This window comes from Oncorhynchus mykiss, chromosome 30, assembly GCF_013265735.2.
Source record: "Oncorhynchus mykiss isolate Arlee chromosome 30, USDA_OmykA_1.1, whole genome shotgun sequence".
NCBI classification, from domain to species: Eukaryota; Metazoa; Chordata; class Actinopteri; order Salmoniformes; family Salmonidae; genus Oncorhynchus; species Oncorhynchus mykiss.
In genome coordinates, this window is record NC_050570.1 from 37146023 (window position 1) to 37434380 (window position 288358).

The following is a 288358-nucleotide window of genomic DNA, read 5'->3' on the forward strand; positions in this document are numbered from 1 at the left end:
CGAAATTGAGCTCAGGTGTATTTTGTTTAGGTGTTTCTACAACTTGATTGGAGACCACCTGTGGTAAATTCAATTGATTGGATATGATTTGGAAAGGCACACACCTGTCTATATAAGGCCCTACAGTTGACAGTGCATGTCAGAGCAAAAACCAAGCCATGAGGTCAAAGGAATTGTCCGGAGAGCTTCAAGACGGTATTGTGTGAAGGCACAGATCTGGGGAAGGGTACCAAAAAATGTCTGCAGCATTGAAGGTCCCCAAGAACATAGTGGCTTCTATCAATCTTAAATGGAAGAAGTTTGTAACCAGCAAATCAAATCAAATTGTATTGGTCACATGCACATGGTTAGCAGATGGTATTGCGAGTGAAGCGAAATTCTTATGCTTCTAGATCTGACAGTGCAGCATTATCTAATAGGTCATATCTAACAATTCCACAACAAAACCTAATATTTAACAATTCCACAACTGTAATGATGTGCGCTGAGAGTCGGGAAGCAAGTTCAGGGAGTGAGTGTTTTAATAAATAAACACAATACAAAATAAGAAACACGGACAACGTACAGCCAAGACACAGAAGCAGAAACAATGACGCCTGGGGAAGGAACCAAAGGGAGTGACATATATAGGGAAGGTAATCAGGGGAGTGATGGATTCCAGGTGAGTGATGACGCGCAACGATGGTGACAGATGTGCGCCATCATGAGCAGCCTGGTGACCTAGAGGCCGGAGAGGAAGCACACGTGGCAACAACAAAACCTAATATCTAACAAATTCCACAACAAAACCCAATACACACAATCTAGTGAAGGAATGGGATGAGAATATTAGTATGAAATATATGGATGAGCAATGACAGAACGACTAAGGTGCAATAGATAGTAAAGACTGTGAGTAGCTGGAGAGAGACAGCTAAAGAACAGATTTACTGACAGGTAGCTAGCCATTCAGGTACCCCATCAGTAAACACCAGGCTCCCTCCTGCTGTCTCTTTTTATCATATTATACTATTACATCTGGAATGTTCTGGAAGAAAGCCACAGACATTCACATTACCTGCCAGCCAGACTTCTTTCTTTTCGAAGAATCAGTCTCATTTTATTGATAGATTTGTGACCACTGAACCATACCGAAGCAAAACAAATTACCTCGCACCACTATATAAAACTCTGCATGTTACATTAATCCAGGTAAGGGACTGGGCTGGCAGACTGAGTAGCTCTCTTAAAGTGCAATTTTAAATGAATGTCTGTCTGTTGTTATGGGCTTCAGCTCAGCACAAACTAGTTACCTGAAGCGCCATGGAGAGAGAGCAAAGCCAAAACCACATCATTTAGTCATAAAGAATTTGCTCATATTCCAATTATTCCAATCCTTTTCCAAGAAAGAGAGCTGTGTAGGCAAGTGTGCTCCAAGAAACGTCTTGGAAATTACAAAAACATCAATCGATGTTGCGGTGAATTCATCCGTCACACTCTCAAAGTTTTTTCTGGCGAGAGCCGATAGAACTAATCACCAGCTTAGGGATCCTTCGAAAATGAATGGGGTTGGGGGTCCAACTCAAGGTGTCATAAAAACAAAAAAGCACCACCGTCCCTCCCTGTACATGAAAGAAACTGCTTTCACTTCGCCCTTCATTGAATTAAATTGAAATAATGAATACAACCAAAGTAACAAGGCCTACCTACTATGATCAGGGGGCACAGCACAAGGTCTGATGATTTGAATGGCTTGGTCCTACAGTTGAAGTCAGAAGTTTACATACACTTAGGTTGGAGTCATTAAAACTCATTTTTCAACCACTCCACACATTTCTGGCAAGTCAGTTAGGACATCTACTTTGTGCATGACAGAAGTACTTTTTCCAATAATTTTTTACAGACAGATTATTCTACTTATAATTCAATACATCACAATTCAAGTGGGTCAGACGTTTACATACACTAAGTTGACTGTGCCTTTAAATAGCTTGGAATATTCCCGAAAATTATGTCATGGCTTTAGTAGCGTGTGATAGGCTAATTAATATCATTTGAGTCAATTGGATGTGTACGTGTGGATGTATTTCAAGGCCTACCTTCAAACTCAGTGCCTCTGCTTGACATCATGGAAAAATCTAAATACATCAGCCAAGACTTCAGTAAAAAATTGTAGACCTCCACAAGGCTGGTTCATCCTTGGGAGCAATTTCCAAATGCCTGAAGGTACCACGTTCATCTATACAAACAATAGTACGCAAGTATAAACACCATGGGACCACACAGCAGTCATACTGCTCAGGAAGGAGACGCGTTCTGTCTCCTAAAGATGAACGTACTTTGGTACGAAAGTGCAAATCAATCCCAGAACAACAGCAAAGGACCTTGTGAAGATGCTGGAGGAAATACGTACAAAAGTATCTATATCCACAGTAAAACGAGTCCCATATCGACATAACCTGAAAGGCTGCTCAGCAAGGAAGAAGCCACTGCTCCAAAACCGCCATAAAAAAAGCCAGACTGCGGTTTGCAACTGCACATGGGGACAAAGATCATACTTTTTGGAGAAATGTCCTCTGGTCTGATGGAACAAAAATAGAACTGTTTGGCTATAATGACCATCGTTATGTTTGGAGGAAAAAGGGGTAGGGTTGCAAGCCGAAGAACACCATCCCAACCGTGAAGCGGTTGGTGGCAGAATCATGTTGGTGGCAGAATCATGTTGTGGAGGTGTTTTGCGTAGGAGGGACTGGTGCACTTTCCAAAATAGATGGGATCATGAGGTGGGAAAAGTCTGTGGATATGTTGAAGCAACATCTCAAGACAGTCAGGAAGCTAAAGCTTGGTCGCAAATGGGTCTTCAAAATAGACAATGACACCAAGTATACTTCCAAAGTTATAGAAAATGGCTTAAGGACAACAAAGTCAAGGTATCGGAGTGGCCATAACAAAGCCCTGACCTCATCCTATAGAAAATGTGTGGGCAGAACTGAAAAAGTGCAAGCAAGGAGGCCTACAAACCTGACTCAGTTACACCAGCTCTGTTTGGAGGAATGTGCCAAAATTCATCCATTATTGTGGAAAACTTGTGGAAGCCTACCCGAAACGTTTGACCCAAGTTAAACAATTTAAAGGAAATACTACCAAATACTAATTGAGTGTATGTAAACTTCTGACCCACTGGGAATGTCATGAAAGAAATAAAAGCTGAAATAAATAATTCTCTCTACTATTATTCTGACATTTCACATCCTTAAAAATAAAGTGGTGATCCTGACTGACCTACTACAGGGAATTTTTACCAGGATTAAATGTCAGGAATTGTGAATAACTGAGTTTAAATGTATTTGGCTGAGGTGTATGTAGGTGTACGACTTCAACTGTATATAGCAGGGGTTCCCAATCTTTTTCTCCGCAGTCCGGCATGTACAATCCAACATTTTGAGTTTTATTAGATAGATAGCTCTGAATAAACAATATGGCAGAGGTTGAACAGCCATAACACATATGTTTTTTCAACAATAGGTTATGGTCAATAATATTAAAGGCTGCACTGAAATCTAACAGTACAGCTCCCACAATCTTCTTATTAGGTCTGTACCCAAACAATTTGAGCTTCTACTTCTAAAAATTCACCTTTCCAGTAACAAGTCTCTCACCGTTGCCGCTTGCTACAGACCACACTCTGCCCCCAGCTGTGCCCTCGACACCATATGTGATTTGATTGCCCCCCATCAGGGTAGGGTAGCCTAGTGGTTAGAGCGTTGGACTAGTAACCGAAAGGTTGCAAGTTCAAATCCCCGAGCAGACAAGGTACAAATCTGTCATTCTGCCCCTGAACAGGCAGTTAACCCACTGTTCCTAGGCTGTCATTGAAAATAAGAATTTGTTCTTAACTGACTTGCCTAGTTAAATAAAGGTAAAATAAAAAAAAAATTAAAAAATCTATCTTCTGAGCTCGTGCTGCTTGGTGACCTAAACTGGGACATGCTTAACACCCCGGCCATCCTACAATCTGAGCTTGATGCCCTCAATCTCACACAAATTATCAATGAACCTACCAGATATAACCCCAAATCTGTAAACACGGGCACCCTCATAGATATAATCCTAACTAACTCACCCTTCAAATACACATCTGCTGTTTTTAACCAAGATCTCAGCGATCATTGCCTGCATCCGTAATGGGTCTGCGAGCAAACGACCACCCATCATTACTGTCAAACGCTCCCTAAAACACTTCTGCGAGCAGGCCTTTTTAATCGACCTGGCCAGGGTATCGTGGAACGACATTGACCTCATCCCGACAATAGAGGATGCCTGGTTATTCTTTAAAAGTGCCTTCCTCACCATTAAAAATAGGCATGCCCCATTCAAAAAATGTAGAACCAGGAATAGATAAAGCCCTTGGTTCACTCCAGACCTGTCTGCCCTTGACCAGCACAAAAACATCCTGTGGCGTTCTGCATTAGCATCGAATAGCCCCCGTGATATGCAACTTTTCAGGGAAGTTAGGAACCACTATACACAGGCAGTTAGGAAAGCTAAGGCTAGCTTTTTTAAACAGAAATTTGCATCCTGCAGTACAAACTCAAAAGTTCTGGGACACTATAATGTCCATGGAGAATAAGAGCACCTCATCCCAGCTACACACTGCTCCGAGGCTAGGAAACACTGTCACCACCAATAAATCCACTATAATTGAGAATTTCAATAAGCATTTCTCTACGGCTGGCCATGCTTTCCACCTGGCTACCCCTACCCCGGTCAACTGCCCAGCACCCTCCACAGCGACCCGCCCAATCTGGTTTCCGAGCTGGTCATGGGTGCACCTCAGCCACGCTCAAGGTCCTTAACGATATTATAACCGCCATCGATAAGAGACATTACTGTGCAGCTGTATTTATCGACCTGGCCAAGGCTTTCGACTCTGTCAATCACCACATTCTTATTGTCAGACTCTACAGCCTTGGTTTCTCAAATGATTGCCTCGCCTGGTTCACCAACTACTTCTCTGATAGAGCTCAGTGTGTCAAATCGGAGGGCCTGTTGTCCGGACCTCTGGACCTCTCTATGTGGGTGCCACAGGGTTCAATTCTCGGGCCGACACTCTTCTCTGTATACATCAATGATGTCGCTCTTGCTGCTGCTGATTCTCTAATCCACCTCTACGCAGACGACACCATTCTGTATACTTCTGGCCCTTCTTTGGACACTGTGTTAACTAACCTCCAGACGAGCTTCATTGCCATACAACTCTCCTTCCGTGGCCTCCAACTGGTCTTAAACGCAAATAAAACTAAATGCATGCTATTCAACCGATCATTGCCCGAACCTGCCCGCCCATCCAGCATCACTACTCTGGACGGCTCTGACTTAGAATACGTGGATAACTACAAATACCTAGGTGTCTGGCTAGACTGTAAACTCTCCTTCCAGAATCACATTAAGCATCTCCAATCAAAAATGTAATCTAGAATCGGCTTCCTATTTCGCAGCAAAGCTTCCTTCACTCATGCTGCCAAACATACTCTCGTAAAACTGACCATCCTACCGATCCTTGACTTCGGCATTGTCATCTATAAAATAGCCTCCAACACTCTCCTCAGCAAACTGGATGTAGTCTATCACAGTGCCATCCGTTTTGTCACCAAAGCCCTATATACTACCCACCACTGCTACCTGTACGCTCTCTTTCGCTGGCCCTCGCATCATACTCGTCGCCAAACCCACTGGCTACAGGTTATTTACAAGTCTCTGCTAGGTGAAGCCCCGCCCTATCTCAGCTCGCTGGTCACCATAGCAGCACCCACCCGCAGCACACGCTCCAGCAGGTATATCTCACTGGTCACCCCCAAAGCCAATTCCTCCTTTGGTCACCTTCCAGTTCTCTGCTGCCACTGACTGGAACGAACTGCAAAAATCACTGAAGCTGGAGATTCCCATCTCCCTCACTAGCTTTAAGAACCAGCTGTCAGAGCAGCTCACAGATCACTGCACCGGTTAATAGCCCATCTGCATACAGCCCATCTATCTACCTCATCCCCATACTATATTTATTTATTTTGCTCCTTTTGCACCACAGTATCTCCACTTGCACATCCATCTTTTGCACATCTACCATTCCAGTGTTTAATTGCCATATTGTAATTACTTTGCCACCATGGCCTATTTATTGCCTTAAATCCCTTATTTGACCTTATTTGCACGCACTGTATATAGACTTTGTTTTCTTTTTTTCTACTGTATTATTGACTGTATGTTTTCTTCATTCCATGTGTAACTCTGTGTTGTTGTATGTGTCGAACTGCTATGCTTTATTTTGGCCAGGTCGCAGTTGCAAATAAGAACTTGTTCTCAACTAGCTTACCTGGTTAAATAAAGGTGAAATAAAAATAAAACATTTGCAATTTCTTTCAACCAATCACCAGTCATTTGAGTGTCCTTCTCTATAAGCATGCTGAAAGTAATTTGTTAATTTGTTTACAGAGAAATAGCATTGTATTTGGTCAAACACAATTATTTCCAAACGAGCTGCTTAGTGCTGGCATACTTTCCTCTATGCTCAAATTAAAGATATGACAGATAGGAGTGGCTATAGAGTCAGCTACCATCCTCAGTAGCTTTCCATCTAAGTTGTCAATGCCAGGAGATTTGTCATCATTGATTGTTTAACACTACATTTTCCACCTCTCCCACACTAACTACAAAATTCAAACTTTTTTTTTTTATGCATGAATACGATTGTTCACTGTTCATTGTTTGCATTTCCTGCCTAAGTTTGCCCACTTTGCCAATAAAGTAATCATTAAAATACAATTTACTGACCTCAATTCAATGTTTCAATGTCTCACTATGGGATGTGCCTGGGCGCATTATAAATCCAATCAACTAAATGAGAGGTGGTGGATGAATAAAGTACTCTTAAATGAATAGGAGGGCCGCGGACCAGGGCATCTCTGTTGGCGCTGTCTGCCATCCTCCCTGTGTCTTCCCAGAACCTGTTGTCTACCAGGGGCACACAGGAGACCACAGTTACACTTAATTCAATTAATATTTGTTTACCTGGGATAGTCCATTCACTCAGTGAGCATCATCACTGCTTGACATGGAGTCCTGGGATTCACACACCTTTGATTGTGACACAGGCACACACTATTTTTGAAAGATAGCAGGTATGGTGTCTCACAACAGAATAGGTTAATCTCCTTCATCTTGGGGAGGACTCCGAATGCCGTCTTGTCTCAAACTCCACTGAATCATGACTCCTCTTTGTGCTTCTTCACACAGCTAGGGAACAGAAAAGAGGGCATACTGTAAGTTACCAGGTTTCATCCACTTCATATAGAAGTAAGCTTGGAGTCACACAATGATATGTTGTGTGGTCTGTGATAGACAAATTACATATTTACCTGGTTTGTTTGATATTAATGGTTAGCAAATTAATACATTAAATAGGACATTTCTGTTGGCGCCCTGTCTGTCTGGGTTGGCGCCCCCCCTTGGGTTGTGCCGTGGCGGAGATCTTTGTGGGCTATACTCGGCCTTGTCTCAGGATGGTAAGTTGGTGGTTGAAGATATCCCTCTAGTGGTGTGGGGGCTGTGCTTTGGCAAAGTGGGTGGGGTTATATCCTTCTTGTTTGGCCCTGTCCAGGGGTGTCATCGGATGAGGCCACAGTGTCTCCTGACCCCTCCTGTCTCAGCCTCCAGTATTTATGCTGCAGTAGTTTATGTGTCGGGGGGCTAGGGGCAGTTTGTTATATCTGGAGTACTTCTGTCCTATCCGGTGTCCTGTGTGAATTTAAGTATGCTCTCTCTAATTCTCTCTTTCTCTCTTTCTTTCTCTCTCTCGGAGGACCTGAGCCCTAGGACCATGCCTCAGGACTACCTGGCATGATGACTCCTTGCTGTCCCCAGTCCACCTGGCCGTGCTGCTGCTCCAGTTTCAACTGTTCTGCCTGTGATTATTATTATTTGAAGATGCTGGTAATTTATGAACATTTAAACATCTTGGCCATGTTCTGTCATAATCTCCACCCGGCACAGCCAGAAGAGGACTGGCCACCGTGCTTTCTTCCTAAGTTTTGGCCTTTCTAGAGAGTTTTTCCTGGCCACCGTGCTTTTACACCTGCATTGCTTGCTGTTTGGGGTTTAGGCTGGGTTTCTGTACAGCACTTTGAGATATCAGCTGATGTACAAAGGGCTAAATAAATACATTTGATTTGATTTGTTCTGTTTAAAATCTGTGTTTCTGTAAAGAGATGGCTTCCGCTCTAGCTTCCTGCAGTTAGTCTGCTAGAGATGGTTTGAGCTGACAATGACTAAAAACCTAAACGCTGGCATTCCATGGACAAGATTTGGTGTGTGTGACCAGAGATAGAGATAGTCTGGAAGAGTTTAGGACAATGCCTCATTGTCTCATCTTCTGCACCAAGTCAATTTGATGGAAACACATATCTGGGAGGAAAATGTGCAGATTTTTGAATATTTGCAAGAAAATATGTCACAAATTGGATGGAAACTGTTATGTATGTATTCTCCCTGTCCAGCGCTCGAGGTTGTCAGTCTGCTTATTATTACGCACACCTGTCACCATCTTAACGCGCAACAGCTTCTCATCCGACTCGCCTGGACTCCATCACCTTCCTGATTACTTTACTTATATCTGTCCCTCCCTTTGGTTCTTTCCCTAGAGGCGTTATTGACTCTGTTTGTGTTCCATGTCTGTACGCTACTCGTGTTTCTTGTTTTGTTCTTTGTTCATTTATTTATTAAAAACACTCCCTGTCTTGCTTCCTGACTCCCAGCGTAAACATTACAGAAACCAAGCTAATGATATACAATTTGATCAAAGTACACATTTCTAGTTAGCACCAGAACTACAGTTGAAGTCGGAAGATTACATACACCTTAGCCAAATACATTTAAACTCAGTTTTTCACAATTCCTAACAATTAATCCCAGTTAAAATTCCCTGTCGTGTGTCAGTTAGGATCACCACTTTATTTTAAGAATGTGAAATGTCAGAATAATAGGAGAGAGAATGATTTATTTCAGCTTTTAATTCCTTCATGACATTCCCAGTGGTAGCATTTCCTTTAAATTGTTTAACTTGGGTCAAACGTTGGTGTAACTGAGTCAGGTTTGTAGGCCTCCTTGCACACACTTTTTCAGTTCTGCCCACATATTTTCTATGGGATTGAGGTCAGAGCTTTGTGATGGCCACTCCAATACCTTGACTTTGTTGTCCTTAAGCCATTTTGCCACAACTTTAGAAGTATGCTTGGGGTCACTGTCCATTTGGAAGACCCATTTGCGACCAAGCTTTAACTTCCTGACTGATATCTTGAGATGTGTCTTCAACATATCCACATCATTTTCCTTTCTCATGACGCCATCTATTTTGTAACGTGCACCAGTCCCTCCTGCAGCAAAGCAACCCCACAACATGATGCTGCCACCCCCGTGCTTCACGGTTGGGATGGTGTTCTTCGGCTTGCAAGCCTCCCCCTTTTTCCTAAATTAAAATTGGCCATTTTAATTTATAGGATTCAGATAATATTCAATGAATATATTAGGCAACATCCGATTTGGACCCCACCTCTTCCTTCCAATGAGTAAGATGTGAGGAATCCATGGACCCCCCACACCCCATGCCAATCCCACCCCAACAACCAGTATACAATATCAGTTCTCTATGTTTGACAAGTAGTATGAAACTACAGCTTGGAGTATTGCTTCTACATACCATGTAATGTATTCGCTGTGATTCGGTTGATGTTTTTTTCCCCTCTGTTCAGAGAAATTAGTATTTGAAGTCACTTGCATTAATTACCATAAAGTATTGTGAAAGTACCAGGTTTTGACCACTGGTTGGCGCTGTTCCTGCTTTACTGCTACAGTGACTATGCTCGAAATACAGGGGAGGCTTTGTCAGAGGTCCGCCATTGAAATAAATATTGTAATAATCTAGGCTGTATAATTGATTTAAAAAATAGGTGGATTGTACCGGCTGTTGGTGGAAGAAGGTGAGGACCAAGGTGCAGCGTGGTACGTGTTCATCTTTTTTATTTAAACTGAACACTGAATAACAAAACAACAAAGAGAATGACCGAAACAGTTCTGTCTAGTGCAGACACAAAAACAGAAAACTACCCACCAAAAACCATGTGGGGAAAAGCTACCTAAGTATAGTTCTCAATCAGAGACAACGATAGACAGCTGCCTCTGATTGAGAACCACGCCCTGACAAACAACAAAGAAATACAAAACATAGAAAATGAACATAGAATGCCAACCCTAGTCACACCCTGGCCTAACCAAAATAGAGAATAAAAGCCTCTCTATGGCCAGGGCGTGACAGTACCACCCCCCAAACGTGCGGACTCCGCAAAACCTGACTCTAAATGGGAGGGTTCGGGTGGGCCTTCTTTACGGTGGTGGCTCTGGTGCGGGGACCCTCGCAACGGGGACTCTGGCAGCTCCTGGCAGGAGGGCGACTCTGGCAGCTCCGGGTAGGAGGGTGACTCTGGCAGCTCCGGGCAGGAGGGCGACTCTGGCAGCTCCGGGTAGGAGGGTGACTCTGGCAGCTCCGGGCAGGAGGGCGACTCTGGCAGTTCCGGGCATGAGGGCGACTCTGGCAGCTCCGGGTAGGAGGGCGACTCTGGCAGCTCCGGGCAGGAGGGCGACTCTGGCAGCTCCAGGCAGGAGGGCGGCTCCGGGCAGGAGGGTGGCTCCGAGCAGGAGGGCAACTCAGGACTCGCCGGGCTGGGGAGACACACAGGAGACCTGGTTCTGGGAACAGGCACAGGACTCACCAGGCTGGGGAGACCTACTGGAGGCATGGTCCGTGGAGGAGGCACAGGATAGACCGGGCTGTGGGGGAGCACTGGGGATCTGGTGCGTAGCCTTGACACCACTCTTCCAGGCTGAGTGCCCACTCTAGCCCGGCACGTGCGGGGAGCTGGAACAGGCCGCACTGGGATCTCTTGGCGAACTGGGGAAACCCTGCCAAGAGCTGGTGCGGGATATCCTGGCCCGAGGAGACGCACTGGAGGTCTGGAGAGCAGGGCTGGCACCATCCGTCCTGGCTGGATCCTCACCCTCACCCTAATGCAGATGCGGGGAGCTGGAATGTAGCGCATCAGGCTCAGAATGCGTACTGGAGATCTGTAGCACCAAGCTGGCACAAGACGTGCAGGGCTGGGGACGTGCAGGGCTCAACTCCTTCACTATCTCTGCCTTGCTTCCGTCGCTCACCTTCAATTTCGCCCTGACTGGCTCTGGTTCCATCCTTGGCTTCTTACGGTAAGCATGGGGAGTTTGCTCAGGTCTGAATCCTGACTCTGCCACACTCCCCGTGTGCCACTCCCCGTGTCCCTCCTCCCCAAAAATTGGAATAGCCTACCTTGAAAATGTCTAAATCCCTTTTTATTTAAACAAAACTTTTCATATATATTTGCCCATGGAAGAAGATGACAGAAAGTGACCAAAACATTCAGGAAATAAAAGGTGTTCCAAGTTGACTCATTTTGCATACTCCTCCATCTCATGAGACGCCCATGCTTCATCACTGGAAAAGATAAATGGTTGAGTTTGACTTCATTTAAAAGCTTACAAAAAAAGCTTTAAAAACACAGATTGATTTTATATTCGCATAGGTTGTAGATTAGACCCTATTTTACATCATTGAGTTTTTGTGTTGTGCCTGCCATCGGTTGAGACAACATGCTCTTGAATACAGGGTGGGTGTCATTTCAATCACATACATTTTATTTAGAGAATGAACTTATCTCTTTCGACCCCTGCAATTTAGCTGGTACACCATTGAAATGTTTACTTCATTTCAATTTTAACTTGAATTACTGGGTAGTGGGGTAAAGTACTTCATTAAAAATACTTTAACCACTAAAATATTTGTTGGGGGTATCTGTACATTACTTTACTATTTATATTTTGGCAACTTTTACTTCACTACAATCCGAAATAAAAGAATGTACTTTTTACTCCATACATTTTCCCTGACACCGAACAGGACTTTTACAGAAAAATTGTTCAATTCACTCACTTATCAAGAGAACATCCCTGGTCATTCCGACTGCATCTGATCTGGCAGACTCACTAAACACAAATGCTTAATTTGTAAATTATGTCTGAGTGTTGGAGTGTGCCCCTGGCTATCCATCAATAAAATTGCTTTCAAAAATTGTGCCGTCTGGTTTAACATAAGGAATTAGAAATGATTTAAAGAGACTCTGGGTTCGCCCCCAGGCTCTGTCGTAACCAGTGCGCACTAACCAAGGTTGCCAGGTGCACAGTGTTTCCTCCAACACATTGGTGCGGCTGGCTTCCGGGTTGGATGCGCGCTGTGTTAAGAAGCAGTGCGGCTTGGTTGGGTTGTGTATCGGAGGCTTTCATGACTTTCAACCTTCGTCTCTCCCGAGCCCGTACGGGAGTTGTAGCGATGAGACAAGATAGTAGCTACTAAACAATTGGATACCACGAAATTGGGGAGAAAAAGGGGTCAAAAAAATAATAATTAAACACACAAAAAAAGTATGACAATTTAGTACTTTTTCAACCACTGGATGTGGCTGAGGGTTATAGCATTTATTTCACATGACCCATCAATTTAGATGTGTCTGGGTAAGCGTCATCTAATATTTATAAAATATTTTTATCTGGACATTTTCTGTTCACCAATAATCTTTCCTTATTGTAGGCTAATAGCACTTTTAGTCTTAATCTTTACTACACTAATCACTGTTTAGCATATGACCTCCCATGTGAGAGATGGGTGGGGCTGGCTTAAGAGGGTGTGAACAATGTTGAATGAGATGTAAACAAAGGAGAGCTCTCAAGCAGATACCAAAACATTCAAAGGCCCTTTTCTGAAAAGTGAGTTTCCAAGTTTATCAACTTTCAAATCAGAATTACTCTCCCATTGTTTCTCAAAAATGCAGTGTATGATATGCACTTTTGTAGCTCTGAGTCTCTACTTTTTACCAATGTAGAAAACCCAATTTAACATTTTGCTACATAAGACCGTTTTGAGCTGGTCAGTCACACATTGATTGTAACACTCGTGCGGTCAATACACTGGATCACTGCTACTCTAACTTCTGACAGGAACAAACACCATTGTTATACTATCTTCCAGAATGCATATAAGAACCTCTCCCGCCCTCCTTTCGGCAAATCGGACCACGACTCCATTTTTCTCCTCCTGTCCTATAGGCAGAAACTCAAACAGAATGTACCTGTGACAAGAAATATTCAATGCTGGTCTGACCAATCGGAATCCACGCTTCAAGATTGTTCCACAGAGGATGCAATCGCCATAGCACTGCACACTGCCCTATCCCATCTGGACAAGAGGAATACCTATGTAAAAATGCTGTTCATTGACTACATCTCAGCGTTCAAGACCATAGTACCCTCCAAGCTCATTGTTAATCTTGAGGCCCTGGGTCTCAACCCCACCCTGTGCAATTGGGTCCTGGACTTCCTGATGGGTCGCCCCCAGGTAGTGAGGTTATGAAACAACATCTCCATTTTGCTGATCCTCAACACTGGAGCCCCACAAGGGCGCATGCTCAGCCCCTCCTGTACTCCCTGTTCACCCATGACTGCGTGGCCATGCATGCAGACGACACAACAGTAGTAGGCTTGATCACCCCTATCTACATCGATGGGACAGCAGTGGAGAAGGTGGAACGTTCTAAGTTCTTTGGCGTACACATTACAGACAAATCGAAATGGTCCACCCACACAGACAGCGTGGTGAAGAAGGCGCAGCAGCACCTTTTTTAAGAAATTGGCTTGTCATCTAAAACGCTCACAAACTTTTACAGATGCACAATTGAGAGCATCCTGTCGGGCTGTATCACCGCTTGGTACGGCAACTGCACCGCCCACAACCACAGCGCTCTCCAGAGGGTTGTGCAGTCTGTACAACGCATCACCGAGGGCAAACTACCTGTCCTCCAGGACAGCTACAGCACCAGATGTCGCACCCGATGTCACAGGAAGGCCAACAATATAATCAAGGACAACAACCACCTGGGCCACTGCCTGTTCACCCCGCTAACATCCAGAACGCGTGGTCAGTACAGGTGCATCAAAGCTGGGACCATCAAAGCTAGCCTTAACAAGGCTAATCTGAAAACAAGACTCCCCAAATTTTATCAGCATATCGATTGCGCAACCAGGGGAGGAAAGACCTTGGACCATTGTTACTCTAACTTCCGCGACGCATATAAGGCCCTGCCCCGCCCCCCTTTCGGAAAAGCTGACCACGACTCCATTTTGTTGATCCCTGCCTACAGACAGAAACTAAAACAAGAGGCTCCCACGCTGAGGTCTGTCCAACGCTGGTCCGACCAAGCTGACTCCACACTCCAAGACTGCTTCCATCACGTGGACTGGGAGATGTTTCGTATTGCGTCAGATAACAACATTGACGAATACGCTGATTCGGTGTGCGAGTTCATTAGAACGTGCGTTGAAGATGTCGTTCCCATAGCAACGATTAAAACATTCCCTAACCAGAAACCGTGGATTGATGGCAGCATTCGTGTGAAACTGAAAGCGCGAACCACTGCTTTTAATCAGGGCAAGGTGTCTGGTAACATGACCGAATACAAACAGTGCAACTATTCCCTCCGCAAGGCTATCAAACAAGCTAAGCGCCAGTACAGAGACAAAGTAGAATCTCAATTCAACGGCTCAGACACAAGAGGCATGTGGCAGGGTCTACAGTCAATCACGGACTACAGGAAGAAACCCAGCCCAGTCACGGACCAGGATGTCTTGCTCCCAGGCAGACTAAATAACTTTTTTGCCCGCTTTGAGGACAATACAGTGCCACTGACACGGCCTGCAACGAAAACATGCGGTCTCTCCTTCACTGCAGCCGAGGTGAGTAAGATATTTAAACGTGTTAACCCTCGCAAGGCTGCAGGCCCAGATGGCATCCCCAGCCGCGCCCTCAGAGCATGCGCAGACCAGCTGGCCGGTGTGTTTACGGACATATTCAATCAATCCCTATACCAGTCTGCTGTTCCCACATGCTTCAAGAGGGCCACCATTGTTCCTGTTCCCAAGAAAGCTAAGGTAACTGAGCTAAATGACTACCGCCCCGTAGCACTCACATCCGTCATCATGAAGTGCTTTGAGAGACTAGTCAAGGACCATATCACCTCCACCCTACCTGACACCCTAGACCCACTCCAATTTGCTTACCGCCCAAATAGGTCCACAGACGATGCAATCTCAACCACACTGCACACTGCCCTAACCCATCTGGACAAGAGGAATACCTATGTGAGAATGCTGTTCATCGACTACAGCTCGGCATTCAACACCATAGTACCCTCCAAGCTCGTCATCAAGCTCGAGACCCTGGGTCTCGACCCCGCCCTGTGCAACTGGGTACTGGACTTCCTGACGGGCCGCCCCCAGGTGGTGAGGGTAGGCAACAACATCTCCTCCCCGCTGATCCTCAACACTGGGGCCCCACAAGGTTGCGTTCTGAGCCCTCTCCTGTACTCCCTGTTCACCCACGACTGCGTGGCCACGCACGCCTCCAACTCAATCATCAAGTTTGCGGACGACACAACAGTGGTAGGCTTGATTACCAACAACGATGAGACGGCCTACAGGGAGGAGGTGAGGGCCCTCGGAGTGTGGTGTCAGGAAAACAACCTCACACTCAACGTCAACAAAACTAAGGAGATGATTGTGGACTTCAGGAAACAGCAGAGGGAACACCCCCCTATCCACATCGATGGAACAGTAGTGGAGAGGGTAGCAAGTTTTAAGTTCCTCGGCATACACATCACAGACAAACTGAATTGGTCCACTCACACAGACAGCATCGTGAAGAAGGCGCAGCAGCGCCTCTTCAACCTCAGGAGGCTGAAGAAATTCGGCTTGTCACCAAAAGCACTCACAAACTTCTACAGATGCACAATCGAGAGCATCCTGGCGGGCTGTATCACCGCCTGGTATGGCAACTGCACCGCCCTCAACCGTAAGGCTCTCCAGAGGGTAGTGAGGTCTGCACAACGCATCACCGGGGGCAAACTACCTGCCCTCCAGGACACCTACACCACCCGATGTCACAGGAAGGCCATAAAGATCATCAAGGACATCAACCACCCGAGCCACTGCCTGTTCACCCCGCTATCATCCAGAAGGCGAGGTCAGTACAGGTGCATCAAAGCTGGGACCGAGAGACTGAAAAACAGCTTCTATCTCAAGGCCATCAGACTGTTAAACAGCCACCACTAACACTGAGTGGCTGCTGCCAACACACTGACACTGACTCAACTCCAGCCACTTTAATAATGGGAATTGATGGGAAATTATGTAAATATATCACTAGCCACTTTAAACAATGCTACCTTATATAAATGTTACTTACCCTACATTATTCATCTCATATGCATACGTATATACTGTACTCTATATCATCAACGGTATCCTTATGTAATACATGTATCACTAGCCACTTTATACTATACTATGCCACTTTGTTTACATACTCATCTCATTTGTACATACTGTACCCGATACCATCTACTGTATCTTGCCTATGCTGCTCGGTACCATCACTCATTCATATATCCTTATGTACATATTCTTTATCCCCTTACACTGTGTACAAGACAGTAGTTTTGGAATTGTTAGTTAGATTACTTGTTATTACTGCATTGTCGGAACTAGAAGCACAAGCATTTCGCTACACTCGCATTAACATCTGCTAACCATGTGTATGTGACAAATAAAATTTGATTTGATTTGATTTGAGAGACTGAAAAATAGCTTCTATCTCAAGGCCATCAGACTGTTAAACAGCCGTCACTAACACAGAGAGATTCCTCCATAGAAGACGCTCCTCGTAGGTATAATTCTGTGGCCCCATTTCAAGACTCCTCGTCAACCCTCTCTCTCTCTCTCTGTCTCCCCACCTGCAAAATTGTAGTCACATCATGCGCCATAGGCTACACTTGTCTATCCATTACGCATGTAAATCATTATTTTGCCTGCTCTATCCGCACTGATTGGGGAAGTAATTTAATGAGCTAAATGTAAAAAACTGTTGATTTCACAGGTTAAAAAAGGAAGAGAAAGGAACTATATAAACCGGTACTTTTTGGTAGGTTCGAACCGGTTCAGAACTTTATTTTGCTGGTCGGAACAGTGGGAAGAAACAAAAGAAAAGTAGTTCAGAATGAAACTATTGGAAAAAAAAAGTTGGTTCCAACACCTGATGGAGACTATAAAAGGTTAGGCCTATAACTATTTTAGACTAGCTAGTTTATATTATTAGCTAACCCCTAGGTCCACAAAGGTTTATTTCCATTATTTGACCTAGACTAGTCCATGCAATACTTCTGGTGATCAGGGCAATAGATACAACAGTGCAGTAATATAAGTCATTTTTGACATCATACTTCAAACGCATGTGTGAAAGGTGTTTTGCAGGCAGTCACATTATTTTCAAGGCTTAAATGATCATTCATTTCAACTACCACAAATGGGCCCCTTCACCCAGAGTAAGATTGCGGAATCTGAAAGAAAACATTAAAACGTCCATTTCAAGGGATCTTGAAGTGGTTTAATCCAGGGCCTAGTTTTTTTAATTAACAGTTGGGACATGATCCAAACACAAAGACATAATTCACAAATCACAATCCAATTCAGATACTTGCTGAGAGCGGTATTTGGCCGGGATCTCTTATAGACTGTATCTCCACAAACTATATCTGAGGAATGTCAATGGGTGCCCAAAACAATAGAGCCATGTGAGAAATGTGCAAATTACCTCTTCAAATCGTATTATTGAGATGTGCTGATTTTGATAGTGCCATTCAAATTGAGATTGAAAGCTGAAAGGTATTTTAAGTAGGCTTCATTTGCTTTTTGGGACTTGGATTTGAAAGCTCATACCACTGCTGAGAAGAATCACCTGGACATCTCCATCTATCACCCAACATTTTTCATTTTTGTGATCTTAGACTTGTGTGTGGCTGCTTGGCCATGGAAACCCATTTCATGAAGCTCCCAACGAACAGTTCTTGTGCTGACGCTGCTTCCAGAGGCAGTTTGGAACTCGGTAGTGAATGTTGCAATTGAGGACAGACAATTTTACGCCTTACAGCACTCGGCAGTCCCTTCTGTGAGCTTGTGTGGCCTAGCACTTCATGGCTGAGCCATTATTGCTCTTAGATGTTTCCACTTCACAATAACAGCACTTACAGTTGACCGGTGCAGCTCTAGCAGGACAGAAATTTGACAAACTGACTTGTTGGAAAGGTGGCATCCTTTGACGGTGCCATGTGCTACGTTGAAAGTCACTGAGCTCTGGCAGTAGAATGGCCTTACTGAAATGTTTGTCTATGGAGATTACATGGCTGCATGCTCGATTATATACACCTGTCAGCAACGGGTGTGGTTGATATAGCCGAATCCACTAATTTGAAGATGTGTCCACATACTTTTGTATATATAATGTACCTTCACACTATACATACCTACACGGACAGTGTACAAGAAGACTATTTTCATACTTTTCTTTTTACATAATCTAAGGATTTCCAGCTTTACTGATGTTTTGGCTGTAGAAGGGTTACCCAATCATTTCTGACCTTGGGAGGTGGTGCAGTCTACCCCACTCCCATATCTTTAAATCACTGAAACTGCTACGTTATAAAACCCTGAAGGGAAATTGGTTCCATCTTGATATAAAAAAGGTAGAAAGGTTGTTAAAACTAGAAGCGCTGAGAGCTTCATTTTGACATCATATGAGTTTAAAAAATGTATATCTCTTCCATTTTAAAAGTGATGTCCCCCTCTGTCATTGACTTTTCCTAAATAAGTCCAGGATTGCTAGAATATGCATATACATATATTGACAGCTTAGGATAGAAAACACTCTAAAGTTTCCAAAACTGTAAAAATATTGTCTGTGAGTATAACAGAACTGATATTGCAGGCGAAATCCTGAGAAAAATCCAATCAGGAAGTGACTCTTATTTTGAAACCCCTGTCTTTCTATGCATCCCTATTGCCCATTGAAAGGGATATCAACCAGATTCCTTTTTCTGTGGCTTCCCTAATGTGTCTACAGCCTTTAGACATAGTTTCAGGCCTTTATTTTGAAGAATGAGCGTAAACGTCCACATTGCGTAAGTGGTCAGTTGTTGGCTCTCAGTGTGATTTTTGCACTAAACAGAGAGGTAGCCATTTTTCCTCCCGGTCCTAGTGAAAAGCCGACTGTCCCGGTTGATATATTATCGAATAGATATTTTAAAAACACCTTGAGGATTGATTACAAAAAACGTTTGCCATGTTTCTGTCGATATTATGGATATCATTTGGAATTTTTGTCTGCGTTGTCGTGACCGCTATTTCCGGTGGATTCCTAGGCATAACGCATCAAACTAACGGAGGTATTTGAATATAAAAAATATCTTTATGGAACAAAAGGAACATTTGCTGTCTAACTGGGAGTCTCGTGAGTGAAAACATGTTTTGTTAGTTTATCGATAAACTTACACAAACGCTTGTGTTGTTTTCGCTGTAAAGCATAATTTCAAAATCTGAGACGACAGGGTGATTAACAAAAGGCTAAGCTGTGTTTCGCTATATTTCACTTGTGATTTCATGAATATTAATATTTTCTAGTAAGATTATTTGACCGTTGCGCTATGCTATTTAGCGTAGTTGATGACAATTATTCCGGATCCGGGGGGGGGGGGGGGGGGGGGGGGGGGGGGGGGGGTTGTTCAAAGAGGTTAAAGCATACTGTTAGTTAGCTAGCAAACAGTGGCTTGCTGGCTCACTAGCTAACGTTACATGTGTGATCTCTGTTGTAATATTATTTGAATCAGACATCCATTGCTAGTTATAGCCTAAAGTTAGCTAGTTAACATTGAACCTAGTTTGCTAGCTTTAGCTACCTGCAGATTCATACTACAGCTATGACAATGTTTGTATTGGTAGTAGTATGAGTTGGGGTTACGCCAGTTAATTATTTAACTCCACTTTGGCCAGATTATTTCTGACCCATCAAATTAGCAGGTGTTTTGTGGGGATCATTACAACCATTGATTGCATTTCATGAACATGTGTACATGTCTAGACAATTGTGACCCATCCAATTAGCTAGATGTGGGTGAGGGGTAGTTATAGCATTTCCTTCACATGACCGATCAATTTAGTGTGTCAGGTAAGTATAATTTAATAATGATAAAATATTTATATAATATTTTTATCTGGACACTTTGTTTTTGATGTTGAGACTATGCAAGTATTCAAATACTGTACATTCACTGTACCATTTACACCATCTGTATCTTGTGCATGTGACAAATAAACTTAGATATGATTTGATATCGTGTGTGTTTATCACATGGCCTCACATGTGAGATGGGTGGGACTAATGTTTAAGAGGGTGTGAACTATGCTGAATGGGTGTAGACAAAGAGGAGCTCCCCAGTAGGTGTACCAAAACATTCACGGGCCATTTTCTCAAAAGCTGGGTAACAAGAATTATTTTCCCATTGTTCCTCAACTGTAGTGTAGTGTATGATATGCCATTTTCTAGTTCCGAGTCTCTACTTTTATCCTAAGTTAAAAAATATATATATATATTTCAAATGTTGCTACAGTACCTAAGACCGAATCGAGGCGGTCAGTCACAAATAAGGGAATGGCGCTTACCAAACTTTTTCCAAATTATCCTACAGACCGAGGTTCATACAAGTCAGATGTTTTGATTTATAACCTATTGGAAAGTGCCTATTTGAATATAATGTTTCAAAACAATTGACTTTACCAAACTATGAATATTTAGAAGATGGGCTCTATTTCAAAATTTTTTCAAAGAATAACTGCAGTTACATGCATTCACTCGTGGCAACATATAGTCTATGCTACTAAGTGCAGACTAGAAAAATAATACAACTTAAATTATGCTATTCTGTTCTTTTGAAATAAATGTTATTAGGTTCATGACCTGCCAAAACAAAATAATAATGAATTACTCTGTGATGGATTTAGCTAACACTTGAATTGTGGTGTTTTTAGTGGTTAACCTACAGTAACAAACTAAAGAAAATGCAATTGAAAAGAAAACAATCCTGTATTCTAATGTTAATTAAGACCTTCGTAAACTCAACCAAATTATTTATTTTTTTGCAATTGTATACAATGCCGTCAGAAAGTATTCACAGCCCTTTACTTTTTCCACATTTTGTTGTGTTAAAATGTAGATGTGTCACTGATCTACACACACAATACCCCATAATGTCAACATGGAATGATGTTTTTAGAAATTTTTACAAATGATTAAAAAACAAAAAGCTGAAATGTCTTGAGTCAATAAGTATTCAACCCCTTTGTTATGGCAAGCCTAAACTTCAGGAGTAAAAATGTGATTAAAAGATCGGACCCTTTACTTCAATTTTCGCCTAAGATGACTGGCTGTAGCTCAGGACCTGAAGCAAGGATATGCATATTCTTAATGTCCCTTGAAAGGAAACACTTTGAAGTTTGTGGAAATGTGAAAAGAATGCAGGAGAATATAACAAGTTAGATCTGGTAAAAGATAAAAAAATAAAATTTTTCATCATCTTTGAAATGCAAGAGAAAGGCCATAATTTCTATCAACCTGTTAAATGTGCAACCAGAGGGAGAAAACAATTCTAGATCACCTGTACTCCACACACAACACACAGAGACACGTACAAAGCTCTCCTCGCCCTCCATTTGGTAAATCTGACGCTCGTCTTATGTGGCAGGGCTGGCAAACTATTACAGACTACAAAGGGAAGCCGCGAGTTGCGCAGTAACACGAGCCTACCAGACGAGCTAAATCACTTCTATTCTCGCTTCGAGGCAAGCAACACTGAGGCATGCATGAGAGCATCAGCTGTTCCAGACGACTTTGTGATTACGCTCTCCGTAGCCGATGTGAGTAAGACCTTTAAACAGGTCAACATACACAAGGCTGCGGGGCCAGACAGATTACCATGATGTGTGCTCCGGGCATGTGCTGACCAACTGGCAGGTGTCTTCACTGACATTTTCAACATGTCCCTGATTTGAGTCTGCAATACCAACATGTTTCAAGCAGATCACCATAGTCCCTGTGCCCAAGAAAACAAAGGCAACCTGCCTAAATGACTACAGACCCGTAGCACTCATGTCCTTAGTGCTTTGAAAGGTTGGCAATGGCTTTGAAAGGTTGGCAGTGGCTCACATCAATGGCTCACATCAACACCATTATCCCAGAAACTCCAATTTGCATACCACCTCAACAGATCCACAGATGATGCAATCTCTATTGCACTCCACACTGCCCTTTCCCACCTGGACAAAAGGAACACTTATGTAAGAATGCTATTCATTATTTACAGCTCAGCGTTCAACACCATAGTACCCTCAAAGCTCATCACTAAGCTAAGGATCCTGGGACTAAACACATCCCTCTGCAACTGGATCCTGGACTTCCTGACGGGCCGCCCCCAGGTGGTGAGGGTAGGTAGCAACACATCTGCCACGCTGATCCTCAACAATGGAGCTCCCCAGGGGTGCGTGCTCAGTCCCCTTCTGTACTCCCTGTTCACCCACGACTGCATGGCCAGGCACGACTCCAACACCATCATTCATTTTGCATATGACACAACAGTGGTAGGCCTGATCACTGACAACGACGAGACAGCCTATAGGGAGGAGGTCAAAGATCTGGCCAGGTGGTGCCAGAATAACAACCTATCCGTCAACGTAACCAAGACTAAGGAGATAATTGTGGACTACAGGAAAAGGAGGACCGAGCACGCCCCCATTCTCATCGACGGGGCTGTAGTGGAGCAGGTTGAGAGCTTCAAGTTCCTCGGTGTCCACATCAACAACAAACTAGAATGGTCCAAACACACCAAGACAGGCGTGAGGAGGGCACGACAAAGCATATTCCCGACCAACCAGTGCTCCCGCACATTGGCTAACCGGGCTATCTGCATTGTGTCCCGCCACCACCACCCGCCAACCACTCTTTTACGCTACTGCTACTCTCTGTTCATCATATATGCATAGTCACTTTAGCTATATCTACATGTACATACTACCTCAATCAGCCTGACTAACCGGCGTCTGTATGTAGCCTCGTTACTTTTATAGCCTCGCTATGTAAACAGCCTGTCTTTACTGTTTTATTTCTTTACTTACCTATTGTTCACCTAATACTTTTTTTGCACTATTGGTTAGAGCCTGCAAGTAAGCATTTCACTGTAAGGCATTTCACCTGTTGTATTCAGCGCACGTGACAAATAAACTTTGATTTGATTTGTTCATCAGACTCAAAGTTCAATCATTTCAATGATAGGAGCCAAAGTGGGTGTGGACATTACAGCACGTGGGTTGCTAAGGATTTCTATAAGTTGCTCTCTCGCAGCTCTGTCTCTCTCAAAACAATCTGATCTGTACCGTACGTCTTTCCGGTTTGGCTTGACATTGCATAATAGGGCCCCCTGGTGTTGGTATGCATGAAATACAGGACATTGTGAGGAAGATCTCTCTCACTCTCTGAATATGCTGCATATTAGTCTGTCAACCAGCGTGCATGCGTGTCTGCGTGCGTGCGTGCATGCATGCATGCATGCGTGCAGACCGATGGATTCCAAAAAGAGCTGTGTTGTTCTGAGGACTAAGGCTGACTATAAAACTAAAGCCTTTCCAAGAAACATTGACTAGCACCAGGGGAGACAAACTGATGTCAAATGGAAATACAATAACAAAAGATGCATTGTTTTCCTTGTATCTTAGTTAGGAGGAGACAAGTGCAACAATCTCCAACGAAGGTGGGTCAAACAAGATCCAACATCTGAATCGAAAATGTTCTCACTCTCTAGCTCGTGGTTTATTTGCTTTGTCCCCTATCCATGGTAACACAGGGATTGCGGAGGTCCTCAACAGTGTTGTGTTGTCCCTGCTAGTGTAATATCATTTTTTAAAAAGGAACATCAGCTTTTGTGTCTTAGAAAACATCACATTTGTAATGGAAGAAAAGCCCAAGTGAGTAGACTTGGTGATGTACAGATTACGTGCATGATTTTGAATAGGAAATGTAACAATATAGAAGGAGCACGGTGAGCAGATATCTGATAAATCAGTGAAGATGTGCCCATTATAATAAAAAAGGGACCCTTCAATGACCACCCGATTTGAGATTAGTACAGTTCATTTGTGTGTTCTAAAATGTGCTCTGATTGCATGTCACTTAGCGAAAGCAGGGAAAGACATTGACTTAAACATTATACACACATTCTCCTTCTACATAGCCTACTTTTGTTGAATAAACTAATAATTGGTCAAATGGAAACTATAATATTTTATGTAAATACAAAATATTATATGAACAATGCAGGCTAACCAAGATAGATTTCCAAAGACGAGTTTCAGAGTTTCAAACTATTGTAAAAGCTGCAGATGACCATTCAGCTATTGTAAGGATAGTGGGTAACATGGTGCCGAGTGTCCCCTGCTGAAAGGATCACACACACACACACACACACTCTCTCTCTCTGTTCAGTCACACACACGTTAGTCATCAGTTTCCCGGGCAGAACCCCCAGAAAAAGAGGTTTCCTTGAACAGTGACTCTCCTTGTTACCAGCATCTGCAGTATACAGCTTCCAGCAAGGTTTCACTGTTACTGGAACTGGGAGAGATGGTGTCAAGAATTCAAACTATTCCAATGAAAAACTGATTTAGTAATTCGATAACAGTGGGGTGTGTTGGACTCTGAAAAAATAATACTAACTTTATGAGTATGGGAAGTTTGAAGTTGCACTGTTTATGATAGATAAGCAGTTTTCTCCAGTTGCAGTTTTTTTATTTTTTTATTACCCCTTTTTTCTCCCCAAAATTGTGGTATCCAATTGTTAGTAGTTACTGTCTTGTCTCATCGCTACAACTCTCGTACGGGCTCGGGAGAGACGAAGGTCAAGAGCCATGCGTCCCCCGAAACACAACCCAACCAAGCCGCACTGCTTCTTAACACTTCCAACCCGGAAGCCAGCCGCACCAATGTGTCAGAAACACCGTACACCTAGCGATCTGGTCAGCGTGCACTGCGCCCAGCCCGCCACAGGAGTCGCTAGTGCGTGATGAGACAAGGATATCCCTACCGGCCAAACTCTCCCTAACCCGGACGACGCTAGGCCAATTGTGCGTCGCCCCATGGACCTCCCGGTCCTCCCGGTCGTGGCCGGCTGCGACAGAGCCTGGGCTCGAACCCAGAGTCTCTGGTGGCACAGCTAGCGATGCAGTGCCTTAGACCAGTGTATTGGTCTAAGGCACTGCAACAGAATGGGAGCTCGCGAGATGAGGATGGTTCGTTCGAGGCTAGTTTTTAACTAGGTCACTGTTGGACTTCATAATACATATATACTGTTGGGTCATTCTAACAATTGGTCCCAAAAACATTTTCACCTCATTTTAACATTGTCATAAAGAGCACATGTTCAACGTAATTTAAAAAACAGTTCTTCCTATCTCAATAGGTTAAGTAAAAAGATGACTATAGTAAGTGCCAAATTAAGTAAAAGGCTTGACGATTTCATCTTAAATCAGCAAAGAAAAATCCCCTTGTGATAAGGGGAATGGAAGCTTGTGTGCAAAAGGGAGGGGCAATTGAATGCAAGCTTCACCAAACAAAATGACATCGCTAAAACATTTCTGGCCTGTCTATCTACGGTTAACAGGGTTGATGTGTAATGCTCAACCCACTCAGTTTTCCACCACAAAACAGAAAATGTGCAAAAAGAGTAGAACCAGCTCACCTGCTTTTAAACTAGGACTATTCAATGTTCCATGTTTCTTTTTTAAATATTTAAAATGAGAGTTCAGTAACAGGGTTGACCTTAAAATGAGGGTCACACATAAATGAATCACTAATCAATCACATGAATACATTTGCATCTTCAGAAATGACTTTGTCAAAGCAACAAAGTAACTAAGGTGTTAGAATTATGGTGTAATTTTTGGTGACTAAATGGGTTGAATTCTTCATAGAAGTAACACGGGGTTGATGGAGGTACATGTCAAAATGCAGAGTTTTGGCACTTTAGCAAGCCTTTATTCATATTCAAATTCAGATGTATTGAATTATCCATGTTGTCTAAATTAAAGTGTACTTTATTTAAAATAACAGGCTTTTACAATGCAATAGTTGTGCACAATTTCTACCTAAAATATCAAAGGGACACAAAAGGCACTTTTCGTGGAACAACCCTGTTGTGAACATCAACAAAATATCAAGAAGGTATTTATGTGTTAAAGGTTCAACGCAACTGTTTTTATCTCAATGTCAAATCATTTCTGGGTAACAATGAAATATACCCAGAATACCTTACTGTGGTTGTTTTTAAATTAAAATGGCGAAAAAAATAAACAAAATAGCTTCTTAGCAAAGGGCAATTTTCCAAGCAGGAATGTTGCTAGAACTGTCTGGAATTGGTTTGAGTTGAGAAAACTGAAAATAAGATGTTATTGGCAGAGAGGTTTGTAACTCTCTTTCTGATTAATCTATTAACTAATTTACCACATGGTGATGTCACCATGGAAGGCCAAAACTCCATCCCCACTAAAACAGGCAGACATTTCGGGCGGTCTTGCCAAACAGCTCTTACATTAAAGGGGCATTATCAATAATCATTTTCAGAATTTCACAGCATTTCTCCAACCTCAGAGTGGAAATATACATATAAAACACAGGAAAATCTAGTTTTTGACTGTACTGGGCCTTTTCATTTATTTAATGTCAACATATTTCATGTTTACACATTTTCAATGTTTACTTTTTTAAATGACACTATGTTTAATGTAGCATAAAGAACAAGATCATTGCTTTTTCATATGTCTTCTGGCTCTGGCCTATGCTAGCTGCCAGTATGACCTATCAACCACCACTGTAGTGAACATGAACGCACACAATGAACATAGACATAATGTGTGTACATAGTATACAAGTACACATTTTTACATAAATAGTTATTTGGACTGAGTTTGGAGTTGACCAAATAGATCTCTGAGAGTATCATTTATTGGGGTACAGTAATGTGAACAAAAACAAAAGGATATAAATAAACCAACCATATAATGTCAAAATATACACCGGAAAATTGTCTCGCAACTCACTGATGTCTCAAGCTCTTGTTTCTGTTGCAGCACCAATGATAAGTTACCACCTACCAACTAAAAATGACAAGTTAAAGCAAAACAATATGGAATTCATATAAATTACTGTAGAAATGACCAAATTTCAAATAAGTACTCTTACAACCGATACAGATCTTGGATGTAACCGGTACATACAACTTGTAAAGACAAAAAATAACTTGACACGAGCACCTATACTTAGAGGGCATACAAGCAGGAGGTAGAGCACCATCTGTCTAGGGCTGTGTCCGAAAATAGAAGTCTATTCCCTATATACAGTAGTGCACTGTATTTGAGCTCTATGGGCCCTAAGTTAAACCAAATGCACTACATAGAGAATAGGGTGCCATTTTGGACACACCCAAGGTGTAAACGTCCAGCCTTGTTGTTCAACAGATTCAAACATGATTCAAACGTGAATAAAAAACAAACAAAATGGCCGCCCGAACTGGTGGTTGACCTTCGATTGATGTTGCAATATGAAATCTCTCACGCTTAATCCACAAGCTATTGCACTCTTAGAAAGTTTTGGTTGGACAGTGTTTCTGTCACAAAGGCCATGGAGCTTTCCTTCGGATAGCTAGGCCCTTTCTGAGGATGGATGAAAGGGTGTTAATGGGGGAGGAGGAGGAAAGGGGTGGGAGGTACAGGATTTGAGTTTGTTTTTGGAGGGTGTCGTGTGGATGAGTCCTATCTTGAGTGCAGGGACCAACTTTCCAATGAACCCAAGCAAACTTTTGAAAAACAAAACAAAAAAAACAGACACACGTTATACATTTATTTGACAGATATTTGTATACACTGCTCTCCTGCAGCCATATTACACTAAGATGGCCTAGTTTCCTATGGATTGAGTTCTTCCGCAAATGTCTACCATCGATTGAACAGGGTGTTTGTCACCATGTGGGGGAGTAGACCTGACCAACTCCGCTTGGGATTACATTCTCTTTGGTTTGGGGAGCAGACATTTTGGGTTGCTTAATGCATGCTTGATTTTTTCATAGTTCATATTTTGGACAGGCAGGCTGGCGATGGATGACCTCACAGAAAGCAGACAGGTCCCACCTCGAGGTGTAGCAGGTGATTGGGCTGTGACAATGGTGGTTCCTGTATGTCTACGATGGGGAGCTCGTAGCTGTCCTGAGTATGGAAGAAGAAGCGTGACTGGTGCCAGCTGCCATCTTGGATCTAGAAGGGAAAATATACAACATGAAGCAATTGACACACAATGGTTAATGCTGATCTAGGATCCGTTTTAGTTATAATGAATAAGATTACATGGTCAGGGAGGACCTGATCTTAGATCAGCAATGCTACTTTGAGATGCTTTATGAATACACACCCAGTTCTGAGGTGAAAGAAACATACAGAGGGCAGTGCGTACCAAGCTTCCTGCCATCCAGGACCTATATACTAGGCGGTGTTAGAGGAAGGCCCAAAAACTTGTCAAAGACTCCAGTCACCCAATCCATAGAACGTTCTCTCTGGTACCACATGGCAAGCGGTACCAGAGCGTCATGTCTAGGTCCTTAGCAGCTTCTACCCCAAAGCCATAAGACTGCTGAACAATTAATCAAATGGCAACCCAGACTATTTGCATTGACCCCCCTTTGTTTTTACACTGCTGCTACTCGCTGTTTATTATCTATGCATAGTCACTTTACCCCTACCTACAGTACATGTACAAATTACCTTGACTAACCCCCGCACATTGACTTGGTATTTAGCTCCCCTCATTATTGTCATTTTACTGTGTTACTTTTTTTTCTCACTTTAGTTTATTTAGTAAATACTTTCTTAACCTCTTAGAGCTCTAGGGGCGCTATTTCATTTTTGGATAAAAAACGTTCCCGTTTTAAGCGCGATATTTTGTCACGAAAAGATGCTCGACTATGCATATTCTTGACAGTTTTGGAAAGAAAACACTCTGAAGTTTCAGAATCTGCAAAGATTTTGTCTGTAAGTGCCCCAGAACTCATTCTACAGGCGAAACCAAGATGATGCATCACCCAGGAATTAGCAGAATTTCTGAAGCTCTGTTTTCCATTCTCTCCTTATATGGCTGTGATTGCGCAAGGAATGAGCCTACACTTTCTGTCGTTCGCCCAAGGTCTTAGCAGCATTGTGACGTATTTGTAGGCATATCATTGGAAGATTGGCCATAAGAGACTACATTTTCCAGAGGTCCGCCCGGTGTCCTTTGTCTAAATTTGTGCGTAATCTTCAGGTGCAGGCATTTTCTCCTGGGATTCAGGAGAGAAAGCATGTTTCCAAGAACGATGTATCAATGAAGAGATATGTGAAAAACACCTTGAGGATTGATTCTAAACAACGTTTGCCATGTTTTCAGTCGATATTATGGAGTTAATTTGGAAAAAAGTTTGCGTTTTGAGGACTGAATTTATGGATTTTTTTTGGTAGCCAAATGTGATGTATAAAACGGAGCTATTTCTAATACACAAGGAATCTTTTTGGAAAAACTGAGCATCTGCTATCTAACTGAGAGTATCCTCATTGAAAACATCAGAAGTTCTTCAAAGGTAAATGATTTTATTTGAAGGCTTTTATGTTTTTGTTAATGTTGCGTGCTGGATGCTAACGCTAATGCTAACGCTAAATGCTAACGCGAAATGCTAACTCTAGCTAGCTACTTTTACACAAATGATTGTTTTCCTATGGTTGAGAAGCATATTTTGAAAATCTGAGATGACAGTGTTGTTTACAAAAGGCTAAGCTTGAGAGATGGCATATTTATTTCATTTCATTTGCGATTTTCATAAATAGTTAACGTTGTGTTATGCTAATGAGCTTGCTGATAGATTTACACAATCCTGGATACAGGGTTTTTTTCATAGCTAAACGTGACGCAGAAAACGGAGCGATTTGTCCTAAACAAATAATATTTCAGGAAAAACTGAACATTTGCTATCTGAGAGTCTCCTCATTGAAAACATCTGAAGTTCTTCAAAGGTAAATGATTTTTTTGAATGCTTTTCTGTTTTTTTGTGTAAATGTTGCCAGCTGAATGCTAATGCTAAATGCTACGTTAGCCATCAATACTGTTACACAAATGCTTGTTTTGCAATGGTTGAGAAGCATATTTTGAAAATCTGAGATGACAGTGTTGTTAACAAAAGGCTAAGCTTGAGAGCTAGCATATTTATTTCATTTCATTTGCGATTTTCATGAATAGTTAACGTTGCGTTATGGTAATGAGCTTGAGTCTGTATTCACGAACCCGGATCCGGGATGGGGAGATCAGAAAGGTTAACTCACACTTAAAAAAAAATGCATTGTTCGTTAAGGGCTTGTAAGTAAGCATTCCACTGTTGTGTTCGGCGCATATGATTAATAACATTTTATTTTATTTTGATATCTCTTCCTCTCTCCGGCTCCTTACCTTGCACTCGTCTGGTAGAGGTTCAAGTAGTGTGTCTGCCTCAAACATCTGTCCGTTCCATCCCCTGAACCTCGGTGGTCTGTCCCGGTACTCCTGTCCTGGGCCGTTAGCGCTGTAGGTGTCTGTAGGGCTGAGGGGCAGATCACTCAGACAGTGGAAGGTGATGTCCTGACTGGCCTCTGTGCTCAGAAGGTGGAGGAACTTCATTTGGACCTTATGTACCCCGAACGAAAGCTGTGGGGAAAGCAAAATAAGGTTAGGGGATGGAGAATGGACGGGGAGTATCTGCTAATATATCGCTCTCTGTCCCTCATTTATAATTCCATTTTACAATGAGGAATGTTCCAGTCTGTGTTATTAACCAAAGTACAGGGTTCTTGCTGCAAGCACAATGAGTCAAACATTTGGCTGTAATTGAAGAATACTTAATGATTCAGCAGTTTCTTTCCAGTCATCTAAGCCTCTTTAATGGGTTTCAAGACAGACAAGGTTAGGAAACTACTGCTGGACATGACTGACTTTTATTCATGGAAAAAAAGCTTCCTGATATGATGGAAGACATTGGTATGTATGGCTATGATGACCATTGGTACACATCAAGCAGTGTGTTAGCTCAGCTTTCCAAAATGATGCTGAAAATCGACTGTGTCTGGGGAGAAGTTTACCATATCGAGTGCCCGGACAAAAGAACTTCCAATATTTCGTAAACTCTCACTGATTCTTTTTATCACACATAGACACACACACACAGGAACAGAGGCTGCTCTAGGGGTGGAGGTTCCAGTGAAGAAGCAGACACTTTGATACGGTGCAAACTCAGAATGAGGGTGTTTATTTACGGCGGTGAGGTGATGCCGGCGGAAAACTGTACACATCCCAGCAACTTTGAGAAAAGAAACACTTTATATCAGAGTTGTGCCTGTTGTTCACACGCATGTCTGCCCTCTCATTGGCTAGAATGGTCCCACCTGATCTTGACTCCTCCCAGCTGCCATCCATTTTTTGAAGACTTTTCTTTCGATTGTTAGAGCGGCCACTTGAGTATCTGGTTGACATAATGGATAACCTCCCGTCGCAGCAGGAGGCTACGTTTGTAAACAATTATTTTAACTTTACACAGCGATTACCGAAACCTCACTTGAATACTGACATTGATAACAAAAGGCATGATAAGAAACGGGAAATGCAGGGCGACAAACGGACCGGCGCCAAAACCAAAGGAACTGCCGGCGAACTCTCCACCGGCGTTTCTCTCGTTTCCAGGCTACATCAGCAACATCGAAGGACAAGGCATCAGACACATATTACATTCAATAAAGGGACGTGCATTTCATGAACCCACAAACCGTTTCCGCGTGTGGTCGTTTAATATGTAAACACACATACATACTCACACACACACAAACACACACAGCAGGTTGTCAAGATCAATGTGTGTTTGTGCAGATGTGACAGGAATCGAGGAAACGGTGACGGCACCAGCTGGAAATTCATGGCCATTTCGCATGAAAGTGGCAATAACAATTGACCAAAACTTGTACAATACTGCTGAGGTTTGCAGAGGAAAAGAATGACAGATGTGTTAGTGGAAATGCCCCTGTGCCTCTGTGGTTGTGCCATTGCAACCAGGCACATGTAAATGTGTTCAACTTTAAAACCTAGGAGAAGAAAAAATAAATAAATAAATAAATAAATAATAATAATAATAATAATAATCGGTCTTTTGAATGAATACTGCTATGGATCTGCTGGAGACCCTGTGATGATGGAGTGCAGTATTGGGAGTGCAGAGCTAGATTACCTTGTTAGAAGCTACTGGGTGGAGACAAGTCTGCCCGCCTGCAGTGAAGTTACAAAAGACCACAATGGCGTCTGACTGACATCCCAGGTTAGGGTCGATCCAGAACAGTCCTATAGGCACCGCAACATCCAAACCCAGAGAGAAAGAACACAGTCATACGAATAACAAATACTTGCTATTCTACTGAATAGACGTTTGTAGATTATTCATAGAACGTTGATTGATGGAGATTGGGACAAAGTGTCCATGACATCTGGATAAGTTCTGTGAAGCAGTTTTAGGAGGTTTTCACCATCAGAGAGCTGGTGTTGGCAGTCCAACAGGTCCTTACAGAACCGTGCTGGGTTCTCCCGGGTTCCTAACGGCTTCTTCATGCTCTCGATCACACCACTCAGGTAGCGCAGGGTCTTAAAGATCTCTGCGTTGTGGTCTGGGAGGGACATCTCGGTGTTCTGGTAGGTCTAGGTTAGCAGGGTTAGCATTGTTCACACAGGCCATAGTGTTGCAGCAAAGGAAGAGGTTAGAGGACAAAGCCATAGAGACAGCCAAACCAAAGCATGGACACATGGATGGAACACGCATGCAGTGGATCAAACATGAATACATGCAGACACATGCATACACAAGTGTGCATGCCCAGAAACACAAGTGTGCATGCCCAGAAACACAAGTGTGCATGCACAGAAACACAAGTGTGCATGCACAGAAACACAAGTGCGCATGCACAGAAGCACAACTCGTACTCATCCACAGAAACCCCATGACATACAATGTTTTGGAAAAGTTGCATTGATGTTTTTATGATGTGTGCCAAGCAAAGTGTTTTTTTTTGTACATGTGTACCAATCAATTAAATGAGGTTTATTTGGAGGCATGTTCCCACACATGTGGAAAGGCAGAGTATAAAATAGCAAAAAACAAGAACAGAAAGATTTTTGTTAATATTTTTTTTATTGTAAAATCAACACTTAACAGTAACTGTATTTACAGTGGATGTTGACTACAGTTATCTCATTTTAAAATGTGCAATATGTTGAGTGCTTTACCTCTGTCCTTAAGTCACCATTGGACTCCAACGGAGAGTTATACTCGATTCGTCTCTGAGGACACACAGAAGAGCAGTACACCAGGACCTGTATCAACAAATCTACAAATTCTTCAAAGTAGTGGGGGGAATATTAATCAATGTTATTAAAAGTCCTTCCCTGATTACCACGTAGTGTACATATTGCTTAAACAGAAATGCAATGACATTTCAGCTTTACTGTTTTAATTTCATGGTTATAGTTCTAAATGGCTGTTGAAAGCAGCTCAGACAGGGAAGGAAAGGCCACACAGATAATGCTCTGCTACTATGCTACCGCTGGCCCTGCAGCCATGAGACTGTTGCTTCTTCTCATTCCTTCAAAAGCCTTATCTAAGCTTAGGCTGGCACCAAGCCTAGGACAGAGACTGAGAGAGTGTGGGGGGGAGGGGGGTAGAGAGATACACAGAGAGAGAGAGGGAGATACAGAGAGAGAGAGACTGAGAGAGAGAGAAAGACAGACAGACAGAGAGAGACAGAGAGAGACAGAGAAAGAGAGAGAGAGAGGAAGATATATATATATATAGAGAGAGAGAGACAGAGAGAGAGAGACAGAGAAAGAGAGAGAGAGAGGTGCCTTAGGGCTAGCATATTTGACACACTCCAGATTTCTGATGGCCAGATTTTGTGTGAAACTCAGCGAGATACCTTGCCCTTACCCTATCCTGTCTTCCTGCTATTCTCTCTAAGCCAGCTAAACACCTCCAGTCTTTCTGGCAATGAGGACTGGCAACTTCAGTGCAACTGCCCCCACACACCCATACCTGACCTCTCCTCGAATCTCTACGTGACAAGTGCACTCGTAACCAACAGGAACAGTTTAGTTTAAGTGAATAATGTCAATATAGAAACGTTGGCCTGAGTGTTTATAACTGACTATAAATCACCTACATAAATAGCTTACATAATGGATGTAAGATATACAATGGCTAAACAGTGGGTTCCAGACAAAGAGAAATGATCTATTAAGATTATGTAATTGATTGACCATCGGTGGATACTTACAGCCAGGCCAGGAGCACCTGGGAGACCCTGGGAGAGAGAACACAGACCGTATTTGGACAGAAACACAAAATAAACAGAACTGTCAAGCAAACACAACTCCGGTAGGTAGTATAAAGGGATATTGAAGCTGGTAACCCGCCGCTCCCTACAGACTTCCCCACAGGCAGCTTGGGAGTTTAAACCGGCAGCCCTACGGCTACCGGCCCACCTCTCTAACCTTAAGGCTACCGCCTCACTAAGAGAGGTTAGGACATAATGTAGTAATGGAAGGGGAACACTTACTCTGGGACCTGGATGTCCCTGTGGTCCCTGGGGTCCCTGAGAAACAAACACAACATCATGGTGTTACAATGGCGGGTGACAACACAATGTTTAGCATATCTGATGCACCTGCAGTACTCTATCAACTTCACACAAAGATTGAATATGTGTTGATATAAACATTATACTTTTGAGATATACCTGTTTTAAACAAATCCTATCATTACATAATCATGTAGTACAGTCAGAAGAGTTGAAGAGCTGCAGTCAGTATCTGGGGCTCTGCTTGTGTTTCTGTAATGGAGCTCTATCGCCCCCACTGGCTGATGAGGGAACTGACACCACACTACTACAACAGCAGCAGCGGCAGCAGCCTTCAGCAGGGCAGCTGCTTCTTATTAGTGTGTGTGTCTCTCTCTACTGTGTGTGCAACTGTCTATGAGTCTGAGAAGCTTAAAAAACAGTTCACTTGGCAGAGTGGGAGCCGTAATAGAGAACAGTATATACAATAACCCCCACAGAAGATCCCAGCGCTAACACTATGACACAGCATTTCCTGCACACTGTTTACATGAGAGGCAGAAAGTACAGTAAGGCCCCATGCGTGGCTCGCTGTGCACTGGAAATCACTCTGCAACAGCTACCTTCCTCATGATCCTACCCAGGCACTGTGGCCGTCTGCTTTTAACCTCGGAATACACTGACCGTCACGCAAGTTCACGCAAAGCAAACAAGGTCACGGAATTAATGGGATCATTTGTCTACACACGCGCACCGTGCAGGAGGTGTCATCTTTAGTTGCCCATTTAAACACCTACACATCAACTTGTGGTTTTCCTAATGCTTACTGAGTGTAATGGATTATATGACTATGCAGACTTCTCACCATTTCCCCACGGCTTCCCTTTGGCCCCCTCGGTCCCTTTGAAAGAGAGAATATGACTTTTGAATACAGTGGTTTCTTTTCAAAAGTACAGGTGCCCTCGGTTCTTTTAACTCTTTTGTTACTGTAGTATAATGCCCCTCAAATAAACACAAGTAAACAGACCTGTAACACACCACCAGGTAAGTGTGACTAGATTGGACAGATCACATAAAAATGATGGAAACGAACACCTGAGGTTTGACCTTGATTGATTTATAGTTTATGGCTGAGGAGTCATGAATTGACACGCTCTCTCTCTCTCTAGTCTAGAAAGTTGTCTTGACTTTGACAACAGAGCGGATTATCAATTCATTTTGGTATATTTTGGCCTGACAGTTACGGACAGTTGAAGCGGGAGGTAGCCTAGTGGTTAGAGCGTTGGGCCAGTAACCGAAAGGTCGCTGGATCAAATCCCTGAGATGACAAGGTAAAAAAAATCTGTAGTTCTGCCCAGAACCCACTGTTCCCCAGTAGGCCGTCATGGTAAATAAGAATTTGTTCTTAACTGACTTGCCTAGTTAAATAAATGTGACCGTTCAAAAAAAATAGCAACACATCAACACAGAGAAAGGATAGTGCCCAATCTTAGAACGGATCATTTAACCTGTCTCTCACATGCAGTCACTGTGTATAGAGTCAAATTGGCAGATAGACATTTCACAAGCACACACATGGACACGTGCTCACACACACTGGACCTACAGGTTTCCCCATTGGGCCAATCATCCCTTCTGGACCAACAGGTCCACTGAAACCCTGAAACAGACACATCAAGGAGAGATCAGCACACACACCACATATATACATAATGTATTGCAACAGTAAGTGCTAATGCTGTACTTACCAGAATGCCAAGAGGACCTTTAGGACCAGGTATGCCTTTGAAACCCAAATCTCCATCTGGTCCCTATGAAAAACCCAGAACACAGTCTTTTGTTATTAACAACCCTTTTGTCAGTGGAGGGAATAGAATAGCTCATTGAGAGCAGGCGAGGGTGATCAATGTCTGTGGTGATCTCTCAGAGCCTCTGACTCACCTTAGGTCCTGGAAAACCAGTGAAGCCAACCATCCCCAGGTCTCCCGACTCTCCCTGCAAGCCAGAGACACACACACACGCACACGCACACACACACACTCTGATATAACTGAACCACAAATTAAACACACAGCTCAACCACAAGACAAAGACACTCTGATATAACTGAACCACAATACCAACATAGAACCAAAAAACAAATACACTCTCACTGAACCACAAATTGCTCTGACAACTGAAAAAACCTCTTGCTGCCTCAAAAATAGAGTGTGCACTGTAAAGTTTGTAAGCTATGTTATGAAACCATTTAAAACCATTGAAACCATTGTTTCCCCTCACCCTAATCCCCCTCCCTGATACAGTATGTGTTCCAGACAGGGGTTTGGTCTCTGGTTTGGTCTCTGGTTGCCCTCTCATCCATTACCCTGTATAACTCCAAGGAACCCGCAGATCCCTCACACAAAAACTGCGGCTCAAGGTCTTACTGTAGACCGTAGCACATTGGGGCCTAACTGTCTGAGCAACCCTTAGGTCTGTCTGCCTGTCTGTCTATCTTTCCTCAGCAGTAACACAAAAAAAGCTACGTGTTTGCACAGTTCAATCATTCACATCCTTCAGCCGGGTCCATTTTCTCTAACCAAGAGGTTTGGCCTTGAAACTCTCTCCCCTGAAATACGCACGGTAAGGTGATCCAACCGTAGGGAGCTTGAACCAGGTCTCTATTTCACCAGCAGCAATGGAGGTGGTGGCGCGAAAGAGAGATGTCGGGAGCGATGGAGGGAAAGGGGAGGGATGGAGGGTGTTTTTTTGGGGCGAGTGATATAAGAAAAATGGAGCACCTTGTTTTTTGGTCCCTGGAGTGAGAGTCGGGTAAGTCTCACATAAGCCGGCCTTGCCAAGCGGAATGGTTCCATTCCTGGTCTCACCTAGATCATTTGTAACTCGTCGACTCGGGTGGAAAACTGTGAGCGACGCACATTTTTGACCCCAGCACAGAGCCCCTACGGCTATATATAGAGCTTCCAGGTAATAAAGAATGTATGTGATAGGGTTATTAACCCAGGGCAACAGAGCAGAGAGAATAACTAAACGCCTTATTATGAGCTCATCTTTGAATTGGTGTCAAAGCAGTACATAAAAAAACCAACCCTCTATGATATATATCTATTTTTTTTTATTTAACCAGGTAGGCCAGTCGAGAACAAGTTCTCATTTACAACTGCGACCTGGCCAAGATAAAGCAAAGCCGTGCGACACAGACAACACAGTTACACATGGGATAAACCAAACGTACAGTCAACAACACAATAGAACATCTGTATACAGTGTGTGCAAATTAAGTAAGGAGGTAAGGCGATAAATAGGCCAATAGTGGCGAAGAAACTACAACTTAGCAATTAACATTGGAGTGATAGATGTGCAGATGAGGATGTGCAAGTGTACGTGCAAGTAAATATAGTACCTCAACACATTGCTTAAACCTTTGGTGAGCTGTTGATGTCAAATATATGAATCTTTTAACAAACTGTGACCAGTTAGAAGGCAGTTGGCGATATTCTAAAATGACTGGATGGATGTGGAGCACTCACTGGTTGTCCTTTGAGTCCTGGGTCTCCTATTCTGCCTTGGTCTCCGGACGACCCCTCCATGCCTTTGATTCCTGGGGTTCCCCTCTCTCCTGCCAAGCCAGGCTCCCCCTGGAAACAGCACATAGAGGTCAGGGGTCAGAGGTTATAGGATAGGGTAGGCCTGGTCCCAGATCTGTTTGTGCTGTCCTGCCAACTCCATTAGTCATTGTCATGCCAAACATCATAGGAGTTGGTTATATAGTACAGATCTAAGGCTAGAGTAAGACTGTAAGGTTGATGGTGGTACGATGGTACTGATACGATGGTACTGGTACCTTCTCTCCAGCAGGCCCCCTTTCTCCGACCAACCCAGGCAGACTAAGTTCCCCCCTGGGACCAGGTAGTCCTGCTACCCCCTCTTGCCCCACGGTGCCCCGCTGACCCTGAGGAAAGAAAGCACAGAGACACAGTCAACATGGGCACACCAAATTTAAACTCGTTGACATGCTGAAAGGAAAGCATGAAAAAGCCTGCTAAACAAATGGTATGTGTAGCCAGTGACTAAGTACAAGTGACATTTAAATCAGCACTGATTCATGGGCCAGGTTCTGTATTTGAAAAGTCTAATAAATACCTAATGAATACGATATTGATCAACTTGTCTGTCTGTGTCTGAAAAGAGACATTGGCGTTGACAGTCAGACATTTATTTGACAGTCAGCCACAGGCTTTTTTTTGTTGGTATTTTATTAGGATCCCCATTAGATGTTGGAAAAGCAGCAGCTACTCTTCCTGGGGTCCAAACAAAACATGAAACATGACGTAATACAGAACATTAATAGTCAAGAACAGACATATCCACACGTACACACAAACTATCTAGGTCAAATAGGGGAGAGGCGTTGTGCCCGTGAGGTGTTGCTTTATCTGTTTTCTGAAACCAGGTTTGCTCTTTATTTTAGCAATAATGTCTCTCTATAATACTGTACGCTTTCTTGAATTTGTTCTGGACCTGGGGACTGTGAAAAGACCCCTGGTGGCATGTCTGGTGGGGTAAGTGTGTGTGTCAGAGCTGTGTGTAAGTTGACTCCGCTTTGACAGTGAGACATTGAATTTGACAGTCAGACCTTGACTTTGACAGTCAGATCTCTAAACAGCAGCACTTAAGTAGGTCTTTCCTGACTCATAATCTTCCCTGACAATTTGCTTCAAAAACGTCCATCAAAATGACTGACTGTTGTTGAACTTTTTATAGCGCACTGAGCCGCCGGCAACCGCAGTCGTTTCCCGTTCCAACTGCAGGCCAGCGGTGGCCCAGCGCTGGCTGCGCGTACAGCAGCTACTGTTCCTGGCTCGATGGCCGGCCGTGAGGCGCGAGGATAACTCGTGACACCGCCAAACGCCGGGAGAAAAGGATCCCTCCAAAACGGCAGGAGAAAGTGGTTTGGAATTACAGAGGTCTCGGTTTTGTTGGTACAACCTCAATCCCTGGTCTTGCATAAGGACGGGTAATGTAATTGTCTTGTTCATCAAATCAGTGAGGGGTTTAATCAACTCTGGCTTGGATACTCAGGACACGGCATGCCCATACACACTTATTCATACACTACCCCCTCAAGTGGAACTAATAGGCAATAATGTCCCATCCTACTACACAGTAAGGGCTTTGGTCTGAGAACCACATTGTTCTTTCTTAACCAGACATGTTAACCCACCTGCATTAGGTCAAAAGTCAAATAAATGTAATACACATAAACCTCTTTGTTTTTAGCATTACTACTCTGGCTAAGAGGCTTGAGCAACTCATGTCCTGCCTGCACCCAATGGAATTAACGAGGGTGAGACGATGTGAGAGGTTTTTGAGCAAGGAGGCATGGGAGACGGAGCGAGAGAGACAGAGTGGCGGAGAGAGAGAGAGACAGACAAAAGGAGACAGTGAAAGACAGAGTGATAGACAGCTAGTGGTCATACTGTTTTGTCAGTAAGAAGATACTAGGTCTGGGGGATGGTGGTCAGGTCAGGGGGACACAGAGGCTGGTCTATGCTATGGTGCTCATCAGTCTCCTGCTTATTTTTCACTAATAACAAGGGCTCCCCTGACTCTGTCTGACACAGGTTAGACCCACAGAGAGCAGGCTCCAACAAAAACAGCCGCTGACCAGGAGGGTAACCTTTCACTGGTTATGTATTTCAACCAATTCTAAACATGGACATGGAGGGAGAGGAAGAGGTGGAGAAGAAAAGGAAGAAAGAAGAGGAGGAGGATGAAGAAGATGGGGATGATGGTGACGAAGAGTTGAACAAGTAGAGGAGGAGGAAGGGGACAGAGTGTACCGTAAAAGTCTGTCCCTTCAGGGTAGCTGAAGCAGTCATGTACAGTATTGTAGCTATGTGTGTAAAATCATCATGGCTGTTTCCTGCTGGGATCTCCCTCTCCTTGTGAGAGAGTCTGTGTGTTTTCACCGTAAACACCTCCCTCCCTAACTGCCTCTGTGCTACCAGACCTGCTTGTTATGTAACTGACAGACAGGGTGGCTAATACTGAAGTCCCTACACTGCCGGTCTGGCTGTCTGGGGAGCAGGGGAAAGGACATCATGCATAAAATCCCTGCATACTCAGGGCCGCCGGGGCTGCAGACTTCAGTAGAAAGAATCCCATTGAGCTCTGACCACAGAAACCCAAACAAATCAAATAAGCCATTTAATGACCAGTCATTTTCCGCCGAATATCCTTCAGCACTTTAAACACAGCTGGTGGGAGCAGGGCCCGTATTCATAAAGCATCTCAGATAGTAGGAGTGTTGAACTAGGATCCGTTTTGCCTTTTAGATTATAATTACTGGATAGGGTGGACCTGATCCTAGATCAGTGCTCCTACTCTGAGACACTATAAGAATGCGGATCCAGAAGGAGAGGGAGATGGGAATGGGAGGGTCAGCCATATTGAATCCATTAAAAGCTCAATTTATCCGGTGATATGTGGATTTAATGGATTACAGAAGTCTTTCATCCTGATCGCAGTCTAGCCACACTCACATTTATAATGTGTTGTCTTAATCTACTTAGTAATGGGATAATCTCATAACTTTATTCGGTACATTCTTTAGTTTGTCCTTTGTTTGAGATTTCCTGTGACATAGCTAGTGTTGTGATTACGTGTTACGTGGCAGGAGAAATAGACGAGTGAGGTTTTTGAGCAAGGCGGCATGGAAAAAATACCATGCTATTGTCTGAGGAGAGTGCACAACAACAAAACTATTTTATCACGGCAACTGGTTTGATACATTCACCTCTGAAGGTAAATAATGAATTTACACTCAGTAATCTTGCTCTGATTTGTCATCCTGAGGGTCCCAGAGATAACATGTAGCATAGTTATGTTTGATAAAAAATCTATTTCTATATTCAAATGTAGGAACTGGGTTCTACAGTTTGAACCCCTGCTGTCTCTGGCCCCTCGTCCACACCGCCCGGCCATCTAGATGTGTGGAGTTGAGTGTCTTTTCATTCCTGGGAGTGTGTAAACTTAAATGTTTTATTACCATAGCATTTTTGTATGTTCTCTATAGTTATGTACCTGAAAATGTATCATTTGACCAATTTGGGAAACATTTGGGCAAACTACTGATACTACTGATACTGATACTACTTGATACAAAATATTGTGTAGTGATATAATTCTTCACTGGACCAGGCTGAAACTTTGCACACACACTGCTACCATCTGGGAGCCAAAATCTAAATTACACCTAGACTCCTATCTGAATGAATGGCCTTTCTCTTGCATTTCAAATTTGATGCAAAACAATGTAAATAGAAAATGCATTTTTTTGGTTTGTCTTATTATCTTTTACCATATCTAATGTGTTATATTCTCCTACATTCATTTCATATTTCCAACAAACTTCAAAGTGTTTCCTTTCAAATTGTATTTTATTTCACCTTTATTTAACTAGGCAAGTCAGTTAAGTACAAATTCGTATTTACGATGATGGCCTACCCCGGCCAAACCCTAATCCAGACGACGCTGGGCCGATTGTGTGCCGCCCAATCACCAGTTGTGTTCCAGCCTGGAATCAAACCAGGGTCTGTAGTGACACATCACTAAGCAAGGATCACTATCACTAAGATGCAGTGCCTTAGACCGCTCCGCCACTCGGGAGTCCCAAATATGTATCCTTGCTTCAGGTCCTGAGCTACAGGCAGGTAGATTTGGTTGTCATTTTAGGCGGAAATTTAAAAAAAGGGTCCTGTCCTTAAGAGGTTTTGAAAGGTAAAAATGTATTAAAAAGGTGGATCGTAAAAATCACTCGGATTCAGACAGCGTGTCAGACTGTCACCCACAGAGATTTAACCATGCTGAGAGAATGGCTCTTAAAAGTGCAATTACTCAATGCAATAAATCCCCTGATTGACTGTGACCTACTGTATAGCATGGAAAGGGCAAGAGTTAATTTAGGGATAGATTGAACCAGAATTTGGGTTTACAGGAGACACTGAATATGGCGATTCTCCTTTAAACTCAGGAAGTACCCATTCAACTTCCCATTCACCAGCTTTCCAAGCTTAATAATGCTTGGTACTTACCAAAGAGTGGAGCTTCGATGAGCAACTATTCTCATTACTGCCATTACGGCCAGTATGTACTTCCAAACAAGGTCTAAATAAAATGGTACATGTAACTGAAAGAAAGGCTTTGCCTGAAAATAATCTAAATAGTGTTTTTGCGCACCTCTTCTGCAATATTAGTAATGGAAATAAAATACACCAAATAAAACCTATCTAGAAATATACAATCACTGTAAAACATACCCTATATTGTCTACTTTCGTGCTGCTGGATCAGCCGACCTGTGCATGGCAGTAATGAATGATTTTATTGGAGGTGCAGAAGAGTTGGATTTGGTGCATGCCCACTTGGTCAAAAACAATACATGGATTCTTTCCAGACAAGGCATTTTTTTCAGATGCATGTAACTCGTTATTTACAAATTTTTTGGAAGTACATACCGGCCGTAATGGCAGTAATGAAGATAGCGAAACTCCCTTCTATGGTAAGTACTGAACGTATTTTGACAATATTAAGTTTGATATATACATACATACACACACACACACACACACACACACAACCAGTCAAAAGTTTGCACACATTCAAGGGTTTTTCTTTATGTTTACTATTTTCTACATTGTAGAATAATAGTGAAGACATCAAAACTATGAAATAACACATGGAATCATGTAGTAACCAAAAAAGTGTTAAACAAATCAAAGTATATATAGCCACCCTTTTCCTTTATGACAGCTTTGCACACTCTTGGCATTCTCTCAACCAGCTTCATGAAGAATGCTTTTCCAACACTCTTGAATCAGTTCCCACATATTCTGAGCACTTGTTGGCTGATTTTCCTTCACTCTGCAGTCTAACTCATCCCAAACCATCTCAATTGGGTTGAGGTCGGGTAATTGCGGAGGCCAGGTCATCTGATGCAGCACTCCATCACTCTCCTTCTTGGTCAAATAGCCATTACACAGCCTGAAGATGTGTTTTGAGTCATTGTCCTGTTGAAAAACAAAGGATATTCCCACTAAGCACAAACCAGATGGGATGGCGTATCGCTGCAGAATGCTGTGGTAGCCATGCTGGTTAAGAGTGCCTTGAATTCTAAATAAATCCCAGACAGTGTCACCAGCAAAGCACCCCCACACCATCACACCTCCTCCTCCATGCTTCACGTTGGGAACCACACATGCGGAGATAATCTGTTCACCTATGCTGCGTCTCACGAAAAGGCAGCTGTTGGAACCAAAAAAGTTTGGACTCATCAGACCAAAGACAGATTTCCACCATTCTAATGACCATTGCTGGTGTTTATTTGCCAAAACAAGTCTCTTCTAATTATTGGTGTTCTTAAATAGTGGTTTCTTTGCAGCATTTCGACCATGAAGGCCTGATTCATGCAGTCTCCTCGGAACAGTTGATGTTGAGATGCGTCTGTTATTTGAACTCTGTGAAGCATTTATTTGGGCTGCAATCTCAGGTGCAGTTAACTCTAATGAACTTACCCTCTGAAGCAGAGGTAACTCTGGGTCTTCCTTTCCTGTGTCGGTAGTCATGAGAGCCAGTTTCATCAAAGCGCTTGATTGTTTTTGCGACTGTGTGTGTGTGTGTGTGTGTGTGTGTCAGAGGAGGCTGGTGGGACGAGCTATAGAAAGACGTACTCATTGTGATGGTTGGAATGGAATCAATGGAACGGTATTAAACACATCAAACATATGGAAGCCACATGTTTGACTCCGTTCCATTGATTCCATTCCAGCCACTACAATGAGCACGTTCTTCTATAGCTCCTCCCACCAGCCTCCACTGGTGTGTTTGTGTGTGTGTGTGTGTGTGTGTGTGTGTGTGTGTGTGTGTGTGTGTGTGTGAGGGACAGGATATGTTGACTGATCACTGCGATTTCGGACGTTTGAAAAGGTCCCGAGAATGTCGATATATGCATTCCTCTGCGCTCACCGTAAAAAATGGTTGCCCAGCACAGGGAGCACACTCTAGATGTGTGGAGCCAGTGTGCGCTGCTTAGACCCCTGCGCCGCTCAGACCTCTGCGCCGCTTAGACCCCTGCGCCGCTCAGACCCCTGCGCCACGGCAGTTCACAATGTTCTAGCAAGCCGTGAGAATACATGAGAATATTGATGATACCTGGTGGTAATTTTGTTTTAAACCTTCCCCAAACCATAGCCCTAATCTTAACCACTTGAAATTAAACGTAACCCTTTGAGTTGTTTCTGTTTTAACCCTGTAACCACGCATGATTAACTCTGTAACCATGCGGAATTAACTCTGTAACCATGCGGAATGAATGCATCAAAAATAGACTGTGATCTTTTTGGGATATGATGCCTACCTGTCGCCCAGCCTTCCCTGGAAAACCTGGTAACCCAACTAGTCCTGGGAGGCCGTCAGGCCCAGCGTATCCCTCCATGCCTCTGGGTCCAGGTAAACCAATGGCCCCCTGGGAAATACAAAACAACAATATCAGACTCAATCTGTCAAGTCTCCATGGAAATACTTGTAAAGGCATTAGCTATGGGAGCTAACCTGAATGTTCAGGTCTCAGCCAGACAAGGTCACTTATCACTAGTGCAGTTGATCCAACCAGCTATGCTACGATTCACTAACCCTCTCATCTCCCAACCTTTTCCAGTGCCTCCTCCCCCATTAATTGGCTGTATATCCATCTACCTTCAGAGACATCTGGAATTAAGAGATGCATTCCTGACTGGCAGTGATGGACTGGGATCTAAAACTGTTTTATGGAAAATAAAGGGAAGTTCATTTTGACCTCAACCTATTGCTATGTTCTAATGTTGTAAAGACTTACTATTCGGTATACTGCACTGAACATTCTGTCTTGCTACTTCAACAAAACAAACCCAATGAAATGTCACTTCATGGAGAGAATACACTACCGTTCGAAAGTTTGGGGTCACTTACAAATGTTCTTGTTTTTTGAAAGAAAAACTATTTTTTTTGTCAATTAAAATAACATTAAATTGATCAGAAATACAGTGTAGACATTGATAACGTTGGAAATGACAATTGTAGCTGGAAACGGTTGATTTTTAATGGAATATCTAGATAGGCGTACAGAGGCCCATTATCAGCAACCATCACTCCTGTGTTCCAATGGCACGTTGTGTTAGCTAATCCAAGTCTATCATTTTAAAAGGCTAATTGATCATTAGAAACACTTTTCCAATTATGTTAGCACAGCTGAAAACTGTTTGAGCTGATTAAAGAAGCAATACAACTGGCCTTCTTTAGACTAGTTGAGTATCTGGAGCATCAGTATTTGTGGGTTCGATTACAGGTTCAAAATGTCCAGAAACAAAGATCTTTCTTCTGAAACTCATCAGTCTATTCTTGATCTGAGAAATGAAGGCTATTTCATGTGAGAAAAGGCCAAGAAACTGAAAATCTCATACAACGCTGTGTACTACTCCCTTCACAGTACAGTACAAACTGACTCTAACCAGAATAGAAAGAGGAGTGAGAGGCCCCAGTGCACAACTGAGCAAGAGGACAAGTACATTAGTGTCTAGTTTGAGAAACAGCATCCCAGAGTCGCCTCTTCACTGTTGACGTTGGGACGGACTGGTGTTTTGCGGGTACTATTTAATGAAGCTGCCAGTTGAGGACTTGTGAGGCGTCTGTTTCTCAAATGAGACGCTCTAATGTACTTGTCTTCTTGCTCAGTTGTGCACCGGGGCCTCCCACTCCTCTTTGTATTCTGGTTAGTCAGTTTGCACTGTTCTGTTTCTCAGAACAATAGACTGATGAATTTCAGAAGAAAGTGCTTAATTTCTGGACATTTTGAGCCTGTAATCAAACCCACAAATGCTGATGCTCCAGATACTCAACTAGTCTATAGAAGGCCAGTTTTATTGCTTCTTTAATCAGCTCAGTTTTCAGCTGTGCTAACATAATTGCAAAAAGGCTAATGATCAATTAGCCTTTTAAAATTATACACTTCAATTGGCTAACCCAACGTGCCATTGGAACACAGGAGTGATGGTTGCTGATAATGGGCCTCTGTACGCTTTCGTAGATATCACATAAAAAATCTGCCGTTTCCAGCTAAAATAGTCATTGACAACAATAACAATGTCTACACTGTTTTTCTGACGAATTTTATGTTATTTTAATGGACAAAAAAGAAAGGTTTTCTTCCAAAAACAAGAAAATTTCTAAGTGACCCCAAACTTGTGAACGGTAGTGTATGTTCTGGACATAGTTATGGAGTGCTCTGTAAATACCATCACTCAGCATGCTCTCCGCAATAACTCTTTCTGTGTTGTTTCCATCACTCCATGACCTCCCCCCATAATCTCTCCTTCCCAGTTTCTCTCTCACCCTCTCCACTTCTCTCACCTTGTTTCTCCCCCATACAAAGCAGTCCATAACGATGTAAATGTCCTCTCCAAGCAACTTATTGCATGGGGTTTGTTTATTGTAGTACTGTAGTACAGAATGTACGGTTGAGTATATCTCTTTCCTCCCTCTGTACCTCTCTACATCTCTCTCATCTCCTTCAGTCTTCACTCTATGTCCACTCTGCATTGTGGTGATGCGATACTTACTTCAACACCAGCGGTCCCAGTCAGGCCCCTCACTCCTTTCTTTCCTTCTAAGCCCTGTACAAATGCACACAGACACACAATCTAATAATATACACATTCACATAGACAGATACAGACAGATACACATAGATACAGACAGATACACATAGATACAGACAGATACACATAGATACAGACAGATACACATAGATACAGACAGACACACATAGATACAGACAGACAGACAGACAGACAGACAGACAGACAGACAGACAGACAGACAGACAGACAGACAGACAGACAGACAGACAGATGCATACATTCCAACTGTTTAGTACCAGTAAATCCTTAAAAAATAAATAAACTAAATGGACGTATACATATTCTATTAGAGTTCTGTGTAGTGCATGTTTAACTCATGGACCTCTAGTCTTGTGTTATTCTAGTAAGGTATATATTTCTAAGGCCTAACGTGCGTGCAATATGTGAAGACCACATTCAGGCTCTATTCAAAACTCCACGCCAAGGTGAATACATTCACAGGAATCCTATCTCTATACAGTATCCACTCAATCTGAATAAATAGGCAAATAGGCCAACTCACATGTCTTAACAAGTCAAAGGTGTTTAGAACTAGGTACAGTATGTAGATAACCCAGCTTGTGTTAGGAAATATGTAGATCAAAGAATAATATACATAAAGAGCTACATTCCATGAAGAGCAACGTTATGTAAGAAATAAGCATTTTCACAGCTGAAAATGTATATTCACATTATTAAGCTGCAGTTAAAATCATTCAGACTTCAAGTGAAATAATTCAGAATTGAAACAAAATTATTGTGATTTGAGGTGAAATAATTCAGACTTGAAGTGAAGTAATTCATTTTTCCCAGAAGTTTAACTGATGCCAACGTTTTGCATTCCAGTATATATTCTCAAGCTTGCCTTTCGTGTTCAGAGAATAAAATAAGAAAATGAAGAGTCATTGAAGCATGAAGTGCACAGTGGGTGGCCAAACAAACAATTATCTTCTTTCACCCCCCCCCCCCCCCCCCCCCCCCCATTTCCCTTCATTCCTCATTCCTCTTTCTCTAATATCAAAGGCACCGATGTTCAACCCTGTCTGCATTGTTTTGGCCCAGTCTGATTTCATGGCAGTAAAATCGTTTTTGTCTCTCCCTTCATGTTTTCTGTTATGAGGAGGTAGCAGAACCAAGCAAAGGCGAGAGAATGCTTACACGCTGGCACTTCAGATCGTTGATCGAGAGCAAAAAGAGGGATAGGTTAAAACCAATTATCTCTCCGGTTATCTAACAGCTATCATGTTAGGAGTTGCAGTTTGGAAGTGAGTGTCGTCTCTTCTATCATAGTACGGACAGGTGATTGCTTATTAAACCTAACCCTCGTGGTGTTCAGAGCCAAGGAAGCCTGTAGGAAGGCTTCTACAGTAGCCTGGCAATAACACTTTATTGACCATCTACAGTGTACTGTAACAGTTCATCTAGAGATCTAGGGAAACATGATTTAACAAACTCTGTCCTTTCCTTTCCCCAAGCCTGGAGCAGCATGAATCAGACACAGGGATTCACAAATAATCACACACACGCACCTGAGTTCCCATTTCTCCTTTTGGGCCCTGTTCTCCAGGTTCCCCTGGTGTTCCCTAGACAACAAAAATCACACTTATTTGATTTATTCTTATGTCAATGTGCAAAATGTGACACAGAAACCAATGCTGATAAGACCTACACAGAGTATTGTGTTGGACTTACAGGAAGGCCTGGCGCTCCAACAGCCCCACGATGTCCAGTGGTACCCATATGACCCTGAAAACAACAACGAGACAAACACATCATATTCGGGTGAAACACTACAGCCACAAAGTCACTTCAACTGGGTATATAAACGAGGAGATTAAGGCAGGTCATTTAGTGACAGCTAGGGGTCAGGGGACAGTCAACTGTGTCTTGTTCCACTATGTGCTACACAAGGTTATCAGAGGTAAGCCTGGCCCTTCAGGTTGAAATGTTTCACAATAACAATGTGGGAGCGTTAAACAGTGTGCAAGTATCGATATTTCTTTCAACAGCAGTAAACACCATATGGTCCTCTAAGGTGCATACCATATGAATAACAAACCCACATAGTACTGTAGTTCCCAGGCCAAGCTGTGTAGGTACATATTTTATTACAGTGGGCTGTAGGTGGCTCAGACTAAATGGGCTCTATAAATTTACCACTAAGTGGGGGGAAGCCCCATAGGTCGACCCGGCCGTGGAGACGCACGCACGCACGCACACGCACACGCACACGCACACACACACACACACACACACACACACACACACACAGTTAGCATTAAGGACCTTTAGTTTAATGGAATCCTGAAAGTCACTCAAGCCTCTCTACAAGTGCCAAATAAAGATTAGCCACTGTGACTTTGAACCCAGATCCAGTTCAGCAGGAAAATGCTTATAAATGCTTAATGACCCAGTGCACTCAAAACACTTTCCTGTGTTTTATATATTTCCAAACGAGGTTGGAATAATACTGTGAAATTGTGAAAATTATGATAATGCCCTTTAAATGTAAGAGCTGTTTGAAAAGACTGCCTGAAATTTCAGCCTGTTTTGGTGGGATGGAGTTTTGGCCTGCCTGGTGACATCACCAGGCGGTAAATTAGTTAATAGACCAATAGGAAAGAGAGTTCTCTACCAATAACAGCTATGTGTCAGTCTTCCCCTCCCCAATTAGACCAATGTCAGAAAGTCCTAGGAAAATTCTTGCTTGAGAAATTGCTCTTGCTAAGAAGCATTTATTTTCTTCCTTTTGGCAATTTTGATTGAAAACAATCACAGTTAGCTACTTAATTGTTACTCATTGCATTGGGCCTTTAAAGCTATCTCTCTCTCTCTCTCTCTCTCTCTGGCAGACTGTCTGAGGAGGGCTGCGTTTTGGGAAACTATTTATAGGAGGGGAGAAGTCTGGCAAATGTCCCGCTGGGGATTCTGGGATTCCACTCTCCACGACTTTCATCTTGTCCTGCTAACTTCACACCTGACTTGAACTGTTTGTGTGTGTTTCATCAGTATGAGTTTTCAGTGTCTATGCCAATAGCACCAGATTTCCTCCTGGCTTATCGCTAGGAATTCAGTAATCCGGGATGCTCTGTGTCTCAGATATGCATGTGTGGTCTCAACAGGCCTGCTTTTCAACCCAGCACCAAAAAAGAAGAAGAAAGGAAGCAGAACAGAAAAACAACCTGAAATGTGATTTTGTGATACATTTGATGTTGTGGTTTTTACGCTGGTTTTACCTGATATCCCTCATCTCCAGGCTCTCCGCGATCTCCTCGCTCGCCCGGGGGACCCTGCCAAAACACACACACACCATCAGATGAGTAGGGCGACCACATTGTGACAAAGTGTACATTAGGGCTCTGAATATGTTGAGGAACAGCTGTATTTCACCTGTAACATTCTGCCATGGATCATCTTAGTTTAGGCTTGAGTGAAACACTAAGTGCCAGTGTATCTGTCATAGTATGGGCTTTAGCCCACAATACCGTCTTTCACATAGGTTACACTACTTACAATCTGTACTGAGGGTCATCTACTATACCACTTTGGACATCCACTCTCTTGGACCTCTGTTCAGCATGGTTGGACAGCTATACCTCAAGCAACACCACTATTAGAAAACTCTTATATAATGCTTTAATAGGGTGACATTCTGACTCACCCCTAAGCCACACACACATAGGAATAGGAAGGATAAGTTGAAGGAAGGCAAGACCTACTGGTTCACCTAGTGGCCCGGCAGGTCCTGATGTCTTACTGTCTTCTCCGGGGTAACCCTGAAACACAACAAACTTAATCAGCTCATAACTCAGGACATTTGGCCTAAAATATGCTGAACACGGAGATCTAAGATTTGTCGAGCTCTATTTTAATAAGCCTAATGCAAGGGTACATCTAAGCTCTGGTGGTAACGCACTAGGTCCAGGAGTGCGTCCTCAATATTTCCACAGCTGTTATTATGAGCTCAATAGCTGGCGGTGGCACAAAATGGCGTGTTTTGATGAATAAACGAGTTGTACGTGTAACGAGGGTTTGACCACTCACTGGCCAATCAAGACATTCCATGGCTTAACACTACATGTCTCAAGTTCTGCAGGTTATTGAAGGTCTTCGCGCTGTCTTCAACTCCGACTCGGCTAGGGGCATGGAATATCCTAGTCCATTAAGGCTTGATACTACAGCTTGTTAAATAGCATAGGCTACAGTAATGAGTGATAGGAACAGAAGATGAAAACAAATCCAGTGTTTTGCTCAATATGTTCGTAGTATTGACAGTCAACATTGTTGTAATTGGCTGTAACGAGTATTTGGCCTTTACACATCGCATTTCTCCTAAAAAAAAAAAAAATGACTGGTTCCTGTAAATTGTATTGCATGTGTGAGGCACGTTCTCAATAAGCAAGTTATACATGTTTCTAAGTACGAGTTTCACTGGATTATCTAATCTCTCGTTCCATGTTTTTTTTTTTTTTATGCACATCCAAAATAATAACAGGAGCACGTTAAAATAATGTAATAGCCCACATATATAAAAAATGGGATGTCTGCTTTCAAGGATTTGATGTAATCTATCACATGACATTTAGTGGTCCTTTTGGGTACTTCAGATTATCACAGGTGTCATATCTGTCCCTCTGTGTGGCACATATATATATATTTTGGATGACAAAGCAGTAAAACCTTATCCTGAATATTGGTGTTCAATAGGATGGTTTCAGCATGAAATCGCCTTTATATATATATATTGTTTGACACTTTTTATTTTACTATGTCAATATGTGTGTTTTGGCATCAAACTGGTGACAGTTGAGTTGCAGAGTTAATTGAGTTGCAGAGTTAATTGAGTTGCAGAGTAAATTGAAAAAAAATGCCATTCTTGATTAGCCCTTTGCTAATTGCATCCTATTTCTTGGAAGATTTAGGCTTTCTGATAATAATAGTAAAATATCACTTTTATCCCCCACATTTAAAGAAAATACATTTTTGCTACCTCGGGGCGACACTGTGCCATAAGGGTACTAAAACACCAAGGAAAATCAGATATTTCCAGAACATTTATTAAGTGAAATAATATGTATCCTATTAAACACCAATGGATTCACAAAGTTGATGGTTTATATTTAGGATAATATTTTACTGCTATGTCATTCTATGTTGAATTTTTTTATTATCTTATTTAATGTTTTCATATATTTTGCATGCGATAAGGCTGTGATAATCTGAAGTACCCAAAAGGGCCACTAGTAAAAACAAGCACTCTTTTTTATAAGAAAATACAAGTTGGGCATAAACTAGTATTTCACTGCCTCTCAAACCTGATTCTGGGGTTCTTTCTTCCTTTTTGTGTGGCAAAAAAGGTTTTCTGTTTCCTGAGGGCAACGATGTACAGTAGAGGGTTAGATCCTTTTTTTATTAATTATACTATTTTCTCTGGAACCATATGATCTATCTAGTAGAAACTCATGGACAATATGGACAGATTAAAAAAAAAGAATACTATATGAATATATATATATTTTAAAGCTATTCAAGTACAAATTGCCAAAGTTACAATAGATTGCCATAGATTTTCTGTTATACCCAAATTTCTTAAGATTACGGTAACTTTGGTAAATTACCGGTAGCTTTGCGACCCTATACTCGTAATATAGTAATGTATACTATGGGCTCTATTTTCAGCTGCTGTTAAGTCAGAATTAGGCCTTCATGGTTGAATTGCTGCAAAGAAACCACTACTAAATGACACCAGTAACAGTGTTGTTCCCATCCGTGAAGCGCGGTGGAGGTGTGATTGTGTGGGGGTACTTTGCTGGTGACACTGTCTGTGACTTAATTAGAATTCAAGGCACACTTAACCAGCATGGCTACCTGGAAAAGCATTCCAGGTGAAGCTGGTTGAGAGAATGCCAAGAGTTTTCAACGCTGTCAAGGCAAATGGTGGAAAATGGTGGCTACAAATATAAAATATATTTTGATTTGTTTAACACTTTTCTGGTTTCACGATTCCATATGTGTTATTTCATAGTTTTAATGGATTCACTATTATTCTACAACATAGAAAATAGTACAAATTAAAACAAATGGTAGGTTTGTCCAAACTTTGGACTGGTACTGCATATATACAGTCTGCATATTTTGTTTTGTGTGACTATTCTTCTGGGGGTGCTGCAGAACACTCAGCACCCTTACTTCCCACTGCTATGGAGATTAATTCACCTTTCAGCAGATAAAACTATACTACATAAAGTGCCTTCGGAAAGAATTCAGACCCCTTGACTTTCTCCACATTTTGTTACGTTCCAGCCTCATCCTAAAATTGATTAACTTGTTCTTTCCCTCATCAATCTTTATTTCATCTTTATTTAACTAGGCAGGTCAGTTAAGAACAAATTATTATTTAGAATGACGGCCTACCCCGGCGATGCTGGGCCAATTGTGCACCGTCCTATGGGACACACAATCACGGCCAAATGTGATACAGCCTTGATTCGAACCAGGGACTGTAGTGACGCCTCTTACACTGAGATGCAATGCCTTAGACCGCTGTGCCACTCGGGAGCCCCACACAATAACCCGTAATGACAAAGCAAAAACAGGTTTAGAAATGTTTGCTAATTTGCCACAAGCTGCACAGCTATTTTCAGGTCTCTCCAGAGATGTTCAATCGGGTTCAAGTGCAGACCCTGTCTGGGCCATTCAAGGACATTTAGAGACTTGTCCCGAAGCTACTCCTGCATTGTCTTGGCTGTGTGCTTAGGGTTGTTGTCCTGTTGGAAGGTGAACCTTCGCCCAGTATGAGGTCCTGAGCGCTCTGGAGCAGGTTTTCATCAAGGATCTCTTTGCTCCGTTCATCTTTCTATCAATCTTGACTAGTCTCCCAGTCCCTGCCAATGACAAACATCCCCACAGCATGATGCTGCCACCACCATGCTTCACCATAGGCATGGTGCCAGGTTTCCTCCAGACAAGACGCTTGGCCTTCAGGCCAAAGAGTTAAATCTTGGTTCTCATGGTCTGAGAGTCTTTAGGTGCCTTTTGTCAAACTCCAAGTTGGCTGTCGTGTGCCTTTTACTGAGGAGAGGCTTCCGTCTGGCCACTCAACCATAAAGGTCTGATTGGTGGAGTGCTGCAGAGATAGTTGTCCTTCTGGAAGGTTCTCCCATCTCAAAAGAGGAACTCTGGGTTCTTGATCACCTCCCTGGCCAAGGCCCTTCTCCCCTGATTGCTCAGTTTGGCTGGTCTGCCAGCAGGAAGAGCCTTGGTGGTTGCATACTTCTTCCATTTAAGAATGATGGAGGCCACTGTGTTCTTGGGGACCTTCAATGCATCATTTTTTTGTTCCCCTTCTCCAGATCTGTGCCTCAACACAATCCTGTCTCAGAGCTCTACGGACAATTCTTTTGACCTCATGGCTTTGGTTTTTGTTTTGACATGCACTGTCAACTGTGGGACCTTATGTAGACAGGTGTGTGCCTTTCCAAATCATGTCCAATCAATTGAATTTACCACAGCTGAACTCCAAGCTGTGGAAACATCTCAAGGGTGATCAATGGAAACATGATGGTCCTGAGCTCAATTTCGTGTCTCATGGAAAAGGGTCTGAATAGTTATGTAATTAAGATGTATTTTATTTTATTTGCATTACATTTGCAAAGATTAATAAAAATGTGTTTTTCGCTTTGTCATTATGAGGTATTGTGTCAGATTGCTGAGGATTTTATTTTTTTAATACAGGCTGTGTGAAGCGGTTTATAGTTGTCTGTGTGTAGTAGTTATAGCAGTCATGATATGAAGGTTTGGCTTGTCAAGTTTTTTTCGCCTGGTCACAGACAGCTGATGTGTTGTGCACTGAAGTCCACAAGCGAAGAGAAAAGGTGAGAGGAGGTGCACACGTAGATAGTTGCGAGAAGGAATTATATATACAACGAGCAAAGTGATCATGCTGTTGTTATGTAGCTCCTATAAAAGTGAAATGTCTTTCCTTTTGATCAAGGGTGTATTCATTCCACCTATTCTGTTAAAAATAAATCTTAAACAGTAGCAAACTAAATTAAACTGGGATAAAAATGCCTGAATTGGTCCAATAGATATTCACATTTGCAACTGTTGGACTAATGATTACTCCCTAGATCATCTAGATGCAGGCAAGAGTGGTATTGAACGTGTCACTCTCTGTCACCTTGATTACTCAAAATTGTGTTTGCGTTTGATCATGGGGTGTATTCATTACACCGATTCTGTTGAAAAACGTTTCTTAAACAAAAGCTAAATAAATTAAACTGGGATAAAAAAAACTGAATTTGTCCAATAGAAATTCACATTGGCAACTGTTGAACTAATGATTGCTCCCTAGATCAGCTAGATGCAGGCAAGAGTGTGCAGCTGTATTAAATGTGTCACCATGATTACTCAAAATTGTATACATTTAACATTTTCATTCATAGCCTAGGTTGTAGTAACCTCATGATGGGTACAGGGAAAATTTTAGTATAATGTAGTAGCCTAAACCTGTTGATGTTACATTGAGCTGGGTGAATGGAATATGAATGACAGTCATCTAATATGCATGCTTTTCGTAGAGTTGCCTCACATTAGCTGTACTTGGAGGAGGCTCCCACCAAACATTCCGCTCCCTGCATTTACATGACCATCCATTCGGGTCTGGAATTTAGCGATTTTATTACGGTTTTGGTTAGCGATTGTATCACCTCATGGTTTTCTTTTTGACCTGCCTAGTTGAGGGCCTCTCTCCGGCCTCCTCCTATTACCTGCTGCACTGCTCCCCGCCTGCCATGGTCTCTCTCTCTCTCTCTCTCTCTCTCTCTCTCTCTCTCTCTCTCTCTCTCTCTCTCTCTCTCTCTCTCTCTCTCTCTCTCTCTCTCTCTCTCTCTCTCTCTCTCTCTCTCTCTCTCTCTCTCTCTCTCTCTCTCTCTCTCTCTCTCTCTCTCTCTCTCTCTCTCTCACATCATTAGCGTACACTGCAGACTTTTTACTGATCTGCTGTTGGACGATTTGATTAGTGATTCTTGCTATGTTTGTATTATTATTAAGGAATGCTTTTTGTATGAAGTCGTAGCTCATTTAACATTAGTGTTCTGTTAACTTTGTACGTGCTTAGCGCTGCGTTTTCTCTCACATGTTAATTGATAGGGCAATAAACAAACATGCTGCTGTTGCTCATTTTGCTGTTGTCTACCCTTGGCTTTTACAAGGTTGGCGATACTTTTAGAGCCCGTTGCTCTGTGAATGAGGGAATATATTACTGTTTCTCCCTTGTGCCTTGGGAAAAACCACACTCTTGCTCTGTGAATGAGGGAATATATTACTGTTTCTCCCTTGTGCCTTGGGAAAAACCACACTCTTGCTCTGTGAATGAGGGAATATATAACTTTTTCTACCTCGTGCCTTGGGAAAAACCACACTCTTGGTCTGTGAATGCATGTGAGAACTCTGCACATTTCTCCCAAACAACATGTGAGAAATCATACTTTTGCGTTTACATGTCAGGACTGTTCTCTTGGTACTTAACCATGTCTCTGAACTTTACACATCTCCTGAAATATGTGTCGTTAAAGACTCTGGTGACTGTGGATTGTTGTTCAAGTGCTGTCTGTAAATCCAAATGTTGTAACCCCCGATCTAGACATGCCATTATCTTGCTGCTTCTACTGTCTGGAAATGTGCAATCTAACCCAGGTCCTGAAATTCTTACCCCTGCCGAATTCAGTAGTCGGCAGGGGTTGTATTGGATTTGTATTTTCAAATTGTTATCACAGCATGTCAACTCTGAGTTGGTCTTGATGGGGGATCTTAATAAGGATTGGTTAACATCTAGCTCTGATCAACTCAAAATTCTATGCAATACCTATAATCTCACTCAGATTGTCAACAGTGTAACTAGGTTGAATGTAAAGTATCATCTGAAAACCTCTGATTGATTTGATCTTAACCAATACTTCTCATCGTTTTAATGCATCTGGTATTTTTGACAAATTACATACGTCATCACTGTGCTATTGCCTGTGTGAGAGATTCCTAAGTGATCTCCACGTGTCATTACGAAAAGAAACTGGAAGCAGTTTGATATTCAAGGTTTTTTACATTAAGTATTTAGCATTGAATGGAATAGATTTGAATGAATCCCTGATGTCGAATTAGCCTTTTCTTACTTCTACAACGCATTCCGAGATGTATGCAATAGGCATGCCCCTTTAAAAAAAAATCATGATTAAGGGCAGAGAGAACCCTTGGTTTACTGATGAATTTACTAAAATCATAATGGAACAAAATGCCATGTGGGCTAAAGCAATAGGGTCTGGTTCGGCGGATGGTTGGATGGCTTTTAAACGTCTTCGAAATCTGGGTGTGGCTATGACCTGAAAACTGAAAGCAGACCAGTACCTTAGATCTACCTCATATAATTTAAATCATCCCTCCCAATTTTGACAAGTAGTGAAAGGTTTGGAGTGCAAAAAAGATACACAGCTTCCCAAACAATTGTTGGTAGACACACAGATTGTAACTGAGAGAACCTCTATTCTAAAAGCCTTAAATCAGCATTTTCTAGATGCAGACAGTTTATTTGAAAAGGTTAAACGTCTAAATGAGCCCCCTGTGAATTTACCTGACACCCCTGTGCACTCCTTCACCAGTGTTCTCATTCTCATGAGAAGTGCGTAAAGCCCTGAAAGAAATAGATAGAAAGAAATCGCCTGGCCCTGATGATCTTGAGCCCCGCCTCCTACACCTAGCTGAAGAAATCATTGCTCCCCCTCAACACGTATTTTTAACCTCACGCTTGACATTAAGGAAATCCCTAAGTTATGGAAATCTGCTTTTGTACTGCCTCTCCTGAAAGGTGGAGATTCTTCGCTAGATGACAGCTATCGACCCATATCAAAATTGTCTGTACTGTCTAAGGTACTGGAATCCTTAGTTAGTAGGCAGCTGAAGGACTACCTCCAAGAAAACAACATCTTAAATGGAATGCAATCACGTTTTAGGTCTGGCCACAGCATTGTTTCAGCATCATTGAAGCTTTTAAATGACATCCATTGTGCTCTTGACAAGAAGTTACATTGTGTGTCTTTATTGATTTATCGAAGGCATTTGACACCGTGGACCATGCTGTGCTGGTGCAAAGGTTAAAATGTTATTGAATTGCTGGTCATGCTCTAGATTGGTTTATAAATTAACTATCCGCAAGATTCTATTTTGGGCCCACTGTTGTTCATTTTGTATATCCTCAACATTTGGGACCATATTAAAACAACAGATGTTAATTTTATGCAGATGACACTGTTCTTTATTCAAGTGGTAGTAGTTTATCTAGTTTAGCAATTGAAAATGCCCAAAGAGCATTTAACACCATACAACAGAATCTGTATGATTTGAAGCTGAATTCGGTTCAAACAAAATGCATGGTATTTTCTAATGCCTAATCATGTCATTGCTACATTGGATGGACATACTATGTAACTAATCCCGATCAGGTCAAAGTGTACAAATATTTGGGAGTGTGGGTGGATGACAAGCTGAGCTTCACTGTTCATGTAGAGAACATAGAAGCTCAAGCTGGAAATAGGTTTTTATTACCGGCACAAGGCTTGTTTTTCTCTGGAGGCCAGGAAGGAGCTGGTATGATGTACATTGCTGCCGGCTTTAGATTTTAGTGATGTTATATACAGCTCTGGAAAAAATGAAGAGACCACTGCAAAATTATCAGTTTCTCTGATTTTACTATTTATAGGTATGTGTTTGGATAAAATGAAAAATGAAAACTTTTGCTTTATTCTATAAACTACTGACAACATTTCTTCCAAATTCCAAATAAAAATATTGTCAAAAAAAAAACAACTGGTCAAAATAACAAACCAGATGCAGTGTTGTCAGACCTCGAATAATGCAAAGAAAATAAGTTCATTTTCATTTTTAAACAACACAACAACAATGTTTTAACTTAGGAAGAGTTCAGAAATCTATATTTGGTGGAATAACCCTGATTTTCAATCACAGCTTTCATGCGTCTTGGCCTGCTCTCCACCAGTCTTTCACATTGATGTTGGGGGACTTTATGCCACTCCTGGCAGCAAAAGTTCAAGCAGCTCAGCCTTGTGACCATCCATCTTCCATCTTCCTCATGGGCTGGCCCATGACAGGGTCTTGATCTGGTGGTCCTCCAGTTGTCCTTTTCTGCAAATAAACGCTCTAAATGACAATATTTGTATTTGGAATTTGGGAGAAATGTTGTCAGTAGTTTATAGAATAAAACAACATTTTTAATTTTACCCAAACACATACCTATAAATAGTTAAACCAGAGAAACTGATAATTTTGTAGTGGTCTCTTCATTTTTTCCAGAGCTGTATATGCAGGGCTCAACCACTACCCTGAGAGAACTTGATTCAGTATATCATGTGGCCCTCAGGTTCATTATCAATCAAAAATGTCTAACACATCATTGTGATCTCTACAGCGCCACTGGCTGGGCGTCATTGACCTTGTGTAGGCTTAAGCGCTGGTATACACAGATTTATAAGGCCATATTGGGTAAAATGCCACTTTATCTCTGTTCATTTTTAATCAGATCAGTAAATAAATATAAATGACGGTCCCATTCTCATTTGCTTTTAACAGTACCAAGACTTAGAACAGGTTATGGTAGAAATCATTTTAGTTACTCAGCTCCGTGGTCCTGGGATTCTCTCCTGAACATTAGTCACGTTGGTGGTTTAAACACTTGGTCGATGTAAATATCATAGAAGAGTGTAATTGTCTTTAGGTCAGCTTTATTGTTCTTCTTTTTTTCTTTACGTAATATGTAATTGTTGTACTGTATGTGTGTCTATAGTTTTGTTCAATGTTATGTTAGTGTGTGTAAGTTGTTTTGCCTGAAACTTTGTTCCCCCTGCTGCTGTTGGACCAGGTCTCTCGAAAATGTTAACTCAATGAGAAAAACCTGTATAAATAAAGGCAAAAACATTATATATATATATATATATATATATATGCTATAATAGAAATACGGCCTTGCTCAAAAAAAAAGCTATCATCCTCCCTCATCTTAAACGGCACCAACTGCCGCTTGTTTTGACTTAAATCTATTTGAAAATCTATGGCAAGCCCTGAAAATATATTTCTTTACAATGATCAACAACCAATTTGACAGAGCTTCAAGAATTTTGAAAATAATAATGGGAAAGTGTTGCACAATCCAGGTGTGGAAAGCTCTTAGAGACTTGCCCAGAAAGACTCACAGCTTCAATAGCTGCCAAAGGTGCATCTGCAAAGTATCGAGTGTGAATACTAATCTAAATGAGATATTTCTGCGTTTCATTTTCAATACATTTTCAATTTTTTCTAAAAACATGTTTTCACTTTGTCATTATAGGGTATTGTGTGTAGATGGGTGAGAGAAAAAAACAAACGATTTAATCCATTTAAATTTAAAGTCAAAGGGTATGAATACTTTCTGAAGGCACTCTACATGGCATATATTTTCAAAAGTCTAAAAATGTAATACTGTGTGCAGAAGGAGGACAAAAAAACATGCAAATGCTCACGTTACCTTTTCACCTTTGGGCCCAGGAGGTCCAATGGATCCTGGCTTACCAGCGTGGCCCTAAGAATAACCAAACCCATGATTATTCACCTGACAAGTCATATACTGCAACTCACTGTAGACAGACAGTACAATAACACAGAACTTGACATGGCGTAGATTGTCAACATGTGTTAACAGTGTATAATTATGATGCCTTATAATAAACACACTAAGGACAGCAAAGGAGAGAGATATTTCCCTGGTATAATTACTTATTTGGCAGGCCCTCAGAAATCACTCAAAAACTTGGGTGGGGTGTGTGAGCAAGCTAAGAGTGAGTGTACAATACAAACTGACTAAATAGATACAAGGTGAACTTGTGGTGCCCTACATCGTTATCTAACTAAAAAACAGAATTAGACTGGCAATGACCTGGCGTCCTCCGGAGTTGCCAGAGGATTTGGGTATAAGGGTTTGAGGTTGACCATATCCAATTTACCTTTCTTCTTTGTTCCTGTTTGGCTAGGTGTGTGTTGCTGTGGTATTATTGATACATTCTGTTGTCTAGTTGTGTTTGACTCAAAAACAGAATGAAAACTGGCAATGACCTGGCTGTTGAGGTGCCAAAGAATTTGGTTTTAAGGGTTTGGGGTTGGGCTTTACCATTTCCAGTATAGCTTTCTTCTCTGTTCTGGCTTGACATTTTGTTTGCTTTGGTATTGATACGACACAGGTGTCCTGTTGTCTAGTTGTATTTGGCTGCAGAGCACTGTTGGTGTATGTTTGTGTGTGTGTGCAAGCTTGGTAGTGATTCGACACCAGGTGTTCTGTTGTCTTGTGTTGGACTAGAGAGAAGCCAGAAGGCGAGGCAGCGGCCACGGCCACACCTTGCTTGTCAGAGGAAAAGATGGTTCCAATCCACACATTATTTCACTTCAAGAGTGAAGGTTCAAAGCCAATGCAAAAATACACAGAAAGAGACAGCCAGGGGAGTTGGCAATGGATGCCACCTCTTTAAGGAACTCTGGAATGGGCTTAAAGAGACTTAGAGATGACCTGAGGGTGTGTTGCGTTCAGTGGGATGTGTAGGAACAGAACAAAGGCCATGTCAGATCCTCTCAGGTCCTTTGGGGTGAATCTCTCTGAGGCAGTGCTTGACTTGGACTGAAATAAGTGCCAGTGCTCATTTTGGGTGCCGGAACTGTTTATATTTAGGTGCAGGAGCTCCACAATACTTATGATCTAATATTCTATAAGAGGAACAGGAGCTGAAGCAGTAGAACATTTTGAGGTGCAGGTATTCAGCTCTGGTGAGCTCCTGTCCAAGTCAAGCACTGCTTTGAGGTGAATAGAGACAAATCTGATAAGGACACTCTGGAGTCATGATTTGGTGTGAGTGACATGTCACCAGAACAGGACTTAGATTCACACCTGTTTTGTTGTTTGTGTGTGTGTGTGTGTGTGTGTGTGTGTGTGTGTGTGTGTGTGTGTGTGTGTGTGTGTGTGTGTGAGACCGAGTGAGGCATTGACCTAAGGAGAGAAAGAAAGATTGAGAGAGACAGAGGGAGTGATGGAGAGAAAGAGAAAGACTGAGAGAAAGAGAAGTGTGTGTATGTTGTTATTATAGCCAGACAGGAGTAACTCACTGTGTATCCTGCCATTCCAGGCATCCCCCCAGGCCCCATAAATCCCGGACGACCCTGAAAATGATGCAGAAAACAGCCACACATTAGTTTTTACAGCAATTTGTTTTGATATTCTATCTGTACTATGTGGTAATGCTAAATATAACCTTGGCGTCTGAATCCATGGAACTGAGGAGTTGTATGTCACTAAGGCATACCTATTTTCCTTCACCGGCTATCACAACAGAGTTTTCAAGGCCTAACACTGGAAAAGGAGTTCTGTTCTCAACTGAAAGGAACATCCTGGCTTTTTCTTCATTTTCCTGTGTGATCCCGTGCTGCAGGGGGAAAACGATTATTCATATCCTCTGCTCTGTTTCTGACATCAGGCTTTTACAACTCATAACAGAACCTGATAGGGATATTGCTTGTCCGCAAATACTACCAGATTAGCAAGCTGCTAATTGCTATACAAAACGTACAGTTAGAACTATAACTACTGTTCCCTGAAGGAGGGAAGCAAGGTACAACACAGCTATGGGGGGAGTTTGAGTGCTAGGGGGGAGTTTGAGCGCTTGGCCTGACAAGGCCAATGAACACCGTGCCTCAACGGAAGCCCCGCCTTCCACAGGTGATAAACTCGAGGCGCGGATTAATTCCTTCAATTCAGAACCACTCTTCACCGAGCCTGGAACTGGGCGGTGTGGGGCCCGAACAGGTGTTGTACCTTGTTTCCCTCCTTCAGGGAACAGTAGTTATAGTCATAACTGTACATCCCCTTTGAGTCGGTCAACTCGGTACAACACAGCTACGGAGACATGAAATCACACTACAAGCCAACCCCAGCGGACACCAATTGAAATTGCCCACGGCAGACCTGCAGTACCCGGGTATTGTGAAATCTGTGCGCCACCTAATGATCCTATCCTGCCACAGCCGTATTCACACTGTGGGCTACACTGGCGGCAGTGGCATCCAAGAGATAAAACCTGAAAACCTGAAAACTGTGTGTGGTGATGCCCAATGCACAGCAAAAATATCTCCAACAGGCAACCCTTTAAACAACGCCAGAGATGCCACCAGACCCCTGGTGGAGTGGGCATGTGCACTGTTAGGCAATCCCTGCCCTGTTCTGCCATGTGCCAGAGAAATAGCCTCCACAATTCAGTTGTAGAGAGTCTAATTCGAAAACGCTCAGCCATGAGCCGGATTGGCAAAACAGACAAAGTTGGTCACACAAATGGACACCCCTGGTCTGCTCAATGTACATGCGTACAAGAGACCCCCCCCCCCCCCGGATATCCGTACCTGTGAGGCACCTAGGGAGTGAGTGAAAGTCCACACTGGGGCAATAGGAACCGAGACCGCAACACTCCCTGTCTGTTGATGTATGCCACCACTGTCCCGCTGTTGGTCCTCATAATGGCCTGGCAAGAATGGGAAAAAGCGCCTGAGTACTATGTACACCGTCAAAAGCCCCAGCTAATTGATGTGCAGCACGCTCTGCGTCATTGTCCGCAACTCCCAAATTGAGCTGCCCTTGCACAGCGCACTCCACCCTTGGGAGGATGAGTCTGTCGTGATCACTCTGCGGGATATAACTCGATCCATGGGTGTCCCCAGCAACAACAGAGCGGGTCCCTCCACCGAGCCAGAGCTGTAGGCATGATGGGGACATGCGGAGTCACCGGTTTAATTGGCACAGTGCGTCCAAGCGAGTGTCTATTATCTACCGCTGGAAAGGTTGCATCAGCAACAGGGGGGTGACCATGGCTATTATAGAAACCATCATCCCTAATAGGAACAGGCACTGGCAAAAACGACCGGCAAAATTGGGGCAAGCAGCATGAAAACCGGCCTCCCAATAGGGGGACAAGAACCCACGATCCACGATTGTGTCCAACTCGAGACGGAATGCACTGAGATGGAGCCAAATAGCTATTCTTGATCCACTATGAAACCCAGAGACTGAACATGGGAAACCAGCATGAATGCAGGTAACAACACCTGCTCCCTTGGCTACCACTAGCCAATTATCCAGGTAGTCCAATATCCTGAGCCCCAGACACTGCACAGGGATGCACAACAAATTGTAGCCTGTACCCCGACTTTGCTGTTCACATAATCCAGGGCAGTTGGGTGACACAGACAGAGAGTCTCCCAAAATAGTGCCATCTGAAGGGGTGGAACATCACCTGTACATTTTTCCATTTACACAATTTTCAGTGTCTGACTGTGGGGAAATTACTCTTTATTCAGCTGACATTTGGAGGACTCAACTCTTGAAACACTGTGGAACTTGGGGTAGAAACAATATGTTTAAGTGCCAATGTTTGCCTGAACCCCGGTCAACTCCGGATTCGAGGGCTTCATACCCGATTGGTTGTGCCACTTGTGGGTACCGTTGTCACAGCGAACATCTGGGGAGGAAGGCAAGCTAAGTACCCTAGGACTAAACACCTCCCTCTGCAACTGGATCCTGGACTTCCTGACGGGCCGCCCTCCAGGTGGTAAGGGTAGGTAACAACACATCCGCCACACTGATCCTCAACACGGGGGCCCCTCAGGGGTGTGTGCTCAGTCCCCTCCTGTACTCCCTGTTCACTCAAGACTGCATGGCCAGGGACAACTCCAACACCATCATCAAGTTTGCAGATGACAACAGTGGTAGGCCTGTTCACTGATAATGATGAGACAGCCTACAGGGAGGAAGTCAGAGACCTGGCCGTGTGGTGCCAGGACAACAACCTCTCCCTCAACGTGATGAAGACAAAGGAGATGATTGTGGACTACAGGAAAAGGAGGACCAAGCACGCCTCCATTCTCATCTCACCGGCTGTAGTGGAGCAAGTTAAGAGCTTCAAGTTCCTTGGTGTCCACATAACCAACATACTATCATGGTCCAAACACACTAAGACAGTCGGGCCTATTCTCTCTCAGGAGATTGAAAACATTTGTCATGGGTCCTCAGATCCTCAAAAGGTTGTACAGCTGCACCATCTAGAGCATCTTGACTGGTTGCATCACTGCCTGGTATGGCAACTGCTCGGCATCCAACCGCAAGGCACTACAGAGAGTAGTGTGTATGGCCCAGCCAAGCTTCCTGCCATCCAGGACCTCTATACCAGGCTGTGTCAGAGGAAGGCCCTAAAAATGGTTAGACTCCAGCCACCCTAGTTATAGACTGTTCTCTCTGCTACCGCACGGCAAGTGGTACCGGAGCACCAAGTCTAAGTCCAAAAGGCTTCTTAACAGCTTCTACCGCCAAGCCATAAGACTCCTGAACAGCTAATCAAAGGGCTACCCAGACCCCTCATTTACAATGCTGCTACTCTGTTTATTATCTATGCATAGTCACTTTAACTCTACCAATGTACATATTACCTCAACTACCTAGTGCCCCCGCACATTGACTTGGTACCGGTTCCCCCTGTATATAGCCTCACTATTGTTATTTTACTGCCGCTGTTTAATTATTTGTTACTTTTATTTTTACTTAGCTATTATTTTTACTTAGCTATTATTTTTACTTAGCTATTTTTTACTCAACACTTATTTTCTTAAAACTGCATTGTTGGTTAAGGGCTTGTAAGTAAGAATTTCACTGTAATGTCTCTACAGGTTGTATTCGGAGCATATGACAAATTCATTTGGATTTTTTTTTGAAGGGGAGACCCCAGCCTGTGCCATCTCCCCTCTCACCAAGTTAGGTGCACACATAAAAAAACTATCATGGAAGTTATCAGGCCCAGCAGTCATAGGTACCAGTGACACCGCACCTTGTAACTCCGCTGGAAAAGGGACAGACCGCTCTAAAAAACTGACCCCATCTGTGATAACAGACAGGGTGATTCGTAATCGAATCCAATTCCCAGGAACAAAACGTATTGAGCAGGAGACAGACTGCTTATCTTGGAGTTCATACAGTATGAACCACAGAGACCGTGTTTGGGATAACAGCATGATTGCCAACTGCCTACCGAGTCCATAACCTGTATCACTAAGCACCACCAGTGAGCTAGAGGGAGGAATCAGCAATGAATCCCAGTAATAAGCTAACTATGGGGAGGGATGCCCCCTTGTGGAAATAGAGTGCCTGATACCGTATAGCCCGCCTGCAGCCAGGCCCTTTTATAGGCACAGGAGCTCCAGCAATATTTGATTGTTATCACAGTACCATATGTGACTCATTTCAGGAAACTAGGTGTATGTCACACCTCAGTGGGGCAGATATGCCTTCTGGAACATGTGAACATTCACGTATCTTCACAAACTTGTATTCCATCCATAAATACAAATAAAATTGTTAAATTACGAGCCTAGTTGGTTTAGCCAGGGAAAAAGTCAGGAACTTCCCACTAGCCATGATTGGCTGAGATAATGAATGGGCTGGACATGCCAGGAGATGAGTTTGGATTTGTCTGCCATGTAGCACGCTTCTGTCTATAACGTGAGCTGTTCAGTATGTGTTGACAGTCCTTTCTCCCACAACGTTTTTTAACGATACGTTAGCCATCGAGAACTACAACGATTTTGCTACTTTTCTTAACAACATTGATGCCCTGAATTTAGCCGGCGCTATCAACAGATCAGTAGCAATAAGTGATTAGCTTTCTGCACACGCCATGGTCAGTGTGAACTGGGGTGACTTGACAACGCTGGCCAAACAAGATGTAGCTACAAGAAAAATGCAGTTAAAATGTTCCCGTCTGCCGTGAAGCGTTCATTCATGTATACAGATAAGAGTAGCTACATTTTCCAGATATAAGTTTCTAATTTAGTCAGAAATTCATTTTTATTGCCAGTTAAAGCCTACTGTTAGTTAGCTAGCAAACGGTAGCTTGCTGGCTCACTAGCTAACATTACGTGTATGATCTGTGTAGTAATATTATTTGAATCAGAAACCCATTTGCATTGCTTGTTATAGCATAATGTTAGCTAGGATATACCATTTTCTAGCTCTGAGTGTCTACTTTTATCCAATGTAAAAAATAAAATAAAAATTCAACATTTTGCTACCTAAGATCCAGGCGGTCGGACACATAATGATAGCCTACGTCAGCCATACGGCTTCTTATGCCAGGCGTACACTACAACAATTTAAAAATCGAAACATCGCTGAGCCTTTCACATTAAACAACCGTCTTTTCTGCAGCCTATTTTTTTTGTCTTGTCAAAGTAGTGGTGCAAATGACTTGGCACAGTGTGGGGCCACACTGTTGTGAGGATCCTTGTTAGCACGCTGTCTCGTGAAAGTAATGAAGTGATGATGTGTTTACTTTGTCAACATAGCTACAACGAGCTGTGGCTCAAAACAGCCTCAAAACGGGGTCAGTCAGACTTTCATGCTTGCCATACAGAGTTGAAATGTTCAGCCAATACATTGTTGAATTGAATAACTTTGCTCGCGAACTTCAGAGCTGTAACGATTTAACTCTTTGGCAAGTACAAATGCATACTAGCAGTAGTCATCACCCCTGCTCAAGTCTACACTTTCAGGGTGATGCGATACAACATCATAATCTCACTGGCTTCATCTCTGGCAAACTGTCATTGGCTATTGCTGATCATGTTCTCAAAACGTGTCGTTGCACATCTCACAATACAAGAGCACTGCAAATGTTGTTGGAAAAACATGTTGGAAAATATCAGGATGTCTGGGACGGCTCAAAGACGGCATCGGTAGCCCTCAGATTACATCTCTGACCTGCTCATATTTAACGAGCGTCGGTGACGGCCGCGTACCTCAAGTATGCAAGTACTTGGGGTTTTTGTCTCTGATTTCAAAAACTTGTCTGGGACAGCTAAATTGGAGCCATAATCGTTTATTATACACCCAAATGTAGTTTTGCTAAGCCAGTAGCCAGCTCCCTGGCATTCTCCCCACGGGCTAGTGCTAGCCAAGCCCGCTGCCAGCACAGAGCTAGTCAAAGAACACCGTGTGGCGTCTTCTTTCGGTCTCGAGAATCTCTCTGATCACAGCACGGTCCGTTTAGAATAACCAAGGGACTGAACGCTGCATATGCTAAACGAGAGAGCTACAAAAACAGTTCCACCATGTGAGACAGGGATCGCCTGTGGCAGTACGCTAGCTAGCTCGCTAACCTGACTGGCACGCTATGCAGTGCTGTTGAGCTAGCCTGATCCCGTCCACATTAAACCAGATCATCGGCCAATTCTGGGAAGAGAGGTATGGAGTACACACTGACCCGGCCGCCCTCTCACTTAAAGTTACCTCCCTTAGCCGGCGACAGAGCGCACAGCAAATGGATTGAGCTAGGGCTGCTTTCTCATGCCTCAGACAGACAGGACAAGTCCCAATTCATCCCCGGGTTCCGTAACTCAGACCCAGTCAAGGTACGGGCACTTGTGAGAAGAAGCCATAAGAGTATCGTTGGAGGGAGTTATTTTTATTTATTTTTAACGTGAGTATCTTTTATTTATTTGGGCATGGTGTTAAACCCAAATCTGTATCGATAATTTTCGTTGTGTTTGCAATTGTACTCAGCCAGTCTAAACAGGCAGAAGAATTGTGGTAGGGAACTTCACAAAAACAGTTACCAAACTTTAACAGACAACGTGTGTGCATCCCCTCCTTAAGTGGGACAGTTAAGCCTGATACATTTAGCTTATTTTTAAGAAATGTCTGAATTGTTCTGCTCAGCTCGAGGTGAAGAGCAGAAGAATTGAAGGAGTGAATCCGTGCCTCAGGTTTATCATGTGGAACATAGGGCTTCCGGAGAGGCACGTGTACTAATGTTCTTGAGCAGAGAGCGGTAGCGCGTGAACTCCCCCCATAGCTTGTGTTGCATTGAGTTGACCGGCTGAAAGGGAACAAAGAAAGATTAGCGTCAGAGCTTATAATGGAATGACATAGGAAAAGACTCCGATCACTTTGCATTAGTTTTAAGCTACTGAGCCGACCGAGGCTTGGCCAGGTTTGAACAAAGTCATGTTTAGGTTACTCTGCTTTCTGCTTTTACGGTTTCAGATGTTTTTACAGTTGGTTACTTACAGTTGGTTATTCTCCGGAGACACTCATGGAAATTAGTTAGTCTTATTAATGGAATATCACAGACCTGCCAATGAGATGGGGACTACACTGAACAAAAATATAAACGCAACTTGCAACAATTTAAAATATTTTACTCAGTCACACTATATAAGGACATCAGTCAGTAGAAAGAAATGAATTAGGCCCTAATATAGGGATTTCACATGACTGGGAATACAGATATGCATCTGTTGGTCACAGATGCTTTAGAAAAAGGCAGGGACTTGGATCAGAAAACCAGTCAGTGTCTGGTGTGGCCACCATTTGCCTCATGCCGCCGTTGATTGTGGCCTGTGGAATGTTGTCCCTCTCCTCTTCAATGGCTGTGCGACGTTTCTGGATATTGGCGAGAACTGGAAACGCTGTCGTACACATCGAACCAGAGCATCATAAAGCTGCTCATCGGGTGAATATGCAGGCCATGGAGGAACTAAAACATTTTCAGCTTCCAGGAATTGTGTACAGACCCTTGCAACATGGATCTCGTCACCGTATCTTGATGCATTCAAATTGACATCGATAAAATGCCATTGTGTTCGTTGTCTGTAGCTTAGGCCTGCCCGTACTTCCCCATACCATAACCCCACCGCCACCATGTTCCCAAAGTTGACATCAGCAAACCACTCGCCCACACGATGCCATACACGTTGTCTGCCATCTGCCCTGTACAGTTGAAGCCAGCATTCATCGGTGAAGAGCACACTTCTCCAGCGTGCCAGTGGCCATCGAAGTTGAGCATTTTCCCACAGAAGTCGATTGCTACGCCGAACTGCAGTGAAACCGCTCAGGTGAGAACGATGAGCACTGAGATGAGCTTCACCGAGACGGTTTCTGACAGTTTGTGCAGAAATTCTTTGGGTTGTGCAAACACAAAGTTGAATCAGCTGTCCGGGTGGCTGGTTTCAGACGTTCCCTGCAGGTGAAGAAGCCGGATGTGGAGGTCTTGGGTTGGTGTGGTTACATGTGGTCTGCGGTTGTGAGGCTGGTTGAACGTACTGCCAAATTCTCTAAAACAACATTGGAGGCAGCATATGGTAGTGAAATTAACATTCAATTCTCTGGCAACAGCTCTGCTAGACATTCCTGCAGTCAGAATGGTAATTGGACTCTCCTTCAAAACTTGAGACATCTGTGGCATTGTGTTGTGTGAAAAAACTGCACATTTTAGAGTGGCCTTTTATTGTCCCCAGCACAAGGTGCATCTGTGTAATAATCATGCTATTTAATAATCTTCTTGATATGCCACATCTGTCAGGTGGATGGATTATCTTGGCAAAAGGTAAATGCTCACTAACAGGGATGTAAACACAACATTTTAGATAAATAAGCTTCTTGTGCATGTGGAACATTTCAGGGATATTTTATTTCAGCTCATTGGACCAACACTTTACATGTTGCGTTTATATTTTTGTTCAATATATGTAATAAGTCAATTGTGAGTGTTCGTGAGTGTCAATAACCAATAACCATTTCTACTGGGTGGTAGGATGCTGAGTGTGTTACCTCATCTCAATCAACGAGGACACTAAAACAGTCCCATTTCAAGTGTTTATTGTTGAGACTATAGCTTCATGGATGCTGTCCTCCTGGCCAGATCATTTTTTTATTACAAAGCCTTGATCCTTCAGTGACTATCAGTATGAGCTTACTTTTGGATCGCTCGCTCTTTAATGTACATAAAACTGGAAGACCTAGAAAAAACAAAATACCTTACAGATTTACGCCCTTCAGTACCAACGAGGGACACTTTGTTACACAGATTTAAATGGAATTGTCAGGCTCCCAGACAGGAAGTTAGGTCACAGACTATACTGGAATAAAATTAAAGTGGGTACTGACTGCAGGGCCTCTGGTTCCTCTGGCGCCTTTCAGTCCTGTGCCCCCTTTCTGGCCCATGTCCCCGATGTCCCCTGTCTCACCGATATGACCTGGTTTGCCTGCCTCTCCCTGAACACAAAACAACAACAAAAGGGTGTGTGTGTGTGTGTAGCTTGGACACTGATGTATCACTGATGATGAGGATCCAAGTGATGTGCAGAGCCTTCAAAAAGTATTCACACCCCTTGACTTTTTCCACATTTTGTTGTGGTACAGCCTGAAATTAAAATAGATTCAATTTAGATTTTGTGTCACTGATCTACACACAATACCCCATAATGACAAAGTGGAATTATGTTTTTTGAAAAGTTTACAAATGAATTAAACATGAAAAGCTGAAATGTCTTGAGTCAATTACTATTCAACCCCTTTGTTATGGCAAGCCTGAATAGGTTCAGGAGTAAAAATGTGCTTAACAAGTCACATAATGAGTTGCATGGACTCACTCCGTGCACAATAATATTGTTTACCATGACATTTTGAAAGACTAAATTATCTCTGTAGCTGACAAATACAATAATCTGTAAGGTCCCTTAGTCGAGCAGTGAGTTTCAAACACAAATTCAACCACAAAGACCTCGGAGGTTTTCCAATGCCTCAAAAAGAAGGGCACCTATTGGTAGATGGGTAAAAATGAAAAAAAAGTAGACATTAAATATCTCTTTTAGATTGGTGAAGTTATTAATTGCACTTTAGATGGTATATCAATACATCCAGTCAGTCACTACAAAGATACAGGCGTCTTTCCTAACTCGGTTGCTGGCCAATGGTGACTATAAAATAGTTACAGAGTTTCATGGCTGTGATAGGAGAAAACTGAGGATGGATCAACAACATTGTATTTCCTCCACAATACTATCCTAATTGACAGAGTGAAAAGGAATACAAATATTCCAAAACATGGATCCTGTTTGCAACGAGGCACTAAAGAAATGCTGAAAAATATATGGCAAAGTAATTCACTTTTTGTCCTGAATACAAAGTGTTATGTTTGGGGTAAATCCAATACCACACATCACTGAGTACTACTCTCCATATTTTCAAGCATAGTGATGGCTGCATCATTTTATGGTTCTGCTTGTAATTGTCAAGGACTGGGGAGTTTATCAGGATAAATGAATTCACCTTTCAGCAGGACAATACCTAAAACACAAGGTCAAAACTGTTCCTGAGTGGCCTAATTCAAGTTTTGGCTTAAATCTACTTGAAAATATATGGCAAGACCTGAAATGTTTGTTTTAGCAAGGATCAACAACAAATTTGACAGTGCTTGAAGAATTTAGAAAATAATAAAATGGGCAAATGTTGCATAGTCCAGGTGTGGAAAGCTCTTAGAGACCCAGAAAGACAGTAATCACTGCCAAAGGTGCTTCTACAAAGTATTGACTCAGGGGTGTGAATACTTATGTAAATGAGCTATTTCTGTATTTCATTTTCAATACATTTGGAAACATTTCTAAAAACATGTTTCCACTTTGCCATTATGGGGTATTGTGCATAGACGGTTGAAAACAAATTACCAATTTAATCCATTTTGAATTCAGGCTGTAACACAACAAAATGTGGAATAAGTCAAGGAGTACGAATACTTTCTGAAGGCACTGTATCAACACATGCTAGTAAAACATCTGAATGGTTACCTTCTTGCCATGCCTGCCACGGTTCCCCAGGGGACCCTGTTTCCCCTCCGGTCCCTGGTAGAGAGTCAAACTCATTAGAAACAATCTATGGACTTGTCTAGACTACTGACCTTTGTCACACCTCCTTTGTTGCAGTGTGCCCACACCACCTTGAATGCCCCAGGGACTACAAGGCTTTGTTAAAGTGAAGACTGCCCCCTACTGGGACCCATAGGCATCATCGCGTTTGGCTCTATTGTTGTAATTATTGTTTGTCAGAAAAACTTACAGGGAAACCACTTTTTCCAGCCAGTCCGGTAGCCCCAGGAAGCCCAGGGTCTCCCTCTATCCCCCTGTCCCCTGCCTCGCCCATTGGCCCACGGTCACCTGGCTCTCCCTGAGGCAAAGATAGGGACAGCAAAAGATAGCATTCAGCAAAATATTATGCTGTTGAGGTCAAATGTGTAATAGAGAACACAAACACCCTCATTTGGCTGAACATTCAGTATGTTTACCTTTGGACCATCTTTTCCCAGGGGCCCGTCCTCACCAGCAGGACCTGGAAGACTCTATAAACAAAGAATCACACATTACCAAAACCATAGCAACACATATTGTTACAAGTAATAGCATGCTAAATGTTCCTATGGAATGAATTTATTGGGCAGTACGTATAGACGACTCATATGTATGTACACTCAGACCCACAGGGCATGGAACATGTGTAACATGTGTGTTCTTGTAGATTGGAAAGAGCCTGACTGTGATGACGATTATATTTTCCTTCCAGTATATGTAAGCCATTGGGGTTAGCGGAAAAATGCTTGCTGTTTTCTCTATTGCGTACTCCAATAATCCAAAATGTCTGGAGAATTGAGTTATTAGTGTCAATAAGAATGTACAATAAAAACAGTGTGATTATTTGAATAATCATAAACAGGATCTCTGAGTTTAAGCTTGGACACAAAGGACCCTCTCTTTCTCTACAGGGATTTTCTAAGTCTCCGTGGGGCTTTCCTCTTGCCCAAAGAGAGAGAGAGAAACATCCCTAAAGGTTATTGATACAGTCCAAAAGACAAAGAACAAATCAGTCGCAATGCTGCCCTGGCCGTGTCTGGCCCGAGGATTACATGCCTCCATCAAATGAGGGCAGAGTAAATATACTGGCATATCGGATTCTCCCAAACACAAGCAGAGCAGGATTAGAATCATAGACTGTGATTAAAAAGTATTCTGAAGTACTCAGGACTCACTCTCATTCCCTGCTGTCCTTGTTCACCCTCTCCTCCAAACGGCCCCACATCGCCCTGCAGGGACACAACAGCAGAGGTGCTCAGGAGTATATACAAAAATAAGACTATAAGACAAGCTAAACTCTAAGTTATGCATTTGAGTCTTAAGGTGCTGGATCCCAAGAGTAAACCGACTTGAAAATAAAGTATTGCTGACATTTTTAAGTACTTTATTTACGAGTGTTGACTGCCTTTTTTCATACAAGTGCTCAGGAGGTCATCTACCTCTCAGAGGGACACTAACAGCCCCACAGGGGTGATCAGGAGTTCACAGAACAGAAGCCATAACCCTCCCTGAGGATTCTGGGTAGCCTACTAATAGGACCTGGGGCCGCTCACATCTTAACATTGACATATTGCCCTCTTTCCTAAGGCAACTTTAATCATGTTGAGGTAGATCAACCATACAAGTTTAATTGGGGAGTAGGCTAGGCGTTATGGCAAAATGTAGATTTCTGCCTAAATAGACATACCCAAAAGTAATTTTTCATGAAATGGCCATAACCATTAACTAGTAATGCTGCATAGTTTGAGAAAGGTCTGGAACTCACCTTTCTGTTAAAAATTGTTATACATTGCTGAGGTGTACTTACTTTGAGGACACAAGCTCAAGTACATAGTACAAATATCAGGAAAATGTTCAAATAGAACAAATGACTGAAAGGCTTTCTAAATGTAGTAACAATCAAATTATAAATGAATTACAATAAGATTTCACCTTTCTTATAACTGTAAAATAAATATGATTTGATTCAGTGATAGTACAATTTTGGGCCCATTTCATAGAACTGACGACATAGCACTTTCTGCCAAGCCTCCTCTGAGCAACACAGAGACACCACTTGAATGTTCACAGACTCGTGACAACTTCAGCTGTACACACAACGTGATTTCATGCCTCTGTGACCCAGAGAACGTGTTTCAATTCTACAAATGTATTGAGTATTTTTTCATATTGAGAGCTCTAAATCCGTCCGAGAATATCACAGTGAGATGAAATCATGATGGTAGTAATGTACAGTTCGCAATTGATTAATTATTAACAACTCTTTTGACTGTCTCGAGAGTCACGATTAGTTTTTCCTAGTGACTCGTTCATTTTAGTCACTTGTTTGACCTAATGGATAATTGATCACACGGTGCAAGAATGAATGCAATTAATTGATTATTGAATGTTATGGACACAGCTTTGAAGAACCAAAACATACACAGCCTTCCTCTGCTCATGACAACTCGAGAAAACAAATCGCTTGAGGGTATCACGCCTGCTCCCGCTCTGCCCCACTGGCGCTCAAGAGCGCCGGACTCCCCAGCATTACGCACTCCCCAGCATTACGCACTCCTGCCACCATCATTACGCACACCTGTCTTCCCCCGCATCAGCGATTATTGGACTCAATCACCTCTGTCATTACCTCCATTATATCTGTCTGTTCCCCCGCTCTGTTCCCTGCCTCAACATTGATTGTCATATGTCCTTGTTTACCCGTGTGCTGACGCTGTTCCTGTCTTGTTCCATGTCTGTTCCGATTAAATGTTTGACTCCCCGTACCAGCTTCTCTACTCCACTGTCAGTCCTGGCAGAGGGTGCTGCTGCAGCGCGCAAACAACACGGTGCTAAATAATCTCCCTGACCTGGCGGCAGACAAGCAATTGCCTTCCGCCAAGAGTCGTTCATAATCTAGTCCGGTTGTGGCTGCAAATAGACCTCTTTTCAAAGGTATCAATAAATGATTGTATGTGTATGCCTGGCAATCATAATCTAGACCGGTTGTGGCTGCAAATAGACCGCTTTTCAAAGGTATCAATAAATGATTGTATTTGTATGCCTAGCAATCATAATCTAGTCTGGTTGTGGCTACAAATAGACCTTGTTTCAAAGGTATCAATAAATGATTGTATTTGTATGCCTAGCAATCATGAATGTACATTGTTTGAAGCAGACTTTTATAAGTCTCAGTCACAAATGACCGCTCCAATAAGCCCCTTATGGTGAACAAGATGGCAGTATTGTGATTGTTTCAAGTTTTAAGTTCATCGTTCGCTGGTAGGGGGTCCTGCGTACTCTGGGCACTACTGACTCAAATGAACAAAAGATTTGTTCTTTTGACTGAGTGAGTTGAAAAGATCAGATTCAGTAAAAAGAGCCGAACTTCCGGTCATGACAAGATTGCTGAAATTGCTAGACTGTCCCCTTTAATATGCAGTCTCCTAGGCTGGGCTCCGTCGCTCAGAGGGAGAGTAAATTGATTATTTGTCTGGTTAAGCCAAAAAATGTGACACCACTCCTTAATCAAATATGGTATGTGAAACCTGACACTTCAGTCAGCTCCGCTGACAGAGTGGTAGCGGAAGGCAGACAGATGGGGCTTTCTGGCACCAGAAGGCACTTGACCCTGCGACGTCCACAGAACGCTTTGTACACCAAAATGTCCATCAGAAAAGGTCAAGAATTGCTCAAACTACCCTAAATAAGACACGCAACATCTAAGAAGCTGTAGTCTGAGCTGTAGTAAGACTGATGGGCCTTGGATGTGACTGGCTGTCATTTCGTTTTGTGAGGTTTAAAACCACAATCAGTTGTTCTCCAGAACACTGACCTTTATCCCAGGTTCTCCAACTGGACCCGGTTCCCCCTCTCCGCCAGGAGCACCCTGCGCGGAAAGGAGAAGAGGAGTAAGACAAAAAGTGTGTGTGTGTGAGAAAGAGTCAGCGAGTGTATCCAGATGTATAGTGAAATTCACAGCGAACCAGTATTTAAATTAAACAATAGTTACCTCAGGTCCTTGCTCTCCATCAGGTCCTGCTTCCCCCGTGGGTCCTTTGGGCCCCTAGAGGAGAGAATCAGCCAATCAGTGGTCTCAGGGGTTACTGTGATATCATGTGATGTGGCGGATCATGGCTTGATTGAGTGCAAGGCAAAAACTGAACATAACATAAACCATGGCTATGGGGGTTATTGAAATAACTTAGTAAAATAAACTGAGCATCACGTAAACCATGGATATGGGGGTTATTGAAATAACTTAGTAAAATAAACTGAGCATCACGTAAACCATGGATATGGGGGTTATTGAAATAACTTAGTAAAATATTTGTTGTTTGACATTTTTGATGTTCTTGGGGGGTTCTCCACTATTTTCCATAAAATATGAGCATTTGGGGACTTATTCTTCAGAGGGCTAATATGGGGGTAAAGTGTGTGTATGTGTGTGTCGTGCATGCGTGCACGCATGTGTGTTTCCTTCCCTTTGTGTGTGTGTCTAATGTGTTTGTGAGCGCGTGCACAGTCAGTATCAAAGGCTGGAAAAAGTAGTCACACACACATCCCATCAGCCACATGAAAATCACCCAGCTCCTCCCTGATTGTTTTTTACAGAGCACTGGAACAACTTATTAACTGGGGGTTGAGTAATACCAGATCTGATTAAATGTTTAGACTGGGTGGGGAAAAAAACATTTTGAGCGACGGCCTGACATGTTTTACCCTGACAGAATATGCCTCAGGAGAAAGAGAGGCTTAATCGTTTTACCAATGAATGTCCACTTCACAATGATAGTCCGACATTTTTTTGCACAGAACAATCACAGTCACAGTATGTCACAGATTTTTCCCTCATCAGGTTGTAAGGGAGGTCAGCTAAATTCCTTTAGTGTGCAAGCAGCCAATGTGTTTAGGGTTTTAGGCAGGGTCACTGTAAAGCACTGTGACAACTGTTCGATTGATTGATTGACTGATACTCACTGGTTCACCATGGGCTCCCCTCTCTCCAGTGCTGCCAGGGATCCCAGCTTTCCCCTGAGAGAGACAGGTCAGAGGTCACCAACATATAGTCCCACTACAGGATGAACCAGATACAGAGCCTATCCATGGATCTGATCAGACTAGAGAAGCAAACATACAGACCAGTATGTCATGCAGAAAAAAAAGGAGAGGGGGGGGGTTATAATATCCCAGGAATGGAGACGTCCCCGTTGAGAAGTTGGGAAGGGACTTGACTCCTGAACCATAGCATCCTGAACACAAACACCGGGGAACAGTTTCTGTCACAACTGGGGAAAGAAGCTATTGACTGTGGCTTTCAGTGGCGTGTCGACGGTATACAGTCTTTCAAAAGGGTATCAAAAGGTATTACTATCTGATCTGAAATATGATGTCGCTGACTTCATCTGTGATCGGTGTGATATTCTACACACTTCGCTTGGCCATTGTGGTTACAAAGTTGCACGATGTTAGAGACAAAAACGACACAGAGCGCAGCCATCTCAGCGTCGGTGTCATATTCCTTTGTCCATGAAATAAATTCCACATCGTTCAGAACAACAGTTACAAATTCCACTTACACTTAGTATAGAAGTGCAACGTCAGGACGTTAAAGTTGGGGCTATGACATAACTCTCTCTGTAGTACTGTAACTCTTTCACATGAAGTTCCAGTAAGGGACCTCTACGTGCTCTACTATTTACAACCCCTGTCGTAACAGTAAGTGTAAAGCATTACTCAAAATCCCCTAATAACATAATAACCAAATTAAATATGTCTGTACAACAGCACAAAACAAAGAGATTTATTAAAAAAAGAAAAGAAAGGGGAATGGTCATTTTCAGAACTCTTACAAAGGCCCTGAGAGGGAGAGTGCTGAAAACATTGTAAATCATAAGAGTCTACATAAGACGGGAATATATATTTCATTAAAAGTGTAAATCAAAGCTTTGCTTGCACAAATGTTCCTAAAAATGTGTCAGAGAGGACTGAAAATAACATCCAGCCTGTTGATCTAAGCATGGTGGAGGTTAAGGAAGCCATTTGTCAATGTCACTATCGTAAAGTGCATGAAATCATCCTCTAATTCATAAATATTGTATTCAACCGCAGCTTAGTTTTAATGAAGATTGATAGAGAGATATATACTGTATGACAGAGCAGATGACTTCAGTACAGTACCACACTTGCAGTCTCACTGTCCCTCAAATATGTATTTTGCAACACTGAACACAAGATGGCACTGTGGCTCTAGAGGTCACTGGGGAGAATATAGAGCTCCTCTGCCCTGCCTGTCAGATCTATGTTTACTTTAGTCGTTTCCTGACGGCAGTAGACATACTGTTAGATACTGGAGAAAACATACTGTTAGATACTGACGGCAGTAGACATACTGTTAGATACTGACGGCAGTCGACATACTGTCAGATACTGACGGCAGTAGACATACTGTTAGATACTGACGGCAGTAGACATACTGTTAGATACTGACGGCAGTAGACATACTGTTAGATACTGACGGCAGTAGACATACTGTTAGATACTGACGGCAGTAGACATACTGTTAGATACTGGAGAAAACATACTGTTAGATACTGACGGCAGTAGACATACTGTTAGATACTGACGGCAGTAGACATACTGTTAGATACTGACGGCAGTAGACATACTGTTAGATACTGACGGCAGTAGACATACTGTTAGATACTGACGGCAGTAGACATACTGTTAGATACTGGAGAAAACATACTGTTAGATACTGACGGCAGTAGACATACTGTTAGATACTGACGGCAGTCGACATACTGTTAGATACTGACGGCAGTCGACATACTGTTAGATACTGACGGCAGTAGACATACTGTTAGATACTGACGGCAGTAGACATACTGTTAGATACTGGAGAAAACATACTGTTAGATACTGGAGAAAATATACTGTTAGATACTGACGGCAGTAGACATACTGTTAGATACTGACGGCAGTAGACATACTGTTAGATACTGACGGCAGTAGACATACTGTTAGATACTGGAGAAAACATACTGTTAGATACTGACGGCAGTAGACATACTGTTAGATACTGACGGCAGTAGACATACTGTTAGATACTGACGGCAGTAGACATACTGTTAGATACTGACGGCAGTAGACATACTGTTAGATACTGACGGCAGTAGACATACTGTTAGATACTGGAGAAAACATACTGTTAGATACTGGAGAAAACATACTGTTAGATACTGACGGCAGTAGACATACTGTTAGATACTGACGGCAGTAGACATACTGTTAGATACTGGAGAAAACATACTGTTAGATACTGACGGCAGTAGACATACTGTTAGATACTGACGGCAGTAGACATACTGTTAGATACCGGAGAAAACATACTGTTAGATACTGACGGCAGTAGACATACTGTTAGATACTGGAGAAAACATACTGTTAGATACTGACGGCAGTAAACATACTGTTAGATACTGGCGGCAGTAGACATACTGTTAGATACTGGAGAAAACATACTGTTGGATGGAAAATCTTTCCTTGTAGTTTTAAAGACTTTAATATTGAGGATTAGAGTTGTAAGAGCGTCAAACTCTGCTCAACGGAACCCGCACCCCAATCTAAAACCCCACTCTTCTGTACATCAATGTACATTAGAGATGGTTCATGGGGATAGGGACTTCGTGGGCTCACCATGTCATAACAGTGGGGATTTCCAGTTGCATTATTGTGTGTTTTACCGCTCAGGATAAATGACCTGTTTTAACACCCACGGTAACTACACCCATTCCCCCTGACACAAACAAACTGATCCGTGTCCATAGACCTCGCTTTATACAAATGATGGCATTTAGACACTGAGCAGGACAGGTCGCTGCTAGTGTGTGTGCGCAGCGGCGCATCAGTTAAAAACAATTACAAACATCGCTTGTCAAGTCGTACTCCAAGGCGTGACTTAAGAGAGCTGGAAAAGAGGTCATTTATCGAACTAAATGAACCGGCCAAGCATCTGTGAATGGATCCAAGATTCATTGAGCATGCAGCAGGTTCTATTCGGCATTATTATTTTATGCATTCTTTATTTAACCAGGCAAGTCAGTTAAGAACAAAATTCTTCTTTACAATGACGGCCTACAACGGCCAAACCCGGACGACGCTGGGCCAATTGTGTGCCGCCCTGTGGGACTCCCAAACACGGCCGGTTTGTGATACAGCTTGGATTCCAACCAGGGTGTCTGTAGTAACGCCTCTAGCACTGAGATGCAGTGCCTTAGACCGCTGCGCCACTCGGGAGCCCAACATTGAGAATCATCACCTCTGGCCACACAGAGATAAAGAAAGACACAGAGAGAAATGTGTGTGTGTACTGGGCTGACAGCAGCCAACACCAACATTTATGTGAAGCTCACTGTTAATACGAAGTCCTTTGGTATGAGTCTTTCTTTCTTTAATTAATTTCCCTTCAGTGGGGAACTGCTATATAGTTCAGCGATTATATTACAACTCTGCAATCCATCATTAACTAAGCACAAACGCAGATCTTTCCCCTCGTTGCAAAGACCATTTGTACATTAAAATATCTCAGTCTCCGTTTACCGCCACCAGGGACACATGAGAGTAGAAGCACACCGCAGCCAGGCAGGCCTCAAGGTCTGGGCACTATGGGACAGTCTGTCACATGTGCCTGCACGCACACACACGAAAGAGCCCACATGCACACACACACACGCGCGCGCACACCCTTCAATTTATCCCTCTGACTCTCGGTTGTTTTAATCAATCAAATGTGTCTTTCGCACACACCTTGTTGTTTCAGTGCACCTTTTTAATGAGCGCTTATATTACAGGTAGGAAGCTGTAGTGGACATTCTTTATAGGGCCAGGACTTTGATTATGTCTCATGTAGCTGTGGTGTTGTTGTACACAGTGATAGGTATCTTTACCTTCTAGAACCTTTCAATCAAACCCGTCAAAGGAAACGGAGATACTGCAGGTGAATGTAATGCAAGGTACTCACAGGTTTCCCTGGTAGACCTCTCTCCCCTGGACCGCCAGCTTTCCCCTGCAAGAGGAAAAGGTATGGAATAGATGGGTCAGGGACGACAATTGCATGATGAATGTACCAGTACCATCCCTAGTGGACTAAATGCACCTGTTGGTATTATGTAAGTCTTATGGATGTCTTCCATTGTTCCAGGATATCCACAACTTAGTGGAGGTACTATAGTTCACCTGTTAACATTACTGCTCCTAACTGAACTGTCCTCTGTTAAAGGAAAATGCCACTGAAGGTATTAAAGCTAGATTAGAGGAGATGCTTTATTGTCCAACTTTCAACAGAAATGTATCCTTTTGCGGTCATAATACTATGACATAGGACATCAAAGAGTCAGCGATGTTGCAAGTGCACTGGTCCGCTATGTTAGGTTATGTTATGCTATGTTATGACACTCATCTAGATTCACCCAAGTACCTCCCCTGACTCTCCATCCGAGCTTTGGGTCTGCCGTTTTAGCCAATGGCTCTACCCAATATACAGGTTGTGTTTTTAATGAAATCCCCCAACCTAATTGGAGACAATTGACACTAGCAAATATAAAGCCAGGGGTTGGGTGTTTTATGTCTTTAGCTCAGGTCTCATCCCTGTGAGCTGGAGGAGGTTGTTTATTTGACGATAACGCGACACAGCCTTCAGAAGAATGGCACACGCCGCAAATAAAAACTTGAAAGTCTAACGATCTCCCACACAGATCTTAACGGCACGCTCAACCTTAGCTCACGGCGTCCCATGGGTAACCTTTTTATTCAAACGTAGGCATGACATATGTTTAGTATATTGGGGGGGGGTTTCAACGGCACCTACACAAATGGGCCATTGACCATGTTTTCTGCGATATTCCTGCTTTGAGAGATGTGTAAGTTAACGGAGGGTCTAGCACATTTTTCCCTATTTGTCTGCCTCTTTACTCCAGTGTGCCAACATGGCTAACTATCTTGGAAAATATTTGTAATGTTGTACTTATTGTTAACTTATTGTACTTATAGCCCAACAGACTCCCATTTACTCCTTGGAGGAGAGCGCTCCTTGTCCCGGAATCGCCCAGAATGCACCGCGCAGCCCATTGACGTACAGTAGCACGGGCAACGTTTCCCCATCTCCTCAAAAGTATATCTGCCGTTGCGAATGTCAGACTCATCAATTTGTAGGTTGAACATGGTGAGATGTAGACTTCTAAATGTATAGTGTTTAGTTGATTTCACAGCTAACTAGCTACGTTACATGCTGATATTGTCTTTGGCATTATTGTGTGCAGTAGTGTTTGCTAACCAGCTGACCATTGCATTGTGGATTTTTGTGGTCGACTTGAGCTGCAACAGTTTTCCACAAGAATTCTCCATGTTGCTACCAACCTCACTACAACGCCAAAATGAAACATTTGTTCACAAAAAACATTGTTCTTCAGTGTTATTTAACACCGTAAATTAAAGGAATGAGTGCTTTTGGGTGAATTTTCCCTTTAACAGTGGGGTCTGTTCTGCAGAATGATTTCAGGAGCAGGGGTGACAGGAAGTAGCCGTGCCTCATTCTGGCCTGTCATTAGTCAGGTGAACCAGAAAGGACTTGCTGTTGAGATTCAATTATTTTTAGTGGTCTCCTGGAGCCTTTTCCATGTGCACTCTAGTCAGTATAAGGACAGAGGCATCTGCAGAAACATGCTCAGTGACACACAGGAACAAACTCGCACACACACACACACACATTGTGTACACATTGCTGATGTGCTAGGTCTGGGGACAAGACATTGTGGCAGAAAGTAAAAGATTCACTCCTTCAAGTCAGACAGGTGACCCCCAAAATAATTTACAGTACTCACAATGAACCCAGGCTCCCCTTTCTTTCCTCCTTCACCCTGCTCTCCCTGCAAAGGAGAGGGAGAGAGACATCGAGAGGGAGAGAGAGCGATAGAAAGAAAGAGAGAGACATCTCAGTGAGGCAGCAATAAGATACTTTTAATCAGGTCAAAGTGCACAGAACAAGGTTTTCAGGTAGGTGAAATGAGGACATACTTTATATTATTATTTGGAGGGTGAAAATATGTTTAAAACAGTGTTTACCTTGGTGCCCTCAGGCCCTGGTTCCCCAAGTGGACCCTCTGCACCCCTCGGCCCCTATGACACGGAAACACAGCTGCTTAGCCATGTCTGTGTGTGTGTGTGTGTGTGTCCCGCGTCTCTATGACACAGAAACAGCTTAGTCCTCTCTGTAACCAACTCTGTTTACAAACCACTCAACCATCACATCACACAACGGCACTCGTATATACAGGCAACACACCCACCCACACACACTCACAGCTACTTAGTAGTGTACAATATGGGATATGGGGGCATTGGTGTTGAGAGCAGCATATGGGAGCAGTGTAGTGTGCAGGCCTTTTTTTTCTTTCTTTGAACACATGGGAGTTCCATAGAGACAAAACAGACGGATCACTTAATATCCACAACCTGGGAGTAATCACCTGACCCCCCCCAAGCACCAAACCCTCTCTGCAGCCCCAGATAAGAGGGTGGAGATAGCCATCTTTAAATTAGAACCCTCCAGGCTGCTTTGATGCTGTGCTCTTCCTGTTCTGTCTGATTGGACTGTTGTGTCCGTTCCTCTTTGTGTCACTCCCTGAGGTTCTAACATTCCTCTCCTGCCTCACCGGTAGGGATTTCCAGCAACCCCATCTCCCCCCCCCCCCCCCCTCTCTCCCCCACACTCTGTCCTCAATACATAAAAAGCCACATTCAGTCTTAAGAAGTGTGTGTGTGTGCTTTACTGGACTGTGCTGCTCTGTCTGCTTATAGTGGACTCTGCTAAGCTACACACGACATTTACCTTGGTTCAGGCCAAAGATACACAGCGGGAAAATAAGTCAAACAGAGTCAAAATATGTGTTTTCTTACTCATAAAACTATTCAACACAGCTATGTGAGTGAGTGGATACATTGTATGGGTCTCCAATGTCCACCTGGCTTTCATGGCCAAGCAAAATGATAGCAGAGCCACCTCTAGTCAGGCCAAATCAAAAAATCATAAATTTAATAGCTGAATTGGAAATTGCAACTTTTTTTAACTTGATCCTAAAGCTGTAGGCTACAGTTGGGTGAATGGCTCATTCAGGTTAGTTAACAAGCACTATTGCAAAAAGCCTCGTCCAGTCAGTTATATGGCTTAGCACAGAAGCCTCTGTTCAAGTACACACACACACGTATCATTTATACAAAATCTTACTCAAATTCTATCCCGGTTTGAGCCAAGTGAGATATCAAAGCCAGAGATAGCCGAGAGATATTACACATTGTGAGGTCAATGAGGACAACTGAAAGACACAAAGACAGTAGGTCAAGAGGTAAAAGATGATGCGTCAGACTGAATTATTGGTCCCTAACTATTGTCTGTCTGCAGGTAATAGTTTATAGTACTACTGTAGTTCATTGTCCACATATCCAGTTAACTGACAAAAAAAAGGAAACACTTACAGGGCTGGCCTTGGCATAAGCGACATACGTGGTTGCTTAGGGCCTCCGGCCCCTAAGGGCCCCCCCCCCCCCCCCCCACCAGTTTTTTTAGGAACTCATTTGCGGTCTCAACTGACTTTTGAGAGTCAGAATAGTAGAATACACTAGGTGCAGTTTCTAAATGTTCTGTCAGTCACTGACAGTCAGTCAATTAGCCCATGTCTGATACAATTCTTTATATTGGTAAATTAATCTAGCCAGCTATCTAAATTTAGCAATAATGGGCAAATTACTGAGCAGGCACAAAGGGCACGTGCCCTGACCACCAGGGGGCTCCCATTGATTTTGCTAGTCACGCTCACTCAGATATCATATTAGCAAGGCATAAGTCATTGCAAAATGTGTAGAATTGCATGAAATAAGTTACACAATTTAAAGATTTTCCCTCCAACCAAATCTTGCTTATGGGCCCCAAACGGCTAGGGGCGGCTCTGGAGGGATACAGTATTTTATAATATGGTTCCAGAGTTAATTAAGCAATTAACATCCCATCATGCTTAGGGTCAAGTATAAAATGCCCAGTTGCCCATTATTGTGGTTACCATGGCTAGAAGAGATCTCAGTGACTTGGAAAGAGGGGTCTCAAAGGAGCTAAAGGGTTGTGTGTGTGTGTGTGTGTGTGTGTGTGTGTGTGTGTGTGTGTGTGTGTGTGTGTGTGTGTGTGTGTGTGTGTGTGTGCGCGCGTGAGTGTCTCAGTCATCAGGTCTCAACCCAATTTAACACTTATGGGAGATTCTGGAGCTGGGCCTGAGGCAGCGTTTTCCACCACCATCAACCAAAACACCAAATGATGGAATATCTCATGGAAGAATGGCGCCGTAACCCTCCAATAAAGTTCCAGACACCTGTAGAATCTATGCCAAGGCGCATTGAAGCTGTTCTGGCGGCTCGTGGTGCCCCAACGCCCTATTAAGACACTTTATGTTGCGTGGCTTCCTTTATTTTGGCAGTTACATGTAGTTACTACTGGGTCATATCTACTATTTGACTGCAGGTAATATCTTGTATAGTTATGTAAGATCATCAAACGGAGCAATAAAAAAATACATTCCTGAGACCAAGCGTGCCATCTTCCCAGACTGAATTGCTCTCAGGGATAATAAATCAGAGAGAAAGAGATAAGAGGGGTGAAAGTAAAATATTCCTGTTGGCGTTTCCTTTATTTTGGCAGTTATCTGTAGTCTAGGAACAGACAGAGATCCTCTGTATGCTCCCAGCCTGTAGTTACTACTGGGTCACATACTATTCCTAGAATGCACATGTCTCTTTGTCCTACCGTACACTGTGACATAATGCATTGTAAACGTAACATAAGGAATACGATTCTTCCTGATCTAGGCCAAATTCAAGTGTGCCACATTGTATCACCCAAACTTTATGTCTTTATAGCTCGGAGGGTGAACCATAAGAGAAGGCCATAAGTAGGGTTAAGATAACAACTGTGAGATTGGCCCCGTGGCGGCGTAGACCGGCAACGACCTGAGCCGTTTCGCTTTGCTGCTGTACAGTACTTTAGCCTGTAGTACACGAGCGATAAACACTGGAGTATGTCATGTATGTTTATTTCAGAACAGATGTTCCCAAAATACCAGAGGGCATTCAAATCATTACCAACACTACGCTTTCATCATTTACTGTAACGAAACACTCTGGTGTTCTGGTTCTACAAGTTCTGTGGTGATCTAGATGTAGTGTGTATTGTGATTCAGCGGAAAGATCAGATATGTCTATTAGCCATGTCTGTTTAGGAAGGGCGATTGAGGAGAACTATAGTATGGCTTAACAAAACAAGAAATGCTACCAACCGCATGGAGACGCAAGTGTGGTTTATAGTAAACACTGAGCATACAGTCAATGGGATGTGTGTGTGTCATGTGTTATGAGTGTGTGTCAGCAGAGAAACATTTGTGGGAATCATAGCCTGTGTAGGAATTTTTGTACCAAGCTAACATGCTCACATTAGCACAATGTGGGCAAAATGCGGGCTAAAATATTTGCCCCAAGCTCGTTTGTTCATCCGCTCCACGTTGGCCCCCCAAGGCATTTGCCCAGTGTGGCCAGCCCATATATCACTTTGCCTGAAATAAGCCCTTCATTTCCTAGCAAACATGCCCACATTGGAACGGTGTGAGCCAAATGCAGGCAAAAATATTTGCCCCATTTAGGCTTTCCACATTGAGCAGATGAGCCTTATTTAATAGGAATTGATTTATCTATAATGTATTTATTACAATTGAATTTGATGCACATATGGCATATTCTTTAAGCCTTGAAGGTATTTAGGGAATGTGCTTAGGGAAACAATTTGATTTGATAATGCAATTCAGGGAAACAGATAATACTTTTGGTGCGTATAGAAAGCGGCCATGTGTGCATTCAGGTGAGTGTGCCGTGGCGAATTCTCTTCTCAATAGACAAACATAGGCTCATGCTGTTCAGAACAACCCAAGGTATGACGCCATGTCATATTGTAACTGACATAGTGATCATAAACGTTGACACTGTAGATGACATGAGTTTTATGATATGGAAATGTGAAGTGCACATTTGGACTCATGGGTGTTTGGCTTGCTTTGTATGGCGGTATTTATTATAATCCTCTACATCTCATCTTTCAATATACATCGAGTCCTCTTCATTCACAGCATTTCCATCAGTCTGACAACAAAACATTTTGCTAAACTTGCCCAATTAGCGAGCGGGATTAGGACAACTTCTTGTCGCGGTAGGTGCTCAAGTTCAGTACAGCTGTCAGTCAAACCCATACAGCGCTGTGAAGCGCAGAGCCAGAGCTCTGATGTCATGTAAAGCATGTTATTGTAAAGCCACAACGTTCCAATTTAGGTGTTTATCAGTGCCCATATCTGCCATTGAGTGCAAAGGGCTACGGTTATCATATGTCACATGCACTTATTTAAGTATTTTTAAAGACTTAATCATTGGCAGTGTACAAAATCATAACAAATTTTAACATCACGCAAACAGAACACTTCAACTGGAACGACACTCTCGGTAGGTTGCACAAAAGAACTGGCGGCAGGCAGTTAAGAGTGTTTTGCCAGTAATCGAAAGCCTGCTGGTTCGAATCCCGAAAGCTGACTAGGTGAAAAATCTGTCGATGTGCCCTTGAGCAAAGCAATTAACCCTAACTGCTCCTGTAAGTCTACCTGGATAAGAGTGTCTGCTAAATGGTAAAATGCAAACCATGACCACAAATATTCTATTCTGCCTCAAACTGGGTGGTGTGGGTTAGCCTGTGTTGGGCTTGGTATAGGCTGTCAGGGGTTCTCTAACTTTCTGGCACCGGGAACCCTTTTGTAATAGCAAATTCATCTGGGACCCCCTCAGCAAAGGTTTTAAAGGCCCACTTCTTGGCATCGGATAGAACATTTAGCCGAGGAATGGGCCTGGAGAACTGTAACCACTCTTAAATTTATAGACGGCTATGGATGCAGGGACTGATATAAAAATGATCGTTTTACCAATGTTTTGAGGCTCTACACGGTTTGTTTACATTTACATTGTTTACATTGAGTAAAACAAGCTTACATTTTGGGCTCTGTTGGGGTACCACAGTTAAAACTCAGCCCCTGCGGCATTTATAAATTATATTCTTCAAGAATCAATAGGTAAAAAATGGCCGCAGCAACGAATGATTCTAGCTTTAAATTACAGTGCATTTATGTTAAAAAATATATAGAATCATTGGGGATCACAAGAATTATTACATTGTAAAATGTATAATTGGTGGAGCACTGTGGATACCAATATTCCTGTGAGCTTCCCAAGGCCAGGTGGCCCTTTGTTAAGAACATAAATTGCAGATTAATAATATTACATTGTATTGTATTTTATTTTATTATACCCTCTAAACTTATTCCACGGATCGCTTGGCCTAAATTAGTTTAATCTCGTTTGGAGAAATATTCATTTAATATTTTAATGTAAAAATATACACTACTGTTCAAAAGTTTGGGGTCACTTAGAAATGTCCTTGTTTTTGAAAGAGAAGCAATTTTTTTTTGTCCATTAAACTAAAATACAATTGATCAGAAATACAGTGTAGACATTGTTAATGTTGTAAATGACTATTGATTCTTTCATGGAATATCTACGTAGGCGTACAGAGACCCATTATCAGCAACCATCACTCCTGTGTTCCAATGGCACGTTGTGTAAACTAATCCAAGTTTATCATTTTAAAAGGCTAGTTGATCATAAGAAAACCCTTTTGCAATTATGTTAGCACAGCTGAAAACTGTGGTCCTGCTTAAAGAAGCAATAAAACTGGCCTTCTTTGGACTAGTTGAGTATGTGGCGCATCAGCATTTGTGGGTTCGATTACAGGCTCAAAATGGCCAGAAACAAAACTTTCTTCTGAAACTCGTCAGTCTATTCTTGTTCTGAGAAATGAAGGCTAGTCCATGTGAGAAATTGCCAAGAAACTAAAGATCTCGTACAATGCTGTGTACTACTCCCTTCACAGAACAACGCAAACTGGCTCTAACCAGAATAGAAAGAGTGGGAAGCCCCGGTGCACAACTGAGTACGAGGACAAGTACATTAGAGTGTCTAGTTTGAGAAACAGACACCTCACAAGTCCTCAACTGGCAGCTTCATTAAATAGTACCCGCGAAACACCAGTCTCATCAACAGTGAAGAGGCGACTCCGGGATGCTGGCCTTGCAGAGTTGCAAAGAAAAAGCCATATATCAGACTGGCCAATAAAAATAAAAGATTAAAGATGGGCAAAATAACACAGACACTGGACAGAGGAACTCTGGCTAGAAGGCCAGCATCCCGGAGTCGCCTCTTCACTGTTGACGTTGAGACTGGTGTTTTGTGGGTACTATTTAATGGAAGCCAGCCCATGCCCACCTTGCTCCCCGAATACCCACATGGTGCCAATGGGGTCATGTTTGCTGGATATGGAATGAATAGATCTTGTTCGTGTGCTTCAGGTGAGACAGGAGAAGGAGACGATGAGAGAGCAGGAAAGACTGAGGGATGAAAATTTAAGTGAGAGTGCTAGCGGACCACAGTGAAAGTGAGTGCGTGGTGACTGGGCACTCTGCGTCTCTCGTTAGCATGTCCTCTTTACTTCTCTCTGCTGATATAAATAGACATTTGGATGGAACACTGCAACCGACTTGCCATGGCACCGACTGGACTGGCCCCTGGCAGGAGTGCCAACCCACATTGGCACCACGGACGGGCAGAGGCACTTACTCTACTACCTAGTCACTGAAGCAGAGTGCCCAGTCACCTCACACCCTCGACACAGTAGTCTAAACCAGTGTTTACCAAATCCTGGTCCTCTAGTACCCCAACAGTACACATGTTTATGTAACCCTGGACAAGCACACCTGATTCAACTTGTCAACTAATCATCAAGCCCTCGATGAGCTGAATGAGGTGTGTTTGTCCAGGGCTACAACAAAAGTGCGTAATGTTGGTGGTACTGGAGGACCAGGGTTAGGAAACACTGGTCTAAACCATCATCACTTGTGAAAGGATTTACAGTAAATGTAGGAATCTACAAGGGAGACGTCTACAATATCCCACTTTAATAAATCTCTACCCACAGACCAGTACAGACACAGTAATCTTCTGTAGAAGTCCCTGCCCACGTAGGGTTACAGTATAGTGAAAAGATCTCAGTCAACTGATTTAGAGTCAACAACGGTGATACTACTGCTGATAGACAGGCTATCTTATGCAGTGTCACACAACAGATCATACGATTCCATTAGCTTTGATCATGTCAAATATGTCAAGTCCGTGGTTGCTATGTACAGTACTGTATCAGTGTACTGTAAGTGCCATACTCCTTTCAGGCCACAAGATGTCTCACCAGCTCGACATTAACGCCTGAGCGCTGTCATCTCTGGCTCACTTCTTTACGGTGCTCGTAAAACAATTGTCAGCATCTAATAATGTGATAATAGTCCCAGTGAAGAATAAACACACGCTGTTTAAATCACCCTCACCTCTCATCCTCAGATTAACTGTTCTGGGATGAAATGTTACACTGGTGTTTGATGAAGTAAACTCAGGGTTATGGTTTAGGGTTGAATCACGGTTAGGCTCCAGTTGTCCATCATAGCTCACATCGTTACATATGACTCATCAGGTAGAACTGAACAGAGTGGTGTAACAGAGTGGATGGGGGAAAAAACAAGAGCTAAACTTACCCTTCTGCCCTTTGACCCAGGGATCCCAGGTGTACCCCTCTGCCCCCGAGGACCCTGGGATGTAGAGAGGGATGGAAGAGGGAGGCAGGGGGAGAGTGGACAGACAGAGAGAGAGAGAGAGAGAGATAGAGCAAGAGAGACAGATGGGGACAGTTGGAGAGAGAGAGATTGTTATGGAATGTCTTCAAGAGAATTCATGACCGTTCAATTCAGTTGCACGGTCACAGGTGAGACGTTATCCAATCAATTACATAGAAATTCAGACTGTTTCTGTTTGAAATGGAGCAGAAGATCATCTACACGGTGTGTGATCTGATCGCCCAGCTATGGAGGTGGACGCTGCAGAGGATGTTGTATTAAGTCAGAGTGTTTATACGGACTAAATGAGGCTAAATGAGCATTGTCTATCTACTGTATATAAAATCTATCAACCCTACCCGGTCGCCTACAGACAGTCCAAATGAGCAAGAGGAAATTAGCTGCTATACAGTGCTGTTTGACAATCAGTCTAGTGAAGTACTGCCTTTGCGGAAGAACAGACATTAATGTGGGGAAAGAGGCTAATTGATATTGAATTACCCAGTGAAATGTCAAGTGTTAAGAGTGCAAATCAAGGAGAAGGAAAAAATATAATTCATGACAAATCTTCCCACTCGATTTAAGCATTCGTATTAATCCCGCAATTAAAGTGTTTACGATAGCTTAGACTAGACATAAAATAGGAATCAGGGGAGTCAATGTATTTCATCCCTTCACTCAATTAAGTTCATCACTTATACAGTATGTGTCACACGCCCAACTGGGAGGAGGAAAATATAACTACTCTTCTCCTACAAGCGAGCACTCACAGGGAGGGAGGAAGAAAGACCTAGAGAGAGAAAGAGAGAGAAAGAGAGAGACAGAGACAGAGAGAGACAGAGAGCCTGAGGGGATGAGGAGGATAGAATAAACCATCCTAACATTCTATAAAGTTGGATCCAAACACAATTCATATCCTAGTTAAGTTGATGAACACTTACAAGTGGGCCTTGCAGACCGACGTTACCGGGACCTCCGGGTAAGCCTGGATACCCCTTGGACCAAAAGAGAAACCACAATAAAGGACAGACAATTAGAGAGAAAAGTGAAGTACGGTTGAAGTCGGAAGTTTACATACACTTAAGTTGGAGTCATTAAAACTCGTTTTTCAACCACTCCACAAATGTCTTGTTAACAAACTATAGTTTTGGCAAGTCGGTTAGGACATCTACTTTGTGCATGACACAAGTAATTTTCCCAACAATTGTTTACAGACAGATTATTTCACTTATAATTCACTGTATCACAATTCCAGTGGGTCAGAAGTTTAAACACACTAAGTTGACTGTGCCTTTAAACAGCTTGGAAAATTCCAGAAAACGATGTCAAGGCTTTAGAAGCTTCTGATAGACTAATTGACATCATTTGAGTCAATTGGAGGTGTACCTGTGGATGTATTTCAAGGCCTACCTTCAAACTCAATGCCTCTTTGCTTGACATCATGGGAAAATCAAAAGAAATCAGCCAAGACCTCAGAAAAAAATTGTAGACCTCCACAAGTCTGGTTCATCCTTGGGAGCAATTTCCAAATGCCTGAAGTTACCATGTTCATCTGTACAAACAATAGTACTACGCAATTATAAACACCATGGGACCACGCAGCCGTCATACCACTCAGGAAGGAGATGCGTTCTGTCTCCAAGAGATGAAAGCTTTGGTGCAAAAAGTGCAAATCATTCCCAGAACAACAGCAAAGGACCTTGAGAAGATGCTGGAGGAAACAGGTACAAAAGTATCTATATCCACAATAAAATGAGTCCTATATCGACATAACCTGAAAGGCTGCTCAGCAAGGAAGATGCCACTGTTCCAAAACCGGCATAAAAAAAAGCCAGACTATAGTTTGCAACTGCACATGGGGACAAAGATCGTACTTTTTGGAGAAAAGTCCTCTGGCCATAATGACCATCGTTATGTTAGGAGGTAAAAGGGGGAGGCTTGCAAGCAGAAGAACACCATCCAACCCGTGAAGTGGCAGCATCATGTTGTGGGGGGGCTTTGCTGCAGGAGGGACTGGTGCACTTCACAAAATAAATGGCATCATGAGGGAGGAAAATTACGTGGATATATTGAAGCAAAATCCCAAGACATCAGTTAAAGCTTGGTCGCAAATGGGTCCTCCAAGTGGACAATGACCCCAAGCATACTTCCAAAGTTGTGGAAAAATTATTTAAGGACAACAAAGTCAAGGTATTGGAGTAGCCATCACAAAGCCCTGACCTCAATCTTATAGAACATTTGTGGGCAGAACTGAAAAAGCGTGTGCGAGCAAGGAGGCCTAAAAACCTGACTCAGTTACACCAGCTCTGTCAGGAGGAATGGGTCAAAATTCACCCAACTTATTGTGGGAAGCTTCTGGAAGGCTACCTGAAACGTTTGACCCAAGTTAACCAATTTAAAGGCAATGCTACCAAATACTAATTGAGTGTATGTAAACTTCTGACCCACTGAGAATGTGATGAAAGAAATAAAAACTGAAATAAATCATTCTCTCTATTATTATTCTGACATTTCACATTCTTAAAATAAAGTGGTGATCCTAACTGACCTAAGACAGGGAATTTGCACTAGGATTAAATGTCAGGAATTGTGAAAAACTGAGTTTAAATGTATTTGGCTAAGGTGTATGTAAACTTCTGACTTCAACTGTATGTGCAGAAATACATATGCAAATGAAGATGTTAATTCTAGTGGACTGGGGCCATGTAATTTTTCCTTGATTTATTGAGAAGCGTCTCCCCTTCAGCGCACTAAGCTTAAACTAAGGCCAGAGAGCGTCACAACAAGAGAAAAGAACATGACCACGACTTCTGGTTCGTACAGGGAGCAGTGTGTGTCCAACGTTGTACAGAAGTATGGCAACAGTCAACTAACGGAGAATTGCCTAGCTCAGCAAGAAAATCTTTAAAGAGAAACTCCCTCCCCATCTTCTCAAAACAAAACAATGTTAGAAAAGGAGGTTGACATCAACACTGAATTATTCCCGAAGCCCTTGACTTTGTGGTTCTGCTCCTCTGAAGTGTGGCTGTGTGACAGGACAGGAAGATTTGGCCAGGGCCACCATCACTTATCCGACAGACAGCCAGCCAGGGAGCCTGCCAGGGAGCCAGCCAGCCAGGGAGCACAGGAAAGGGGACCAAATCCACAAACCTGGACCTGTCTGTCTACCTGTCCACCACAAGCTGTAGGCCAACTAGAGACATGACATGGGGCTCAGCCTCTCTGTCTCTTTTACCAGACATAGACAACAGAACAGTACAGCACTCAAAGAGCTCAGCTACACTACAGCGTTCACAGACAGACACGACATAACCAAAGGGAGACAGAGACAGAGGTCACAGACAGAGAAGAGTATTCACAGACAGAGAGCTACAGGTCAGAGCGACAGAAGAGAAGATCATTCACAGAGCCCCCCAGGGGAAGAGCTGGAACACAGCATTCATACTAACAATATACAGGACTGACTAAGAACCTGGAGGCTCCAATTGAGTGATTCCTCACGAAACCAGGACAAAAAAAGACAAATCTTTTGGGGATTTTCACAACATTTTATCAAGGAAATTATCCTTTGGAGGAAGGATTGTCGACACATATCTGAAATTTGTATTTAAAAACATAATTGAGAAAGAATTTATCAGAGTCTGCATATTTGTAACATTTTGGCCTTACTCAGGCCTCCTTTAAGACACCATCTTGATTCATCTGTAGGTGCTACAAAACAACAATTGGTGTCAAATTAAGCATTACGGGTGGCCTTGTAATATGTAGTATTTTGATTTCAATAAAAAAAAAATCAAGTCATTTCTGAACATTGAAAAATCTAAATATGAATATCGAAAGAAAAAAAAATGTTGATTTGGCAAATTGTTCAACATTATATACTCATAGGGGAATGTCAACGTTCCAGTTGGATCTATTTTATGATCCAATCTGCAAGCATTCTAATAATTTGCAGGATGTGCAATGATACACGTGAAAGGAGAGCCGTGTGATAGTTTACATTTCCTCCAATGCCAATTGCTCTGTATAAAATTGGCCATAACTTTAAAACTAGCAGAGAACCTACTCTGGAACTTTGATATGCTCAAATAGTATATTATGTTCAACATTAATATTGAGAAATTAGATAAATACATTTTTTATTTTTTTCAATAGTTATGTTCATATATTTCAATATTCATACATACAGTACCAGTCAACATTTTGGACACACCTACTCATTCAAGGTTTTTCTTTATTTTTGTAGAATCATAGAGAAGATATCAAAACTATGAAATAACACATATGGAATCATGTAGTAACCAATAAGTGTTAAACAAATCAAAATATGTTTGACATTTTAGATTCCTCAAAGTAGCCACCCTTTGCATTGATGACAGCTTTGCACACTCTAAGGCACTGCATCTCTGTGCAAGAGGTGTCATTACAGTCCCTGGTTTGAATCCAGGCTGGATCACATCCGGCCGTGATTGGGAGTCCCATAGGGCGATGCACAATTGGCCCAGCGTCATTCGGGGTAGGCCGTCATTGTAAATAAGAATGTTCTTATCAGACTTGCCTAGTTAAATAAAGGTTCAAACATTTTTTAGCTCAACCAGCTTCACTTGGAATGCTTTTCCAACAGTCTTGAAGGAGTTCCCACATACACTGAGCACTTGTTGGCTGCTTTTCCTTCAGTCTGCGGTCCAACTCATCCCATACCATCTCAATTGGATTGAGGTCAAGTGAAAGTAGAGGCCAGGTCATCTGATGCAGTACTCCATCACTCTCATTCATGGTCAAATAGCCTTTACAAAGCCTGGAGATGTGTTGGGTCATTTTCCTGTTTAAAAACAAATGATAGTCCCACTAAGTACAAACCAGATCGCATGGTGTATCGCTGCAGAATGCTGTGGTAGCCATGCTGGTTAAGTGTACATTGAATTCTAAATAAATCACTGACAGTTTCACCAGCAAAGTACCCCGACACCCTCACACCTCCTCCTCCATGCTTCACGTTGGGAACCACACATGTGGAGATCATCCATTCACCTGTCTCACAAAGACACGGCGGTTGGAACCAAAAATCTCAAATTTCCACCGGTCTAATGTCCATGTTTCTTGGCCCAAGCAAGTCTCTTCTTCTTATTGGTGTCCTTTAGTAGTGTTTTCTGTGCAGCAATTCGACCATGAAGGCCTGATTAATGCAGTCTCCTCTGAACAGTTGATGTTGAGATGTGTCTGTTACTTGAACTCTGTGAAGCATTTATTTGGGCTGCAATTTCTGAGGCTGGTAACTAATGAATTATCCTCTGCAGCAGAGATAACTCTGGGTCTTACTTTCCTGTGGCGGTCCTCATCAGAGCGAGTTTCATTATACTGCTTGATGTTTCTTGCAACTGCACTTGAAGAAACTTTCAAAGTTCATGACATTTTCTGGATTGACTGACCTTCATGTTTTAAAGTAAGGATGGACTGTCATTTCTCTTTTGCTCAAATGCATTAAGAAGGAAATAAATTCCACAAATGAACTTTTAACAAGGCTGTTAATTGAAAGGCATTCCAGGTGACTACCTCATTAAGCTGGTTGAGAGAATGCCAAGAGTGTGCAAAGCTGTCATCAAGGCAAAGGGTGGCTATATATATTTTGATTTGTTTTACACTTTTTTGGTTACTACATGATTCCATAAATGCTATTTCATAGTTTTGATGTCTTCACTATTATTCTATAATGTAGAAAATAGTAAAAAGAAAGAAAAACACTTTAATTAGTAGGCGTGTACAAATGTTTGACTGGTACTGTGTATATATATTAAAAAAATATATCGAAATCAAAATACTACTCATATAACAGAGCAAGCGGTAAACCTTCATATGACAGACATTTTTGATTTGTAGCACCTACGGACTAAACATTATATTGGCCTTGGTAAGGCCAAAATGTCATAAATATGCCAACTTTGGTTAATTATTCATCATACTTTTAATTACAAATGTCAAATATATGCCAACAATCCTTCCTCCCAAATGGCAATTCTATAGTTTAAATTTCATGAATATCCCCTAAATCATGCTTTTTCAGTGTCCTGGTTTCGTGAGGAATCACTCAATGACAGTATACGGAACACTAAGACAGCTACTCAGGCCTGAAAGCCAAAGATATGAAATAGCATTCCTACTCAGAGATGGACCACAACTACATCATTCACAGACATGCAATGCCACTAGCGCAACAGTTCCAGACACCCTCGCTAAGTGGTGCATACGTCGACGTTCTGTACCTACCCCGGACCCCTTCTCGCCAGGAGGACCCAATGGACCTGCAGGACCACGACCTCCCTGAGAAACAGAAGACACAGGAAAGGAGAGGGATCATTAACCCCTGAACCAACCTCAACGGGGCGGCAGGTAGTTCAGCGGTTCGAGCGTTAGGCCAGTAGCCAGAGTTCGAATCCCTGAGCCGACAAGGAAAAAAGATCTGTTGACGTGTCCTTGAGCAAGGCACTTAACACTAACTGCGCCAGGGTCGCCGTTAATCTTTTTTTAAATGATTATTTAACTAGACTAGTCAGTTATGAACAAATTCTTATTTACAATGACTGCCTAGGAACAGTGGGTTAACTGCCATGTTCAGGGGCAGAAGGACAGATTTTTACCTTGTCAGCTCGGGGATTGACGATCTAGCAACCTTTCGCTTACTGGCCAAACACTCTAACCACTAGGCTACCTGCCGCCCCAATAGCAGACCCAGGCTGTGACCCCACTCTCAGGGAGAGTTGGGAAATGCAAAAAAACACATTTATAACTCAGACAAGTATAAATATTATTATTATTAACCTTCATACATCAAACCACCAAACCCCACCACCTACCGCTGCACTTACAGCTCTTAAACCCAGGCCTTGAATCGATGGGAAAATACCACCCAAAAACGATATTTTGGTATTTATTTCATTAGTCCATTCTTGACAAAGACCCAAAATGTTTCGCTTGTCAGCAATCAAGTTTTGAAGCTATGCAACTTTCAAAATACTTTCAGTTTGCATTATATGATGGTGCATTTCTGCATCATATGATCAAACAGAGAAGGATACTACAGTAAGTTAGCTAGCTGGTTATGCCTATCCAACTCTGGAACTCTTCCAAGTCAGGGTAAGCTTTTGCTTTTATAAATGTATTGCTAAACAGCTTTCTGACTGTAGACTGTACTGCATGATTGTAGCTGGTTTACTAACGCATTAGTTCTAGTACTTGGCTTGGAAAGTTCTTTTTCACCTTGTCACAGACAGCTGATGTGTTGTGCACTGAAGTCCACAAGCGAAGGGAAAAGGTGAGAGGAGGAGAGTGCATAGATAGTTGCAAGAAGGAGTTACAGTGCCTTGCGAAAGTATTCGGCCCTCTTGAACTTTGCGACCTTTTGCCACATTTCAGGCTTCAAACATAAAGATATAAAACTGTATTTTTTTGTGAAGAATCAACAACAAGTGGGACACAATCATGAAGTGGAACGACATTTATTGGATATTTCAAACTTTTTTAACAAATCAAAAACTGAAAAATTGGCCGTGCAAAATTATTCAGCCCCTTTACTTTCAGTGCAGCAAACTCTCTCCAGAAGTTCAGTGAGGATCTCTGAATGATCCAATGTTGACCTAAATGACTAATGATGATAAATACAATCCACCTGTGTGTAATCAAGTCTCCGTATAAATGCACCTGCACTGTGATAGTCTCAGAGGTCCGTTAAAAGCGCAGAGAGCATCATGAAGAACAAGGAACACACCAGGCAGGTCCGAGATACTGTTGTGAAGAAGTTTAAAGCCGGATTTGGATACAAAAATATTTCCCAAGCTTTAAACATCCCAAGGAGCACTGTGCAAGCGATAATATTGAAATGGAAGGAGTATCAGACCACTGCAAATCTACCAAGACCTGGCCGTCCCTCTAAACTTTCAGCTCATACAAGGAGAAGACTGATCAGAGATGCAGCCAAGAGGCCCATGATCACTCTGGATGAACTGCAGAGATCTACAGCTGAGGTGGGAGACTCTGTCCATAGGACAACAATCAGTCGTATATTGCACAAATCTGGCCTTTATGGAAGAGTGGCAAGAAGGAAGCCATTTCTTAAAGATATCCATAAAAAGTGTCGTTTAAAGTTTGCCACAAGCCACCTGGGAGACACACCAAACATGTGGAAGAAGGTGCTCTGGTCAGATGAAACCAAAATTGAACTTTTTGGCAACAATGCAAAACGTTATGTTTGGCGTGAAAGCAACACAGCTGAACACACCATCCCCACTGTCAAACATGGTGGTGGCAGCATCATGGTTTGGGCCTGCTTTTCTTCAGCAGGGACAGGGAAGATGGTTAAAATTGATGGGAAGATGGATGGAGCCAAATACAGGACCATTCTGGAAGAAAACCTGATGGAGTCTGCAAAAGACCTGAGACTGGGACGGAGATTTGTCTTCCAACAAGACAATGATCCAAAACATAAAGCAAAATCTACAATGGAATGGTTCAAAAATAAACATATCCAGGTGTTAGAATGGCCAAGTCAAAGTCCAGACCTGAATCCAATCGAGAATCTGTGGAAAGAACTGAAAACTGCTGTTCACAAATGCTCTCCATCCAACCTCACTGAGCTCGAGCTGTTTTGCAAGGAGGAATGGGAAAAAATTTCAGTCTCTCGATGTGCAAAACTGATAGAGACATACCCCAAGCGACTTACAGCTGTAATCGCAGCAAAAGGTGGCGCTACAAAGTATTAACTTAAGGGGGCTGAATAATTTTGCACGCCCAATTTTTCAGTTTTTGATTTGTTAAAAAAGTTATAAAAAGTGAAATATCCAATAAATGTCGTTCCACTTCATGATTGTGTCCCACTTGTTGTTGATTCTTCACAAAAAAGTTTTATATCTTTATCTTTATGTTTGAAGCCTGAAATGTGGCAAAAGGTCGCAAAGTTCAAGGGGGCCGAATACTTTCGCAAGGCACTGTATATACACAACGAGCAAAGTGATCATGCCGTTGTTATGTGGCTGCTATGAAAGTGTGCTAGCGTGTGATTTGGGAGTGTATTCATTCCGCCGATTCCGTTAAAAAACTGTTCTTAAACTGAAGCAAACAGAATGAAACGGGGATAAACATACCTGCATTTGTCCAAATAGAAACTCTCATTTGCAACTGGTTGACTAATGATTACACCCTAGATCAGCTAGATATGTGCGAGGTGGCATTGAATGTGTCACTGTGTGTAAACCTTGATTACTCAAAGATCTCTCGATGAAAGTAAACTTTCATTCATTGGCTAGATTGTAGCAACCTCATGATGGGTACAGGGAAAATTTGAGTATCACGTAATAGCCTAAACCTATCGATGTTACATTGAACTGGGTGAATGGAATATGAATGACAGTCATCCAACATGCTGTAAAATAAATAAGACCCTGCTCATGAAAACAAAATCATCCTCCCTCATCTTAAACGGCACCGACCACCACTGGTTTTCAGCACAGGAACTAGTTGGGAAACAGCCTCCAGGGTGTCTCTCTCGTCATACAGCATCAGCACTTAAAATGACTCACTTATGACCCAGCCCTGTGTGTGTAGTATGTGTGTGAGTGTGTGTGTGTGCACGTTTGCTTGCTTTGCAACAAGGTGGAAAAGACCACTTTACATTCAAGTTATATTTCAATGTGTGACATTGACATGGCTGGTTTACTGAAATCTACATTTTACATTTTAGTCATTTAGCAGACGCTCTAATCCAGAGCGATTTACAGTTAGTGCATTCATCTTAAAATAGCTAGGTGGGACAAACACATACTGTATCACAGACATAGAAATATTTTTTTTCTGAAATAAAGTAACTATCAGTAGAGTTGGAACTAGAAAGTGTGTAGGGGGGGGGGGGGGTTAAGTGCAAGTGCCAGTTCAGGTTATTTATCTATTTTCTTTTTGCCAAGAGACTAGAGGTGGCTCGGGTTGGGGGTGTAGGGTTTGAACATAGCCTGAAGGCAGGGAAGGGCAGTTCCTCTTTCTGTTCCGTAGGTAAGCACCATGGTCTTGTAGTGGATACGAGCTTCGACTGGAAGCCAGTGGAGTGTGCGGAGGAGCAGGGTGACATGAGAGAACTTGGGAAGGTTGAAATCTAGACAGTAGGAACACAGCAATGTACTTTGACAGCCTAATGGCCCTAAAAAAAAAACATGCTACCTTTTCACCGGCTTCTCCTACTCCCCCTGACATCCCGATCAGGCCCGCTGGACCCTGCAAAGGAGAGAGAGAGAGCGAGAGAGAGAGACAGAGAGAGAGAGATCAATAGTATACAAACATCCGGGTAAAGTATGTCTATTAGAGGAGACATGATCCCCACCCATCAGTATGTTCATAGAGGTCATAGATAACTATGTAATGGTGATGTAAGGATGGGGAAAGAACTGCAATCACATGCTTGTAAAAGGAAATTACATGAAGGAACCAGGGAAAATCCCTCAATGAAATTTGAGCACATGAAACTGAACAAATGTAATTAATTAGTATATGCAATGTTTTATGTTGTTAAAAAGTAATGAGGCAATGCAAATCATGTCAAATGCTAATTTGGTGTTGTATGAACAAGGCAATAAAAACAGACATTCTTTTCACAGTATTCACAAGCCATATTCCTAGGCTACACACTGCTGTGGATAAAGAAATTAGAGGCATATACACTACGTGACCAAACATATATGGACACATGCGCATCGAAAAATCTCATTCCAAAAGCATGAGCATCAATATGGAGTTGGGCCCATCTTTGCTGCTATTTCAAATTCCACACTTCTGGGAAGGCTTTCCACTAGATGTTGGAACATTGCTGCGGAGGCTTGCTTCCTTTCAGCCACACGAGCATTAGTGAGATCGAGCACTGATGTTGGCCGATTAGGCCCGGCTCACAGTTGGCATTCCAATTCACACCAAAGGTGTTCAGTGGGGTTGAGGTCAGGGCTCTGTGCAGGCCGGTCACGTTCTTCCACACCAATCTCGACGAACCATTTTTGTATGGACTTCGGTTTATGATTCGGTTTATGCACATTGTCATGCTGAAACAGGAAAGGGCCTTCCCCAAACTGTTGCCACAAAGTTGGAAGCACAGAATTGTCTAGAATGCCATTGTATGATGTAGCCCCAGAACATTATTTCTCCTCCACCAAAGTTTACAGTTGGAACTATGTATTCAGGCAGGTGGCATTCTCCTGACATCTGCTAAACCCAGAATCATCCGTCAGACTGACAGATGGTGAAGAGTGATTCATCACTCCAGAGAATGCGTTTCCACCGCTCCAGAGTGCAAAGGCGGCGAGCTTTACACCACTCCAGCTGACACTTGGCATTGAGCATGGTGATCTTAGGCCCGTAAACGCAATATGCTCCCGCAATAATATACCAAGTACACTATATACAGTTGAAGTCAGAAGTTTTCATACACCATAGCCAAATACATTTGAACTCAATTTCACAATTTCTGACATTTAATCCTAGTACAAATGTCCTGTCTTAGGTCAGTTAGGATCACCACTTTATTTTAAGAATGTGAAATGTCAGAAATAAAAGTAGAAAGAACCATTTATTTCAGCTTTTATTTATTTCATCACATTCCCAGTGGGTCAGAAGCTTACATACACTCAATTAGTATTTGATAGCATTGCCTTTAAATTGTTTAACTTGGGTCAAACATTTCAGGTAGCCTTCCACAAGCTTCCCACAATAAATTGGGTGAATTTTGGCCCATTCCTCCTGCTAGAGCTGGTGTAACGTAGTCAGGTTTCCTTGCTCACACACGCTTCTTCAGTTCTGCCCACAAATTTTCTATAGAATTGAGGTCAGGGCTTTGTGATGGCCACTCCAATACATTGACTTTGTTGTCCTTAAGCCATTTTGCCACAACTTTGGAAGTATGCTTGAGGTCATTGTCCATTTGGAAAACCCATTTGTGACCAAGCTTCAACTCCTGGATGATGTCTTGAGATGTTGCTTCAATATATCCACATAATTTTCCTACCTCGTGATGCCATCTATTTTGTGAAGTGCACCAGTCCCTCCTGCAGCAAAGCACCTCCACAACATGATGCTGCCACCCCTGTGCTTCACGGTTTGGATGGTGTTCTTCTGCTTGCAAGCCTCCCCCTTTTTCCTCCAAACATAACAATGGTCATTATGGCCAAACAGTTCTATTTGTTTCATCAGAACAGAGGACATGTCTCCAAAAAGTACGATCTTTGTCCCCATATGCAGTTGCAAACTATAGTCTGGCTTTTTTTTATGCCGGTTTTGGAACAGTGGCATCTTCCTTGCTGAGCAGCCTTTCAGGTTATGTCGATATAGGACTCATTTTACTGTGGATATAGATACTTTTGTACCTGTTTCCTCCAGCATCTTCACAAGGTCCTTTGCTGTTGTTCTGGGATTGATTTGCACTTTTCATACCAAAGTACTTTCATCTTTAGGAGACAGAATACATCTCCTTCCTGAGTGGTATGATGGCTGCGTGGTCCCATGGTGTTTATACTTGCGTACTATTGTTTGTACAGATGAACGTGGTACCTTCAGGCATTTGGAAATTGCTCCCAAGGATGAACCAGACTTGTGGAGGTCTACAATTTCTGAGTTCTTGGCTGATTTATTTTGATTTTCCCATGATGTCAAGCAAAGAGGTACTGAGTTTGAAGGTAGGCCTTGAAATACATCCACAGGTACACCTCCAATTGACTCAAATTATGTCAATTAGCCTATCAGAAGCTTCTAAAGCCATGACATCATTTTCTGGAATTTTCCAAACTGTTTAAAGGCAGAGTCAACTTGGTGTATGTAAACGTATGACCCACTGGAATTGTGATACAGTGAATTGTAAGTGAAATAATCTGTCTGTAAACAATTATTGTAAAAATGACTTGTGTCATGCACAATGTAGACGTCGTAAAACGCTGGCCAAAACTATAGTTTGTAACAATACATTTGTGGAGTGGTTGAAAAACGAGTTTTAATGACTCCAACTTAAGTGTATGTAAACTTCCGACTTCAACTGTATTCCAGGAGCTGTTCCAGGCCCGCCACGTCTGTTGACACATCCAGCTGTAATCCATAGAATTCACTGGCTTGTATGCGAAGCAGTAATTGTTTCAAAACATCTCCTGCCATGTCACTGGTGCGTTGTGAAATTGTCTGTATAGTTTTTTTGGGCCTTTTCCCCCAGCAATGTCCCAGTCATATCTGTGGCAGAAAGGAATAATGAAGTCCTCCACAATGGTATGGGGCTTGCCTGTCCTAGCCACTCGGTAGCTCACCATATAAGACACTTCTAGCCCCTTCTTATTAAATGGTATCTGTTGATTTTATACATGTCTACCTACTCAAAGGTTATCTTAATTCTCGCTCAAAAAACTCCTGTGGTTTATTTTTCAAATGGGCTTGTTTTGTTTCTAAATGTCTGTGCAAGAGTGAAGGTTTCATTGAGTTGTGAGATAGTACTTTTACACAGATAACACACTGTGACTGGAGAAAGGCACTACTCCCAATGTAAGTGAACCCCAAATCAATGTACTGTAGTTCTCATTATATTTACGCCTCCTCGTCTGTTGTTCGTTGCTTTCCCGGGCTGCATCAGATTCACAACTGTCAGTGTGCATGCTAGCTGGGCTAACAACAAATGTAGAATTACTGATGCTAGCATTGGATGTGCTCGTGGAAGCAGAACAACTTGTGTCGTCGACAGGTGCAGGTGTAGTACTGCTGGAAGTAGCAGTACTACCAGTAGGTATGTGTCTCTATGGACGCAGGTTTTTACTAAATTGACTGTTTGAAAATGTGAAGACAATTATCATTATTATTCGTTATGTGAATCACATTTTTATTTGGCGTACCCCCGGACTGCATTGCGCATACCCCCTGGTATGGCCATTGCTCGGCATCTGACCGTAAGGCGCTGCAGAGGGTAATGCACACGGCCCAGTACAACACAAGGGTCAAGTTTCCTGCGATCCAGGACCTATATACTCGGGGCGATGTCTGAGGAAGGCCCAAAACATTGTCAAAGACTCCGGTAACCCAAGTCATAGACTGTTTTCTCTGCTACCGTACGGCAAGCGGTACCAGAGCGCCAAGTCTAGGTCCAAAAGGCTCCTTAACAGCTTCTACCCCCAAGCCAAAAGACTGCTGAACAACTGATCAAATGGCCACCCAGACCTATTTACATTGACACTCCTGCCCTTTGTTTTTACACTGCTGCTACTCGCTGTGTGTTATCTTGCATAGTCACTTTACCCCTACCTACATGTACAAATTACCTCGACTAACCTGTACCCCCACACATTGACTCAGTACCGGTAGCCCCTGTTGTTATTTTATTGTGTTACTTTAAATGTTTTACTTTAGTTTATTTAGTAAATATTTTCTTAACTCTATTTCTTGAACTGCATTGTTGGTTAAGGGCTTATAAGTAAACAGTTCCCGGTAAGGTGAACTACACCTGTTGTATTCGGCACATGTGATTGATTCAACCTGGGCTGATTCTACACTGTGTTCTGCCACCCAGCCCTTTGTAGTAGGCCTACAGCAGCAGTTCTACTCTCACTAGAGGAGTGTTGCCACATCCTACTGTCCTTCGCCTAAAACGCTGGCTAACAAAGAGAATGCGGGCTGATGTAAACATGAGAATGAAGGGCTGAATAAAGGGCTGAGGTTTGGCGCCAGTGTCGACGGTAAGGAGAGGAGTGGATAGTAGACGAGAGGAGCAACGTCTCTTGCCCCAGTGAATCCTGAAAGGCTGGTGAAAACGTCCCCAGTCTGGCCAACCGCTAAACCCAGTGTGGTCACTGTGGTTGTCTTACTATGTACGAGGCAAATATGCATGACCAAAATGTCATTGTTGCACAAGAGACGTACTGTACTTCCACGTGTGTTTCTGTGGCTACATTTCTTGTCTTTTTCCAAATGTATTTTCTATCCTCCCCCCCCATCAGCTCTTAGTTCCTCAATATGTGGTGTGTTTGTCAGAGACAGAACACATCTGTGGCAGGTTAGACGTAGCCTGTAGAACTCCCGTCTGAGTCTGAGAAGAGGGATGTATAGAGCGGGGATCGGGACAGACAGAGGCGTACACAGAGCCAGAATTGTGACCACACTTCTGGACTCCATTAGTCGTTGATGCGATTGAAGGAAGTGGGAAAATAGGATGGGAGGAAAAAAGGGGGGAGGAAGAAGGGAGATTTTCCTGGAAAATCTAAAGCCAATGCCGTCTGGCAGTTGCGAAACAGAGAGGCCACTGGGGCTGGGGCAATATGGCCAGAGGTGTGAAAGACGCACGCAGACAGACACTGCAGTGCTGTACAGTACACTGGGTCCTCTGAACACTCCCGCGTGTGACAGTTGAGAGTCTCCTGTTTCTGTGTGTGGATGGGAGTCTTAATCATCCACAGCTGTTGTGATAAGAGCGGGTGCAAACCAGATAGCTAGTGGGTACATTCCTGTCTGTTCTAATGTATATATTAAACAACAAACTAACTTGTGAAAACACAGTAGGCAACCGCAGAACACACCTCTACTGTAAGGTATAAGTCCCAGCGTAGCCCCAGACATGCAGGCAACTGATTTGTACTGTAGTGTCTGTGAGTAAAGGCAAAGGCAGGCAGCCTTGGGAAACATGGGAACACTAGTGTCTCCAGATCCATACAAAATCCCTTAATTGAGGCATGAATTGGGACAACATGGCGGTATACCGTATATTCCAACACTATTGAAACTATTTCCTTTAAGTTTTTTAAGACATTAATATTTGTTGCTACTTTTTCAAGTAAATACCCTCGGTCAACTTCTGCAGTACGTTAGGGGATAAAGAAGATAGTGTTCTTCCTTTCACCTACCTTCATTTCACCTGGGTGGGTAGGGTAGTCTAGAAGGGCAGGACAAGGACGGGGGAGCAGGTAGCTGACTAGTGGTGGCTATTCAGCAGCCTGATGGTCTGGGGGTAGAAGCTATTGGCCAGTCTTACAGTTTTTGCAGCAAACTGCGAGTCGCATTTTTTAGTTACTTGTATAACTTTATGAACTGGGATGTCTTTCCTTTAAATGGTTTTGGTCAGAGGTTGTTTAGCATTTACTTAGTATTCTCTATGGGTTTTGACATGTACTTGTTAGCATTGCTAACATTCGGATAACAGAGGCAGTGGGGTTAGAAAATAGTGCCCCTTGTGTTCAGTGCCTGCATTACCGAATATCCAGGGTATGGCACAAGGTCGGCATGAAGGTATGACAATCTGGATACCCCCCAAGCCTAGTATCCTGTATCATTTAACAGTAGGAAACTGGTTCAAGGGCTTTCTCTCTATGACAGGGCCTCTTCAGATGGGGCTTTCAGTTTTCGAATTGCAGTCTGCAGCGATCTGCTTTCTCAGGTGTGTGTGTGTGTCTGTCTGCTTCCTTAGCCCTGGGTTCAGATGTGTGTCACAGTGAAGGTTATAAGTAGAGCAGAGCAGCAGCCAAGGAGAGAGACTGAAATCACCTTTGTAGGTACTATAGAAGAGAACCTTCTCTGTTGTCAAGTGCTACTAGTCTCTCACCCACATGCTTCAAAGCAAAGCACGAATCTGTCAATTCCTTCAGCAGTAATTCAATTCAGAGGCATTTCATTTTTTTATTACTGTGATTTGATTGGGGGGGGGGGGGGGTCACCCTGAAATGGAACACTTGACGAGCCAATCTAACTTGGCCCAAAATACAGCACATCCTACAAACTCTCAATAAATGATCGGTTCAAACACTTTATGGGCAACATGTTGCTGTAAGGGCTCTCTAGGTGACACAATGAAGCCTTAGTGAACACAACCACAAACAGCCCAGGAATATGCTGACCCAGGGCTAACCCGCAGTTAGCCAACCTGTCGACAGTCTCTCTTCAGACCTTCCAGATGATATTTATTTGGAAAGTGATGTAATGGCCTTCATTAGAGCCTCCATGTGTTTTCCGAGCAGATATATATATTTTTTTACAGCTTAAAATGGCCCTAGCCTGCTAGCAACAGTCTGTGGTAGGTGGTTAATACCTCTATGTGCTCTTCTATACAACAAAAAAGAGTATGTCCCAAATGGCACCCTATTTCCTACATAGTGCACTACTTTTGACCAGGGCTCTGGTCAAAAGTAGTGTACTATGTAGGGAATAGGGTGTCATTTGGGGATGCATGCAATCAGACGCACACAATCAGACGCACACAAGGCGTGTTTGGTGGCAGTGGTTTCCACAATGCACATACTGCAAATATAAGCATCACGGGGCCTGATGAACACAGAGAGGCATAATGCATGAAGATATGAGATGTTAGGGGGGGCTTGTGTGTAGATTTCTTGCATGGGAAAACATGTTGCTGTGTTTGTGTTGACTATCAGAAGACTATCCGGACCATAAAACAACAGACAGACTTTTGAAACATTGCAGTTTTACAGTTAATTAGACCAATCCAAAGGGATTGTATTATTCCACAGATGTTTTAAAAACTAGCTGGGCCACTGATGTTTTTGTTCCATCAGTGGTGGAGCCATTAAAATACTTGTTATTGATGAATGAAGATTGATTATCATAGATTGATTAAGACACTGGCCAAACATCTGGATAGTCAATTTTGTTGTTGTTGTAGTGCATTTGTACTGTATACATGTACAGTTTGTGTATGTTGCTAAGGGCAACAACACGATTCCAGTTATGCAGTTAGTTTCCTTGAAGAGACGTTTTTACTCCCCAAACAATTGAGTCTCGCACAAACAAAAGAACGCAAGTCCAAAATGAGGTCACTTCCAGAGAACATCACTGACTGGAGCTCCTTATACTCTACAGTGGTGGTCTGCCAATTTCTGGATAGAAACACTCATTTTAAGCATGGAGAAAATTCCTCTCTAGGACTACATTAAATGTAGGTCAGAAGGATAACAGCAAGACATAAAAATACTAATGTAGTTTCCTCAATGCTCCTGCCTCCTACTTCTCTTATTCTCTATTTATCCTCCACCTCCCTACCCCTCATCCTCAACCTCTTCCTCCCTGCCTTCTCCCCCTCTACCACCATCACCTCCCCCTCTATCCTTTCACTCCTCCATCTCCATACCCTACAAAACCACTTAAGGACCCTTACATCTCCATCACTGCACTCAGACTAACGAAAGCCAACCAACCACTCTACATCAACGTTCTTCCTATATATACTATGGGGATCGGGAAAAACATAATGAAAACCTTCATGTTCTCGGCAGGAAGTAGTGGCTTAATTACTTATTCCAATTGCTGTACATTAACGAATTGGAAGTATCTCATCTTGCCACTAGCCCTGCGGTGTTTTCATGTGTGCATTGTCAGCTCAAAACACCAGACTCACTTGCGGTCCATTTTTTCCAAGGCCACCAAGTTCCCCCGTCTCCCCCTGAAAACCAGAACATCAAAACAGAACATTAGTTAGCTAGCTTTCTGTGTGCATTAAAGATCCAGCCGTTGGTTGCACTTTCATATGATCAACAGCTTGCACAGGGTTAATAAACAAATGATTAAAGCACACATGACGACGCTCTTGATTTCCTCTGTTTCTGTTTCTTTCACTCCTGTGGGTTGTCATTATGCTTTAATGACAGCCCAGGGAGAATTCCTTCTCCGTCTTAATAATGAGGCGCAACACATCTATTAGACAACCAACCAGCCCCACCTTGAACTAACCCAAGTACCCAACGCAGAGACACTGACTTACTGCATGGAATTTTGAGGAAAACACTGAAGGGGAATTCCTACTGATAAACCTCTGCTACATTGTGTCGCAGTGAAGACGACGGCATTGTGCAGGGTACACACCAGGGGAAACCGACTGCTCCTTTCATTGTAGCCCCGGAAGTTCAAGGCTGATATCAGTACTGCAGGCATTGTTAGTAGAAAACAGGATTCCCCCCATTATAGTGAATGGAAAAATGGCAGACTTCATGGTCATTCATCATGTAAATATATATATATATATATAATTATTTTTAATCACGGTACCAATAATTGCTTCTAATACACCAGATGTACAGTACAATATGTCCTTGAACTGATTATTTTACAAGTTATAAGGATGTTTAGTTGCTAATGGCAACCTGCAATACCCCGGTCAGCCTTCAACTCGATTTACTCAATGAGAATGGGCAACACTGAGCTAGCCTGCAACGCCACTTCCTGGAGTAGCTCAAACTGTGCATGTCATGTCTGCATGAGAAGCCATCTTAACCGACTTAATCTGGCTTCAATGCACTGTTGAGTCTTCACATAAGAATGAATGGTGTCAAGAACTGTAACACTGTTTGGTTTTTCACAGTTTGTATGTATGTGTGAATCAAGAATGGTGCACGACCCGAAGGACACCCAGCCAACTTGACACAACTTTGGGAAGCATTGGAGTCAACATGGGCCAGCATCCCTGTGGAACGCTTTCGAAACCTGTTAGAGTCCATACCGCGACGAATTGAGGCTGTTCTGAGGGCAAAATGGGGTGCAACTCAATATTAGGAAGTTGTTCCTAATGTTTTGTACACTCAGTCTAAACAGTCATTGGTACACAACAATTAGCTCTAATGAAGTAATATGAGAAACAAGTCTGGAATTCTACCCTTCGTTAACTTAAAGAAAAAACTTTTAACCAAGACATGTCGATTAGATATGGTTATTGCTGGTTATTGCTCACTGTTCTGTAATCATTCTGGAAAGCTAGCTTACGATTAGACACTTAACACGGGTGGAAGGCCAATGGAAAGAGATTGTTAGACAAACACACACTCGATTGTATCAGCAAATGTACTTGATCAACTCACATTACGTTGTCTGGGAGGCTGGTGGTTTGTCTAAACAGACCAATACTGTATGTACCAGAGGAGGCTAATGGCAGGAGCTATAGGAGGACAGACTCATTGTAATGGCTGGAATGGAATTATGGAACGGGTATCAAACACATCAAAACATATGGAAACCACAAGTTTGACTCCATTACATTTATTCCATTCCAGCCAAAACAATGAGCCCGTCCTCCTATAGCGCCTCCCACCAGCCTTCTCTGGTATGTACAGTATTCAAGCTGATAGTCACTTCTTACCTTCAGTCCCTCTGGGCCAGGTTCGCCAATGTAGCCTTTCCTTCCAGGTCTACCCTGAGAAAATGAAAACAAATACGGTTGATTACAGGGTACTCACGCTTGTTTTGAATCACATCTCATCTATATTCCTGTGCAATAATGAATACATGTGAAACACCTGGAGAAGAGTGGAGGTTGGGGCCAACAGGAAAACATGCACAGTGGTTTATTTATAATGTGATAGGATGGCAGGCTGGAGACACTTACAGTGGGGCCAGGACCACCAGGAAGGCCAAGGGGCCCCTCATCCCCCTGAAAACACAGTAAAACTGTTACACACAGTGCAATACATTGCATACAGCTGGATATGGAGATATGGTAATGTCACTTGGCACTGGCAGTAACACTGGCTGAATAACAATCCCAATTTCTCGTCCCATCTCATCCCATGTGCACAGATCGACCAATGTTCATGCCACATACTGTAGGTCATGCAACGGCCTGTGTGTGTGTGTGTGTGTGTGTGTGTGTGTGTGTGTGTGTGTGTGTGTCTGTGTGCGTACAACCATCAATCGTTGTGTTCCCTCTATCAAAGTCACCTGGATGTTTCTCTCCATGTTCACTACCCGAAGGAGCATTTGATAAATACAATGTTAAGCATCCCTGATTTCTGTCTCTACTACGAACCATGTTCTGCTTTGAAGCATTTTCTCGGATCAGTTTAAGTGAAAGTGAAATTACATCAGTGCCATAGTGATTGAACTACACAGCATTCTTGCCGGGCTATACAATAATACTCTGTGCCAGGAAAGAGAGAGAGAGAGAGAGAGAGAGCGCGGGACCTCCCAACTCTGTACCACAGTTGAGTTGGATGCCAAAACTAACACTGTATGTACTGTACACACGGCCAAGAATTCTGTTCTTATTTTCCACTACTGCCTGGAAAACTCCCGGGCTTGGCCTGCCTTGTTTTTATTAGCACCCTGTGATGAATCATGACATCATACAGTCCTTTTGGAACATGCCCTGGGACCACTCCACACACCCTGAGCCTGGCAGCGCAGCCTGAAACTAGTAACGTTTGCCTCAATACTGGTGGCAGGTTCAAATGCCGAGTATGAACAGACTCCATGAACTCGCAACTGTTTCATACTCGAATGCAAAACACGTTATCTTGATTGAACTCATTTTACGCAAATTATCAGGATTGCTACCTGCTTGTTTAGTTGTGTCTGTGCAGTATTTAAAAAATAAAACATCTATTACCTCTATTCCTTTTGGCCCTGGTGGTCTCTGTGGCCCTCTGGCACCTTGGAGACCCTGAACCAGAACAGGATATTAGTGAAAACATACACATTAACCCTCATGAGAAAAAAACACACACCGAGGATTAAGTATTTTTTGGTGGGATAGAGTTGAGTTGTGAAAACAGTTCATGCCTCTTTTTTATTTGATTTACCTTGGGTCCTGGGGGGCCATTGGGACCTGGCACACCGATGTCTCCAGGAAAACCCTGAGAAAACAAGACAAGAGTACAAAGAAAGAGTTCAAAAGGAGCCACCTAGTTCTTTGATTGACATCATAAGTCACATGACTGATGTGATCGTGTAAATTTGACACCGCACCGTTTTTCTAGCACAACACACCTGAACTCCTGAACACACCTACATGTATACAATTACTTTATATTCCATTCTATAACATCATCGTTTCTGTATGTCTGCGTACAGAAAGAGAGTGTAGGATTTCCACATATTTTATTTTATTTATTTATTTCACCTTTATTTAACCAGGTAGGCTAGCTGAGAACAAGTTCGACATTTGGCCAAGATAAAGCAAAGCAGTTCGACACATACAACAACACAGTTACACATGGATAAAACAAACATACAGTCAATCATACAGTAGAAAAAGTCTATATACAGTGTGTGCAAATGAGGTAGGATACGGGAGTTAAGGCAATAAATAGGCCATGGTGGCGAAGTAATTACAATATAGCAATTAAACACTGGAATGGTAGATGTGCAGAAGATGAATGTGCAAGTAGAGATACTGGGGTGCAAAGGAGCAAGATCAATAAATAAATACAGTATGGGGATGAGGTAGTTGGATGGGCTTTTTACAGATGGGCTATGTACAGGTGCAGTGATCTGTGAGCTGCTCTGACAGCTGGTGCTTAAAGCTAGTGAGGGAGATATGAGTCTCCAGCTTCACATAGCGTGACTACATGCATGTGCATTGCCATTTGTGGCAGGATAAGGGTCATGGGAGAGGGATGCATTTGGATCCACTGACCCTCTTTTTTTAAATAGACTACGGATTACGGATTCTCAATTATAAGAACAGAGAGCACACAGCCACTTTGTAAGCCACAGTTGGTAACAGTAATAAATACGTATTTATAGAGAGTCAGGGCTTAACTGACTCATCGGAACATGCTGTAAAGGAGGTGATGGATAGCGATGTTGGGTGAAGACTGTCAAACACACCTGCCTCAGTACGGCATGGCTGGCTCAGTTAAAACATGTGGGGGAGCGGTGGGGGGAGAGTTGATGGAGGAGAGGGGGAGAGGGAGTAATGGATGGAGACCCATCAGATTTACAGGTGTGGCATTTTAATAGGGTTAAATGGAGTGAACCTTTCTGGACTCTTTGATCTTGACGAGGCAACAAACAGTGAAACACAACGACCCATAAAGTAGAGTTCTAACGTTTCTTGGATGGACAATAAAAAAAGTGAGCCATTGTTGGATTCAGTTTGATAAAAACACGTGTTTCACATGACATGCACACATCAAGATGGATCTGTTTATTCCCTTCACTGGTGATTTCCTAATCTCCTCTCTGTTAGATATGCTAGACAGAATAAATCAAAACCAATGTGACACAGGGAATAAGGAAAGCTTACTTGACCTATTTCTGTAATGGATTTAAGAAGTGCCACAACTGTATTTCTCAGATGGTTCAGTTGGCTTGGCGAGTGTATCCTGTCCTCCCAGGTTGGACTCTGTCCCCCAAGTTCAATACTATGTCTTATCTGTTTGCTTATCTGGGTCGTTCCACGGAATGAGTGCTTTTTTGCATCCATTTCATATTTTAAGTATAAATTGTGCACCAATGATGAATTTTAAAAGCCTATATTAAATAGTGTCCTTTAATATAGACCACATGGAGAATTTAATCAATCAGATTTTTTTTATTTGAAAGAATCTTTCTAAAGTGTAAAATTCATAATTTTGACATGTCCCTCCATGCACCCTCCGTGACTTCTACAAAGATTTTAAGCAACTTAACCCCAACATTTCTCCAAGTGTTTTTCCATCATTGTAAAGCCCTAGTTATTTAGTTGTTTTGACAAAGTCATTTCTGAAGATTATTATTTATTTCATGTGATTAGTGATTCATTTACGTCTGCCAACCTTGTTTGCCTGAGCTCGTGGACGTTTATTGGGATGAATCTCTCTGGGTGGTGCAGCGGTCTAAGGCACTGTGGTGCAGCGGTCTAAGGTGGTGCAGTGGTCTAAGTGGTGCAGCGGTCTAAGGCACTGCATCTCAGCGCAAGAGTCATCGCTAAAGACCCTGGTTTGAATCCAGGCTGTATCACATCCAGCTGTGATTGGGAATCCCATAGGGCGGTGCATAATTGGCCCAGCGTCGTCCGGGTTTGGCCGGGGTAGGCCGTCATTGTAAATAAGAATTTGTTCTTAACTGACTTGCCTAGTTAAAAATAAAGGTAAAAAAAACAACATTTGACTATACTTATACAAATTTATGAAAACAAAAATGTGCCCTTTGGTCTTCAGGTTCCTGAGTGGCGCAGCAGTCCAAGGCACAACATTGCAGTGCTGGAGGTGTCACTACAGATCCTGGTTTGATCCTGGGCTGTATCACAACTGCCCGTAATCTGGAGTCCCCATAGGGCAGCGCACAATTGGTCCGGGGTAGGCCGCCATTGTAATTAAGATTTTGTTCTTCACTGACCTGCCTAGTTAAATAAAACATGTAAAGTGTCAATCAGCAGTTGCTACATATATTTTTAGACTCATAAATGAATGATATGAACCCATTGATTATTGAAGAATATAACTTACCTTATAAGCTCAATTCAACTGCCGTACCCCATCAGAAACCAAAATATGAACTTGTTTTACTCCAATGTTTTTAAACAAAGTCAATGGAAACAAACACTATACGGTTTAAACTATTTTCATATCATGGACGGTCATTCCTTGAATCCATAGCTCTGTCATTTAATTTGAGAGGGGTTACATTTCTCTAGCCACATCCCTCAGCTTTTTTACCAAAACAGAGCCAGGGAATTAACTTCGTTATTGTTTGAACTGCTGATTGCCGCCTTGAGGTTAGGGTTAGGCATAAGGTTAGCGTGTGCTTAAGGTTAGGATTGTGTTTAAAATGAGATTTTATGACTTTGTGGCTGTGCCAGCTAGTGAATACCCTGCAGCGCTGCCTCCAGTACATGAGCCATTCCAATAAATGCCAACCTGCGTTAAGTGAACTGAACTCTCATTTTAATATGGTGAAACTTTTTCCTTTTCAAATATTTATTTCAAAAGAAACATTGAACATCTACTCGTCAAATGACAGTGTAAAAGTAGGTGAGCTGGTTCTACTCTTTTTGGCCATTTTCTGGTGTTTTGTGGTGTTCTTTTTTTTTGGTGAAGCTTGCATTCAATTGCCACTCCCTGTTGCACATAAGCTTCCATTCCCCCTTTCACGAGGGGATTTACAGCTGATTTAAGTTGAAATTGTCAAACCTGTTACGGTCAACCCTGTTACTTAATAGGCACTTACCATAGTCATTATTTTTATTTAACCTCTTGGGATGGGAAAATGTAAACAATAGATGGGTTGTTCCATCAATTCAGTGCCTTTTGAGAAGTATAAAATGTTTGAATTCACCTCATTTTTACATTGTCATAAAGAACACATGTTAAACTTGGGTGGCGTATCGCTGCAGAATACTGTGGTAGCCATCCTTGTTAAGTGTGCCTTGAATTCTAAATAAATCACTAACAGTGTCACCAGCAAAGCACCCCCACACCATCACACCTCCTCCTCCTCAATGCTTCACGGTGGGAACCACACATGCAGAGATCATCTGTTCACCTACTCTGCGTCTCACATTGCCCATGTTTCTTGGCCTAAGCAAGTCTCTTCTTATTATTAGTGTCCTTTAGTAATGGTTTCTTTGCAGCAATTTGACCGTAAAGGTCTGATCCACGCAGTCTCCTCTGAACAGTTGATATTTTGATGTGTCAGTTACTTGAACTTTGTGAAGCATTTATTTGGGCAGAAATTTCAGAGGCTGGTAACTAATGAACTTATCCTCTGCAGCAAAGGTGACTCTGGGTCTTCCTTTCCTGTGGTGGTCCTCATGAGAGCCAGTTTCATCATTGTGCTTGATGGTTTTTGCGACTGCACTTGAAGAAACGTTCAAAGTTCTTGAAATGTTCTGGATTGACTGACCTTTATGTCTTAAAGTAATGATGGACTGTCATTTCTCTTTGCTTATTTGAGCTGTTCTTGCCATAATATGGACTTGGTCTTTTACCAAATAGGGCTATCTTCAGCATACCACCCCTGCCTTGTCACAACACAACTGATTTGCTTAAATGCATTAAGAAGGAAAGACATTTCTCAAATGAACTTTTAACAAGGCACACCTGTTAATTAAAATGCATTCCAGGTGACTACCTCATGAAGCTGGTTGAGATAATGCCAAGAGTGCTCAAAGCTGTCATCAAGGAAAAGGGTGGCTACTTTGAAGAATCTCAAATATAAAATATATTTAGATTTGTTGAACACTTTTTTGGTTACTAAATGATTCCGTGTGTGGTTCTTTTCATAGTTTTTATGTCTCCACTATCATTCTACAGTGTAGAAAATAGTAAAAATAAAGAAAAACCCTTGAATGAGTTGGTGTTTCCAAACTTTTGACTGGTACTGTAGATATCATTAAAAAAATCACTAGACTGGACCTGTGCCCATCGCTTCTACACACTGTCTTATCTGTGTGTGTGTCGATGTAACTTTCTTTGTGTATGTTCAGCTGACACAACCTGGGAGCAACCCTAGTGATAGACGCCAAACAAAGGCACTATCAGGGAATAACTAGAGTTAATATGGACCTGTGCCCAAGTTGCTTTTACACACGGTCTAATTAGAGAGTAAAGACAGAGCGAGACGTGGGGCTGGTAGGGTTTTATGGTGTTCGTGTAGTTATAGTGTTTTATGGTCATGTTTGTGTTTAGACTGGAGGATCAGTGACTTCCATCCTGTCCCGTTGTATTTTCCCCAGTGTATCTGTTTACAACCTGTCCTCTGGGCACAGAACACAGGTAATAGAGCATCTCTGCTGTCTCATCTCTGCCACCAATTTCCCTCTGGGACACTAAAGTTGAAACTGGAACTTGAAACAATCTCATCTCTGACAGGTAATAGGACAGGTGCACGATAAGGTCCCAGCAGAGCAAGAATTTGAACTTGACTAAAACAACACTTTGTTGGAACAGACATTTATATCAGGATGATATGTTTTTATGATTGGTACAGTTTGCTTGGTTTGCTTGTTTTACCATTTATAGCACTATATGAAAGACGTTTATGATAGAATACTGAGCATTATCAGTAGCTCAATTAGCATGCTACAGACTGTAATATCACACATCTAACAGAGTGCGGCTTTAATGATATCAGTGTTTGTTGTCTTACCTCAGGTCCTGGTGGGCCGGGAGGTCCCTGCGGTCCGATGTCACCCATCTTACCCTGTCAAACAGAGAAACGTGAAAACATGAACACAAATACTGGAAACATCAAAACCTTTTTTTACTTAACGAATGCCAAGCATCATTCTCTCTTCTTCTCTTTCACTCTCACACACAGACACCCACACATGCATAACGTATATTTGGCACAAAAACAACATGAGGCATATAAAAGCTTGGCACTCAAAATCTCCGTTTCTCTGTAGTAAGTCTTCACCATCACTCTATTTGACAGTTGCCAATGTTTCTGAGAAGGAAGGCACGGTGTGTATTGTTTTGTCAAATATTAATATGGTCTTTCTGTGACGCCACAGTGACCAATGGTGTGTGATTGCGGCCCGCAATTCGGGGCGTTCCTGCATGTGGGTATTCCTGGATCTGCAGTAACGACCCCCCCCCCCGCCCTCGAGCATCCGATTGGTTCCTGCATGTGGCTTGTGTTTATGTGCCACTTTTTGATATTCTGCGATTTAAAATGTGGGTCAAAAAGGGAAATACAAGTATTATCAGAGTTTTTTTTGTTTGGTGTTTATTGTTTTGTCAAAACAAATAATCATATGGTCTTGCTGTGATGCCACAGAGGCTGACTGACTGGCGTCTACAGCCCAAGTGGATATGCCAGGGAGGGCAAACACTTGCTCAGGCAGATGTGAAGCGTACACGTAATAGGACAGCTTCAGCTTTAAAATATGGGAGCGTCTTTGCGGTGTATTCACTTAATATTATGCCAAACTGTGCAGGTTTTAGCTTTCTATGTTAAATATACTAATTCAGTGTAAAAAAAAAAAAAAAACTATGCTAGGACTATAGAACATACTCCCTTGTTGCCTGTCATCGACTCGTGCAGGACCCAACAGATGGTCTAAATATGTTGCGTGAATTTGTCATCATCGTTTTCAGGCAGAGAGTTTAAAGTTTCGAACAGTTATATGGTCTGTTTGTAACAAAGTGAAAGTCTCTAAAAAGGTACAGGGTGTTTACTGGGGTCGTTACATTAATTAGGTGACGCACACACACACACACACACACACACACACACACACACTACGTACAGGTGGGCCTGTTTTCCCAAGGAGTCCAGGAGGTCCAGGTAAGCCAGCAGAACCCTGGGGACACAAACAAACACACAACACTTGTTAATGCTCCTATTCCCTCCATCACTCATTATCTGACTCCCTCTCTTTTACTTTTTTTTCCTATGTATGTATGTATGTGTGTGTGTGTGTGTGTGTGTGTGTGTGTGTGTGTGTGTGTGTGTGTGTGTGTGTGTGTGTGTGTGTGTGTGTGTGTGTGTGTGTGTGTGTGTCGCAAGGGACCCAGCATAGTTTAAAATCAATAAACATATTCAGACGGATGGGAAACCTACCTTGTCACCTTGGTAACCAATCTTTCCTGGTTCCCCCCTTAGTCCAGGTTCGCCCTGAATGTTACAGCATCACACAGAGATATAATACAAACAACTTGCTCCTCGGAGAACAGTGTTAACAACACAGGGAGGGACACACTGCTTCCCCATCCATGTTCAGGTGTCTATCTAAACCATCCTATGGGAGATACATCCTACCAAAGTCAAGCAGCAATCAAGATCAAGAGTTTTATTGATGAACTGTATAATCATTAGAAAGGGGGAAACAATCATAGTCAGGGGTACAACAGACCCAGAAAGGGGGAAACAATCATAGTCAGGGGTACAACAGACCCAGAAAGGGGGAAGACATTTAAAAAACACATCTCTATTTCTCAAGTTTATACTGTACCGAGATGTACACTCTTAGAAAAAAGGGTTCGCAAAGGGTTATTCGGCTGTACCCATAGGATAACTTTTTGCTTCTAGGTAGAACCCTTTTGTGTTTCATGTTGAACTCTCTGTGGAAAGGGTTCTACATGGAACCCAAAAGGGTTCTACCTGGAACCAAAACGTTTTTCTTAAAGGGTTCTCCTATGGGGACAGCCGAATAACTCTCTTAGGCTCTAGGTTCTGTACTGCATATCAAATCCTCATTCCTCTCTTCTGTTACTCCCATCCCGTTCCCTTCACTGTGTACTTGAATGTAAAACACACTCTCCTCATCCACACACTGGGATAGATCATTCACAATAATATAAATATTTAGATCACCTTATCACCTTTCAATCCAGGCAGCCCCGCATTTCCAGTCAGGCCCTAATAGAGAGAAGGAACAGGAGAGGGAGTCCTCAGTGGCAGCCATTTTGAAAAAGAGAACAAAGGACGATACAGAGACCGATAGATGCAGAGAGACTGACTGGAAAACGGAAGAGAGGAAGAGAACGGAAAAGAGAGGAGAGGGTGGGTAGTTACCATAGTTCCCACTATGCCAGTCAGTCCTCGCTGTCCCTCAGGTCCTTGGTCTCCCTGTGGAGAGAAGGGGGAGTAGGGTAAGATACAGCACGCATGCGCGCAGCACACACACAAACACACACACTTCATCAAGTGTACAGTATGTATTATACTGGCTCAGATTTACGGCGCAAGACAATGAAGGACATGTTCCACAGGAAACATCCAATACATCCGTTTCCCACTCGCAGCCCATTATTTTGACACATGCAGTTACCGCCTGGGCCTAAACACTACATTCCTGTGAGTCAATGCCTATTATGACTTCCAAGCTGTGCCTGTGCTGACAATAAAGCACAACTGCAACATCACATCTAACCAGCTGTGACATGGACAGGGTAGGAGTGACCGGACACTGTGCTGCTGGAAAAGGGTCTGAATGATTGTTCTAATCATTGTAATTATACTGACCGAGGGTGTGGGACCGAAGGCCAGCTCTGTAAGTGATTCTATGCGTTCCAGGCCTACTGGCCTACCAGTGTGGCTCTGTTTCCCAATGCTGTGCTTTGAGAGGATTGTCATCAGATCTGGAGAGAAATGCAGCTCCAGCAAACACAGCAGGGACTGATAAAGTACACGCACAAACTCACAGGAATGCACACGCGCACACACACAGATACGGCTCCTCTTCATCAGAGCCAGCCTGTACACTTGGACAGATACCTTTGCTTCCTCCTACTTTTAGCCGCTGTCACAGAAACCAGTAAGGCTTCTTCACATTCTAAAACATGAGAAGTACCGTGGTAAATGATGATTCATGAGGACTTCAGAGAACAGGTACTATAAGAGCAGCTGAGAGTGAATAAGTGAATGCAGTTGTAAAACACGGAGTGGTATGGTAAATAATCAGTTGTATTAGGGCCTCCTTGGAGACTTTAGTAGAAGAGGTAAGAGCAGCTGAGGATTAATAACTGAAAGCAGTTGTCCTTTGTTCTAATTTTTTATTTTACCTTCATTTAACGAGGCAAGTCAGTTAAGAACAAATTCTTATTTACAATGACAGCCTACCCCGGCCAATGCTGGGCCCACTTGCGAGCCGCCCTATGGGACTCCCAATCACAGCCAGATGGGATGCAGCCTGGATTTGAACCAGGTACTGCAATGACACCTCTTGCACTGAGATGCAGTGTCTTAGACCACTGGGAGCCCCTAATGCAGGGGTGAAATCAGTCCGGGCCTCAACTTGCTGTCGAGAGTTAAAATAATAGAATGCACAAGGTGCAATTTCGAAATGTGGTAGTGCATCAGCAGTCACTCAATTAGCCCATGTCAGCAAACATTTTTTAGTTTGTTAAGGTAGTCAAGTGGCCAGTTATCTAAACTTGTAGTAAGCATGGTTGAATTACCGACCGGGGTGGGGCCCATTGATCATCAGCTATCATATTAAAAACTGCAAACATTGACCTCCACTCTATGGCAAAATTTGTATAATTGCATGAAATTAGTTATAAAATCGCAAAATCTTCTCTCCGCCCCATGGAAAAATGTGTAGACTTGGGGGTATGGATGTGGGTACGCAGACCCACGAGGCACTGCGGCCCCTCGTGATGAGTTCTGTTTTTTTGTGAGGCTTCACAAAGCTGCCTTGGCAACGGTTGAGGAAACTCCATCCGGCGAGCAACCAGCACCCCTCAAAGAGCTTAATGCGATGTCATTAAGGACATGTGGCTTAAAAGCAGAGGTCCATCTGGTCTCAGTATGACTTTGTGTTTGATGCTCAACCTCCCTGGCTAATGGCACGGCGGGATGGAGACAAATCGCACGCACTTCATAAAGAATGCTTTCAACTGAGGGCATATGAAAGTTACGGGCTGAAAACAGACAATTGGCGTAAGGCGATACCCCACCACTCTCCTCTCAGGGCCAACCAATTGATCCAGCGAATCAAACTTCAATATCCCACACACAGCTACAATACGGGGGAACGACAGATAAGAGGGACACCACCTGCTGCCTGCGGGAGGGTTTAATCTACCTCTCTCTCCCTCCCCACATGAGAAACCAATGATTAGAGAAACGTCAGGAAAACCACATTGGTGAATTCCTGTATTCCTTTGAAAGAATCAAACACAACGCCACAGTAACAGAGGATCATATATGTTGCACACATCAGACCTGTGGAATGTGTACCATTAAATTATACGTGTGCGTGTTGGCCCCATTAGAGTGTGTACATTTAAGAGTTTATTACCCTTTGGCTCTGAATGCAAAGCTTCACACACCACTCTCTCTCTCTTTTTCCTGGAGAGAAAACGTCAATGGAAGAAAAGGTAAAAACCCTTTTTCCTAGTTTGTTTTATATGTGTGGTTTAAAATAGACAGATTGGCTTTGTGTCAAACATACAGCACCAGCTCAATCAGAGATTCCCATTCCACCATCATTTGGGAAGGGAACTCAGGCATTCACATATACAGTATGTAAACAGGGTGATGAGCATCCGTGCAGAAAGCCATTCAACCACAGTACTGGTTGTGTTCTGAGGTTTTGCTTAATGACAAGACACACGAAACCCAACCACACAGAAATAACAATGATGGATAGGACCAACCACACAACACAACCCAGTCTGTCAGTCAAAATGGCATACGCCAAGCAGATCTGATCCATCATGGCTGTACTGTGGGAACATGCTATAGGATCTAACAGTGTCGAGACTCACGGCCACGACTTTGTTTAAAACGAAGCTCTCCAGAATTAGGTCACGATGCTTCAAGGAAAAAGTCAAGGGAGAAAAATGAAGCAACAAGATGAGTTTTGGAGGACAGAAGGAGAGGATTAAGGAATAGTGGTGGAGAGGGCCTGCATGTCTGTCTCCTGCATAAGGACGGCAGGGGTGATAGTGTGGGCTAGAGAGTTAGATGTGGATCAATCAGCAGAGGAGAGGCCACCAATTTGTCTGAAATGTGAATTTGAAAGACTTCTTCACGGGCCGGGGGCAGAGTGACATGAGGAATCAGTCGCCACACTAGTCGGGCTTCCTCTCACGTAACAAATGCCTGGAAGACATGTGATTCTAATTCCAGCATGATGGAAGTGTCCCGGGTTCGTAGAGTTGGGATGGGTTGAATGGGGATCTGCTGTGGGACCGCTTCTCCTCTGGGGCGAAATGTCTGACATGACAGAGCCCTGTATACTGTAGGCAGCCATTAATGTAGGCCCACTTCGGTCTCACTTTAAACAAACCACTACTTCTAAAGACTTGACAAAGCATTCGCGAAGTCTTTGTAAACACCACATAGATGCTTTCCAGATAGGGAGACATCGTGGACGAAGAGCTGCTGTTCAAAATGATCACGTTTGAGTAATATTTCACGTAAAGTACCTGCACTTACAATAATGTTGTACTGAATTGAAAATACATTAGTGACTGTAAAACATAACATGGCCTATAAATATGTGAGCACAGTATGTAACTACATGAACGGAATTGATCCAATTGGCAACTTTACCAGCCAGCCATTCAGTTTAACAAATCGAGACCTGTCATCATGTGTCCCTTCCTGGATTATACATTACACGGAAATACTTTATCCTAAATGTAGGTACTTTACATGAACTATTTCTCAAAGATGATCACTCATCAACAGTTTTTGTCGTAGACATACAGTACACCGGGAATAGAAAATGCAAGAGAATATGTGTGATGTTGAATAGCAATAAGAGCAGGATGATCTATATCCTACAAGTTTTGCCTCAACTTTTTTGTCTCGGCTGGAATAGAGCTGGCTGTGTTTCCCTGGTAGGCCTAACTTCCAGTAGCCTGACCTGACCATGTCCATGCTACGCCCTGTCCAGAGAACAGCTTGATTTGTAGGGATGGGTCAGAGCCCTCCATCTGAGTCAGATCAAATTCCCGGGGTACGTAAGTCATGCTGCCTGGGTGCCATCTTGTAACAGTAGTTCAGGCAAGTCAGACTCTGTGTGGATCTTGGCGTGGCAGTTGAGTTACGGTTGAGTTAAGGTGTAGCGGTTGAGTTATGGCCGGATGCCGTGGCAACGGTTGAGGAATCTCCATCCCTCTGAGCACCGCTCGTGGTGACCCCGTAAATCTGTCTGATGGAGAGAGAGGGTTCCCAACCTCCCATGCTCTGGCCAACAAAGCTTTCCCGGGGGGGCCAGGGTCAGGGACCAAACCTCACTTCACCTCAGCAGCCCCGTGGGGAGGAATGGGTTATGGAAGTCATGGGGTTATGGGGGTATGAGGGATGGGGTACCGGCTAGGTCATGGGAGGTAATACAGTATCTACAGTGCCTTGCAAAAGTATTCGCCCCCTTGAACTTTGCGACCTTTTGCCACATTTCAGGCTTCAAACATAAAGATATAAAACTGTATTTTTTTGTGAAGAATCAACAACAAGTGGGACACAATCATGAAGTGGAACGACATTTATTGGATATTTCAAACTTTTTTAACAAATCAAAAACTGAAACATTGGGCGTGCAAAATTATTCAGCCCCCTTAAGTTAATACTTTGTAGCGCCACCTTTTGCTGCGATTACAGCTGTAAGTCGCTTGGGGTATGTCTCTATCAGTTTTGCACATCGAGAGACTGACATTTTTTCCCATTCCTCCTTGCAAAACAGCTCGAGCTCAGTGAGGTTGGATGGAGAGCATTTGTGAACAGCAGTTTTCAGTTCTTTCCACAGATTCTCGATTGGATTCAGGTCGGGACTTTGACTTGGCTATTCTAACACCTGGATATGTTTATTTTTGAACCATTCCATTGTAGCTTTTGCTTTATGTTTTGGATCATTGTCTTGTTGGAAGACAAATCTTTGTCCCAGTCTCAGGTCTTTTGCAGACTCCATCAGGTTTTCTTCCAGAATGGTCCTGTATTTGGCTCCATCCATCTTCCCATCAATTTTAACCATCTTCCCTGTCCCTGCTGAAGAAAAGCAGGCCCAAACCATGATGCTGCCACCACCATGTTTGACAGTGGGGATGGTGTGTTCAGGGTGATGAGCTGTGTTGCTTTTACGCCAAACATAACGTTTTGCATTGTTGCCAAAAAGTTCAATTTTGGTTTCATCTGACCAGAGCACCTTCTTCCACGTTTGGTGTGTCTCCCAGGTGGCTTGTGGCAAACTTTAAACGACACTTTTTATGGATATCTTTAAGAAATGGCTTTCTTCTTGCCACTCTTCCATAAAGGCCAGATTTGTGCAATATACGACTGATTGTTGTCCTATGGACAGAGTCTCCCACCTCAGCTGTAGATCTCTGCAGTTCATCCAGAGTGATCATGGGCCTCTTGGCTGCATCTCTGATCAGTCTTCTCCTTGTATGAGCTGAAAGTTTAGAGGGACCGCCAGGTCTTGGTAGATTTGCAGTGGTCTGATACTCCTTCCATTTCAATATTATCGCTTGCACAGTGCTCCTTGGGATGTTTAAAGCTTGGGAAATCTTTTTGTATCCAAATCCGGCTTTAAACTTCTTCACAACAGTATCTCGGACCTGCCTGGTGTGTTCCTTGTTCTTCATGATGCTCTCTGCGCATTTAACGGACCTCTGAGACTATCACAGTGCAGGTGCATTTATACGGAGACTTGATTACACACAGGTGGATTGTATTTATCATCATTAGTCATTTAGGTAAACATTGGATCATTCAGAGATCCTCACTGAACTTCTGGAGAGAGTTTGTTGCACTGAAAGTAAAGGGGCTGAATAATTTTGCACGCCCAATTTTTCAGTTTTTGATTTGTTAAAAAAGTTTTAAATATACAATAAATGTCGTTCCACTTCATGATTGTGTCCCACTTGTTGTTGATTCTTCACAAAACAATACAGTTTTATATCTTTATGTTTGAAGCCTGAAATGTGGCAAAAGGTCGCAAAGTTCAAGGGGGCCGAATACTTTCGCAAGGCACTGTATCATTACGGTGCAACACTATACTGTTTATATGGCCTGGATGGACACTTTGACATGTTTTGATTACTTAAAATGGCATGGGAGTATGTATGAGTTTAGAGAAGAGCTGCTTTCACTCATCCCACTCTCTCTCCCTCTCAGGAGACAGCACTAGGACAGGCTCTCTAAACCCCCCCCCCCCCCCCCCCTCCTCCCTCTCTCCATCTCTCTCTTTATCTCTCTCTCTCTGCTTATAGCAGGCCTGGGCATCTCCAGTCATCTGTGGCCTGATTGGTGTCACACTTTATCCCCAGCCCCAGCTAACACAGCTGACTCCAATAATCAACTAATCCTGATCTTCAGTTAAGAATGCAATTAATTTAAATCAGGTGTGTTTGCTAGGGATCGTGGAAAAGTGTGACACCAATCAGGCCCCCGAGGACTGGAGTTGCCCAGGCCTGTAAAGGCTTAGTAAGCCCTCATAAAGCCTTCATAAATACTACATAAATGTGTTACAAATCATCTATAACCATATGTCATACTTTAAAAGGTTAATAAATATCGCATAAAAGTGTGACATAACCACCAATGTCAAATGTGACATGACCCACTACGTCAAATATGACATAATTCTGTGCTTTATAAAGGGTGACATAAGCACCATTTAATAAAGGCCTTATAAATCATATTAAATTGAGGCTTCACAAAGCATTTATAACCCTGTCATGCATCTTGGTAGAGCATTGCAACCCCAGGATATTGGGTTCGATTCCCGGGACCACCCATACATGAAAATGTTTTCACAAATGACTGTACTGTAAGTCGCTTTGGATAAAATGTCTGCAAAATGTTATAAATTATATTAGATTTTACTAAAACATTTATTGGACGGCCCAACCTCTTGGGTGCATAGTCAGTATTGGACCTGACCTCAACTTACCCCAAAATGATGTGATGCAGGATGACACACACACTAAAGTACCAAAAAATGTTGGTAGGGCCATTTAAAATCTGTTACATTTTATTGCCTACTTCCAGGTTTTATTGCCTACTTCCAGGTTTTGGATTTCCTGAAAAAAAGGTCTGGGAAAAATCTAAAAACATTTTTGCGTGTAGTTGCCATTTAATTCAGTGAGAATGCCCATGTACTGTTGTTTGGTTAGCAGGTTTTCTGCAGTAAGCGCACATGTGATGTGATTCAGCAACCAATGGAATGGGTGGACTAAAAGGTCAGCAAAACTCTGTATTATTCAGAGCCCCTTGAAATGACACCAGATATACATTCTACAGACCCTACAGTATTCCCTGCTATACTTTTACTGTGGCACCGAGAATAGTTCTTGCTTTAAGACAATATGTATTCCATACAGTTGAAGTCGGGAGTTTACCACCACTGCACACACTTCATGTTAACAAACTATAGTTTTGGCAAGTTAGTTAGGACATCTACTTTGTGCAAGACACAAGTAATTTTTCCAACAATTGTTTACAGACAGATTATTTCACTTATAATTCACTGTATCACAATTCCAATTGGTCAGAAGTTAACATACACTAAGTTGACTGTGCCTTTAAACAGCTTGGAAAATTCCAGGAAATGATGTCATGGCTTTAGAAGCTTCTGATAGGCTAACTGATATCATCTAAGTCAATTAGAGGTGTACATGTGGATATATTTCAAGGCCTACCTTTAAACTCTTGACATCATGGGGAAATCAGAAGAAATCAGCCAAAACCTCAGAAAAAACCCTGTAGACCTCTACAAGCCTGGTTCATCCTTGGGAGCAATTTCCAAATGCCTGTAGGTACCATGTTGATCTGTACAAACAATAGTATGCAAGTATAAACACCATGGGATCACGCAGCCGTCATACCGCTCAGGAAGGAGACGTATTCTGTCTCCTAGAGATGAACGTACTTGGTGCGAAAAGTGCAAATCAATCCCAGAACAACAGCAAAGGACCTTGAGAAGATGTTTGAGGATACAGGTACAAAAGTATCTATATCCACAGTAAAACGAGTCCTATATCGACATAACCTGAAAGGCCGCTCAGCAAGGAAGAAGCCACTGCTCCAAAACTGCCATAAATAAAGCCAGACTATGGTTTGCAATTGCACATGAGGACAAAGATCGTACTTTTTGGAGAAATGTCTTCTGGTCTGATGAAACAAAAATAGAACTGTTTGGCCATAATGACCATCGTTATGTTTGGAGGAAAAAGGGGGATGCTTGCAAGCAGAAGAACACCATCCCAACCGTGAAGCACGGGGGTGGCAGCATCATGTTGTGGGGGTGCTTTACTGCAGGAGGGACTGGTGAACTTCACAAAATAGATGGCGTCATGAGGGAGGAAAATTATGTGGATATATTGAAGCAACATCTCAAGACATAATTCAGAAAGTTAAAGCTTGGTCACAAATGGGTCTTCCAAATGGACAATGACCCCAAGCATTCTTCTAAAGTTGTGGCAACATGGCTGAAGGACAACAAAGTCAAGGTGTTGGAGTGGCCATCACAAAGCCCTGACCTTAATCCTATAGAACATTTGTGGGCAGAACTGAAAAAGCGTGTGCGAGCAAGGATTCCGACAAAACCTGACTCAGTTACACCAGCTCTGTCTGGAGGAATGGGCCAAAATTCACCTAACTTATTGTGGGAAGCTTATGGAAGGCTACCCAAAACGTTTGACCCAAGTTAAACAATTTAAAGGCAATGCTACCAAATACTAGGTAAACTTCTGACCCACTGGGAAAGTGATGAAAGAAATAAAAGATGAAATAAATCATTCTCTCTACAATTATTCTGACATTTCTCATTCTGAAAAATAAAGTGGTGATCCTAACTGACCTAAAACAGGGAATTTTTACTAGGATTAAATGACAGGAATTGTGAAAAACTGAGTTTAAATGTATTTGGCTAAGGTGTATGTAAACTTCCGACTTCAACTCTATATACAGTCATTTGTATTGAGGGCATTTATTTGACATTGGTACATGTTTCTAAATCCACATTTAATGCAAATGTCACTTAAACATGAACAAATATGAATCATTGTTAAATTAATGTTTAGATAATTATTTGTATAGATCATTAATAGTTATTGACACATTTAAGTGTCCCGGAAGTACTTTCTTAGTGTTGCTGACGAGACACTGATCATGTGATGAGCTGCCACTGGACAGCGAAAAACAAATAAGTTAACCTTTATGTATTGCTATTTAAATTTGTTTGTAGTAGTTAAGTGTTAAATTAGATTCTATACTGTAGCTACCTCAATGGTTATTTCCGATCATTTCAGTGACTTCACAAAAAATGCTAGCTAGCCTAAATGTAGCTAGCAAGGCTCAGCTAAATACAAATCCCCCTCATATTCACGTCTCACGTCTCACAGTCACATTTGACAATTGGTGATAGTTACACACAGTTGTGCCACATTTATGAACCCTTTATAAAACATGACGTATGGTTAAAGATGCTTTGTAACACTTATGTAGTGCTTCTGAAGGCATTACGAAGGAGCCTTTATAAGCTGAACGTAATTTAAAGAGGGACCTCTTTTGGTCTTCTCTCTCTCCCTCTCCCTCACTTAGCTCAGGGCTTGACAGGCCGCCATGTCTTTAAAGTTAATCAAATATTGGTAATCCACCTTTGGCAGGACAGTCATGACCTGCAGAGCACAGTACTAAGCGTTTCACAGTAGGCAGGGTGAAGAATATATTGTTACCATTCAAAGCAAATGACCTTGGTTGGAGTATTGGCACAGTACCTCTCCAAGAAACGAAGGGTACTAGTTAGAGATTCCCATTTATCAGAGTATGTCAGAGCAGATTCCCCATTCATCAGAATTTTTACTCTTCCAGTATACAAAACAGTTATGCAAAAACATCTGATCTAATCTACAGACAAAAAGTTGGGCTTGATGTGGATATAATACACTATACAGATGTAGGATCTTAATTTGAGCCAGTTTTCTACAGCGGGAAAATAATCCTGCAGCAAGAAGAGCTAAATTATTATGTGGATTATAATTCATGGACATTTTTGTAGAGGCTGATGCATTTCTCTTTAGGGAAAATCTACACACTTTAGAAGGCGTTTTAAAACTCAAATACAACGCACGTTTGTGTTTCCTGCTTTGCAGGACAATTCTGAGCAACAAGTGATCAAATTAAGAGCCTACATCTGCATGAGAGAAGAACTGTAGAGAGGAATCAACGGCATCAGACACTACTAAATCCAACAGCTTCCCCAAACTGCATCAAAATCAAACACAACAGAATGAATGAATGTAAAATGAATGAATGCACACTGCAATCAAAGAGGGTGCTAAGATACTGCTGTAGTGAACGTCAACATCTACGACATAAAAATAAAAACGTTAGACCTTGACCAGATGACAGATGAATAAAGATATTAATCAAATGTATTTCTAGAGCTATTTTTTTTAAACAGCAGTTATCACAAAGTTATCACAGAAATCGAGCCTAAAACCCCAGAGAGCAAGCAATGCCGATGTAGAGGCACGGTGGCTAGGAAAAAAATCCCTAGAAAGGCTGATGTGTAATGTTGTGTAACACTCACCCTCAGACCTGGGAAGCCACCCATGCCAGTCCCACCAGCAGGCCCCTATAGGACAGCACAGGAACATCATGAGTACAGGGTAGCAATGGACACACATGTGAACATAAACACGCGCATGCACCCAGGCACACACACACACACACACACAGAGACATACACACACGCCCAGCCAACACACAGGATAGTAAAGCTTTTCTCCAAATTACAGTATCATGCAGTCTGGCACACCCAGACACAGCTAATCATAACACAAACCATGGTGTGCTGTGAACCACACTCGCTTCTTTGTTGCTCCTCAGTCTACATACATTAAACAGTGCTTTTACAGAACTTTTTAAATCAATAAAAATCTGTTTCCCGATTTGCTCATCTGCAGTATACTTTGCCAGCTCAATAAAGTGATTCCCTGTAACCTGCTGTTCTGTTGGAATCTGCCCAACACAGACAGCCCTGCGAAATTGTAACGGATTGCAGGTCATCTCAACACATTGAGCTCTAAAACGTTACAGACTGCTGGGCCTGGGCTGAGCTCATTCATCCAGAGCTACAGACGTCCAGAGAAACAGTCCAGAGAGTGTGTTCTAATCTAAGCCATGCGGTTGAGTCAACCCTGGCGTTTCGGAGGCCAAACGAGAACAATTGCTCTGTCTATATACTGTGCATGGCACAACTCAGCTCAGCAGAGCTAATCTCCTAAAGGTCATAGAGCAGGGCACAAGACATAGGGCAGAGGGGCACAACATTGTTCCTGGAGTGTGATTTTTTTGCTAGAGACTGAATAGAGTATACAAACATGGCAACCGGAAACAGGCAAAGGGTACCACAGCATCGGCTCTCGGACTAATAGGCTCTGAGACAGCTTCTCCTCCCAAGCCATAAGACTGCTTAATAGCCAGACTGCTAAATAGTAAATGAATGGTACCCAAACTATCTGCACAGACTCTATCTTGCACTGACCCTACGCACACACACTAGACTATATATATATACAAACCATATACACACTCACTCACACACCCTACATTGACACTCCCACATACATTCACAAACACTACATACAAAAACACACACACACACATACATACACATTACACAAACACACTTACACTCTTTTACACTGATCATTTGCTGCTGCTACTCTGTTCTTTATGTGACTCATATTATTATCTATCCTGATGCCTAGTAACTTCCCCCTGCTGTCACGTACTATCGACCTCAGATAGCTCCTACCGCTGCACATGGATCTGGTACTTGTGTATCTTATTTAAATCCTCTTGTGCTACTATTTTATTTTACATTTATATTATTATTTTAAGCAAGCTTAAAGTCTACACAAGTGATATTCGGCGCATGTGAAACATTTGATTTGACTTAAAGGGATAGTGTGAGATTTTGGCAACTATTTACACAGAGTCGGATGAACTGATGGATACCATTTCTAGGTCTCTGCGTGCAGTATGAAGGAAATTGCTAAGTGACGTTAGCTCAGCGACTGGGATGCACCTGTAGACTCCCAGTCATTGCGCTAACGCTAGTTAGAAATGGCTTGCGAAACTACCTTCGACTTGCTTCAAATGCACGCAGAGACATCAAAATTGTAGCTACGAGTTCATCTGACTGTGTAAGTAGAAAAGGGACATAATTGCCAAAATCTTGGACTATCCCTTTAGGAGGAAGAGGGACGTAGATCTTACCTCGTCGCCATCAGGACCAGGAGGACCCCTTTCACCAACATCTCCAACAACTCCCTGCACGCAAAAGAACAACAAAAGTTTTCATTTACACAATGTTGGCAGTTCAGTTATGAGTTATGAGGCTCCTTTAGATATTCAGATGCTCCTGGGTATAATCTCTTCATTGTGGGCCTATCAGATCGAACAGGGCAAAGGGCGCTGGCCCTCCTTGCCTGCCTACACCTGCCTATTTGCATATTGTGGGATGTTCTGATGTTCTCCATTCTCTCCCCTGTGTTCCAAAACTTCCAGCTCTGAGTGTTCCATCCCCAGCGTTCCAGTTCCAGAGAGAAGGAGGCTTTGATAACCCCTCACCACTCACTCAGACAGATGCTGGTGTGCCTGGTCTGGGCCATCGGCCCACTTGGTATCCCAGCTGGCCACAGCACAGAGAAGCTGTCAGATGCCTTGCTCACTGACACTTGTGTTTTTATAGCGTTTTTCGCTATGTCATGCCTTTGGTTACTCTATCTCTGTATGTGAGACACTGTTTTCCTATGCCAACCTAACTGGCACTGAGAGAGACTCACTCAAATGGCAAGTTGAATGCCAAGGTATGCATATCCTCATGTTGTTGGCATCCTGTCCATAGGTTGTTTTTATATCACGGGTAATCTATTTTTGGCTGTGTGTGAATTGTTACTTTTGGCACTGAATGTGCCGAGTGCATTTGCACATTAGCAATGAACACTCACAGAATACAGATGAAGGCAAGCTTTGGCTTTAAAATTCCTTAGGGCTTCCTGTGTTGATGGTAAATGATTACTTCTGTGGGAGTAGCAGATGTACACCATTATGGGTTGTGTAACACTTCTTTCTGACCTCTATTCTTCCCACCTCCTCTCCTCTACTCTCTCTTTATTCGATCCTCTCTTCTTATCTCCCCGTTCCGCCCTCTTGATAGCGCATGACAATTTCCACAAATTGGACCACAGTTATTGACCCAGGATGCATGCGGACCATTCTAGTTTTTTCCCCACTGTCCAGGAATATCACTGGTTTCAAAGCTGTGTGGTATTGTGTAGTCCATTACCTGTTTTCCTTTGGGACCGGTCTTCCCAACAGGACCGGGAATACCCTGGGGGGAAAAAAACACAAGGAAACTCTCAGATGAGGAAAGGTGACTGCCGTTTGCTGTGTAATTCGTCTATGACAAAATCGTAGTCAAGACCTCCCTCACAGAATGAATCATACAGGTTTTTTTGTATTGTTTTACAGGACTTTACTGCCAGGGTAAGTTATTAAGGGAAGATAAACACTGTACTACGGTCCAGGGGACTTATGACTTATTTCATGATGAAGAAGCATATTTTCCACTGACACAACATGGCATTGCATTGTGGAAAATGTAGTTATTAGACATTTTATTGTCCTTATAAGAACTCTGTGAGGAGAGACCGCTGTAGCTGCTTTGTTAGTATCAGCAAACATTCATTTTGGATCTATAAATAAAACCATACAATTAACAGGGCTAACCACATATTTTCCTGTTGCTTAATAGCTCCGAAATAGATGAAACGCAACATGAATTGCCTTTGGTTAGATCCGAGTTTACTGATATTGACGACCCTCGCCCTGTCCTTGTCCACATGGAAGGTTCAAGAGGAGTACAACTGATAGGATGAGTTAGCCAGTAGCCTTGGTTATATCCTACACCTATTGCAAACAAAGAGGACAATGTCTCCTACCTGACAGACACGTAATTAGGCGCACATGCTGCATAAATCAAGGTGATACTTACTCTCTCCCCTTCCTGCCCGGCTGAACCAGCTATACCAGGAGGCCCAATGAAACCCTGAAAACCAAAGCCCACATACAGTACATGTGAACCCGTTTGTAACACTTTGCCTGGAGGTATAATGCAAAGTAAGACTTGTCATGAGCGTGTCTGACCACGTAATAAAGTCTTTAAAACCATCCTCAACATCTAATGGAGGACGTTGTTTGGACAGAATGTACGGAACAACATATCTTTACTTGGTCTACTGATGGATAGGACAGCGGGGCATTACTGAACTGAAGATTCATCAGTCACACTCAAGACAATGGAAGTGGAACAGGCAGGCTGTTGGGACCTACAGTACAGTATATGCATAGAGACAAATCATCATCTCTCTCTGATGGTATAGCACATGGAACCCCTGCACATTGACTCGGTACCAGTACCCTCTGTATATAGCCTCGTTATTGTTATTGTGTTACTTTTTATTCCATATTTTTACTTTAGTTTTATTTGGTAAATATTTTCTTAACTCTATTTTTTTTTAACTGCATTGTTGGTTAAGGGCTTGTAAGTAAGCAGTTCACGTTAAGGTAATACACCTGTTGTATTCGGCACATTTGACAAGTACAATTTGATTTGATTTGATACAGATAAACCACTGTGACATCGAGCAGACTGTTGAATACCTGAACAGGTTTATCTTAAGCCCATCAAAGCAATAGTGTCTCTGAACTCATTGAATTCTGGGAATTCTGCGTGTCAGGTATGTAAACGTATATAGCGGTCTTGATTGTAGCCAGATCAGAGATCAGTGATGATGATATACCCCTACTCTATTGCTGGCATGCTGACATACAGTGCCTTGCGAAAGTATTCGGCCCCCTTGAACTTTGCGACCTTTTGCCACATTTCAGGCTTCAAACATAAAGATATAAAACTGTATTTTTTTGTGAAGAATCAACAACAAGTGGGACACAATCATGAAGTGGAACGACATTTATTGGATATTTCAAACTTTTTTAACAAATCAAAAACTGAAAAATTGGGCGTGCAAAATTATTCAGCCCCTTTACTTTCAGTGCAGCAAACTCTCTCCAGAAGTTCAGTGAGGATCTCTGAATGACCCAATGTTGACCTAAATGACAAATGATGATAAATACAATCCACCTGTGTGTAATCAAGTCTCCGTATAAATGCACCTGCACTGTGATAGTCTCAGAGGTCCGTTAAAAGCTCAGAGAGCATCATGAAGAACAAGGAACACACCAGGCAGGTCCGAGATACTGTTGTGAAGAAGTTTAAAGCCGGATTTGGATACAAAAAGATTTCCCAAGCTTTAAACATCCTAAGGAGCACTGTGCAAGCGATAATATTGAAATGGAAGGAGTATCAGACCACTGCAAATCTACCAAGACCTGGCCGTCCCTCTAAACTTTCAGCTCATACAAGGAGAAGACTGATCAGAGATGCAGCCAAGAGGCCCATGATCACTCTGGATGAACTGCAGAGATCTACAGCTGAGGTGGGAGACTCTGTCCATAGGACAACAATCAGTCATATATTGCACAAATCTGGCCTTTATGGAAGAGTGGCAAGAAGAAAGCCATTTCTTAAAGATATCCATAAAAAGTGTTGTTTAAAGTTTGCCACAAGCCACCTGGGAGACACACCAAACATGTGGAAGAAGGTGCTCTGTTGGTCAGATGAAACCAAAATTGAACTTTTTGGCAACAATGCAAAACGTTATGTTTGGCGTAAAAGCAACACAGCTGAACACACCATCCCCACTGTCAAACATGGTGGTGGCAGCAGGGACAGGGAAGATGGTTAAAATTGATGGGAAGATGGATAGAGCCAAATACAGGACCATTCTGGAAGAAAACCTGATGGAGTCTGCAAAAGACCTGAGACTGGGACGGAGATTTGTCTTCCAACAAGACAATGATCCAAAACATAAAGCAAAATCTACAATGGAATGGTTCAAAAATTAACATATCCAGGTGTTAGAATGGCCAAGTCAAAGTCCAGACCTGAATCCAATCGAGAATCTGTGGAAAGAACTGAAAACTGCTGTTCACACATGCTCTCCATCCAACCTCACTGAGCTCGAGCTGTTTTGCAAGGAGGAATGGGAAAAATGTTCAATCTCTCGATGTGCAAAACTGATAGAGACATACCCCAAGCGACTTACAGCTGTAATCGCTACAAAGTATTAACTTAAGGCGGCTGAATAATTTTGCACGCCCAATTTTTCAGTTTTTGATTTTTTAAAAAAGTTTGAAATATCCAATAAATGTCGTTCCACTTCATGATTGCGTCCCACTTGTTGTTGATTCTTCACAAAAAAATACAGTTTTATATCTTTATGTTTGAAGCCTGAAATGTGGCAAAAGGTCGCAAAGTTCAAGGGGGGCGAATACTTTCGCAAGGCACTGTATGTCCTATATATATATTTTTTTAAATGTATTTTTAACCCTGGCCCGTCCACGCAGGAGGCCTTTTGCCTTTTGATAGGCCGTCATTGTAAATAAGAATTTGTTCTTAACTGACTTGCCTAGATAAATAAAGGTTAAATACAAAAATGCAATATGCAAGCACACACACTAACTTAAAAAAAAAAAACTTGAAACTGAAGCCAAGCTATCAGTCTAATGATACATTGTCTGGCTTCATGGACAGATATGAGAGGGATAAATCTCCATCTTTCCGCCTCTCCTTTCTCTCATTCTACCATTCCATCTTTCTGTCAGAGGAACTCTTCACCCAGGTCTCATTCGGCTGAAGCAGTTTCGTCCGTGAAATAGAAGTGTTTCATGGGTAGGGAAGCAGGTCAACTGGTCCTGTATCCATGCTGCTCACTAGAAAAGTTACATCTATGGAAAAAACTGTCTTAGTTGACAGGCTAAGAGCCAAATAGAAACGTTTCAAGTGGCCAATTATCCATGCTCGATTGAAAAGTAACATGCGGTGCAACCTTCAATATATGTTTCTTAGCTGACAGGCTAAGAGCTGCTGACCACCCGAGAGAAGAAAAGTTACATGCGGCCATTTTTCCACTCTGTTGTAAAAAAAAAAAAGTAACTAGCGGTGCATCTTTCAAAACATTTACATTTATAATTACTCATCCCTCTTTGCTGACAGGCTACGATCTGCTGACCACCTCAGAGAGAGGAGATCAGGCATGTCCACATTTCATCAGTATGGAACATAATACTCATCTGGCAATAGCATAAAAAAACGCCTCATCACCATTACCTCACAAATCACCACTAAAATGAGAGGGAAATATGGAAGGCAAGCTTTTGCTTTTATTCTGACTAGCTAAAAGGGAGAGGAGTGGACACTTGAAGAGGCAGAGTCGAGTCCAGTGTGGGGGACAGGAGACTTCTATAATAAGAGCAGACAGCAGTCTGGGATAGTGGGGGTCTGGCAGCATATCTGCTATGTTTTGGATTCTACCTTCACATAAACATAATACAACATGGATGCAAGACTCTCTCTCTCTCTCTATTTATTTTTCTACATTCTTCAGCAATGGAAAACTACCAGAGATGTCTCAAACTCATTGAGCCCTGTAGTTTTCCCTAATAGGCTGATATGTCATTCTGTCTCTGACAACATGTTGGCATAAACAAAAATGACAAACTGAGGGATTCTCCTTACACTTTTTTGTTTTTGTTTTACTTTTCATTTATCCACCTCTTCATTCCCTCCTCCCAACCTTTCTATCTATGCTCCAGCCCGTGCTCTTTTCCCTCCCTCTGTTCTCTAGCGGAGGGAGAGCATGCCTGTGCTTCCTGAGGAAAGGAATGAGCTGCTCTCACAACAGAGCAGAAGCTCGACTGAGCGAAAACAGATCCCAGACCTGCTCCCAGAGGAATCTGCTGCAGTGGGAGCCAGCACCTTGTTAACACAACACAGGCCCTCTAACAGATCAGCCGTTCCCGGTGGAGCAGACAGGTAATCCCTTCAGGAAATTAAGTATTCCCTCTAATAGAGCCGAGTAAAGTGGAGGGGAGGGTAGTAGGGAGCTGTACTTACACGTACACCTTTAGGACCTGGGTTACCTTCTGGCCCAGCCAAACCCTGCAACAAAGGAGAGCAGCATAAGGAGAGGCCATTGTCACACAATACAGTGTCTGTTACACAGGGGGGCAATACACACTTCCACACATAAAACACTAAATTGTACATTTTAGACAGGTAGGGAAATAAAAATGTGATTGCATAGACTAATTGTTTAAGAAGTAAAAAGGAATGAGGAAACATGCCAGTCATACTCTCAGCTACATTACACTTCCTTATTATCATTGTTGTGCACACACTTTTAGTTCAAACATTCGTCGTCGACATACTTACACAACACCTTTCTTCAAAATAATTGTTAACCAATATATAGTTGAAATCAAAATGATAAGGAGTCAAGTATTAGCTATTTGAATAAACATGTCAAGCAAAAGGGTCACTAGTTGACAGTATTTTCACTAAAGAGACTGAGGAGTGTGTCACTACTGTGGTTAGGGGAGAGACAGGAGGACATGCTGTTCATTTCTGAGTACAGCAATATGATAGTACACAGGTAGTGATGTGGAATTCTGTGCAATGTAGACAAGCCGAGAGGATGGATGGAGGAATCTGGAGCATATTCACTGCACCTGCCTGCCAGGGTAACCTGCATCCCCAGTCGCTCCTGGAAGTCCCGGTATGCCCTGCAGAGGGGGAGGGGGGGGGGGGGGGAGAAAGAGACAAAGAGAGAGAGATGGAGAGAGAGAAAGAGAGAAAAAAGAGAGGGATGAAAGAAAGATAAACATTGGCCCTCACCAATTCTGCCAACTCAGGAATAAAACTGGCACTGTTTGCCCTCACCCATCCCCTACAGCCAAACTGTAGCAGAACACACACTCTCTCTCTGGCTCCTCCCCTTCCAGTTCCAGCCTGAACAATCACCTCGGGGCACAGAGTGGCACCTGGTGCTGAAGTCATCTCAACACCTTAAATTATTTACTTTGTAAGTGTGCTGCGTGAGTGCACTCCGTTTTAGGACGTTTTGTGTTGAAAGGTTAAACATGTTAATTGTTAGCTTCTTGAGTGGCTGAGGAATGGCTGAGAACACAGAGACAGCTGAAGAGTGACTATACCAAATGTCTTCCAGGCTATAGCTGCCTGTCTCTTTCTCTCACTGTGCGTGCGTGCGTGCGGGTGCGTCATGTTCTAGCCCAAAAATGGTCCATAATGAGATCAGTGACCTGCCGTTTTACTAAAATAAAAAGGGACAAGTTTGACCCAATGAACGCTAACGACTCACCTGTTCTCCAGGCTGTCCTTGTGGCCCTGGATAGCCCTTAGAACCCTGCAGGTAGAGAAAGAAGACATCTTAAATGAGACAGAGGAGAATATCACCTGCTCTACATTAGGTGTTAGGGATGTGCATCTTTCCCTTTCAAGACGATTCGACATGTATCTAGACACATGGGCTCAGGAAAAATCTGTTTTAGTTACAGGAAAAATCCGTTTCAGATTGATATGATTCGGTGCGATTCGGTTTCATTACAGAACAAATCAATTTAATTTGGTTTGATGCGATACGATTCAATGCATTAGCATTTGTTGTGTAAACACATTCACTATTCCATTCTTAACTCAAATCTGCTGCTGATGGGGCTCATGAGCTGGGCACATCTCTGAACTGGATCTGTCTGAGCTGACGTGTGTGTGTGTGTGTGTGTGTGTGTGTGTGTGCGCGTGCGTGCGTGTAAATTATGTATGACTATGGTGTATGTACTATGTAGGCAACTGACCTGAGCCATAAGAGAGACTAGGCATCTACTGTACCACTATCAGATTGGTTCTGAAATCACCATCACCCACTAATTAACTTGCAGATTAAGTGTTTGAGCTAGTAAAGTATAAATATTTATTGTTCACAAATTCCACCCCATCTCAAAATCGAAAAGTTTCAACCGTTTGGACGTTTTTACGGAGTGATCTTCACCTCTCGCTTCGGCCATGGGGTGCGCCTCGCAATAGTGATTGGTGTGCTTGTTATGACATTTTCAACTTTACCCCGTATATCTAAAAATGACCACGTACGCCGATTGTTCAAAGCAAAACTACCAAAACTATTGCTGATGGTGAACCTCAACAATCAAAATAAAATCGGAGGCAATTGGATTCATAGTATTTTAATACATTTTCTGACCACGGACCGATGCACTTTTATCTTAAACATTGGAATTCGCGACCGATGCTTACAGTATATAGAATTGTTACTTCCCAATACAGGGCCTATGACTGACTGAGTTATGCACAGTGATATCTGAACTGGGTCAGCGGAGGTAGGAAAGGAGGGAAAGATGGGAAAAGAGAGAGAAAGAGGGGTTGGGTAAAGGGAAAGAATTTCTCATGAATTACTTCTCATTTTAGCACCAATTATTGTATGCCTGTTGTGATCCTGTCAGTAGGAGGCGGAATACATAGCCAGGTAGCCAAAGGTCTGTCTGTGTGCATTTCAGCCATACAATCATAAAAAACACAGGACAACTGAGGACAGGATGCCCAGGGTTGTCTAAGGATTCTAGAACATTCCAGAGCTTCCTTCCTCCTTCCCAGCACCCGGCAGTCAAATCAAATCAAATTGTATTTATCACATGCGCCGAATACAAATGGTGTAGACTTTACTGTGAAATGCTTGATTACAAGCTTTTTAAAAATTATACAAATAAAATAGTAACATGAGCAATAAAATAAAATACACAAGAATGGAGATTCAGTGCATTCGGAAAGTATTCAGACCCCTTGACTTTTTCCACATTTTAGTTTTTTACATAAGTATTCAGAGACCTGTCCCGAAGCCAGTCCTGCGTTGTCTTAGCTGTGTGCTTAGGGTTGTTGTCCTGTTGAAAGGGAGAACCTTCGCCCCAGTCTGAGGATCTCCCTGTACTTTGCTCCATTCATCTTTCCCTCAATCCTGACTAGTCTCCCAGTTTCTACTGCTGAATAAAAACCCCACAGCATGATGCTGCCTCCACCATGCTTCACCGTAGAGATGGTGCCAGGTTTTGTCTCCAGACGTGATGCTTGGCATTCAGGCCAAATAGTTCAATCTTGGTTTCATCAGACCAGAGAGTCTTGTAGCCTAGTGGTTAGAACATTGGACTAGTAACCGGAAGGTTGCAAGTTCAAACCCCCGAGCTGACAAGGTACAAATCTGTCATTCTGCCCTGCCCCTAGGCCGTCATTGAAAATAAGAATTTGTTCTTAACTGACTTGCCTAGTTAAATAAAAGGTATAAAATAAATGGTCTGAGTCCTTTAGATGCCTTTTGGCAAACTCAAAGAGGGCTTTCATGTGCCTTTTACTGAGGAGTGGCTTCCATCTGGCCACTCTACCATAAAGGCCTGAGTGGAGAACCTTCCAGAAGGACAACCATCTCTGCAGCACTCCACCAATCTCCAAAGAGGAACTCTGGAGCTCTGTCAGAGTGACCATCGGGTTCTTGGTCACCTCCCTGACCAAGGCCCTTCTCCCGAATTGCTCAGTTTGGCCGGGTGGCCAGCTCTAGGAAGAGTCTTGGTGGTTCCAAACTTCATCCATTTAAGAATGATGGAGGCCACTATGTTCTTGGGGACCTTCAATGCTGCAGAATTGTTTTGTTAGCCTTCCCCAGATCTGTGCTTCGACACAATCCTTTCTCAGAGCTCTACAGACAATTCATTTGACCTCATGGTTTGGTTTTTGCTCTGACATGCACTGTCAACTGTGGGACCTTATCTAGACAGGCTTTGTGCCTTTCCAAATCATGTCCAATCAATTGAATTTACCAGAAGTGGACTTCAATCAAGTTGTAGAAACATCTCAAGGATGAAACAGGTTGCACCTGAGCTCAATTTCGAGTCTCATAGCAAAGGGTCTGAAAGCTTACGTAAATAAGGTTTTTCTTATTTTTTTTATTTTAATACATTTGCAAAAAATTAAAATAAACTGTTTTCGCTTTGTCATTACAGAGTATTGTGTGTAGACTGAGGAAAAACATTTATTTAATAAATTATGGAATAAGGCTGTAACGTAACAAAATGTGGAAAAGTCAATGGTCTGAATACTTCCCGAAAGCACTGTATATTCATGAGCTCACCTTGACTGACAGCTCTTTGAAAAGCCTATGTCAAGCAACTTGGATGCAGTGAGCAGTGTTGCAGTAAAATCCATCTCAAGCAAATTTGGTGAAACGCAAAGTATGGATGTTACGTTTGATACCGGAGCTCTGAGTCATGCATCAAAATCTTTAAGCAGTTTACTTCAAAGCAGTATACCGATGCCTGTACCACTTTATCAGAAGCACGTGACCAATGACGTCAGAATCTTTGTTTCGTTGAACAACCACCTGATTGGTTTGGTATTGGTTTGGTAGAAGACCAAAAGGTTACTCCGTGCATGCGCTACAGCGTGTGGGATATAATCTTTCATAATTTGGTTGCTCTAAGTTCTTTTGACCAGCAGGTGCCACTAGTGTACACTGTGTTGTTCAAAGCCTCGGGTAATGAACATATTTTCAACACAATTGGCTGGAAAGCATCAATGCTTCAGGAAGCTTTGTTCCGCATCACTAACACAAAGCAACTTGAATAATGAAATTGCATCAATGATGTCTCTTGTGATGCACAGCAGCACTGACAGATGTGTTGACTTGACAGCTGCATCTGAGTTTTGAACGACCATTTCCCCCTTTTGTTCTATGCTGGCTGAAGACCTAGGTAGCCAGTAACTACGGTAGCTAACACCAGACACAGATGAAAGGGGAAACATATGGCATATTTTTTATTATATTTTCTGACACCCTACAGTCAAATTCTGGCACAAGTAGAGTAGCTATCTAGCTATATAAACCACGCCTCTCTGCAAACACACCTTCTCTTGGTTCTTGGTTCTTGGTTCCAAGGCGGTTCTTACTTAAATTAGGTAAGAGAATATCATGTTACCATTGGTGTATTAAAATGAGAGTTAAGGGGATGCCACCGTGTCCCCTTAATAATGAACCCAAGTGTTTGACACAGGGGAGAGTGACCAGAAACTTTATGATCAAACTTTATCAATGGAGAAGTAACAGTCATTTTTTCATACTTTGATCTGGTTTTCTTCAAATATCATCACATTTCATAAAGACAGTCATACAAGGACAAACATTTCACAATTTTACCATGACTAGCTAGAAAACAGATGTCCAATGAAATAACAGTTGATGCTATACTGACGTCACTCTATAGTGAGGCCAGTCGAATGTACTGTGTAATTAAGTGAATATGCTTAGTCAGTAATCCTTGATTCGAAGGGTTGGTAATTTTCAGAAATTCAAGCCTGATAATATCTGAGCCTGATGATACCTGAGCCTGATGATACCTGAGCCTGATGAGCCCTACATGAAATACTTTTTAGAATAAGGCTGTAACCTAGCATGGACAAATTCAAGGGTAGCTTTATGAAGGCACTGTATGATATAGGTTTATAGGCTACTGCACATTACACACGACAGACAAATCACAAAAAACATAGATGTAGATATATATGCTCTCTTGGGTAAATGAGTGAAACAAACTCCAGTAGGCTAATCTTTTTGAGTGTGAACTGTATTACTGTACCGTATTGTATTATATGAAATGGAATTACGCACCTCGTTCAAACCATGATAAAGCTAAGAGAACATGAGATTCTGGTGCAACACCTGCAGCATACAAAGTTACATGTGTGCCGTGTATGTTAGGAGTCGAGAAGCAAGTACAGGGAGTGAATTTAAAAATAAATTAAACATGGAACAAACCAAGAAACACGAGTAGTGTACAGACAGCTTCCCAAGCCTCGTCCGGCTCTACAGGTTCCCGCGCCTCAGCCGGCTCTACAGGTTCCCGCGCCTCAGCCGGCTCTACAGGTTCCCTCGACTCAGCCGGCTCGACAGGTTCCCGCGCCTCAGCCGGCTCTACAGGTTCCCGCGCCTCAGCCGGCTCTACAGGTTCCCGCGCCTCAGCCGGCTCTACAGGTTCCCGCGCCTCAGCCGGCTCTACAGGTTCCCGCGCCTCAGCCGGCTCTACAGGTTCCCGCGCCTCAGCCGGCTCTACAGGTTCCCGCGCCTCAGCCGGCTCTACAGGTTCCCGCGCCTCAGCCGGCTCTACAGGTTCCCGCGCCTCAGCCGGCTCTACAGGTTCCCGCGCCTCAGCCGGCTCTACAGGTTCCCGCGCCTCAGCCGGCTCTACAGGTTCCCGCACCTCCGCCGGCTCTACAGGTTCCCTCGACTCAGCCCGCTCTACAGGTTCCCGCGCCTCAGCCGGTTATACAGGTTCCCGCGCCTCAGCCGGCTCTACAGGTTTCCGCGCCTCAGCCGGCTCTACAGGTTCCCATGCCTCAGCAGAAGCGACTGGTCGGCGTTCTGTGGCTGGAGCAGCGCACCAGGGAGGGGGACTGTCACATCTACCCCCGCTCCCCCTCTCTGGCGCTCAACGTCGACAATTTATTCGTTATTACGCACACCTGCCACCATCGGTATGCGCACCTGCGCCTCATGAGACTCCTGGACTCCATCACCTTCCTGATTAACTCCCTGATATCTGTCACTCCCTTTGGTTCTTTCCCCAGGCGTTATTGACTCTGTTTCTGTTTCATGTCTGTATGCTTTTTGTGTTTCTTGGTTTGTACTATGTTCTATTTATTATTACATTTGCACTCCCTGTACTTACTTCCCAACTCCCAGCGTACACATTACAACATGCATAGTCTAGCGAATTTTATTTTATTTTGAAATATAATATGGTCTATTTGTATAATTAGCAGGCTGACGCATATATACCTTTCATAATATTTCCCCTAGTGTTATTTTGCCTACCTCCTCTTTCTATCTCTATTGTTGCTTCATTACTTCCTCGCTATTTTAACAGTTAGGCTAAATGAAATAACTTTTGTTTTCCTTATCTTCATTATTCGAATGACATGCTTAACCAGTTAGAGCTCTAGGGGCGCTATTTCATTTTTGGATAAAAAACGTTCCCGTTTTAAGCGCGATATTTTGTCACGAAAAGATGCTCGACTATGCATATTCTTGACAGTTTTGGAAAGAAAACACTCTGAAGTTTCAGAATCTGCAAAGATTTTGTCTGTAAGTGCCCCAGAACTCATTCTACAGGCGAAACCAAGATGATGCATCACCCAGGAATTAGCAGAATTTCTGAAGCTCTGTTTTCCATTCTCTCCTTATATGGCTGTGATTGCGCAACGAATGAGCCTACACTTTCTGTCGTTCGCCCAAGGTCTTAGCAGCATTGTGACGTATTTGTAGGCATATCATTGGAAGATTGACCATAAGAGACTACATTTTCCAAGTGTCCGCCTGGTGTCCTGCGTCGAATTCGGTGCGCAATTGCCAGCTGCTTCTACTTTACCATTTGATTCAGGGGAGAAAGCATGTGTCCAAGAACGATGTATCAATGAAGAGATATGTGAAAAACACCTTGATGATTGATTCTAAACAACGTTTGCCATGTTTTCAGTCGATATTATGGAGTTAATTTGGAAAAAAGTTCGCGTTTTGAGGACTGAATTTTCGGATTTTTTTTGGTAGCCAAATGTGATGTATAAAACGGAGCTATTTCTAATACACAAGGAATCTTTTTGGAAAAACTGAGCATCTGCTATCTAACTGAGAGTATCCTCATTGAAAACATCAGAAGTTTTTCAAAGGTAAATTATTTTATTTGAAGGCTTTTATGTTTTTGTTAATGTTGCGTGCTGGATGCTAACGCTAATGCTAACGCTAAATGCTAACGCGAAATGCTAACGCTAGCTAGCTACTTTTACACAAATGATTGTTTTCCTATGGTTGAGAAGCATATTTTGAAAATCTGAGATGACAGTGTTGTTTACAAAAGGCTAAGCTTGAGAGATGGCATATTTATTTCATTTCATTTGTGATTTTCATAAATAGTTAACGTTGTGTTATGCTAATGAGCTTGCTGATAGATTTACACAATCCTGGATACAGGGGTTTTTTCATAGCTAAACGTGACGCAGAAAACGGAGCGATTTGTCCTAAACAAATAATCTTTCAGGAAAAACTGAACATTTGCTATCTGAGAGTCTCCTCATTGAAAACATTTGAAGTTCTTCAAAGGTAAATGATTTTATTTGAATGCTTTTCTGTTTTTTTGTGTAAATGTTGCCAGCTGAATGCTAATGCTAAATGCTACGTTAGCCATCAATACTGTTACACAAATGCTTGTTTTGCAATGGTTGAGAAGCATATTTTGAAAATCTGAGATGACAGTGTTGTTAACAAAAGGCTAAGCTTGAGAGCTAGCATATTTATTTCATTTCATTTGCGATTTTCATGAATAGTTAACGTTGCGTTATGGTAATGAGCTTGAGTCTGTATTCACGATCCCGGATCCGGGATGGGGAGATCAGAAAGGTTAAATAAGATAGGACTAGATTTAGATGCAGACTGCTTTCACTTCTCTTCACGTAGATTGAATGGTTATGGGTCTGAATAAATAACTGCTATAGCCTACCGCCATCGCGGTAAACAAGAGCTTGCTTCCCTCTTCGAATACACTATTGGTATGATAATTTTTTTTTAAAAACGATGTCCAGGAAACTATTCTAGTCTTGCTTTTCCTGCATGGGTCTCCAAGGGCTAAGGAGCGTTTTCTTAGGGAGAGAGGGCAGCTGAGCACAGGTGAGTGTGTATTGCGCAATAGACAGAGGCTATAGGTTATATATAAGGCTAATACTGCATTGAATGCATTACCTGAAAGTCGTAGACTAGGATATCTTGAACAGGGTTATCTATTTTGGATGCAATTTGAATGGAATCGATGTAGTGACAGAGACTGCTTGTGCGTGCTCTGATTTAAAGCAACAATATTCAAGTGATAGGCTGTTTTAAAACTCTAAAGCTGCAATAAAAAAATTATATCTTTACATTTAAAAATATGGTGACCCCCGAAAGACAGATGGAGATGTGTAAATTAGACGCGCATGCAGTCCTTATATCACTGTAGCATAGGCTATGCTGCAGCAAATGTAGGCCTACCTGTCACAAGAAAAAAAGTTACCATGATGAGATGATAGGTCTACATGCATTGTGAACTGCACTCCGTACTGAGATGGACTGTCTGATGCAGAGAGCAGAAAGAAAGAATTCCTTGACACTGTAGCCCAAAGAGTACTCTGGTAGAGTCAAACCAGGATACATTCTATGAGCGTAAACACAACTTTTTGGATGCTTCAGGAAAACTGAGTATTCCTCGTCTTTACCATAAAACATGATGAGAAACATCTAAGGCAGAAAACAACTGGATTACGAGAGAAATCGTAAGTAATAATTTAATATAAAATGTATAAACGGTTCAATAAAAATGAGATATTTCCTTCAACGCCTAGACGGCTTGCTTATAATCCTCAGTCTTTGTATTACAGCCAGATCCTGCATTTAGGTAAACTAGTGCTTATCCTCAGCTTTTTCTTTCAATTTAAAGTTTTATTAAGTTTAGTTGTTTTCAATAAACCAACCAAACCCATTCCACATTCACAGACGTGGCAGACATAAATAATATAAGAAAAGAAAATATAAAATAAAACAAGCAAACTTTCAGCAGCACTATCAGCGTTCCTATTATCTATTTCCAGCCTTAGCTGAGATGAAAAGCAAAGAATTAGTATTAACAGCACCTTACACAACATGTATATATTTCCCTAATCACCCCGTTCACTCTGTCCAGTTTGAAATATAGTTGAGTAGTGGAGACCAGCGTCTATCAAACGTGGGCTGTCTCTTGCAGAGGTCATAAGTGAGCTTTCCAAGAGAAAGAAAGTCAACAATCTGGTCAATACACATTTTAAATGTAGGAAAAGTATTGGAAGCCCACAATAGAATAATACATTTCTTAGCAAAGTATGTGATATGTCATGAACACATTTTCTCTGTCATGATCAAGAACAAAGTCCTGCTGGGCCTTAAGAAGATAGATACACGGGGTCATATAAAACTGTACATCTAGTATTTTCTGTGCCCCAGTATGTATAGAGTGCCAAAATCTGGTAATCTCTCTACAACTCCAAAATACATGCATATCGGTTCCACTTTCAGAGGTACACCTTTCACGGTCAGGAGAAATGTATGTATTCATTCTATGTAGTCTCACTGGGGTGTAATACAATTTGTAAAAAAAAATAAAACATTTAATTAGATTCTTTCATTTTTACATTAGTAGAGGAGCAGTATACCCTGTCGTAAACATCCACCCATAACTCATCACTGATAGTTAAACAAAGGTCCCTTTCCCAGATTATTTTCAAAGGAGTAAAGGAGGAGCCTCTTTTCTCAGAAAGAAGTCTACAGATATATGAGATCTTGCCTTTGATGGATTGTGATGTAGCAAGAAGGGACTCAATTTCATAAACCTCCACTTGGAAGTAAATGAGGAAATGACGTGCCTAATTTGTAGATATATTTTTAAAAAATGGATCTTGGCACATTGAACTCACTTGAAAGGATTTCAGTATAGTGGTTTTCTGATGAAACAGGTCTGAAAAGGTCCTGATCCCGAGAGTATGCCAAAGATTAAAGTTGGCATCACTCAGGGCTTTTGGCAAGTCTGGGTTGCATACTATAGGCGAGTGAGAACATATTTGGGAGGAAATGCCCAGGTATTTCTTACAATCCCTCCATGCTAGTAGGGTGCTGTAAATCACAAAGGTTTTGGCTATGTTGCCCACTTCACTAAAGTTATTCATTAATATAATTGAGCTTAGAGGCAATGAACCACAGGATTGGGCTTCTATCTGAATCCACATTGAATCTTGTCTGTTTGTGATCCATGTTAGCATGTTGCGGAATTGGGCAGGCCAGTAGTACAATCCTAAATTTAACAAACAACAAATCCTTCTAACTGTAATGAGTTTTTAGTTCATTTAAAACCCTGTTGTTTTTATCTTCAACTTTATAATTTGTCATTGACGGCCATAATAACAACAAATGTTGTTGCTAAAGGTAAGTTAGCTAACTCATATTTTGGGGGGACAGTAGAGCGAAACCTTTTTTAACAGGTCTGCGTTCCGTGTAGCTCCTCTCCTCCACCGTTTCCTAGGTTGTGACACAGGAACCTTCACACTCAATAAAAAGCCCACTCGGGGGTAAGGGGCTTAGGCTGAAGTCATTTCCTCTGAAAATACCTTCCCAGGGCACAGTTGATGGCCTGGGTATTAGGTTCAGCTACTGCAAACATTGGTCTGTGTCCTCCTGGGAGGCAAGGTAAAGGCCAACCTTCGGAGATCAGACCTGGGTACAAATACTATTTGAAATCTTTCAAATATATTGAGCTTTTGCTTTAGCCTGCCTGGAGTTTTCTATTGGTTCCATGCAACAGGCAAGCTCTATCAAGCACAGCAACATTATTTGAAATGATAGCATTTGAACCCAGTTCCCTCAGATGAGGGCTAGCGGCTTAAAGTAGTAGTCCACAGCCAGCTGCTGCATGTGGAGACAGATAAGGGCTCTCATCTCTGAGACTAAACTGAGGAGAGTTGTGTGAGCTGTGCGTGCTGATGTATGAATTTAATTGGTTTCCTTCTCTGCTTCCTCTTTCTCCTCATGCCATTTTCTCTTTTGAAGAGGCATCGGATGGTGTGCCTGTCATCAGGGGCCATAACCTCCCTCAGAATGCCTTTACTCTGAAAGATTCAGGCAAGGAGTCCCGGAGCCTGGCCGCAGACGGGTCCCGGGGCGACGCACGCATGAGTGTGTGCATGCGTGCGTGTGTATCTGTGTGCGTGTGTGTCCAGCCCTATGGAGCGACAGCAGGGTGGGCTGAGGTGGCTTAGGACTAGGAGCTCCCCGGCCCCTGTCTGAGAGACAGACCCTCTCTGTGAATGGGTAACATTATCCTGATTCCTGAACACAGCCAGGGCCCACTTGAGGCCTCCGCTTAAGGTGTGGCTAATACTTATGAAGCTTATGTAGCGGGAACATCATGTGTGAGGCGAGCAGAAATAGCTCCGATTCAGAACAGAAGCTCATGCAGGGAACTCATTAAATGACAATATGATAATCTAATTGGATCCGGATCAGTTCTCATCATTCATGCCTTCAAAGAGCCAATGGAATGACAGTTGCTTTAGATAATATGCCTACAGTATGTCAGAGCCAGAGGTTAAAAAAAGCCCCGATGTTATAACCGTTAAACTCTTACCGTTGGACCCGCAAACCCTTCTGGACCTGGAAGACCTTGTGGACCTCTGTCACCCTGGAAACAAAAGGAGAAAACCATGACAACATTAGACTTGATCAAATAAGTTATTAACAAGTCAATGAACTGCAACTATTAAGAGATATCAGATAAGGATAAGAAGGCAGATTAAAAGAGACGAAATGGGGAGCTGCAGCTGGCAATGGTTAGAACACAGGCCAACGGAAGTTTCACTGACTGATAATAGGTAGCAACTGTGCCAAAGCTTTGCAGAGAGACACTAAGATATCAGAAGACAAATATCAGAGGAATACAGGATGTGATTAGAGATGAAGAGAATAATAAAAGGATGTTGAATTGAGAGTGAGAGAGGAGAGGAGGAAATACCGATCAGAAAGAAGGGTTAGAAAACCTCTAAACGTGTAGTTGTGGAGTCAATGAAAGAGGGAACAGATGTTGCTAAAGTGAAGTTGAAAGATATGGGGCAAGAGTGGTTGAGTGAAGTATTCGTTTTTGAACGGGAGAATAAGGAAAGGCAAGAGATTGAGAGTGAGAGCAGAAGATGGGAAGCAGAAAGAGAAACCAGTAGCGAGGGATTGAGGGACAGTTAGATGTTGAGTGAGAGATAGAGAAACAGAGAGAGAAACAGAGAGACAAAGCCATGCTGTCTGTCTGCCTGTCTGCTGGCCAGAGTAGACTAGGTCAGATCATTCTTTACCTTGTCTCCTGGCGGGGCCTGACCTGGGGACAGTCCTGGATCGCCCTTAGAGCCCTGACAGTGACACAGAGAGTCAGGGTCAGCACTTATTTATAGCAGCCAGAAACCCCCTCCACTACATACTGTACAGGGGAGATCAAAGTGCAAAGGTAAAAAAAACAACATCTGTGCTGCTCTTTACGGTGGCAAAGTTCGCCACCCGATTCAACGGTACAGTCTTTTCCAATAACAACAAAGTGACTCATTCTTATCCGGAGTCTTACCTCTTATCTCCTTTATGACTGAGAGATCTGTGCTGTTCCTCCGTTAAGGTTGACATGGCTTTCTGCAAAGCGTCTTTCAAGTCTCAGCCAATGACCTGACTCAGTTATTGACAACTGTGATTGGTGGGGAACGGGTCCTAAGCTTCTCTTGAGTTACAAAGCCACCCCACAGATGAGGAGATACAGACAGTGGAAACGTACACACACTAACAAAGGGACAAAATGCTACAAAAGGATGACTTCTTTGAAGACCCCTACTTTCCCCTTTTTAACCATAACATGTCATAGTAATTCAAGTTTATTCTACACCCTTCACTCAATGAAAGTCCAAACATTTCCCAGGCCATTGAGTACTCTTACTTCAGTACGCCTAAACATGAAATTACATACAATCCACATTTTCTGGGCCTGAGACAAATGGTACATAAAACACTGGCTTAACATCTTAACAGAAGTCTATGCTTAGACTCGGGGTCCTCCTGTCTGATCAAGGGATGCTCTGCCCGAGTACAGGTGACACCTCAGAGGCCTATACTACAATACCTGTTCATCACTACTGATTACCTGCTCTCAACAGGTATTTCTCTCCAGGGGTTGAAGCATTACATTTCACTGGTTTTGACTGACAGCCCATTCAAGCATTCAGCTGTTAAGGGCAGGGAGGGGTGTGTGTGTGTGTGTGTGTGTGTTGTACCGCAGCAGAAGTTACTGGCAGTGAAACCTTGATTCCTTCTCTTCTCTGTTTGAAAAATGTCAACAGTGCATGGCGTTCATTTAGAGCCTCTATCAGATCCCACGAGCCATTCGTCATTACATTTCATGCTGCGCTCAAACAACCGTCAACTGAAGCTTTTCAGCTTTCGGCACATCAACCAGGGACCTCAGACAGACACAGGTTTGCTTGTTTTTTTCTTCTTTTCTCATCCCTCTGTTTCTTCCCTTCATCCCTTAGACTTCACAACACAATTTACAAACAAAGACAAAGCGTTCCCCACTCTCCGACTCCGCCTCCAGTGTGGGTCTGAGGATGAGTCATTGTGTGTATGTGGTGTTAGCTATAGTGATTTAGGATGTTTCAAAAGAACCCAATGGGGAAGCCTCAAGGGCCATCGCTGGCCTCCCATGGTGTCCACAACAGGGTCAAAGGGCACACCAGAACACATCCATCAATGTCTGAGCCTTCTTTCTGACAAATCAGAGAGGAAAACAGGACATTGCTGCCTCTGTGTGCGGTCCGGAAGCCCTTACGGAAAAACCACATACATTTCACATGATCCATGTGATTTTATGTGAAGTTAATGTGATGACGTGTGACAACATGTGAGCATGTGAAAACATGATCTCATGTGAAATAAATGTGATAACATGGGGATGCAACATTTCCACATGTGCTAACATGAAACTACACACGACAACATGTGAACATGTGAAAACATTATCTTGTGTAATACAGTGCTTTCGGATGAGACTCGAAATTGAGCTCAGGTGCATCGTGTTCCCATTGATCATACTTGAGATGTTTCTACAACTTGATTGGAGTCCACCTGTGATAAATTGAATTGATTGGACATTATCTGGAAAGGCACACAACTGTCTATATAAGGTCCCACAGTTGACAGTGCATGTCAGAGCAAAAACCAAGCCATGAGGTCAGAGGAATGGACCGTAGAGCTCCGAGACAGGATTGTGTCGAGGCATTCAGTCCAAAGTATTCCATCTTGGTTTCACCAGACCAGAGAATCTTGTTTCTCATGGTCTGAGAGTCCTTCAGGTGCCTTTTGGCAAACTCCAAGCGAGCCGTCATGTGCCTTTTACTGAGGAGTGTCGTTCTAAAAACCTGCTTTCACTTTGTCATTATTGGGTAGTGTGTGTATATTGACGAGATTCTTGTATTTTTTTTCAAAATAAGGCTGTAATGTAACAATGTGGAAAAAGGGAAGGGGTCTGAATACTTTCCGAATGCAAACATGTCAATTGTAAACACTGTTAAAAGCACTCTGTATCATAATGACTCATTTTTGTTTTCACATGTGATGTGTAATGTTCCTAAAGAACATTTTCACATTTGAAATTTCACATATTAATTGTTCCAATCATGTGGTTTTTCAGTAAGGGAGATTTACATAAAGTACAATTTTCTGTCCAACTATGCACAAACAACTGAAACCTACACTTATCCACTTAAACAAATACAATTGTCACATCAGAATGATAGTGAAATTGACAAGGGGCAGCATAATGAAATTGTATAATGTTTTTGTTTACACTCCCAAATTGTGAACGGATAGGGTTTGAATTGGAGCTTACCCACCAACTACAGGGGCGTCTGGTGCCATCTCCCAACCAACTCTCACCACAGACAAGCTTAGTTTAACGACCTGGCCACAGCCACTACACCACAGCCGTCTGCACAGCACAGCCCACATCCCACATCCCTGTCAGAGGTAGCTGAGTCTGAAAAACTCCAGCTGTTTTTATGGTTTATATGACGACTCGTGACACAGATGAGAAAGGTGACGAGCCTACAATGTATCCATCCACATTGATGGCCATCTTGAAAGTCACACAAGAATAGCAATTTACGCTATTATAGTAATTAAATTGCTAATAAATAAGGAAATGATCTCATGTAAAACATTAAACGAGTCTCCCTGTCCCGTCTCTATATACCCATTGAATAGGACAAGCACAATACAATTCCCTTATGAGGCGAACCAACAGAAATAAACCCCTAACCATCAGGATTCCAGAGGTTTGGGGAAGGCGGCCTGGGAAGGCAGGTGTGTTCTCCCACTTATACAGTTACACATTATTCTCGGAAAAATGTTTCACAAATCGTCATTTTCAGGTAAAGAACAAAACAATCACATACCCCCTTTTTTCACAAGCAGGCGCTTGTCCATTCACATTTTTTTTTACAGGTGTTATAGTAAAGACCATAAGCAGCTCGTGAGTTTTAAGTTTGGGGAGGCTTACAATTTATCCTACCATTTCTACCTATCTGAGTGAAAGTTATGATATATGCACATTTTCATTTCAACAATTACGTTTTTCATTTCTCAGAATCATTGTCACATGGTTAATCATAAAATCTGAAGTAAAATGATAAATATCCGAAAGTTAGTTGAATTTTAAGGCGAGCGCACCAGCCTCTGCCATTAGGACACATTGATACACTGTGGTCCATTGGCGGCTAAAGAAATTAGCGCATAGAACCTAAAGGTCAATGCAGCAGTAAGCCTATAACTACCATCGTTAACAAAGTAAAATACATAGGCCTAAAGCCGAGAAATAAAAACAGTAGAAAATATCCTGATGAAAATTCCTGCCTCCCTTTCGATCTGTCTTGACTTGAGCTATTGCTAGTGAAGTGCAACACTGTATCAAATCATCAACTGGATCGGCCCAATGCCGTTGCTAGCACACTTGCAACATTGCATCAACTATCCTATTCCAGGCTCTCAGAGTTTCCCACGCCAGTGAGCTCGGGACAGACAGCTGTTTTTAAGGACGTTTCCACTGGATATATGGGAACATCGGATCATGATAGTTTACTAATTCACACAGAAGCTTGGTGATTATCGAGGCCGTGACTGTTGGAAAGATTTTTCAAATGCTGAGGAACTATAATTTGCAATGGATGTATAAAAAAAACAGACTTTGTTCACAATGTGTGAGGCGAAGAAAAAATTACTGAGAAGCTCAGCTTATTAGTGGTGGACGTGGTGAGTTAATTGCTAAATGGGCATTTTCAGAGGAGGAACTTCTTGATGCAATTAAAGCCTTTAAGTCTGGGAAAACTCCAGGGCTGGATGGAAAACCAGCTGAGGTAAAACAAACCTTTTTTGATGTACTCAGAGGACCGTTACTAGCATGTTTTAACCACTCATATAAAAAGGGTAGATTATCAGATACTCAACCAGAAGGTCTAATTTCATTATTACTGAAACAGGACACAAGTGGTAAATATAAAGATCCAGCCCATTGAAAAAAAAATGTAGAGGCCCCTTACACTTCAGTGTTGTGATGCAAAAACTTGAGCAAAATGCATAGCGCATAGAATTTAAAAGGTATTGTTGGATATTACACATCCTAATAAGACAGGTTTTTACATGGACGATACATTGGAGATAATATAAGATAAGGACTGGAAACAATAGAACACTATGAAAAATCTAGGAAACCAGGCCTAGTATTCATAGCTGACTTTGAAAAGGCTTTGATAAAGTATGACTGGAATTTATTTGTAAATGCCTGGAATATTTCATTTTTGGAGAATCTCTTATACAATTGGTCAAAGTTATGTATAGTAATCCTAGGTGTAAAATAGTAAATAATGGCTACATCTCAAAGTATTATACTGTGGTGAAGAAAAACAAGGTTGTCCACTATCGGCATGTCTATTTATTATGGCCATCGAAATGTCAGATCCAACATTAAATAAATATAATATTATTGTTAAACTCAAATATACAAATAGAGAAAACATTTTTTTATAATCTTTGTAAATTAGATCATAAATAGGACTGGTGGAGTTACGTCACACATGTGGCTAACCAAAATTTATGGAAATGTCTGCTCTACCCAGAAGTGGAAGGGGGAGAAAGTAAGGAACTTGTCTGTCGGCCCTGAATTAAAGACCAAAATTGGTTAAGGAAAATTGTGAACCAGTTTAATTTAAGGACCAAAAAATTGACAGCTGTGCCATATAGAATATAAAATTGTAAGGACCAACGCTGGTAGACAGGAAGTAAGTACAGGGAGTGAACATTTAATTAACAATGGACAAGGAACAGGACAGCATCTGGACATGAATACATAACGACATTAATGCTGACACGGGGAACCAATGGAAGAACAGACCGATAAATGGAGCAATCAACAGTGAAGGAGTCCAGGTGATTCCAGTAAGCCCTGATAAACGTAATGATTGTGTGCGTAATGAAGGGTAGCCTGGCAGAGAGGGAGAGCGGGAAGAGAATTTTGATGTACCAATTTCATGGCACATGGTTTATGAACTGATACACAAAACAATGCCAGATTCAAAACTTAAGAGTTTTTCAATTTAAATTATTATACAAAAATCTTGCAACCAATAGAATGTTATATATGGGCATATACAATAAGCTTAGGAAAATAAAGAGTTGCACACTCCATATATAAACACCTAGTAATTTATTGTGTAACTCACCTAACGAATTACTGGGAGTTGATACAGTTGAAGTCAGAAGTTTACATACACCTAAATTGGAGAAATTAAAACAAATTTTTCAACCACTCCACAAACTTCTTGTTAACACACTACAGTTTTGGGAAGTCAGTTAGGATATCTACTTTAATTTTTCCAACAATTGTTTACAGACAGATTACTTCACTTATAATTCACAATTCCAGTGCGTCAGAAGTTTACATGCACTAAATTGACTGTGCCTTTAAACAGCTTGGAAAATTTCAGAAAATTATGTAATGGCGTTAGAAGCTTCTGATAGGCTAATTTACATAATTTGAGTCAATTGGAGGTGTACCTGTGGATGTATTTCAAGGAGTACCTTCAAACTCAATACCTCTTTGCTTGACATCATGGGAAAATCTAAAGAAATCAGCTAAGAACTCATAAAAAAATTGTAGACCTCCGCAATTCTGGTTCATCCTTGGGAGCAATTTTCAAATGCCTGAAGCTACCGCGTTCATCTGTACAAACAATAGAACGCAAGTATAAACACCATTGGACGACGCAGCCGTCATACCACTCAGGAAGAAGACGTGTTCTGTCTCCTAGAGATGAACGTACTTTGTTGCCAAAAGTGCAAATCAATCCCAGAACAACAGCAAAGGACCTTGTGAAGATGCTGGAGAAAACAGGTACAAAAGTATCTATATCCACATTAAATTGAGTCCTATATCGACATAACCTGAAAGGCCGCTCAGCAAGGAAGAAGACACTGCTCCAAAACCACCATAAAAAAAGCCAGACTACGGTTTGCAACGGCACATGGTGCCAAAGATCGTAATTTTTGGAGAAATGTCCTCTGGTCTGATGAAACAAAAAATAGAACTGTTTGGCCATAATGACCATCATTATGTTTGGAGGAAAAAGGGGGAGGCTTGCAACCTGAAGAACACCATCCCAACCGTGCAGCAGAGGGGTGGCAGCATCATGTTGTGGGGGTGCTTTGCTGCAGGAGGGACTGGTGCACTTCACAAAATAGATGGCATCATGAGGGAGGAAAATGATGTGGATATATTGAAGCAACATCTCAGACATCAGTCAGGAAGTTAAAGCTTGTTCGCAAATGGGTCTTCCAAATGGACAATGACCCCAAGCATACTTCCAAAGTTGTGGCAAAATGGCTTGAGGACAACAAAGTCAAGGTATTGGAGTGGCCATCACAAAGCCCTGACCTCAATTCTATAGAAAATGGGTGGGCAGAACTGAAAAAGCGGGTGCAAGCAAGGAGGCCTACAAACCTGACTCCGTTACACCAGCTCTGTCAGGAGGAATGGGCCAAAATTCACCCAACGTATTGTGGGAAGCTTGTAGCTACCGGAAGAGTTTGACCCAAGTTAAACAATTTAAATGCAATGCTACCAAATACTAATTGAGTGTACGTAAACTTCTGACCCACTGGGAATGTGATGAAAGAAATAAAAGCAGAAATAAATAATTCTCTCTACTATTATTCTGACATTACACATTCTTAAAATAAAGTGATGATCCTAACTGACCTAAAACAGGGAATACTTACTAGGATTAAATGTCAGGAATTATGAAAAACTGAGTTTAAATGTAGTTGGCTAAGGTGTATGTAAACATCCAATTTCAACTGTATATGGAGTGTGTGACTGTCTATTTTTATAGGTTATAGTTTATTCGTCGTTAGTCAGCACCTCTACATGAAATTATTATCTCTGGGTGTGCGCCAGCCCATATTTCTTCATTCGGATATATAGGGAGGGATACAACCATCCCAGCTCTGCAGATTTTGCTGCAAGGGACAGATTTATTAAATCATTTGTTTTGGTAGTGTCCATATGTATTTTGTATTTGGTCGCATGTTCAGGAATGGCTGAAGAATTGCAACATTTACCTGAAGCTAACTCTGCAAATAGCACTGCTGGGTGATTTGAAAAGTCAAGGTCAATCGATCAATAATATAATAATACTCTTATGGATATATATTTTTACTAATTTACAATCTTTTGAACCTGAATAGAAAGGTTCAGAACTTTTATATGGCAAATAGCAGTGGTGTACTTTACTATTCATATTGTTTACAACTTTTACTTTTACTTCACTACATTCCTCATTTTAAATGATGTACTTTTAACTCCATACATTTTTCCTGACACACAAAAGTACTCATTTGTAAATGATGTGTGTTGGAGTGCCCATGGCTATCCATCTTTTTTTTTTTTTAAACAAGAAAATGGTGCAGTCTGGTTTGCTTAATATAAGTATATTTAATTTAAGTAGATTATAGCAGTTACATTTACTTAGACTTTTACTCAAGTCGTATTTTCCTGGTTGACTTTCACTCTTACTTGAGTCATTTTCTATTATCTTTACTTTTACTCAAGTATGACAATTGGGTACCTTTTGTTCCTCTGTCCAGGAAAGAGGTTTTCTGAGAAGAGCATTTGCTACAGGAGCACTTCGAATTCAGTGTAGACAGGGAATTTGACGGTAAATTGTCTTAAACATATCAACGTCTTGCATTTGCAGTCAATTCTCCACATTTAAATTTGATTTCAAAATATGGAAACTGCCCTGAAGGCACAGATCTACAATCAGAGGGTTCAGAATTGTTCGTACATTAGTTATCGACAGAGCCGGTACATCAAGCTACCATCACTAAAACATAATCCAGAAAATATTGCCGATGTCAGCCTTTAATGCAATGCTATCACTGTTAGTATTCATGTTATATTTCTGCTCATCTAAGCCTCATTCGGTATGAGTGAACTTGAGCCAGTCAATGTAATGTTACTAAGGACCCACCAGTTCAGGAAAGGGGTCAAGTCAACCCCTTGCATTAAAAGTCATCAGAGACTTCACATTACAGCAAGGTTATCTTTTTCTTTCGGAAAATACATGTGTATCCTTCTCTTTCCAGATGAAATTAATCAACACTCCTTCCTCCTCACCAACAGCAGGGTTTTTTACATGCATCTATTTAACCACCATCCCTTCTTTTCTCGTCCCGCCCCTCCCCCTTAACTGCCTACTCAATCAAATGACAGACACAGGTATTTTCCCCTCCTCCATCAGCAAATAACAACCAATCAAAGGCCTCTGTCATGCCCACGGGGCACTTTCCACCCAAAAACTCTGCTGCTGCTATTCACAACGGCAATAGCTGGGAAAAGTAACCTTTATTTAGCTAGACAAGTCAGTTAAGAACAAATTCTTATTTCAATGACGGCCTACCCCAGCCAAACTCGGAAGACACTGGGCCAATTGTGCGCCACCCTATGGGACTCCCAATCACAGCCAGATGTGATGCAGCCTGGATTTGAACCAGGGACTGTAGTGACGCCTCTTGCACTGAGATGCAGTGCCTTAGACAGCTGCGCCACATCGGGAGCCTGAGAAGAGTCTATCCCTTCCAAAGACACGTTGATCTGAGCACCATAGAGATATACGTTTTTATCTCAATATTGAGCACCTACCACCCACTCTGTGGCAGAGTAATGTTGCTTATCATTCATTTAAATTGCCAACCATAATGAAAAAATATGAAATGAAGTACTATTCCTCAGAAGTTAAACAGAAATCATAACGTTGACCCCAAGATGAGTAAGATACTAGTCTCTCTAGACAGACGGGTTGCCTCCCACAATATACCAGCTTAACACTTCTGTACGTGTACAACATCAGTTTGGTATACACTGTTAAAAGTGCCCTCACTGCAACTGAGCTGCCACCAATGCGTAGGAGACAACCTCAACTTTATGCAAACACATCGTCCTGAGATGTTTTGAAACATTACATGGTGTGTCGTAGCGTCATTTAGTCAAGTGTTACGCAACACCTTGCCGGGGACTGAGAGCACTAATGGGAAAGGTTGAAAACACAAGTATGATGTTTAGAGTTCTGTTTAGTGCAGAATTAGATACCTTCTCCTTTTGGTGTCGTTTCCTCTAAAACTATTGTGGTGTTTCAAATCCTGTCTATTGCAAAATTAGATCACTTCTTCTGGAGTACTTTAATGTTTAACATTGATTTATGTATCTGATCATTTGCCAGTTTAATCCATTTTGGCAGGCATAGTTGAGCACAGTAGTAACTAGAGGTTTTACTGCAAGCATTGCAGGATTCCGTACTTGCCTCTGTCATTAAAAGTTGGATATGTGGGAATGGGTTGTCTCATCACTCATGTCATTTTGCCTGAAGATTTCAATATTTGTTCATCATTACACCTCGTGGTACAACAAGCTGCTTAATACTAACGTAGAAGTATACTTGTCTTTCTTCAAACATGCATATAACATTGTGTAGAAATGTTTGAATTACCCACAATCCTCTAAAAACAGAGCCACGTGGCAAGATAGGAAGTGGGGTTCAATTACAGCTTCCGCCTGTCCCACCTTTTACATGCCCTGAGAAACCCCAAAAGTGTTTTGACAAAACTTTCTTGAAAACACCAATATTCAGATTGAAAAAGCACTTTGTGTCTTTTAGAGTACTTGTATTGTTTTAAAACACTGTCTGTGTATCATAACACTTTTATTGGGGTTTTACATTCCACCACCAGATCTCAGGTTAGGTGCACCACTTTCCATGGTTTCATTACACAATCATGGTGTTTTGAGTCTTTCTATTTTTGCAGTGTAGAGGAAAGGGCAGAGTTGGGACATCCGTCTTTCCTACGTCACTGCACTAACCGTTTGATGCCCAAACGTACACATCCCCGGACACAAAATAGTAGCTGTCAAGATGAAGATCACTGAAGATATTTTTAAGGAGTGCATTTACCAAGTGGCTAGTTTGCATTAACTACCTTTGCTAAAACCACTGCTGACATTTTGCCGGCAAACGCAGGTTTCGCATTACGACGTTCTGGCATGTCTGCCTCGTGATTTGTTGAGAGCGTTCTGTCTGTAGTCTTCTGTCTGAAGAGGACCATCCCCAGAACAATTTTTGTCCCTTTTTGAAGTTGCCATGAGAATCTGTCATTAATCCCAGAGTGCTGTTGCTGCCCTAGGTCTGGGATTTCCGAGGCTAGTTAGGGACTGCTTCCCTCCCACTAGGATTAGACCTTACCCTTTTCTGGAGCAAAGGAGTCTGGGAGTCAGAGTATGACATTGAACATTACAGCCAGGGCCCTGACAATAAAACTGGTCCTGGCTGACCCCTGGGGGCCTCCACATCCCACAACATTAACAAGACTCTCTCTGGAGCTCAAGGGGGATGTCTGTGCCCCCCAACCCAGGATTAGGGCACTCACCTTGGTACCAGGAAGACCAGGCAGGCCGGGGTTTCCATGTGGACCAGTAGGACCCTAGAGAGACAGCGAGAGATAGAGAGAGATTCATTTACAGTAGATCTACTACATCACAACGACAGCATAGCATTATTGCTAAGTGGATGGGTCTCTACAGAAGGTGTAAACGGTACAGTGAATTAGTCATATTGTATGTCATCAACAGTTCCCATCTTTTAGCCACAAAGATTAAAGGTAGATACAACTGCTGAAGGAGTCAGTGATTGTAGGCTGTGATGAGATATAGTGAGACCTTTTCTGAGTTTTACACATATTTTATGTCACATTTTTCTTCATGTGCCAAACTATGCCCTACCTTTAAACCGTACAAGAGTGCACTTTCAAGAGAACACCTTATAACATACATGCACTCACTTTGAGTACAACTCACACATGGGAACAACCACACGTGCATGCTCATGTACACACACACACACGCGCGCGCGCGCACACACACACATCTGCACCCCTGCTGTTGCCTGGCTTAAGCTGCATTCTCTCTATAACACCCACTACAAACTAAAGCTATGAGGTAAGACTCTGCTCTCTCCCATAACAGTAATCAGTCACCATAAATGGCTGTGATCAGGAGATGACAGAGACTTAACGTAGGGGTAATGATGACCCACGCCTAGTTTTAAAGGTGTCTGTGAGTCCTCTTGACACTGGGTTGTGTTGTGGTGTCACAGTCTTGTTCTACCACCCAGCCCCCAACCTCTCCCCCTGGCGCTCTACTTTCCGCGACTCCAGTAAAACCCCATAACAAAGGATCTCTCTCCCCCTCTGCCTCCCTCCCTCCTCTCCCCATTTATCTAACTACCCGTCTCGCTCTCTCCCCCTCTATCGCTGCAACTCTCTCCTCCCACCCTCCTCCTATCTATCTCTATCGCTTTCTTCTCTCGGTCGCTTTCTCTATCGCTTCCTTCTCTCCTATCTCCCAGAGCAGATTATTTAAAGTGGGGGTCTGTTCTGTGTGTATAAAATGCTGCCACCTGTGGAGTGTGGGATTTAGCTAAGGTACAATACAGGTGAGTACAGTACAGTGAGGTCTGGAGGTTTGTATCTTGCTGAGGCAGCAGAGTTCGCAGCCCACACAGACACAACCCCCCATTACAGTCATTTTCCACCCCATAACAAAGCCTCCCTCTGTCTATGCCTCTATGGGTCACCGCACAGTATGTAAACCATATGTCTCCACAGTTGGGTCCCACGAGGGTTTAGCATTATACAGTAGTTTACCTGTAGACAATTTTTACTGCCTGTCTGGCTGGCTGCTGGAGGGTCCCTGTCTGTCTGACACACACTAAACACGCGTTACCAAGAAGCTTGATGTGTTATAAACAAGACTTTACAAAGATAAAAAAAGAGAGAGGTGCACCTGTGGTCTTCCTGAGTATAGCTGGCTAACTGTGATTGGCTTCTAGCACTGAGATGCAGTGCATATCTATAAATAGCACACCCAGCTTCCTCATCCCCATATTGTTATTTGTCCTCTTTGCTCTTATCCTCTTTTGCACCCCAGTATCTCTACTTGCACATCATCATCTGCACATCTATCACTCCAGTGTTAATGCTAAATTGTAATTTTTCTGCCTCTATGGCCTATTTATTGCCTTACCTCCCTACTCTTCTACATTTGCACACACTGTACATAGATTTTTCTATTGTGTTATTGACTGTACTTTTGTTTGTGTAACTTTGTGTTGTTGTTTTTGTCGCACTGCTTTGCTTTATCTTGGCCAGGTCGCAGTTGTAATTGAAAGCTTGTTCTCAATTGGCCTACCTGGTTAAATTAAGGTTAATTTTTATTTTATTTTATTTTTTACCTTTATTTAACTGGGCAAGTCAGTTAAGAACAAATTCTTATTTTCAATGACGGCCTAGGAACAGTGGGTTAACTGCCTTGTTCAGGGGCAGAACGACAGATTTGTACCATGTCAACCTTCCAGTTACTAGTCCAACGCTCTAACCAATAGGCTACCCTGCTGCCCCGGCAGAATAAAGAATAAATAAAAAATCTTGACTGGCTGCATCACTGCTTCGTATGGCAACTGCTTGGCATCCAACCAAAAGGCAGTACACTCTACTGCTGTAGAGCCAGTAAAGCAGGCTTGGGCAGTATACAGTATATACTATAGACTGTATACTGGGGTATTTGGAAATAGCCACGGGATGGTTTTTCAATACTTTCAATACCGTTGAAACTATTTCTTTGAAGTTTTTCAATAAATTTGAATATTTGTAGCCAATTTAAGTGAATACATGCAGCCAACTTGTGCAGTACGTTAGGAGACAAAAGAGATGACGTTCTTCATTTCACTTGTCACATTATTTTACATTCTGAAGCTTAGCGTAGTTCCCTAGACCCCAGAACAGTTGAGCGAGTCACGTTTGCTTGTAAAGAGCACAATGGGAGAAAGCGGGAGCCGGTGAGTCCAGATGTGTATTCGGTTTAACTTGCTAGTTAGCTAGGTATGTGGCTGAATTAATGAGGAGATGGGGCATCGTATATTCTTAGCTTTCTGCCATGTTTGAGAAGTCAAAGGGCTTTGGATGAGTTATCTGTACAGCTGCCACTGCTATCTTGATATCCTAAAAAAAGAAATATCCTTTCGGTTCTCGGCCCCTGAGTCTGCTCCTCTTCTCAGAGCAGAGAAAGCAGGCCCCGTTGCCCTAGTGACTCCAGACACCACACAGACACAGCATGTATACATACTGCTCCAGAGTCAGTGCTGTTTTTCCTTCAGACCACCATGCATTCAAACATGTTCATTTGCACTATATCTCTCGTTCACATTTGGTTGTAAATGTCCAAACTCACCCCAAAAAATGCATTCTGTACCTGCTACCTATAGATGTAGAACTTTATGAGCTGGATTGCCTGTCTTTGCAATTAGTTTATTTTAGATTGTGCTCGTTAGCATATTTAGCTAATACTATGGAAATCCGCTAGTACTTGTGCTTTGTGTACTAAGTGTACACTTGTGTACTAAGCCGGCTACTATAAATCCCAGAATGAGAGAGGGACGGTATGACGATATGAAAATCTTTATACCGCCCAACCCTACAGTAAAGTAAACATGCATGCATTATCCTCTCACAGGACTATCTCTTTCCTACGCACCATTACAGCTCATCCCTGGTTCTTTTTGGAATGTCAGCAGTTCTGTAATGGTGCTGGGTCACTGGTCTTGACAACTGGCTTGTGTCTAGCTTGTGTCTGTGGATGAATGGGGATGAAGTGCATTGAGAAGTGTATCGACTCGCAGACCGTGTGTCATTGCTATGTCTGTTGGGTGTGTTGATGGAGTGAGAGTGCTTTGAAAAGTGTACGTGTAAGTGATGTGTTTTCAGTCACAAAGTGTGTGTCAGTGTTGAGAGTGTGTGTGTCAGCGTTGTGTGTATCAGTGCTCTCGGGTATGAACGTGCCTCATCACATCAATAAACCTGACCCCAACTTACGGAGGACCAGAACTAGCTACTTCATGACCTGTCCTGAAATAGACTCTGAAGAATCAGCACGAAAGCCAGCACGACCTTGTAAGATCCTCTAAAAAAACACTTTTCATAGCACCATTTAGCACTGTACGAGACTGCTAGGGTTAAAACAAATCTGGGGAAAGGGATCTCCTTTCAATACGTTTACAGTGTCACCTCAAGGAGGGGTGTAAGCACAATGGCATCACATGACCACAGGTGTGACATGGTTTGCAGTACTCACCCGAGCTCCTCTCTTGCCAGCAGGACCAGGTAGACCAGGGGGACCAGGAGGACCCTGTTATAGAGAGAGAGAGGGATGTTACAGACACACAAATGACTTGCTAATTGAGAAGTGATATCATGCGGTTTAAATGTACAGTTAGATGTGGGTAGGTGGATACTGTATTTATGTAAGAGGCCTAGACAATTTCAAATCAAAGGAGGCAAAAAAAAAAATGTTTTTTTTTAACTCCAAATCGCTAATAGCAAAGCTTTGAGAGGATGGTGATATCATGTTACATTGTCTGGATGAGTGTGAAGTACTATGCCTCAAACCAGTTCTGGGATTAAGATAAACTCATGGCAAAACAACCATGGAGGAAAAGCATGGTATGATTCCACATAAAAGAAGAAAGAGGGGGGGAAAACAAATGTGGTGAATACTTTTAAATTCCAGAGTTGGAACTGAAGTACTACAGTACTTGTAAAACGTGACTTTGATTACATTAAACCTGGTATGTTATGTGGTAGCTTTTTTCCCATCCCACGCATTCATAACAAACTTACACAAATGCACACATCCACAGAGGTGTGGAGTAAGTAGATAACTTGCAAACAAGTCAGAATTCAGCTTGGCTCTCTCAAAACGGGATACAGATGTAGGATCTTAATTTGAGCCAGTTTGCTACAGTGGGAAAATAATCCTGCAGCAACAGAAAATGTTCATTATTAAGTGGATTATAATTAATGGACATTTATGTAGGGGTTGATATTTTTTTTGTAAGGGAAAATCATGTCGGAAAGTGGAAATTATAAACTACAGAAGCCTTTTTTAAAACCTCAAATACACTACACGTTTAAAATGTCCTGCATTGCAGGAAAGTTCTCCTGCAACAGTGTGATCAAATTAAGATCCTATACTTATACTTCCCGTTCTTAAGTTTTTACGTCTTTTACTTTCGGTTTTGTACACCAGCTTCAAACAGCTGAAAATACAATATTTTTGGTTATGGGAAATATATTTCACAGCGGTTTAGATGGTACAATGATTCTCTACACAATGACTGATTGTTTTGTCACATAAACTGAAATTATGTGAACTATTAGAATTTTAGCAACCAGGAAATGGCTGAGCGATTTCTGCATATTGCACCTTTTAAAGTATGATTGATAATTGGAGGCTTTTGAAAGTAACAGTTATCATGTATCCTCTATTGGACTGATGTGCTAATCCAAGGCAAACAAAAAGAAAGAGAGGATCACTGGAGAGACTTACAGAAAGAGGTTTCACTGAGTGTCTTGGCTGTGGATGGGATGCTAGTAGTAATACTGACAGCAATATAACTGCTGGGTGATTCCTCACGAAACTAGACCATGATTTAGGGGGTTTCACCGCATTTCATCCATAGAAGGGTACTTTCGAGGAAGGATTATTGACATATATTTGATATTTATACTTTATATTAAATCATAATTGAGAAGAAATTACCTTAAGTTGGAACATGAATATATGTTGGCCTTACCCAGGCCTCCTTTAAGACTCAATAATGATTATGTAGGAGTTACAAGGCAAGAATAGTGTATATAAGGACCAAGTCCATTTAAAAAATTGGAGGCCAGCATCCCTCTTCGAGTCGCCTCTTCACTGTTGACGTTGAGACTGGTGTTTTGTGGGTACTATTTAATGAAGCTGCCAGTTGAGAACTTGTGAGGCATCTGTTTCTCAAACTAGACTAATGTACTTGTCCTCTTGCTCGGATGTGCACCACACACCATTCTTGGCAATTTCTCACATGGACTAGCCTTAATTTCTCAGAACAAGAATAGACAGACGAGTTTCAGAAGAAAGCTCTTTGTTTCTGGCCATTTTGAGCCTGTAATCGAACCCACAAATGCTGATGCTCCAGATACTCAACTAGTCTAAAGAAGGCCAGTTGTACTGCTTCTTTAATAAGGACAACGTTTTCAGCTGTGCTAACATAATTTCAAAATGGTTTTCTAATGATCAATTAGCCTTTTAAAATTATAAACTTGGATTAGCTAACACAACGTGCCATTGGAACACAGGAGCTATGGTTGTTGATAATGGGCCTCTGTATGCCTATGTAGATATTCCATAAAAAAATCTGCCATTTCCAGCAACAATAGTCATTTACAACATGAATGGGTGTTATAGTAAAGACTATAAGCAGCTCGTAAGTTTCAAGTTTGGGGAAGCTTACAATTTATCCTACCATTTCTGAGTGAAAGCCATGATATATAGGCACATTTTCATTTCAATAATTACGTTTTCATTTCTCTATCATTGTCACATGGTTAATCATAAAATTCTGCACAGCTGCCACTTAAAATTCAACTAAGGCGAGAGCACCAGCCTCTGCCAATAGGACAAATTGATACACACAATATTGAAAAGTATAAACATCAATATATACAAAAAGAAAGAATGTATTTGGCAAATTTTTGTATATATTGTTAACATAATACATACATACATACATACATACATACATACATACATACATACATACATACATACATACATACATACATGTACATATATGTATACAAACAGTGACCATTTTGAACCATTTTCACATTCACTCTGTTAGTAATGCTTACAAATTGGATCTAAAAGTAGCACAGATCCCAGTCTGGAACTTTGATATTCCCGTAGAGTATATTATGTTCAACAATATATCAAAAACTTTGCCTTATCAAAAAGGGTACATTATCAATATTCATGTTAACATTTTTCAAGATTCATAAATTAAGGTAAGAAAATTGTTATTGAAATCAAAATACCACTCTCAAGATGAAAAAAAAGATCCCAAATATAAACGTCACAAATATTCCAACTCAAAATGTAAAAAAAATATGTCAAAACACTTTCCTTCAAAGGATCCTTTTATGGATAAATGTCATGAAAATCTAAAACCTTGTTTTGTGGGGAATCACACTCCCATGACAATGTGTTCACAATGTAGCAAGCTGCTATACAGCAGCATGAAATAGTATGACGGTCAGGACATAATGCACACACACAGAGAGTCATGGAAAAACTATTTTGGAATGATACACAATAATAAACAAAGGGATACAAAAACATGTGTGTATGTTTGTCTGTATGTGCGTGTACAGTTGAAGTCAGAAGTTTACATACACATAGTTTGGAGACATTAAAACCACTCCACAAATCTCTTGTTAACAAATTAACGTTTTGGCGAGTTGGTTAGGACATCTACTTTGTGCATGACACAAGTCATTTTTTTAACAATTATTTACAGGCAGATTATTTCACATATAATTCACTGTATCACAATTCCAACTGGTCAGAAGTTTGCATACACTAAGTTGACTGTGCTTTTAAACAGCTTGGAAAATTCAAAAAAATGATGTCATGGCTTTAGAAGCTTCTGAAAGGCTTATGGACATAATTTGAGTCAATTAGAGATGTACCTGTGGATGTACTTAAAGGCTACATTTGAAACTCAGTACCTCTTTGCTTGACATCATGGGAAAATAAAAAGAAATCAGCCAAGACCTGAGAAAAAAAATGGAAGAAAAAGCCATTTCCAAACACCTGAAGGTACCAGTTCATCTGTACAAACAATAGTACGCAAGTATAAACACCATGGGACCACGAAGTAGTCATACCACTCAGGAAGGAGATGGATGCATTCTGTCTCCTAGAGATGAACGTACATTGGTGCCAAAAGTGCAAATCAATCCCAGAACAACAGCAAAGGACCTTGTGAAGATGAAACAGGTACAAAAGTATATATATCCACAGTAAAACAAGTCCTATATCAACATAACTTGAAAGGCAGCTCAGCAAGGAAGAAGCCACTGCTCCAAAACCACCATAAGAAAAGCCAGACTACGGTTTGCAACTGTATATGGGGCAAAATATCATAATTTTGGGAGAAATGTCCTCTGGTCTGATGAAACAAAAATAGAACTGTTTGGCCATAATGACCATCGTTATGTTAGGGGGGAAAAGGGGGAGGCTTGCAAGCCGAAGAACACAATCCCAGCCGTGAAGCACGGGGATGTCAGCATCATATTGTGGGGGTGCTTTGCTGCAGGAGGGACTGGTGCACTTCACAAAATAGATGGCATCATGAGGGAAGAAAATGATGTGGATATATTGAATAAACTTCTCAGACATCAGTCAGGAAGTTAAAGCTTGGTCTCAAATGGGTCTTCCAAATGGACAATGACCCCAAGCATACTTCCAAATTTGTGGCAAAATGGCCTAAGGACAACAAAGTCAAGGTATTGGAATGGCCATCACAAAGCCCTGACCTTAATCCTACAGAAAATGTATGGGCAGAACTGTGTGCGAGCAAGGATGCCTACAAACCTGACTCAGGTACTCTAGCTCTGTCAGGAGGAATGGGCCAAATTTCATCCAACTTTTTGTGGGAAGCTTGTGAAAGGCTACTTGAAACGTTTGACCCAAGGTAAGCAATTTAAAGGCAATGCTACCAAATACTAATTGAGTGTAGGTAAATTTCTGACCCACTGGGAATGTGATGAAAGAAATAAAAGCTGAAATAAATCATTCTCTCTATTATTATTCTGACATTTCACATTCGTAAAATAAAGTGGTGATCCTGACTGACCTAAGACATGGAATTTTTTAACCAGGATTAAATGTCAGGAATTGTGAAAAACTGAGTTTAAATGTATTTGGATAAGATGTATGTGAACGTCCAACTTCAACTGTATGTGTGCGTAGGAGCAGTTATGGGGAAGTCCTGCACATTCTATTCCTCTCCGTCGATATCAATGGGACAAAGAGAGAACGTCTCAGCGACAGAAACAGCTGCTTGCTCATGGAGCCACACTCCAACACAGACACAGTGATGGAAACAGTGAGTGCACTACTACCGCCTTCTCCTCGCCATAACAACAGGGCCAATTGAGACCATGAGGCTTCTTCACGCAAAAAAAAACAAAGATCTGTTGATAATATTAGCAGCATGACAGCTGTGCTGCTGGCTGCGTGTTGGGCCCAACAAAACCTTAAAACTGAATTTATTGTACAGTATGTTCCATACTATATATTTTAATTTGCTGTCTACTATAGGTAACACTTAGCCTGGATAAACCAGACTTAGCGCTGCACTCACTATTGTTCAGTATGGTCGAACCAGGCTAGGTAGCACTAATAATACCAGCAGTGAAAGGTATTTCAGAGAGAGGAAGTAAATCATGAAGGTGACGATTGAGTAATCTGTACTTCCTCCCTCTTAAAGTGCATTTGAAGTGTCTGTACAGCTGGGGTGAACTCCCCCAGACATTCTTCTCACATCCCAGCATTGAGTCAAACTGGATCTCAATTCTCAACAATTCTCAATCAAAATAGAAAAATGTTAATCCACCAAATAGTAGGTAATTGCAACGGCCAACACACCTGAACACACTTAACAAGAGAGGATATAGAGTTTTGTTGATTAAAAGCAGTATGTATATGTTTCTTAGCATTCTTAGAACGTATAAACATTTTCTGAGAACGTGACTGAGCTTACTGATGTTAATGTGTACAATTTAAAAAAATACATTCACAGAATATTGCCAAGAACTGACATAAAAGAGAACCATACATTATCTGAATGTTCGGAAAACATCTCTTAAGTCACACCATTTTTGAGAACTTTCCCAGAATGCAGTAAAAATATGACATTAAATAGATCCACATGGGAACTTGTGTGTAATGTTCTGTAGAAGTACTTAAATTCCTACAGAAGAAAGTTGTTTCTTAACGTACAGAACAATTTGAGAACATGACTTTAAATAGAACCATGAGGAAACCTGTAGGAAACATTATGATGAAGTACTGAAATTCCCACAGAAAAACGTTGTGTCTTAATGTTTTCAGAACAATTTGAAAACATTCCAAATGTCAAACCCATTGGAGAACATTCCTAGAACATTACCAAAATTGCAATTAAATGTTACCATGTCTGAACTTTTAGGAAACGTTCTACTAGACTAATGAAATTCCAAGAAAATAACGTTTTTTTTGTCAAGTTCCGTAAATGAGCTGAGAACGTTCCAAAGCCAAGCATCTATCCTGCAACGTTCCCAGAAAGTTGTGGCAAGGTTGTATACAAAATAACCATAGGACAACCACGTGCTCACCAAGCTCAAAGAAACATATGGTTCTCAGAACGTTATGTGCTAGCTAGGTATCTGCTAAATAATGGGCTGTAAAACAAAGGGTTTAAAGGGTTATTCATATTCATCACCTGTGTTTAATGTATGCTTCTCTACTGACTATCTGGAGCCAGAGCCAAAACCAATGTGAGGATGAGATACAATCAGTGTTCCATTCACTGTACTTCCATGCTCCAGAGCAGGCAAATGAAGCACGGAGCAGGGAGCACTGAACATGGGAGAGTATGGAGCACAGGAGAACGCTGAACAGAACATAGCCATATCCTCAATCTGTAGCTCTGAGTGCAGGATGGGATGTGGTGACATCACAATCACACACTGACCCATTGTCCTTGCGCTGACCCGACATCCTAAATATGGAGCCTGTCAGAGACTGTTGCGAAAGAAAATGGCTGCATTTCCACAACACATACAGTAGCTTAGTCAAGGAGGATGGAAAAACAAGTCAATATCTGACTCCTTGACTTATTACCTCCTGGTAACCAGGTTTGGTTGGCCTCCAAAAACATTTGTCTACCAGCTCTAGGCTCATGGAGTTGAATTAGAGAAACAGATGTTAGGCTCGGACTTACTCTCGATAAAGGTGCAATCTGTAATAATTATAGTGACTGCTTTTCAATTATCAAATAAATGACAGATTGTGGCTTTAAGTCCTTGAGGAGAAAGGTTGAGCAGCAACACCACTGACTTGGAAACACCTCAATCAGCTGTGTCCCTCTGAGGCTGCCATGGGGCCATAAGCATTAGATCAGCATCACCGATATGACAGAATGTCAGAATGTTGTTCTCACTGAAGAGAAGAAAAAATACCTCTACAGCTAGCTAGCCGATGTCAGCCTGTTGGATGCTCTTTGTCGGTAGGCTATAGGAGCAACCCCCAGTTATAAATTACACCCCTCCCCACTCTCACAAGAGTGAGGACGAGTCACTGGCAGTATTTCAAGAGGAATGACATGTTATTTTAACCACCTGTTGATACATGAAAAAAGGTGCTTCGACACCATCACCTTGCCTCTAAATCAATACAAAGGCCTGCCAAATTATTTTACTTATTTATTTTTTATTTTTGGGGGGCTTTATTGAGTGTGTTTGAGAAAGAGGGCCAACAGAACACTCAATGCATAATCACAATAAATTAGGCTTAATTGCTAATTGTCCCCCATTGCTCATGCACACCTCTGCTCTGACTTGCGGGAAACACACTTTAAAGAAATGTTTCCAACATTCTCTCAATCTATTTATGAATTCCAAACACTTACCGGAGGACCTGGTTCTCCTTTGGGTCCGGGGAAAGCTTCGTCATAGTCTCCGTAGAAGTAGTCTGGATCCTCATAACCATAGTCGTAGCCTCCCATGTCCACATCGTAGGCCTCTTCCTTGCCATGCTCCTCTGAGGTTTCCACCTGGTTCTCCCGGTACAGGGTGGTGCCATTGGGTCTGAACTGGGTGTCCAGGAGGTGGTCAATGGGCTGGAGCTGGGAGTTAGAGTCCCTAGGCCTGGAGCTGGAGCTGTTCCTCAAGCCATCCTTCAAGTGAGTCTGCTTGACAGGAGAGTTTATACCTGGGGTGTCTATGGTGACCCGTTGGGGCCTCCTGGGGCTCCTCTCCTCCATGTCGTTCTCAGACTGGGGAGAGTGCCTGGTTGAGCCCCTTGTTGAGCTGGATCTGTAACTGGGGGTGGTACTTCTGCGGGTGATTCCCAGGGCCTCCAGCCCACTGAGGGTGCCTGAGGACAGGCTGCTGTGGCCAGCAGTGACGGGGGTATGGATGGAGTTGAGGTGCTCTAGCAGGGAGCTCTGGGTCTGGATCCTGACCCCCAGGTGAGGCTGCTCTGAGGGGCTTAAATACATTGTTCCGGACCTCTCCAGAGAGGGGATGGGGGCTGATCCGGCCGAGGTGGACGTCTGCTGGGTGTGGGAGTCTACAGTCAACAATGGGGGCACCACCATCTGGCACTCCAGAGAAAGAGGAATAGGAGAGAAAGCCAGGGAGCTGGAAACCTCCATATCCGAGCTGGGGGGCCATCGGAAAGTGTCGGCCAGCCGGCATTGTCTTTTAAGGTAGTCACAGTAGCGCGCAGCAGCCTGGGCCAGGGGGTAGATATCCAGCTGGCATATGAGGCCCTGGAATTGGGCTGCTTTGGAGTTCATCCTTCCTAAGGTGAGCAGGCCTCCGGATCCTGACCCCAGGGTCTGTGACCGGGTCAGCGTCTGCTCTCTCTGCTGCACCGCCCCGCAGTCCGCATGGAACGACACAGAGCGTGGCCTCACGCCCACAGCGAAAGAGTGCTGGCGCCCGTCGTGCACGTCATAGGTGAAGTAGACAGAGGTCTTCTCGGCAGTGTACACGACCACCTTACCGGGCAGCAGCTGGATACCAAACTGCAGCTTGTTCCTGCTGTCACGCACGCTGAAAAGGAAAGCATTGTTCGCTCGCCAGGAGCTTAGGCTCACCACAACAGAAAACTCCTCACTGAGCTCCGGCGGGAACAGGCTCCCCGTGGGGGCTTCAATGTGGGCATCCGGGCTGAGTAGGACCCCGGCTCTTGGGGGTGAGGATGGAGGAGAGGACGAGCTGATCCCAGAGGAGAGAGTCTCTCTGCTGCCGGTGAGGCCCAGCTGATGGAGGATATCGACACCTGTGGAGGAGAGAGCTGTAAGTTAGACAGTCAGACCCGTGCAACATCTTAAAATCTTACAAACAGTAATAGGAAGAGGACATCAGCATCATCACTACCTCCAGTGAAACATGGTGGTAGTAGGGGATTACTCAATGCACTGTATATACAAATGCTAGTGGAAAAGGAGGTAGGAAAGGAGATGAAGGCAGAAGAAGAAAGAAAATTCTGAAAAAAGAAAGGCAAGCAAGTAGAAGAGGACCATGAAGTGAATATATCGGTGGAAGGTCTGATCAAGGCTCGGCCGCACTGACATAACAGATTACCCATAGTCCTCCTCAGACAGCCAGGCAAGTGAGCCATGCAGCTGGGTTCCAAATCAAATCCAATTTTATTAGTCACGTGCACCGAATACAAGAAGTGTAGACCTTACTGCTTACTTACAAGCCCCTAACCAAAAGTGCAGTTTAAAAAAAAATATGGATAAGAATAAGAGATATAAAAGTAACAAGTAATTAAAGAGCAGCAGTTAAATTAACAATATATAAAGGTGGGTGCCGGGTACAGAGTCAATGTGCGGGGGCACCGGTTAGTTGAGGTAGTATGTACATGTCGATAGAGTTATTAAAGAGACTATACATAAGATGACAACAGAGAGTGGCAGTGGTGTGGATGGGGGGGGCAATGCAAATAGTCTGGGTAGCCATTTGACTAGATGTTCAGGAGTCTCATGGCTTGGGGGTAGAATCTGTGTAGAAGCCTTTTGTACCTAGACTTGGTGCTCCGGTACCGCTTGCCGTGCAGTAGCAGAGAGAACAGTCTATGACTAGGGTGGCTGGAGTCTTTGACAATTTTTAGTGCCTTCCTCTGACACCACCTGGTATGGTGCCATCTTGGATGGCAGGACGTTTGGCCCCAGTGATGCACTGGGCCATACACACTACCCTCTGTAGTGCCTTGCGGTCGGAGGCCGAGCAGTTGCCATACCAGGCAGTGATGCAACCAGGATGCTCTCAATGGTGCTGCTGTAGAACCTTTTGAGGATCTGAGGACCCATGCCAAATCTTTTCAGTCAGTCTTTTCACGACTGTCTTGGTGTGCTTGGACAATGTTAGTTTGTTGGTGATGTGGACACCAAGGAACATGAAGCTCTAAACCTACTCTACTGCAAAAGAATGGGGGCGTGCTCGGTCCTCTTATCCCTGTAGTCCACAATCATCTCCAGACAGGAGACTATAGAGAGATACAGTACAGTACTACCACACAACAATATATGTGTGTATGTATGTTTCAAACAGCTTGTTTGAATCAATCTGCCACCAGAGATTCATGATCTTATCTCCTGCTGAGTCATGAATTTCCCTCTCTCCCAGGTGATTCCTCGAACGACATGTCAGACCTGCTTTAATTGAAGTTCAGCAAGAGAACCGTGTTTACAAAGTAGTTTTAAAAGTAGTGAAGCGTTTTCTCAGCACGGTAGCTATCTAAGCTTTGAATCAGGGTATAACATGACTAAAGGGAAGCATTACAAATGTCAACAGCATGGCACAATATTTTTGAAAAAGCATATGATATGACAAATGAGAAAAAAATAGGTATTAAATATATTATGGACATAAGAAGCAAAAGGAATCAAAAACTCAACGGCTTTACAGAAGACACAACTCTGTGTGTGTGTGTGTGTGTGTGTGTGTGTGTGTGTGTGTGTGTGTGTGTGTGTGTGTGTGTGTGTGTGTGTGTGTGTGTGTGTGTGTGTGTGTGTGTGTGTGTGTGTGGGAGGGAGGGAGGGAGGGAGGGAGGACAAACTGGCAGACTGATGTGTACGCTCAGTGGAATCCAGGAAATAGGAGAATGTCAGTGGGGAGATCCCGGGAAGAGTAGGAGAGGAGAAGAAGGAGGAGGGGTAGGAGGGAGGAGGAGGAGTTGGAGTTGGAGGAGAAGGAGCAGTGGAAGGTATTTTCATTGCTAATCCAGAGACACTAGTTTCCTTTGAAACAGCTCATCCCCCCCAAGCTCATTGAGCTGCTCAGGGAGCTTTTCAAAGACTGTTTTATTGATTTGGCAGAACAGGAGTGAAGAGACCTTAACCAGCAGTTTGCATGCACGCACGCATAAGATATATGGCAAAGGAAATAGCTTCTTTGGGGGCATGCAAAACCCACACTCACCACAGTAAAAAAAAAAAGAGTCAAGAATGGAGACTGGTAAATAATCAGACATCAAAGCGGTAAGCTATTTTAGAACGAGTTGCACATATATGACCTTGCGACCTTTCATCTTGGTAACAGGTCAAATGGAACAGCTAATAAGTTATTTAGAAAAGCGTAGTATAAATGTTAACAGCAGAAATTTGGGGAGAAAGGGGTAACAGATGGTGGCTGACATTTACCTTTGTCCAATTTGTATCATTAAAACGTACACATGGAAACACTTAGCAAAAAGCCGTATGGATTCAGCGATCATAGAATACTCTAAAATGGAGATTCAAACAGAGTGACATTGGAGACCATTATCTTTGGAAATAGATCTATGCCTGAACTGTAAACAGCATAACATTGTACGTATTTTGAAAAATGTTGTTTAATGAGCGACATTAGCTCACCAGTCAATAGGCTGAATAGTGAAGTGGTTTCCCACAGTCAAAGTCCTGCAATAAGAGCTATGCTGTTATTATGTGTAAACTCTTCACAGTTGTGTTCTTTAGATGTCACTGAGTAGGCTGATCCCACATTTCAAGGACCCAAGATCCATAGGTAAGGCTGTACATTGGAATATGAATGTTTGATACACATAGTAGTTTCACTGGTGAGCTAATGTGGCTCATTTCACAAGTCCTGCAATAAGAGCTATGATGTTAATATTTGTGTTAACCAACGTTTCCTAAATTCAGTCCTGGGGCCCCCCTTGGTTGCACGTTTAGTTTTTTTGCCCTAGCACTACACAGCTGATTCAAATAACTCATCATCATCAAGCTTTGATTATTTGAATCAGCTATTTATTGCTCAGGCAAAAAACTAAACGTGCACCCCTTAGGGTCCCCAGGACCGAGTTTGGGAAACGCTGGTGTGAAGTCTTCTGTGGATGTCACTGAGTATGCTGATACCCTATTTCATGGACCCATAGGTAAGAATGTACATTGCAATATGAATGTCTAACACGCACAATAGACTGACTGGGGAGGTGATTTCCCACAGTCAAATTCCTCCAATAAGAGCTGCTATGATAATGTGTGTAAGGTCTTCACAGTTGTGTTCTGTGGGTGTCACTGAATTGGCTGATACCCCCATTTAATTGATTCACAATCCATAGGCAAGGCTATACAGTGAAATATATGTATGCCCCCAATGCAATTATATAGTCTAATACATCCACAGTGCGATTTAAACTCATTTGTCCTTTGTCAAATTAACAAATTATTTATTTTGTTGAATTTATATAACAACATTCCAAACTTGTTAAGCATCATCTAGTGCAAATATGACATGATTACAGTATTTGTATCCGTTTCAATGTGGGACCTTTATTTTGAAGGCAAACCGCAAATTCCACTATTGTGGCTAGCTTCACATACTGTGCTGGTCACTGTTGAAAATGACGTATGTACTGATTTCTGGCTTTTTCGTGTGGAGGCATGCATCCAAGACTTAGGTCGGCTAGCCGCTATAAGGGACATATAGGTCAAATCAAATCATATCATATTATATTTGTCAAATGCATCGAATGCAACTGTGATTACTTACAAGCCCCTAAAACCTCTTTGGGATTTGGGGCAGCATTGGGAGGTTTGAATGAAAAGCTTGCCCAGAGTAAACTGCCTATTACTCAGGCCCAGAAGCTAGAATATGCATATAATAAGTTAATTAATTAAACACTCTAAAGTTTTCAAAACTGTTAAAATAATGTCTGTGAGTATAACAGAACTCATATGGCAGGTGAAAACCTGAGAAAAATCCAACCAGGAAGTGGGAATTCTGAGGTTTGTAGTTTTCAAGTGAATGCCTATCGAATATCCAGTGTCTGTGGGGTCAGATTGCACTTCCCAAGGCTTCCAGTAGATTGTTGTTGTTTCAGGCTTCTATTGTGAAAGGGGAGTGAATAAGAGCACTCAGAGTAAGTGGCTCAGCTGAAAGTCATGAGTTGTTTATGGAGAGTGGCCATGAGTGAGACGTTCGTTCCCTTTCCTTTCTAATGAAAACAATATTGTCCGGTTTAAACATTATTGAGTATTTATGATAAAAACACAGTAAGGTTTGATTAGAAACATCATTTGACATGTTTCTACGAACTTTAATGGAACTTTTTTTTTTTTGACTTTTCGTCTAGATGCTTTGTGCATATGGATTACTGAACTAAACGAGCGAACAAAAAGGAGGTTTTTGGACGTAAAGATGAACTTTATTGAACAAAACAAACATTTATTGTGTAACATGGAGTCCTGGGAGTGCCAGCAGATGAAGATCATCAAAGGTAAGTGATTAATTTTAAAGCTATTTCTGAATTTTGTGACACCTCTCCTTGGCTGGAAAATGTCTGTATGGTTTTTGTGGCTAGGCGCTGTCCTAACATAATCGCATGGTGTGCTTTCGCCGTAAAGCCTTTTTGAAATCGGACACAGCGGCTGGATTAACAAGTTTATCTTTAATCCTATGTATAACACTTGTATCTTTCATCAATGTTTATGATGAGTATTTCTGTAATTAGATTTGGCTCTCTGCAATGTCACTGGATGTTTGTTTGAGACAATGCATTACTGAACATAACGCGCCAATTTAAACAGAGGTGTTTGGACATAAAAATTAACTTTATCAAACAAAACAAACATTTATTGTGTAACATTGAGTCGTGGGAGTGCCACCAGATGAAGATCATCAAAGGTTAGTGATTCATTTTAACGCTATTTCTGAATTTTGTGACACCTCTCTGGAAAATGTATGTATGGTTTTTGTGGCTATGCGCTGTCCTAACATAATCGCATGGTGTCCTTTCGCAGTAAAGCCTTTTTGAAATCGGACATTGTAGTTGGATTAACAATAAGTTTCTTTAAAATGGTGTATACTACATGTACAGTGGGGCAAAAAAGTATTTAGTCAACCACCAATTGTGCAAGTTCTCCCACTTAAAAAGATGAGAGGCCTGTAATTTTCATCATAGGTATCAACTATGACAGACAAAATGAGAAGAGAAAAATCCAGAAAATCACATTGTAGGATTTTTAATGAATTTATTAGCAAATTATGGTGGAAAATTAGTATTTGGTCACCTACAAACAAGCAAGATTTCTGGCTCTCACAGACCTGTAACTTCTTCTTTAAGAGGCTCCTCTGTCCTCCAATCGTAACCTGTATTAATGGCACCTGTTTGAGCTTTGTTATCAGTATAAAAGACACCTGTCCACAACCTCAAACAGTCACACTCCAAACTCCACTATGGCCAAGACCAAAGAGCTGTCAAAGGACATCAGAAACAAAATTGTAGACCTGCACCAGGCTGGCAAGACTGAATCTGCAATAGGTAAGCAGCTTGGTTTGAAGAAATCAACTGTGGGAGCAATTATTAGGAAATGGAAGACATACAAGACCACTGATAATCTCCCTCGATCTGGGGCTCCACGCAAGATCTCACCCCGTGGGGTCAAAATGATCACAAGAACGGTGAGCAAAAATCCCAGAACCACACTGGGGGACCTAGTGAATGACCTGCAGAGAGCTGGGACCAAAGTAACAAAGCCTACCATCAGTAACACATTACGCCGCCAGGGACTCAAATCCTGCAGTGCCAGACGTGTCCCCCTGCTTAAGCCAGTCTGAAGTTTGCTAGAGAGCATTTGGATGATCCAGAAGAAGATTGGGAGAATGTCATATGGTCAGATGAAACCAAATTATAACTTTTTGGTAAAGACTCAACTCATCGTGTTTGGAGGACAAAGAATGCTGAGTTGCATCCAAAGAACACCATAAATACTGTGAAGCATGGGGGTGGAAACATCATGCTTTGGTGCTGTTTTTCTGCAAAGGGACCAGGACGACTGATCCGTTTAAAGGAAAGAATGAATGGGGCCATGTATCGTGAGATTTTGAGTGAAAACCTCCTTCCATCAGCAAGGGCATTGAAGATGAAACGTGGCTGGGTCTTTCAGCATGACAATGATCCCAAACACACCGCCCGGGCAACGAAGGAGTGGCTTCGTAAGAAGCATGTCAAGGTCCTGGAGTGGCCTAGCCAGTCTCCAGATCTCAACCCCATAGTAAATCTTTGGAGGGAGTTGGAAGTCCGTGTTGCCCAGCAACAGCCCCAAACATCACTGCTCTAGAGGAGATCTGCATGGAGGAATGGGCCAAAATACCAGCAACAGTGTGTGAAAACCTTGTGAAGACTTACAGAAAACGTTTGACCTCTGTCATTGCCAACAAAGGGTATATAACAAAGTATTGAGATAAACTTTTGTTATTGACCAAATACTTATTTTCCACCATAATTTGCAAATAAATTCCTAAAAAATCCTACAATGTGATTTTCTGGATTTTTTTTCTCATTTTGACTGTCATAGTTGAAGTGTACATATGACGAAATTACAGGCCTCTCTCATCTTTTTAAGTGGGAGAACTTGCACAATTGGTGGCTGACTAAATACTTTTTTGCCCCACTGTACCTCGGCCTAAACATCAGCGCCACAGGTAACTTCCACAAAGCTGTGAATGATCTGCGAGACAAGGCAAGAAGGGCCTTCTATACCATCAAAAGAAACATAAAAATCAACATCCCAATTAGGATCTGGCGAAAAATACTTGAATTAGTTATAGAACCCATTACGGTTGTGAGGTCTGGGGTCCGCTCACCAACCAAGAATTTACTAAACGGGACAAACACCAAATTGAGGCTATGCATGCAAAATTCTGCAAAAATATCCTCAGTATACAACGTAAAACACCAAATAATGCATGCAGAGCAGAATTAGGCCGATAACCACTAATGGTCAAAATCCAGAAAAGAGCCATTACATTCTTCCACCACCAAAAAGGAAGGGATTTCCAAACCTTTCATAACAATGCCATCACCTACAGAGAGATGAGCCTGGAGAAGAGTCCCCTAAACAAGATGGTTCTGGGGCTCTGTTCACAAACACAAACAGACCCCACAGAGACCCAGGACAGCAACACAATTAGACCCAACCAAATCATGAGAGAACTAAACCATTATTACAAATTAACATTGAGAAAGGCCACCATAGGCAGACCTAGCTATCAAGAGAAGACAGGATATGTGCACACTGCCCACAAAATGAGGTGGAAACTGAGCCAAATGTATGACCATATCAGAGACACATATTTCCCTCAGATTAAACAGACCCATAAAGAATTCGAAATATGGGAGTTGTGATAAACTATTGGGTGAAATACCACAGTGTCCCATCACAGCAGCAAGGTTTGTGACCTGTTGCCACAAATACAACCCATATTTGTCTCTTTATTTTCCCTTTTGTACTTTAACTATTTGCAAATAATATATGTGAAATGTCTTATTCTTTTGTAACTTTTGAGAGGGAGAGAGAGAGAGAGAGAGAGAGACTGACTATTTGGGCTGTCTCTGCCTGTATTCTAGGACCTGAGGAGCAAGAGCATGTAAAGAAGGGTTTTAAAAAAGAATGGGAAGAGGAGAGTAGCTCCACATACCAATAATAACACATAACAAAGAAGATTTCCTGTCCTTGATGATAGCATAATGTCATAAATCACTTATTTTACGTAGTATCATTCTCTGGGCAAGTTTGAACCCTAAAACAATGGCAACAACAAATTAGAAGTGCTGGCATTCTCCAACTCTACAACCAGGAGTCAGTATTCACCCTCCCTCTCAGATACTGCCTGGTGCCAACAAGTGAAATGTCACTTGGTCCAACTAAGACCCATGCCTATCACACCCACACAAGGCCCCTGTAACACTCAACACTTTGAATGGCTGAACTGTTTCCATTTGGAAGAAAGAACAGGCCATCGTAAACCAGGCTTTTGTGAAGTGACATCCCTTTAAAGCTAGAGAAGGTCACTCTCTCATCCACAACAGACGACAAATATATGGCAACAGAAATGGCTAATGGATGTGGGTCAGACATAGGTTTGGTGTAGACTGTTACAATGTAGAGATGGAGTTGAGATGGGGAGGTGGAGGCTGCTTACCTTGTGCTCGGTAGTCTTCTTCTGCAGACAATGTGCATATTGACAGGAGCAGGAGGAGGGTTCCCCTACAGGGACAAACAACACAGTTAGTCAAGGAAAGGAACATGGGAAACAAATACGAGACATCCTTGATTTGAGTCAATGGATCCAAGTCGCAAATCATACCTAAAGAGCCAAGTAAGATACTAACCATACAGCATGGATACTGCGCTCGGAGTCTTCATTACGACCCAAACATCTAATCATAGTTAGTCTATAGGTCACAATCTGCAGTGCTGCTATGGCCACTGGGAAGCAGTGTCTGTCCACACTGCAATCAGACCGTAAGTCATAAATCAACAACAAACAAAACATTTCATGCAACTGACATTGAGGACATTATGGTTCCGTCACAGCTGATATACTCTGAACTGTGGAATACTATTTGGCAGGAGAAATTGTGGGAAAGAAACTAAGGGAAAGTACCAGACCTGAGGTAACTATAGTTTCAATTATGCTTTGTGTAAAGTATTTTTTGGTGGGTAGGGGACCAAAATGTTAGTTTGGACGCGACTACATCTATTTTAATACAGATACCCCAACAATGACTACTTTTTAAAACTATTTGAATAAAGATCTCCAAAAGTAACAAAACAATTTAACAATTAGAATACAGATCTGAGAAAGCAACTACTTTATAAACAATATTTGAATACAGATCTCAGGAAGTGACTACTTTTCATAAACTATATGATTAGCTGCCTTCAACTAATGGTGGGGTTGTATCTGGAACTGCATGTTAAAGATAGAAATGAACAGAACCCCTATACTATTACAATCTATCTGACTGTCGTAATTGATCTACCCTATACATTTACAGTATTCTGAACATTCTGTAAATGTCCATTCTCCTGAATGATATTTTGTACTGCTAAGTATACATAAGGTGATGCTCAACTACTGTACGACACTTTCAGCATGCCACTGAAAAGGTTGAAAGCTGCTATTCATTTTATCATACCTGAAAATATTGCAGAGAAATTCAAAGCCATTTGCAAACAACAACAAAAAAGTTGGATGCTTAGCAAAAAAAACTACTTCAAACTTCTTTGTCCAGTGTTCTGGTTTCAAACACACACGATAAGATATTTAAAGGGGTAGTTTTTTCGGGAATAGAAACTAACATGATTTTTCACCTACCTTGGCTGTAGTTGATTCCAGAAGGCAGTTTTTAGATATTTAGTTTCCTTTCAACACTTAATAGCCATATTTTATTACCGTTACAGTTTTGTTACCGCATTATCAACACTTAACATTAAACTGTTCTTGTGCCCATGTAATAAAACTGCCATTACTTTTGGAGCAACATTTTATTAGCATGTTGTTACATAATTCTTTGGTAATTACAATTTAATTGTATTTGTATTTATTATGGATCCCCGTTCTTCCTGGGGTCCAGCAAAATTAAGGTAGATATATATACAATCTTAAAAACATTACAATAAATCTCACACCGCATATCTACATCACAAAATCTATGTGCATGTGTGTGTATAGTGCGTATGTTTTGCCTTGCGAAAGTATTCGGCCCCCTTGAACCTTTTGCCACATTTCAGGCTTCAAACATAAAGATATGAAACTGTATTTTTTGTGAAGAATCAACAACAAGTGGGACACAATCATGAAGTGGAACGACATTTATTGGATATTTCAAACTTTTTTAACAAATCAAAAATTGAAAAATTGGGCGTGCAAAATTATTCAGCCCCTTTACTTTCAGTGCAGCAAACTCTCTCCAGAAGTTCAGTGAGGATCTCTGAATGATCCAATGTTGACCTAAATGACTAATGATGATAAATACAATCCACCTGTGTGTAATCAAGTCTCCGTATAAATGCACCTGCACTGTGATAGTCTCAGAGGTCCGTTAAAAGTGCAGAGAGCATCATGAAGAACAAGGAACACACCAGGCAGGTCCGAGATACTGTTGTGAAGAAGTTTAAAGCCGGATTTGGATACAAAAAGATTTCCCAAGCTTTAAACATCCCAAGGAGCACTGTGCAAGCGATAATATTGAAATGGAAGGAGTATCAGACCACTGCAAATCTACCAAGACCTGGCCGTCCCTCTAAACTTTCAGCTCATACAAGGAGAATACTGATCAGAGATGCAGCCAAGAGGCCCATGATCACTCTGGATGAACTGCAGAGATCTACAGCTGAGGTGGGAGACTCTGTCCATAGGACAACAATCAGTCGTATATTGCACAAATCTGGCCTTTGTGGAAGAGTGGCAAGAAGAAAGCCATTTCTTAAAGATATCCATAAAAAGTGTTGTTTAAAGTTTGCCACAAGCCACCTGGGAGACACACCAAACATGTGGAGGAAGGTGCTCTGGTCAGATGAAACCAAAATTGAACTTTTTGGCAACAATGCAAAACGTTATGTTTGGCGTAAAAGCAACACAGCTGAACACACCATCCCCACTGTCAAACATGGTGGTGGCAGCATCATGGTTTGGGCCTGCTTTTCTTCAGCAGGGACAGGGAAGATGGTTAAAATTGATGGGAAGATGGATGGAGCCAAATACAGGACCATTCTGGAAGAAAACCTGATGGAGTCTGCAAAAGACCTGAGACTGGGATGGAGATTTGTCTTCCAACAAGACAATGATCCAAAACATAAAGCAAAATCTACAATGGAATGGTTAAAAAATAAACATATCCAGGTGTTAGAATGGCCAAGTCAAAGTCCAGACCTGAATCCAATCGAGAATCTGTGGAAAGAACTGAAAACTGCTGTTCACAAATGCTCTCCATCCAACCTCACTGAGCTCGAGCTGTTTTGCAAGGAGGAATGGGAAAAATGTTCAGTCTCTCGATGTGCAAAACTGATAAGAGACATACCCCAAGCGACTTACAGCTGTATTCGCAGCAAAAGGTGGCGCTACAAAGTATTAACTTAAGGGGGCTGAATAATTTTGCACGCCCAATTTTTCAGTTTTTGATTTGTTAAAAAAGTTTGAAATATCCAATAAATGTCGTTCCACTTCATGATTGTGTCCCACTTGTTGTTGATTCTTCACAAAAAAATACAGTTTTATATCTTTATGTTTGAAGCCTGAAATGTGGCAAAAGGTCGCAAAGTTCAAGGGGGCCGAATACTTTCGCAAGGCACTGTATGCACTTCTTTTCCTGTGTGTCTCTTCACAGTCCCTGCTGTACAATAAGGTGTATTTTTATCCAATTTGTTTTTAAATCTGATTTTACTGCTTTCATTGAGTTACTTGATGTGAAATAGTGTTCCATGTATTCATGGCTTTATGTAGTACTGTGCACCTCCCATCGTCTGTTCTTGACTTGGGGACTGTGAAGAGACCTCTGGTGGCATGTCTTGTGGGTTATGCATGGGTGTCTGAGCTGTGTGCTAGTAGTTTAAACAGACAGATCAGTGCATTCAACATGTCAATACAAGTAGTGATGAAGTCAATCTCTCCTCTACTTTGAGCCAAGAGAGATTGACATGCATATTTTTTATGTTAGCTCTCCATGCACATCTAAGAGCCAGCCGTGCTGCCCTGTTCTGGGCCAATTGTAATTTTCCTAACTCCCTCTTCACTTGTAGGACATGCCCTGCCCTGTAGGACATGCCCTGCCCTGTAGGACATGCCCTGTTCATAGCGTTAAGATGGCAGAGCAACACTTTATTATGGACAAACCTCTCCCCATCTTAACTATTGTTCAAAGAAAAATCTAATCGTATTTGTAACATGCGCCGTTTAGACCGCATTTGACAAAGGTGTAGACCTTACCGTGAAATACTTATACTTTAATGTACAAAGTACAGATGGCCATTTGATTAATTGTTCTGCCGTCTTATGGCTTGGGGGGGTAGAAGCTGCTAACCTCTACGGGATCCCCCCCGGTTGAGCTAACGCGTAGGTTAATATGATTAGCATGAGGTTGTAAGTAACATGAACATTTCACAGGACACAGACATATCTGATATGGGCAGAAAGCTTACATTCTTGTTAATCTAACTGCACTGTCCAATTTACAGTAGCTATTACAGTGAAAGAATACCATTCTATTGTTTGAGGAGAGTGCACAGTTATGAGCTTGAAAATGTATTAATAAAACCAATTAGACACATTTGGGCAGTCTTGATACAACATTTTGAACAGAAAAGCAATGGTTCATTGAATCTGTCTAAAACGTTGCACATACACTGCTGCCATCTAGTGGCCAAAATCTAAATTGCACCTAACCTGGAATAGTACATTATGGAATTTCTCTTGCATTTCAAAGATGATGGGACAAAAAAATTTAAAAGCATGTTTTACTTTGTAATATCTTTTACCAGATATAATGTGTTATATTCTCCTACATTAATTTCAAATTTCCACAAACGTCAAAGTCTTTCCTTTCAAACGGTATAAAGAAAATGCATATCCTTGCTTCAGGTCCTGAGCTACCGGCAGTTAAGATTTAGGTATGTCATTTCAGGCAAAAATGTCAAATACGGGTAAGATCCTTAATTAACAAAGGCTTCCAAAATGGCAGCAACTACTGGGCAAAACAGACCTAAAGTACATGGCAAATGCTCAACCATTTAAGGTTTAAGATTAGCTGTAACTCCAATCTGTTCCTTATAGAAATTAATGGAGACCTATAACCATATAGCAGTTCAATTGGTACAGAATTCTCACTCACGGGTGAAACAAATACAGTCTCTGAAAAGGCACGCCTCAACATATGTTAATGAGACAGAAACAACAATACCCTGAACCCACTAGTGGTCAAAAAGTTTTTGGCGCTCCAAAGATCTGGAACTGTATTCTGTGGGGTGGAATTACAGTACCATTCAAAATACAGAAATTCTTTCCCCAGCCAAAACATTTTCCCACAATGCACCATCATTTACAGTATGCTGCAGTTAAACATTTCAGAGTATTTTACTGTTGATAATACACAAAATTACTGTATAAATACCATAGAGAGAGAGAAAGAGACAAAGTGATAGACAGACAGAGGGATAAAGAATAGAGCGAAAGAAGAAAGAGAGAGTGAGGGGAGAGGAAATAGAAGGAACAACACTTGAGATCCTGTCACCTGTTCCCCATCGAGATACCGGTGTTTTTGTATTTCTTATTTCACCTTTATTTAACCAGGTAGGTTTGCAACTGCGACCTGGCCAAGATAAAGCATAGCAATTCGACACATACAACAACAGAGTTACACATGGAATAAACAAAACATAGTCAATAATACAGTAGAACAAAAGAAAACAAAAAGTCTATATACAGTGAGTGCAAAAGAGGTAAGATAAGGGAGTTAAGGCAATAAATATGCCATGGTGGCAAAGTATTTACAATATAGCAATTAAACACTGGAATGGAAGATGTGCAGAAGATGAATGTGCAAGTAGAGATACTAGGGTGCAAAGGAGCAAGATAAATAAATTAATTCAGTATGGGGATGAGGTAGGTAGATAGATGGGCTGTTGGCAGCAGAGAACTGGAAGGAAAGACAACCAAAGGAGGAATTGGCTTTGGGGGTGACCAGTGATATATACCTGCTGGAGCGCGTGCTACGAGTGGGTGCTGCTATGGTGACCAGTGAGCTGAAATAAGGCGGGGCTTTACCTAGCAGAGACTTGTAGATAACCTGTAGCCAGTGGGTTTGGCGACGAGTATGAAGCGAGGGCCAACCAACGAGAGTGTTCAGGCCGCAATGGTGGGTAGTGTATGGGGATTTGGTGACAAAACAGATGGCACTGTGATAGACTGCATCCAGTTTGTTGAGTAGAGTGTTGGAGGCTATTTTATAGATGACATCACCGAGGGTATGTTTGGCAGCATGAGTGAAGGATGCTTTAATGCGATACAGGAAGCCAATTCTATATTTAATTGTGGATTAGAGATGCTTAATGTGAGTCTGGAAGGAGAGTTTACAGTCTAGCCAGACAACTAGGTATTTGTAGTTGTCCACGTATTCTAAGTCAGAGCCGTCCAAAGTAGTGATGCTGGACGGGCGAGCAGGTGCGGGCAGTGATCGGTTGAATAGCATGCATTTAGTTTTACTTGCGTTTAAGAGCAGTTGGAGGCCACGGAAGAAGAGTTGTATGGCATTGAAGCTCGTCTGGAGGTTAGTTAACAATGTCCAAGGAGGGGCCATAAGTATACAGAATGGTGTCGTCTGCATAGAGGTGTACCAGAGAATCACCAGCAGCAAGAGCAACATCATTGATGTATACAGAGAAGAGTCGGCCCGAGGATTGAACCCTGTGGCACCCCCATAGAGACTGCCAGAGTTCCGGACAACAGGCCCTCCGATTTGACACACTGAGCTCTATCAGAGAAGTAGGTGGTAAACCAGGCGAGGCAATCATTTTAGAAACCAAGGCTGTCGAGTCTGCCAATAAGAATGTGGTGATTGACAGAGTCGTAAGCCTTGGCCAGGTCGATGAATACGGCTGCACAGTAATGTCTCTTATCGATGGCGGTTATGATGCCCTTAAGGACCTTGAGCATGGCTGAGGTGCACCCATGACCAGCTCTGAAACCAGATTGCATAGCGGAGAAGGTACGGTGGGATTCAAAATGGTCGGTAATCTGTTCGTTAACTTGGCTTTCGAAGACCTTAATAAAAAGACAGGGTAGGATAGATATAGGTCTGTAGCAGTTTGGGTCTAGAGTGTCACCCCCTTTGAAGAGGGGGATGACCGCGGCAGCTTTCCAATCTATGGGAATCTCAGACGATACGAAAGAGAGGTTGAACAGGCTAGTAATAGGGGTTGCAACAATTTTGGCAGATCATTTTAGAAAGAGAGGGTCCAGATTGTCTAGCCCGGCTGATTATTTTAGGGGTCCAGATTTTGCAGCTCTTTCAGAACATCAGCTATCTGGATTTGGGTAAAGGAGAAATGGTGGGGGCTTTGGCGGGTTGCCTTGGAGGGTGCCGGGCAGTTGACCGGGGTAGGGGTAGCCAGGTGGAAAGCATAGCCAGCCGTAGAGAAATGCTTATTGAAATTCTCTATTATATTGGATTTATCGGTGGTGACAGTGTTTCCTAGCCTCAGAGCAGTGGGCAGCTGGGAGGAGGTGCTTTTATTCTCCATGGACTTTACAGTGTCCCAGAACTTTTTATGAGTTGGTACTACAGGATGCAAATTTCTGTTTGAAAAAGCTAGCCTTAGCTTTCCTAACTGCCTGTGTATATTTGTTCCTAACTTCCCTGAAAGTTGCATATCACGGGGGCTATTCGATGCTAATGCAGAACGCCACAGGATGTTTTTGTGCTGGTCAAGGGCAGACAGGTCTGGAGTTAACCAAGGACTATATCTATTCCTAGTTCTACATTTTTTTAATTGGGCATGCCTATTTAAGATGGTGAGGAAGGCACTTTTAAAGAATAGCCAGGCATCATCTACTGACGGGATGAGGTCAATGTCATTACAGGATACCCCGGCCAGGTCAATTAGAAAGGCCTGCTCGCAGAAGTGTTTTAGGGAGCGTTTGACAGTGATGAGGGGTGGTCGTTTGTTCGCAGACCCATTACGGATGCAGGCAATGAGGCAGTGATCACTGAGATCTTGATTGAAAACAGCAGAGGTGTATTTGGAGGGCGAGTTAGTTAGCATGACATCTATGAGGGTGCCCGTGTTTACGGATTTGGAGTTGTACCTGGTAGGTTCATTGATAATTTGTGTGAGATTGAGGGCATCAAGTTTGGATTGTAGGATGGCCGGGGTGTTAAGCATGTCCCAGTTTAGGTCACCTAGTAGTACGAGCGCAGAAGATAGATGGGAGCAATAAATTCAAATATGGTATCGAGGGCACAGCTGGGGACAGAGGGGGGTCTATAGCAAGCGGCAACAGTGAGAGACTTGTTTCTGGAAAGGTGCATTTTTAGAAGTAGAAGCTTGAATTGTTTGGGTACAGACTTGGATAGTAATACAGAACTCTGCAGGCTATCTTTGCAGTAGATTGCAACACCGCCCCCTTTGGCAGTTCTATCTTGGCGGAAAATGTTATAGTTAGGGATGGAGATTTCAAGGCTTTTGGTGGTTTTCCTAAGCCAGGATTCAGACACGACTAAGACATTGGCAGAGTGTGCTAAAGCAGTGAGTAAAACAAACTTAGGGAGTAGTCTTCAAATGTTAACATGCATGAAACCAAGGCTTTTACGGTTACAGAAGTAAACAAATGAGAGCACCTGGGGAGTGGGAGTGGAGCTAGGCACCGCAGGACCTGGATTAACCTCTACATCACCAGAGGAACACAGGAGAAGTAGGATAAGGGTACGGCTAAATGCTATACGACCTGGCCGTCTAGCATGTTTCGGAACAGAGAGTAAAAAGAACAGGTTTCTGGGCATGATAGCATAGATTCGAGGCATAGTGTACAGACAAAGGTAAGGTAGGATGTGAGTACATTGGAGGTAAACCTAGGCATTGAGTAATGATGAGAGAGATATAGAGAGACGTTTAAACCAGGTGATGTCATCATATATGTAGGAGGTGGGACAACATGGTTGATTAAGGCATACTGAGCAGGGCTAGAGGCTCTACAGTGAAATAAGACAGTAATCACTAACCAGGACAGTAATGGACGAGGCAAACTGATATTAGAGAGAGGCATGCGTAGCCAAGTGAACATATGGGTCCAGTGGGTGGTTGGGCTGACTGGGGACACGGCAATTCAGACAGTTAGCAGGCTGATACTAACGGGCTAACAGTTAGTAGGCGGGGCTAAACAAGCTAGCAGTTAGCAGACCGGGGCTGGCAAGCTAGCAGACCGGGTTAGCAAGCAAGCAGTTAGCAGGGACTAGCAGTTAGCAGACCGGGGAAGGCAAGCTAGCAGTTAGCAGACCGGGGCAGGCAAGCTAGCAGTTAGCAGACCGGGGCTAGCAAGTTAGCCTTTGGGGGACGTTGCGATGGGGGTAAGTCTGTTTTTGCCTCTTTGTGCGGTGACGTTGATAGACCAGTCGTGGAATTAGTAGGGTTCCAAGTAGCTCTAGGTAGCTAGCAGGCCTAGCAGGTTAGCAGAATGGCCCTTCAGCGGGCGTCACGCCTAAGGGGCCTGTTGGAATCCTCGGGCAGATTATGTCGGTATTCCAGTCGTAGAGGATCAGTGGTTTCTGTGCCCCGTACCGGCAGTAGAAGGGGTCCGGATATTGTAGCCCAGAAGTAAGCTGGCCGGGCTAGCTTCAGGCTAATTGGTGCTTGCTACGGGATGGAAACGCTAGCCAGGAGTGGTCACCCGGGATTGCGGTTAGCTAGTTGCGAAGATCCAGATGTTCAGAGTTTGCGGTAGGAATCTGGGGATATGGAGAGAAATAGGTCCGTTATGCTCTGGTTTGAGTCACGTTGTTCGAACTGGCGAGAGCTTTCCGAGCTAAAGTTTAGCTGATGACAACTAGCAATGGTTTGCTGACTGATAGCTGGTAGGTAGTTAGCCGGCTAGCTTCAGTTAAGGTATTCCAGATCCGAAGTAAATAGAAACACTTTAGAAAAAAGCAGATCCACGCCACATTGGGTAAGGCGGGTTGCAGGAGAGTATTTAGAAGTTGAGGTTTAGGAAAATATTTTAAAAAGATATGCGAATAAAAAGATGTAAAAAGATATATACAAGGGACACGACAGGACAAAGACGTCTGACTGCTACGCCATCTTGGAAGTAACATTCCACTACTGGCAATACAGACACAAACCCCCCCCCCCCCCCCCCCCCACACACTCGAGAAACTGAAAAAAGAGGGGGAACATATAGGCTATATGCATACAATTATTAATCTGTCATTTATAAGGCCATCTTGGCAAGGTTTAAAATTGGAAACACTTCCACTGAGTGTACAAAACCTTAGGAACACATTCCTAATATTGAGTTACACCCCCCTTTGCCCTCAGAACAGCCTCAATTCGTCGGGTTACAAATACTTTTGTAAAAAAAGTAAAACTAGATGATTACTTCGATGATTACTTTTAAATTAAGAAAAAAAATCTTGGACACTTTGTTTTCACAACGACATTCAAATCAGCATTGAAAAAAGGTGCAAGTGTAAGTTTGTTCAACCTGAGCGAGTCTGACCACAAGTCAGAGACCACTATGATGACACACCAAATGTGTTTGATGGATCGCGGGAAAAGAGCAGGAATAGGCTCTTGTAGGCTACAGTCCAAGCTATGTCTTCCAATGGTGCAACTGCATCCAAAGATTATCCAACTTGAATAAATTCTTGGGAGGAAAGGATGAAAGCAGTGGTGTAGTCTGCGGCGATACGGATATCACTTATTTTTGTTAACGACATCGTGCATTGATGTGAATCACACTGCTGCTCTCTCATTTAGTTATTTGCGCTTCACGGATTGTGGTTGTTGTGGACGGCTGTTCACAAATTTAAATGTGTATTTGAACACAACAATGTTTGAATTCAAGAAATGTAAACTGCCTATCAATCATTGTTTTTGAAACCAGTAGACAGTCAGAGAAAAATCTGCTCTTGGACAGCTTCGTAGTGCAGATCCAAGTCTATGGAATAAAAGTGGGGCTTTTATTGCTCAATCCAATTCATGCTGATAAAAAAAATCAATCCATTTGCCTAATGGACACATGCTCAAACTTGCACACTTTTGATAGAATTAAAGAATTAAATTAAATCTGTAGTTGCTACATCCATTTTTGGATTTATAAATTATATATATTTATACATCAGTGGATTCTAGAATAATGTAACTCATGAAGTTAGTTCAGAACCCAAAATATAAGTTTGTTTTACTCCAATGTTTGTAAATATTATAAATGTGAACAAACAATAATCTTTATGTCATGGATGGTCAGTCCTTGCATCCATAGTTCTGTCTATTAATCTGAGAGTGGTTACATTTCTCCAGACCCATCCCTCAGCTTTTTACAAAAACAGAGGCGGGGAAACCGTTTTGTTATTGTTTCATCTGTGGATTTGCCCTTTAAACAGCTGCACACTATCAAGATATCAAAGTGTCACCAACAAAAAAGGTAAACAATAGGCCTATAGCAAATGCAGCATATGGCATTCATTTTTCACGTGTAAATAGCACTTTTCAATAGTGCTCTAAGCATGCCATTTCATGAGCGCAGCATTTATTTTCAACTCTAATCAATGAGCCCAATCAGTCCTCCATGACAACAAAATCATAAACAGAGTAGGGCTGGCTAAGGTCATTCTTAGGTAAAACAATTTGGCTTAGCTATACTTTTCCAGTCCTATTCATGTAGATCAAGGGCTATAACATTTATTGGAATGACTGGAATTCTGATATACTTTGGTTTTTAATGTAAAGATATCATTTAATCGTATTATTATATTCTTCTAATGCCACTTAAGGGGAAAGTAATCAGATTACGTTACTGATTACAATTTTGGACAGGTAACTAGTAACTATAATGGATTACATTTAGAAAGTAACCTACCCAACCCTGCCCACAGGTATAGTAGTGCACTATATATATGGAATTGGGTGCCATTTCAGGCGCAGTCTTAGGCTTCTATTCAATCTGTTGATCCTCCATAACAACTCTGGCATCATGTTCCCTCCTATAGGCTACACTGAACTCAACCACAGTGCAAACATGGTAATCCAATGGTTCTAGTACAACTGAACAAATATATGTGACAACATATCATACATTGGTATCAACTGCTAAGGTATGACGACTGCTAAGGCTTTGGATCTAGGGCTGTGATGGTCATGGTCAGTCTACTGTTCCCACATGCTTCAAGATGGCCACTATTGTTCCTGTACCCAAGAAAGCAAAGGTAACTGAACTTTGCCCCCATAGCACTCACTTCAGTCATCATGAAGTGCTTTGAGAGACTAGTCAAGGATCATATCACCTCTACCTTACCTGATACTCTAGACCCACTTCAATTTGCTTACCGCCCCAATAGATCCACAGACGATGCAATCGCCATTGCACAGCACACTGCCCTATCCCGCCTGGACAATTAGGAACACATATGTAAGAATGCTGTTCATTGACTAGAGCTCAGCATCCAACACCATAGTACACTCCACGCTCATAATTAAGCTTGAGGCTCTGGGTCTGAACCCCGCCCTCTGCAACTGGGTCCTGGATTTCCTGATGGGCCGCCCCCAGGTGTTGAAGGTAGAAAAATACATCTCCACTTAGCTGATAATCAAAACTCACACAAGGATGCGTGCTCAGCCCCATCCTGTACTCCCTGTTCGCCTATGACTGTGTGGCCGGCCACTCACAACAGTAGTAGGCCTGATTACCAACAATGATGACACAGCCTACAGTGAGGAGGTGAGGGCCCTGGGAGTTTGGTGCCAGGAAAATAACCTGTCACCCAACGTCAACAAAACAAAGGAGCTGATTGTGGACTACAGGAAACAGCAGAGGGAGCACCCCCCTATCCACATTGACAGGACAGCAGTGGAGAAGGTGGACAGCTTGAAGTTCCTCAGCGTACACATCAATGACAAACTGAAATGGTCCACACACAGAGACAGTGTGGTGAAGATCTCGCAACAGTGCCTCTTCAACCTCAGGAGTCTGAAGAAACTTGGCTTGGCACCTAAAACCCTCACAAACTTTTACAGATGCACAATAGAGGGCATCCTGTTGGGCTATATCACCGCCTGGTATGGAAACAGCACCGCCCGCAACCGCAGGGCTCTCCAGAAGGTGGTCTGCCCAATGCATCACCAGGAGCAAACTACCTGCCCTACAGAACACCTACAGCTCCCAATGTTTCAGGAAGGACATCAAGGACAACAACCACCTGAGCCACTGCCTGTTCACCCCGCTATCATCCGGAAGGCGAGGTCAGTACAGGTGCATCAAAGCTGGGACTGTGAGACTGAAGAACAGCTTCTATCTCAAGGCCATCAGACTGTTAAATGATGTTAAATAGCCATCACTAGCACCTAAGAGGCTGCTGCCCTATATACATAGACTTGGAATCACTGGCCACTTTAATAATGGAACACTAGTCGCTTTAATAATATTTACATATTTTGCATTACTCATCTCATAAGTATATACTGTATTCTATCCTGCTCGCGCAAATGCTCGCCCAAATATTTGCATATTCTTAATTCCTTTACTTTTGATTTGTGTATATTGTTGTGAAATTGTTAGATATTACTGTTAGATATTACTGCACAGCTAGAGCTAGAAACACAATCGTTTCACTACACCCATAATAACATCTGCTAAACACATGTACTGGTATTTGATTTGAACACCTTGCTTCTTTCAGCAAAGAGCTACAAAGTTTTATCACGTTGAGTCCATGTTATTGCAGAAATGGACTCAATTGCATGAATGCCGTGCAGTCCCAACTTCAGTCAGCTGTTCGTTCCACAAATAAATTCAAAATAAATGTAAAAAATCTAAATAAACAGTTATGACGGTTATTTTATTTTCCTGACTGACTTCCTCCATAACCATCGCTTACATGGTTATACAGTAATTGTGCCACGCCTATTTGGATCCTTACAAATCACGATCTTACTGTAGAAAAACAACACAAAGCAAATCGCCAAAGGCCTGCAGACAAATCACAAAAGCACAGACAAAGGTAGACTGTCAGTTTGATAGTTTCATTGTCTAAAGTGTCTATTGTTAACACATAATAACAAATCAAGACTCGACCATGTAAACCAAGCCTGGCTACATGGACTCATGGCTCCGGGCCAAACGCCACACCCCACCCACAAATGTTTGTTTATTCTCTGCAATGAGTCTGGATTTGACTCCCACCCCGACCGTTCTAGAATACGAACACATTCAGGTCGTCTGATTGGTCCCAGAAACCGATAGGTTGGCCCAGAACCAGAACACACATGGGTAAAGCAACGGTTCGAAAATAAGTCATTGCCTTTGATACTTTTATTGTTTACAGACGATCCAATCACTGATTACATTGTTTTGTACAATGCCTCTTGTTACCACGAACGATTCAGACAGAAGTATATAGTGATCGATAGAGCAGCGTAAAAATTCAGTGGGAGTCATCAGGCAAATGTGAGCCAGCAAAACAACTGCACATTTTTTTCAGTAAATGTTCTATTGACCTTTGACCTGGAAGCATTTTATGGACCTGTGGCCTGAGATGCCATCCTCTAGTCTTGTGGACATGACTGGCAGCTACAGTGCATTTGGAAAGTATTTCCGACCCTTTTGACTTTTTCCACATTTTGTTACATTACAGCCTTATTCTAAAACTGAGTAAATTGCTTATCAATCTAAACACAATACCCCATAAAAACAAAGCAAAAACTGTTTTTTAGACATTTTTGCAAATGCATTAAAAATAAATTGCACTGTATAACGTATGTCTCTGTGCTCAGTAGGGAAAGAGGTGAATGGGTTTTATGCTGGGACTTGACCCCGTGCTGTAGTCTATAAAGCCTTGTTGAGTACCAAATTGGATGGTACTTTATGTCAAACTGAAAACATACAACATAGGGAAACAACCAGCCATTTAAGACCAGTCAGTGTATAGGCTACACTCAAGGAAAATTGTAAATCCCTTCTTTCGTTGTCCTTTATTATCTAGCATTATGCTAAAAAGGAAGAAATCCTATGAATGATACAGTTGAAGTTGGAAGTTTACATACGCTTAGGTTGGAGTCCTTCAAACTTGATTTTCAGCCACTCCACAAATTTCTTGTTAACAAACTATAGTTTTGGCAAGTTGGTTAGGACATCTACTTTGTGCATGACACAAGTAATTTTTCCAACAATTGTTTTAAAGACAGATTTTCACTTATACTTCACTGGATCACAATTCCAGTGGGTCTGAAGTTTAAAAACACTAATATGACTGTGCCTTTAAAAAATTATGTCATGGCTTTAGAAGCTTCTGATAGGCTAATGATAGGCAGCATCATGGCCAATTGGAGGTGTACCTGTGGATGTATTTCAAGGCCTACCTTCAAACTCAGTACCTCAAAAAAAATGGAAGACCTCCACAAGTCTGGTTCATCCTTGGGCGCAATTTCCAAACGCCTGAAGGTAACACATTCATCTGTACAAACAATAGTACGCAAGTATAAACACCTTGGGACTACGAAGCCGTCATACCGCTCAGGAAGGAGACGCATTCTGTCTCCTAGAGATGAACGTACTTTGGAGTGAAAAGTGCAAATCAATCCCAGAACAACAGCAAATGACCCTGTGAAGATGCTGGATGAAACCGGTACAAAAGTATCTATATCCACAGTAAAACGAGTCCTATATCGACATAACCTGAAAGGCCACTCAGCAAGGAAGAAACCACTGCTCCAAAAAAAGCCAGACTATGGTTTGCAACTGAACATGGGAACAAAGATCCTACTTTTTGGAGAAATGTCCTCTGGTCTGATGAAACAAAAATAGAACTGTTTGGCCATAATGACCATCTTTATGTTTGGAGGAAAAAGGGGGATGCTTGCCAGTCGAAGAACACCATCCCAACTGTGAAGCATGGGGGTGGCAGCATCATGTTGTTTGGGTGCTTTGCTGCAGGAGGAACTGGTGCTCTTAACAAAATAGATGGCACCATGAGGAAGGAAAATTACGTGGATATTTTGAAGCAACATCTCAAGACTTCAGCCAGGACATTAAAGCTTGGTCGCAAATGGGTCTTCCAAATGGACAATGACCCTAAGCATACTTCCAAAGTTGTCGCAAAATGGCTTAAGAACAACAAAGTCAAGGTATTGGAGTGACCATGACAAAGCCCTGAACTCAATCCTATAGAAAATGTGTGGGCAGAACTGAAAAAGCGTGTGCGAGCAAGAAGGCCTACAAACCTGACTCAGTGACACCAGCTCTGTCAGGGGGAATGGGACAGAATTCACCCAACTTATTGTGGGATGCTTATGGAAGGCTTCTTGAAACGTTTGACCCAAGTTAAACAATTTAAAGGCAATGCTACCAAATACTAATTGAGTGTATGTAAACTTCTGACCCACTGGGAATGTGATGAAAATAAAAGCTGAAATAAATCATTCTCTCTACTATAATAGTGACATTTCACATTCTTAAAATAAAGTGGTGATCCTAACTGACCAAAGACAGGGAATTTTTACTAGGATTAAATGTCAGGAATTGTGAAAAACTGAGTTTAAATGTATTTGGCTAAGGTGTATGTAAACATCCTACTTCAATTGTATATATATTACAGCACTACCAATTTTATTTATATAGATTGTAAACAGAATTGGCCTAAGTATTGAACCTTGGGGCACCCCTTTATGCAACTCAAGGAACTCAGATTTGACTTCCATCCACCTTGATGGCCTGATATCTGTCATTGAGATAATTATGAAACCATTGGCAAGTATCAGTACCCAACCCTATCGGGGACAGCTTATTCAACAGAATAACATGGTCTACAGTATCAAAAGCTTTTGACTAGTCTACAAACATGGCAGCACAATTCTTTCTATCATTTAAGGCATTTGAAATATAATTTATAACAAGCATGGTAGCCATGGTGGTACTATGTTTAGATCTGAATCTGGATTGATTAACATTAAGAATACTATTTACAGATATAAAATAACGTAGCTGTTTGTTGACCAATGATTCTAGGATATTCACAAGACAATGGAGGCTGGAAATTGGTCGATAATTATTGAGGTCACTACTATCCCTGCCCTTATTGAGTTGCAGCACAAAAGCTGCTTTTCACACTTTTGGGATATTTCCTGATACTAAAGTTAAATAAAAAATGTGAGTTACTGAGCTAGCAATGAGGGGCGCTGCAAGCAAAGACGGGTCCAAATTGTCACCCCCCAATGACTTCTTGGTGTAAATAGCTGATAAAGGCAGCAAGAAATTCTGTTTCTGTGAGTTTCCAAAAATATAAACCCTGACTACCATTCCCAAAGTCATGTGAGGTGGACTGACCATCCATCGAGGCAACTGGAGGATGTATGTGGGAAGAACAGTAGGACCACGATTTATTTCAAATTTGAAACCAGCTGAGATAAAATGCTGATTGAAGGCATCACAAATATAAACTTCTCCAGTAATGATGTCGGAGTCTAAAATACTTGCTTAGATCCCGCTTTAGTGAATTAACAGTTTTCCAGAATTTAGAGGGATCACTAACTGTGTCTGTCATAGCGCTAACATGCTGACCAGACCAGACACGTCGCGTGCGCGAGCGTCTCAAAATACATTTAGAAATCCATGTTATTCAATTACTGCACCCACACTGCTCACGAGCGCCAACGAGCATCTGCGATGCCAAGGGCTAAAATAGAAGTCATTCTTATTTGTGACGCAGATCGCACTGAAAGTCTTGCCTCTCCCATCTCCTCATTGGTTTATAGAAGCAGGTACCCACGTGCCATCTCCTCATTGGTTATACCCATGCGGGTGATTGAAAGACGAGCTTTGTTGCCGGTTGTCGAGGTAATACAATGAAAGTTTAGATGCGATCACCATATAAGTTCAACGATGAAAAAGCCTGGAAGGAGGAGAGATGACTAGAAACGATTCGGTTGGCCGTTTTATGTGTGGATTAATTGTTGGAGTAGCGGTCCTTGTGCATTTCAGGTAAAATAACAACTCAATGTTTATATCCCAGGACAAATTAGCTAATATGTTTCCACCTCCATGTTTGACGTGGGGATTGTGTTCTTGGGGTCATTGGCAGCATTCCTCCTCCTCCAAACACGGCAAGTTGAGTTGATAGCGAAGAGCTCCATTTTGGTCTCATCTGACCACAACACTTTCACATAGTCGTCCTGAGCTGACAAGGTAAAGATTTGTGGTTCTGCCCTGGAACAAAGCAGTTAACCCACTATTCCCAGGCCGTCATTGAAAATAAGAATTTGTGCTTAACTGACTTGAGAGTAAAAGGGGGTGCAACTCAATATAAGGAATGTGTTAGGATAGACATTAGCTGTCCATTCAGTAGATTCATTTGAAGAAGGCTGATTACCAAAGAGGAGCTATGGATGAATGAAGTGCATGAAGTGCATGAAATGACCCAAGGTGTAACTTAATTATTCTCACAAACTCTCAAACTTCACTTCAACCATCACAGACACTGTGTAGTGGTCATCTACTATGGCAGGGTAATCACCTCAGGTAAGACATGGATGCTATAGCAAGGGCAATACAAAAACTGTTTATAGTGAACAAAAATATAAGCGCAACATGTAAAGTGTTGGTCCCATGTTTCGTGAGTTGAAATTAAAAGAGCTCAGAAATTTTCCAGAAGCACAAAAAGCTTATTTCTCTCCAATTGTGTGCACCAATTTGTTTTCATCCCTGTTAGTGAGCATTTCTCCCTTGCCAAGATAATCCATCCACCTGACAAGTGTGGCATATCAAGAAGCTGATTAAACAGCATGACCATTGCACAGGTGTATCTTGTGCTGGAGGACAATAAAAGGTTACTCTAAAATATGCAGTTTTGTCACACAACGCCACAGATGTCTCAAGTTGAGGGAGTGTGCAATTTGCATGCTGACGGCAGGAATGTCACCCAGAGCTGTTGCCAGAGAATGTAATGTTAATTTCTCTACCATAAGCCACCTCCAATGTTGTTTTATAGAATTTGGCAATATGTCCAATCGGCCTCACAACCGCAGACCATGTGTAACCACGCCAGCCCAGGACCTCCACATCTGTCTTCTTCACCTGCAGGATCATCCGAAACCAGCCACCTGGACAGCTGATGAAACTGAGGAGTATTTCTGTCTGTAATAAAGCCCATTTGTGGGGAAAAACAAATTCAGAAGGTCATACACCAACAAGGGAAAAGTAGTGGCAGGGAAAAGGCTAGTAACGTCATCCGGGAGATCAGGCAATAGGTTGATAACAGGATATCCGAGGCTAAAGTACAGGCGTCGTTAGTGAGGCAGGCAAAAACTATCATACACGGGAGGATTACATTACAAATAGAAAAACAACAAAACAAACAATACCTCACAATGATGGGGTGCAAAGAACAGAACTAAATAGTGTGTGATTATGACATACAGGTGTGTGAACAGGTGATCAGAATTCTGGTGATTGGGATCTAGAGAGTGAGCTGCATTCAGGGGATCTATGTGTTTGAGAGTGTGAGCTGGAGAGTGGGCTGGAAAGTGAGCCGCGTTCAGGGGATCTACGTGTTCGACAGTGTGAGTTGGAAGCAGACATTATAATATGGATTCAGACTTATTGACAGGAATACATTCCTGCATTTTGCTAAAAGCTGCCCAGAATCAAGTAAATAATTGTCCAATTATCACCACCAACATTACGTCAATGTAAAACTAGCAGTGCTCAAGGACACTTGACATAGAGTATACACAAATGCTTCAGGGATTTGGATTTGCAGCCTCTTGGTTGAGTGCATCAGTGTTTCTGCAGCGCCACCAGGTTTCCTTGGAACAGGTTTTACCACACTCTAAAAAAATAAGTGTATGGCTAGGATACAGTGTTTTCCCCTGGGGTACAATATAAGGAACGGTCAAAGGTGGGGGCAATGTACTGGTGGGCCTCATTAGCATATTTGGGGACATGGTCAAATATATGTGTATTTGTGGAAGTGTTGTAGCAGTTTAAGTGTTTGATGGTTATGACGATGCAAGTTGAGCACCTCTTGATGCCGTCTGTTGTGTCAACATTGTTAGAGCATGTGCCATTAATAGGTTGCACTGTAAGAAGTGAATTCTCTGGTAAATTAAGGGCAACTTGTTGCTGTGAATTTGTATTTACTTAACTATAAGTTATTGTAAAATTCACACAACTTACAGGCAACTGGCTGCCACTAGCAATACATGCTAGTAACATACTATGGCCTCGCTGACTCTTCTGTTGACAAACATTACTTGTTAATTGGCAGCATACTGTAGCCACGGCAGCCTATCAGAATATTGGAGGCGTGGCTTTCAGCAAGCTCTTTTTGGTCTCCAACGAGAGGGAATGTCATCCCAGCAAATATGCTCTGTTGTATTCTGTTCAGTAACGCTAATGCTGTGTTTACATGGTATGAGGTAGATGGTAGACGGTAAACCGGATGTCACTGTTTTCAATGAGTGCAAAACGGTGAATGTCATCATCCCCACAGTAGACGGAACATGCTGACAGAGTTCAAATATTTAAACTATCTGCCGTAGTGTTGTTTTCTACTGGATGTTGAGTTGCACCGTTTGTTTACTGAAATCACCATAGCAATGCATACCATAGTGCTGGGTTGTTGTTGGCGTCACCATCTTTCTTGCTTTCTTGTCCCGCTATGCCGACTGGTATGATGGTTTTTGTGTCCCTCATCTAAACTCAGCATACACTTGTACACTGTCAGTTCTCTAGCCTTGTTAAAGGCTGACATAAGCACATGTGATACCAAAGAGACATAATATTTCATTTATAGCTAGTTGCGACAGTATATCCTTGTAATACTCACTTCCCTTCCACAACATCAGGTCAGTGAGTGTGACAGATGAGCTACAGTAAGTTATTGCGACATTTACAATAACTGAGTTGCAGCTAGCTGACTGCAAGTTATTGAATATTAAGCTCATGAAAAATACACAGTAACATCTTAAGAGTGCAGCTCTTGATTGTCACAAGTTCTTGCACTGATTGCCAAACCAAGTGTCAAAAGAGGTGCTCAACCTTCACTAACCACGTAAACTCATACAACATTTCCACTGACGGCTGGCACAAATACAACATATTTTACACCATGTCCCCAAATATCCTAATGAGCCCAACCCAGCACATTGCCACCACCTACATTTCAAAGTGCAGTAATGATTGTACCTGACTGTACATTGAAAATATTGTGTAGAGAAATGTACCATTATGTAAGGGATAATCAACGAGGGGCTATGCATTCTATGGGATATAGTGAACGACGTGGAAGGTGTGTTTCACGACGCACTAGCGGAGTGGAAATGACCTTCCACGGAGTTGCATTGAATGTGTTCATTTGCTGGTAGAATGTGTTTAGCTGCTACGGAAGTAGCTAGCAAGTTTACTAGATAACTACAGTATTTGCTGTGGTAACCAAACAGAAGTACTAGGTTATCAAACCATCCGTACCAGCTTGCCATTATGAAAATCAAATTCAATAACGTTTTCAATTAGACTTTTGCTTTCAAAAGCAGCACAAACAGAACATGTAAGGATGAACTATAGCCATTGAATTCTACCGTACACATATACCATGCATTATAAGAAAATAATTCATGCTTTAGAATGCCCTACAAGTCAATCAGAAAGTCTTCAACAATGACATGGCATGAAATAGATTGTCTGCACATGTACCCTAAAAGGCACTGACCAGTACCATGTGAATTCCTGTGTACCTCTGAAGGTACCTTGTGTACCTTTTGAACTTTTTGTAAACCAGGGCACAACATTGTACTGTAACCATACTCTTATTTTTGAGTGTGTGGATATGTTCTTGGGAGAAAATAAGTATATGTTGGCACTGCTCAGATGTTAATTAATGCACTCCAGACCTTAGAGTTAACTAGTCCAACGCCCTAACGCCCTGCCTCAAATCAAATCAAATTTTATTTGTCACATACACATGGTTAGCAGATGTTAATGCGAGTGTAGCGAAATGCTTGTGCTTCTAGTTCCGACAATGCAGTAATAACCAACAAGTAATCTAGCTAACAATTCCAAAACTACTACCTTATAGACACAAGTGTAAGGGGATAAAGAATATGTACATAAAGATATATGAATGAGTGATGGTACAGAGCGGCATAGGCAAGATACAGTAGATGGTATTGAGTGCAGTATATACATATGAGATGAGTATGTAAACAAAGTGGCATAGTTAAAATGGCTAGTGATCCATGTATTACATAAAGATGCAGTAGATGATATAGAGTACAGTATATACGTATACATATGAGATGAATAATGTAGGGTATGTAAACATTATATTAGGTAGCATTGTTTAGCCTCACGAGGATTCTGCCTGTTACGCGAATGCAGTAAGAAGCCAAGGTAAGTTGTAAGAATCCAGCTGAAATAATGTATTAACAAAGGCAAGGTGGTGTAGCAGAAAGATCAGAACACTGTGAACCAAGAGGTTGTGAGTTCAAACTCCAGGTGAGGACACGTTGAATAAAACATACTAAACATACGCAATGTTGAAAACACTATTTTTGTTTCCGCATGTGTAGTGTTCCAGAGCCACATACTTTCACGTGAGCATCTGCCTCTGATTCCAAAGGGTGCATGTACAAATCCACTGACAAAGTGGTTTTCTCGATTTTTGTTTTAAGCTTATCCCAAACCTTAACCATTATGAGTTAATGCCTTAACCTTAAACGCGTTTACAACAACTTCGAAATTGGACTAAAGAGAAACATGGATGAATGTCTAATTCTGATGTGAGACTGTGAGAGCTAGTTGGAAATGTCATGTGAAGTGTTTCAAAAATACATTTTCACATGCAATTTTCCACATGTAAAATCATCTGTTTATTCCATAAGGGACCTAACTGTAAGTCTATATTTTGTGTTTGGGCAATTCCACAGTAATAGAGTGAGCGATAAAGTGATGCTGAGACTTTGATTTTATCTTAAAATGTATGTCAAACAAAAACCAATTATGCAAAGTTAAACAAACCACACAACTCTATGCACACGGTCTACTTTTAACAATTTTCACTGAAATCTTTACAACAACACATTTACTTGAAGAACAGTGCAGATGCAAAGTTTGGTAACAGAATTGCGGCACACACAGCACAAACTGCCGTTCAATTACCAAACTTTGCATCTACACTGTTCTTGAAGAAAATGTGTTTGAGACATTTTAGGGGATGATAATTAAGTTGAGTGTTCAAGGTTTCCAATACTTCCAATCCCAATCAAGGATAAATTGTTTCTAGATAGAGAATCTCACTCTTGACCAAATCACCTCAGCTAATCAAAAAGGGTGTGGAGTCATAAGGCTAGTGACATCCCAAAAGCACAAAAAAAACTAGGGATGCAAAATATATCGGCGAGCATATCGGAATCGGCCGATATTAGCTAGAAGTGGCAACATCGGCCCGATGTCTAGTTTAACGCTGATGTGCAAAACCGATGTCAAAGCTGACATATCAAAGCTGACACATAAAGCTGTGCATACATATTTAACCTCTAGCGACTCCCCATCCCACATGATGGAGCGTAATCATCGACTGGAACTAATTAGCATAACGCAACAGACATAAATATTCCTAGAAAATATTTATATTCATGAAAATCACAAGTGAAATATATTGACACACAGCTTAGCCTTTTGTTAATCACCCTGTCATCTCAGATTTTCAAAATATGCTTTACAGACAAAGCTAGACAAGCATTAGTGTAAGTTTATCGATAGCCTAGCATAGCATTTTGTCCAGCTAGCAGCAGGTAACTTGGTCACCGAAATCAGAAAAGCAATCAAATTAAATTGTTTACCTTTGATGAGCTTCGGATGTTTTCACTCACGAGACTCCCAGTTAGCTAGCCAATGTTCCTTTTTTCCAAAAAGGTTATTTTTGTAGGCGAAATAGCTCCGTTTGTTCTTCACGTTTGGCTGAGAAATCGCCCGGAAATTGCTGTCACAAACGCCGAAAAATATTCAAAATTAGCTCCATAATATCGACAGAAACATGGCAAACGTTGTTTATTATCAAGCCTCAAGGGGTTTTTCAAATATCTATTCGATAATATATCCACCGGGACAATTGGTTTTTCAGTAGGACCGATTGGAATAATGGCTACCTCTGTATTTTTCGCGAGAATCACTCTGGGAGCATCAGGTGACCACTTGCGCAATGTAGCCGCTTACAGGTATTCTTCAACATAAATGCGTAAAACTACGTCACAATGCTGTAGACACATTGGGGAATACTGCTCAATAGGGACGCATTGGAACGCAGCGGTTTCAAAACATGAGGCAATTCCGGATTGGATTTTTCTCAGGCTTTCGCCTGCAATATCAGTTCTGTTATACTCACAGACAATATTTTTACAGTTTTGGAAACTGTAGAGTGTTTTCTATCCTAAGCTGTCAATTATATGCATATTCTAGCATCTGGTCCTGACAAAATATCCCGTTTACTACGGGAACGTTATTTTTCCAAAAATGAAAATACTGCCCCCTAGTCACAAAAGGATAACATAAGTAGATAATGTGATGACGCCATGAAAAATACAGCGCTACACAGAACAAAAGCCGAAAAATACTAAGCGCACACTTCCATCAACTAAACAAGTTCAAGTTGAGCAGTCATTTGAAAGAGTAAGAAAATTTCAGCGAGACAACTCAAAAGCGAAATCCGATAACGCCAAGATAATGGAATTCATTACGCTACTTGCTATGGGCGTCACGACTGACATTTGGACCATCGATGTCAGCCCCATGAGCATGCTGAGTCTGACAGCACAGTGGGTCGACGAGGATTTCGTACTGAGGAAAGCCGTATTGCATGCTCAAGAATGTGCTGGTTCTCATACCGCTGCTGCCATTTCAATGGCATTTGAGAACATGTTTGAAACATGAACACACTCCTAGCACCATTCAAACAACTGACTTGAGAAATAAGCTCATCAACTGCGTCTGCAGCAGACGTGATGTGATACCCTCTGTCATGGCATTGAAACGCCTGCTCAACAAAACTGCCGACACAACCCCATGGTCTAACTTAAAAATGTACTTGAGGATGTGAACAAGCGATTCGGTGGTATTCTCTCTGAGCCTCTTTATTGTGTCCCCACCATGCTCGATGCTAGGTACAAGGACCGCCACTTCGATGCAGACAAGAAACAGGGTTTAGGTGAAATGTTACATACGCAGCTGGACAAGATGGAAATGGACACAGTGACAGTGCGCAACGAGGAAGAGAGGCAACGGACAGACAGAGCTGAAACCTCACTGCTGAATGTAAGATGAAATCCTGGTTGAGAATGAAAGGACTGAAAAAAATGAACAATGAAACAGCAAGTAAGTTAAAGAAATAGGTTTTAAATATGGGGACATAACTAAATTCCAACAAAATAACTTTTTGGTCAGTGTGTGTGTGTGTGACCTTTATTTAACTAGGCAAGTCAGTAAAGATGACTGCCTACCCCGGCCAATTGTGCGCCGCCCCATGGGACAACCAATCACGGCCGGATGTGATACTGCCTGGATTCGAACCAGGGACTGTAGTGATGCCTCTTGCACTGAGATGCAGTGCCTTAGACGTGTGTGTGTGTGGACATGTTTTACTATTATTGTGGGGACCAGAAGTCTCCACAAGAATAGTAAACAAACAAAAATTTAACTTACTGGGGACATTTTGTTAGTCCCCACGAGGTCAAATGCTGTTTCTAGGGGGTTTAGGGTTAAGGTTAGAATTAGAATTACGTTAAGGGTTAGGAGCTAGGTTTAGGGTTAAGGTTTCTGGGTTAAGGTTAGGGTAAGAGTACGGTTTTAGGGTTAAGGTTAGGGGAAAAGTATGGTTTAGGTTAAGGTTAGGGTAAGAGTATGGGTTAGGGTTAGGGTAAGAGTATGGGTTAGGTTTAGGGGTTAGAAAAAAATAGTATTTTGAATGGAACTGAATTGTGTGTCCTCACAAGGTTAGCTGTACAAGACTGTGTGTGTGTGTGTCATATTTTTTTGGGGGGAGAAAATATCGGGTATCTCCCAAAAACTAAATAAAAACTAGCAAATCAGGTCTGAAAACTAACAAAAACTTAACTGAATTCAAAATAAAAATCGAACAACAAAGAGAAATAAAAAATAGTATAAAACAAAACTATAATAACCTTACTATAAATTACACTTTACTTGTCTCAGGGAGAAGAAGAACCATACATACTTTTGCAAAGGCAAATTAACAATACACATACACTCACTGTTTGTAAATGTGTTTTGTATCTGGCTTTACTCTTTTAGATCATATAGCGTTCCATTTTAATATAAAAATACTCATTGGCAACAGACGTCTTGCCAACGTTACTTCCTCTGTACTGCATGCTCTGTGGTCTTCACTGTGGACTCCACAATCCCAGTCAAATGATACAGCACTACAAAAACAGCATGTCTATATGTAAATATGAACATAATAAAGCATTATGTCCTTATGTTTGTTTAGCCCATACCAAGGAGGTAAAACTTTTTGTTAAGACCGGTTGTTGAAAAAAGCCTCGGATAATCGCACCATCATTGTTGCGCAAGGCAACTTGGTCTCCAAATTTTACAAAACTGTTAATAAACTACCTTTAGCCTATGTGACAAAAGACCAACAAACAAAACTAAGCTTTGCAATGAGGGGAGGATGGAACTGGGTTGCAGCCAGAACCGGGTTTACAGGATTACCTGGTAGATCAATTGTACATGCAACATGACTGTTGGAGAGGTCAAAGCCACGACTGCTGGCTGAATGCTAGTTCGCAACAAGATAAACTCTGAATTTATCACCCAATTAATTAATGTAGCCTACGATTCGATGTAACAACCAATTGAGCCGAAACGATTGTTTCACTTTTGTGTCGACCAAGTTACAATCTCTGCTTCACATAAGCCTACTTGCTATTTATTATAGGCTGGTGCTGGTCAGCGCACTCTCCACAGTTAATGGAAAAATGCCAACAAGCTAAATAAACTCAGCTGATTCCTCTCACAGACCTGTCAGAACAGGCAAGTGTAACCTCTGTTTGGTCAAGGATAATTGGTTAACTTGCACTTTTCATACTACATATCCATTTATGTTGCATTACTTATATTTATATTTGCATTTTACAATCGAATAGTTTTACATTTAGGCTATGCATTTTTCCGTGAGGCTAATTTCTTACTCACGTTATTGTTGTGGGAGAAACGTGTCCACTCCTTGTCCGTTGGGCTCCTAAATGCATTTGTATGCATTTGTCCAGGAAGCAGAGTTCTAAGTGAAAACAGAATTTCACGCAAGAGGATACCGGTTCATGAGATAGTCCTTGGTTACATACAGCCAAAGGAAGCGTAAATGAACAAAGACTGCCACCTTAGAATTTCTTCATTGTATGTAGTCCAACGAGCAAGCACGGATTTCCCACTCACTCAAAATTTCTCCCAACTCTTTTGCTTTGGGGTTCGCGGAGAGTGATTATTATTTCCTCTCCACCTACCAAAGAGGTGCGCACGCTGGTAGTGACTAAATGTTAATCAATGTATGAAGAGCAGAGCAGTGCGCCAAATAATTACAATATTTAAATGTGGTATTTACAGTGCGCATAAGAGCTGTCCGAGTCTGATGTTTTCTATTGAGTGGTCTCCAACTAACAGAGAGAGTAGAGAGCTTCTTATTAACCTCCAGGCTGCGGTTTCTGCATTTGCCTTGACTTGCACTGATACATGAGGAGCCATCCGTATTCATCCCAAGTAGCAGCTAGTGTTAGATTTCACCAATACTGACTTGTGACATCACAGATCTGATTAATGCCCCGTCCATTTATGCAATTGATGATCTATGTTAGAGCCTAAATGTAACAAAAATGCAATTTAAACGCTATGCTCTCACAAAGGCGATAAGCCAACCTTTAATACTAGTATATATTGAAGTGAAGTGGAAGTTGTGATATTACATTGTGACAAGGCTACATTACATTATTATACTTTTTAATACCACACTTTTTCTAAGATAATAATTGGGTGGCCAGAACATAGGCTAGCGAATATAATAGCTGCCTAAATCATAGATCTACACTATTTTGAACATTATTTTTAACACATCTGGTAGTACATAATCAAATCAATGACAATAACATAATGTCTCTCGTAAATTAATTGTGTAGCCTATGTCTATTTCTCTGTGCGTTGATTAGGGAAAAACAGATAGCGTACCCTACATTTTATTAGCTCAAAACAATCAGCTTCCTTGCAATGAAAAATGTTGCTCTCAAAAAGTTCCAAAAGAAAGGTGGATAATGAAAACATACGTTTCAGGGAAGAACAGACAGAGAGAGATAGGCCTATGCGTTCATCTTGCCACATTTTTCTGATGCCAACCCAGTGTCTTGTTTGCAACGAAACTGTCACCATTCGCAAATAATTCAACCTAAGACATATATGATTCTAATCATTAGCATACTTTTAAAATGTACCCTTCCACCCCAGAGTCCCGATGCGGGACATTTTTTAAGTGGAACTGACAGCATTTTAGCAGCGTGTAATCTTATTAAAATCAGTTCATATACACCCATAGGAATAATATTACACTTATTTGTATTTATTTGTACATTTTCTGCTATGCCAGCACTTAGATGTGGTCATTTTCACGTACATATTACATGGTCATATATCACGTTAATGATGATGTAAAGTAAGGTATTTGTGAAAATTACATAGCAATGTAGAGCGGGGAAAAGCCTGTGCGTTTGGACAATGAATAGACACTGCAGTTAATAAAACCAATAAAACCATTGTCTTGTCCAGGACCAGTCTTCTCTGACCGAGGTGCCATAGCAGAGCAGAGCTACAGTAGGCCTATATGCAAATAAGCCATTTGCCTTGGGCTTGCCATCATTCATTTGAACTGTACTGTGTTAACATCCATTAGAATGCATTCCCCAAAAGCCATTACATTTGGGATCTTCATGGTCCTATTGATAAAAAAAAAACATGAAAAGGTAAGTTTTCTCTCCTTCAGTTATGCACATCAACAACAACACGATCAACAACTAATGCTAACCAGAGCGAGATTAGCTCAAATCTAATGAGGGAACATTAGACAAACCCTCTCTAACTTTTTCAACTAGTTGGTCGTCAAACATTGCACTGATAAAGATGGGGAATAGTAGCCTGCTCGATCTGCAGCTTGCCTGCCAATGCATGCTGGTCCCAACCCACGTTTTGACAACGGAATGGGAACTTGTCTGCCTATCCACCCATTTGATCGATGCCAAAATACATTTGATTGACCACAAAGGGTGCGGTCCTAAATTGCCTCTAGTGTGTCAGAGCGTGTTTGTACATTCAGAGCGTTGTTGTCAGATTGTCTAATCATAAATTCAGAGCGCACACTGCACTATTGATACTGGACGCTCTGGTTGAGGAGTAGGATTGATCTGAGCGTTCCTCACAACTGCAGTCAAGCGCACAAGCTAGCTTGCTAGCTACTTCCAAACACAAATGAGAGAACACCTCACTCTGGCCATTTTACTCGTCCAAGCAGAGCTGGTTAGACTGTTTATCTAGAGCATTAGTGACTAACTGTGTTGCTGGCAACAATTTAATTAGATACTTTTTAGCCAACATTTACTGACACTGGTCATATTCAGCGGGTGTTGCTCATTCGTAGATGTATCATTTATTGCGCGCTCTGGCACACAGACGAGAGCGCTCTGAAATCGGAGTAGATAGCCAGACTGAATTTACGAATGCAAAAGATGAAAACTGGATAACAGTCGTTCAAGTTATGCATAGCTATCTGGCAAAGCGATTCACATTTCTAGCTAGCTAACCAAATGACACCTGGATCTCTAGCTGTAGCCACTGAAAAACGATTTGAGGGGAAAAAGTAGATCAGTCACCCACTCCTCGAATGACATGTCACCCTCCCAGCAGCTAGCTAACTTTAGGCTCTGTGTTTTTATCTTGCTAAATTAATAGTTACATAAAGATACGCTAGCCTATTAGCCACATTATGACTGACTTCTGATCATTGCCCTTGCTAGTTTGATTGTATTCACATTTCCAGCCTTAGTTATATTCAGCTGTTTATGATCCAAAATATTGAGTAATTGAAACTAAAACAGAGCATTCTGAATGGGTGGAGGCAGCAAACGATGTACCAGGCCAGCTCTGATTAATAATCTGAAAGCAATATTTTTTGACTACTAAGAAATGTATTTGTGAAATAATATTAATTATGCATTGAAATGCATCCATCTATTCTGCCAACGAGGCCTTACTGTGCGTCATGGAATTTTGAGTTAAAAATAACACATTTTTAAAACCTAAAGTTGGTTTTGTAGCATGAACTGGGAATTTTATATTTTGTACTGATATCATGAGTGCGTTCCTAAAAGTGGCCTGGTTTTAAACATCTCTTTTACAGAAAGTGAATAGCTCAATTGATAGCAGAGTTACACATTGTAGGCCTATTAGATTACTTCCCAAGCAAAGTATATATTTTTTTACTTCTCGGCTATATAACTTTATAGCTTAACCTCTGAATGTCATAGAGACGACCCAAAGATATCCCCATTTGCATTAGAGATGTCTTTCTGGTGCATTTCGATTCTAGCATAAAGCGTCACGGATGAAGCATTGTTATAGATCGCTTTATATAATCAGAATCCATTTTAGTTTCTTCCTCACGTCCTTAGCTAAAGTGGGCCACCAGTACCTCCCATCAAGACAGCACACCGTCCGGCCTATCCCAGGATGACTAACCTCCAGACGAGCTTCAATGACATACAACTCTCCTTCCGTGGCCTCCAACTGCTCTTAAATGCAAATAAAACTAAATGCATGCTCTTCAACCGATCGCTGCCCACACCTGCCCGCCCATCCAGCATAACTACTCTGGATGGTTCGGATCTAGAATATGTGGACAACTACAAATACCTAGGTGTCTGGTTAGACTGTAGCTGGATGACCTGGAGCCCCAGGTCATCTGTAAGTCTTTGCTAGGTAAAGCCCTGCCTTATCTCAGTTCACTGGTCACCATAGCACCACCCACCCGTAGCACGCGCTCCAGCAGGTATATCTCACTGGTCACCCAAAGCCAATTCTTCCTTTGGCCGCCTTTCCGTCCAGTTCTCTGCTGCCAATGACTGGAACGAACTGCAAAAATGACTGAAGCTGGAGACTCATATCTCCCTCACTAACTTTAAGCACCAGCTGTCAGAGCAGCTCACAGATCACTGCACCTGTACATAGCCCATCCCATCTGTAAATAGCCCATCCAACTACCTCATCCCCCATACTGTTATTTATTTTATTTATATTGCTCCTTTGCACCCCAGTATCTCTACTAGCCTAGCTGGTTAAATAAAGGTGAAATAATAAAAAATACAAACATTTACCCGGAAAAGGTTGAAAACAGTATTATGGTGTTTTGAGTTCTGTGTAGGGCAAAATTCGATCACTTTATTTTGGTGTTGCTTCCTCTCTTTAAAGCGCCTAAACACTATTATGGCGTTTCCAATCCTGTCTAAGTGCAGAATTACATCCCTTCTTTTGGAGTTTCCAAATATTGTAAATGGTTTCCCTCTTATTGTAGGCCTATAATCCCTGCTCTTATATGGTGTGTTGACAAAAATGGATTATTCCAAAAGGTCAAATGTACATTAAGCTTACTGTATGCTTCCCTGTCAAAATTTACGTGAAAACTGTTATGATGACATTTTGTGCTGTTTTGTTCATTTTGGTGTTCGGTAGCATTCGGCAGGCTTTTTTTTTCAGCTGTTCCAGCAAAATAAAAATAACTATTTGAGTCTTGATGAAGTTCCGAAGTCTACGCCCCTTCTTTGATGATTGGTCAACAATAGGGATTCTTCAATGAAGTGTTTGTTGTCATTCTATGACAGGTGACTAGTTTTCATACACATTTTTTTTTCACTTCAGAAGTACTTCACCAAAAATCTTAGATGTAAAATTGCTCGATTAAGACCACCTCAACAAAAACGTTAATGACATATCTTGAATTATCATAGATTAATTCTGACTATTTGGATAACTTGTACTGGCTTACGGCGTCTCAAGAGGGACAAACAGAAATATTGCTTTCTTGTCGTTTTTCAAGCAAAGGTATTTTAAGGGAGTATGCGAGCGCAGACGTACACGTCGCCTAGCCGAGTTCTGCTAGGAGCAAACCGAACCTGTGTATGCGGACGCCTTTATTCTCGATCAAAGGACATAAGAAAATAAAGTTTTGTCCAAGATAATAATTCATGAGTACAAACCTACTTCAAATGCTTTCTTTTCTTTGCAAATTACCTAACGACAACAAGACATTAGCACATCTTTCACATTTTATATTGATAAAGTAAGACAGTTAAAAAATAACGTGAGATATGGCCTTCAATTTAACATTCATAGAAGAAAAAATAAATGTAATGACTGCTAATGTTAGCGAACAAACTGCAAAACCTCAGCCAGACGCTTTACTCCCATCTAGTGGACGTTCTTTATATTGCATCTAGTGGCTGCACTTCCTGTGCTCGTGACCGCAGAAGACAAAACAGGAAGTAGTTGATTGTTGTTAGCAAGCTACTGTTTGACTATCCCGAATGAAGTCATTTTACATTCTTCATCATCCTGTCTTTCATAGCCCTTATGCTGGCACCATCTGTACGTTTAACTTTTCTTTATGTTTTATGAATACTTTGTCATTGTTTATCCGCTTAACTTTTTACAACATCAAAAAGATCGCTTGCCAAAATGGTCTTCGCCGTTGTCATAGAGATGTATTGTGTTTAGCCTAGCTGTTTGTTAGCCCCATTGAAATGTAACTATGTAGCCTTTGTTTTCGTCATGCTGCAGTAGGTAATACGTATGTGTGTTTGCATCCAATTGTACAGTATGTTCATATTAGTATACTTATCCATTCTACATAACTATTTTGACATGGTTGCCAAGGAGGCCCTTGACAAAAGATGACTGGAGGCCATTGTTGGTAAGATCAAAATTGTTTATCAAAAGTTTTTTTTCTGTGATGACTTAAGGCAACCTCTGATTGATAATGGCTTATAATTGGTTGTCTCTTGTGCTTGACTTGTATTTTCTAAAGGGTAAAGGTTATGCGGTGGAGAAATGTGGCTGCAACAAAGAAGAGGATCTTTAGATACTGAAGTAAAAGTTGAATGAAGATGTATTAATTGTTTGAAATATGTACAGTTAGAAACTTGAAGAAATAACATGTGCACTAGTCTAGTAGTAATAGTACTGAAAATATGATGCCAATAGTGATTTTGAAAAGGCAAACAATAGTACAGTTTTCGATAGTAATTCAAAATGGTTTATGTAGGAAATTAAAAAGGATTCGGAACAATTCAGTAGTGACAACACTACATGCACAGGTTGCAGTATTAATTCAGTAGAGATTGAGTAGGCATACAGCAGTAATGTGTAGGCATTGTGTAGTAATTCAATAGTGAACATGTACTGTAGGAATTTGTAGATTTTACATAGACCCAAAAGCTCAGTAGTTACACAGTAGTCATTCAGGAAGAATTATGTAGTGATTCGAATTGGAAATATGTAGTGTTCACAGAAATGTCCCAATTTACCACTCATTACTACTTAAATTACGACATAAATCACTACTACTTTTTTACTAAACATCTCAATAGCAATCAAGTAGTAAAACCAGTAGGTTTTGTGTGTATCTTGTGTAGTACTGATGAGTAGTAGTTCAGTAGTACGTTTTCATGAGGGAGGGCTCAATGTGATCGATCAGTCATACATTATGCTAATATATTTGATCTCAGTCTTTATACTTAGATTATGGTACATGGCATGGAAGGTTGTTCAGATCGATTGAATCACAGTACAGTTGAGATGACATGATTGACAGTTCAGTTGCCATTTAGTCTGTGATCCTTGTCTTGATTGGCTTTGGTTAGGATTGGCCAGCCGGTGGGTAATGTAGTATGTATGTACAGTACCAGTCAAAAGTTGGGACACACCTACTCATTCAAGGGTTTTTCTTTATTTTTACCATTTTTTACAATGTAGAATAATAGTTAAAGGCATCAAAACTATGAAATAACACATATGGAATCATAACCCGAAAAAGTGTTCAAATCCAAATATATTTTAGATTCTTCAAAGTAGCCACCCTTTGCCTTGATGACAGTTTTGCACACTCTTGAGAACCTTCCAGAAAGACAACAATCTCTGCAGTACTCCACCAATCACGGCCTTTATGTTAGTGGCCAGACGGAAGCTACTCCTTAGTAAAAAGGCACATGACAGCCCGCTGGGAGTTTGCCAAAAGTCACCTAAAGACTCTCAGACCATGAGAAACAAGATTCTCTGGTCTGATGAAACCAAGATCCAACTATTTGGCCTGAATGCCAAGCATCACGTCTGGAGGAAACCTGGCACCATCCCTACGTTGAAGCATGGTGGTGGCAGCATCATCATGCCGTGGGGATGTTTTTCAGCGGCAGAGACTGGGAGACTAGTCAGGATCGAGACAAAGCTGAACGGAGCAGAGAGATCCTTGATGAACACCTGCTCCAGAGCACTCAGGACATCAGACTGGGGAGAAGGTTCACCTTCTACCTTCTACCAGGACATTCTCTTCTCTATATTCATCAATGATGTCGCTCTTGCTGCTGGTGAGTCTCTGATCCCCCCTCTACGCAGACGACACCATTCTGTATACTTCTGGCCCTTCTTTGGACACTGTTAATTTAATAAATTGGCAAATGTTCTCAAACCTATTTTTGCTTTGTCATTATGGGGTATTGTGTGTAGATTGATGAGGGGATTATTATTTTTTTGAATCAATTTTAGAATAAGGCTGTAACCTAGCAAAATTTGGGAAAAGTAAAGGGGTCTGAATACTTCCCAAAGGCACTGTGCATGAAAATGTCAATGTGGTTGATAACTTTTTTACTAAGGAATTTTTTTGTTTTTTGTGTTTTGTAAGTTATTTTTCTTAACTGCATTGCTTGTAAATATCGCATGTTTTTATTGCATTGGAAATGTAATATTGTGAATTTGTAAGATTGTTCCCTTGAAAAAGAGGCCTTGGCCTCAATGAGATTCCCTGTTTTTAAATAAATTAAAATAATAAATGAATAAAAGTGGGATGCACAAACATGCGGTATTGTAGGCCAAAGCGAAGAGCAGGCTAAATTGTCATGTAGCATAAACTTGGACCATAAGATGTAGCGGCCATTAGATGTAAAAATGTTACAAAAAAAAAAACAAAGGTTCTTGTTGAGTCAATGACTTTTCTATTTCCTGCTTCAATGTGGTAACATTTTAACGCATTATTTTTTGGGATTGTTTTGGAGAGTTTCACCTAAGCGTTTGGTGTGCTCTAACCTGTCTGAGTTTGTGAATCACCCAGGGGGGTCCCTGCAAACTGATTTAGATTAAATGATCCCTTTGGGTGTTTCAGAGAAATTCCACTCTATTTTTTTGAAACACATTCAGTGTACCAAAGCACTTACATTGGCTTTACATTCAAACACCAGATATCATCTTAGGTGCACTAATGTTCATGGTTTCACTACACAATGGTGTTTTGAGTCTTTCTATTTTAAGAATGTAGTGTATAAGGAAAGTACCAAAACCCCGTGATAGGGGAGGTGCATGCAAGCAGATGGGGAAAGTTGGCTAAGATGGAATAAATTATATAGGAAAACCTGCAAAACAGCTAATGTAAACCAGGGGAAAAATGCACTAACCTCCCCTGTGCCCAGTAAAAATCCATACAACCCTCCCCTATTTTGGACCACCCCTCCCCCAGTCATATTTTAACCGTTCCTTACCTCTACTTAGGAACATAAGAATAGAATGGGCTATGCCATGGCTTTTATTTTAATGGAGGAAGCAGACAAAGCAGGGACTGAGGTGATGCAACTACTTCTATAGAAACCTGGAGATAATCTCATTAATTTATCTCTGGGACACCTCATACCCTTGGCCAGTCTGGTGTAGATGAACCCATCTTCATGTCCGTGGCACGTAGTCAGCCCGACAGGCTTTAGTGCCCGATCAGGTTTTAGTGAAGACCTTCATTAATCTTTAGAGGAGTTGTCATCCCCACTAAGGTTTCTGCTCATCCGGACATATAGTAACACTACTTACAGACCAAGCCTGCAAACAAAGACCACTGGAGGGGAGGGAGGGAGAGGGAAAAACCAACATATACTCTAATCCTGGTAAAATAAAAAAAGGGGAAATCTGAGCATGTGTCTATTCTACGTCTAAATAACTGAAGGGACTATACAATATCTCTGGACTCTACAGACTTAGCATCACTATTGAGGGAGTCTTACAGTATGAGATGGGAGTTCTGTCAATCTGCTACAGCATGGGACTCTCTTTGAAGTGGTAGTAAAAAGTGAATGTTATTTAGCTAAGGATGTAGAAACAACACCAGAGAGAAAACACATATCCACCACTCCAGTATCCCTGCACATTGTAAATATGACCCTGTATATACTGTAGCTTCCTTACTTTCTCTTGTTCCTCTTATTTCTATTTCTCATGTGTTTTTGTTCTACTTTACTTTATAGAGCTTGCAAGAAAGGCATTTCACTATACTGGAGAACGTAGCAATAAAACTTTAAACTTGAGTGTGATATGTGATAAGTGATTCATTTGACATTTGTGGCTGGGCTGAGCGTCCTCTCTCTCTCTCTCAAATCCCCAGTTGGAACAGAGGGAGCAGCTCAGCGAGCCTGGCAGGCTCTTTAAAAGAAGCATAAATGCAAAACATCTAGCCATCGCCATCTAAAAATGTGTAGCATGTTAAAATTTCAATCTAGGACCGACTGAGAACAGCACATGGCTCTTGATCATATCAATTGTGAGACTAGAGTCTGTTGGGCATAGCAATTGGCATTATTAATGATAGCGGATTACATTATTCTTATGGAGCCTTAAGAACTGTGGTGCGTTTGATGGCCGTTGTACCATGGAGCGAACCGGAGCTATCCTGCAGCAGTGGGTCAAGTCAAGCACTCTTTCCCCATCAAAGGGAGTCTCTCCGAGGAGAAAAGAGCATGGGCTTGGATGTGACTGCATTTGCCATCAGTGAGGATCTCAGGATAGTAATGCCTTTGCCAGATGTTTTCCTTTCTACCTCCATGAAAACAAGTGTTGAAGTGCTGCCTTTCCAACATCAACGATGAATGGCAAGAGCTACTTTAATATTCGCTTTTTTCATTCACTCTATGACTTGGACATAGGTAAAGTGGAACACACAGCATTTTAGCAAAATTAAATCTTATTCAAATCTGTTCATATACACCCCCAGAAAGAATTACACTTTTTTTTTTTTACATTTTCTGACAGGCAACCACTTAGATATGGTCATTTTCACATTTTCATAAATTCTTAGAATGTTTGGGAATTACGTATACTTAGGAATTTGTAAAAACTATAGCAATACAGAGAGGGAAAGCGGCCGTGCGTTTGGACAATTAATAGACACTGCAGTAAATTAAACCTTGTCCGTGTCCGGAGTCGATACAGAACAGTACGCCATAGCCAATCAGGTACAGTAGGCCTATATGCAAACAAGCCATTTGCCACAAGGGCCTACAATCATTCACTTTGAACTGGACTGTGTGTTTACATGTAGTTGCAACAGCACGACTTTAGATCATTAGAACGCATTTGGCAAAAGCCAAAAACTACACTTCAAATATTTAGCTAAATAACACGCGAGTCCTCTTACATTTGGGAATTTTACAGTCCTATTAATCAAACAACCATAACGGTAGGCTATCTTTCCGTAAACGCACATCAACAACAACAAGATCAACAACTAATGTTAGCCAGAGCAAGATGAGCTAAAATCTAACAAAAGAACATTAGATAAACCCTCTCAAACTTTTTCAACTAGTTGGCCGTTAAAATTGTACTGCTCGTCCTTTTGCAGCTTGCCTGCCATTGCATGCGTTGTCCCAACCATGCACCCAAGCTAACTGGCTAAATTTGGCTAGCTTGCAAGCTAGCTACTTCCAAACAAATTAGAGATCACCTCACTGACTATTTTACTCGCGTTAGGAGAGCTGGTTAGGCTGTTTACATGTTATATAGAAGGTTTGTGACTAACTATGACTTTTTTTGCCTACGTTCACGGACACCGGTCATATTAAGCGGGACTTGCGCTTTCGTAAATTCATCCATTCTTCTGCGGTCTGACACACAAGAGTTCTCTGAAATTGGAGTAGAAAGCTAGCCAGAGTGAATTTGCGAACGCAAGATATATGTGCTAACTGGATTACAGTCGTTCAGCATAGCTAGCTAGTTAGCAAGGCGATTCACATGCATTTCTAGCTGTGTAGCCACCGGGGGGACAAAGTCAGTCACTCACCCACTATTCCAATGACATAATGTCCTCCTAGGTAACTAGCTAGCTAGCTATCTAGCTAACATTAGGCTCTGTGTTTTTAGCTTGCTACATAAATAGATACGCTAGCATATTAGTCACATTATGATTGATTTGTGATCACTGCCCTTGCTAGTTTGATTGTACTGACATTCCCAGCCTTAGTTACACTTGACTGTTTTTGTCCAAGATATTGAGTCATTGAAACTAAAACAGAGCATCCCGAATGGAAGCAGCAAACAATGTACCAGGCCAACTGTGATTTACAATCTGATATCAATATTTTTCAGACTACCAATAAATATATTGATGAATTAAATTAATCATGTTTTGAACTGCATCCATCTATTCTGCCAACAATGCCTTAGTGTACGTCATTGAATGTTGACTTAAATATAACCTATTTTTAAAACCTCTTATGAAGTTGGTTTTGTCTGTTTGTTTCATATCTGCAAAGTATTTGAAATGCTGTCAGTTCCACTTTAAACTTCTTATTGTTGTGTACTGTAGAACTTATGAATGCAAAGTATGGCCTCGAAAGAAGGCCTGTCAGATTATTCAGTTTGATTTTATGACACATAAGAAATCAACAGCAGTCGACGTCTTCTTTTGAATCGGGAAAAAACAGACGGTGTAATTTTTTCACATGTCCAGATGTGTATTAATGAGTCCATTATGTATTAAAAAACATTTTAGGCAGAGAGAAACAGCAGAGAGGACCAAGTGATATCCACTACTCAGACGATTATACCTCCTCTATCCATTCCACAGACAGACAGACTTTGTTAGTACAGGGCCAGGGTTCAAATACTATTTGGAATCGTACAAATGCTTTTAGTGTTTGCTTTATTCTGCCCGAAGTGCCTAGATGGATGGGGTTTACAACTTTTGGGACTTTTCCATTTAACCAGGCAAGCTCAAACAAACAGCTTCAGTGTTTGCAATGATTTCAAATAATATTTGAACCCACGTCTGTTCCGCTTGTTCACTGACCCCTCTGAAACATACCGGAGTTGCCTTTTCTTACAGTTTCATTACTCATCCATTATACAAATAATACATCTGACGAAACTGAGCCAGATTGAGCCACAACGGCTGTCAATGGGACAGTGTTCCTGGAAAATGACTAAGAAGAGCTGGAGGAACATGCAGGCCCGGGGATGCTGATGAGAGTAGCATGTGGAGTGTGTGAGAAAGAAAGAAAAAAGACAAAAGCCTGACAGAACATCAAAGATACATGATCAGAAATCCCCCCGTCGATAATCCTAACTTTATATACGCTCACTTGCTTGATTTAAGTGAGATACACACACATGCATATCTCAACTGATGATTAAGTTCTCAAATACATTTTACACTTATTTGATTCATGCTTCCATGATTTTTGCATCAAGATGATGTATTGTGTATATACATTTTGTCAATAAATACATTTTGTCAATGCATCCTACATATGTGTGCAGGATGGTCCAAAAGACCTAAGCTGTGTTCGAATACTCATACTAAACGCACTAACCGTACTATTTGTGACGTGAATCAAGTATATAGTATGCTTATTGGTCATAGTATGGATATAGTTAGTATGCTAAAAGTTCCAGGATGTCGTACTAAATTCACCAAAATATGTAGTATACACACAGAGGATACTATTTCCGTACTTTAGGGCCCATAATGCAATTCAGGAAATGGGCGTGGCTTCACATCATTTTCGGATTTGAAGAAAATTATGGAAAACATGCAGCCGAAGTACAACAAGAGCGGATACAAATTCATTGCTTTAACTAATTATGACAAATGTTAAGAAAATGTAATGACTTTTCAAATAAGTTACCTTATATGTTATGTTGGCTGACAATTTGTTAGCTACGCTGTCCTTACGAACCACTTAGCATATCATTACAGCAGTATGTACCGGTATGGTGTTAGCTAGCTAACATTCCCTAACATTAATTGGCTACTTATACATCAAACTTGCCAGTACATTAACTATAGGCTTACTACCCAACATTTATTGACTTGATTCTTCCCGTCATTCTTAGTTTAGCTAAATGGTATAGTCGTTGTGTGCTCTCAATGAACATTCTGGTGCTTTCGTAAATTCACACTGGCTATCTACTCCAATTTCAGAGCACTCTCGTCTGAGTGTACCAGAGCGCAGAATAATGAATTTACGAGCGCTCAACACCCGTTGAAAATGGACAGTGCCAGTAAACGTTGGCAAAAAAACATAATTAAATTGTTTCCAGCAGCACAGTTAAAGTCACCAACGCTCTGGATAACAACAAATAACTGTCTAACCAGCTCTGCTAGGGCGAGTAAAATGGTCAGAGTGGTCTGGAAGTAGCTAGCCAACGTTAGTTTGGGTGCTTGACTGCCGTTGTAAGGTCAGAACACTCAGATCAACCATACTCCTCGGCCCAAGCCTCCAGTGTGTGCTCCGAGAGCGAAACGCTCTGAATTTACAAACTTACATGCTTACTGACTTTATTATCCCCATGGGGAAATTTTGTTGCAGTGTCATGTACACATTTAAAGTGGCGTTTAAATACAAAACAAAATTGACAATACAACTTTCATAACAGTTACGTACCAATATTAAGAAGAAGAAATAAGAAATAAAACTTTTTTTTTTTTTTTTTTTTAAGAAAGAAAAGACTAGCCTGCTGGATTTACGGAGTCGATGGGAACATTCGCCCAAGCTATTTAGGAGGGATATCACACCTGGCACAAATGATTGTCTCGTTCTGTTTTTCCTACTGAGGGGTGCCCTATGCCTGCTCCCATAAGGGAGTAATTCAAAGTCCATGTATAGGGAGGGGGTGGCTTGGGTCTAAAATTATTTTGTTAGCCTTACGGAAGGCCCTGACCTTAAAGATCTCATCCAGGCCTGTCTGTTTGACTCCAAATACCTTGCTTGCTGTGGTAATAATCCTTCTCAGCATATTTCTCTGGCTGACAGTGGCATTGCCAAACCAACAAACAATACAACAAGTTCAAATACTCTCAATAAAGGATTTGTAAAACAGAGTCAATATAGTACAGTCTACATTAAAATATCCCAACTTTTTGAGAAAGTACAGTCTCTGTTGGCTCTTTTTGTAGATCAGGTCTGTACATTTACTCCACTGAAGCATATTGTCCAAAAGGACATCCAGATATTTATATTCCTCTAGAATTTCTATATTCTGACCTCTGATAGATGTTGCAGAGGTTGGTGTTGTACGCTTCCTGAAGTCTATGCACATCTCTTTGGTCTTGTTGGTATTTAGGACCAAGTGTGATTCCTCACACCACTCTACAAAGTCATCTAGGCCATGATGTTCCTCGTCATCATGCAACAGGCTGATCAAGGCAGTGTCATCAGCGAACTTAACAAGATGTCTGTCAGTATGGGAACTAGTACAGCTATTAATGTACAGAAGTGGGGACAAAACACATCCCTGAGGAGAGCCTGTGTTGGTATTGCGTATATCCGACACGTGGGGATGTATTTTGACTCGCTATGAGCGTTGGCTCAGGAAGTCCAACAGCCACAAAACCATCCCCCCATCTAAGGAGAAGTCCCGAATGAGTCTCTGTGCCAGAATGTAAGGCTGGATTGTGTTGAAGGCAGAAGAAAAGTAAACAAACAGAACCCTGACATGGGATTTGGCACCCTCTAGATGTCTATAGACCATGTTAAGGAGGGTAAGCATGGCATCATCAACTCCTCTGCTAGGCTGATAGGCAAACTGAAATGGGTCGAGGAGCTTCTGGGTGACACTGAGAATATGACTTTTCACAATTTTCTCAAGGCATTTCATTACTAAGGATGTCAAGGCGACAGGGCGGTAGTCATTCAGCACAGAGGGATTAGATACTTTAGGAATTGGTATAATTATAGATTTTTTCCACAATACTGGAAGGTGTTGCTGGTTGAGTGAGGATTGGAAAATGTCTGGAAAAACACCAGCCAGTTGTTCAGCACAGTGCTTTAACACATGTCCACTTATTTTGTCGGGGCCTGGGCTTTTGTATGTGTTACATCCCCTGAACAACTTCAGAACATCAGACTGTTGAACAACAACTCTCTCATACATTTGTAATGATGCTTCCATTTGTTTTACCTCCGACACGAAGTTGTCTGATTCAAATCTTGAGAAGAAAACATTCATTTCATTAGCCATGTTCTGGCCCTCATATCCCCCAAGGTCAGCACTGGTTTTCCCCCTGCCTATGTGGGCGGCACTAGCCATGGATTTAATCCCTTGCCAGGCCACCCTTGCGTTTCCTGAGGAGAGGCTCCTCTCCACCCTTTGCTTGTATGCCTCCTTGTCCACCAGTATCTGTCTTTTGAGCTCACGTTGTACGTCTCTTAAAGCCTGTCTATCACCCCCAGTATAAACTGCCTTCTTCCTATCAAGTAGTGATTTTAGATGTTTTGATACCCAAGGCTTGTTGTTAGGGAAGATTTTACAGGTCTTAGTAGGCACAACTGACTCAACACAGAAGTTCACATAGTCTGAAATAACATCTGTGAGTTCATCAAGATCAGAGCTGCTGTCCTCAATTACCTCGCACATAGTACAGTCAAAACACCACTGGAGACCAAATACCTTCCACATTGTACAGTCAAAACACCCCTGGAGACCAAATACCTCTCACATAGTACAGTCAAAACACCCCTGGAGACAAGTGATACTGTTGTCATTCCAGATCTGGACAGTTTTAACTGTGGGTTTCTCCCTCTCCAGGAGCCGGCAGTAGGTTGGCCTGAGGTAGACCACGTTGTGGTCTGATGTCCCCAGGGAGGTCTGGTGGTGGCAGAGAACACCCTTTGTATTGTCCCATAGCACAAATCAAGAGTCCTATTTTTCCTAGTGTGACATTTCACATACTGATGGTATGTGCGCAAGACTTTGTGCAAGGTACAGTTGTTAAAATCCCCTAAAAAAATGTGGGTGCGTCGGGGGAGATGGATTCCAGTTTCTGTGACAGATTAATCTCTGATGCCTTTGTAATATTAGCTTTCGGTTGAATGTAAACAACGGTAACAAACAATTGGGGGAACTAACTGGGCAGATAGTAAGGTCGCAGTGACACAGAAAACAGTTCAATGTCGGGGGTACAGAGTCTCTCTCTTACCAGGATTTACACCACTGGTCCCTGACAAGCAGGCAGACTCCCCCGCCATGATGTTTCCCTATGACTGTCAGATCACGGTCCGCTCTAACCAGAGTGAAGCCAGCCGGCTCCACTTCTCTGTCCTGGACTCTGTCATCCAGCCAAGTCTCAGTAAATGCCAGCAAACAGGCCTCCCAATATTTGTGTTGGAAGCACAGATTCGTTGACAACTCATCCACTTTCCCCTTCAGTGACTGGGCATTAATCAGCAAGGTGGTGGGTTAGGGAAATACGTTCTTACATTTTTTAAGTCTTTGTCTGATTCCCCCGCGTTTTCCACGTTTGCATTTGGGTTTGTAATCCACTCGCAGATAATCAGGTATTAGATGGGCCATTGGGATATCCATCACATTTGTATTTGTGTTGCATTGTAGTAAGAACTCCCTGCTGTATTGGATTCCGCTGCCAGCAGTGTTTTCATAATTTAGTTCGTTCGTAGTGGGTATGTACACGATCAACAAGATCAGTCCAACACCCCACCACTGTAAATGAATGGTTGGCAGATTGTTTGTAAGCTAAGTGTACAAATTAAAAACATAAAATAACGCCACACCAAACGTCACACACACTGCATGTCGCAACAGACCCGTGCCCCTATTGTCACAAAACGGACAATCTGACAATGCTCTGAATTTACGAGCGCAGTCTGGCACTCCAGGTTGAATTTAAGAACACACCCGAAGTCATAAAATGTCTAACTAGTAATTTGTTATGCTAACTAGCTAGCAAGAGGTTGCATAGCAACAGCATCAACTTCCAGTAGACAGGTGAAGGGCTAGTACGCTCATCTTAAAGGATACTGTTCATTTACAGTATACTAAAATGAACTAATAGTATATAGTTTAGCATATACTCATTTTTATTTATTTATTTTTATTTCACCTTTATTTAACCAGGTAGGCTAGTTGAGAACAAGTTCTCGTTTACAACTACGACCTGGCCAAGATAATGCAAAGCAGTTCGAAACATACAACAACACAGAGTTACACGTGGAATAAACAAACATACTGTCAATAATATAGTAGGGAAAAAATGATATATACGGTGTGTGTAAATGAGGTAAGATAAGGGACGGCGGACAAAGCAGTAATTGGCTTTGGGGGTGACCAGTGAAATATACCTGCTGAGCGCGTGCTACGGGTGGGTGCTGCTATGGTGACCAGTGAACTGAGATAAGGCGGGGCTTTACCTAGCTAAGACTTGTAGATGACCTGGAGCGGGTGGGTTTGGAGACAAATATGAAGCGAGGGCGAGCCAACGAGAGCGTACAGGTCGCAGTGATGGGTAGTATATGGGGCTATGGTGACAAAACGGATGGCACTGTGATAGACTGCATCCAATTTGTTGAGTAGAGTGTTGGAGGCTATTTTGTAAATGACATCGCCGAAGTCGAGGATCGGTAGGATAGTCCGTTTTACGATTGGCAGCATGAGGGAAGGATGCTTTGTTGCGAAATAGGAAGCCGATTCTAGATTTAATTTTGGATTGGAGATTCTTAATGTGGGTCTGGAAGGAGAGTTTACAGTCTAAGATACCTAGGTATTTGTAGTTGTCCACATATTCTAGGTCAGAACCGTCCAGAGTAGTGATGCTGGACGGGCGGGCTGGTGCGGGCAGCGATCGGTTGAAGAGCATGCATTTAGTTTTACTTGCATTTAACAGCAGTTGGAGGCCAGGGAAGGAGAGTTGTATGGAATTGAAGCTCGTCTGGAGGTTAGTTAGCACAGTGTCCAAAAAAGGGCCATAAGTATACAGAATGGTGTCATCTGCGTAGAGGTGGATCAGAGAATCAGCAGCAGCAAGAGCGACATCATTGATGTATACAGAGAAGAGTGTCGGCCCGAGAATTGAACCCTGTTGCACCCCCATAGAGACTGCCAGAGGTCCGGACAACAGGCCCTCCGATTTGACACAATGAACTCTATCAGAGAAGTAGTTGGTGAACCAGGCGAGGCAGTCATTTGAGAAACCAAGACAGTTGAGTCTGCTGATAAGAATGTGGTGAAGAATGAGCTTTCCAATCTTTGGGGATCTCAGACGATACGAAAGAGAGGTTGAACAGGCTAGTAATAGGGGTTGCAACAATTTCGGCAGATAATTTTAGAAAGAGAGGGTCCAGATTGTCTAGCCCGGCTCATTTGTAGGGTTCCAGATTTTGCAGCTCTTTCAGACCATAAGCTATCTGAAATTCGTGAAGGAGAAATGGGGAGGCTTGGGCAAGTTGCTGTGGGGGGTGCAGGGCAGTTGACCGGAGTAGGGGTAGCCTAGTGGAAAGCATGGCCAGCCTTAGAAAAATGCTTATTAAAATTCTCAATTATCGGTGGTGACAGTGTTTCCTAGCCTCAGTGCAGCTGGGAGGAGGTGCTCTTATTCTCCATGGACTTTACAATGTCCCAGAATATTTTTGAGTTTGCCCTACAGGATGCACATTTCTGTTTGAAGAAGCTAGCCTTAGCTTTCCTAACTGCTTGTGTATATTGGTTCCTAACTTCTCTAAAAAGTTGTATATCACGGGGGCTTTTTGATGCTAATTCAGTACGCCACAGGATGTTTTTGTGCTGGTCAAGGGCAGTCAGGTGTGGAGTGAACCAAGGGATATATCTGTTCCTGGTTCTCCATTTTTTGAATGGGGCATGCTTATTTAAGTATGTAGTATACAGTATGTTAGTATGGGTATTCGAGCACACCTCTAGCGTCTTCCCCCTCTCCAACCCCTCCAACTCTCCTCTACCACTCCACCCTTCTACTGTAATCTGAACAGCAGAAAGTTGACTTCCTACTGCAGATTGGATCCAAACACCATGTGGTTCAGTCAGTCTCATATTGTCTTTCTTTCAGCTGCACATTTCACTGTAAAAGCTTGTAAATGTGGTGTGTGTGGAGACTCTCTCTTCCTCAAAGGACCAGCCAAAGTCAATCCCGGCTGGGTAAATAGAAAAAGGAGGAAAGAGTAGTAGATTGGACTCGATTGACTTTGATTTGGAGTGGAATTCCACAAGCATGTACACAGCATACTACCAGGAAACCTCAAATGTAAGCAACGTATTTTTTCAAAACATCATGATGAAGACGTATCTGTGGACACTATATAATTAGGTAAACAGACTTCACACCTTATCGTCACTGGGCTGACAAGCGGTAGTCGGCAAGCAGACAGAGAAAGTGATGTGTAGAAAGTCCAGATAGACAGTCCACCTACCTGATACCGTTACCTTGGCTGAGTGCCAAATGTCACCCTATTCAATATATAGTGCACTACTTTTGATCAGAGCTCTATGGTCGCCGGTCAAAAGCAGTGCACTATAAAGTGAATAGGGTGCAATTTGGAACACAGAACTTACTACCTGACACAACACTTTCCACCGTCTCCAATGGGAGGAGGGGTAGAGGCAGAGAAGCTGTGTAATTTCTGTCCAGTTTTGTACCCATCACACAGGCCTGTGATTTCGCTGAGCGGGGACGAGGGAGAGTGTGAACAACAGTGCTTAACAGATGGTTGGGTAGAGAAGTCGGGTTAGGGAGCCGCGTAGAGCCGAAACAAGCCATGAGGGTAGTCAGAGTGTACCGGGGCTGGTAGATGGATGTGTTGTCCACAAGGACCATGGGAGGAGGAAAAGAAGAGGTAGAAGGAGAGAAGGAACAGAAGAGAGGAACTAGGGGAGCATAGGGACAAGGGGGTGTCTGGGACCAAAGGGAGAGAGGGATTTTGGGAACAGGGGAAGGTAACCCTCTTGGGTCCATTGTGGTGGAGGGGTGGTTTGGGCTGTTGGAAGGTAAGAATGGACTTGCAGCATGAGACAACACATTCCCAGACCAAAGAGAGAAACAGACAGGGAGACATTGACACTCCTGGATTGTGTAGCCAAATTAAACCCTGGATGCACTCTGGCTTCTAAAACCACAATGGAATGATGATGGTTGTGTTGAAAAGGGCCTCTAAACCTCTAGTAGAGCATTATTCATCTTTTTCAATGGATGATTTTGGACTGGATTACATAAATGCATTTCAGGCTGGATTTGAATGTCACATAAAAACACTATTTATTTGTTCCCTGAACAGTGTCGTTGTTCAACCTGGCAGAGAGCGAGAAGCATATACCTCTTTTGAAACAAGTGAATTAAATGTGTTTTTCTTTTTCATCTATAATTTGTTTTCCACATGTAGTGCAGAAAAACAAGTCTGTCAACTTTGAGAACACACTGATACCCAACCCTCCCCCATCACATTCACGTCTCCGACCGCCAACGACCGGTGTTGAACATTTATGGTTTCCTGAACATGCTCAATTAGCAGTTCTGGAAAACACAGAGCAGGGAACAGAGCATTGTATGTGTCTGTGCTTACAGTTAACTGTAGTCTACCTGAGAAAAAAAACTAAAGGGAAGGGGGAAAAAAAGAGAAAGGGAGATCAAATCCGTCAGTAAATTAGACTTTTTGCTCTGTGCACTTTCCATTTGAATTGGAAATACTTTTTCCACATTTTTCTTTTCCTCCTGTGCTTTCCCTGGTGGTTTTGCTCTGCTATCACATAGTGTTCAATGAGGCCCCCACCCCAAACCCTCACTGATGACATGCCCTTCTCTCTGTTACCGAGGAGGAGAGAGGAAAAACCTGTGTTCTCCAACATAAACAATGTCAACCCAGGAAAATTCACTCTTTTACAGCCATCCTTTCTTTGCCACAATTTAACTGAAGACATGTCCTGTATTTCTGAGGGGATAATTTAGTATAGTAGGTCTATTGGTGCACTTGCTGGGTGCCAAATGTGTCCAGCGATAGATAGATTTCTTCATCTATATGTACTTATGATCACCTTTGCATTTGACCATCATACAAACTCTAATAGGGTGCCAAAACTTATGGAGTATTGACAATCAGTGAGCGCTGGAAGGATGTAGGTAGATCATGAAAGTTCTGAGGAAAAGACAGAAGTAGGTTTTAGTCATAGAGATGGAAAGAGGTCTCATCTTTGTATCTGTGCCATTATGGCATCGGTGACAGCATGGACAGGACAACACCATTGAGGCTATCTCCATTTTAAAGTAGTCAATTTTCTTCTTTTGTGTTTGAAAAAAAGTCTAACATGTTGACTACACCGGCCTCGTTGTGTGCGCGAGCTGTGCAAAATATATGTACACTTACCTTAAAATCCACATTAGAAGAAGACTGAACAGGGAGAGATTACTGGAAACTAACTAGGTTACCCTTTTTATCTGCGGATTAATTGTCGGAGTAGAGATTGTGCAAAGCTGTCATCAAGACAAAGGTTGGCTACTTTAAAGAATCTAAAATATATTTTGATTTGTTTAACACTTTTGTGGTTACAACATGATTCCATATGTGTTATTACATAGTTTTGATGTCTTCACTATTATTCTACAATGTAGATAATAGTAAAAAAATAAAGAAAAACCCTTGAATGAGTAGGTGTGTCCAAACGTCTGACTGGCACTGTATATGTAAACTATATTTGACCATCTTACTGCTATTAGCCCATAGAAACACACTGAATAACAGACTCATACATGCAAAATCAGAGAGTCAAAAAATAAATCCAAAGGAAGTTTGTTTTAAAGTGTCTGTCCTATATCTGAGCGATATAAGAAATATCAGGAAGTTATTATAAAAACGTTTGATCCATATTTAACCCTTTTTTGGCACCAAACTACCTCCATACACTGTATACTTCCATTCATTTTTTAAACGGGTAGCGAACTACCTTCAGACTAGTCTTGTGAGGCCTTTCTATAGAGGGGTCACAGTGTGTAGCCAAACTGTTTGGACCCTACAGACAGAAGTGAGGGTCTCATCTTTCCATAGAGTTGTCAAATTAGTTTCTAGGCCAAACCCTTTTGTGCGAAGACCAATTTACGGGATGTCTCCTGGTCTGACAAACACCGCTGTAGCTCATCAACCTTCCACCGCAAATGTGGAAGGCTGACATTGGAGGATGTGGTGGAATGAGACGCATTCCATGCAAAAAACATTTATTTAGCTTAAACAGACAGATTTTCCTGGGGATTTAGATTTTCACGCGGGCATCGACTCTAGGCGTTTAAAATATAAAGGCTAAAAAGCTAGAATGAATGCACTAACTGTAAGTCGCTCTTGATGAGAGCATCTGCTAAATTACTAAAATGTTAAATATAAATATTTTGTATAGTTAAGGTACTGTAGTTGATGCAAACTAGCACTCGGTAAAAATAACCTCTGATCTCCATCTTGCTAGCTACTATTTTGTATTTTATTCAAGCGGATAAAGTAGTGAAGTAGGGAGTAACCTAGTTCCTCTCTGCCAAAAGAGTCCAGCATTGAAACCAGACCCTAGTCACTGTGTAGCCTAGGGTCGGCTTTTCGAGACTAAGTAGCCAGAGCGTAATGAAATGTTGTTGTGATTTGTATATGGGAATCTTAACACAGGTGCACATACAATATATCTGAATTAATGCCAGATGGGTTGAATAAAGTGCAATGTAACGGTACGATTTTATCACTATGTTAGCCAAAATAGGACACACTTTTCATGCATCACTAACATAAGTGATGTACCTGCCACAATTCAAACAAAATGACTTTATTGAGAAAAGCTGGCCAGAGTTATAGTTAGGCTGTGAAGTAGTTGGATAACTCTACAATATCCCTGGACACACTTTGTTTCCCAGTGATGAATTGTGGGTGGAGAAGAGGCACGGAGAGGTGTAGTAGCTGTGGTAGAAGCTGCATGACCAAGACTGAGAACAGACACTAACTTTGACCTGACTTTCATCTTTGAAGCTGATCCTTTGTCTAGCGTAAAGTCTGTGTGGAGCTGAGCTGGCCTTTGAACAGAGAGAACCTTTATGCTTGCTAACTAAAATTCCCCTCCTTCAAAATCCCTGTTTAATTTCACGAGAGGCATGAGAGAAATGTTTGAAAGGGCAGGCATGTTCTTCCTAAATCTCCGGTGAAACTGTTAGCGTGGTAGTAATTCATGCTGTGTACTTCTATTTCTGTGTAAAGGTCAGCTAATCCCACAGGATAATTGTCTAACACGTTTAATAACCCTTCTGGAATAAAACAAAACACAGCATAGACCAGCATATATTTCAAGATGGTTTATGATGCTTCGTGCTGGTCTTTGCTAGTCAGATGCTGGTCAAGCTGGTCTGACCAGCATTGTCTAACTGGTTCTGCTGGCTGACCGTCATGGTCTAGCTGGCAGACCAGCATTCGCTGTGTTTTGGACACTGGTGATCAGCACAAGCTAAAGAAAAAACAGCATCAAGTCACATTATGTTGGCTTGCAAAATTATGTTATTAAGTCCTATTCGAATCCAGCCAATCGATTCCCACAATGTGCATTCAAAATGACTGTCGGGGTAAGAAAGATGAATGAATGAATAAGACTATCTAAACCATCTAATCTGGAACAACCATTTCAGTAAATGGTTGCAATAAATCCAACTAGCAGATTGTATTAAAATGTTATTTATCTTTGTGTAGTATACAAAATGTATTGATTAATTATTCAATGAATGTACATGTAAAAGCACAGATATTGAAACAAACGATTCTAAAAATCAAACCGCAATAACGCATGCTGGGAAATATGATAATGATGGGCTAGATTTGGCAGACCAGCAAAATTCTGAATACTTGAGAGTCAACCTCACTTGGGATTTGAACTCACAACCTCTCGGTTGCAAAGCTAATTTCCTGCTACACCACAGGATCTCTCGGTATGATAAGACTTGTTAAAATATTTGCCCAAATAGACATTCTGTTATTTGTCACTATGGGGGAACCCTTTTGGGTGCCACGTAGAACCCTTTGATTTGTCCCTGTAGAGCAGGGTTTTCCAAACTCAGTTCTCGGGACCCCAAGGGGTGCACGTTTTGGGTTTTCCCCTAACACTACACAGCTGATTAATCATCTCGCTTTGATAATTTTAGTTGATTATCTGAATCAGCTGTGTAGTGTTAGGGCAAAACCCAAAACGTGCACCCCTTGGGGAATCCCGCTGTATGGGAACCCGTTTGAGTTCCATTTAAAACCCTTTCATGAAGAACCCTCTGGTCAAGGTAGAACCAATGACAGGTTCTCCAGTTATACTTATAGAACACTTCTGACGTGCTTATGTACACACTATTAAAATTTACCTGTAATTTGACAGTACAAATGCAGTATTTTTACAGTTGAATTAAGGTGTTATTGTTGTAATATTACTTATTTATCTAACTTTAACTTGTTGGCAGGGGCACCTTAGCATATTTGAGGGCCAAGTCTAATATGTTGAATTTTGCCTACCGTTACTTGAAGTGTTGTACCAGTTGAGGTGGTTTAATCGTTATGTTGACAAAAGTTGAGCATCTCATTTGTCTACTCCCAGTTCTACAATCCTCGTAACAGCGTGTTGCCGGTCGAGAGCTGCACTGTTAAGCGATTACTCTGCATTTTCTAGTAACTTAAGAAGGTCCTGAAAAAGTCAGTCTGATTCCCATTTAAAATAGATTTTTAAGTTACTAAAATAGCACCCATAATATTTTTAGGGGGATAAAAATGCTCAACATCTTTGAAAAAGTACTTTCTCTCATCGCTAAATACCAGGTAGTTTGAAAAGACAGGCTGAGTGGGCAAGAAGCTTATATCCATGAGCTTGCCTTGACTGACAGCTCTTTGATACGCATATGTCAAGAAACTTGGATGCAGTGAGCAGTTTTGCAATAATATCATATCAAGCAAATTTGGCGATACACAAATCAACATTGAAATTGCATCAATGATGTAAAAAATGTTTTATACAACTCCCATTTGTCAAGTCTCTTGTGATGCACAGCAGCACTGATGTGTTTAAATGACAACTGTGTCATAGTTTTGAACTGGTGTACAAAACGGAACGTAAGACGCAAAACCTAAACTTAAGACGGGGAAGCATAGAAATAGCGCACATTTTCACTAACGTACTGTCAGCTAGCTGCAAGCAGTTATTGTAAAATTCACAATAACTTACTGTGGCTGATCTCTGTCATGCTCACTGACCTGCTGGTGTGGCAGGAAGGTCTGTTTGCTGCCAACTGAGATATTGAGGCCAGGTGAGGCTGGGTCCCAAGTGTGCTTACCACAAAGAATGCTTAGTAGGTGTGACGGACAGTGAGCTACTGGCAGCTAGTAGTTAGGTTACGTTTGATACCGGAGCTCCGAGGCATGCACTGAAATCGCTAAGCAATGTACTTCGAAGTAATGTGCCGATGCCTGTATCACTTTATCAGAAGCATGTGATCAATGATGTCCGAAGCTTCGTTTCGTCAAACAACCACCTGATTGGTTTAGTAGAAGACATGTTGGACGTCATCTATAATAATTTGGCTGCTTTAAAATCTTTTCACCAGCAAGCGCCACTAGTGTACAGTACACTTTGTTGATCAAATCCTCAATTAATGAACCTATTTGATACAATTGTCTTTAAAACTTCAATGCTTGGGCCTCCCGAGTGGCGCAGTCTAAGGCACTGCATCAGAACAGCCCGGCTGTGACCTGGAGACCCATGAGACGGTGCACAATTTGCCCAGCGTCATCCGGGTTAGGGGAGGGTTTGGCTGGCCAGGATTTCCTCGTGGCTGGCCGGGCGGCTGCAATCTGACTTCGGTTGTCAGTTGGATGGTGCTTCCTCTGCCACATTGGTTCAGCTGGCTTCTGGGTTAAGTGAGCAGTGTGTCAAGAAGCAGTGTGCATGAGAAGGGCGGTGTTTCAGAGGACGCATGGCTCTCGACCTTCGCTTCTCCTGATCCCGTAAGGGAGTTGAAGCGATGAGACAAGACTGTAACTACCAATTGGGGAGAAAAAGGAAAAATAATGATCATAAAATAAATAACAATGCTTCAGGAAGTGTCATTTCCCTATCGCTAGTTTTTTACAATAACTTAATGACATCTGGTTGCCAGTTAAGCTGGCCCTGACCATAGAGAGCTTTTATTCTCTATGTTGGTTAGGTCAGGGTGTGATTTAAGGGTGGGTTATCTAGGTGAATAGTATTTCTATGTTGGCCTCGTATGGGCCCCAATCAGAGGCAGCTGTTTATCGTTGTCTCTGATTGGGGATCATATTTAGGTAGCCATTTTCCCATTGTGCTTTGTGGGATCTTGTCTATGTATAGTTTCCTGTGAGCATTATATTAGCATCACGTTTCGTTTGTTCGTTTTGTTTTGTTCTTTAAAGTTTAAAGTAACTGAATTTTACAATAACTTAATGACAGGTAGTTGTTAATTAAGTAACACAAAATTCACAGTAACTTCCAAACAATTAACTTCCATTAGGTTAATATGAAATGCACAGTAACCTTTTAACAATGCATCTCCTTAATATCACACATACTTCTAAAAATAGCAAAATTGACAGAGCCAAAAATATTCAAAATATTGATGAGAAATGTAACATTACACTATACTGAACAAATATATAAAATGCAACATGTAAAGTGTTGGTCCCATGTTTCATAAGCTGAAATAAAAGATCCCAGAAATTATCTGTATGCACAAAAATCTTATTTCTCTAAAATGTGGTAGACACATTTGTTTACATCCCTGTTAGTGAGCATTTTTCCTTTGCCAAGATAATCCATCCACCTGACAGGTGTGGCATATCAAGAAACTGATTGAACAGCATGATCATTACACAGGTGCACCTTGTGCTGGCAACAATAAAAGGCCACCCTAAAATGTGCAGTTTTGTCACACAACGAAATACCACAGATGTAACAAGCTTTGAGGGAGCGTGCAACTGGCATGCTGACTGCAACAATGTCCAACAGAGCTGTTGCCAGATAATTTAATGTTAATTTCTCTACCATAATCCACCTCCAATGTCATTTTAGAGAATTTGGTAGTACGTCCAACCTGCCTCACAACCACAGACCATGTATAAATACACCAGCCCAGGACCTCCACATCCGGCTTCTTCACCTGCGGGATCATCTGAGACCTGGCACCTGGACAGCTGATGAAACTGAGGGTTATTTTTGTCTGTTATAAAGCCCTTTTGTGTGGAAAAACTCATTCTGATTGGCTGGGCCCGCCTCCCCATGGCTGTGCCCCTGCCCAATCATGTGAAATCCATAGATTAAGGCCTAATTCATTTATTTAAATCAACTGATTTCCTTGTATGAAAGTAACTCATTAAAATCATAGAAATTGTGGCATGTTGCATATATTTACGTTCAGTATAGATTATCAGTACATGTACCATCCTATGTGTAGGCCTTCCTCTGAAGGTACCTAATGTGTAACTTTGACCTTTTTGTACCCCAGGGAATTACACTGTTCCCTAACTGTACCCTACCAGGTGACGTGGAGAAGATCTGTATCTGCGCCACATACTCTCACTACTGTTGTCCTCCAGGGCTTGGTTCTAATCCCCCTCCTTTTCTCTCTATACACCAAGTCACTTGGGTCAGTCACATCCTCTCTCCTATCATTGCTATGCAGATTACACTCAACTTCTTTTCTCCTTCCCCCCTTCTGACTACCAGGTGGCGACACACGTCTCGGCTTGATGTTGGCCCACCACCTCAAGCTCTCCTCCTCCCGGAAAGGCCTGCCTGTTCAAAGACCTCTCCATCATGGTTGACAACTCCAGTGTCTCCCTTCCAGAGTGCAAAGAACCTTGGCGTGAACCTGGAGAACACCCTGTAGTTCTCTACAAATATCAAAGCAGTGACTCGCTCCTGCATGTTCATACTCTATAACATCCGTAGAGTACGACCCTATCTCACACAGGCACAGGTCCTAATCCAGGCGATTGTCATCTCCCGTCTGGACTACTGCAACTCGATGTTGTCCGGGCTCCCTGCTTGTGCCATCAGACTCCTGCAATTTATCAGAATGCTGCAGCCCACTTGGTTTTCAACCTTCCCAAGTTCTCCAATGTCATCCCGCTCCTCCGCACACTCCACTGGCTTCCAGTCGAAGCTCGCATCCACTACAACACCATGGTACTTGCCTACGAAGCAACAAGAGGAACTGCCTCTCCCTACCTTCAGGCTATGCTCAAACCCTACAACCCAACCCAAGCGCTCAGTTCTGCCACCTCTGTTCTCTTGGCTTCCTCCTCCAATTTTTTATTTTTTACATAACCTTCTTAAACCAATATTTGCACTTGATGACCCCCCCCACCCCCCACCCCACCCTTTCTTGCTCTGACTTAGCTAATAACTACTTTGAGGAAAAGTGTACTTACTATGCCTGAGATATGTGGTTGTCCCACCTAGCTATCTTAAGATGATTGCACTAACTGTAAGTCGCTCTGGATAAGTATGTCTGCTAAATGACTAAAATGTCAAATGCTAAATGAGTGTGGATATATGTTCTTGGTAATAAAGATGTACCTGGAGGCACTGAAACATTAATGCATTTCCGCCCCAAATCTTGTAAGTTCAAATCCGCAAAGCATTTATTTAACAAAAGTTACATTACTGATTACAATTTTGGACAGGTGACTAGTAACTGTAACAGATTACATTTAGAAAGTAACCTACCCAACCCTGGGGCCTCATTTATAAACCGTGCGTATGTACAAAATATACCCCAAAATGTGCATGCAAAAGTTGCCATTTATAAACAAATGTAACTTGACATGAGAATGTGCTCACCTCCCTGCAAACTTGCGTACACACATCTGCTAGTGGTTGCAAAATTGTATTTCAAAGCTGGCAAGTAAGCACTTTGAGCAAATCAGGGATGTGGTGAAAAGCGTATTCGTAAAAGACACTCAACATGAACAAGAATGCAGCCATTTGCCATTACTTTGCCAAATCTGTTTTATTTCCTCACCTCTTCTGGCCGTGATAGGTTCATATTCCCAAAGGAGCCAAAGGCTACAGCAAATTATAATCCGCATCCCTCATGTAATTGAACCCAGTAGAACAGTTAATAATTTACATTGAAGTAAGCTACTGTAGGTTTAATTGCATCATTTTATTTGTAGCCTGCCTTAGACAATGTTTCAGAATTCACGAGAAGTCCATCATATTTAGGTTGGGGAAAAAGTTGATGCAAGACATTGCTGAATTGAAATGTTCTGCTGACAGGTCCACAACAGTTTGCCATTGTTTTCTCTTTTGAAAAAAGACACAGTCCTTTTCCAGATAAAGCATCATTTACTACTAAAGATTAAAACATCCTGCCAACACAGTAAATAGACTGGTAGCTTTTGTAAAATATTTGACAGTATGGTTAGGATACAGTATTGGTTTGCGATAGGAGCGTGACATCATTGCATATTTAATCTCAGAGCCTATACCAAGGTAGGACATAGAAACCCAATAATCTGTTGATAAACTAAATATTAAACAACAATTGGTATTTTGAATGCCGTGGTTAATGCCAATAGTTTCAAGTTATAGGCCTACAGCAAATAAAGGGTGTTATTGTCATGATAAAAGGTGAATGGAGGGTCTGATATATAACAGGAAACATGTGTATGTATGAAATGGCGCATGCCAATTTACACAAGATTCATAAATGCCATTTTACTCAAGGTTCATAAATTAGTCCCCAGGTCCCTGAGCACTGCTATTTTTATGTTGGTATTATTGACTTGATTCTGGGCAACTTTTAGCAAAGTGCAGAAATTGGATTCTTGCCATTAAATCTGTGCCAATTGCAGTCATGCCCACAGACCTGGTGACATAGCAGGAAATTCAGGTCATTAGCAACCAAGAGGTTGTGAGTTAAAATCCCAAGTGAGCTATACTGTAGTCTCAAGTAACCAGCATTCAGCAGTATGGTGTCCTTTTACATCAACAACAACTTAATTGAGCTGAAAAATTCAGTAACTTGTTGTTTACCTTACTTTCAACCGCAACCGGTAGCCTGTAGTGTACCATGAAATTACAGGAACGTTTTAACAGTGTAGCATTTTATGGCATAAAAGGGAAATGTGGAGAAGGAAAGAACAGGATGGTTCTTCATAACCCTCACAGCAGTAAAGAATCCTTCCTGATATGCAAAAAAAAAAAAATGTTCACACATTTCACACTTACAAAGCATTTCACTCTTACAAAGATCCCTCAATAACATCCTTCATTATGAAATTACCCAGCATGCTCTATTGCAGTTTGATTTTAGAATTGTTTGTTTCAATTTTTGCATGTACATTGATTGATTACATCAATTAATTAATTGATGTTATACTACACAAAGATTTAAAAGAACAATTCTAAACTAATCAAAATGGGTTAGTTGGATTTACTGCACCCATTACTAAAATGGGTTAGTTGGATTTACTGCACTCATTACTGAAATGGCAGTTCCAGTTTAGATGTTTTAGTTAGTCTCAAAAATGTTATTTACTAACCTTTGCAGTCATTCTGAATGCAGATTGTGGGTGAATAGCAGTGGCAATTGTTGGATATCCAAACCCAGGCTGGATTCCAGTAGGTATTAGACAACACATTGCCAATCAGCATTATTTTACTTATTACTGATTTTGCAGGTGAAAAAACAAAACAACGAAGGCTGGTTACCAGTGAAAAAACAACAAAATAGACTCACTTTGGAGTTTGACTCTCAATATGCCTCAGTGCGATTTAGTTGTATATTTTATTCTGCACAAATCATATATTATGAAGGTCATACCAAAGCCAAGTTACCTTTCCCAGCATGCACTAATCAACACCTCACGGCACAATACATCTCCCCTATTTGACCTAGATATTTTGTGTATGTATGGTATGTGTGCTGTTTTTAAATGTATGTAGTTCTGTCCTTGAGCTGTTCCTGTCTATTAATGTTCTGTATTATATCATGTTTCATATTCTGTGTGGATCCCAGGAAGAGTAGCTGTGGCTTTCGCTACAGCTAATGGGGATCTTAAAACAATACCAGACTTACAGTACACGGACAGATGACTTCAGTGGATGACAGACATGACTAAGAGTTATGAGAAGGAGGCAGCAGCATGACAGACTCAACACCTTTTATTTCATCTTAGGGAATACTGACTGCTTAAGGACTTTCTGAGACCATGCTGGGTTGCGGATAGAAGCTGTCTCAGTCATTAAGTCCATTTTGGGCCATGCTGAACAAGTGTTTTCTCCATGGCTGCATTAGTGCTGATGTCACCGCCACATCCTGCCTTCCAAAGGGTCATGCTGAACATGCAGAACATGGTGAACATTTAATAGACAAGGACAGAACTACATACATTTAAAAACAGCACACATACCATACATACACAAAATATCTAGGTCAAATAGGGGAGAGGCGTTGTGCCGTGAGGTGTTGATTAGTGCATGCTGGGACATTTGACTTTGCTTTGGTATGACCTACATAATATATGATTTGTGCAGAATAAAATGTTACAACTAAATCACATTGAGCCGTATTGAGAGTCAAACTCCAAAGTGAGTCTACTTCTCTCCACTATAATGAGAAATAGAATACAATAATTATTGTATTATTACTGCAGGAACTTACTGCAGGGGTTCATCGGCCTGACAACAGGAGACAGCAGCTAAATTCAAGTGGAAGGAATGGTTAAAAATCGCAAAAATACAAAATACAGATCAACACATCAAAATAAACTACAAAATATTTTTTTCTTTTGAGATGTATTTAATTAAAATACATATTCTTGTATTTTAAAATATAAAAATACATTTACAAGTAGCCGGCCGAACAACAACAACATTCTCAGTAATGGTTACAAAAATGTTTACTTGCTATGACGGTACCGTATGTTGTTTAACTACCTTAGTTGAGCAAGTCACTCTGGATAAGCGTGTCTGCTAAATGATCAAAATGTGAATGTATATATGAAAATGAACATACCAAAATTAACGGCAAAGCACAATATTGCTTCAGGGTGGCGCTCATTAGAATAACACTCAGCATGCTTTGGAATTGTACATTTTTTACATATAGTGTAGATTTATATTTGATTAATTTAATAGATGCCTTTACCACACAATAGTTCAATTAGACTTCTGATACCAAAGAAGGGTGAAAGGGGGGCACCAAAATATTAACTGCTATAAAGAAAAAAGGTATATAAAAGTATTTTGTATTTTGAAAATACAAATGAAAGTATTTCAATACTGCCCATCTGGCCGGAGGGGAGGGGGCATCACTACAGGCCCCTCAGGCCCCTCTTTCATTAGTGGAAGTCCCACCCCAAGGGAGAGTTTACACCAGCACTCCACTGCCAATCCCGCTCTTAAAGTGGAGTGGAACTATTTCACGTCTGCTAGCCCGCCGTACCACTTTACCTTTCAGGTTGACTTCTCCTCCTCTTTCTACCCCTATGCAAAACTGCCGTCAGGCTTGTTGCTATGTGAAGCCCAAGTGCGTACACTCTAGACTTCTAACGGCCAGCAAAGGAAAGCAGACATTTATCATTTAGAGAATAAATGCAAAACTTTGTTTTCTACTGAAGGTTAGCAACAACTGCTCAGAAAATTGCTACCAGTCTCCGAGGGGGTAAACATACTGCAGCTACAGGAGGGGGCCTGCTGCAGATGCTGCCTGGTTACCAAGACAACATCCAGGAAGAGAAAAGAGAGGGAGAGAAAAAGGAAAAAAAATAAACAAACTTCAAACATCATCTTTGGCGAAATTATAACAATGAAACATTCATCATCATAGATGCATTTTAAACATGTCATGGAAAGTCGTTAATAATGTTTAAGTAGGTCACGATAATCAAATGCAATGCATACGAATAATAGCCCTTAACTCTGGCTTTATGGATCATAAATAGTTACTAAAATATATTGAAACACTCTTTAAGGAATTACTATTATGCGAACACTGCCAGTTAATATCAGTGGAATCCCTTTGCAAATGTCAGGCAGCAAGGCTGCTTGAGCTATCTGCTGAAATACTGTCTGACATTACATAGATCATTACCTTCAGGCTCAGTATGTTGCATGTCCTGTCCAGTGGCGACCCGTCATTCAGGGAAGGTGGGGCAGAGCCACCTGTTTTGAGCCCCACATTTTTTGCAAAAAATGAAATTATATTTTTTGTTGTATTTTTGGGGGGAGGGTGCTTGCCTGGTTCGCATGTTATTTTGGCATTAATGTGTGTCACATATCAATTTGCAAACAATGGGAAATTATATACAGTGCCTTGCGAAAGTATTCGGCCCCTTTGAACTTTGTGACCTTTTGCCACATTTCAGGCTTCAAACATAAAGATATAAAACTGTATTTTTTTAAGAAAAATCAACAACAAGTGGGACACAATCATGAAGTGGAACGACATTTCTTGGATATTTCAAACTTTTTTTTTTTCCCATTCCTCCTTGCAAAACAGCTCGAGCTCAGTGAGGTTGGATGGAGAGCATTTGTGAACAGCAGTTTTCAGTTCTTTCCACAGATTCTCGATTGGATTCAGGTCTGGACTTTGACTTGGCCATTCTAACACCTGGATATGTTTATTTTTGAACCATTCCATTGTAGATTTTGCTTTATGTTTTGGATCATTGTCTTGTTGGAAGACAAATCTCCGTCCCAGTCTCAGGTCTTTTGCAGACTCCATCAGGTTTTCTTCCAGAATGGTCCTGTATTTGGCTCCATCCATCTTCCCATCAATTTTAACCATCTTCCCTGTCCCTGCTGAAGAAAAGCAGGCCCAAACCATGATGCTGCCACCACCATGTTTGACAGTGGGGATGGTGTGTTCAGCTGTGTTGCTTTTACGCCAAACATAACGTTTTGCATTGTTGCCAAAAAGTTCAATTTTGGTTTCATCTGACCAGAGCACCTTCTTCCACATGTTTGGTGTGTCTCCCAGGTGGCTTGTGGCAAACTTTAAACTACACTTTTTAAGGATATCTTTAAGAAATGGCTTTCTTCTTGCCACTCTTCCATAAAGGCCAGATTTGTGCAATATACGACTGATTGTTGTCCTATGGACAGAGTCTCCCACCTCAGCTGTAGATCTCTGCAGTTCATCCAGAGTGATCATGGGCCTCTTGGCTGCATCTCTGATCAGTCTTCTCCTTGTATGAGCTGAAAGTTTAGAGGGACGGCCAGGTCTTGGTAGATTTGCAGTGGTCTGATACTCCTTCCATTTCAATATTATTGCTTGCACAGTGCTCCTTGGGATGTTTAAAGCTTGGGAAATATTTTTGTATCCAAATCCGGCTTTAAACTTCTTCACAACAGTATCTCGGACCTGCCTGGTGTGTTTCTTGTTCTTCATGATGCCCTCTGCGCTTTTAACGGACCTCTGAGACTATCTGAGTGCAGGTGCATTTATACGGAGACTTGATTACACACAGGTGGATTGTATTTATCATCATTAGTCATTTAGGTCAACATTGAATCATTCAGAGATCCTCACTGAACTTCTGGAGAGAGTTTGCTGCACTGAAAGTAAAGGGGCTGAATAATTTTGCACGCCCAATATCTCAGTTTTTGATTTGTTAAAAAAGTTTGAAATATCCAATAAATGTCGTTCCACTTCATGATTGTGTCCCACTTGTTGTTGATTCTTCACAAAAAAATACAGTTTTATATATTTACTTTATGTTTGAAGCCTGAAATGTGGCAAAAGGTCACAAAGTTCAAGGGGGCCGAATACTTTCGCAAGGCACTGTATATATCATTGAGTTAATTAAGCCGCAAACAAACATGGTCTCTTTTTTGTTTTCTTGAGTAAGGGAGCTCCAAATGCAGGTGTTTCAGCCTAGCTCAGTGCTTTCTGTGTGGGTCGTTGTGGGGCAAGCCAGCAGAAAATATGTAGAGTTGCATCGTGATTGGCCCAGTGTTCTGTCACTCATGGGGACACTATGTCACCGCCAAGTCTATGGGGAGACTTAGAAAATTCTAGTCCCATGACTGCTGCCACAGAGTTACATTAGAAGTGCCCATCCAAGAAGTCTCAAGGTCATTGACCACAGATAAAATTACGTCAAATCACGTTATATCTACAGTAGCTTTGATTGGATTGATCATGTCAACATCATACTTTCAAAATCTTAGCTAGGAGTCATCATCATGACTCAAGTTAATCTAATGGCAAATCCTTTTTAATCCCTGTCATATGAAGAGATATAATGAAGATAAATTATAGATAAAAGGCCATTGGACATAAACATTACATAACAAGTTGGATATCGCAAATTCAACAATGAGTGGTTTGGAAGGAATTAGTGGCTAAATGTGAGTTTAAGACAACTGGGAACTCTGAGAAAACGGGCTACGACTGGGAAAATACGTTTTGAACTTTCATCAAACACGGAATTGTAAAATCTGGAACTCGGGCCTCTTTCTAGAGCTACAACCTGAAGATCACTGACGTCATCATGATTAGACTTTTTTCCCCTCAGAGTTCCCAGTTGTCTTACAAGCACCATAAATCCCGAGAATGACAGACTTTGATGACAAAATTTGCCCATGAAGGACCGCTGCGTCACCTTCCTGTTCAAGTGGGCACAGCAATACAAGGTGAGTCCAAAAATGTATTGTATTGTATGCTGCTGCACAAATGATGTAATATGCCAGGGAGATATGTATATTGCAGCTAAGTAATACTAAGTGCATGTTGTGTAATGAGCTCTTAGCAGTCCATGTGCCTCACCCTAATAATGTTCTGAACCAATAGTTACATTGAGTACATCCGTCCTATTTTGCTAAATGTATTTATATAGCCTTTCGTACATCAGCTGATATCTCAAAGTGATGTACAGAAACCCAGCCTAAAACCCCAAACAGCAAGCAATGCAGGTGTAGAAGCACGGTGGCTAGGAAAAACTCCCTAGAAAGGCCAAAACCTAGGAAGAAACCTAGAGAGGAACCAGGCTATGAGGGGTGGCCAGTCCTCTTCTGGCTGTGCCGGGTGGAGATTATAACAGAACATGGCCAAGATGTTCAAATGTTCATAAATGCCAAACATGGACAAATAATAATAATCACAGGCAGAACAGTTGAAACTGGAGCAGCAGCACGGCCAGGTGGACTGGGGACAGTAAGGAGTCATCATGCCAGGTAGTCCTGAGGCATGGTCCTCCGAGAGAAAGAGAGAATTAGAGAGAGCATACTTAAATTCACACAGGACACCGGATACAACAGGAGAAGTACTCCAGATATAACAAACTGACCCTAGCCCCCTGACACATTGGGGGGGGGGGGGGGGGGGGGACAACCCAGACAGGAAGATCACGTCAGTGACTCAACCCACTCAAGTGACGCACCCCTCCTAGGGACGGCATGAAAGAGCACCAATAAGCCAGTGACTCAGCCCCTGTAATAGGGTTAGAGGCAGAGAATCCCAGTGGAAAGAGGGGAACCGGCCAGGCAGAGACAGCAAGTTGCTCCAGAGCCTTTCCGTTCACCTTCACACTCCTGGGCCAGACTACACTCAATCATATGACCCATTGAAGAGATGAGTCTTCAGTAAAGACTTAAAGGTTGAGACCGAGTTTGCGTCTCTCACATGGGTAGGCAGACCATTCCATAAAAATGGAGCTCTATCGGAGAAAGACCTGCCTCCAGCTGTTTGCTTAGAAATTCTAGGGACAATTAGGAGGCCTGCGTCTTGTGATTGTAGCGTACGTGTAGGTATGTACGGCAGAACCAAATTAGAGCGATAGGTAGGAGCAAGCCCATGTAATGCTTTGTAGATTAGCAGTAAAACCTTGAAATCAGCCCTTGCCTTGACAGGAAGCCAGTGTAGGGAGGCTAGCACTGGAGTAATATGATCAGATTTTTTGGTTCTAGTCAGGATTCTAGCATCCGTATTTAGCACTAACTGAAGTTTATTTAGTGCTTTATCCGGGTAGCCGGAAAGTAGAGCATTGTAGTAGTTTAACCTAGAAGTAACAAAAGCATAGCAGTGAAAGTTAACATTATGTTTTCGAATGACATCCCCAAGAGGTAAAATATATAGTGAAAACAATAGTGGTCCTAAAACAGAACCTTGAGGAACACCAAAATTTACAATTGATTTGTCAGAGGACAAACCATTCACAGAGACAAACTGATATCTTTCCGACAGATAAGATCTAAACCAGGCCAGAACTTGTCCATGTAGACCAATTTGGGTTTCCAATCTCTCCAAAAGAATGTGGTGATCGACGGTATCAAAAGCAGCACTAAGGTCTAGGAGCACGAGGACAGATGCAAAGCCTCGGTCTGATGTCATTAAAAGGTCATTTACCACCTTCACAAGTGCAGTCTCAGTGCTATGATGGGGTCTAAAACCAGACTGCAGCATTTATATATATACGTATACATTGTTTGTCTTCAGGAAGGCAGTGAGTTGCTGTGCAACAGCCTTTTCTAAAGATTTTGAGAGGAATGGAAGATTCGATATAGGCCGATAGTTTTTAAAATATTTTCTGGGTCACGGTTTGGCTTTTTCAAGAGAGGCTTTATTACTGCCACTTTTAGTGAGTTTGGTACACATCCGGGGGATAGAGAGCCGTTTATTATGTTCAACATAAGAGGGCCAAGCACAGGAAGCAGCTCTTTCAGTAGTTTAGTTGGAATAGGGTCCAGTATGCAGTTTGAAGGTTTAGAGGCCATGATTATTTTCATCATTGTGGAGGGGCAGATATAGTACTAAAACACTTGAGTGTCTCTCTTGATCCTAGGTCCTGGCAGAGTTGTGCAGACTCAGGGCAACTGAGCTTTGAAGGAATACGCAGATTTAAAGAGGAGTCCATAATTTGCTTTCTAATAATCATGATATTTTCCTCAAAGAAGTTCATGAATTTATTACTGCTGAAGTGAAAGCCATCCTCTCTTGCTGCTTTTTAGTTAGCTTTGCGACAGTATCAAAAATACATTTCGGATTGTTATTATTATTTTCCTCAATTAAGTTGGAAAAATAGGATGATCAAGCAGCAGTAAGTGTCAGGACCCGGTTACGAACTCAGATCTCCGGTGGGAGAAACAGTCACTCAGCAAACTGAGCCACTAATAGTTGGCAGAACACAGAATATGAGGCAGACAAAGCAGTACTTGAGATGGTGTTTTAATAAAGTAAAAAGGAAAGTTCTTCAGGCAAAAATACAGTATAAATCAACAACATCAAAAGTAATTCCAAGAGAAAAAGGTAATCCTCCAAGTCAAAAGGTAAATCCAGAAGGTGGTAGGTACAGCAAGGAAAAATCCTAAAATAAATACATGAGAACAAAAACAGAGTACCACAAGAGAGTCCAACTGGAGTAACAAATGTTCACAGTATCGCTGGGGCTGGGTGCAAACATTAAAACACAGAGCAAAGAACTGAGGAAAACTAAGGGTTTAAATACATTCAAGGGAAACGAGGCACAGGTGCAAATAATAACTGGAAACAAGGGAAAACAAAAGGGTCAAAAAAGCACAATGGGGGCATCTAGTGGCCAAAACCGGAACAATCCTGGCCAAATCCTGACAGTAAGGGCTCTTCGATACTGCACGATACTGTCTTTCCAAGCTAGTCGGAAGACTTCCAGTTTGGTGTGGCGCCATTTCCGTTCCAATTTTCTGGAAGCTTGCTTCAGAGCTCGGGTATTTTCTGTATACCAGGGAGCTAGTTTCTTATGAGAAATGTTTTTAGTTTTTAGGGGTGCAACTGCATCTAGGGTATTGCACAAGGTTACATTGAGTTCCTCAGTTAGGTGGTTAACTGATTTTTTTCCTCTGACGTCCTTGGGTAGACAGAGGGAATCTGGAAGGACATCAAGGAATCTTTGTGTTGTCTGTGAATTTATAGCACGACTTTTGATGTTCCTTGGTTGGGGTCTGAGCAGATTATTTGTTGAAATTGCAAACGTAATAAAATGATGGTCCGATAGTCCAGGATTATGAGGAAAAACATTAAGATCCACAACATTTATTCCATGGGACAAAACTAGGTCCAGAGTATGACTGTGACAGTGAGTAGGTCCAGAGACATGTTGGACAAAACCCACTGAGTCGATGATGGCTCCGAAAGCCTTTTGGAGTGGGTCTGTGGACTTTTCCATGTGAATATTAAAGTCACCAAAAATTAGAATATTATCTGCTATGACTACAAGGTCCGATAGGAATTCAGGGAACTCAATGAGGAACGCTGTATATGGCCCAGGAGGCCTTTAACAGTAGCTATAAAAAGTGATTGTGTAGGCTGCATAGATTTCATGACTAGAAGCTCAAAAGACGACAACATCCTTTTTTTTTGTAAATTGAAATTTGCTATCGTAAATGTTAGCAACACCTCCGCCTTTGCGGGATGCGCGGGGGATATGGTCACTAGTGTAGCCAGGAGGTGAGGCCTCATTTAACACAGTAAATTCATTAGGCTTAAGCCATGTTTCGGTCAGGCCAATCACATCAAAATTATGATCAGTGATTATTGACTATAATTGCCTTTGAAGTAAGGGATCTAACATTAAGTAGCCCTATTTTGAGATGTGAGGTATCACGATCTCTTTCAATAATGACAGGAATGGAGGAGGTCTTTATCCTAGTGAGATTGCTAAGGCGAACACCGCCACGTTTAGTTTTGCCAAACCTAGGTCGAGGCACAGACACAGGCTCAATGGTGATAGCTGAGCTGACTACACTGACTGTGCTAGTGGCAGACTCCACTAAGCTGGCAGGCTGGCTAACAGCCTGCTGCCTGGCCTGCACCCTATTTCATTGTGGAGCTAGAGGAGTTAGAGCCCTGTCTATGTTGGTAGATAAGTTGAGAGCACCCCTCCAGCTAGGATGGAGTCCGTTACTCCTCAGCAGGTCAGGCTTGGTCCTGTTTGTGGGTGAGTCCCAGAAAGAGTGCCAATTATCTACAAATTCTATCTTTTGGGAGGGACAGAAAACAGTTTTCAACCAGCGATTGAGTTGTGAGACTCTGCTGTAGAGCTCATCACTCCCCCTAACTGGGAGGGGGCCAGAGACAATTACTCGTCGCCGACACATCTTTCTAGGTGATTTACACGCTGAAGCTATGTTGCCCTTGGTGACCTCTGACTGTTTCATCCTAACATTGTTGGTGCCGACGTGGATAGCAATATCTCTATACTCTCTACACTCACCAGTTTTAGCTTTAGCCAGCACCATCTTCAGATTAGCCTTAACGTCGGTAGCCCTGCCCCCTGGTAAACAGTGTATGATCGCTGGATGATTTGTTTTAAGTCTAATACTGCGGGTAATGGAGTCGCCAATGACTAGAGTTTTCAATTTGTCAGAGCTAATGGTGGGAAGCTTCGGCGTCTCAGACCCCGTAACGGGAGGAGCAGAGACAAGAGAAGGCTAGCCGACTCGTTGCTTAATGGGGAAACCGGTTGAAAGTTTCTGTCGGCTGAATGAGCGACACTGGTTGAGCATTCCTACAGCATTTCCCTCCAGAAACCGAGGAAAAAACAAAAAATATAAACGGTAATTAAAAAGTAAAAACCGTAAAGTTGTCAGGTAGCAAAGTAAGGTTGGCAACAAAATGCACAGCAACACGTAAACAAGTCTGCAAGTTGTGACCGGAAAGAAGAGAGGAGATAGCGTTTGTTGTCTTCAGAGTGTTACATTGGGTCTGTCTGTGACATGCTTTATGATTCACTAGAGGAATGAGTGTGAACATCTCAATTGAGATGAGATGTGAGATGTGTACATCTCAATTGTCAGTAGAAACTACATTTGTTTAAGCAAGTCAGCCATACCAGATATGTTTTTTTTAAAGGCAGTAAATGAGGCTGAATGGTAAGTGCTAAGGTGTTGGGACAGATTTATGTAGGCCCTAACAGTTTGTGGGCACCATATGGCAGCATTATAGTGCAAGTAATGTATTGTTTAGTGTTATGTTGTGTTGTGTAGTGGGTGTGCTGGCATGCATCCCACATACATTTTTTTTGCCCCACCAATATTAACATGCTAAAAGCGCATCATCCATGTAGTACACAATGTCATGTTGTGTCCTGCAAAATTAGTATGATGTTGTAATTCATATGATAGGTTACGAATCATTCCAAATCTGTTGAGATTAAGATCCCGTTCAATCGCGTTACGTTTTTTGACTGTGGGTAGAGTCAAGCACCTTTACTCCATTGTCTGTCACCCCAACTATAAGCCCCCTTGGTTACTGTGCCCGTTAAGGCAGCGGTCCTGCCTGCGTTGCTGGTGTCAGCGACATGGGCTAAAATAGGAAATAACGTCCCTCTGCTTCCCTGTGGCCCAGCTGGCCAGTGAGTCATGGCTCTGCCACCTGTCCTGTTGGTTGGAACACAGGTCAGACTATCCCTAACACAACACCACACAGAACCACCATCACCTCATGTGCCATTAAACTCTTTTTAAAAGTCACCATTGGCCTCATGGTGAAATCCCTGAGTGGTTCTTCCTCTGCGGAAACTGAGTTTAGAAGGAAGCTTGTATCTTTGAAGTGACTGTATGCATTGATACACCAGCCGAAGTGTAATTCATACTTTCACCATGCTCAAAGGTATATTCCATTTTTTAAACCAATCTAGCAATTCACTGCTCGACTGAGGGACCTTACAGATAATTGTATTTGTGGGCTACAGAAATGAGTTAGTCTTTCAAAATATCATGGTACACACTATTGCACACAGAGTTATTGCCTGACTTGTTAAGCACCTTTTTTTTTATCCTAAACTTAAATAAGTTTGCAATAAGAGGGGTTGAATACTTGACTCACTCATTTGTATTAATTAGTCAAATGAAAAACAATTCCACTTCGACATTATGGGGTATTGTGTGTAGGCCAGTGACAAAATCTAAATTGAACCAATTTTAAATTCAGGCTGTAACAAAAAGTGGAAAAAGTCAAGGTGTGTGAATACTTTCCGGGAGCAAAACCCTGACACAGTCTAGAAAGAGTGAAAGAATGGGCAGGGAGGTAGAGAGAGGGAGAGATTCTGGATCTGCTCCAGTGAAGACTGGCTTGACAGAAACCCAAACATTAGGCTGGTCAAGCAGGACATGGTTAGGCCAGTAATACCAGGGTTGTAACGTACAATAAGCACATGTCCTATGAAGGATGATATGGACCCATAGTGAGGCCAGTGCATCACAAGAAAATAGCATTAGAATATAAATACTTTAATTGCTTCTCATTATGAGCTTTCCATGAGACCATCACGCAAAATAACTAACAGCTGGCATAGCATGAGAGTAATCTGAACGGATCCACACAAAAAGATGGCACACACACAGTACAGTACGCACGCACACAAAAACTGTAAACAGACATATTCCAACTACAAGAACAGTCACACACAGAGACAAACTAGATTTCTCAAGGGGGATAATGCATGTTCATCCAGACCGTAATCGTGCAACAAAATCTGTGAGCAATTTCAAACAGAGTAGCCTGTGGCATTATAGAACAGTCCAAAACACATCCAGCCCATTAGTCATTATGTTTGCCCCACATCCGCCTGAGGAGTCTATCAGTGGGGTTTACACTCATTTTGTTAAGAGCCATCATGGGAACCAATTTTGAGGAATGCACCTAAAAGAAACATGGTTATTTACTGAGCTGATAAATTGTATGGCTTGTCAGGACGTCCATGCAATGAATCACTGGAAAACATGTCACAGAGTCTCTTTTGGATGGAAACTTCCCAGTGTGTAGTTAGTGCTTACTGTAGAGGAGTTTCAGCTGTAAATAACCATGCCGTCATGCCAGAGAGAGGTGGTCTGTTGTCGCTCTGGTCCCCTCTAATTCTGCTCCAGATATTTACAGCATAGCGACAGCTAGCAACTTTATCCCTCCTCTTTCGCAATGCTATATCCGTCTGTCTGTGCTGCATTCTTGTCCCCTTGTTCCAAGAAACATAGAACCAAAATAATGGATGACAGAGAGACAAAGGAAAACAAAGAGTCAGGGTGAATTCTACTGAAACATTACTTCCCATACACTCTTAAAAGTTAACGAGCCTCGAAGAACCGTATGGTGTTCAGAAGATTACCACCATCTCCCGAGTGGCACAGTGGTCTAAGGCACTGCATCACAGTGCTAGCTGTGCCACTAGAGATCCTGGTTTGAGTCCAGGCTCTGTTGCAGCCGGTCGAGACAGGGAGAGCCATGGGCAGTACACAATTGGCCCAGGGTCATCCGGGTTAGGGGAGGATTTGGCCGGCGGGGATGTTCCTGTCCCATCGTGCACTAGCGACTCCTGTGGCGGGCCGGGCGCAATGCACGCTGACACGGTCGCCAGGTGTACGGTGTTTCCTCTAACACATTGGTGCGGCTGGCTTCTGGGTTAAGCGGGCGTTGTGTTAAGAAGCAGTGTGGCTTGGCTGGGTTGTGTTTCGGGGGACGCACGCCTCTCGACCGTCGCCTCTCCAGAGTCCGTACGGGAGTTGCAGCGATAGGACAAGACTAACTATCAATTGGAAACCACGAAATTGGGGAGAAAAAGGGATACAAAGATTGCCACTGTGTGGGAACCTTTTTAGGTCAAAAAGGTTCCTTGAGGAACCACTCTGAAACAGTTATTAGTGGAACCCTTGTTAAGGTTCAAACAGGAATCTTTTCGTGATGGGAGGGGTTCAATTTTGAACCTTTTTTAAATGTGTTGTAGCGGCGGAAGCCGAGCAAAAGATTGGAGACGTGGCTTATTGGCTTTCAGATAGTTATATTTGGTCACCTGAAAAACATGTATATATATTGAGAGTTGCCACAATGGAGGGTCTGTAAAAACATGAGGGTATAGCCTTTTGACCTTTTATTGAATAGATTTTTTCTCTTTGGTCTTTGTAGGCTTCAGACAGTGTAATAGGTAACAGATAATGGTTGAACAAAGGTACAAACAGAAACAAGACAATGATAGCTGCATATGCACATTAAAGGTACATGTATATACAGTGCATTCGAAAAGTATTCAGACCCCTACCCTATTTTGTTACGTTACAGCCTTATCCTAAAATAAAAAATAAATACCTTATTTACGTAAGTATTCAGACCCTTTGCTATGAGACTCTAAATTTAGCTCAGGTGCATCCTCTTTCCATTGATCATCCTTGAGATGTTTCTACAACTTGATTAGAGTCCACCTATTGTAAATTCGTTGTATTGGACATGATTTGGAAAGGCACACATCTGTCTATATAAGGTCCCACAGTGGACAGTGCATGTCAGAGCAAAAACCGAGCCATGAGGTCGAAGGAATTGTCTGTAGAGCTCCGAGACAGGATTGTGTCGAGGCACAGATCTGAGGAAGGGTACCAAAAAATATCTGCAGCATTGAAGGTAGATTGATTAGGGGAAAAAAAACAATTTAATACATTTTAGAATAAGGCTGTAACGTAACAAAATGTGGAAAAAGTCAAGGGGTCTGAATATTTTCCAAATGCACTGTATAGCATTTTGTAATTAAACTCTTCAGATGATATAGCTAACTAGCAACCTAAGCCAACAACTAATAATTATCATCATGAACAAATGTCATTATCACCCAAATGAATTAAAACAGGAGGCTACAGTCATCATTTAATTGTCTTGACAGCAAATGTTGTAGTATTCAACATTGCTTTGAAAATAGTACTCATTTAGGAATTGGTAATTGTTTGCAAGTTGCTAGCTATCCCATTAAGCCATTGCTGAAAACCACACATTTTCCTCTTCTTCTGAGTCTGTCAGCGCAACAAATCCAACATCGGAATGAATACAAAGTGCTCCACAGACACATACAAAAGGTTTCTCCAGGAACCCTGTGCTACATCGAAACATTAAACGTTCCTCCAATAATTCTTAACTAACCAAAGATGCAAATATTAACTCATATACTTGTAAATCCCTAGTTATTTTGTTGCTTTGACAAAGTAATTTCTGAAGATGATTATTTATTTAATGTGATTAACTATTTATTTTAAGTTAAATAAAACCCTGTCCCTCTTCTTAAGGTCAACCATGTTACGTAAACTGAGCTCTCGTTTTAATATGATGAAACTAGTCCTTCTCAAATATATTTTTCAGAATAAATATTGAACATCTAATAGTCAAATCATAGTGTATAAGCTGGTGAGCTGGTTCTCCTCTTTTGTGGTGGAAAACTGAGCTGATCGAACATTACACGTCAACCCTGTTACCCGTAGATAGACAGGCTAGAAATGTTTTAGCAATAAAATAAAATTGTGAAGCTTGCATTCATTTACCCCTCCCTGTTGCACACAACAAGCTTCCATTCCCCCTGTCACATGACTGATTTAAGACGAATTTGTCAACCTTCTTACTTTATATGGCACTTATTGGGCACTTACTACAGTATTTTTTTTAGATGGAAAAATATGTTTGTTATTAAGTTGAATGTGCTCATTATGACAGAATATTACATTTATGTGAAATCAAATGTTTTACAATAGTCAAAAAGCACCTAATTGGTGGAACGACCCAGCTGACACAGGTTTTTTTATCATGAGTTGTCACAAAAGTCCTCCGTCTCCTCTTCATTTAATGAGGGCTTCGGTGACAAACCCATGTTGTTGAATCATGGAATATAGGTGGAATCTAATACACCAGCTCCAACCCCTGCCCACGCCTCCACCGACCCTGTTCTATCGCTGGTGAGAGATGTCTGTAGGTCTGCATGGGCGGATCCAGCTCTCATTCTTCCCGTAACACAGGCGTTTCAAAATGGCTTCCTGTAACCAAAGGCCAGAGGGTCATCCAGCAAGACGCTTCACTGCACTGTAACACTGTGAATACTGTGACCAGACATAAAGTGATGACCTGGTTTACATCATTTTTTCTTGCATGTTTGTAACAGATTGACATACACTGAAAAAAAGTATAAACTCAACATGTAAAGTGTTGGTCCCATGTTTCATGAGCTGAAATAGTACTCCAGAAATGTTCCATATGCACAAAAAAGCTTATTTCTCTCAAATTGTGTGCACAAATGTGTTTACATCCCCGTTAGTGAGCATTTCTCCTTTGCCAAGACAATCAATCCACATGAGAGGTGTGGCATATCAAGAAGCTGATTAAATGGCATGATCATTACACAGGTGCACCTTGTGCTGGGGACAATAAAAGGCCACTTTGTTGTTTTGTTGCACAACACAATGCCACAGGTGTCTCAAGTTTTGAGGGAGTCTGCAATTGTCATGCTGACTGCAGGAATGTGCACCAGAGCTGTTGCCAGAGAATTGAATGTTAATTTCTCTTCCATAAGGCGCCTCCAACATTGTTTTAGAGAATTTGGCAGTAAGTCCAACTGGCCTCACAACCGTAGACTTTGTGTGGGTGAGCGGTTTGCTTATGTCAACATTGTGAACAGAGTTCCCAATTTAGGTGGTGGGCTTATGGTATGGGCAGGCATAAGCTACGGACAACGAACACATTTGCATTTTATCAATGCCAATTTGAATGGACGGAGATACAGTGACGAGATCCTGAGGCCCATTGTTGTGCCATTCATCCGCCGCCATCACTTTATGTTTCAGCATGTTGCAAAGATATGTATAAAATTCCTGGAAGCTGAAAATGTCCCAGTTCTTCCATGGCCTGCATACTCACCAGACATGTCACTCATTAAGCATGTTTGGGATGCTCTGGATCAATGTGTACAACAGTGTTCCAGTTCCCGCCAATATCCAGGAACTCCGCACAGCCATTGAAGAGCAGTGTTACAACATTCCACAGGCCACAGTCAACAACCTGATCAACTCTATGTGAAGGAGACGTGTCACTCTGCATGAGGCAAATGGCGGACACACCAGATACTGATTGGTTTTCTGTTCCACGCCCCTACTTTTTTTAAAAGGTATCTGTTACCAACATATGCATATGTGTATTCTCAGTCTTGTGAAATCCATAGATTAAGGCCCAATGAATTTATTTAAATTGAATGATTTCCTTATTTGAACTGTAGCTGAGTAAAATTGTTGCATGTGCATTTATATTTTTGTTCAGTATAGATAGACATTTTCATTTGTGAGCAAAGCTTGACCCCTAACCCCTACAGCAGGGGTAGGCAACCCTGTTCCTGGAGTGCCGCAGGTACTGCAGGATTTTGTTCAAACTAGGCACCACACCTGACCAACTGAGCTAATTGATCAGTTCAGTGATTGCCTAAATTCAACACACCTGGTCTTCCAGCTCGGTTAAATCAAAAACATGAAGTGTCTGCGGCACCTACCTCATGCCATACACCAAACTCCCCAGTATCTCCCAGCAACTCCGCAGTATCTTTCATCTGTCAGTATATGGGTTTACAGTGTGTCAGTAAGGGCAGTACTCTGTCCAGTGACAGACAGGGTCATTTGGAAGACATTTTCCCATTAGACAAAGGACAGACCGCCTGATGTTGCCAACAACAATGCCTGTGTAACTGGCCATTGTTAACACTCCTATAAGTACATGCTATGATGTGTTACATAGGCTAGGAAACAGTGTACACAGTCTCACTGTGCTGCCAAGTGTCCATATCCATACGCTCTGCGATTAGCTGCACTCTTGTAGTAACAACCTTCTACACTCTTAGAAAAAAAGGGTTCCAAAAGGGTTCTTTGCAGAGGGATAGGGTACCTCAAATAACCATTTTGATCAGAAGAACCCTTTTTGGAAGACAAGGGTTCTACCTACAACCTTTAACATTCTAAGAACTGTTTTTGGAAGAAGGGTTCTTGATGATTCTATGGAAGGCAAGAAGGGTTCTACATAGAACCATACATAATATGTCCTAGCATGCTCTATTGCAAGGAGATTTTTAGGATTGTCTGTTTTTTTTTCTCACTCACTGCTGTCATACTTCTCTGGAAGGGACAGTTGGGCATCTTTGACCTGGGTGGGTGACTGGGTAGGCTGGGGGACTGGCTCACTGTGACAACCCATGGTAGGAGGCCCTCCGTCAGAGGTATGGAGAACCTCGCTGGTGGTGTCGAGGCAGTGAAGAACACGCAGGACTTCCTTCATGGTCATAACCAGTAGAGCCAGCTGGTCGTGGAGTAGATTACCCTGTTCCTTGACCGTCTGGAAGATGGCGTAATCTTCTGAGGCAGTATTCTGTAACATATACACAGCGAGACAGGAGCAGAAGGTGAGTTTAATAATTTAAAAAAACATGAAGAAAATGCAAAACAGGAGATTTGTACTGAACGCAACCAAAACCAATATTGCCTGATGACTGAGGCTACAGAGGGCTATATGAAGTGAGAGTAATCAGGGTGGTGATGAAGTCCAGGTGTGCTTAACGATGGGGAGCAGGTGTGCGCAATATGGGTTACCAGGACCGGTGGTTAGGAGACTGCCGATGTTGAGCAGGGAGCAGGAGTAGGCATGACATCTGCCTCCCTGAAAAATAGGTTTCAGTCAAGTGTAAACTTAGAACCATACATAATATGTCCTAGCATGCTCTATTGCAAGGAGATTTTTAGGATTGTCTGTTTTTTTTTCTCAGTCACTCACTCACTCACTCACTCACTCACTCACTCACTCAGTGGTTAGGAGCAGTGGATGGTGCCCTTGACCAAGGCAGTTAACCCCCAAGAACTGCTCCCTGGGCACTGATGATTTCGATTAAGGTAGCCCACAGCAACCTCAGGGGTTGGGTTAAATGTGGAAGACACATTTTGGCTGAATGCATTCAGCTGTGCAACTGACTAAGTATCCCTTTTCTTTTCTCTGTTTCTTCCTCCAACTCGATCATTTCACTGTAAATAATGTTACCACCTGGTCCGGTGGCTGACCCCTGCTCAGAGATTGCCTCACTGTTGAAACCTACTGATTTGATTCATGAATTTAGCTGGAAAGAATCTATAGGCTGGTTCACTGAGCACAACTAATGAGTCAGAAAATCAGATTTTCCAAAGTTATTTCAGTGTTGGCGTAGAGTCCAGGCGATCATTAGCGGTTGTCAGGGAGAGGAGTGAAGAAAGAGGGAGTTAGAGAGGGAGGGGGAAGCAGGGATCACCAACAGACCGTGTCCTCTCCTGAGACTGTGTTTGCCCTTGCCTCTCACACAGGTGCACTGTTCATCAGCCCCTCCCTCCACCTCCATCCACACCTGAGGTGTGAAATGAACCCCCCCACACTCCTAGTCACTTTGGTGAACAATACTCCTGTGAGGAGTAGCCTTGACCGAGACCTGAAGACTTGCTCTAGCTCCACAAGTTAATGTCCACTGCAACAGAGTGTTATTTTAACACCATTACAGTAGGACTACAAATAGTGTACATTTTGTACTTTCGGAGTTAAATATTTAACAGTTTCAAAAGTGTTATTTTAACACCAGTACAGTGGGAGACATATGTTCACTGACAATGTTGTACATTTTACACTTTCAGAGTTAAATGTACACTGTTGATCTTGCTGTACACAGACACACCATGGGACATATGGAAGGGAGAAGCAGGCTGGCAGTCCTTGGGGTTGGAAGGGATCTATTATAGGAACACTAAGGTCAAAACTTACAATCACTCGCAGTAATTCAAGTATCAGAATAAGATATCTATCTTATTCTGCCTCCCCATCTCTCCTCCACTCATCTTTTCCCATTAAATGCACCGTTTTGATATAAGCATTAATTGGTTGATGCTCATCTTTTCCCATTGAACGCAGTATATTGACATAAGCATCAATCAGTTGACACTCTTCTTTTCCCATTGAATGCAATGTATTGACATAAGCGTCAACCCTGCACTCTTAGAATTAGCAGTGACTCGAAGGACCACTGGAGATCTTCAAGGAACCATTGTTAGTCAATGGTTCATATTTGCACCTATGGTTAGTTGAGGTGTTCTTGGAGGAACCTTTAACCTTTTACTGCAGTTGCTAAATCAGGGTCACACAGTGTGTTTCTTGGTAGTCTTAAACCAATCTACTTTGAAACAAAAGTATACACCTCACACACATTGTTATGGGCTTAAAAAGAAGAAGACACCTGTCCCATGTCAGATATATAATTGAAATGCATTCAATTTTAAGTTTCTATCCCAATATTATACTTGATATACATCACAGAAGACTGAAATATAACAAATCCGTTTGACATAGAAACACCAGATTTTCAGCTTGTTTTTTGAAATAATGTTTATTAATGATGAAGTTATGAAAAATATGAATAACATTCCACCCATGAGGCCACTAGGTCATTTGACAGCAGGAAAGGGCTACTGGTTCAATGTAGCAACGGGTTCCTCTGGAGTGGAGGTGTGGCTTAGTAGGGGCGTGGCTTTAAGATATATTTACTGGGGGGAAGCTGTTAAAGTAAATGTCATTCCTGCTCATTGTATTGTCATCATCTGTTCTATTGTATTGTCATCACATGTTAAGGTTGATCACTGACAGTTTTGTAGTTTCAATGAGGCTAGCAGGCGTTTGAGTTCTTCAAGAGCCTATGCAAATCCAACATTTATAAAAGTTACCACTTTATTACCATGTGATCAGCAATGTTAATATCATTACTATTACATTAGAATATGTAATATCCATAAATATTCAAGGAATTTGCCGTGTACAAACTTAACATGATGAACAAGAAGGACATTTATGGTAACGCCTGACCAAAAATAACTTGTGGCTTGGCCACGCCTCCAATCTGATTGGCTGCCACCTCTACAATATGTTATTAAATGTCCTGAACTGTCATTCTGATTCCCATGTAAAATAGCCTTTTGAGGCCTAAAGTCTTACGGGGCATGGCCCTACCTAATTTCCACTTCTACTTTTGGGATGCCAACTTCCGTGTAATTCTGTACTGGATCTGTGCAGATACCCCAGATGTCATTCCAGCATGGTTGAAGATATAATCTTCCTCATGCATACCATCCCCACTGGCTGCTTTGGCACATTCCCCACATTCCCTACTTAAGGTTATACCAAAAACATTTTAGTAAAAACCGCTCTCAAGATCTGGAATCAGTTTAGACGTCGCTTTGGTTTGCAAACTTATTCATTAAGGGCCCCTCTACTTGGAAATCACGTTTTCCATCCATCCCTAGTAGATGGAGCCTTCTCCATTTGGTTCAACCTTGGCATCAAATCATTCACTGATTTGCATCGTTCTAACAACTCTCAGCTAAATTCCACCCTCCGAATAGTCATTTCTTTAGATATTTACAAGTGCGCAAGCTTTGTCCGTGACATGACATCTCAATTCCCCACTCTTCCTGTGGGCCCTCCCACTGACACATTTTGTTACACAATCCCCAACTGTAAAAGGTTTCTTATATTTCTTATAGCTATGATAAAATGTACTATTTTCACAATTCTTCATTCACAGCTATTAACACTTTATGGGACAGTATCTAGGTGATGAGTTTACTGATTTGAAAATAAAACTTGAAAATAAAAGAGAGCCGCACACTCTTGTAATTACCAACGTTTCGACAGCCAAGTTGTCTTCATCATTGTATAATCACAAACACTGCGGGATGACTCGTTTATATAGTGTCAAAAGACACAGGTGTCTGTAATCATGGGCAAGACTGGCCTAACATCATTGGTTAATTATCAAATATTAAAATGTCATACAAAGAACAGCATACAAAACAACAAATGGATAGCATACGATCATAAATTCATTTTCGACTACACAAGCTTACAAACAATTACAATGGCAAAGTCACAATAAAACGAGAGGCTGCCTGGATCTTTAACAACCCTTGCTCCCTTCTAGTTCCATATTTCCCATGGATCTTTAACTTCTGTTGAAATGGCCCTCTCCTCCTCATTTTGTGTGGATTAATGATGTCTTAAACTTTAGTAAATTTGAGAAGATAAAATATACGCTATGGGGTTCTTCTGACAAATTCTACACTGCAATTTCCCTCTGCTGTACAGTAAACTGCCTACCTAAGATTTGTATTTAATTTATCTACCTTTGTGAGTGTTTAATATTACCCTGACTTCTAATTTTCTATTTATTTGGATTCCTAGCCATGTTTGTTTGTGCACTTTGTTGTTTCTAATGTACAGTATGTTCTGTTATGAAAGTAATACTTAAGTATTTTATATTTTTGTATGGGCATTCAGTTGAAGTCGGAAGTTTACATACACCCTAGCCAAATACATTTAAACTCAGTTTTTCACAATTCTGGACATTTAATCCAAGTAAAAATTCCCTGTTTTAGGTCAGTTAGGATCACTACTTTATTTTAAGGATGTGAAATGTCAGAATAATAGTAGAGAGAATGATTTATTTCATATTTTATTTCTTTCATCACATTCCCAGTCGGTCAGAAGTTGACATACTTTCAATTAGTATGTGGTAGCATTGCCTTTAAATTGTTTAACTTGGGTCAAACGTTTTGGGTAGCATTCCACAAGTTGGGTGAATTTTGGCCCATTCCTCCTGACAGAGCTGGTGTAACTGAGTCAGGTTTGTAGGCCTCTTTGCTCGCACACGCTTTTTCAGTTCTGCCCACACATCTTCTACTGGATTGAGGTCAGGGTTTTGTGATGGCCACTCCAATACCTTGACTTTGTTGTCCTTAAGCCATTTTGCCACGACTTTGGAAGTATGCTTGGGGTCATTGTCCATTTGGAAGACCCATTTGCGACTAAGCTTTGACCTCCTGACTGATGTGTGAGATGTTGCTTCAATATATCCACATAATTTTGCATCCTCATGATGCCATCTATTTTGTGAAGTGTACCAGTCCCTCATGCAGCAAAGCACCCCCACAACATGATGCTGCCACCCCCGTGTTTCACGGTTTGGATGGTGTTCTTCGGCTTGCAAGCCTCCCCCTTTTCCCTCCAAACATAATGATGGTCATTATGACCAAACAGTTTTATTTTTGTTTCATCAGACCAGAAGACAATTCTCAACAAAAAAAATATATTTGTCCCCATGTGCAGTTGCAAACCATAGCCTGGCTTTTTTATGGCGGCTTTGGAGCAGTGGCTTCTTCCTTGCTGAGCGGCCTTTCAAGTTATGTCGATATAGGACATTTACTGAGGATGTAGATACCTTTGTACCTGTTTCCTCCAGCATCTTCACAAGGTCCTTTGTTGTTGTTCTGGGATTGATTTGCACTTTTCACACCAAAGTATGTTCATCTCTAGGAGACAGAACGTGTCTCCTTCCTGAGCGGTATGACTGCTGCTTGGTCCCATGGTGTTTATACTTGTGTACTATTGTTTGTACAGATGAACGTAGTACCTTCAGGCGTTTGGAAATTGCTCCCAAGAATGAATCAGACTTGTGGAGGTCTACAATTATTTTCCTGAGGTCTCAGCTGATTTCGTTTGATTTTCCCATGATGTCAAGCAAAGAGGCACTGAGTTGGAATGTAGGCCTTGAAATACATCCACAGGTACACCTCCAATTGACTCAGATTGTTGTTTTTTTTGCTGAGTTTAGTACCCGTAAAACACCAGTCTCAATGTCAACATTGAAGAGGCAACTCTGGGATGCTGGCCTTCTAGGCAGAGTTCCTCTGTCCAGTGTCTGTGTTCTTTTCCCCCATCTTAATATTTTATTGGTCAGTCTGAGATATGGCTTTTTCTTTGCAACTCTGACCTAGAAGGCCAGCATCCCGGAGTCGCCTCTTCACTCGAGACTGGTGTTTTGTGGGTACTAGTTAATGAAACTGCTAGTTGGGGAATTGTGAGGCATCTGTTTCTCAAACTAGACACACTAACGTACCTTGCTCAGTTGTGCACCGGGGATGTGACAAATGTAGAACACTACACTAATGTAGAACTATCTTGTGCGTTTTGTATGTTCAGTGTGCAGTGGAGACCATGGCAGTTTGTCATAACACCCATGTACGTGCACAAATATATACAGTATATATTTACACTATAAACAGAAATGCAAGGGGGGGGGGGGGGGATAAAATGTATTTGTGTTTTCATCCATATTTCAGGATGAACAGTAACAGACAAAACAAATACAGTAGAAGATAATCAAATAGGCTTGTTACTATTAAGAAAAAAAACAATTAGGGTGCATCCTGTCTCCTATTTGTGTCTGGCCACAGCACCGCATCAACATCACAAGCAATGTTCTCTCTGGCTAAACAGCGGGGGAAGTAGCGTCTGGAGTGGCTTATCCAACCCTGGCATGACCCCTCGTCTATGTCACCACAGGCCTCCTCCATCGCCTGGGATAGTGGTATGCATTGGTGGGGTTGGCGATCATATACTTTTTAATGCCACGCCGAAAATAACTATCCTACTGGGTTTAGAAATGGAGAATATAGTAGCAGGTTGAGCATCAAAACTTGCAGATGGCCAATGAACCATTTTCAGACCAGAGCAGCCCGGTGGAAACTTACGTTGTCCCAGATGACAACAAACCTGGACTGCTCTGGTCCATTCCGCTGGTCATTGGGAATGAGGATATTATGCAGGGTGTCAAGGAAGGTGATAATGTGGGCAGTTTGTAAGGACCAAGAGTGACATGATTATGAAGGACACCATTCTGACTAATGGCTGCACACATTGTGATGTTGCCACCACGCTGTCCATGGACATTGACAATGGCACGTTGACTATGAGGTTTCTTCCCCTGCGTCTTGTTTTGGCTAGGTTAAAGCTGACATCAACGTAGACAAAATCATGATGCTCTGCAGCAACATCTAGTTCCATAACTCTCTGAAACAGACAAGACTATTAATTGTATGACAGTATGAATAGACAGAGCAGTCAATATGTAGCACAATAAACTGGAATACTATACCAATGACAGGATAGTATATCTTAATTGTACGTATTCATAGCGCAGTTGTTTCACTCTGTCAGAATGTCGCTCAAATTGTACTCTGTAGAGCGGCTTCTTATGAATCGGATGGTGTTTCAGGAGACGGCCAAGTGAAGATAAACTCACCCTATTTATGTTACTGAATGTTGTGTAGTCGGTGATGACGTGGTGATGCAGTTGTCGTAAACGTATGCTGTTGTTTGAAGTGAACATATTCACTATGTGTTGTTCCAGCTCTGCTGTGAACAGCCGGTTTCTTCCTCCATTGAAGGGTCGTCTAACAATTCTGCTAAAACATGATGTGAATGGTTAGGGTGCAAGATTTTTCAATATGAAATGTTACTGTAGTGCTGCAAGTACAGTACATTGGTATAGAGGTTAGGTTTACTTACCTGTCCTCATTTCGAAATGTCAGGATGACACTTGCTGCAGTGTAGCGACTCAAGTTAGGCTGGACCCTCTGCCCAGCCTCCCTAAAACTCAAACCATGGTTGACCTCCACAGCTCCTGGTTGGTCCTCTCCACCTGTCCGTTAGACTGAGGCAGGTACCCCGATGTGAGGTTGACCGTGGCCCCCAGCTTTTCCATAAAGGTTTTCCAGAACCGCGAGGTGAAGGCCATAGTGCTGGAATAGTGCCTCAGCAACCTGGAGAGCGGAAGGTAGACCAGAGAGGGGTATAAAACGGCAGGATTTAGAAAAAACAACCAGAATAGTGGTAATACCATCAGAAACGGGGAGATTTCCATTACAAAGTCTATGGACAGATGGATTGAGTACATGCTGAACAAGAGTTGACAGTGGGGGACGTCCTGCGCCAAGGTGGGCCACCAGTATTTATTGGCGAGGGATTGGATGGTGTGGTGATTCCTGGGTGTCCAGCAGTGAGTGATGTGTGTGCCCAGGTCAACAGCCAATCTCTCACCCCCGTGGGGACGTAGATGCTCTCCAGAGGGCAGGTGGCTGGAGCTGGTTCCCTCTCCAGAGCCTGGGGGATGTCCACATCTACATCCCAAAACATGGGGCCAATGATATGGGAGGACCGATTGATGGGCAGGAGGACACTCACAGGACCTCCACTGATGTGGAACCACAGGGTGCGGGAAATAAGGTCCTCCGGCATCCTGGTCCCCAGGCGGTAATTCTCATCTTTGACCGGGAGATGGTGGGGTTACAAAGTTGGAGCCACGGAAGGCCGAGGATGAGTTTGTGTACGGGAGTGGTGATGAGGAAGGAAAGTCTTTCCTGGTGCTTGGGTCCCACGGTGAGGGTGAGTGGTGCTGTGACGTTCATAATTGTGCCGGATCCCAACGGTTGAATATCCAGGGCTTGGACAGGAAAAGGAGAGAGGGTATGAGGTTTAGTTCAGGGAGGAGGCGAGGGCCAGACTGATAAAGTTCCCTGCGAGTCCACTAGAGCTGAAGAGACAACATTTGAGGGATAGTCATCCAGTGAAATGGGAACCAGAAAGGGTTTGGTGGAAAACGATGACAATGGAATATTCACGCCTACTCTGTGAGACCGAAGGTCACAGGGCCGCCCCTCTGCTCTAGTGGACCCCTGAATCTGGTGCCTCTTCTGGCCGCAATAGGAACAGAGCCCTAGATGTCTCTGGCAACATCACGGAGAAGTGTGTGGCCCCTACCGCCATGGGTTCAGACTCTGCCTCAGGAGAGCCAAATGAGTGAGGTAAGTGGCGAGGTGGACACCGGCGCTCCCGAAGAAGGTTATCCAGATGGATGGCCATCGCGATGAGAGCGTCCAAGGATATGTTGTCATCCCGACATGCGAATTCCGTCTGGACCTCTTCGCGCAGTCGAGTGCGAAACGCAAGCTCATTCCATCCACTGGAAGCTGCTACAGTCCGAAAGGTGACGGCGTACTCCACAGTGGTCTGGGCACCCTGCTGGAGTTGGAAAAGTAGCTCGCCTCCCTTTCTTCCCTCTCGAGGATGGGCAAAGACCACACTGAACAGAGCCATGAACCTTTCATAGGAACCCAGCTCCTCCTCTCTTCCAGATGGCCGTAGCCCACACCAATACCCATCCGGTCAGCAGAGAAATGACCGTGGCAACCTTGGACCTCTGAGTGGTGAGGGCTCCCTCCTGATGGGCAAAATAGAGGGAGCACTGGAGTAGGAAACCACAGTATTTAAATGGAGTGCTGTCATACTTCTCTGGAAGGGACAGTTGGGCATCTTTGACCTGGGTGGATGACTGGGTAGGCTGGGGGACTGGCTCACTGTGACAACCCATGGTAGGAGGCCCTCCGTCAGAGGTATGGAGAACCTCGCTGGTGGTGTCGAGGCGGAGAAGAACACGCAGGACTTCCTTCATAGTCATAACCAGTAGAGCCAGCTGGTCGTCGTGGTGGTGTTGGTGGAGTAGATTACCCTGTTCCTTGACCGTCTGGAAGATGGCGTAATCTTCTGAGGCAGTATTCTGTAACATATAGCGAGACAGGAGCAGAAGGTGAGTTTAATCATTTAAAAAAACATGAAGAAAATGCAAAACAGGAGATTTGTACTGAACGCAACCAAAACCAATATTGCCTGATGACTGAGGCTACAGAGGGCTATATGAAGTGAGAGTAATCAGGGTGGTGATGAAGTCCAGGTGTGCTTAACGATGGGGAGCAGGTGTGCGCAATATGGGTTACCAGGACCGGTGGTTAGGAGACTGCCGATGTCGAGCAGGGAGCAGGAGTAGGCATGACATCTGTCTCCCTGAAAAGTAGGTTTCAGTCAAGTGTAAACTTGAAACAAGCATTATAAAGTCATAACTACAAAACCACAGGCTTTTATATGTGGATGTCTAAAGTCAATAAAAAGGAGCAGGCTTGTTTTGTGTTAAGTCGGTACACCAGATTCTTAGATCATACAGCAAATACACTGAGAATACAAAACATGCTGCTCTTTCCATGATATAGACTGACCAGGTGAAAGCTATGATCCCTTATTGATGTCACCTGTTAAATCCACTTCAATCAGTGTGGATGAAGGGGAGGAGACATATTAAGGAAGGATTTTTAAGCCTTGAGACAATTGGGACATGGATTGTGTATGTGCCATTCAGGGGGTGAATGGGCAAGACAAAAGATTTATGTGCCTTTGAACAGGGTACGATAGTAGGTGCCAGGCGCAGCAGTTTGAGTGCGTCAAGAACTGCAATGGTGGTGGGTTTTTCACACTTAACTGTTTCCCGTGTGTATCAATAATTGCCCACCACCCAAAGGCTATCCAGACAGTTTGACAAGATGTTGGAAACGTGAGGATTTGTTTGAAACTGCTAGTGAGTCGGGTGCAGATAATAGTACAGAAATTGAGATTGGGTTGGTTACAGTGGCAAAGAAAACAGGAAATGAGAAGTAAAGCTATGTTGAAAAATAGGAAACCACTAGACTCATTTTTAGTTGGAGTCAGGGTTTTGGATCAATGCTACTTGGGAAATAATTTGAACGTCCACAGGAAAATCTGGAATGTGTTGGAGGAAAGTGAGAGTCACGCAAAGTGGTCTTATTTAGATTTTTTGTGTGTCTGTGGAGCAGAAGAATCGTGTTTTAAGGTTCAAAAAGATATCGGAGTGGAATGTTTCCTGCATGGATTTTCATAGCAGGGCGCCTATCAAGGGTGTTATTTATGGGGTGGCGGAAGAAATAAAGGCAGAGGATATAACTGAAAACATTGATGGAGTGGTTGGTGTACGTCGACTGACCTGTATGGTGGACAGAGAAAATAAATTCACTTCATCCATGCTACTGTTCTCTTATGAAGAGTCCCTCCCTTCTCATATGAAGTCAGGATTCATGAGATACCCTGTAAGTGCTTTTGTGTACAAGCCCCTTCAGTGTCATAAATGTAAAAGATTTGGTCATGTGTCAAGTGTGTGCAGAAGGGAAGGATGTCGCATGCCAGATGAAGTGAAATGCTGTAACTGTGGAGGTGAACATGCGCCTGAATTCTTACAGTGCCATGTGAGGGAGAATGAGGTGGCAAGGGTAACGAGTGTCCAACTTGTCTCCTATCTGGAGGCAGTGAGACGATTGGAAGGAACGAGTGGCGGGGAAGAAGCAATGGTTGTAGAACCACCACGACCAGTGAAGGTTTCTTCCCAACCGAGTGCTAGTGATATGTTGCATGTTAAAAAGTTGGACATTGTATTATTTATTGCAATGGTCATAAACTTCTCCGCTTGTGCTGTACAGTTTAAGAAAATTGGAATCATTGTGAATGCCGCTGAACGTTTTTTAGGGGTATTCGTAATTTCACAGCCGAGGCCGTGCAAGAAATCCTGTCGGTGAATGTACCCCCATCACAGGCCCCTGAGCCTGTGTAGAGATGCATTTTGGAGTGAACTGTGATTGAAGAAGTGTGATGGGTTTTCTTAATTGACATGTTTTATTTTGTATGATGACGTTTCCCCCCTTTCCCGAAATGTTTATATTTTTTGATCCAATACCCTGTCCATCTGGAGACGGTAATGCACCATTAACATTGGATGCCAACCGCCGTTAAACCCCATCGAAGAAGAAGTCAACATGGACCAGCATCCCTGTGGAACACTTGACAGCTTGTTGAGGCCAGGCCCCAAAGAATTGAGGCTGTTCTGAGCGCAAAGGGGGGTGCAACTCAATATTAGGAAGGTGGTCCTATTTTTTTGTACTCTCAGTGTATATTTACAAGACAAAATTATCAATAAATTGACAGAAAACCCACACAGGGTTGTCTTTTTAGTTGGTGATGTCACGTTCTGACCTTAGTTCCTTTGTTTTTGTCTTTGTTTTAGTATGGTCAGGGCGTGAGTTGGGGTGGGCAGTCTGTGTTTGTTTTTCTATGTTGGTTTTTGAGTTCGGCCTAGTATGGTTCTCAATCAGAGGCAGCTGTCAATTGTTGTCCCTGATTGAGAATCATACTTAGGTAGCCTGGGTTTCACTTTTGGTTTGTGGGTGTTTGTCTTCCGTGTCAGTGTTTGTCACCACACGGGACTGTTTCGTTCATTTTCACGTTTATTGTTTTGTATTTCGTAGTGTTCAGTTTATGTTTTAAAATAAACATTGTGGACACTTACCACGCTGCAAATTGGTCCTCTTATCCTTCTCGCTTCTCCTCCTCAGAAGAGGATGACGAGATCCCTTACAGGTGATTGGTCATTTGACTTGAGAACCTGTCTGGAAAGTGAGTTTGGGGAAGGCAAAGCATATTAAGAAAGGATAGGGTGTGGGGAAAAGTGTATTTGAACCTCAACCCTCCGCTCTGCTGGATACCAGAGAGCATGTGATAGGGATGACCCGCTCTGCCTCTCCCAAAACGGTGCATTTATCCCCAATGGCATACTGGACACCCACACAGAGTGGAGGGGCCCATGAGCTCAGGGGGCCCATGTGTATTTTTTTTCCAGAAATTGTTTTGACAGTAACCCTCCAAGTCATTCATTAACCTTTTTAAATTCCATATGTACTAGGAAGCTAAGTGTTAATTTCTTGGGCTTCAGAAATGTGACCTTAAAAGTGCCTCAGGTCTTGAAAAAGAACACCTTTAACTGATTGAAAGTATCATGGGATATCGGTGAACAAATACCATGGTCAAGGCCATGATGGCACCAGTGCAATGAGTGGAGCTTACTCAGGTGTTCAAAAGTGCACATCAGACAGAGCCTAATTCTTCTCAGCTGTAGTACTGTAGAGTTTCAGTTAAGAAAATGATCTCTCCGCAGAAGCGACAGTTACAGAGTGGTAAAAAAACGCTTGATTGCCGTGGCAACATCGGGAAAACTGGGCAGAAGTCGTGCTTCAAATACAGCAGTTCTGCAACATCTTTAACATCTCATTCTCCTTAATTGCCAACCTCAACACATTACGGGAAGAGATTAACTGTATAGGAAGCTCTGGCGACAGGTCGTCTGGATAATTCTGTTAATTTGTGTGCTTGTTTTTTTTCGCTGATCTTAACTTTTTTTGTACATAATGTTTCTGCCATCTTTTCCTATTACCGAAAAGAGCTTCTCGACATCAGAACAGCGATCACTAACCTTTGGATTAAGATTTCTACTTCAATTGGTTGGCGGTGTCGGACATACTGCTTACCCCCTCCTAGGCCCTAATCACCTACACTCAGAAGAGAAAGAGAAGGCAGACATGCAGGCACACTGATGAAACTGGCAGCGAATGTATACTCACTAGAGAAAAACTGCATGAGTTCCATTCGAGACTATCCTATCAACGGACCTGAAGAACTGTAATATCCTATGTTTCTAGTAAACCTGGCTGAATAAGGACATGAATAATATTCTAGCTGGTTTTGATATGCATCAGTAGGACAGAACAGCAGCATCGGTTAAGCTCAAGGGGGAGGTGTGTCTCTACTTAGCTAAGAACAGCTGTTGTGTGATCTCTAATATTAAGGAAGTCTTGAGGTTCTACTCACCTGAGTTAGAATACCTCATGACAAACTGTAGACCACACTATTTACCAACAGTTTTCATCTATATTTTTCGTAGCTGTCTATTTACCACCACAAACCAATGCTGGCACTAAGACTACACTCAACGAGCTGTATAGGGCCATAAGCAAACAAGAAAATGCTCATCCAGAGGCGACGCTCCTAGTGGCCAGTGATTTTAATGCAGGAAAATTGAGATACGCCTTACCTCATTTCTACCAGCATATCAACTGTGCAACTAGAGGAAAAAAACTCTAGATCACCTTTACTCCACACAAAGAGATGCCTGCAAAGCTCTCCTTTGCCCTCAATTTGGCAAATCTAACCGTAACTCTATGCTCCTGATTCCTGCTTACAAACAAAAACTCAAACAGGAAGCACCAGTGGACTACGTAGGTTCTACAGATGCCAAGCTACAGGACTGTTTCGCCAGCACAGACTGGAATCTGTTCCATGACTCATCTGATGGCACTGAGGAGTTTACCACATCAGTCACCGGCTTCATTAATAAGTGCATCGATGACGTCGTCACCCACAGTGACTGTACGTACATATCCCAACCAGAAACCATGGATTACAGGCAACATCTGTACTGAGCTAAAGGCTAGAGCTGCTGCTTTCAAGAAGTCTCAATCCAACATATCCGCTGATGTCTCACTTCTGCATCTGCGGTGAAAGGTGCCAGAGCTAGAGCGGTGTTTGTCAGACCATGAGACAATCCCGGAAATTGGTGTTCTTACAAAATCATCTGTAGTGTCCAAACGGTTTGGCCTATTAACTATTATGACCCCTCTATGTAAAGGTGAGACTGTCACAAACAGGTACATATCAGTTGTTTAGGACATCTACAGGCCTGAAAAGACTAGTTTGAAAGTACCCTGGTACCAGTTGAAAAGATTAATCGTATGTATGGAGACAAGAGCAAAAAGAAGGGGTTAAATACATGTTAAAAAAATGTATGGTTTCCTGATCTTTCTTATATCTCTCAGATATAGGACAGAGACTTCAGAACAAACTTCCTTTAGATTTTTTTTGTGGGGGGACTATCTGTTGTTCCATGTAATGAATCGTTATTCAATGCGTTTTTATGGGCTAATAGCAGTAAGGACAAATTTAAAATGTTCATCAAATATTTTTTTTATATATTTGTTCATACTTCAAGGGGTCTTAAGATTCTAAATAAAATAGCTAGATGATCCTTGATATGACCTTAAAACTATTCCATAGAGCTTAGTAAAACCCCACCCTGGGTTTATACTGTTAAGGGTTTTAAACAGGTTAACATTCACAAGGCCACAGGGCCAGACGGACTACCAGGACTCAGAGTATGCGCTGACCAGCTGGCAAGTGTCTTCACTGACATTTTCAACCTCTCCCTGACCCAGTCTGTAATACCTACATTTCAAGCAGACCACCATAATCCCTGTGCCCAAGAATACCAAGGTATCATGTCTAAATGACTATCACCAGGTAGCACTCACATCTATAGCCATGACAGCATTATCCCAGACACCCTGGACCCACTCCAATTCGTGTACTGCTCCAACAGATCTACAGATGACGCAATTTCTATTGCACTCCACACTGCGCTTTCCCACTTGGACAAAAGGAACACCAAGGTGTGAAAGCTGTTCATTGACTACAGCGCAGCATTCAACATCATAGTGCCCTCCAAGCTCATCACTAAGCTAAGGACCCTGGGACTGAACACCTCCCTCTGCAATTGGATACCGGAGCTCCGAGGCATGAATCGAAATTGCTAAGCCTTTTACTTCGAAGCAGTGTGCCGATGCTTGTATCACTTTATTAGAAGCATGTGGTCAATGAGGTCTAAATATGAGTTTTCTCGAACAATCACCTGATTGTCTTCTTTTGGCAGAAGACAAAAAGGCTACCCTGAGCACGCACTACAGAGTGTGTGATAACATCTTTCATAATTTGGCTGTTCTAAATTATTTGGACCAGCAGGTGCCACTAGTGTACCCTGTGTTGAGCAAAGCCTTGAGTAATGAACCTATTTTTGACACTTTTGACTGGAAAAGCTCAATGCTTCCGGAAGCTTAGTTTCCCCATCACTACACCCATGATTGCGTGGCCACGCAGAACTCCAACACCATCATTAAGTTTGCAGACATGACAGTGGTAGGCCTGATCACAGATGATGATGAGACAGCCTATAGGGAGGTGGTCAGAGACCTGGTAATGTGGTGCCAGGACAGCAACCTCTCCCTCCATGTCAGCAAGACAAAGGAGCTGATCGGTGACTACAGGAAATGGAAGACCGAGCACGCCCCCATTCACATCAACAGGGCTGAAATGGAGTGGGTTGACAGCTTCAAGTTCCTCGGTGTTCACATCACTAAGGATCTATTATGGTCCAAACACACCAGCATTGTTGTGAAGAGGGCACAACAATGCCTCTTCCCCCTCAGTAGGCTGGAAAAGATTTGGCATGGGCTCACAGAATCTCAAAAAGTTATACAGCTGCGCCATTAAGAGCATCTTGACTGATTGCATCACCGCTTGGTATGGCAAATGCTTGGATTCCGACCGTAAGGTGCTACAGAGGGTAATGCGTATGGCCTAGTACATCACTGGGGCTGAACTCCCTGCCATCCAGGACCTCTATACCAGGCGGTGTCAGAGGAAGGCTCTACAAGCCACCCAAGTCATTCTCTCTGCTACCTCATGGCAAGCGGTACCAATGCACCAAGACTAGAACCAACAGGACCCTGAACAGCTTCTAAACCCAAACCTAAGACTGTGAATTAGTTATACATGGTTACCACTTCCGGTGTACACAGTGAAAACGTTCCTGCTTCTTTATGGAACCATACTCTTCCAAAATGTTTTTAAAGACAGACACAGAGATCGGCCCGTAAATGGAGGCAGCTGAGGTCTGAATCCTGTGAGGGTGAAATACAGTCATTTGACAAACCTGTTGGGGAATGCTTGGCGAGTTAGCTGCTTAGCCTAGCTACCTTGAACGGCAATAACAGAAACACTTAACCGCTAAAACATATGGACTCCTGTAGAAATCTACGCTGTGGTGAGAAAATACAAATTTATCAAAGAAAGAACGTGCCAATAGCATGGTTAATCTCATGACAGAGATAAGGAGCCTAGGTACAAAGATGGGAAGAAATGATGGGTGAAATGAAGCTGAGTACTGAAAAAGGAATAAATAAAAAGTTGACAGTTTACGTGTATCTTTATAGAAAGACATCTGGGATTATCATACAGCTTTGCTGACTCACCTGGAGAATAATAACAAGCAGCTACAAGATCAAGATTGGACATCTGGAGACCCGTGTAGAATCCCTAGAATCTGGGAAAATAGGTGCAGCCAAAACAATAAGTTCGACCCAGACGTGTCTATCATAGTGGCAGGACTGCCAGCCAATGAAAACATTAACCTAATCTCCAAAGTGAACCAGCTGATATCGCTAGGCCTAGGCTGCAAAACAGAGGTGATTGCAGTTGAGAAGATGAGGGAGAGAGGTAAAAGTCCCGGAGTCGTGAAGGTTGAGTGTCAGTCCGTGGAGGAGAAAGTGGCCCTGTTACGGGAAAAACAAAAGCTGCGAGGCTACCCTGATCATGACAAAGTCTTCCTTCGATCAGCCAAGTCCCACACCGATTGCCTTATTGAATTGAACGTCAAGACGCTGCTAAGAGAAATCCCAGGAGGAAAGGACTATTTCATCACGGGAAGCGGACATGTCATGAAACAAGACCAACCAGAGGGACAACGCGAACAAGGACATGGGGTGGACAGACCTATTACATACTGAGGGGCTTCCCATCCCCTACGAGATTTGTTTTCAATACATCATTGGAATGTTAACGGATGGACTACCTTGACAGCAGTCGCACCATTGGAAGACATAGCTTGGACTGTAGCCTACAAAAGCATATTCCTGCTCTTTTCCCGCGATCCATCAAACAGATTTGGTGTGTCAAAGTGGTCTATGACTTGTGGTCAGACTCGGTCAGGTGGAACAAACTTAACAAACATCCTTTCTGAATTTAAAAGTAATCCTCGAAGTAGTCATCTAGCTTTTTTTAAAGTATCTGTAATCTGATTACAATATTTTTGCTGGTAACGTAACAGATTACAGTTGCCTTTTTTTTGCAATCCCTTACATGTATCAGATTACATGTAATCCTTTACTACCCAAACCTGCCCCCTATACAGAGGTTGAAGAATACAGATGTTCTGACTTAATTGGAGAAAAAGTACACTTCCTGATCATTCTCTTATATTTATGATATTTTATGTTGGCCATGAACTTTCTCAACCAGGTATTATTGTGATCACTTAGGGTCAAAGATACACACCCCGTATAGGCCTAAATGTAAGAAAATAAATGTGCCAAATTACTTTCTATGTTCTGAAATAGCATGTAAAGCTCTGGGGGAACGCATCAAAACTCTGCAAAGATGTCAAGAAACAACATTTGATTTAGATGTGTGGTGTGAAACATTTTGTGACATCATATATTCTGAAATGGGAAAAAATTACGTGAGAAAAGAATACAGCCACAAATCCAGGAAAGTTTACAAGCCAAATAAGCATTTTTGGAATGATGAGTTAAGAGACGAATGCGCAAGGCTGAGTACTTATTTTCACAATGTAAAGATAGGAATACAAGAGAATGTTTTAGGAAGGAATTTAAGAAAAAACACAGCATGTGTTGATACAAGGCTGCGCATATTCAAACAGAGATATCAGAGAGGGCAGTTATTACACCTTGAGGAGGTACAGACAAGAAATCCTTAACAATTTTGGAGCCAAATAAACAAGTTAGGACCAAAACGACATAAAAAAAATTCCAGTGGAAGTCAGGGAAGAGCAGGTGGGGGGGGGGGGGGGGCTGAACTCTGATTTTACACAAGTACTTTGTTCTCAGGTAATGAAACTGTGGCATATTTCGAGAAGGAATTTTATGAAGACATATGTTCCCTGAAAACTAACCTGGAAACACAATGTTAGAACCCTCTTTTTATATGTAAACCGTTCTTAATTGAGGAGCTGTCTGTGGCAGAAGTCAAGAAGGTGATTGACGCTACAAAAATGGGAAAGCATTTGGCATTGAAATAAAATCCCCTAAATGAATTGGTGTCCTATATGATTTGCTCCAAATTCGTTTTTATCACTGTATACTGCCATCCCCAAATGAACCGAGATTTTCACTGAACTACAGAGGCATAAGTTTATTAAGTACGGTCTATAATTTATATTCATCCATCCTCAACAGTAGGCTACCTTTATGGAGGATCAAAACATTCTGGTAGAAGAACAAAATGGTTTTGGTAAATCCAGAGCCTGTATAGATCATATCTTCTGCACAATAATCAGAAATAGATTACAGGAAGAGAAGCCTACTTTTGCATGTTTCATTGATTTCCATTTTGTAAATAGGGATCTTTTAGCATATAGTTTATTAAAGATGGGTTGATGTGGTCGTCTTATCAATCCAGTCTCTTTACAAAGTACCAATTACTTGAGTGCGTGTTAATGAATATCTCACAGTTTGGTTTCCCACAGCCTCTCGTGTAAAACAAGGGGTAGATGTGACAGTACCCGCTTCCGACGTGCGGCTCCAGCCACAGGACAACACCAGCCATGGGGATGGCCCTTGGGCGAGGAGCAGGCTGGTCCGGGCGGCGAAGGTGAAAATCTCAGATGATGTTGGGATCTAGAATGTCGCCCACTGGAACTCAACACCGGACCATACCCCTCCCAATCCACCAGGTACTGGAGCCGACACCCATGATGTCGGGAGTCCAGGAGGGATCTGATAGCACAGGGGCTTCTCTCAATGTCCAGGGGAGGCGTACGGGTGTCGTGGGGGACGGCATCAGCCAGGGGATCAGGAACCACCGGCCTGAGGAGGGAAACATGAAAGAGGTAAGATCCGGTAGTTAGTGGGGAGCTGTAGTCTATATATGTTACCTCGTTGACCCTCCAGAGGACCTTGAAAGGCCCCACAAACAGGGGGCTGAGCTTCTTACATGCTCCATCTGGCGGCGGACTGTGTGCTGGAGACTCACGTGGGCGTCGTTCCAAACCTCCTCTGTATGCCTGAATCACTCGTCCACCGCAGGAGCAACGGTCTGGCTCAATGAATTCTGGGCATTTTCGCCCAGGAAAGGAATTGGGTCCACTTCCCCTACCGCTCCTGGCAGTGGAACTTTCCCAGCTCCTGGTTCATCCTCTCCACCTGCCTGTTAGACTGAGGCCGGCACCCGGAAGTGAGGCTGACCGTGACCCCCAGCTTCTCCAAGAAGGCTTTCCATACCCGTGACGTGAATTGGGGGAAACGGTTGGAGACGATGTCCTCTGGAAGGCCATAGTGTCGGAAGACCTGCTGGAACAGTGCCTCAATGACCTGGAGAGCGGTATGGTGACCAGAGAGAGAGATAAAATGGCAGGATTTCAATTGACATATCGTGAGACGTCATGTGCCAAGGTGGGCCACCAGTACTACGAGGAGATGGATGAAATAGTGTGGGTAATACCTGGGTATCCAGCGGCGGGGGATGTGTGCGCCTAGGTCAACAGCCGATCCCTCACCTCTGTGGAGATGTAGATGCGCTCAGGAGGACAGCTTTCAGGTGTGGTTTCCCTCTCCAGAGCCTTGAGGATGTCCACATCTATGTCCCAAAACGTGGGGCCAATGTTATGGGACGACGTAATGGCGGGCTGGAGGGCAATCACAGGACTCTCAACCAATGTAGAACCACAAGGTAAGGGAAAACAGGTATTCCAACGGGAAAGAAAGGCTTTCTTGGTACAAGGGTCCCACAGTGAAGGTGTGGTGCTGTGATGTGCGTGATAGTGCCGGTTACCAACGGTCGTTTATCCAAGGCTTGGACAGGGAAAGGAGAGGACAGCGGGTACGTGGTGATGTTCAGGGAGGAAACGGGGCCTGGTCGATAAAATTCCCCTCAGAACCAGAGTCCACTTGAGCCGTAGAAACAACACCTGATGGGCAGCCAACCAGTGAAATGGAAACCAGGAAGGGTTTCTTGGAAAACGATGAAGAAGGAATACTAACGCCTACGCTGGGAGACGGATGATCATGGGGTCGTCCCTCTGCCCCAGTGGACTTCGGGTTAGAAAGCCTCGGACATCGCTGGAGCCAGTACCCCTCCTGGCCGCAGTAGGGACACAGCTGTCTCCGGCGACGTCACTCTGCCGCAGAGAGGTGTGTGACTCCTATCTCAATAGGTTCAGACTCTACCCCAGGACAGCCAAAGGAGGAGGGTGAGGGGCGATGCAGGCGCCAGGGCTCCCGGGTAAGGTTGTCCAGGTGAATGGCCATCACGATGAGTGTGTACAAGGAAAGGTTGTCGTCCCGGCACACCAACTCCATCTGGGCCTCCTCACGCAGTCCTCTTCGGAATAGGGTGCGTAGCGCCGGCTCATTCCAGCCGCTGCAGGCTGCCCCAGTCCGCAAGGTCTTGGCTCCCTGCCGGAGTTGAAGTAGTCGCTCACTTCCCTCTCTGCCCTCCGGTGGATGGTCGAAGACCGCCCTGAACAGAGCTATGAACCCGCATAGGAACCCAACTCCTCCTCTCCTCTCTCCCAGATGGCCGTAGCCTACCCCGCCCGGTCAGCAGGGAAATGATCGTGGCAACCTTGGACCTCTTGGTGGTTGGCTCTCTTGTCTGATTGGTGAAATACAAGGAGCACTAGAGTAGGAAGCCACGGCATTTGGATGGAATCCTGTCATACTTGTCCGGGAGGCATAGTTGTGAGTCGCTGACCTGGGCGGACTGCTGGGTAGGATGGGGGAAGGCCCTCCGCTATTTAAAGGTGAATCCTCTCGGGTGGTGTCGAGGCGGTGAAGGACACGGAGGACCTCATCGATAGCCTCACCCAGTTGAAGTCCAGGTGTGCATAATGATGGGGTGCAGGTGTGCATAGTAATGGATGCCAGGTGTGCTTAATGATGGGTTGCCAGGACCGGTGGTTAGTAGACCAGCGAAGTTGAGCGCCGGAGCAGGGGAGGGGAGATGACATGACACACTCTATTATCACAGTGAAATATTGCAATGTTTGTTCATCTGGCAATCTATCCCATAAGGGATGGGTTGCCAACTGGCGATTTGACACGAAAATAAAATTGTATTCATTCAGTTAGTTTGGTTAGCTCCTTGGTTAACTAATTAATTGTCTGCATTGACCCCTTTTTTGCACTTACTTTATTGACTCATCAGATACGCTATCCTGTTGCCGAGTCACTTCATCTGTACCCATATGTACATATCTATCTCAATTACCTCGTACCCCTAGTCATCGACTCGGCACTGGTATTGGCCTTGGTATCGTTAGTCATGTCTCTATTATTACTTTTATTATTACGTGTTTTACTTTTCTATTATATCTTTGATTTGATTTGAAAACTGATCCTATTCTGAGATGCTTTATGTATATGTGCCCTGATGGATCCCATCCCGGCCTCCAGCCACGAGTCCCAACAGGTAGCACAACACAGCACAGCACAACACATCACACAATGCCTCCAGTTTATGTAATAAGCTAAAGAATGCCAACTCTCTGGTTTTAAATCACACAAAGTGTTGAGTGACCTGAGCAACATGGCGGTGGTGTTTGTGTGTGTGAGTGTGCTTGAATGTGCGCACATGTGCGCGTGTGTGTGTGTGTGTGTGTGAATGTGTCTGTGCGCATTTAGTGTGTGCATGTGTGTGTTTGACAGAGAGCACGATAGAGAGAGGTAGACAGATTGGAGCTCAGTAGAGCTAAATGAATATTTTGGGGAAAGGGCTGTAGCCTACCTTCACTAGGAGATGTATTAATAAAAAAGCATGCTTTAACATAAATGTTGACTTTTAACTCCAAATTGAAACAAACAGCCTGCTTTCTCCTCTTTGCCTGAAGGAAGCTCCTGTCTAAGAAAAGGACCTGCCATGACAGGACATGTTATTTCCTTCTCAGCTGTTTCTGGGTGCATCTGTATCACTGCTGAATGTGGAGGGCACGGGAGTGAGAGAGTGAAGGAGGGAGGGAGGGGAGAAAGAGAGCATGAGAGAGGGAGAAGGGAGAATGAGGGAAACAGAGGGGGGAGAGAGAGGGCGAGAGAGAGAGACAAAAGGAAAGAGGGAGAGAGAGAGAGAGACATTTGTTTGAATTTTGCTTGTTTTACTATCCCTGTGAGGACTATTGATCCCCACAAGGAGAGTAAAACCAAACACACACAACAAACAAGCACACCCATGCACACACGCATCAATAATCAGACAAAAAATGTTACCTCATCGTTATAACATTACTGTTCGTGAGCCAGAAGGGTGCTGTGTAGGGTTTAATATTTTCCCAGTATTTAAAAAATGTTCCATACCGAGAAATAACTTTTCTCCCAGCTAACCCAGGTATTTCATAACGAGACACAAGGTGTAATTCTAATGCATAAAGCATATACAGTGCATTCGGAAAGTATTCAGACCCCTTGACTTTTTGAACATTTTGTTACGTTACAGCCTTATTCTAAAATGAATCAAATTGTTTTATTTCCTCATCAATCTACACACAATACCCCATAATGACAAAGCAAAAACAGTTTATTTTTTATTTTTGCAATTGTACTCAAATCTAAAAACGGAAAAATCACATTTACATACGTTTTCAGACCCTTTACTCAGTACTTTGTTGAAGCACCTTTGGCAGCGATTACAGCCTCAAGTCTTCTTAGGTATGACACTACAAGCTTGGCACACCTGTATGGGTCGACAGGTACCTTAATGGTTAGATTGTTGGACTAGTAACTGAAAGGTTGCAAGATCGAATCCCCGAGCTGACAAGGTAAAAAAAAACATGTCATTCTGCCCTTGAACAACACAGTTATCCCAATGTTCATAGGCTGTCATAGAAATAAGAATTTGTTCTTAACTGACTAGTTAAATAAAGAAAAAAATATTAAAAACACCTGTATTTGGGGAGTTTCTCCCATTCTTCTATGCAGATCCTCTCAAGATCTGTCAGGTTGGAAGGGGATTGTTGCTGCACAGTTATTTTCAGGTCTCTCCAGATGTTCGGTCGGGTTCAAGTCCAGGCTCTCTCATTGGGTTAACTGGGCCACTCAAGGACATTCAGACACTTGTCCCAAAGCCACTCCTACGTTGTCTTGGCTGTGTGCTTAGTGAGGTGGAGGAGGAGGCGGTTGTGGAGGGTGTGGAAAGTGCGGTGGTGGAAGAAGAAGTGGGAGGAGAGGAAAAAACCCTCCCCACCCAAATCCCCCTGCCCCAGACTGATGTGACCCCTTGAAGGAGAAAGGGCAGAGAAAGACGACTCCGAACAGTTTTTGAGTGAGAGCTCCCCAAGTAGGTCAGACAGCGTTGGGACGGTGTCGGAAAGCACCACGGAGACGGTGAGATGTTCTGAAACATTACATGGTGTGTTGTAAAACAACTTCATGAAGGTGTTGAGCACAGTGCTCTAGCCACAAGTAATAACTCAAGTTTTTTGTTAAACGCAAGCAATGCAGGATACTGCATTTGCTTCTACTATTGAAAGTTGCGAATGTGGGAATGGGTGATCTCATCAATGTACGTCAATTTGCCGGACGGTTTTGATATTCGTTCATAATGATTAATTACACCTCGTGGCACAACAAGCTGCTTGATACGTTTCTCTTCAAACATGCCTTCAACATTGTGTGATAGAATCATAAAGCAACATTTTTTTTAATTTACACACAATCCTCTAAAAACAGAGGCTCGTGGCAAGATATGAAGTGCAAGGAGATTCAAACCAGACTTCCAATGAGTTCAATCAATCAATTTTCTTTATCCTTGGTTTCCCTCGTAAATTATATTTACATTTTGAGCAACATATTCAGTTGGATTTATTCTTACATTTTTGGTCAATTGAAATGGGGTAATAATTGAAACAACTTGCATACATTTTTATTAAGTATATTGTTTGTTGTTAATTTGTTAATTATAATTCACCCCAGAATAATTTTGTACAGTGTGGCTGTGTGATTGAGTGTGTAAAATCCCAAAGCTATTCTAGTCTAACTTTTCCCGGGGCTCCACAAGTGCTAAGGATAGAGGCCAGCGGAGTGCAGGTTTGTATTGAAAATTAACCCATAAATCATTAGCTAAATATAAGGCTAATAGGCATACAGCATTGAATGTATTACCTGAAAGAGGTAGGCTAAGACATCTACAGTGCATTCGGAAAGTATTCAACCACCTTCCCTTTTTCCACATTTTGGTACGTTACAGACTTATTCTAAAATGTATTAAATACATTTTTTACCTCATCAATCTACACACAATATCCCATAATGACAAAGTGAAAACAAGTTTTTTAAATGTTTGCACATTTATTAAAAACAGAAATATTCAGACTGTTTGCTATGAGACTGGAAATTGAACTCAGGTGTATCCTGTTTCTATTGATCATCATTGAGATGTTTCTACAACTTGATTGGAGTCCACCTGTGGTAAATTGATTGGATATGATTTGGAAAGGCACACACCTGTCTATATAAGTTCCCACTGTTGACAGTTCATGTCAGAGCAAAAACCAAGCCATAAGGTTGAAGGAATTTTCCATAGAGCTCTAAAACAGGATTGTGTATAGGCACAGATCTGGGGAAGGGTACCAACACATTTCTTCAGCATTCAAGGTTTCCAAGAACACATTGGCCTCAATCATTATTAAATGGAAGAAGTTTGGAACCACCAAGACTCTTCCTAGATCTGACAGCCTGGCCAAACTGAGAAATCGGGGGAAAAGGGCCTCGTCAGGGAGGTGACCAAGAACCCTCTGGTTACCTTGACAGAGCTCCAAAGTTCCACTATGGAGATGAGAGAACCTTCCAGAAGGACAACCATCTCTGCACCACTCCACCAATTAGGCCTTTATGGTAGTGTGGCCAGACAGAAGCCACTCCTCAGTTAAATGCACATGACAGCCCTCTTGGAGTTTGCCAAAAGGCACCTAAAGGAATTTTAGACCATGAGAAACAAGATTCTCTGTTCTGATGAAACCAAGATTGAACTCTTTGGCCTGAATGCCAAGCATCATGCCTGGAGGAAACCTGGCACCATCCCTACTGTGAAGCACGGTGGTGGCAGCATCTTGCAGTGGGGATGTTTTTCAGCGGCAGGGACTGGGAGACTAGTCAGGTGCGAGGTAAAGATGAACGGAGCAAAGTACAGAAAGATCCTTGATGTAAACTTCCTCCAGAGCGCTGAGGACCTCAGACTGGGGTGAAGGTTCACCTTCCAACAGGACAACAACCCTAAGCACACAGCCCATACAATGCAGGAGTGGTTTCGGGACAATTCTCTGAATGTCCTTGAGTGGCCTAGCCAGAGCCCGGAATTGAACCCGATCGAACATCCCTGGAGAGACCTGAAAATAGCTGTGTAGCAACACTCCCCATCCAACCTGACAGAGCTTAGAGAAGAATGGGAGAAACTCGCCAAATACAGGTGCGCCAAGCATGTAGTATCATACCTAAGAAGACTCGAGGCTGTAATCGCTGCCAAAGGTGCTTCAACGAAGTACTGAGTAAAGGGTCTGAATACTTATGTAAATATGATAGTTTGAAAAAAATAATTCTAAAACAGATTTTTTTGTCATTATTGGGTATTGTGTGTAGATTGATGAGGGTGGGAAAACGATTTAATCCAATTTAGAACGTTACAAAATGTGAAAAAAGCTTTCCGCATGCACCATATATCAATCTTGAATAGGAATATCAACAAAAAAAATGTATCCCCAATTTCGTGATACCCAATTGGTAGTTAGTCTTGATCTACTTTGGATGCAATTTGAATTTATTTGATGGAGAGAGAGAAAGACAGAGGAAGTGCTCGTTTGCACACTGATTTAATGCAACGATATTCGAGTGATAATTTTTTTTTATCATCTTCATAATTTAAAATAAAGTGACCCCGAAAGCCAGTTGAAGATGTGGAAATTAGACGAGCATTCAGATATATTAGTCCTAATATTACTGTATAATAGGCTATTCTGCAGCAAATGTACCTGTCAGAAGAAAAAAAGTTACTAGCTGAAGAGATAATACATGCATTGTGAACTGTGCTCCATAATGAGATGCGTCGTCTGTCCCCACCCTGAGAATTTATGATCGATCATGCAGATAGCAAAGCAGGCCATAGAGAAGCCAGATTTAAAAATCATATATTATTTAACAGTTATATTTCATGTCATGCTGCTCATATAAATACTTTTTTATAATTATTGGTTTCTCAGTCATTTATCCCTGGAGACGGTAGTGGGTTTAGGCGGGCAATATCTGTAAATCTCAGTAACCCAGTTCTCACTATTAAACCCTAGTCCTGTGTAACCCCATGCACTCTCTGTAAATCTCAGTAACCCAGTTCTCACTATTAAACCCTAGTCCTGTGCAACCCCATGCACTCTCTGTAAATCTCAGTTACCCAGTTCTCACTATTAAACCCTAGTCCTGTGTAACCTCATGCACTCTCTGTAAATCTCAGTTACCCAGTTCTCACTATTAAACCCTAGTCCTGTGTAACCCCATGCACTCTGGGGGCTCATGAAAGAGATAATCTTCCCTGTCAGAGCAGTGGTTTATATCATGTCAAATATCATCTCCTGGGCTGTGGCCCTTTCAGATGTTTCAGACTGACACAGTGTCATTACCAGCAGTCACAGAGTAAGTGTCACAGAGTAAGTGTTGTTTAGCCCCTCTCATGGTCACTCTGAAGCCTACCCTTTTTGGGCAGAGCTGGGTTGGGTGTATCTGGGCTGGGTCCACTCCTTCCCTGGCTGTCTCTATTAGTATACAGTCACATAGTTTGATACAAACAATATGCCAAGCCCCTATGTTAATCTATGGTTTGTCCCCTTTGTTTGTTCTCTTTCTGGGCATTTGGATTGGTCTGGGTCTTCCCCTGGCTGTCTCCTGTAACCCCCCCCCCCCCCCCACCAATGACTGTATTTGTTAGTGACAGAGACATGGTTGTTGCATTCATCCAGTTTCAATCATGCATTTTGCTTTTGTCTTAATAATGTAGTAAACACTACAAACTGAGAAAGACCGCAAAATGCTGAAAAGTGCCTAGTCTGCTAGATGTTCACAAGAAGATGATTTTCAGTTCTGCCACCAAGTGATATCCGAAGTGAATATGTCATCATTAAAATGTCATTTATTAACACAATGCAACATGCATTTCATAAAGCCTTGTCTTGTGGGCCTCGTTTTACCCTAACACAGTGGCCTGCAAGTCACTTTATGCTGGTTTGCAAAGGGATGTGTAATTCCTATTGGAATCCAGCCAGATGGGGATATACAACATATGGAGAGAAAAGAGCAAAGAAAAAAACTGATTTTGACCCAAGTTGCATGACAGAGCGCCTGCTCCATCTGGTCAGAAGAGACACAAACACATATTACAAGTCCACTTCAGGTTACCTTCACTTTTTCAACTGCACTCAGCTCCTTTGTCATTCACCCTGAAACCACAAATGGATGTGCCAAAAGGTAAGGGTCCACTGCGTGCAAAAATACCACTCTTACGGAGAGCAGATTCTTCTTTAGAAGACTAAGTTATGAGACTACCTAAACCATCTAAACTGGAACAACCATTTCAGTAACGAGTGCAATAAGTTCAATTAACAGATTGGACTAGTTTATAATTTTTTTAATTGTTATTTGTGTAGCATAAGAGTAGTTATTAAATCAATGTATATGCAAAAATAAAGATATTGAAATAAACAATTCCAAAAATCAACCTGCAATAGAGCATGCTGGGAAATATGATCATGATGTGTGTCGGTTTGCTTTAACACTGGTTATTACACCAAATCCGGGGGTTATTTTACACCAAAGAGAGTTAATTTTACACCTGAATTAACACTAGAAATTCTACACTGGAAAATCAACACTAAGTAAGACTGGCTAATTTGCTACAGTGCCTTGCGAAAGTATTTGGCCCCCTTGAACTTTGCGACCTTTTGCCACATTTCAGGCTTCAAACATAAAGATATAAAACTGTATTTTTTTGTGAAGAATCAACAACAAGTGGGACACAATCATGAAGTGGAACGACATTTATTGGATATTTCAAACTTTTTTAACAAATCAAAAACTGAAAAATTGGGCGTGCAAAATTATTCAGCCCCTTTACTTTCAGTGCAGCAAACTCTCTCCAGAAGTTCAGTGAGGATCTCTGAATGATCCAATGTTGACCTAAATGACTAATGATGATAAATACAATCCACCTGTGTGTAATCAAGTCTCCGTATAAATGCACCTGCACTGTGATAGTCTCAGAGGTCCGTTAAAAGCGCAGAGAGCAACATGAAGAACAAGGAACACACCAGGCAGGTCCGAGATACTGTTGTGAAGAAGTTTAAAGCCGGATTTGGATACAAAAATATTTCCCAAGCTTTAAACATCCCAAGGAGCACTGTGCAAGAGATAATATTGAAATGGAAGGAGTATCAGACCACTGCAAATCTACCAAGACCTGGCCGTCCCTCTAAACTTTCAGCTCATACAAGGAGAAGACTGATCAGAGATGCAGCCAAGAGGCCCATGATCACTCTGGATGAACTGCAGAGATCTACAGCTGAGGTGGGAGACTCTGTCCATAGGACAACAATCAGTCGTATATTGCACAAATCTGGCCTTTATGGAAGAGTGGCAAGAAGAAAGCCATTTCTTAAAGATATCCATAAAAAGTGTTGTTTAAAGTTTGCCACAAGCCACCTGGGAGACACACCAAACATGTGGAAGAAGGTGCTCTGGTCAGATGAAACCAAAATTGAACTTTTTGGCAACAATGCAAAACGTTATGTTTGGCGTAAAAGCAACACAGCTCATCACCCTGAACACACCATCCCCACTGTCAAACATGGTGGTGGCAGCATCATGGTTTGGGCCTGCTTTTCTTCAGCAGGGACAGGGAAGATGGTTCAAATTGATGGGAAGATGGATGGAGCCAAATACAGGACCATTCTGGAAGAAAACCTGATGGAATCTGCAAAAGACCTGAGACTGGGACGGAGATTTGTCTTCCAACAAGACAATGATCCAAAACATAAAGCAAAATCTACAATGGAATGGTTCAAAAATAAACATATCCAGGTGTTAGAATGGCCAAGTCAAAGTCCAGACCTGAATCCAATCGAGAATCTGTGGAATGAACTGAAAACTGCTGTTCAAAAATGCTCTCCATCCAACCTCACTGAGCTAGAGCTGTTTTGCAAGGAGGAATGGGAAAAAAATTCAGTCTCTCGATGTGCAAAACTAAAAGAGACATACCCCAAGCGACTTACAGCTGTAATCGCAGCAAAAGGTGGCGCTACAAAGTATTAACTTAAGGGGGCTGAATAATTTTGCACGCCGAATTTTTCAGTTTTTGATTTGTTAAAAAAGTTTGAAATATCCAATAAATGTCGTTCCACTTCATGATTGTGTCCCACTTGTTGTTGATTCTTCACAAAAAAATACAGTTTTATATCTTTATGTTTGAAGCCTGAAATGTGGCAAAAGGTTGCAAAGTTCAAGGGGGCCGAATACTTTCGCAAGGCACTGTATAGTGTTTTTGCAGACCGTAGTATACGGTAGAGTTTTTATTGTAGTCTCCT

The 288358-nt window shown here is 42.2% G+C and overlaps 1 protein-coding gene and 1 long non-coding RNA gene across 3 annotated transcripts; both read right to left on the minus strand.

Moving 5' to 3' along the window:
* Positions 1-27073: 27073 nt before the first annotated feature.
* Positions 27074-210906, minus strand: LOC110521790 (collagen alpha-1(XXIV) chain). 2 transcript variants are annotated; one of them, XM_036968553.1, is made up of 60 exons: positions 210372-210903; positions 183603-183667; positions 174071-175449; positions 166648-166701; positions 162891-162944; positions 152180-152233; positions 151465-151518; positions 140544-140588; positions 139894-139947; positions 139280-139324; positions 135257-135310; positions 134549-134593; positions 133477-133530; positions 131783-131827; positions 121309-121362; positions 121108-121152; positions 120355-120408; positions 120041-120094; positions 118936-118989; positions 113664-113717; positions 113471-113524; positions 112472-112516; positions 112226-112279; positions 110495-110539; positions 102310-102363; positions 98374-98427; positions 93051-93104; positions 92032-92085; positions 84389-84442; positions 84148-84192; positions 82290-82334; positions 78248-78301; positions 77280-77333; positions 77103-77156; positions 74464-74517; positions 73726-73779; positions 73500-73607; positions 73232-73285; positions 71553-71660; positions 62681-62734; positions 61059-61112; positions 51211-51267; positions 50728-50781; positions 49184-49237; positions 49021-49074; positions 47432-47485; positions 45196-45303; positions 38624-38731; positions 38310-38417; positions 36721-36774; positions 36528-36590; positions 36386-36439; positions 35645-35680; positions 34780-34815; positions 34498-34524; positions 33455-33508; positions 32701-32869; positions 32409-32518; positions 30608-30841; positions 27074-28395 (listed from the first exon to the last, which is right to left on the minus strand). In XM_036968553.1, the coding sequence occupies exons 1-60, from the start codon at positions 210425-210427 to the stop codon at positions 28249-28251; spliced, it is 5160 nt and encodes a 1719-aa protein (XP_036824448.1). In that variant the 5' UTR covers positions 210428-210903; the 3' UTR covers positions 27074-28248. The 2 variants fall into 2 exon arrangements, with proteins under 2 accessions (XP_036824448.1, XP_036824449.1); XM_036968554.1 differs by lacking the exons at positions 27074-28395; positions 30608-30841; positions 32409-32518 and having other exon boundaries at positions 32855-33293; positions 210372-210906.
* A 53193-nt stretch (positions 210907-264099) lies between these two features.
* LOC118945800 lies at positions 264100-268135 on the minus strand. Its single transcript, XR_005040922.1, has 3 exons — positions 265690-268135; positions 265424-265583; positions 264100-265191 (listed from the first exon to the last, which is right to left on the minus strand). It is a non-coding gene; the product is annotated as an uncharacterized LOC118945800 (long non-coding RNA).
* Between the last annotated feature and the right edge of the window lie 20223 nt (positions 268136-288358).

Bases quoted from the DNA above. Each gene is read 5' to 3' on its own strand.
- LOC110521790 (XM_036968553.1), bottom strand. From the start codon at position 210,427: ATGCATTTAGGAGCCCAACGGACAAGGAGTGGACACGTTTCTCCCACA. The intron at 162,945-166,647 runs GTGAGTACTGCA...CTGTCTCTCTAG, and splicing joins CTGGCAAGAGAGGAGCTCGG to GGTCCTACTGGTCCACATGG. The intron at 73,780-74,463 runs GTGAGTCCTGAG...CTTTGTTTATAG, and splicing joins AAGGACAGCAGGGAATGAGA to AGTCTTCCAGGTCCTGCTGG.